The sequence below is a fragment of the Cataglyphis hispanica genome, chromosome 19 (genome assembly GCF_021464435.1).
Source record: "Cataglyphis hispanica isolate Lineage 1 chromosome 19, ULB_Chis1_1.0, whole genome shotgun sequence".
NCBI classification, from domain to species: Eukaryota; Metazoa; Arthropoda; class Insecta; order Hymenoptera; family Formicidae; genus Cataglyphis; species Cataglyphis hispanica.
Window position 1 is genome coordinate 5067076 of NC_065972.1, and position 282734 is coordinate 5349809.

The following is a 282734-nucleotide window of genomic DNA, read 5'->3' on the forward strand; positions in this document are numbered from 1 at the left end:
GGCAAAAGGAAGTGACTCAATATAAAAGAATAAAAATAATTTATTCAAAACTAAAGCTTAGTTTCCCAATCAAATGGCCTTCAACCCGGTCCTCGGCTCCTAAGCCTTAGTGGTGAATCCCAAAAATTCCAGGGCCTCCCTGTGAGGCATAACAATGCATACATTTTCAATACAAATTAAAAAACCTAGAAATCCAGTTTTGTGACTAGAATTAATTAAACATTCACCATTCTCTTTTTTCAATGATAAAATTCAATGATATAATTTGCATTCATTTAATTTATTTTTTACTAATTCAATATTTTTTAATCCTGTTTAAATCCAGTTTGATGCATATTTTTTGAGTTTAAAATATCAAACAAATCATTAAAAATTAATAAAAATTAGATTGTTCCTTTACAAGATTCAAATTCTTTTAACATTAAATTATTTTTACAAAATAAGAATGAATCAGCCAAAAATTTACTAAAAACTTGAGTTGCAAGACGTACCTTTATTTTTTTGCTTACATTTTCTATGTCTATGATTCGTACCGAATTTAATTTATGTTTAAACGCATGCCAAAACAATTTTTTTGTGATACAGAACTGTGGATGGAAATTCTGGTAGTACGGAAGCATTAGAATCTATTGCAAAACATGTAAAAAATACAAATTATATGTTATTTGAAAGTCTGCAATTCGATGAAATAGCTATTCGCGAGCATTTAGAATATGATGGTTTTAAATTTAGTGGATACATTGATTTAAGAACTGATATTAGTTGCGATGATAGCATTTTAGCAACTGAGGTTTTAATTTTTTTGGTTTCGTATATAAATAGTGCATGGAAAATTCTTATTGCGTATTATTTGCATTGTATTGTATTATATGTTGTATTGTTGAATATTTATTAGTGTATTGTGTTATATGTTGTATTATTATACTTTATTATATGTTGTATTGTTGAATATTATATTTATCAGTGTATTGTGTTATATGTTTTATTAGTTTATTATATTATAATATAATATGTTGTATTGTTAAATATTGTATTTATTAGCATAGTATATTAAATAAATTAATAAATATTATCGATATTTATTATAAATATTAAATATTATTATATATTAAATAATATATATTAAATTTTAAGTAATAATAGTATAATATTATAAAAGTATACTAATTAAAGTATAATAATTATTATACATATAATATAATTATAATTATTATTCTTTATCTGCAATTCTATAATAAACATATTTAAAAAAATATATTATTTTAATATATTTTTATTATGTTTATATTTTATTTGGAAAATATATTTATATATTTTAAAATATATAAGTATATATATTTTAAATATTTATATTTATATTTATATTTATATTTATATTTATATTTATATTTATATTTATATTTATATTTATATTATATTTATATTTATATTATATTTTATTTATAAAAAAGTTTTTAAATTTATAGACAAATACTGCCAAAATACGCGTGTGAACAATTTGACAGCCGCCAACGTGAGAATCATTGACGTGAACTTGCGCAATGTAACAGCCAATCAAATTTAGGCACAATTTACCTCATCACATCGTCCGCAGTGGCTTCCCCCCCGCAATATTATGCTCAGTCCCTATATTTCTATGTCTATGATACAAACATATTCATAAGCACGCGGAGAATAAAGCGGGGAGCACACACTTTTGCATAAGCGCATAACAATAAGCATAAGGAAATTGATTGGTTCATTTTCTTATGCATACATTTGTGGACCAATCAATTTCTTTATGTTTATGGTTATGCGCTTATGCAAAAGTGTGTGCTCCCCGCTTAATAATGAAGGATTAATGCAAATGAACGTAAGTACGGTTCATATTGCTTAGGGGCGAGGCTTCGTTTGCTTACATTCCCGATTGTTTACAGCTTCGTTTGCCTACAACGTTTTGCCGACAGCTTTAATTGCCGACATTCCCGATTGCCTACAGAGCGATTGCCTACAAGCATTATTGTACACATAAAAATTAAAAATACGAACGTACGTTTGTACACATGTCATTATTGTGCACATACACATTGTGCACAGGGTTGGGAACGTTACTCTATAAAAGTAACGCGTTACCGTTACCGTTATTTTTTGTAAAAAGTAACTCGTTACCGTTATTCGTTACTGATTTTCAAAAGTAACGCGTTACCGTTACCGTTAGTTAAAAAAGTAACGATTCGTTATTTTCTATGGTCACAGTTAAGACAGAAGTAGAGCATATAGGAGAGTTCTAACTCAGGTCCTCCGAGGGGTATACGGGGCGAGAGGAAGCCGTGCGGGGAAATGATGACACGCGAGGGAATGACGTGCGCGGGCAGAGGACGCTCGCACGTTTATTTAGGATGTTTACAATCGGTGCATAATAGAAAGGCCGATGTAATAAAATTCTTTTAACCAACAAACACAACCGTATTAATAATAATTTTTTCTAACAAAATATTTAAACATAATAGAACCATTGCGGCGTCCTTTTGATTTTTTTCTAAAAAATTCAAACAACGAATAGTTCAATAAACAAACCGTAATTTTATCTATGAGTAACACCGCTGACATTCGGCCGCTATCATTTATAAATAATAATATAAAATAAAATAAAAATAGAACCATTGCGGTGTTCTATTAATTTTTTTCTAGAAAGAGCCGTTTATCGAATGTCGGATACATCGGTCCGGATGCATGAATTTATAAATAACGATCATAATTTTTTGTAACAAAATATTTAAACATAATAGAACCATTGCGGCGTCCTTTTGATTTTTTTCTAAAAAATTCAAACAACGAATTGTTCAATAAAAAGTAGACCGTAATTTTTATCTATGAGTAACCGTAAGAAAAATATAGGAAGATCTATATGATGATGCAACGCCGGTCTCCTCGAGATGACAAAAAATAAATAGATGTCCCTTACTGAAATTTTTCGATGGGAAAAAAAACTAAAAGATACCGACGATAAAAAAAGTTCTTCTAACAAAATATGCTACAAATAAACACAACTGCAAAGAAACCTTTGAACCGATATTGAACTCACCAATCAACGATCACTATGAGTAAAATACGAAAAGTAAGAGAAACACCCCGCCTAATGACACTAATTATGCATAATTTTTAATTCGTTAAAGTTGGAAGATCCCCATTCGGAAATCATTGCGCTAAACGGACGTACAAAGTGTTGCATCATCTACTTTTGTTATTCCACAGGTGGTGCTTTATCTTTATGCACTTCGTGTATGATTGCTGTATCCGACACTGATTTCGGATACATGTATACTATTCGGAAGCATGTAATTGAGTGACATGATGCTGTAGATGGTCGATTCTGTTCCAATTGCAGCAATCCATTGTATCAAATCTTTCCGCATAATATGTGTTCGATTTGCACACTGTAAAAAGAAAGAAGAAAAAAAAATGGAAAACATCGAGTAGCAGAATATTGAACGCAATCAGTTGGATCTGTCGCACCAAGTCGCTACATTAGGCGAATATTTCGCGTGGGCGCAGCGATGGGAAGAATTTATCAAACAGCTCGAAGAAAGCATCTTGCCAAGCGTCCGCGACTTTCGATCGGAGTTCGACAATCTTTGGTGGCCAGAATCGTGCAACTCGAAGGTGTAAAGACTCGATTAGAGAGACAATTTATTCCTAGTGGTAGTAATTACAGTGACAATAACGCGAAAAGACTGGTTTGGCGAGAGATCGATACCGCGTTCAAAAATCGCATATCAACTGGTGCGGCTATTATAAATCATAATCATATCAAACCGCGTCAATTTCTCGAGGACACTAAAGATATTGTGCTCGAACATGTGCAAAACATGTTAAAAAACATTTTAGTGTGAAAGTGAATACAGTGTTTAATGCTGAGTTTGTGTCGGGTGATAAGCGTGCAAATAAGAGCATTAATACGAAAAACTGTGAACTCTTTCACACGACCGATTTATGTGAATGGTACGAGCGGTGCGTCATCGAGCCCACCCTTGTCTCACTAGAAGAATTTCAAGAACGCGTGGGTGGGCTTTGTCGCGAATACTAGATTTAACAATTAATATAAATAAATATAATTCAATGTGCGCGGGATGTTATATTGAATTATCTCGAGAAATAATAGTGAAAAGAGCGGTGATTAATGTACAATCCAATGACAATGAGTGTTTTGCGTGGGCATTGATCGCTGCTCTATATCCAGCTGCAAGGAATGTAAGCCGGGAATCGTCGTACCCACATTATACGACAGTACTGAATCTCCAGGACATTGAGTTTCTAGTGACTGTGAATCAAATTAAAAAATTCGAACTTGCCAACGATATCTCCATAAATGTATATTGCCTCGAGGAAAAAAACATTGTCCCGATCCGACTGAGCGAAAAAGAGCTAAAGAGAGATAAACACGTCAACTTGTTTTACAAGCAAGATCCACTGGACGACAACGTCGGACATTTTGCGTGAATTAAGAATTTATCCCGCCTCGTTAGCTCGCAACTGAGCAAACATAATTGTCAAAAATACATTTGTGATCGGTACGTATATTTTATATATTTTATAATATTAATTAAATAAATATTTTATATATTTTTTCTTTTTCTTTTTATTAAATACATTTACAAATGAAAAATTAAATATTTCTATTTTTACAGATGTTTACATTACTTGGATCGGAGAATAAATTGCAGTCGCATACGGTGGACTGCCAAGAAATGAACAAGTGCGCCATCCTTTTACTGAACGAGAACGACAAAGTGGTTCAAGTTCAACAATTATAGCAGGAAAGAGCGGCTGCCTTTTGTCGTATATGCCGACTTGGAGTGCATTTTGGAAAAATGCGGAAGAAGAAAGAAACTATCAACATCATCAAGTATTTAATATCGCTTATTATGTACATTGTGCGTACGACGATTCGTTATCTTTCGTATCATTCTCGATTCGTATCATTCTCGCCGGAGTACCGATTGTATCGCGTGGTTCGTCGAAGAACTTAAAAATTTAGCGCATCGCGTAGAGATTATTCTAACTATGAATGTCCCCATGATAAATTTAACGCGAGAAGAATGGGAAAAATTTAACAGCGCGACACATTGTCACATTTGCGAGAAACCATTCGCGCCGGATGATACACGAGTATGCGATCATTGCCATCTGACCGGGCGGCACCGAGGTCCCGCGCATTCAAATTGCAATTTAAATTATAAGGACTCTTTTTATATTCCAATAGTTTTTCATAATTTATCCGGTTACGATTCACATTTCATTATCAAGGAAATAGCTACAGCGTTCGAAGAGAAAATCGATTTATTGCCGATAACGAAAGAAAAATATATATCTTTTACAAAAAATGTTAAACTTGCGGAACAGGAATCAAAAAATTGTATCAAATTGCGTTTTATAGATTCATATAAATTTCTTTCAGTCAGTCTTGACAAATTGTCATCTTTTTAAATAAAGACAAACTCAAAATTTAAAAATCGAAATTTTAAAATGTACAAGAAGACAATTTCAATTTATTAACACGGAAGGGCGTCTTTCCGAATATATGGTCTGCGTCGACAGGCTGGAAGATACATGTTTACCACCACGCGATTCATTTCACAGTTCTTTGACTGGTAACACTGTATCCGAGAACGCGCACGCCGAGACTGTCTGGAAGCGGTTCTCCATTCGAACGCTAGGCGAATACAGCGATCTATATTTAAAAACAGATGTCTTGTTATTAGCAGATATATTTGAAAATTTTCGCGAAAGTTGCATTAAAAGTTATGGGCTTGATCCCGCATATTATTTTACTCTTCCCGGATACACGTGGGATGCTATGTTGAAACATACAAATATTATATAATATACGTTCGAATTACTTACTGATATCGACATGATTATGTTTATCGAACGGGGAATACGCGGCGGTTTAAGTCAAGTCTGTTCCGGCAGATACGCGCATGCTAATAATAAGTATATACAGTCGTACGATCCATCGAAATCTTCATCGTATTTGATGTATTTCGATGTAAACAACTTATACGGTTGGGCGATGTGTCAACCGTTACCTTACGGCGAATTTCGATGGGTCGATGACATCTCTAATTTTAACATTAGCGCGATCTCTTCGGATTCGCCAACAGGTTATATTCTCGAGGTCGATCTGGAGTATCCGCAAAGTAAACATGACGTGCACGCTGATCTACCGTTTTGCTCGACAAACCTCCAGGTAAGCGAGAGGACAAGCTCCTCGCGACTCTGTGCGATAAAAAACGTTATGTCATACACTATCGCAACCTGCAGTACGTGTCATGGTCTTCGCGTCACAAAAAAACATCGCGTATTGCAATTTACTCAATCCGCATGACTTCCGATTACATTGAATTCAATACCCGATTTAGAATGAGGGCGACAAACAATTTTGAAAAAAATTTATATAAATTAATGAATAACGCGGTATTCGATAAAACTATGGAAAACGTGCGCAATCATGTTAATGTAAAATTATTAACGAAGTGGGACGGACGATACGGCGCGGAGGCAATTATTGCAAAACCTAATTTTCACAGTAGAAGCGTGTTTTTAGAAAATTTAGTCGCCGTTGAACTGCGCAAACTTGAGGTAATGTTCAATAAACCAATCTACGTCGGTATGTGCATACTTGATATATCGAAAGTGTGTTTGTACGAATTTCATCACGAATACATGTTACCGTTATATCGCGACAATTGTAAAGTCATGTACACCGATACAGATAGTTTAATTTATTACATTAAATGTGACGATATATATGAAAACATGAAACGCGATATCGATAGATTTGACACGAGCGATTATCCGGTTAACAATGCGTACGATATACCGCTTGTAAATAAAAAAGTACCGGGTTTAATGAAAGACGAAAATAATGGCGCAATCATAACCGAATTCGTTGGACTTAGAGCAAAAATGTACGCGTTACGAGTAGATGATAAAAAGAATACGAAAAAGGTTGAAGGCGTCAAGAGTAACGTCGTTGCGCGTACTATAACTTTTGACGATTACACGAAGTGTTTTCACGAAGAGATTGAAATGACTCGACAGCAATCATGTATAAGGTCAAAATTGCATGAAGTATATACCATCCGCGAGACAAAAATTGCTCTGAGTCCGTACGATGACAAGTGGTATATCGTACCCGAAACGACCGACACGTTACCATGGGGACATTACCGAATACCCTTATAATGTAATGTAATATAATGTAACATAATGTAATATAGTGCATGCGTGCATGCGTGTATGTGTGTGTATGTGTGTATATGTATGTAACACAATGTATTATACTGTTGACTATCAAAGCAAAAAAATAAAAGAAATATACTTTTATATTTATTTTTCTTTTATATTTTATATGCTGTATACATCTTACATATATTTTTACATATTTCAGATTATTTATATGTATCATATTTCATTTTTTTTATATGTTCAAAATAAAATGCAGTTTGTATGTGAATTAAATTACATTGTCCTTGTGTATCCAAGAATTGTGCGATCCATCGAATCCCAACCATTTCACCTAAACCTCGTCACCTCTCTTGCGCAGTACTTTTTCCACGAGATACACGTCCGGATAATTTGCGCGATGCAACTTATGCTCGTAGAATGCTCCAGCGACAGATTTCTTACGATAGTCCTCGAGTAGATTAATTACGGGGTTAGTATGCTGCACTTTAATAATCTTAAACATCTTGGTGGTCCAATTTGGTGTATAACCATTCTTAAAAATCGTCTTGTATTTGCTTACGCGTACCGAGTCACCTATTTTGAACTTTGCCGGACCCGCTATCTTTATCGCTCTGTGCACCGTAGCCAAGAGACTTTCGGCGATCGCAGGGGTAACGTCGACGGGTCGCATACCGATCGTTCGATGCTTGCGCGCGTTGTAATCCGACACGAGTCGCGGCAACTCATCTACCCATTTGTAAGTTCCATTGAGCGTAAACATTTTCCACATGCTGTTCTTTAAAGTGCGATTGAATCGTTCGACGACTGAAGCCTTCAATACCGAATACGTTGAATAATGATTGATGTCATGTTTTCTCATGAAGCGTTGCACGTCGGTGTTGTAAAATTCCTTCCCCATATCGGTTTGCATGTTTCTCGGACATCTCTTACTATCTCGAATTATCTCAGCGATAGCATTAGCCGTCTCGCTTTCACTTTTACTCTTGAGCGGTACGGCCCACGCGTACTTGCTCAGCACATCAATGACGGTAAGTATGTAGTGATGGCCTCTGTTGAAACGCGAGTACAGAAGCATCTCGACGATGTCAGCCTACCACAGGTCATCGTATCCCTATGACGTGTCTTCGAGGAAAATTTCTTCTCGCCGCAGCATGCAGTTCCTTGACGAGTCGTAGCTTCTCGATATTTTTATCGAATTTTAATCGGATTAATGTCATGTTTTTAGCGGTGACTGGTCGGCGCGTAATAATATATGCAAAGAAATTACATAATGTTTTATAATATCTCAAACTTTTTTTTCCATTCAAACAGTCGTTTATTTCCGTTTAATTTCCATTTTATTTCTATCATTTAATAGTCGTTCTTTGTCATCAGTTTGCCGTTTATAACGGTCCGTTCGTAGCCGTTTCTGATCGGTTCCTGAGCAGTTTGATAGCTGTTCCTGAGCCGATCCTGAGCCGTTTGACAACCGTCCGACAGCCATTCCTGAACTGTTTGTTGCCGTTCATTGCAGTTTGTCAACCGTTCATAACTGATCCTAGACCGTTTGTTGCTGTCCATTGTTATTCGTTGGTGTTTTGTTGTCGTTCGTTGACGTTCGTTTTCTTTTCATTGTCGTTTGTTGGCGTTTTGTTATCGTTTGTTGACGTTTCATTGTTGTACGTTGGCGTTTTTAATCTAGCGTTCGCATGCCGAAGCTCGTTTACTACAGCCTGTAACGCTCGCACGTCCTTCTCGAATGCAGTAAGCTTCTCGTCTGACTCTTTCTGTTGATTCCTCAACATTTTAATGCACTGATCCACGTATAGTTTGTTGACGACATCGGTATCAGCCTCAGGTTGCGCTATACGGCGAATCTTGCGAACCCTTGCGTCAAAGCCCGTAACAGTGCGACATAGAGCATTATCGCGCACAAAATTTCTCATTAATCCGCTCCATTGACGGTACGAAAAGATATTCATCACGTCCCTGCTCTGCTCGGATATCCCAAATTTGTTAATATGCATTACCGATGCGAGCGACATTGATCGATCGATTGATTAGTTTTGTAGAGACACCATTTAATTTATAATAATGCCAGCTTCTCGAAGTTCCTCAATGATCGACAGGCTCTCATTATCGTGGGCGTTGTAGCCAGCTTGACGCGAAGCATCGAGCAATCGTAGACGATCCACCAGCTCGTTGGGATCCCAGTGCACATAATCGATCTTGTTGTCGATTAGCGTCATCTCGCGAGCCATGAATATTCCTTTTCTAGATTTTTTCTTTTTTGATTCGATCGACATCAAAGGTGCGATTATTTGTGTATACTTGTATCCCTTGTTGCTCCGTAATTGGCCTTGCGCATCGTAATTGCGTCTATGCGCGCTCATTGCCAATAATATGTTCTTGTATTTCTGCATATCGTCCTCCGTGTAAATGACATCATCGGGCATTCTCTTAAAGATCAACTCATATAATCCTGGTGTACCAATGTACCTCACTTTGTCTATTATTATAAAGTCATCTTTATTAATATCGAATTGTTTGTTAGCGAGCATCATTTTATTCTTGTCGAAATATATCCCGTATACGTGATCGATCTCGTTTTTTTCATCGCCACCGAGGAGAGTATCCATGTATTTTTATCCCAGAAACCCCAAGTGCTCTCGCAACATTTCTTGACCTTCTGACGCAATTGATTTCGAACGGACGTTACGAGTGAGTCGTCCGTGGTTTCGAAAACATCTTCGCTCGCGATGATTCGGATATATCGTAGGTTGCACGATTCTCGTTGTCGCGGTTGGTGTAGATGTTATCGGCGGTTCATTCAGTAAAACATCCGATCGTTCCGATTTATGCGATGTTAGTGAGCGATCCGACTTGGCGTCAGATCGTTTCCTCTTTTTCGGTGTTGCATCCTGCTCCTTCTCCTCATCTTCCTCCTTCTCGCTTGATGGGTAACGTTTCAATTTTCGCGTTAGCGTTACTCTCCGGCTCATTCTTCACCACGATCGAACTAGAATTATCGACGATTTTTTGTAGCGGTCCGATAAGAGGTCTAAAATGCCTGTCCAACATGATATCCTCCTCAATCTTACCGGTCTTCATAGCGCGATGTTTCTTGCGAATCGATTTGCTCGTTTTCGCAATTTTCCTCGCAATCTTCTCGCGCTTGCAAATATTTTCGCTCCTCTCGGTCGCAACCATCGCGGAAAAACAAAGTGTCGATCACGTTTCACCCTGATGAGATATCGGCAGCGACTAATTGTTTTGCGGTATCGCGAACACGTTAAATCCTTTTCTGTATCGACCATCATTGAGCGAGCTGTTCTTGTCTATCACTACAGATCCGTACTTGTGCTGCCAACAATCGCGACATAACGTATAAAATTCATCGTACGACATGTCGGTGTTCACGTGTACGTCGTTGTACACATGTTTCAGGTTAGTACCATCCTGTTTAAACAAGATCAACAAGTTCGCATTATTTTGTATTAGATGTTTAGGTATTCTCGCGCACGTCTGACAGAGATAGAAACAATCGACGCTCGAGCGTCGACCCATTGAGAAGTACTCTCTCGCATCTTGCTTATCGCATGCCACGTCGAACACAAAGATTGAATTTGGACGCGCCTCGCTCGGCTGAATGACGTCACTGTTGTTGGAGAATGTAAAATAACCAATTTCGTCGATCGATATCCATAAATTCTTTAGATATTGATATTTCGGCTGTTGAAGCGATTTCGAATACACATACACGTTCTCGAAATGTACACAGTGTGGACTTTCTATCAAACTTATCAACACGTTGGTTTTACCGCAATTCGAAGGACCGCAAATGATACCTCGTATAGTAGTCGGTAGCATCCATACCATGCTTGCGCTTCTCCGCATCGTCCCCCATTGATTGTAATTTGTCGTCGCAATTTGTCACTTTGATTATCGCCAATGTTTGTTGCACGAATCTCATTTTCACACTGCTGATTGAGAGGAATGCTGGATCGAGCACCTATTTATAGATGCGCGGATCCGCCAATCGCTCAGTTGTAAAAATGTTCATCCTGCTATCGAAACCTTCCGATATTTGTGATTTAAGCGCGGAACAATTACAATTTATGCCGAAAGCCGTTCCGCTGCGAATGTACGGCGATCACGTCCATTATCTGTGGGACAAGCTTTCGAAACATATAAAGGCAGATTTGGAGGTTCAACAATATCGTCGCTGTTACAAACATTACAATCAACCGTGGCAGCAAACGCACATCGACGGCCCAGCATCGATAAAAGATTGCAGCGAATGTCAACGAAAATAGGTAGAGGCCTATTAAATCGCGCGATAAATGCCCTTCCTTTCGAGTTACATATCGTAGGCTATCAGTTTTGCGGCCCGGGCATTTGGAAAAACGATTGGCGAGAGGCGATCAGGGTATAAATTCACTTGACGCAGCGTGCCGCGAGCACGATATAGCATACTCTCCGAGCAATAATCTTATCGAGAGACACGTGGCTGACAGAATACTTGCCAAGAGAGCGCGAAGACTCATCGTTGCGAAAAATTCGACTCTCGGTGAGAGAGCCGTAGCCACAGCTGTTTGGGTGATGAAATCCAAGACAAAAATCGGTATGGGTATGAAGACGAAAACAAAGACGAGAACGATGACTACGAGGAAAAAGCCGACAAAAAACGTATACTTCCAACAGAAACGAGATGATGTATTGCTGATTCTATCGATGTTGGGCGCACTCGGATCCTTGATCGGTGGAGCGGCTAATGTGGCAAAGGCGGTGAGCGACAGCAAATCCGCGCAGCGTCAGCTGGAGGAGCTGCAACGTCACAATCGCGCGATGGAAGGTCATGGATTTTATCTCGCTCCATACAAATATGGAGATGGATTGTATCTTGGCCTGTACAAACGTGGACAGGGAGTAGTAACGAAGAAAAAAAAAACGTCAAAGAGGTGTTAAATATACCCAGGGGTGTGACAACGAACAAACAATTAGAACAACTGGCGAAACGTATGCGTATACCATTCTTTAGAGGTGTTTTCATGCGTGACTTGTTACCGATCGGTGGTACACGTCGAAACGAGAGCGGTATCATAAATCTGGACAATGCAGCGGGCCCTGGTTGAGTGGCCTACGCAAAGAGGGAGAATCGCGCTATATATTTCGACAGTTTTGGTAATCTTCGACCACCGAATGAATTGGTACGATATTTCGGGTGGAATGTGACAAAGATCGAGTACAATCGCACATCCTTTCAAACTTACGATCAGAGCATTTGCTAACAATTGTGCCTGCAGTTTCTCCGAACGGTCGATGCATGCAAATTTAAAGCCTGACGATGCGCCATTAAGACTCAGTAATCGTTAGACAGCTTTACCGACATGTCTATGACATTCACGCTGACTGGGAAGAGTAGATGCCGTCCTCGCGGCACATTACCATCCAGTCGTGGATTTGAGCGACAGTGACTACGAGCTCGGTCTAACAAATTTTGAAACTTATCATACGGTGCCGAACGTAAATTCCTCGAATAATAAATTTTATTTTGATGAGAATGACACGGAAATTACGATTCCCGAGGGATCGTACGAGATACATGCCATATATGAATTTTTAAAACGTGAAATTTTACGGAAACGCCCGCGACGTGTAATTCGCTCCGGCAATCGTTCGATAAACGCGGTGATATCCCGTCGGGAGAGGAGTCCATTCGAGCGAACGGTGACGAGGACGAGGCCGTAGAATACCCAATAGTATTCTGTGCTAATTACAATACGATGAATAACGAGATGAAGTGCGTTTTCAGAGTAAACTTTAATAAACCCAACAACATCGGATCGTTATTGGGATTCTCAAATCACATATTATAGTCGAGACAGTGGCATCAATCGGACGTACCGATTAATATCATCAACGTAAACATTATCCGCATAGAGTGTAACATGATCGCGAGTGCGTACAGTAACGACAAACGCGTTTATACAATACATGAATTTTCATCGAGTGTGCCACCAGGATATAAGATATCGGAGACATCGGCGCAGATTATTTACTTGCCGATCATCGCGCGGAGCATTCTAATCTAACGATACGCGTCGCGGATCAAAACGGACGATTGCTCGATTTTCGAGGAGAAGAGATCACCATCAGATTGCACATACGACGACGACAAAATTAACGTGCGACACATGAGATGCTCGTGTTGACTCGAAGCAGGCGAGAGATAATAATATCTTTACGATACCGATTGATGATATCATCCGATCATCATCATTATCATCACCATTATCATCATTATCATTAAGTTACGCTAAAAAGACGAGAAAGAAGCTCAACGTTACAAATGTTAAATTTTTACAATTTTTGGGCTTCGCGGTACGAAATATCTGAGAACATGACCGATATTCTTAACATCGGAGGCGAGGCGGTCTTTGATGATCGTATCGTCAAGATCAAAACTTACATGTACAACTCGTACGCCAACACGACGTTTGAGCACAGCGACGAGATACGAATACCTATACAACAACAGGATCTGTATACGCTGCCATATGAGAGTTTTCTATACATCGAGGGAAAATTAACGATAAACAAACCAGCCGAAGGGTCTGATGTGGCACTAGAAAATAATTGTATCGCGTTCATGTTCGATGAGATTCGATACGAACTTGATGGTGTGGAGATTGATCGTAGTAGAAATGTGGGAATAACAAGCACACTCAAGAACTATGTAACAATATCATCCGATAGAACCGTTTGATTATGAGGAACGCCGGCTGGGATGCGCACACTAATGCGAACGAATATTTCAATTTTTGCGTACCACTCTACATGTTATTGGGATTTTGCGAGGATTATAGATGCGTGGTGATTAATGCTTGTCACAAATTAATTTTAATACGATCGCGCAACGACAACAATTGTCTGATTGGAAATTTGGCACTGGAGCCTGTGGTCAACATATTCAAGATACAATGGCGAATGCCACACGTGATATTGAACGAGATCAACAAGCTGTCGATGCTGCGCGCCTTGGAAAGCGGACGATACCTCAACAAGGGTTTTCGCTCGTGAGATCTGTACGAGTTTCCGCTATTGCAGCGTACAACCAAACATTCGTGGGCCATTAAGACCGCGACTCAATTGGAGAAGCCGCGATATGTTGTCTTCGCTTTACAGACAGGTCGAAAGAATATCATGTCCGAGGATGTGATTGTGTCGATTCGACGACTGCAAATTGAACAACATGAAACTTTATTTGAACTCGGAATGTTATTCGTACGACAATATGAATTTGGATTTTGATAAAAACAGATGGTCGATTCTATACAACAGGTATCAGCGTTTCTGCAAGAATTATTACGGATACGAGTATCTTGAGCCGAGTCTCACCGTCACGCAGTTTCTACAAAACTGTCCGTTCATGATTATCGATTGCTCTCGACAAAACGAATCGGTCAAGAGCGCTACCGTGGATGTGAGATTAGAATTCGAGTCTAAGGAGAACGTGCCAATGAATACCACTGCGTACTGTCTTATCATACATGATCGCGTGATTCAGTACAACCCATTGATCAACGTTGTGCGCAAAATCGCCTAAGTATGGCGGATGAGACGATATAAAACCTACAATGCATCAAGATCAATTGCAATCTTCTTCTTCTCGACGTGCTGATATGAAAAAAGTTATGTCCGTACCAACGTTCGTGGACTTGCAAGGATTCCTCGTCGGAATGAAATTTGTAAAGGAGGTGGCAGTGCTGAGAAAGAGGACCATTCTGGCGCATTATATTTTTACATATCCTATGCCATGGAATCTCCTCACAAAATCCGACAAGTCATGTGCTTCCTGGCTGATTGCGAATTATCATGGATTTCGATGAGAAGATGGAAACGTGTCGTACAGCATGGCTAAATATTTGATTACATCGGCGGTGCTTGGTACGGAAGAGGAGATGCCGGCTTTCGTGTACGTCAAGGGGTGCCAGAAACGAGAATGGCTGGTGGATTTGCTTGAAAATTATGCGAGAGATAAACTAATCATCGAAACTTTGGATGCTGATTATGAAGATATTGAATCTTTAAATAATTTAGATGTTACTAATACTATACGATGTGGAAAACATGTTAAGAATTGCGCATTACAAAATGTATTCAAAATATTTAATTAGTGGTCGCAACGCCAAAAAGAATTGCGATATTTTTAAAAAATAAAATGTATTAATGTAATTAATGTTTTTCTTATTTCCCTTCCACCACTTCTTTCCTCATGAGTCGTTTCTAAGAATTCTTTTTAAAGTTGACCGTCTCTTTCTCCTAAATTTCAGAGCATTAATCCCACCACATTGTACTTTGGAATGTATGGGTATTGTCATGTCGACTTCATTTCGTCTCGGGAAACGTTGTAACGATGCATCCCCCCATCGTTCCCGACACGTCGCCCGTCGGAAGTCTGCCGCCCGGCGAACACCAGCCGGGCAGGGGCAAAGGCGCTTAGCACCCTATTTTTAAACTAATAACAAACACCAACGGTGTTTGTCGCAAACAGCCGATCGCCGAGCGGCGCCGAGCGTTCCCGGTGAACGCCGAACGCTCCACGCCGGAGGCCCCGCGTCGTTTCCCCACTCCGAGGGAGATGTAAACGGCGCGGGTGTCGCAACCGCTTTGTAACCGAAAGGGTATAAAAAGCCCGACAGATCACAAATCTGTACCAGACCGGCAACCGAATCCGCTCGAGCTGTACGCACGAGACAAATTCAGAAACCGCTCCGCAACCGTCAAAAGACAGTAAACCGGAAGTTGACGTGTTCGTAGCCTCCATCGAGAATTCTCGACTATCTACTCTAGAGACGAATCCTATCACCTCCATAAAGGACCGAGAGTGGACGAGTTCGCCGCTCTCCTCGAGTATTCTCGAGCCTTACGATCCTGACCGTCCGAACTCCGCGCAACGTCGCATCCCACGAACCCTCTCTGGGTACACGCGCCGCGTCACCGATACCGACGCATACATCAACTGCAGGTCGCTATCCTGCAGTTCGCGCCGATCACCCGACCACATATTGTACACGCCTTACCGCGCATACGATATCACACCGCGAGATATCGATAATACTCTCGCATAGGACTTCGCGCCCATTGACATACGTTGTCAACACGCGCCTGCCTTACCGCGCGCACCTCGCGCCTACAAGCACGCACCGACAAGCACGCGCCCGCGCCTCGAGCCGGGCCCTTTAACGAGACGCGCAAAAATACTGTCTAGACCGGCGTCACAACAGTGCGAATATTATTGTATCGACTCGTATCATTGTAACAGCTGACTATTGCCATCGAGTGGCAAATAAACGACGTATCTTTCAACTCACGTCTCGCAATTGTGTTTCAACCTCTTCACAAATCCTGATCCCGATTGCGCTGTCCGCGCACGCGAAACCGCTTGTGAAGCGGCCCGTTACAACGTAATAATTCTAGCGTTCAGTCTTGTATCAGCCGCTCGTACCAACAGTCCACTTCTCATAACCGAAAGACAAAATGTACTCTGCTGAAAGAAGCAGCAATAGTGACAGACGCATGAATTATTACGTTCCCCGAGACGAAATTAAGCCATACAAGAAACCGCTTGATTCGTAAGTATTACAAATGTTTCATATATATATATATATATATATATATATATATATATATATATATATATTTTTTTTTCATATATGTTTTTTCCATATTTATATATACTTTTCCATATTTAATTGTATTTTTTTCAGATGTAGTAAATCTCATTATAGACCACTTATTTTGGTACGCAGATTTGCATTAACGTGCACGGCGTATAAATACTTGCATATTGGAATCAGCGTGGGACCTGCGTCCTTTGTGGAATTACATCTTGGCGATATCCGAGGAAATCATTTAACATTATCTCATGAAATGTGGGAAACGTTCATCGAAAGACGTGCCGATATTGAGCGATTCTTGCAGTCGAATACACCTTCGTCGCTAAGAATTGAATATTTAGTAATGGAACATGTTAAAATACACGATGCAAATGTCATAAAACTAACAGTAGACAATTCTTGCTTGTACATGAACCATTAACTATATTATTTTTATTCGAACTCGAACATTGTATTAATTACGAATATTTAAAGCTGTATGAGAAGACTGAGGACGTAAATGCGATCTTTGATCAATTTGTTTGGTGTTTGCAAAGTAATATGCCTAGTGCTATGAGAGAAGATGCAGTCAAAATTTTACGCGAATTTTATGATAAAAGATCTGTCATACATTGCGAATTAGTAGCTTATGCTGTGGATGAACTTTTGTGTGAAACGAGGTGATGTATGGTAATATAAATAAATGTGTTAAAAAAATAAAAAAGAAATGATTATCTATTTCTTTCGCTGCTCTTCCTTATATGTAAGATAGATATGTAAGCGATGGAAAAAACTTTCCTAAAAAAAAGACTCTTCTTAGAAAAAAAGAGAAGACCGCAACGGTTCTATTTAAAAAAAAAATCAAAAGGATGCCGCAATGGTTCTATTTTATTTTATATTTTTATATTTTATTTTGTTATTATTATTTTATATTATTATTTATAAATTATAGCGGACGGACATCGGCGTTCAACGGCTTTTCTTAAAAAAAAGGGTATTTTATTATTGTTATTTATAAATTCATGCATTCCTGACCGATGTATCCGACACCCGATAAACGGCTCTTCCAAGAAAAAAAAATGAATAAAACACCCCCATGATTCTATTTTGTTTAAATATTTCATTAGAAAAAATTATTATTAATACGGTTGTGTTTGTTGGTTAAAAGAACTTTATTACATCGGCCTTTCTATTACGCACCGATTGTAAACATATCCTAAACAAACGTGCGAGCATCCTCTGTCCTCGCAAGTCATTCCCCCGCATGACGTCATTTCTCCGCACAGCCTCACCTCGCTCCGCATACCCCTCGGAGGACCTGAGTTAGAACTCTCCTATATACTCTACTGACAGAAAAATATATCTCTCTTTGTCGATCCTCCTTGCGTGCGCCATGGCTTCTCCATTAGTATAAGCTATATGCTTTCAGCGCTTTTATATCGAAATAATTTTATCCAATCAAGAATAATGCGCGTGATCAGCTCGCAATTTATTGAATAAATATAAGATAATAGAAAAGTATATAACGATTAATTCGTTACCGTTACTGTAAAAATGAAAACGACGTTATTGTTACCGTTACAGACAAAAAAAAAGTAACGATCATTACCGAAAAAAAGTAACTGTAACAGTAACGACGTTATAAGTAACGCGTTACTTCCCAATCCTCATTGTGCACATACACATGGTACATATGACATTATTGTGCACATACACATTGTACACCCCACACGAAACATGGCATCCATTGGACGTCCATATAGCATCCATGCGACATTTATTTCCACAGTGGATATTGTATAGATTTCTAATAGAAATTCATATTATCTCCACGGTAGATGTCATCTAAAAATCCATCATAGATGTTCATTAGACATTTGTTATGGATGTAGGACAGATTTATACACATATATTTCTAACAAAATAAAATTTAATTTTTATTTAAGCGTTATTTAAAATTCTCAGCTATGTTTTGAGAAAATATTTAATAATATTATATATATATTAATTTATAGACAATTAAAATTTATTAAAAATTTTATTAAACTTTAATAATCAGCAAAATTTTTATACTAAGATAATAGATTTCTTTGATATCAAAATATTTTACAAAATCCACATAATGTATATCAAATTTAACAAAGAAAATTCTTAATTTATAAATTAAAATTACAGATTTCTGAATAATATAATTGGTTTATATTTTATAAAATCAAAAATATAATTTTAGTTGTTTTTTTACGCACAAAAATAGATAAATAAAATATATCCAATTGCCTAAATAATTACATTAAAAACAACTAATATATTTTTGATTTTATGAAATAGATTTCTTGATACAATTAGTACGCACACAAAAAAAAGAAAATAGTATTAATTTAATGAATTTTTAAATGATTAAATTTTTTAATAAATTTTTAAATGAGTTTAATTTTTAATTTTTTTAGAAAAACATCTATAATAAATCTATGTAATTAGTTATAAGATTGATGCAGTCACTTTAAATTGTACATAAAATGATAACATTCCTATCAAACATCCTAACAAACCTATCATTAATCTCCCAACGACATTAATATATTCTTAATAGAAATATTGCAAATAATGTTATATTAATATTCATATAACATGCCACAAACCTCCTAATATTATTTTTATTAAGAAACTCTTACAAAAAATATTATTTAAATTTTAATATAAATATTATTTATATTAAAATACATTGGCAAAAATCGATTAATCACTATTTTCAGTCGTTCTTTCACCAATTGAATAGTTCAAACTTTTGTTTTAATGTATATGAAATCTCACAAAAAATCCATAAAATCAAATAAAATGAGCTCTTTATTAGCGTATTTTTGAAAATATAAGATCTATATATTGTATACATTGTATATATTTTTTTTTTAAGTAGATCACGGATGATTTTTTACTTTTTTGAACATTTATATCTGAGGAATGTGTCCCTCACAGCATTGAACATTGCACTAAAATTATAGGTAGGTTACAAACTTACACATTTTAATGATCACATTACTGATATTTATCACTTACTTTACAATAAAGTTTTTATAATATTGTTGGAAAATTAATGGATCTTATTTTAATATTTCAGCAAACTTACGCGCAATCATTTCACTTTTTGCGTATGCTGAAAATATTACAAAACTATGAAAAATTGTTTAATATTAATAATTGATGTGCATATTTTTATAGATTCAAAAATATCATTTATTTAATATTTCATGAAAAATGTTACTGCGCGTAACATTTCAAAAACTTTACAAAAAAATATGTAGTATTCAATTGCTAGTTCATTTGTTTACCGCTATGTGACGTGTGATGCATCTATCTCGCATTTGAGATTCAGCCATGAGAATTATATAAAGCGTGCAAAGAGCAATTGGCAGAAGATTAAAAATGCAACTATTTCTATCAGTCTAATTTCTGATACATTCTTACCATAGGAAATTCAGATATTGGACTGATCGTTTCTTAAAAATTGGGCAGATAAACGTCCGATAAAATTACAAAATTATTCTTTATTCTCTATTTAAGATGTAAAATTATATATATATATATATGTATATATATTATATATATATATAAATATATTCCAAAAATACATTATTAAAGAGTTTTATTTAATTTTATGTATTTTTGTGAAATGCCATATACTGAAGAAAAAAAAATTTAAACTATTCAATTATTGGTGAAAAAACTTGATTGGTTGAAAATCAATAGTGTTTAATCGATTTTTGTCAATATTTTTTTGTAAGGGTTTTTTAATAAAAATAATATTAGGAGATTTGTGACATATTATATGAATATTAATACAACATTACGCGTTAGATCTCTAAGATGATAATGGAATAAGTTTGGATGATGAACATTTTCATATTGCTGGCAGGTTAATGACAGGTTTCTGCGTGGAATGTTACCATCTTGTAATTTAAAGGTGAAGGTGACGCGGCGCGTGTTCCCAGAAAGGTACGTGGAAAGCGTCTGTGCACAGAGGTCAGGGGTTAAAACCGTAAGGCTCGAATATGCTCGAGAAGAGCGACAAACTCGTCCGTTCTCTGTCTATATGGAGGTTTTTCAGAAGGATTCGTCTCTAGAGCAGATAATCGAGAATTCTCGACGGAAGCTGCAAATACATCAACCTCCTTTCCTCTGTCTTTTGACGATTTCGAAGCGGTGTCTGGTAATTTCTCGTGCGTACTGCTCGAGCGGAATCAGATACCGATCTGGTACAGATCAGAGATCTGTCGGGCTTTTTATACCCGTCGCGTAACGTTACCCGCAACGTTTAAACCCCTCGGGATGGGGTAAACGACGCGGGATTTTTAACTTATGGTGCTCGGCGTTCTTCGGGAGTGTTCGGCGCTGCTCGGCGACCGTATAACGGCTGCATACATATTTATTAAAAATAGGGCGCTATGTTTGTTAACAAAACGCGTCAAGAATATAATAGATTAGGCTGTTCCCGGTTTTTACTTTGTAATCTTTGAAACTTTGCACTCGCGTTTCTTTCTTTATTATAGTTTGTTGCAAAAATTAAATTATTATGACAATGAATAATAGTAACACACAGCAAAACTAAATCGCAAAATTCACTTTTTACTAGTGTCGTTTTATGTCGTTACAGGGATCGTATCGAGGGATCCTTTATCTCTCGATATCTTAACGACGAAATTCAATATTTTATCAATACTTTTATCGACATATATTGTTAGACTGAATTATAAAATACCGTTTTTCGTTATAGTGCCGTCAATTCTGCGTAACGAATCATGCTAGTGATATTGTCGTTAGGAAGTTAGAGAATAGGGCTGCTGGTGTTCGCCGGGCGACAGACTTCCGACCGTTGACATGTCGGGAACGATGGGGGATGCATCGTTACAAAATTAACTGTTTGAAACAAAATAAGAATTCAATTTTTATACGAATTATACAATTATATAATTATACAATTTATAAATTATTCATTTATTTAAATTAAATTAATTATTTATTTAAATTTATATATTTAATTAAATATTTATAATTGCTAATATTTAGTTTTTATTGCATTTATATTATATTTTGCGTAACTATATAATTTAAATTCTTCAATTTCTAACTATGTTGTCTAAGTGTTTTTTTTATTGCAAATTTATATTGTTTAATTTAAAGCATACTATATTTTTATGACGCGCAAAATCTGCATATCTTAAAATATTCGATCGATAATTAATAAAAGCTTTTAATATGAATGTATTATATAAACGAGGCAGAAGGCAATCAAAAGACAGCGCGATAATTTGTGCACATATGTTTTATTACAAAATTAAATTAAGTACATTCATTAAGTGATAAATATAATTGCAAAAAGCATACGTTTCCTTTTGTGGACCATCTTCAGCATAATTATAAAGTGTACAGAATATATTATATTAAAAATCTAACAATTAACAATAATAAAGGTGAGTCACACCTATGTTATTAGAAAGTAAATGTAATATAACAAAATTTTGACAGAAAAAGATTGTCTGATAAAGTATACATAGTACTTTAAAAAACAACTGATAATATGAATATATCGAACTTAAGTGAATCACTCATATTGTGCAGAAAGCAAATGTTACACATGGATGTTCAACAAACAAAATGTTAAAAGCCCTTGCACAATGCAAGGCGATAGTGATAAGCAATATCTAATGAGAACACTGCATTTTCAAAAAAGCAGATCTTTCATTGGATATCGTCTATCGCTATCGCTATTCTCTTGTTCGTATTCTTGCATTCTACAAGGGCCTTAAAAGTCTCTTCATATCCCATGATACATAAAGTAAAAATGAGTACAAAGTACAGAAGAATGCTTATAAATAACACGGCATGACTTTCGAAGTTTTGGTAACTATTAATTACATTCATATAAGCATATACATATAAGCATAATATAGACACGCATCTGTCTGCAAATTAAGATTGTTTTTCTGTCTTAATGTACACCATTTTAGATATCTTCTTAAGACTCTTCACTATTCAGAATTTCGACTATATTCCTATCAAAATCGTGATTAAATTCTAATCTATGATTGGATATTAAAATAGAGTGATCATCGTATTCCGTCTAATGTGATTTCGATGCTCGGATATTCTTGTATTGTTTATTTTATTCCTGTTTGACCGACATATGAGACGTTACAATTGCTGCAGTTAATTTTATAAATGACAATTCTTGCTTTAGGAAGAGTATTTTTGTTAACTCTGATGTAACTACGTAAATTATTAAGACTAAAGTAGAACTGAGCAGAACAATTTGACATTAAGATTTTTCGTAATATTAATATATCGTTCGGAAGTAGAAATGTATCGTATAGTGAAATATGTAAAAGTCTCTATTTTCGCTTCCTGATCGATATTTATTTTTCTATTTTTTGACTTATTGAATGTTTTAAGACACAGTGAAAGATTTGAAAAATAAATTGCAATGAATAACCATTGCTGAGAAGGATTCTTATAATCAACTCAATATTCTTGAACTGAAACTCTGGATGTGAGAGTAAAAATGCTCTGTCAAAGAGGCCAACAATTGTGTCTTTTCTGACAAATAGAATGTTGGGAGAAAAAGTTTATAAATCTCCCTGAAAATGTTGGTTATGAACCAATCATATATTATGCGATTTTTGTTTGAACTTAATGAATGTAATTTGATTATAATAAAACATATGTGCACAAATAACCACACTGGCTCTTGATTATCTTCTGTCTCCTTCATCAAAAAATTATATATTGTATTTATTTTTTAATAATTTTTTCTGAAAAAATAGGCTAAAATTTTTAAATAATAGACCTTATTAAATCTTACATTTTATAAGCAATAACTTATATGTACAAAAGTAACTTTTCTCTACATACAAAAAATAATTAATTATTCATCTAATCATTAACATTTAATCTAATCATTAGCATTTCATAATCTCTTTAAATGGAACTTTGCGTAATTGTTTTGTTTCATATTGTGGGTGATATATTCAAAATTAATTGCCGATTTTTCAAGTAAAAGAAAAATTACACACGATTACTTATTTTTAATTGACTCTCAGTTATTTGTTTCAGTTCTATTAATTTTACTTTCATCGGCTGAATATTGGTGCCTAACCATTCTTCAATCATCGACGAGAAGAAAATCGCTTCCATTTGAACTCGTAGATAGCCCTCTAGGGAAGACAGTTCTAATAATAATCTGAAACAAAAGGTATACAATCTTCCAAGAAATTCGCAAAATATATTTTCATATAGCTAATTACTGTGAAAATATTTACTCTGTAAAAGTAGGTATTAAATTCTCCAACTGCATGGGATTTGTGTAATTATTTGCCACTTGCCATGGATTCATCCACGTCATAATTCTATTGAGGACAATTACTTTTTGAATATAATTGAGATCCAAATGCACACTTTCTCAGCTTTTTAAGATCTCAAGTATTCAAAAAAGTATTTTATTATATTTAAACAATAATCATTATTATATATATATATATATATATATATATATATATATATATATATATATATATTATTATATATATTATATTATTATATATTACATTATTATATATATTATATTTAAATAATTATCAATAAATATTCCAATATATTTTTCAAATAAATATATATCTCTCATATTCATGTATGTAAATAAATAACTAAAAATTATTTTATAAATTTAAATCAAAATTTAAAAAAATTAAATTATAATAAATATAAACTGCTTTTGTGTGTGCTTACTGGTCACTGTCAATAATATTATGAAATTTCGTTTTGAAATTAAGAAACCACTCTACACCCACAGCTACTTGCCATCCAGGAAAATGCAGATTACTAGGTATCGGGATTGGTCTAGGTTGTGGTATTACATGTAACGGATGATCAATAAATCCTAAGCTCTTTGCAACTTGCGCATGTGTCTCCTCTGAATAACCATAGAGCCAAACTTTCAGGCATAAAACTAATGATGGTATAGCTGTGGGTAACAATTCGCATAGCGTAGCATAATGATCATATCTAAAATTACGATTGTAGTCATTGTTATATTTTAAGATAGTGTATAACAAGTTCTGATTTTTCTTACCTTGACCAACCAGTAAATGCTGTACCTCGAAATTCATGTATCTTACTTACATGAACTCCCAATTCTTCAAGCCATTTTTCGTGATTGCTTATATGATGTCGAATTACAGGTACATGTTGTGTGGAACCAGTAGCTCCTTTGAATGCAGTTGCTATCCAGATATTGGAAAAGACTATGCTGTATTTATCCCACAATTCTAGCAAATAATTCAATAATTATAATTTCATGCAATTATCATAATCCAGCAAATATTTTTATATATCTACAAATTTCTGAAAATAATATTAGAGAGAGTAAAAAGATACCATTAGGCAACATAAAATTGTCCCTGGGATTATAATGCCATATCATAGGTTCTACATATTTTCCAATGTAATATTCTACAAAACAAAAAAAAAGAAAGAAAAAAGATTAGTTTCACTGGCAAAAAGATTTGCATGACCTCATATATAACGCGAATAAAATATTGAGATACCGTTCAAAACCTGTAAGTCTATTGATCTCAACATGTCATCCCAAATGATAATCTTTAAGTATGGATAAGTTTCCTGAATAAATTGGGCTATTGCCAAAATATGTTCCAAATATAATGAAAATTTGCCATATTTACTAGCTGTAGCTCGTTTAGTACAGACTGAACAAAGGCCTAAATGCCATACTTCATCAGAACCTATATGTAGATATTGTATGTCAGGATGAAAATTAACAATCTGACGTATTAATGACTTGACCAATGGTAGAGTTCTTGGATTTGATGGACAAATGGAACTTGGAAAAGCTTCTACTTCACGTAACGATCTCCATTCATCATGTTTCAGGATAAACTGTAATTGAAATTATAAAAGATAGATAAATCAAATATATAAAGCAATATTTCTTGAATTATAATTTCAAAAATAAAGAAAAGATAAAAAATTTAGTAATTATATATAATAATTAATTTTATAAAATAAAATAAATAAATCAAAATGAGAGATATTTTTTGCATACCTCCATATGACCAAAAGTTTGTACCAATGGGACAACTGCCAAGCCGCAATCTCCTGCTATTTGCAAAATGTGTCCAGCTTCTTGAATTGTATATCCACTTGCTAAACTGCTTGGCCCATTACTTCCTATTGGAGAGAGTTCTCGATTGTAAGGAAATGTATCTTCCCATTCCAACAATAATCCAGTAGCTCCCCATGTTCGCAATAATGGAAAAAGCTGTAAATATTCTATTGAATCATAAGAATAAAAATAAGTGCACACAAAGAAACAAAAAAGTTATAAATATCATGGTATCTATATTAAAATTAAAATTATAGTTATAGTCCATTTAAAATTAAAAGAAAAAGTAGTTATTATACTGTTAAAAAAAAGTAATGTTTTAATTATTATTATAATGTTATAATAAACAATAATTTATTTTCAGCTTCAAAATTTTAATTCACAAAACTAATTCATTTTTCTGATTACTTAAAATTCAAAATATCAATATCTTTTATAAATTTAGACATTTTATTTATCCATAAATACAGAATCTAAAGATATAACGTCTGATAACAACTATTTGATAAGTATAAGCAAATATGAGTTCAAAATAACAAATAGAAAAAATCGGTTGTTAAAATAGCTCAATCATCAAATGACACAAGACAGTATTATAATAAGTAATTAATAAAGATAGAAATAGAATAAGAAATATTTTTTTATGTTTGTGTGCTAAAAAAAATGAAATTTTTTCTAAATCAAAATACACAAAGTTTTAAAATATATGAAATAAGGTTAAGTGTTTACGAATAATAGTTTACGAATAAGTGTTTACGTATACTTTTTCGAAATAACAAGTCCGTGGCGGTGCTCCCTTTAAATCAAGATGAACCAATCTGAAAAAAGAAACATGTGAAATTTTATTATCATACACATTATATATGGAAATTTATACATATCAATCTTTCGATTATTTTACCTATGTGAGCCTAATGTTAAGGCATCCATCTTTTCTCCCATTCCATTTATTTAGATATTAACACTGATTGAAAGGAAAAAATATTTTTTCGCGTAAATAAATAGATTCATAAAATCATATAAATTTTAGATTTTTATTCACTATTTTTATAATTACACTTTCTATGCTATAAAGAATTGGTAAGAGCATAAACCTAGTTTACATCGTAAAATCGTTGGTATGAGTATTAAGTTTCAGACGCACTAATGTTTTAGTACGGGTGCATTTACATCGAACGGACTAAAGTAGAAAAATAACACAAATATAGGTGCCTTTTCACGCTGACACTCGATGCTCATTTTTAGCGTCAAAGTAGGTCACGTAAGTCATTAAAGTTGGTCACGTAGGTCATTAAAATTGACGTTATATTGTAAAAACATATGAAAAGAATTTATAGCGTCAATACTAGCCATCAATACGGCTCAATATTCATCCTTCAGTTTAACACCGAAGTTGAAAAAATCCAACTTCTTTTTTCTTGACTTGGAAAATCGGAACACAGTCGTAGATTAGAAATGGTCATAAAAAATGTTCCGCATGTGGTCAGGTTTGCTAAGAGCCAATGGAAGCCGTTTCACGCATTGAGCACATAAATCGCCTGAAAATCTATAATTCACGTAACATATAGATTTCCAAGCGATCTATGCGCTCTATGCGTGAAACGGAACGCAACCAATTTCACCACTTTCGGTTAAGTTAAAGGTGCCTTTTCACGCTGACGCTCACGCTTTTCGACGCTCATTTTTAACGTTAAAGTAGATCACGTCATTAAAGTTGACGCTATGTATATTGTAAAAACTCATGAAAAGAGTTTATAGCATCAAATTTATTATAGCATCAATACTGACCAACAGTACGGCTTGATGCTTGACGCTGAAGTTGAGAAAATTCAACTTCTTTTTCCTTGACGCTAACGTGACTAGCGTCGAATCGAAGTCACGTAACCACACGCATGATAAGAATGCTTGATTTTCCTTCACCTCTATTTTCTGTTGCCACCCTGCTGATTTTAACCGTCGGTTAACTTAACCGAACTAACCTGCTGATTACTTTAAGAACGAAAGACTTGCGAGCAAGCTTCGCATTCGATAATATCGATACTAATATCAAACTTTTAACATTTTAATAATTAATCATACAGACAATTACATAATAATTATTCATTCTTAAATTAAGGAATAAATGCGCCGCACTTTATGGAATCATAAAACGTATATAATAATAACTTGTTGAAAATATTTATAATTCTTTTATGTTATATATTTATATTTTTTTCCAAAACATCTGCACATACAAAACTTTTAATACTATATTCAATACAATTTAATCTTATAAATAATTAAAATTATAATAATTAACATAAGTTATTATATAATGCTTCCATAAAGAAATGATCTTTATGAAATTAATATGCTTTATTGTAGATCGATCAAGCGACCATAAATATAAATTTAAGAGACTTATATTTTATGGAATCATAAATTATATACATTACATACATATAATAGTTATCTAAAATAACTATTTTCTAAATTATATAGAATGCTATAACTTTATAATGTCCAACTTATTACCAAAACTGAAATAAATAGAATAAATGATTTCATAAATTAATAAGCATAAATATTAACAATATTATTAAAAATTTTATATTATAAAATATTAATTAAGCTAAAAAAAAATGCGCATAAAAGGCCTCATATCAGTGACACCTGATATTGCGAGTGATAAGTTGAACGGATTCGCGACGACTACGACCGCGAGCGCCGAAACTTAAATGACAGATAAGCATATCGATCGACAATTCTCAGGAGAATTATTGCTAAAAATCTTTCTTTTCGGAAGTCCTCCACTGAATCATCCTAAGAACATTCCAGAGCGCAACGCGTGATCTACACATGACCCGAAAGCCTTCCGTTTTGGTAGTATATAAGCCTTCGATTTCGAACCTCCAAAGCATTCACGGTCAGTCATTAGTCGTTCGTTAGTCATTAGCATATGCATTCACGAACATTCATTCACGGAGCATTCAGTATTCGCGCTTCATTACTATTTAACTACTCCGCTTCATTACTATTTCGTACATTATTGTTCAAGTATTTGCTCCGTATTATTCGTTTATTATTGAACTCATTCACTCACGAGTTCATTTTCGATTCATTCATCCGCTCTGCATCTGGTCATTGTTCGCATATTCGTTACTATTCGCTATACAACTTCGATTAATACATTAATTGCTATTACTGTCGATTCGGTGTTTAAGTTGTGTAAAAATTAAGGAAATAATAAAAGATTTTGTGTATATGCCTGTGCACTTTTATCCGACCTACCTCATCCACGACCGAGGTGTTAAAGGACGAGAGAAGGGCCTAACAGAGTATGACCAGGATTTGAATAGAAGGAAGGGTTTTTCCTTCCACATCACGGTAAGTGTTTACAGTTACTATAAATTCCCATTTCTTATAAATATTAGAAATTTTATTTCAATTGACTGACAATCCACTAATATCATTCAATTACTTTTTCATCCTCTAAATAATAAGAAATCCCTTGTCAAGCATTAGCACGTTGCTGACAGTTTTTAGTCAACTTTAATCTATTATCTTACTATTATTTGAAACATCCCCATAATATCAATACTAGGTAAGATTTATAAATTCCATGCATAATATACACTACTGTTGTCATTTAAACCTGACTTAATTTTGCAACATTTTGTTCTTTTCCCCGAAAATCCATCATTGCCGTGTTCTTATTACGGTGCCCTGACGACCCCTCTTTCCGTCTGAATTCTTGATATAATCCTTAAACCTAGTTACCGAGCGCTTATTACGGTGCCCCTGGCGACATTCTATCTCTTTTCCAAATCTTTTCTTTCTATCAGAAATTTAGAATCATAATATAATCAAGTATTGATATTAAATAAAAGACTTTATTCCTTAAACAATTCTCATAATGAATTAATTCGATCTAACTAACTCTCTATTATTTAGTGTCCACAATTTATTAGTTACCCTTAATTTCTATTATAATATTTCTTTTCAAATCTTAATTCTCTAACTTTTGTACGACTTCTAATTAATTATATATATGTTAACTAACAAGTCCTTGCATATGGTGAATCCGCAATACAAGCGGGCTTGCCGTAAAAAATAAAATCATAGATCCGGCATAAAGAAATGCTTCAAATGCATTTCTAATCTATCTCAGTTTAAACATTCTACTAATTGATCAAAACCTCGTATAAAATCTTGCAAAATGATTTTTTTTTCTAACCATTATAAATCGTCTGAAATTTTCTCATAAATTTCATAAAGTCATTCAAAAATATTCACAAATAAAACTTTATAATAAAACTCACTTAATTAATAACGGTCTCTATCTAATAAGTAACCCTTCTGGCGTATACGCCAGAATTTATTATATTACTAAATCAATTATAACACCCCCTTAAGCAAAATGTTAGCAGTATGACGGCAGATTAGTAGCAGATTTAATTAAAATCTGTTAGCAAACTGACATCACCTGTGTTTGCATTCAGCTAATGTTTTGCCGGCAGAATCTGCTAATATAATAAGTTGACAGATTGGCGGAAAAATTTGAACAAACTTTGTTGACGTAACTTGGCGGCAGATTAGCGGCAGAAACCGAGCAGAGTCTGTTAACATAATCTGCTAACAGATTGACAGCAGAAATCAAGCAGATTCTGCAGCTTCTAGACATTTATATAAAATGGACATTTAAATGGATTTAAACATTTAAAGAATCCCAAGTAACAAAATGACAATAAATTTTGGTCACAAAATAACATAAATAATTAGACATCCTAAATTAGGTCTCATGAAACTCAAAAATGATGTCAATAATCGATATATCACATTCACGGGACGTCATTTTCTGTTTTAATAATATATAAATATATAATATTAATGTAATAAATATAAAAAATTTAAATAATTAAATTTATTACAATTAAAGATTTTATTTAATGGAATTTCTATTTTACATCTTAGATTTCTACTTTATATCATAAATAATAACTAAATAATTTTGCTTATTCGAACAGAAATTGTCTAAATAAATGAAATCAAACATTTATTTGTCCGATTTTTCAAAAATCAGTTCAATATCTAAATTCCCTGTATGGGAATCGTATAAAAAATTGAACCGATAGAAATAATTATATATGTTGTTAGCCGCATTTTGCAGGCTTCATATACACTCATGACAAGATCTTGAATACGAGATATAGAAAGTGAATACTGCGTCGCATAGCAGTAAGCAAATAAACTACTGTTTTAATAAATTATTGCAGATTCTGCTCGATTTCTGTTGCCAATTTGCTGTCAGATTGCGCGTGCGCAGATCTTGCTCGGATTTTGCTGTTAATCTGATATCATGTCATGTTAGCAGACCCTGCTCGATTTCTGTTATCAATATGCCATCAAAATGCGTACGCGCAGATTTGCTCGGTTTCTGCCACCAATCTGACATCAAATTGCATTGCGCAAATCCTGCTCAATTTCTGCTGTCAATCTGCTATAATAATTCTGTACAAATTCTGCTTGGTTTCTGTTACTGATCTATTGTCAAATTATGTCAGCAGGTTTTGTAATATTTCTGCTGATGTTCTGTTATCATTATTTGATATAACAGATTTTGTATGCAGTCTGCAGTCTTTCTGCTGACAAAAATTTGTAGCAGACGTTTGACAAAATCTGTTTGAACAGACTTGGCTATTTGGGACATTTTAAGGAAAGTTATCAACATAATTTAACAATTCCTTCTTGTGATTTAAGCTCCCAATTAAAACATCAATTAATTGAAAATCATTTGAACATAGACGAATATATTAGATATTTAGATACATAATCTTTCTTTTATTATAATATTAAAATCTAATTCTTTAAATTTTATTCTTTAAACCTTATTAACCTTCGAATTACGTATACATAGTTGCGTCTATATCCCTAAGATACTTAGTGAAACTCTTTAATAACTAATTAGCGCGTCATTCCCCTAGATTCACTAGGTTAGTCCTAGCTCTCGACGTCCCTGGGGTATAGCAGGTGGAAGCAGTTTGCCCTATAAAAGTAGAGAGCAATCTTTTTCTCACTAACTGAAGTATAGAGAGAAAAAGAGCGTTGCTGAGACGTAACACAACATTCTAAAGGCCATTGCACATGAAAAAATTTTAGCCGTAATCATAAGACCGTAAACAAATCAACCAATCATAGTTAAATATTCTAATTATGTTGTTAGAATACTTGATTGTGATTGGTTGATTTGCTTATGGTCTTATGATTACGACTAAAATTTTTTCACGTGCAATGACCTTAAGGGCCAATTTCATCACCTTCGGTTAAGTTAACCGATGATTAAAATTAGCAGGGTAGCAACTGAAATGATAAGAATGCTTGGTTTTCCTTCATCTCTATTTTCTGTTGCCACCCTGCTGATTTTAACCATCGGTTAATTTAACCAAAGATGGTGAAATTGGCCCTAAAACATAATAAGAATGTTTGAACTGATCCGGTATCATTAATGACACCGTGCAGCAGAAACGAGAAAGATTGCCCGCATTTGAGGCACGGCTTTTAAAAGCAAGTGTGCAGACCTATATAGAAAACCGTTATTCGTATGATGTTAGCCAATGATTAACACATTTTTTTTAAATAATTATGTGTGAAATAAATTGTATTTCGTTTGTAGATGATTGTAGTGCATTTATTTTCGTTTGTTAGTTTATAATCAACTTTTAATTAATTATTTAATTATAATGCCGCATAAAAAATTTTTAGTCGTAACCGTAAAGATATATTCAGACAAAATAAGCGCAGATAAATATGCAAGAAAATTAATTAGTCCATATAAGTAAGCATTAAGAAAATGGACTAATTTAGTGCGATTGACCAATCAGAATCCTAGTACAACAACGGGCAATTAGCAATGTAAACTATCAATTGGATCCTATCCATTTAGCTTTGCATATTTGATCTTATGTATCCGGTTCTGGATTTATTAGCTGATAGAAAAGTAATTATTATAAAATAAACTATTATTTCTTAAACGTTAGAAACACAGACATGTTTCCCAAATGATTTCACGTTGATTAAAATAAAAAAAGAATTTTTTAAAAATATCTACTAACTATACGCTCATTTAATTTTCATTTATTATAAACAAATTATTATTTCCTAAACTATGAGGATATATTTTAAAATTTGCTCAAACGATTCTTATAATAAAAAATAAAAAATAACAAATTTGTCAGCTAAATATGCGGAGGTTTAAACCTGCTAATTCGAAAACGCCATTACTCTTCAACCGATAGTAGAGGGATGTGTTCACCCAAATTCAAAATTGCATGAAATCTTTTATTATCATTTTTCGATAATTTTTCTATCCAGATTAAAATTTAGGTGCAAATTAATAAAGATTCAGATTAAAATAATTGTCAATTATATTATGATAATGTTAATTATATTTAAATTATTATATACATAATTTCATATATATATATATATATATATATATATATATATATATATATATATAATCACTTTATTTTACTATAAATTCAAGTCTTTTATTGGAAGAGTCGATTAATGACGTCACTGTATTAACTCTGCCAATAAAAAAACTTGAATTCATGGTAAAATATAGTGATTAATTGATTTAGGGTTGGATTAACACTTTCATTCAAAAACGCCATAAGTCCGTGTACAAGAGACTTAGTGGAGTTTAGGAACGCTGCCTCGAATAACACGTGATTATCTGTGGTGTGGCTTGTCAGCTGATGTGCGACAGAACTGTATACGATTATCAATTAATTATAAAATTGCTTCGCTTAAAAACTTTATTTGCAAAATTTAATTCGTGCTTTTAAGGAAAGTATAATGGCTCTTCATTCTGCAGGAAAAGGAAAACTTCTAGCTGTGATTGGTGATGAGGTAGGAGTGTTTTTTTTCAATCTACTTGATTTAATAACTTATAAGAAAAGGGCTTTTCCTTTTAAATATATGTCTTTACATTTATGTATCGATAAATTTTGTAATGATTTAAATAAGATATTTCGTGAAATATTCCCAAGATGTGATTGTATTTTACAATTTATTTATTGCTTTTCATGAATTATTCTTAAATTAATAACTATTAATAACTATTAATAATTTAGTTACTTTAATACTTAGTTGATTGATTTAATACTTACTTTGATTGATTTATTTAGCAATTCAAATAATTTAGCAATTCAAATAATCAAAAGCATTGTCCATAATACAATATATATTAAGTAATAATATATATATATATATATATATATATATATATATATATATATATATAGTAATAATAATAATATAATTTATCATTTCTAATCAAACTTTTCCTTTTATGTGTTAAACAACAAAAAATTATAATTTTATCCTATTATATATTAAAATAATATTAACAAAAAATACAGATATTCTAATAATCACAGATAAAATTAATTGTAGTTTGGTCAAAATAGTTCTTAATTTGCAATATCCAATTGGTACACATTATAACTGATATATAACAAATTAAAAGACTGATATATGAATATATGCGAAGACATTAAAATAAAAATTATTTAAAAATAGACATTATTTTCATTCCATTTATTTTAAGCTACACTAACACTTTATTAATACTTTAATTTTTTATTCATCTTAATATTTTGACTGAAAAATATTGTGACTAACAGAGGGTTATAAAACATTAATATCTATAAATTGCTATATAGCATAATTTTTGTACTGTATATTAATATATTTATGTTGTTACAGCATTAACATTTATGTGTATATGCATTTTTATGTTATAATTTGATTTCAATGATTAAAGTGCAAATTATTCTGTTATTATAAAATGCTGTTATTTTGTTCTCTTAATAAGTGCTGTAAATTGTTGCATATAGAAATTTTACAATGCATCATTGTTATTTGCTATGTTTTATTGATATTTATAAAGAAGAATAAAGAATTAATCTTTTTTGTTTTTAAATTTTCTATTATATTATTTTAGATTTTTAGATAATATGCTATTTGTTTTTTGAGTGATAATTTGCTATTTGTTTTTATGAGTACTCATAGTATACAATACGAAATTGTACTGTGCTATAACCATGTTTGCAAATATATACAATTTAATTTTTCAAATTTTTAATCTTTTTATATACATTTACTAAAAAAAATATCAATCAATATCAGTTTCTTATACAAGCTCAATTAATAAATATTATTTTAGGATACTTGTGTCGGCTTTTTACTGGGAGGGGTTGGAGAGATTAATAAACATCGCCAGCCTAATTTTATGGTTGTTGACAAAAGTATGTATAATATGTATAATATTAAAAGTTTTTACATTGTAATGGCTCTTACACACAGAATGTAGTAATGCAATAAGAATCGATTTAGTAACTGATTATCTTTTATATCAAAAAATATGGTAGTGTGACAGAGAGAAAGAAAAAGAGAGAATCTAAACAGTAGTGCAACTTTCCTGATTTTATGTTAGTCAAAATATAATATATATATATATATATATATATATATATATATATATATATATATATATATGCATGAAATAAGTAACATCAAGAGTTTCTTCTTGCTTAGAAATTTGTACTAAAATAATTCTATTTAAAAATGTGAAAAAATATTGATTATTTCATGTTACTACCGCTTGTAAAAAGAATCACAACTTAATTTCTAAAAAAGCATTTTAAAGAGAAAACTTCAATTTACTTAAAGCAAAGTTATAAAAAATTTTTTTTTTGTTATATAATCTCAAAATTGAAGTTTTTCTGACAATTTTTTGCGATTGACTTAAAAGTGGAGTTATCTACATAAGAATCATCATCAAGAAAAGAGCTAAAATTTCAAACTTTAAAATGCTTGCTGGAATAATTCTTTATAATCATTTTTTGTAAAGTTTCATTTGAAGTTCACCAAATTTTCAAAGAGAAGCATTGATTTTGTTGAGGAGAATATTTATTCTCATTATTAGGTGTAATTTTTTATATTATTTAAAAAAATAGATTCAAACAATAAAATATGTATTAAAATACAACACTATAAATTTCTAAAGATTAGAAAGCTAATTTAGTCAAAATTACACGCTTTACCGCATTCTGTATGTATAAGCTAATAAAATATACTCAATTAACATTTAAAGCATAATAATCTTAATTGGAAATTGTTATTTTTTTTTAATTCAGAAAGTATTGGAAATTTATATACAGGGTGTTTCAGAAATCGGCCAAATTTTAAGAGCATATTCTCACTATAAGGATGAAAAGAAGTCCATGTATAAACATGGATCCGGAAACGCTTTCTTTACAAGTTATAAACATTTTTTATTTATATCGGACAACATGTCTCACATCGATGTTTCATGAATTGCTGATTGACAGTGACTCATCCTTTGGTCTGCACGTTCTCTCGATTTGAACGCCTTGGATTTTTATTTATAGGGACATCTTAAGATTCTCATTTATGATACTTCTGTTGCTACTGTGGAAATTCTCTGAAATCATATTATTGCTTTGTATGGCAAAATATGAAATATTACGAGAATTTTTGAATTGTCTTCGACAATCCATGCGACATTGATGTGAGGCATGCATTAATGCTGAAAGAAATTATTTCCAGCAATTTCTGTAATGAAATGTTCCTAAAATCTGTTAAATTTTTATAACTTGCAAAGGAAGCATTTCCGCACTGTTTATATAACTTTTTTCATCCTTATTGGGAGTAGAATATGTTTTTAAAGTTTGGCCATTTATTTTTGAAACACACGTATACAAGGTGTGTATAAGGTGTAAAAAAAGGTATATTTTGAGAGCAAATAATATTGATCACATATTTCGACAATCAATAAGAAAAGGATAAAAAACTCAAATAAAAAGATAGCCTGTGTCGTCGAAGATATTAATTATAGGACCCATGTTAATTGGACCTTTTTTTCTTGTTTTGATCAATACTATCTGCTCTCAAAATATTTTGACCTTTTTTAATATCCTGTATATAATATATATTTTAAATAAATTAATAATATTAAAAATATATATTAAAAATATATATTAACTTTGCCAACTGATTGGGTAAATCTATCCGTTTTGTGAGTCATCATTGAATGACCGAATGGATATATCTTATATATATCTATACTTTTTTGTGCTATAAGGGAGGACTCAATGTAAGCATTAAACATCAATAAAGACCGAGACAAACCGGGCGTTATACTAAGAAGTTATACTATAAAGATATAAGTATAGCTAATTTCGTACAATGTAAATCTGTGTGTCTGCAGACAAAAAGAGAAATATAGCGCGCTATAACATACAAAACTGTTCTATATAGCGCGTTTGATTATTAGTTATTTTTACAAAATATAGCAGAAATAGCGCATGAACAGAATGCAAGTGAACACGTGAATGTTGCAACAGTATCTGGAAACTTTATGTGAAGAAGTGTCCATTTGTTAATCACATTGTTTGACATCGGAAAATTAATAGAGTAGTAAACTGCATTTCTATTTGCGACAAACTAGCAAGCAGCAATTACAAAGACGTAAACAAAAAAAAACAAGTCTTTGGCGATAGATAATTGGGATAAATGATATAAATATATGGAATTAATGATATAAATATTTGGAATAAATGATGAAACTCTCTAAGTTCTTCCCTAAGTATTGATTTCATGAGTTCACCTCTTCTGTGGTTTTAAAGCCATTCACCTCTTCTGTGATTTTAAAGCCATTGTTAACAATAGCAATGCCTTTGGGTTCACTTTCTTGAGCATCTTGTAGAAAAGTGTAGCGGGAGAAAATAATATATTATTAATTAAATGGAAAAACTAGCAGATAAGAGCATAGGCGCGGATAATCGGTCCGCAAACTTATTGTTAAATTCAATTAATCAATGTGCCTTTAAAAATGTATGTCTTGCATGATTTTTTTTTTATCCATCTTCAGTATAGATATCCATAGTTGTTATCGGCAAACGTAGTGCATGTCGGGTTTTAAAATATGATCAATTTTATTTTCAAATTTCACTTAATCTTCAAATTATAAAAGTTATGAAAGATTAAAATAAAACATATTGCGCTCCGAAAGAAACTATGTGATGCCCAGCACTTAGTTATGTTCAATATCTAACTCGCGCGGTTGGTAAAATGTTAATTTTAAGCGAGATTTAAATTTAAGTTAGATTTTAAGTGAGTTTGAATAAAACTTTAATATTTATTTATAAACGTTTTTCAAAATTTTTTTGTACTTTAGTTGCTGATAATTTAAACTACGTATATAAACACAGTTTTGTTAGGAATAAAAATTCCTTAAATTTTCAGATACATATATATATATATATATATATATATATATATATATATATATTGTAGAATATATTGTATATACTATAATATAAAGTATAATATTATGCAATGAGATATAAATTAATTTTAAATAATGATTCTTCTAGACACAGCAATAAGTGAGATAGAGGACACGTTCAAACGCTTTATTAAACGTGATGATATAGATATCATTCTTATTAATCAAAATGTAAGTAATTAAGACATATATATATATATATATATATATATATATATATATATATATGTCTTTATCTATAGTTCTAATTTAAAAATTATTTCATCAGTGACTTCTCTAAAGTTTTTTTATTTATTTATTTAAATAGCTATGTTTATGGAAGCAAATTTTTATTTGTTGTTTAATTAAGTATCCAAATAATGCTTAATTGCATTATTAATCTTACACTCGATATTAAAATCTTAGGTAGCTGAAATGATTCGTCATGTAATCGACAGTCACACTCAACCAATACCCTCTGTACTAGAAATCCCGAGCAAAGATCATCCATATGACGCCAGCAAAGATTCCATCTTAAGACGCGCTAAGGTAAGATTTTTCGAGTTTTTTGCTGTTGCATAACAGATTATTTAATGTAAAAATTTGTAGTTAGATATTCTATTGTACAGGAAATTTATATACTGCAATTCTGTTCACAGGGAATGTTCAACCCAGAAGATATTCATTAATATCAATTATACTGGAATATTATGTGTTATATATGTACAGTAAAATAGAATTATTTGTTTATCATATTTTACGTATCTATCTTTCTTCACGTTATTTCAGTAAATATAATGTAAAATTTCTGTAATATATACAGTACTTTTATGATAATAAAAAATAATAGATAAAAAAGTAAGATTTTTTGTCACATTGTGTATACATATGTATAATTATAATACTTAATAAAAGAATAATTAAATGTGAAAAGTATATATATTTTTCTTATTGTAAGATGGCATTGTAACATTGTATTAACATTGTATTAATTTTTAATTTAATTCTTAAAATTATGAAATAAATTATTGCTAATTATTCTATTGTAATAAATCTTTATTACACATTAATTCGAAGTTAAATACTGGAAAGCATACAATATTACGAAAGTGAGTTGGAAAATCGTACAATATTTCGAAAGTGAGTTGGAAAATAATTAGAAATAATGATTTATTTAAAGGCTATTTATTTGAAGTAACAATAAATACACATCAAGACAGAAAGTTACTTTAGTATTAGTTTAATTTACTTTTTTATAGACTCCCATTTAAATTTACAAACAAGAATTATTTTGTGCAAAGAAATCTGTGCTTTAAGAATGCTTTGACCATACAATAGTAGCAAAAAACTGTCAAAATTAAAAAATATATATTTTTTACGTTTATACTGTTTGAAAAATCAAATAAATAAATTTAAATTATAAAAAAGTATCACAAAATAATATGGTTTTGACATCTTCATAAAATAAAATAATTGTAATTAATATTTTTCCTAATTTATGAACAGAAACTTTTGATCGTGAGTACCCTTGAAATCAATTGCAAGAAACAAAAAAAAACAAAAAAAAAAAAAACCGAGTAATTAGTAGAAAGAAAAAGATAAATAATATTTTTCTATATATATATGTATATGTATATGTATATATACACAATTTTTAGTAAATAACTTTTAAACGAGTAAGTGAATCTAAATCAAATTTCGCGCAAATATTTATTAGAGTTTTTTTTTAATATGTAAATTTTTATTTTGTTGGCAATGTTTATTCCTTGTCAAATTTGTCAATGAGCTAAGATACGTGATTTTCCATAAGAATCAATAGTAACTTTAAACTTAAATAATTTCCAAATCAATAAGAGAATTGTGCTTAAGTTGTGCATAGATATTCAGAAGAATAGAACAGCCTTCGAAATCCATGTTTTTGTCAATGTTTCGACACATGATACATTCTTAAGATTTCTTATTGTTAATTGTATACAACATTGCCATGTAAAATTAATAAAAATTTGTTATTTGTAGCTGTGTTAGAACTGTACTAGCAATGATTAATTCAATACAGAATTTTATGAGTGCAGGAGTACAGATGAGGATACAAAGAATGCTAGTGCAGGGATAAACATGATCACAGAGCTAAATTTATTGATATTTTAAAATTATTTGAGTTTTTAAATAAAGAGAACCTTATGCTAGTCCCATTAGAATTAATTTTGGTCCAAATCTAATCGATTATAAAAAACAATATAATACAATAAGCAATAATAATTTAATTTAATCAATAAGCAATTAATTCTAATAATAAATCCATTGTTGAGGTTTACCGCAGTAATAAACCTATAGACCAGTAATATCTGACTCAACTTAACTTTAAAGTATTAGAAATATTTTGAAAAATTTAAACATCTTTGTAGTTACTGTGTCAGGATATGACGTACAAAAAAATTAAAGGATTCACAAGATAAGGAATTAGAATTTTGGCTCCGCCCAAAAATTCGATTTGTTGGCTTATCTTGCTAAATTTATTCAATACAATAATTGAGCTTAGATGGTGTGTGTGTGTGTGTGTGTGTGTGTGCGTGCGTGCGTGTGCTATGTATGTATTTCTTCGATCATGTATTCTTTTTGTAGCTGTTAAGATTGGTTTCGCACGATATTTCACAATATATTTTATTACTGTTTAAAAATTAAATTATTGACTGCCCGTTTGTAATGGTATAAATTTTAGTTAGCGACTGCCCGCGCGTTATAATTTGTTGCACTGCATTTTTTTTATATTTCATATTTTGGCTATCGTTAAGATATGGTGTCTGTACACAGGCCCTAGTAGCCTAGTTTATACCGATAAATTTTAATACGTATTAAGTACTACATTGACCAATCATAGTTATTCCTTTAAAGAATGGAATGGTTGTAATTGGTCGATATAGTATTTAGTAAATCGATATTAAAGTATATCGGTGTAAACTAGGTCAGTATTTTGTACGGTCACGTGCGTGGCTACAAGTATATATCTTCATATTATTTTAAAAAAACAGCAACAAGGACAGCAACTAATCTAATTAAACATATTATATACTATATTATATACATATTATATACAAACTCAACTCCATCAAAATTTATTTTTCATTTCTTATTACTGGTGCTTTTTCTTTTTTATTAATTGTTATTAGGTGACTTAAGGATGTACTGGCTATATAATTCTAGACAAAAGTTACTTTAATTTAAAATTGATGAAATTTTATGTTTTTGTGGATTAAGATATGTACTATATGTGTTTGTATCTGTAAAGGACTGCTCGGATATATATAAAGGACTTAAATAATGCCAGTTAATATGATTTTGGCATTACAAATGAATATATTTGCACATTGTGCAAATTTTATGATCGCCAACAAAAAAAAAATTTTTGGACGTCAATTTCATCTGAAACCAACTGTAAGAAACAAAAAAAATGTTGCGTATATTAATAATATATTTAATATATTTTAATATTTAATATCATTTTCGGAATTTTGTATTACTCTTTCATTAATAACTCGATAATGAGTTTGTGGATCAATATCAAGTGTTTTTAGAAATTTTGCTCAGTATTTTATTTATTCACAAATAAAGTTCAGAATATTTATGGTAATAATGCTTTCTTATAATTTCGTTTATGCAAGATATTTGATAATAATCGCCCCATCTGTAATGTGCAGATAGAGCAGACTAAACTGAGCAGGAAAGTCCTTCACCATTTTTTGTATAACGCTTAATAAAAGAATTAATATTGAGTAAATTCTGGCCAATCATCGCCGATCTTTAGCCGGGCGCACGTCGGTGAACCGCGCGCCTGGTGGTGTGCCGTCGTAACGGTGAAGCGCTCTCGCTCACTATCAGGCGCGCAGCTTATTGACGTGCGCCCGACTAAAGATCGGCGATGATTGGCCAGGCTTTACTCAATAATAATTCCTTTATTAAACGTTATACAAAAAAATGATACAGGATTTTCCTGCTTGGTTTAATCTGTTCTATCTGCACATTACGGGTGGGGCGATTATTATCAGATACCCTATATAAGTGAAAATATGCTGCTATTTCATAAGAACTCATGCAAAATTAAAAGTTGAATAACTCATGAACCGGTTATCGTCTTCAGGTTTTACACACGTATTCAGATAATAAATAGAAACATTTATTAAATTTTTGGAATATTATCAACGTTAGAATGTTAGCATCAGTACATTCTTAATATTACTTACTGAGCTATAAAATGCACAATTTTTTGAACATTTGATTCGTATTCGACAGATTCCGAGTTAATCTTCACTTATTTAGAGGTAATTGCCAATTGAGAATGCCCTTTCAAAGGCGTCCTCGATGTCCACATATGCAATGTTTTAGATATGTGTCTGTGTCTATTACTTCTATGTAATATCCTCATATTTATAATTTAATTGATTTTTATTTATTAATCCTTTATTAATTTTTTAAATTAAAAATTAAGTTTTTAAAGAAGCTTTATTCTCCTAAGAGCTCTTCAATTCCATCATCTTTATCGGAACCGTCCTGCCGTTCCACTGTCATTTTATATCCTAATAACTCAAGAAGATTTATGTTAAAATAATAACTCAAATTAATTCCTGGTACCAAGCGTTTCAATTCTTCGATAGTAGCCCTAGCTTTTTCAAGGTCTCCTATATTGGCATAATGTTGTGTAATTGTCGCGAATAAATCGCCGCGACGCACTGATTGTTCCAGACTAGGACCTTGGGAATCTAGTAAATATCGAACCTGTTGCATTGCCGTTTCCGTTTCTCCTCTCTCAAATAATCTGCATAACAAGAAGTAAAAAGATATTTGAATATACAAAAAAGATATTTTTAAATCTTATAATTAAAACGCTATTAATATAAGAATAAAACTTCCATTATTAAAATAAGAATAGACAAATTAATATAAATCGGTAAACACAATATCTCTGTATGATAATGAGTTTATTCTTTACAGCTGACTGTACTAGTTCAAAGCTTATCTTTCTACTTCTAATGTAGAAAGAAAAAAATTACTCTAAATTAGTGCAGCCAGTTCAGTTATAAAAATTAGATCCAATGTAATATTCATAATATTGCAAATGATAGAGCAGAATATTTTAATCTTACTTGATTCTTCTTCATCAAAATATAAGTATTCTTTTTTTTTCTTTCTTTGATGGATCTTCGCTTATTACGAGATCCAATAGCATAATCTTATTTTCTGTATATATTTCCATATATTGATCGCAATTTCTCGCAAGATTCAGATTCGACGTCTTATGTTCACGTAACATTTTGCGCATTCTAATGGCAAAATACTTCATCAAACACAAACATTTAATGCGATCTATAAGCAATAACTTTTCTCTCTCTTACGCTTTCATTCCTTTTATTATTAGAATAAAATGTTTACATTAAAATGTCAACATCTTGAATATATAATAAATTGAATTATATTATGTTATATTTTGCGTTTCATTTTTATTTTCAATCAATCAAGATTTAATCGATTTAATCAATTCTTCAAACTTAGGAGAGTCATCTTAAAATAGAGTTAAATGATCTTGGGATTTATGAAATTCGAGAACGATTAAAATTGATCATATAGTTCTTAAGATGTTTTGAAAACGCAGCTCACCTCAGCAGCTATAAGAATAAACAAAAAAAAAAGAAATGAAGGTTTCCAGTTACAAAAGTCCAACTGATTTTGAAAATATCATACTATGGCCAAACCCATTATACTATCATACATTTTCTTTAAAACCTTAAAATTATTGTTTGAAATTTGTTTCTTGATAATGGAGTTTTAACGATAATATAGTTTCTGAATTATTTGTTCAATTGAATGTTTCAATTGTCTGTTTTTCACTCTATTTGCAATACTATAAATATTGTATTATCACATGAATATCTATGCTTACCAGCATATATTGAAATGTCTATCTTTATTTACATTTTTTAATAAACTTAATTTACATTTAATTTTTATTTTAGCTTTTATTTTATTTTTCATTGTTTAATTTCTTATAAATATTTACACTACAATGACACTGATCAAATTTGAACCAATTTGCACTAATAAATTTAGTATTAGAATTTTGAGTTCACCTTTTAATATCCAAATAGCGTTTAATCATTGACATCCTATTGTTGACTAATTCCACCGCTCGTTTATGAACATCCGGATCACGTGGTGTCATTACCTTAATTAAACACCTACTAGCTTGATTCAATGCATCCAGCGCTTTCTCATAATTCTGAAATTCATCAATTTCTACCTGTGCACATGCTACATAAAAATTTGCTAATAGATCCATTGCTTTGCCTTTGGAATAGAAATTGATAATGTTTTTCAGAATCTCTGGTTGATTCTGCCAGTCTAGAGATTGCAAATAATTGCCCGCCATAATGTAGATCTCGCTATTTCTCGAGACTTGCGCAAAGAAACAGATCTTTTCGGTATCACCAGACTTGAGCAATGCTTTCATAGCACGCAGCTTGTTTCCAGCTTGTGTGAATTTCTTGGTCGCAAGATGATAGTTTCCTTGATCGAAACTGATCTCCGCAATTTTCTCAAGCGTAGAAATTCTTAAACGTTCATGCTCCACATCGTCGTCATTTCTTTTTTCAATTGTTAACTTTTCCGCCAGTTCTTCGGTTAACACGACATTATGTTGTTGGATCAACTCTAAAGCTGCCATGTAGTCTTTGCCAGTTGCGAGCAAGTCTACCGCTTTGTCGATTTGATCATTTTGCATGAAATAATCGGCACACTTGCGAATCAAAGCTGGATCGGAATCCGCATTTACATCCATGATAATTAGCTGCAACGCACTATATTGTCGCGTTCTAAATGCAATATCTAAAGCTTTATGCAAGAGATTAGCTTTATGATACAACAGCACTGCACGATCTGGTTGATTGTTATCCTCATAGAACTTGGCAACGTCTATCTGCGAATGTCGTGGCGCTAATATGGCCAGAGGCCACAGTTCTTCCAGCATATTATGTTCCTGCAGATAATATATAAAACTTGGAAACAATTTTTTAAACAAATCAAAATAAGTTGTATTGAATAAGGTATATAAAAAGTGAATCTTTCTACAGTTAATGTTGTTTTAAATGTCGCATGGAAATTTAGCAACATATAATCCATGCGCGGAATTGCTTCACTTTCAAAAATTAAAGGACTAGCCAGGGATAAGAATAAGAGAAGCAGAAGATTAAGGTGAAATTGAATTCCAATTTTTCTTAATTATATATCGGCTGTAAGATTAAAATTCAAAAAATTCGTGGCTCTTTCTCTCTTCCTCTCCTCTCTCGCTCTCTCTTTCTCTCTCGTTTATCCAAAAGATAGAAGGATAGAAAGTTGAACATTTAAACGATAAAAAAAATGTGACATTTAAGCGAAAACTTTTATAGTGTAATATTAAATATTTCACCTTGCATAGTCGAATCGCATTAGTATAAGCTTTAGCGATTGTATAAAAATGGATCGCTTGTGTCACATTATTCTTCGATTCATAATGCGCAGCAAGATGATATGCTGATGCGGCATGACCTGTTTTAGTTACTAATTCGCATGCTTCGTCCTCTCTTTTGAAATAACAAAGTAGTCTTGTCATTGACAAAGTATCTTTTGCTTGCTCGTAAAGATGTAAAGCAGTCTCCATATCGCCAGTCGACTCGGTGTATTGGGCGTGCCAATTTTTAATTTCCCTACGAGTATTAATATAACTCTATTATAAATAAGTTTTTTCGAATTAATATTAATCACGTCACTTACAATTCTTCGGAATTATTGAGATATGCGAGAAGCTCTCGAGGTCTCATCAAAAGCATTTTGGGTATTTCAAATCGACAATCAGCTTTCGTGTACATATCGATAGCTTCCGCTATTTTACCTTGTTGCTCTAGTGTACGAGCATAATTGTAGTAGCTTGTCTTTTCGCGAATCTTATTTTCATTGCTGGCTAATTCAATTGCTTCCTTGAACTTGTTTCGCGCTTCGAATAGTTGTCCTAGCAGATCCAAACGTTTTGCTTCTCGAAATAAATGTTCAGCATCAGTCTGTGATTTAAAGATACATATTTTGAATAAATTTGCAACTTTAATTAAAAAACATATTTAATATACACTTAACGACTTACATAAAGACCAAGTTCAACAGCCAGTACTCCTACTTGTGCTTCTAAATTCAAAGTATCATTTTGCATCGCTTCACGTAGAGCTCGTGCAGCATTGGCTAGCTTCATGTGACCCAGACAGAGAAGAGCCATGTTTAATTGCTTTGTTTTTACACACATTTTGGCTAAGCTCTTCCAAACAGCCTCGTTTTTTATGGATTTAATGGCTTTAAAAGCCTCCTCCATATTTGCTACACTAATATGATAACTGAAATCCATCACTGCCTTTTTCGTGACAGAATCGCAATCTCCCAATTCTTCAAAGTCTCTCATTAACAACTGCACAATCTTACTGTTTCTATCTAAACTCTTTTCAGAGTTCAGGATAACGATATATGGCGAATGCACACCTAATAATCGACAATTCTCGTCAGCTATTGGTTTCACGTCTTGTACGACAATACTATGGTCTGATGTTGCGAATAATGATACCAATACTACAGGAGCTTGTGTAATCTAAATAAAGAGAATTATAGATTATTAATGTTATTAATTTTAAACTAAAGATTATGCGTCTGTTCTTTATAGCTGAACTGGCTGTACTAATTCAAAGTTTATCTTTTTCTCTCTACATTGGAAAAAGAAAGATATGTTCTTAACCAGTGCAGCCAGTTCAGCTATAAAGACGAAACCTTATAAGTACTAATTAAGGACTATTAAGTTCTAATCTTTTTTTTTTGACTCCTTATTTAGAACTTATATAATTCATGATTTATTCAGAGTTACTAAAATCTTGTAAAAATATTTCCTGAAAATTCCTTAATCTTTTAGATATTTTTATTCAAATTTTAGATAAAGAGAATTTTTTAATGATTTTTTGATACAAGTTAAAATAAGTTTTTTTTATTGTGATCTAATGTGATTGTTTTCTAATGTTTTTCTTTCTCATATAAAAGAAGCACAAAGCCACTTAACTTTCAAGTGCTAAATTTGTAAATATACTAAGAAAATTAAGTGTAATAGAAATGTATGCCTAGAAAATCTCTTCTCCGATATTAAAATGTTGCCAACAATATGCCAGCAAATTCAATCATAATTTTATGGCAGATTTTAAGCAGATTTCGATATGCTGTATCCTCATTAAGCTCAGTTTTTGACAACATGGCTTAATGATATAGTAGTTAGTAGAAATGCAATACAAATTGAGCATTGTCTGCTATTACTTTCAGTAAATATATAGCACATATCGAATAGAGTTTGCAGGATCAGATATTAATGGCAAAGAGATAGCAGAAATTAAACATAATTTGTTATCTCAATAGTATAGTGAAAACATAATGAAAATATCACATATCATTCTCAATAAAAACGTAGCAAAAATCCAACATAGTTTACTATCACAACATGGCCGCAAAAATACAGCAAAAAAAAAAACACGTCCAAGTAAAGATTAATTATATAATGTTATATAAGTGGAACAAAACTGAATATTAGAGATATTATTGCATAAGTGTTACCGATAAGGCACCGGTTATTTAACTTTCCATTTATAAATGTAACATGTAATATAAACAACATACAACAATTTTGTTGAATGATCTTGGCGCTTTTTAGTTACTTTTTTTTTTAATGAATATTACCTGATCGCCGCTTTTATAACTCTTAGAATCACGGCTATCCAATCTTTGAGCTCGACATACCAGTAATCTGGGATCTTCCATATCCCAGCAATGTGCCGTAACCAATCTTCCTTTGCATTGTGTAATTCTAAAAGAGAAGATAAATTTTTTCATGTTAAATTTTTGTATCCTTATATACATGTTGTATCTTTTTATACATGTTGTATTCTTATATACTTTTGTATCCTTATAATACATATATACAAGTATACAATATTGTATTATAGAAATAAATATCAATTAATCATCTACATAATTAATATCTTACATAAATAAATGTATGTTACATTGTAAAGAGTATAAATGTAATGTTTAATTTTAAAAATTACATCTAAATAAAAAAAAATGAAAATCATGCTTGTTAAAAACTTGCAAAAAATAAAAAGTTGCTTCCTCATCATTTTATTTTACTCACAAAGCTCTTATTCGGAGCAAGTGGATTTTCAATGTTGACTTTCTTATAGGGGAAGTTTTTCGAGCGAAATAAAAAGATAAAGAAGCAATATGTAAGTTTCTAATGTTTCCAATATTGGCAAACCTAGGATATTATCAAATATTTTTTAAAAAATTCTAAAATTTACAAAAATTATTTTTAAAAAATTCAAATTCAAATTCAAAATTTTATAAAAAATAAACGCTTTTATCGATCCTCGCCAAATTCAATACCAACCACTCTTTAATGATACTATTATTACTTTATTTAAAGAAAATTTAACCCACTATCTCAAAATTTACAGAAGTTAAAATTTGCACAGACATTTAAAAAAAAATTGAAACTGAAACTTTAAAATCTATAACACTGTATGAATTTTTATAAAAATGACAGTAAATAAAAGTGTTATACTACTTTACTTATATACTATATGCCAAACTACTTTACTATATGCCAAATTGTAACTCAAACAGAAACTCTTGAGTTATAGTTTGAATTTTCAGTGAATTGGTACATACATACATATTTGTATACAGACATTTAAAAAAATGTGATTTTTTCGATATTTTGGAACATTGGCATAGAAAATAAGAATTTTGTCACGAAAGTTTCCTTTATAAAAAAGCAAAAAATTAGTTTTATAAAAAAATTATTCATACAAAAATTGTGTGTAAATAATTTTAAAAGGTATATACAGGATGTTCGGAATCGGTCACATCATCCGTCGTGTGCAGGTAGAGCAGGTAAAGAAGAAAAGTCCTTTATCACTTTGTAATGTAATTTTTGCAACAATTATCGAAAAATTAATTAAAAAAGATCGGTCAATGCTTGCGAATATTAGCGCACAATAAAAAGGGACAACGGGACATTAATATGTGGTTGCTAAAACGCGGGAATCTATCGTTATATACCGCTCATATGTTAACCTCATTATCTGTTGTAGAGAGTTTCTCCCAAAACTTCGTCGCACGTCTAGCATCCGCAAACTTTGGATTGATTTTGGGTTGTCCTTTCTTGTCACGCGTTAATACTCGCACACATTGGTCGATCTTTTTAAACTAATTTCTCAATAATTATTACGAAAATTGCAAAATGGTAAAGGACTTTTCTTCTCAGTTTTACCTTCTCTATCTGTATACAACAGGTGATGCGATCGATTCCAGATACTCTGTATATATTGTATAGAGATACAATATTCCCTGTATTGAAAAAACTAAGTTTTTTTTTATAGACTTATATATAATTTTTTCAATAATATAAATCATTTTGAATTGTTTAGGAATATACATACATACATATACAGGATGTCCGAAAATTCGCGCAACAACCCTTTAAGGAGAGGTCGAGGATGTTATTCTGAAGAGAAAAGTCCTGTATAATTTTTTTCTATAACGCTTAATAAAAAAGTTATTATTGAGTGAAGTCTGACTTATCATCGCCAATCTTTAGCTGGACGCACGGTCGGTGAGTCGCGCGCCTGGTAGTGTGCGTGAGCACTCATATGTTTATGACGGCTCACCGACGTGCGCACGGCTGAAGATTGGCGATGATAGGCCAGACGTCACTCAATAATAACTCTTTTATTAAGCGTAATAGAAAAAAATGATACAGGACTTTTCTGTTCAGAATAATACTCTTTATCTTTCCTTAAAAGGTGTTGCGCGAATTTTCGGATATCCTGTATATATAAAAAGCCACTTTTAGTGGGACATCCTACATATATATATATATATATATATATATATATATATATATATATATATATATATATGTACAAGGTGTCCTAGACCACCCGTATAAAGAAAAAATAAATAATTGTTATAAAAAAATATATTGCAAATAATTGTATACTTTTTTTAAAAAACAATTATTTTCTGTACACCATTTGATTCATCTTATTATTCTGTACATAAAAGTATTACAATACAATTACCGAACACAAAATAATTTTCGAGATATTTTATATTTTATGGTAAAATATGTCAGATTATGATACAAAATAACTCAAAAAATTTTTAATGAAAAAATATTTTATTATAGTGTTTTGGAAAGCTCTCAACATAAGCTATAAGAACATGTAATAAAAAATAGAACATTCCATTTAAGAAATTAAAGGTATCCTAGACTTGACCTTAACGATGTATCCAAGGTCAAACCAATGACACCATCTTATGTTTCCCTCAAAATCATATAATTTTTGTTCAAAACGTTTTTTTCTAAAATGCTTAGTTTTTGAAACAAAAGATGTGTACGTGCGGTCTAGGACACCCTATATATATAGGATGTTCCACTAAAAGTGGCCTTTTATTTTTTTAAACTAAAAGAGATAAAGAAATATATATCAAATTAAATGATTCAAACTGAACTTTATTGTGAGTATAGTGATTGCTTCTAAAAACTATCTGTGTTAACGAACGGAGAGGTACGTTTAATTTTTTTATAATAATGTGAAAGTTTTGAATATTTTGACATGAAAAAAGTTGTAGCGCTGTTTGAACCAAATATAACGATGTATGACATAATGTAAATATACACACACGCGCACGCACACACACGCACACACACACACACACACACGCACACACACACACACACACACAGAGTGTCCGGCGTCAATCGCATCACCAGTCATGTGCAGATAGAGCAAATAAAACTGAGAAGAAAAGTCCTGTATCATTTTTTTCGATAACGCTTTATAAAAGAGTTATTATTGAGTGAAGTCTGGCAATTCAGCGTCGATCTTTAGCTGGACATATGTTGGTGAGCCGCGGACATATGTCAGTGAACCGCGCGCCTGGCAATAGTGTGCCACTATACAACTGAGCGCTCTCGCACACTACCAAGCGCGCGGTTCATCGACGTGCGCCCGGCCGAAGATCGGCAATGATAGGCCAATCTTCACTCAATAATAACTTTTATTAAGCGTTTTAGAAAAAAAATGGTATAGAACATTTTTTTCTCAGTTTTATCTGCTCTATCTGCACACGACGGATGGTGCAACGATATATATATATATATATATATATATATATATATATATATATATATATATATACAGGGTGTTCGGAGTCGGTCGCATCATCCGTCGTGTGCAGGTAAAGCAGATAAAACTGAAAAAAATGACCTGTACCATTTATATATATATATATATATATATATATATATATATATATATATATATATATTGTATTTTAATATATTTCTGTATTAATAATCATTCTCAAAACAAGTTTGACGATATATAATAAAAAATTTGGAACAAAATTATCAAAGTTATAATACAATCTGATAGTGCAGTTTATAGGAAATATCTTTTATGCAGTTTTTAGTATAAACTTATAAATTTTTATCTTTCAACTACATGATGGAATCTAAAACAAATTAGTACATCGATTTTTGCTTTCTTCCATATTATAAATATACATAATTGATTGATAAAAAAATATAATTAATACTATCTATACTCTGATCTGTAATTTTATATATAGTTGTTATTTAATTCTCTCTATCTTTTTTTACTCACAACGTGGAATCATCATCAATGATGTCGTTTGACTCTCCAAAATCGAACTCATGGACTTGATCGCTTTCAATGTCCCAAACATATAAAATCGGACTAGGCATAAGATTCGCCATTGCCACAGTGATCGAGACACAACGGCAATCCGAATTACATCTGGCCTCAATGATTTCGGCAAAGTCACTGATTGCCTCATATGTCGCCATAGCTCGAGTATGTAATTTAGCCTCATGCTTGCCTAGATCCCATATTTTCAGGATACCATTCAATGACGCAACTGTCAAATACTGTCCTACAGTACAAACAAATAAAGAATATTTATGATATGAATATATTGTCGTTAGACAATCGTCAACGAAATATCGTCGACAAGAAATACTGTCATTAAATGCGTCTTTTTGAGTCTTATAACTTTTGTCTGAGATATTTTTCTCTAAAATGTAACGTTTACGAGATATTTAAGTGTATTCAGACTTTTGACACACCCTGTACATACATTATATTATATATACAGGGTGTCCCAAAACTAGCGGAAAACTTTTTAATGATAGATTCTTCATGAAATTCTAAGCCAAAAAGCTCTTTACAAAAAAGTGATCCGATGAATACAATTTGAATGGTAAGGCATTGAAGTTGACGTATGGGAGCGCATGAAATTCGTGCGGTCAGAATCAGCACGACCAAGTTTGACTCATGACTCGTGTGCCGCGGCGATGCATGTTTCTTATTATTCTACATTTAATTATTTATTATTTATTATTTATTTATTATTGATTTGTTATTTATTTTTTTTCTTATTACTCTACATTTAACTATTTATTATTTATTCATTATTGATTTATTCTGTATTATGTACTAGTATATATATATATTGTGTGTGTGTGCGTGTGTGTGTGCGTGTGCGCATGTGCGTGCGTGCGTGCGTGTGTATATATACACACACAAGGTGTCCGGATAGGCAAAATAGGGGGCTTCTACAAAGGACAATGATTATGTACGAGGTATATAACGCTGCAATTTTGCCGTTCATACATAGCCATTGTTAATCCTTTGTAGAGCGTCCCTCTCACTGCTTTGCCATGCGCTTTTGTTCGCGCTGATTGGCCAATCTTTTTTAATTAATATCTCATTAATTATTGTAAAGATCACAAAATAGTACAGGACTTTTTTACTTGGTTTAACTCGTTCTAACTGTACACGAGAGATGATCCGTCTATTACCGGACACCCTATACATAAGAGTCTTAGATTAAAAAAATTGATATTTATTATCTAAAAATGTTTACCTGTTAATTCCATCGTGATCGGTTCACCCTCTTCTGGTAAAGAAGGTAATGTCTGAATGACAGAACCTTCTATAGATCGCAACTGAATGTTTATTGGAGTCAACACAATCAATGTATGCTCATAAATGAGCATCTTTTCGGTATCACAAGTGAAGGTCGCCAATACAGTCGTGTTGAGATTGATACTTTTGTTAATGCGATTGACAATAATTTGTCTACCGGAAGAAACGGCGACATACTCTTTTGTAACGGCAATTACTTGCACTTGAATGTCTGTCTTTAGCGTATAGCTCTGTTCGTCCATCTCAAGTAGAATCTGTGTAGGTGTGAGCTGACTCGCGCAAATGCCATTATTATATACAGCGCACATTGACTGTTGACGCAAGATAAATACATTGGTGATGCAGTTGACAGCCAGAAGAGAATTCCGTGATAAACTGATGCCCCATGTCAATTGCTTCACTGTTCCATGAATCGCGCAAGATTCTGGCACGTTTTGCCAGGCATTCTCATCATTGTCAGAGGAAGATTTCCGTTTCCATAAATAAATTGTTCCCAAATTAGTACCAACAGCCAAAGTATCTGAGAAATGCGAGATATTATTATATACATTTATATATACATTTCGCTAATTGTTTTCAAACTTGGATGAAAATAACAATAATAATACAAGGTGGATAATCATGCAATACTATATATAATCGATTATGAGTGTTGGTAAGCACTCTTATATAGAAAAATTAATTCGAATAGATCTGATTTAAAATTTTAGAAACACATTGGTTAACTCGTTCTTACCATTGCTTTTGCAAAACGCCAAACTGGTACACATTTCCTGAGGAGTGGCAATATTTCCATTAGATGAATCTGGAGGCGAGAGAACGTATGTATCACCTGTATGAAGATCCCAACATCGGATAGCGAGTTCTCCTGTGAGCACAGCCAAGGTATTTCCACTGATCCAACATAGAGTGGTACTAGCAGTACGTGATATATCATTTCTGCTATTTAATTTTACCTAGAATAATATATAACAATAATATATTGATCAAATTAAAAGACATGGTTCTCGCATTGATATAAGCATGCAGCAATAGCAAGACGGATCGTACATCTATACACGAACCAGCCAGCAGAATATTTTATTGTGAGATTATCAAATCTTAATAACGGCTGAATCAACCAAATTCTTAATAGGCTTAATTGGTAGCTTGAAATTTAATTATGCCAAAAAAAGTCTCCTTATTATTGCTTTACATGTATTATGAACAGAGATAAGGTTCGATCTAAAATTTTAATGCTGAAGTTTTCTATTATTAAGCCATCATCACAAGCGTTTCTTTTCTTTATTAGTTTTCGGTCAATTAATGAAGTAAAATACCATGCTGTATTGAGAAATTAGATGAGCTTTCTAAGTTCGATATGTAATAACTTCTAGGAATATTCCAATTCTAATTAAATTTTTATTGTGTGGTCAAATGATCTTATCTTTGTCCTAGATTATGATCTAGTTTACACTGATATACTTTAATACATATTAAATACTATTCTGACCAATCATAACTATTCTATTCTTTAGAGGAATTGCTTTGATTGGACAGTGTATATTTAATACGTATTAAAGTTTATCGGTATAAACTTGGCCAATATATGTATGAGGTACGATAAGTCAAGATAGAAAATCCTATACATTTTTTGGTAGTTTTAGAAAACTTTATTTTTAATAATTGTATTTACTGTCAATATACAAAAGAAAGAAAAATAAATTTAAAAAATAATTAGAAGATTAATTTTTGCATTAGTCTTTTTTAAATGGAAGTAAAATTACCGATATATAATTAAATATAAAAGTATATGTATGTATATGATTATACAAATATAAAATTATATATAACTGTACAGGGTGAGTTATTTTAACGTCCCTACTTACATATCTTATTTACTATGCTTTTTACAAAAAAAAAAAATGTTTTGTACAAAAGTTTTTCGATTTCAAGAGGATATAAGATGGTGCTATTGGTTTGCTTTTACAAGGGGAAGGCCAGACGTGCCCGACGCCAATTCAAGCGGCGATTTTTCTGTGTGTAATCCTCAATGAGAAAGAAATTGTGTTAAAGTTATAGAGCACGCTTATCACGCGTTTGTCTGAAGATTAATGTAAAAGATTTTAAATTAAAAAAAGCAGAACTTAACTGTTTTGCAATGTGCAACAATCGAAATAGTGGCGTGGCTTAGCGGATAGCGCAAGTTTTGTGAAATCGCTGATTAGAATCCCTATACGTAATTTTTTTTTAAATTTTTGTGTAATTTTTCTTTTTCGATTCCTAGCAGCATTTTAACATTAAATAAATAAATATTACGCCGGTTTTTCATAATAATTTAATTCTTAATATTTTGTTCCATATTCTTTGATGAAAATTTGTGCAATGATATCGAAATGCTTTCTACAGAAAAGATAGGAAAATTAACAATGTTTAATTCAAGAAATATGTTAATTAAAATAAAATAATAATTAATAATAATTAATAATAATAATTGGTAAATATGCATATTAGCGCGGACCTCAATGACCTTGATATATGTTGTCAAGGACATGACCCTGAGTAACTTTTCCTTATAACTTAATCATCGATCTCTTATAGTTTTCGAAATATACGATTTTAAAGTTTCACAGTTTTAATGCATGTTCTGTTATAAAATAAGGACAAATAAAGTTTGTTTACGTTGTATTTGTGTAGAGCAGATATGAAAAAGTGTTTATTTGCATTTTCAGAGACAAAACTTTTGGGTTTTTCCATTTTCCACGTAAAGCAAAATTCAACGCCTATATGTCTAATATCTTGATAGTGGAGGTCCCCTCGTAGGGGAGGGGGGGGGGACCGAACATACTGTTTTCATACATACACTTTTTAATGAGGAGTGAAATTCCACATTACAAATTTTTACGCAAAGCGAGGTTCAACTTATGTACAACCCATATGAAATCTCACTTTGCTTTAAAAAGTACATGCCTGGACACAATGGGTTCTGCCGCCTCTGCGGGGGGGCTCCACTATCAAAAAATTAGACACATAAGTTCACGTTGAATCTTGCTTCACGTAAAAAGTTGTAAACCCATGTAAAACTTTTCTTCGCATTAAAAAGTGTATGCATAAAACAATGGGTTCCGCCCTCCCCCCGTAGGGGGGGGGGTTCTATTTCCCCCTACCCCCTCCCTATCTAAAAGAAAAAATAACCTAATCCAAACCTATTTCTGATATAAACTGAACCTCATTTTGCACACAAAGTTACAAATCCATTTAAAATCGTATCTCGCTTCGCGTGAAAAGTCATAAACTTAAATTGTCAATAACTTTGTAATGAACAACGAATGACGGTTAAAATTTTTTGCAAGTTACTTGGAGTCATGTCCTTGATAACATATGTCAAGTTCGTAGAAATTGGTGAGGTCGGCGCTAATATGCATATTTACCTGTAAACAACAAATTCACAATAATTAAGTTTTTTTTTTCTTTCAAAAAATTTTATTATTTTTCTCTTTAGCAACATTTTACAATTAACATCAACATTAAAAGAAAGAAATTTTTAATTATTGTGAATTAATTCTTTATGTAAATATTATTATTAATTATTATTATTATTATTTCGTTTTAATTAACATAGTTTTTTAATTAAACATTGTTCATTTACTTTTTCCTTACTGTTCTTTTATTTTTTTGTAAAAAACATTTTGATATTATTGTACAAATTTTCATCAAAAAAGATAAAACAAAATGTTAAAAATTAAATGATGTTATAAAAAACTCGCCTAATATTTGTTTACTTAATGCTAAAATGCTGCTGGAAATAGAAAAAGAAAAATTACACTAAAATTAAAAAAAAAATTACATACAGGGATTCTAACCAGCGATCCCGCACTTACAATATTTGAGTATTATCCGCTGAGTCACGCCACCACTTCGATTATTGCACATCGCAAAGTTCTGTTTTTTTTTTATTTAAAATCTTTTACATTAATTTTCAAATAAACGCGTGAGAAGCGTGCTCTATAACATTAACACAATTTCTTTCTCATTGAGAACTCCATAGAAAAATCGCCACTTGAATCGGTGTTGGGCCCGCTTTTTCCTTGTTAGATAAAGATCATGAGATTATTTCAAAGTCATCTTCATTTTTTTTAAATGGAAGCTAATTTGCTTACATAAACCGATTCCTCGTATAAAAAAATCGATATTCGGCGTAGAAAATTATAAGGTTAATATGGCCAAAAATTTAATAGTTTACAAGATATTTTATACTTTAATTTGACATAATTTTACATAAGCTCTCTATGAAATATCTCAAAATATTTATTTTCCAATTATTTTATCTTAATACTTTTATGCAAAATAATAAGAGAAATCAATTGTTAAAAAAACATATTTTTAAGAAAAAACAAATAAAAAGAAATTATGCAAATTGAAAACTTGCACATGACTTCCTTATAATATTATTTCCTTTTTTTATAATATCAGTAATCGTAATTACAAATCGGAATGATATCAGTTTCCGAGACTCTAAAATAGTTTTACTAACCATAATTTAATGATATTCTATAAAACAATTCATATTCATATAAAACAATTTAATCTAATAAAAACAATTTAATAATCTAAATAAAACAATTTAATCTAAAAAAGTTCATATAAAACAATTTAATCTAATATTTAAAAAATTTGTAGAAATTTGGTTGTAAACAAACATTTATTGAAAAATTGAAAATTTCATAAAAACTGAACCGTTTCAACAATTCTAATCAAATTCAATACCAGCCATGCTTTAATGATACTCTATTAATGTAAAAATATTTAGCCCGATATTTTAAAATTTGATAAAGTTAAAGCAGCTACATCTTTTTTTTTTAGAAAAAGTCAAAATTTTATAAAAAATAAACTCTTTCATCAATTCTCATTAAAATCAATACCAATTATTTTTTAATGCTAGCTCTATTAACGTAAAAATATTTAGCCTGATATCTCAACATTTGTGGAAGTTATTACAGCATATCTTTATTGAAAAAAAAACTTCAATTTCATAAAAAATAAATCCTTTTATCAATTCTCATTAAATTCAATATTAACCATCCTTTAATAATTCTATTTATATAAAAAAATTTAGACAAATATCTCAAAATTTGCGAAAATTAGAATACCTTTTTTGAACTTAGAATTCAGAATTTAAAATTTTATAAAAAATATACCCCTTTATCGATCCTACTACCAACCAAGCCAACTACCAACTTCGAATGATACTTTAGTCATATAAAAAATTTTAGCTCATTATCTTAAAATTTACGACAGATAATCGAACCACGTCCTTTGGTGTACATACAAACATAAATATAACACATATACTCGACATTTTGTAAAAATATGTTTTTTCGACGTTTTAGAACATTCTAAACACATTGGCATCAAAAGTATAAAAAAAATAGTAAATATGCCGATGAAGAGAGGCAGACTTTGATCTTAATATATGTTGTCAAGGACATTATTTTGAATCAAGCGACGTGGTAGCGGTGCGACGCCAAATTCATAAAAAAAACGCCAAGAAATATATAAAAGAAATCTGTCTGGCTTGCCAAGAGTTTTGCTTATGTACAAGGACCGCAGCGTTACCAAGTAGCTTATCCGGAGTTTTATGTCTATAATACTTTCGATTAAAATATCTCAGGAACTAGAACCGTAATCAAAAATCTAACTGCACTTTTATTATATAATGTGAATGCCAGGTTTCAATTGCGATCAGTTTGAATAAGATTGGTGCTGTCAATCCTGAGAAATGATATTCGTATATAGCAAATGTGATACTTTTTTTTCCCGGATAAGTTCAGACTCACGTACGTATGCTTGCACGCACACGCAAAACAATTTTGTCTATCAAGGGGCATTCACACTATTTACGTTTGATTATTCTTTTGTATACACTCTTTTATATATGATAAAGAGAGAGAGAGAAACAGAGAGAGAGAGCGAGAGAGAGAGAGGAGAGGGAGAGGAGAGTAGGACAGGTATGCGGACTAGACGGCATCGAGCATGACGGATAGAACGTATAGACAGAAGTCATACGTCACTATGCGGCGTATACAGCGTTTGTTCTCTGTTTAGAATTTCTCTAATTTGCAAAGTATGTATTACAAGATGTATAATTTGAAAGACAACTTTTCGTAAACTCTAAGTTGCAAACACTTATACCGAAGCAAAGTATAAAAATTTGATGTGCCCAGATTGCATTAAAATATACTACTAAAAAAAATAAGGAATACTTTTTATACCTTAAAAATTGAGCTATTTTCAAATCGTTGAAACTCGACGAAAAATCATCGTACACAAAATTAAAAAAGCATTTTAAAGCTTGAAGTTTCAACTTTAACGCGCTATCGATGGTTTTAAAAAATTTTTTTATTTTCCTTGTTCTGTACTTTAAAAAAGAATACATTGTTTTGTTTCTTAAAATTCTTAAAAAATATTTTTGACACTTTGCAACTCAATAAAAAAATTTCTTTTAAAAATTTTATCTCATGTTCCATAAACTACAACATTTCTATTTTGCCTACAAAATGCTTTTTTAAACATTTTTCTTCTTTTTTAATAAGTTACACAATTTTGAAACTAAATTGTATTTGTTAGAAATGTCGATATTCCACCAAAAATCATCGTAGACAGAAAATTAAGAAAGCATTTTATAAAGCTTGAAATTTTAACTTTAACGATATTGGTGATTTTTAAAAAACTTTTATCATTTTTTTATTTTTAAAAAATACAGATTTCAAACTCATGTAACTTGGTCAAAAAAAATCGTAGAAAAATTTAAAAATTTTATACATTTTGTAGGCAAAATATTGTTGTTTAATGAACTTAAGTTGAATTTTTTGAATTTTTTCATCGAGCTGCAGAATGTCAAAAATATGTATTTTTAAAGAACAAAACAATGTATTCTTTTTTAAAGTACAAAACAAACAAGATAAAAAAATATTAAAAATTACTGATAGTGCGTTAAAGTTAAAACTGCAAGCTTTAAAATGGTTTTTTAATTTTGTGTACAATGATTTTTCGTCGAGTTTCAATTTTGTTTGAAAATAGTCCAATTTTTAGAATATGAAAAATGTTCCCTATTTTTTTTAATGTATATGGATTCAGACTTGTCCATACTATATTCCACGTTATATGAAAATTATTGTTATATTATATAATAAAAATATTATATTAAATATTTGTATTTTATACAAAATTTTATAAAGTTTTATATAAGAACGTTAAAAAAGATATAATAATAATTAACTAGTCTACTAAAATTTCAATTTATTAGTATGTGTTCATTTGTAAATTTAAAAAAACCATACTTTATAACAATTAATACAATATAATTTTTCACAATGGAATAATGTTCAAAAAATATGTACCAATTGTGATGCTGTCTCAGTACTTGAAAAGACTGATATAAGAATAATAGGAAGTATTATCATCTTACAGTTATTGTTATTTAAAATTAGTGATACAAAAATTATTAAAGTAACAGATTTAAAAATTAAAGCTGTACCTACGGAAAAGATAAGTATTGATGCCAATATATATGAAGTCATTAGTGGAATTTTTCATCAAAATAAAAGTATAACTGATGGACATTATACAAGCATAGTACGTGTTAATGGTACCGAGTGGCAATTAATAAATGATTTAAAAGTACAAAAGTACAATTGGCCTCAAAATGCTAAAAACTCATATATATTCTTTGCAGAAAAAATATAAATTTTTACAAAAAGCAATGAGATCACAATAAAAAAACCTCACAAAGGTAAAAAAAAGTACGCCAAATACATAAAAAATATTCCTTGTACACAACAGAAAGTTCTTTACAGAAAATATATAAATTTTTACAAAAAGCAATCAGATCACAATAAAAAAACCTCACAAATGTAAAAAAAGTACGCAAGTACATAAAAAATTTTGGCGGACATTGTCGTTCAAGATTTGGAGGAGAAAACCGTCTCAATGCTACCTATCAAACTACCTCTGTACTTTGGATATGTTGACGATATCTTTTTTGCTGCTTCTGTGGCCTTTTTTTCCACCATCTTTTCTTATTTCAACTCCATCCATTCCAGATTACAATTCACCATAGAATCAAATAAAAATAACAACATTAATTATTTGGATCTCTCCATTAGTTTAATTGATGGCAGATTCTGTACGACTGGTATCAGAGACCTACCTTTTCGGGAAGGTTTCTAAACTATTTTTCACAACACCCAATATGTCAAGAGAGGTGTTATTTATGGATTGACCGTGCATTCAGATTATCGCACCCCACTTTTCACGAAAAGAACTTGAACTTGATCGTCAACATTCTCTTCGATAACGATTACCCTCTCAATTTCATCTTTGATGCCATACGTAACAGAGTCAAAACATTAATTTTTAAGAACACCATCCCTCCTTCCCTTCCTTGTTCCTCTCCTCTCCCCCTCACCTTCCTACTTCACCGTTATTATGTAAGAGGCGTCACGGAAAAATTGCTACCTTTAATTAAAGGGATTGACAGATCTTTGGCGACAGACATTTGCTCCAATAGACTCAGCAAATTTGTTAAAACATATAAGGACCCCCTTTCTTCTGAAAATCATAGTAATGTGGTCTATAAGATTTGCTATCGGAATTGTGATGCATCATATGTGGGACAAACGGGCAGACAGTTGTGCACCCGAATTAAGGAGTATCGCTCAAACATCAACAGAGCTGTTTCTTCCCATTCCGTTATCACTGACCATCGGTTCTCTGGAAATGAATTTGATTGGGATGACATCCGAATTTTAGATAAAGAATCCTCATACAGGAAAAGATGCATTTCTGAAATGTTACATATTAAATCACAAAAAAATGGTATTAATTTACAGGAGGATACGAGTTTTCTTGACGTCTCTTACTTCCCTATTTTAAAAAAATGCTTGGTCTAACTTAGTTTCCCCATTATGTTTTCTCTTTTTGTTTATCACTATTCTGACACTGTTTATTTTCAAACATTTGTTTTTTTTTGTATCTACTTGCCCCTTTCCTATTTGTTTTTGTTCCGATTTTGTCTCGATTTGCCTCACTTGTCAGCGTGACGTCCCACTGTCAAGCACGTCTCTCAACCTTTACACACTTGACTAAGAAATATAGTTTGATTAATTTTGACCGCTGATCTTGTTCTCCAAACTCAACGTTTGATTGTGAGTACTTCGTATTTCAGTTTTATTCCAATAGAACTAACAATGATTTCCTCAGTGCTCTCTCACTCGCTATTAAATTTCATAGTAAATGAGACACACGGACTTCGCGCTCGAATGGAGTTGCGACCCTCTTCATGTTTGTGCATGGCCTTTGCACTTCACTTACATTCTCTCGGACGTCTCCTTATGCTCACTGTAAGCGTGTCACCCTTCCACATGGTAAGTCCGCTTACCCACAGCATCAATAATGCGCCTCCATCCTCGCAAAAAATTTTTGTTATTGCACCATATAACATAATAACTCCGTTGCGCCAGGTTACTAGTTTATATTGAAAACATGGTTCGCTGCGTATAGTTGTACTTGCGCTTAATTTATTCTCGCGAATTTTCACTGAAGAGGACCCAAAAAGGGGTCGAAACGTTTGACATAAATGTATTTGTAAAATAATTTGTAAAATATTTGTAAAATAAAAATATCTATACTACTTCACGCACTAATTACCGCGTCCGGGCTTCAATTGGCCTTTTATTTATTCATTTTTTAATATTTGATTTCTATTATACATAAAAAATATTCCTTGTACACAACAGAAAGTTGAAAAGATACTTATCTCTGAAAAATAATAAATAAAAAAATTTTTCTCTAAAAATAAAAACTAAATGAAATCAATAATTAACTAGCCAAGTATTTACAAGTAATTCAGTTTGTAAAGATTTGTAATTTGAAAGAGTAGGTATCATAAAATCAATTTTTATAGAAGTATTTTAGACAGATTTTCTACTTAAAATTAAAACACATTTAATTTTTATTAACAGAATGATTTCCGAAATAAATTCAATTTTGAATAGTATATCACAAGTTACATCACTTTAGAGTTTATTAAAGATATTATATACTATAATATCAAATCATATTGTTAATGTTAAGTGCAATTAGAATTCTTTTGATTTACAAAGCATATCTTACAGGATGTATAATTTGAAAGAAAATTTTTCGTAAACTCTAAGTTGGAGCGCGCATATAAAACAAACTTACAAAGCAAAATATAAAAACTTGGCGTGCCCGGTTCATAAACTTATACAATTAATTCGTGTTGTACAATATTTCATATTATGTAAAAATTACTTGCATCATTTTTAGTGCAATTAGGATTCCTTTGATTTGCAAAATATATCTAATAAAATATATATAATTATATTAGGATTTCCTTGATTTGCAAAATGTATCTTATAAAATATATATAATTATATTTTAAGATTTCTTTGATTTACAAAATATATATCTTATAAAATATATATAATAATTATATTAGAATTCTTTTGATTTGCAAAATATATCTTATAAAATATATATAATTATATTTGAATTTCTTTGATTTACAAAATATATCTTATAAAATATATATAATTACATTAGAATTCTTTTGATTTGCAAAATATATTTTATAAAATATATATAATTATATAAATAAATATATGACATAATATGCAAATCATTTTCATATTACATGCAATATTGTATAGACAACACAAATCTAGTTCCATGTTTACGGTGGGCACGCCAAGTTTTTATATTTTGCTTTGTAAGTTTGTTTTATATACGCGTGTCCCGACTTAGAGTTTACAAAAAATTTTCTTTCAAATTATACATCTTGTAAAATATACTTTGTAAATCAAAAGAATTCTAATTGCACTTAACATTAACAAAATAATTTGATATTATAATATATAACACCTTTAATAAATTCTAAAGTGATGTAACTTGTGATATACTATTCAAAATTGAATTTATTTCGGAAATAATTCTGTTAATAAAAATTAAATGTATTTTAATTTTAAGTAGAAAATCTGTCTAAAATACTTCTATAAAAATTGATTTTATGATATCTACTATTTCAAATTACAAATCTTTACAAACTGAATTACTTGTAAATACTTGGCTAGTTAATTATTGATTTCATTTAGTTTTTTTATTTTTTAGAGAAAAATTTTTTTGTTATTTTTCAGAGATAAGTACCTTTTCAACTTTCTGTTGTGTACAAGAAATATTTTTTTATGTACTTGGCGTACTTTTTTTTACCTTTGTGAAATATTTTTATTGTGATAACTTTTTCTTCTAATTTAATCATCGCTCGTTGCTTATTAAAAAGTTATGAACAAAAGAAGTTTGAAATATACCAAAGTACATGCATGGACAGGAAGCACGTGCGCACGCGCACACACACGCACACACACGCACACACACACACACACACGGCCCTTCGGCCCTCCTCCCCCCGCCGGTAGACAGGGTGAACCTTGCTTTACAATGTAGCATGTACTTTGTAAGTTGGGCACGACGTTGAGCGCTCTCGCACAATATCAAGCGCGCGGCACACCGATGTGCGCACAGTGAATCCCGATTACGCACATTACAGATCGGACATGATAATATTTCCCGATCGGACACCAGTCCAGTTGTTTTCGATGTGAGAAATAAATTATGCGTGAACCCAATTTCGGGAAATAAAAAAAAAGTTCATATAAGAGCACTTATCAATACATAGATTTGAGTTGAACTTCGCGTAAAAAGTTGTAAACCCATGTGAAACTTCGCATCGCTTGAAAAGTTGTAAGCCCATGTAAAATCTTATTTCGCATTGAAAAGTGTATGCGTAGAGATAGTATGTCCCCCTCTATGGGAGGGCACCACTACCATTAAAATTAAACACATAGATTTGCCTTGAACCTCGCTTTGCGTAGAAAATTGTAAACCCATGTAAAATCTGAGTGAGTCTCGATTGCGCACATTACCGATCTGACACGATAAAATTTCCCGATCGGACACAGACTTGATCAGACACAGGCCCGATCGGATACAGGCTCGATTGGACACAGGCTCGATCGGACATCGGCTCGATCGGACACCAGCTCGATCGGACACCGGCTCGATCGGACACAGGCCCGATTGGAAACCGGCTTCGCTTTGCGTGGAAAGTTGTAAAACCTATGTTAGAACTTCATTTCGCATTAAACTGTTTGCGTGGAGGCAATATGTTCCGCCTCTGCCTGCAGGGGAGCTCCACAATCAAAAAACTAGACATACAGGTTTGATCAGATTGATTTCAATCATCGGTCTGATCGGGAAATATTGTCGTGTCCGATTTGTTATGTGTGCAAACGGGACAATCCCCGTGCGCCTGGCTAAAGATCAGCAATGATAGATCAGACTTCACTCAATAATAACTCTTTTATTAAGCGTTATAGAAAAAAATGGTACAGGACTTTCCTTCTCAGTTTTATCTGCTCTACCTGCACACGACGGGTGGTGCGACCAACTTTAGACACCCTGTATAGTTGTATATGGGAATATTTCATATATTATATATTTATATATGTATATTGCCTTATATATATTTATATATGGATTTTTTTTCCCGGGATATTATATCATTTTGTATAAAATAATTATTTAAATATCCTATAAAAATAATGATATCAAAAATGCGTCAAAAGCATAAAATTTATGCTATAAAATGTTTTTATTTTATTGTTTTCAATATTAAAAAAATTATATTTAATAAATCGCATTATAATTATAGTTGTAGTATAGCTAAAATAAAAGTTATTTTCTAAATAACTAAATGCACAATATACGCATCTAAGGCTTTAGGATATAATTATTGAAAAAAAATTTTTCATAAATTTTAAATCGCATAAGACAAACTTATATCAAAGCAAGGTATAAAAACTTGGCATGCCCGGGTCGCCTTAAAACGTGTACATTTTATAAATAGGTACATTATTTTATTTTAATATAATATATGTGAATGATAATATAAACGTAAATGTATTTATAATAATAAATTTGTATATATGCTATTTGTATAAAACTTATAAAATTTAATATAATATTTAATTATTCAATATAATAATATTTTTATTATATGATTGATGCAACTAATTTTCACATAATATGAAATGTTGTACAACACAAATAAATTTAAAACAATAGGTTTAGTGCGACTCGGGCACGCCAAGTTTTTATATCTTGCTTTGATGTAAGTTTGTCTTATGCAATTTAAAATTTATGAAAATTATTTTTTCAATAATTATATCCTAAAGCCTTAGATGCGTATATTGTGCATTTAATTATTTAGAAAATAACTTTTATTTTAGCTATACTACTACTTTAATTATAATGCGATTTATTAAATATAATTTTTTTTAATATTGAAGACAATAAAATAAAAATATTTTATAGCATAAATTTTTATGCTTTTGGCGCATTTTTGATATTATTATTTTTATAGGAAATTTAAATAATTATTTTATACAAAAGTATATTTATTTAAAATGTTATTTAAATATAATATTTTTTCACATAGCACGTGTACTTGGCGCCTTTTTTTACCTTTTTTTAAAAAGGTAATTTTTTTTAGGGATATCATTTTTCTTTTTCATCAAAATGCAATTATTTTTGCTTATATTTATTTTTACGTTATATATATTTATTTATTTATTTTAATATTTATTTTTACATTTTTGTTACATATTTTTATATATATTTTTATATTTTTTTATTTTTTGGTTGCGATATTTTTACACAATGCATCTCGCTGTTACAACGTGTGATTTTTGCTTCGCGTGACTTAGCGCAAGATAAAGAATTTTTTTATTTTTCATTATTTGCGATATATCTCTTATATTAATATTTCTTAATGTTCCACGATATTTTTATTTCATCTATTGCATTCTTGTATTAAAAATTATTAATGTCAATTATCAATTAAATTAACCTTGTCTAATAAATCGTCTTGTCGAATTCACCTGTCACTCATTAATGTCAAAATCTTGTCAAAAGCAGGTACGAACAGAAACATCATGAAGCGCCATTAACGCAATCTTATGGCAAACGCTCAACCGTACAAATTTTCGTACATGCACATTGGGGACTTGGGGCAGCGATGATGACGGAGACGTATCTTAAATAAAATTTTAGACATTTTGACTTTCCATTATATTATCTCCGTTCATGATATAGATAGAAAAAAAGTAAAGACATTTTTATTACATAATTTAAATCCAAGCTATCAATTGAGCCTACTAAAAATATGATCGGTTCAGCCGTTATTGAGGTCCGATAATCTAATATACTCGTACCTTGCCGATTCGCGTGAAAATACCCAGAATGCCTCGCTGCTTCGCATTGAATTTGGCGCGAGACACTACCGTGTCTCTTGATTAAAAGTATTAAAGGTAATTATTCACTTCAATAAAGTCAACTCTAATGATCTTAATATATTATAGAGGTTACTGTCTTGAATAATCTTTAAAAGGTTAGTCATCGTTCATGGTTTATTGAAAAGTTAACAACAAAAGAAGTTTAATGAATAGAACATTGATATCGATCAATAGCTTTTGAAATTTGATAATTTCTCGAAATAATTCCTCGACGTATATTCATGATATTTTCTTGAATAAAATGATAACATTTTTGTGTGTGAAGATCTATTTACTTCGAATAATGTTTCTCTAGAAAATAAATTAAGTCAGGTTAATTTTTTTTGCAGGAAAAAGGGCGAAGCCCCTTCTTCGTGTACCACATTTTAATAAATGTGAATGCATTGTAGTCCAAGCGGAATCCATCGGGCAGTGTGGAATGGATTGATAAAAAACTTTTCCATCTTTTCATTAAACGTTTGTCTATAACTTTTTAATAAACAACGAATGATGGCTTAAAACCCCGAAAGGTTATTCAAGAGGGTGACCTTTATAAAATATGTTAAAGTTAGTTGGATCAGATTCCTCTGAATTGAATAATTAAATTTCATAATGTGTATATAATTCCTATTCTCAATTTGCGCATTTTTTTGATATCACTTTTATAGAAAAGACAAATTTTTCAAAGGTGTATATATAGATATGCTTTTAATTTTTATATATTTTTTTAAATATACTTTTTTAAAGGTTTGAATTTAAATGAATACTGATTAAATGACAATATAATGAATATGCCATGTCCATAAATATGCAAATAAATGTATATATATTTTGCGTTTTTCTAATGAATGTCAATTCCAAGCAAACAATTGAATATTTATCATCGAGTCAAAAAAATTAATAAAGTGAATAATTTCTAGTGGAAAAGCTTGTTATATTAACAAATAAGTACTAGTTTAATAGGCTAAACCAAGTATGATATATGAAAAAGGCCAAACTGAATCCTTATGCCGTTTATCCCTTTATTTTTTAATTTTGATCTAGCGGAGTTTTTCTTTCTTGTTATGAGATGTAGTTTAAAAAAAAATTGATTAATAATTTGAATAATTTTTATGTTTAATTTTAAAAATGTCGCCAGTAAATAAATTAATAAACAAGTGTTTATACGACCAAACTGGCAATTTATTGTTTGATTATTATATCACGACGTTTCGACCATATGGTTTCGGTCCTTATCAAGTGAAACTAAAATTACAATATAATAAATAATGATAGTCATGTTACAAAAAAAAAAATAGGATTAAGCAACTTACGTTATAATTAAAAAGTAGAAAGAGAAAAATCGAAATGTCAAACTGACATTGTGTCAACCACTATGTTTGGAATACTGAGATCAACTAAACGACCTTTATTAATTTATCGTATATGTTGTTTAAATTCTCTGTATCTTTTTGGGAATTAATAGTGTTGTCAAATTTTTTAATAAAAAAACATTTCAGCTATTTCTCTCTTTCTTACATGTTTTTCGTTATGTAGAATATCAGGCGCTGACCAATCGAAGTCATGATCAAATTTTAGTTTGTGTTTGCTAATTACGGATAAATTACTTTCGTGCATTTTTATATTATTACAATGTTCCTTGACTCGGGTGCTTAAGTGTCTTTTTGTCTGGCCAATATATGAAGCGCTACAATTCTTACAATTTATTTTGTAAACAACCTCCGTTCTATTGCTAATAGGCAAACTGTCCTTGCCGCGTTTAATCAATGAATTTAATTTGTTAGGTATATTGTAAACCACTGTCAGTCCCATATTTTTAAGCAACCGACCAACATCGTCACTCAAACCTTCGACAAACGGTAGTGCGATGTAGGAGGGTTTGTCTGTATCAATTTCCCCATCACCTAGAATGCTACTGCTCCGGTGTTTCAAAAATTCAGTCTCTTACAAATATAACGATTAACAATGTGTGTCGGAAAACAATTATTAAGTAAGATCTGCTTCACGACATCAATGTTTTTCCATGAAACTGGTCGTCAGATAGTAAAATAGCATGGTCAACAAGATTAAAAATGGTGTTCAACTTATATTTAAAAGGATGGCTCGAATAAAAATTTATGTATCTATCGGAACACGTAGCTTTTCTATACCAGTTTGTTAAAATTTTTCCGTTGGAACGGATAACACTGGTGTTTAAAAATTGATACATGAATCCGACTCTATTTCATGTGTGAATTTTAAACGTGGATGATAACTATTGAAAATCAAATCAATCTCGTCAACATTTGCACGTGGAACAATAGCAAAAATATCATCTACGTATCTATAATATACAGGAACCGCAAACCCAAGTAGACTTAAACAATGTGTCTCCAAATCATCCATCACAATATCTGCTAAAATAGGTGATAACGGAGAACCCATAGGGCTGCCAAAGATCTGTTCATAAAACTTTCCATTAAAAGAAAAACTAGTCGAATCTAGAATAACTTCCACTGCATATAAAAATTGAGGCAAATTAAATTTTGTGTTTGGAGCGATGTCATTCCAACGTTTTTCGATAGCGCGCAAAGCTAACTCTTTAGGAATGTTTGTAAATAATGCAGTAACGTCTAGTGATATCATTATTTCGTCATCATTAATAAGTTTCTCTTTCATGTCAGCAGCAAAAGACCAACCGTCTTTTATGTGAGATTTCGGTTGCAATTTTGAATTCTGTAAAATATCGTGTATGTACTTCGATATATTATACAACGGACTGCCTAGTGACGATACTATGATACGTAGTGGAAAACCAGTTTTATGGATCTTTGGCAATCCGTAACATCGTGGTAAATTCCCGTTCGTGATGTTTAAATGTTTGTATGTGGTTTCATCTATTAAGCCATTATCCCGCCAAGATTTGATAAGTAAATTAATTCTGCAAGTTAACTGTCTACTTGGATCTTTGTTCAATTTTTTGTATGTAGATCGGTCATTCAACATATATTCCATTTTTTCCAAGTAATCTTTTTTATCCATGTGTGAATTAAGATTAATTTAATCAAAAAGTTTAACAAATTAACCTCCAAACACAATACAGTTTTTAATCCGTTTGACAACATAGACAAATCACGATGGTTAGTAAATATTAGTAATAAAAATATTCCGGAAAGGGTGCTTGAGCTTTTAAGTCTGGGTGATAATTTCGGCTTACCATTACAACAATCCCATAAAAAAGATCGTATTGACATTGTACTTGGGACTGTAAAAAATTTAGAAGCGAACCACCGCCTTATTTCGAATGAATTAATCGAAACAACTAGAATCTCAATTGCAAATTCCCTCGAGAGATTTTTATGTAAGAATAAACATATTAACCATCTAGACAGATATATTCTCAAAGGATTCTCTCTTTGTAAGGAATTTTTGCGTAATAACGACGATATTTTTGTCACTAGAGCGGATAAAGGTCACGTTACAGTAGTCATGGATAAAAAAGATTACTTGGAAAAAATGGAATATATGTTGAATGACCGATCTACATACAAAAATTGAACAAAGATCCAAGTAGACAGTTAACTTGCAGAATTAATTTACTTATCAAATCTTGGCGGGATAATGGCTTAATAGATGAAACCACATACAAACATTTAAACATCACGAACGGGAATTTACCACGATGTTACGGATTGCCAAAGATCCATAAAACTGGTTTTCCACTACGTATCATAGTATCGTCACTAGGCAGTCCGTTGTATAATATATCGAAGTACATACACGATATTTTACAGAATTCAAAATTGCAACCGAAATCTCACATAAAAGACGGTTGGTCTTTTGCTGCTGACATGAAAGAGAAACTTATTAATGATGACGAAATAATGATATCACTAGACGTTACTGCATTATTTACAAACATTCCTAAAGAGTTAGCTTTGCGCGCTATCGAAAAACGTTGGAATGACATCGCTCCAAACACAAAATTTAATTTGCCTCAATTTTTATATGCAGTGGAAGTTATTCTAGATTCGACTAGTTTTTCTTTTAATGGAAAGTTTTATGAACAGATCTTTGGCAGCCCTATGGGTTCTCCGTTATCACCTATTTTAGCAGATATTGTGATGGATGATTTGGAGACACATTGTTTAAGTCTACTTGGGTTTGCGGTTCCTGTATATTATAGATACGTAGATGATATTTTTGCTATTGTTCCACGTGCAAATGTTGACGAGATTGATTTGATTTTCAATAGTTATCATCCACGTTTAAAATTCACACATGAAATAGAGTCGGATTCATGTATCAATTTTTAAACACCAGTGTTATCCGTTCCAACGGAAAAATTTTAACAAACTGGTATAGAAAAGCTACGTGTTCCGATAGATACATAAATTTTTATTCGAGCCATCCTTTTAAATATAAGTTGAACACCATTTTTAATCTTGTTGACCATGCTATTTTACTATCTGACGACCAGTTTCATGGAAAAACATTGATGTCGTGAAGCAGATCTTACTTAATAATTGTTTTCCGACACACATTGTTAATCGTTATATTTGTAAGAGACTGAATTTTTGAAACACCGGAGCAGTAGCATTCTAGGTGATGGGGAAATTGATACAGACAAACCCTCCTACATCGCACTACCGTTTGTCGAAGGTTTGAGTGACGATGTTGGTCGGTTGCTTAAAAATATGGGACTGACAGTGGTTTACAATATACCTAACAAATTAAATTCATTGATTAAACGCGGCAAGGACAGTTTGCCTATTAGCAATAGAACGGAGGTTGTTTACAAAATAAATTGTAAGAATTGTAGCGCTTCATATATTGGCCAGACAAAAAGACACTTAAGCACCCGAGTCAAGGAACATTGTAATAATATAAAAATGCACGAAAGTAATTTATCCGTAATTAGCAAACACAAACTAAAATTTGATCATGACTTCGATTGGTCAGCGCCTGATATTCTACATAACGAAAAACATGTAAGAAAGAGAGAAATAGCTGAAATGTTTTTTATTAAAAAATTTGACAACACTGTTAATTCCCAAAAAGATACAGAGAATTTAAACAACATATACGATAAATTAATAAAGGTCGTTTAGTTGATCTCAGTATTCCAAACATAGTGGTTGACACAATGTCAGTTTGACATTTCGATTTTTCTCTTTCTACTTTTAATTATAACGTAAGTTGCTTAATCCTATTTTTTTTTTTGTAACATGACTATCATTATTTATTATATTGTAATTTTAGTTTCACTTGATAAGGACCGAAACCATATGGTCGAAACGTCGTGATATAATAATCAAACAATAAATTGCCAGTTTGGTCGTATAAACACTTGTTTATTGAATAATTTTATTATTTTAAATTAAATGAGAAATTTATATTTGCAATAAATCTTAATAATATAATTATTACCTTTGTCAACTCAGTGAGCTCTCCACTGATTGTGTCTGATTGAAAGTGTCCAATATTTAATCCCTCTGTCATGATGATGATAGAGTCTCTGGTCTGATGATACAATAAGCAATATAATGTTGCACCATCAGTACTGAGAACTTCCTTACATTGTCCCTGAGAGTCAACAAAATATATGATGCCATTTGCAGTACCAATGTAGAATGCATGATTGTCTCGTTGAGTTGAAACCACTGTAGGTGCAGCAGTTCTTGGTCGCCACGAACTAAATAAATCCAAGGCTCTTTCATCACCAGCAACTGCTGCCTTTGCTAACCCACTGCAAACAATAAATCGTTCAAAATAAAAAAAAATATATAAATTATATAAAAAATTAAATTAATAAAAGAAGATTAATTCATTTATAAACTATATGACTTTCACTTAAAATAGTTTTTTTTAACTCAGTACTTGCTTTATTAATTTCTAATAATTTTATTTAATAAAGTAACTTATGTTAAAAAAATATAATACTATATAAAAACTCAATTGTTTGTCATTTTTACTTATTTATATAAAAATGTATTAATGATGTTTATTATACCTAATGTCAATAGTTGGTTTTGGGGGATTTGTTCTAAATGCAATTTGCGTAAAAGACTCTTTCAATTCATGATGGAATGTCATGAAAAGTTGTCCTCTGGAATCTATTTTCCAGCCAACTATAGATCCACCAGTATCTGCGGATACTAAACAGCCACCATACTGACTCCATTGCAGAATTGTGATAGACTCTCGATGAGGAGTTGCTATTACACTGAATTCTTGAGTTCCGGTATCTCCTGGCCATACCTATAATAATAATTTTACACTTTTACTTACTTTATAATAATTTAAAAAAAATAATTCATCAAAATGATATTTACTAATAAAAATGACTAATAAAAAATAAGCAATCATTTGCTTCCTGTAGTGTATAGTATTTATAATACTAACTCGCAATTCTCCGTTCTCCCATCCTGCTGCCAACCATGTTCTCTCAGGATGCCATCCGAGTGCAGTAACTTGCGCTACAATATGTCCTGGTGACTCAATGTCCTGCACAGGTTCACCTTGATCATCGTAAACAATTACAAAACCACCCTTGTCTTGAGAATATGCAGAAACAGCTAATAAAGGATAATTATTGTGCCAAGTTGCAAATGTGTTTATTGAAGCTGTTTCAGGATTTTGCACTCGTATGTCAAAGTATAAGGTCATTGTTTATCAAATTAAATCTATATATTAGATTTATAATATTACATTTTTCAAATTTATAAAATTAACTTGATATAAATAAACTCATACAATTTATTATATTGCTTTTGAAATATACTTTATGTCATTAAATATTTTGATAAGTAAATTTTCTTATATTGACAGTAATCAGTTTTTATATGTATATAATATATATATACATATTATATAAATATATATATAATATGTTGATATTTCATTGCCATGGAGATGGCAGTGATGAAAACTCGTGGGGAATATCTCAGACATGCGCAGTAGTGCAAACGTCAGAAGACCTCAATAGCAGTTGCGTTCCGTTTCATGCAAAGAGCGCATAGACCATTTGGAAATCCATAATATATGTAACACGAACTATAGATTTTCAGGCGATCTATGCGCTCATTGCGTGAAACGGAACGCATCCAGCGTATATTATTGAAATAAGGGTACCGTTATATCCCTTACAGAAAAAAAATAGATAATGTTGAATGAAATAATATATAATTTGGTTTTTAAAATTTATTTTGTTTATCTGTAAATAGATAACAAGATTTTAATATATCATTAACATAAATATTAACAAAAACAAAAGAAAATTTATTTAGGCTTTAAAAAGTATATCACATCTTAGTACGAGTCTGCCGAAATCGGACACATGGGGCAGTGACGTCATTCACGCATGCGCAGAAGATTCTGCCAGTAAGATAATTCCCACGAGTTTTCATCACTGAGGGCCAATTTCATCACCTTCGGTTATTAAGTTAACCGACGGTTAAAATCAGCAGGGTGGCAACAGAAAATAGAGGTGAATGAAAACCAAGTATTCTTTTCAGTTGCCACCCTGCCATCGGTTAATCTAACCGAAGGTGGTGAAATTAGCTCTGTGAGATGCATTGAACTGATTGAATCCGTGGACGTAAGAAACATCTAGACGGAGCGTAAGGCCGGGTTCACAACCTTGCTTAAAATAACGGAAGCTTTAAGCTGTAATTCGTATACTTCAAGTCGCAAGATTTTTAAAGACAATAGTCCACAACATATACACGTCTGCTTTAACCTCTCACCTTTTCCCATAAAAAAAAAACTGGTATTATGTTTTCTGAAGTACGCAATATCTTTTCTGTTTGTATATTTATTATTACGAAGGAACAATGCCGCGAATAATAAGATGCAGTAAACGAAGACGTTTATCAATCTTTGCGTGTGTTGGAAGTATATTTATACTTGAGCTTTATTTATATTTAAAATGATTAAAAAAATTTAATGGTCGGCATTGGTGGACGCACCCTTTAATTCTAGAGGGCAACTGGACAACTGGGAGCGTATGTGACTGCATGTATTTTTGAGATACAAACAAAGATACAACAGATCAAGAATTTTTTACAGATTTAGAACAGATTAAGATTTTTCCGATTTACGCGACTCATAGTGGAACAATTTAAAGAGCTTATTCTAACAATCATCAGAGATGATATTCAAAAAACTAGTTACAGAAAGTTTTTAACTCCGGAATTTTGTCTTGCCCTTACACTTTGGTATGTTTTCCATTTGTGACAGTTTGTCATATTTTGTTTTTCATTTTCTCTATATAAAAAAGGCATGTAAACTCGAAAGTCTCGAAGTGTATTGTTGTCGCTTTTCCGCGATGCTGATTCGTTCTGTCATTGCGCATACTTCGTAAGCGGCTGTCATTGTATATTTTGACAGTTATATTATGTGTATCAAGGTATTAATAGTGTATTGAAAGTTGTGTATCAAAGGCAAAAAGATAAAATATTGTGTATCAAAGGAAAAAAGATAAAAAAATTGGCCAATTTGCTTACTGCTTAAATCATATTTATCATTTATCAAAGTATCATTTATCAAAGTATTTCTATGCTCATGCCATTACTGCTTATTTTATTATTATTTTATTTATCTATCAAATATATGTGAGATTAATGGTGAAAATGGATTCGAGAAATGGATACTTTTGTGATCATTTATTATATTACATATAATTGACATTATGAAGTTTTTGTGTTTAAATAATGAGGATGAGAAGAATGATTGAGAATGAAAGAATTAGAAAATGTAAAAAATATAAAAAATATAAAAATTAAAAATTAATTTTTTTATGTTAAATGTTTTTAAATGTATATAAACGCGAGTTATATATATGCAAAAATAAATGTATTTAAAGGATTAAACCTACAAAAATTATTTCAGTTGTAATTCAGTATTTCTTTTATGTGAAATCATACATGTAGATATTTCATAGTTTGATCTTATACTTAAGATAGTCTTAAGTACTATTTTAAGATGCTATATAGCTATGCTATATAAGATACTATATCATTGCATTGGATGGATAAAGTCTTAAGACTGAATATGACTTAATTAATTAAATCAATTCTGATTTGAAACAATAATTTGGAATAATAAGCACAGTTCTTCTAATTTCGAATCTTGAAAGCAATAATTAGAATATACTATATAATATTTTATGTTATATTTTATTTTTAATGTAGTAAAAATGTAACATATAATTATTATAAATGAACAAAAAACTTGTTACTTAATTTTATAATAAATAACATAGTAAAAATTTTTATATGCAAATGTATAACAACACGCGCGAATATTACTGTATATTTTTATAACAGTATAACATATAATTTTATAATCAAAACTTAATATTTAATTTTAAATATATAACACATAATAAAATTTTTTATAGAGAATTCCATTACAGAGAGTTTCTCTTTTTCTCTATCTGAAATATATTGTATAAATATTGTTGCGTCCGCACGACAACTTTGAGAATAGTCGAAACGCGCACGACACAATCGGCACTCACGCTTTGTGTTGTAAATAACAACACTTATTATAAATAACAAAAGAAACTTTAATATAACACAGAACACAGAACATGGAACAGATAAACTCGTTAATTGTAAATACGTCCGCATGGAATCGAATCCGCCGCGAGACTAAGATGGCGGCTCTAAACAACAAAATGTCGGTTGTTGTTTTTCAATATCTCCCAGCGACACGATAGGGAATCATCTCCTAGAGACGATTGCACAGGCGACACGCAGGGACGAAATAAACAGGGACGGATGTAACACTGGCCCCTTTTTCAAGATTATCGTCCCGACAATTAAAAACGGAGAGATTCATTCCACCAGTGCATAACTACTCAGAGCTCCTACGAATCTTCCTGCTCTACCTTGAACTCCTGTCCAAGTTACCAACCGATACGCCATGTTGGACTCAATTAGCACACTTCAATGTCGACTCCAGAGTTCCGACAAATATTCCTGCTCTACTTTGGACTCCTGCCCATGTTATCAAGCGAAACGTCTTGAACCCAATCGACTATCAGTGCTCCTCCCGGTTTTGCGTTCTGGACTCCCTTGTACTCTGTCTCTTGAACTCCGAAAATCTCTCTTCTTTAATGCTGTTGTCGAAAATCTTCAGACAAGAGAAGAGTATCTACTGTGGGCCTAACGTTTTCAAAGAGGATTTCTCAAGCCCCTGCCTCGGCATTCGCCCTAAGACTCGACGGAAAAACCACAGCTCAAAAACCGCGGGTGAGGCAGTCTTCAAAAATAAGTTTAAATCCTCTCATTTCAAAATTTTCACGAATTCTTGAACAGCTCCCGCTGAATACAATAAACAGAAAACCAAATAATACACTTATCAAAATTGAGTGTATACATCAAAACATTGAGTGTTTATACTCAAAATTGAGTTTGTATACTCTCATATTGATTGTTTATACTCAAAATTGAATATGAATACTAAACTTTTAAAAGTTCACTCTTAACACTTGAATATGACACTGAATAGATGAATGTAAATCCTAAACAGTGTTGTTATTCACAAGATTGAGTATTCTCAAGAGTCAATTGAGTGTTAACTGAGTATTATTATCATAATTGAGTATTATTATTAACGCTAAAAATGTGAAATGAATCTTGTAAGTTGTAATGTAATATTTTTGAGATATTATTGGAACATGTAATTGTAATATTGAATGATCCCACACGAAACATGACATCCATTGGACGTCTATTTAGCTTCTATAGCTCCATGCGACATTTATTTCCACAGTGGATATTGTATAGATTTCTAATAGAAATTCATATTATCTCCGGTAGATGTCGTCTATAAATCCATCATAGATGTTCATTAGACATTTATTATGAATATATGATTTATTATAGATTTATATACGTATATTTCTAACAAAATAAAATTTAATTTTTATTTAAGCGTTATTTAAAATTCTCAGCTAATATTTTAAAAAATATTTAAAATTTAATAATATTATATATATATATATATATATATATATATATATATTAATTTATAGAAAATTCAAATTTATTAAAAATTTTACTAAACTTTAATAATCAGCAAAATTTTTACTAAGATAAAAAATTTCTTCGATATTAAAATATTTTACAAAATCCATAATATATATCATCAATTTAACAAAAAAAATTAAACAAAAAAAATTCTTAATTTATAGATTAAAATTACAGATTTCTGAATTATACAATTGGTTTATATTTTATAAAATGAAAAATATATTTTTTAGTTGTTTTTTTAAGCACAAAAATAGATAAATAGATAAATAAAATATATCCAATTGCCTAAATAATTATATTAAAAACAAATAATATATTTTTGATTTTATAAAATAAATTTTTTGATACAATTAGTACGCACACAAAAAAAATAGTATTAATTTAACGAATTTATAAATGAAAGTTTAGTTTTTAATTTTTGTAGAAAAACATCTATAATAAATCTATGTAATTAGTTGTAAGATTGATGCAGTCACTTTAAATTGTACATAAAATAATAACATTGCACGGAGATTAACAACTCTATCATTAATCTCCTAACGACATGAAAATATTCGTCCAAACTCATTTCATTGATATATTCTTAATAGAAATCTTGCATGTAATGTTATATTAATATTCATATAACATGTCACAAACCTCCTAATATTATTTTTATTAAGAAACTCTTACAAAAAAATATTACATTGGCAAAAATTGATTAATCACTATTTTCAATCGTTCTTTTACCAATAATTGAATAGTTCAAACATTTTTTTAAATGTATATGGAATCTACAAAAAATTCATAAAATCAAATAAAAGCTTTTTATTAGCATAGTTTTGAAAATATAAGATCTATATATTGTATATATTGTATATATATATATATATATATATATATATATATATATATATATATTTTATGTACAATTTAAAGTGACTGCATCAATCTTACAACTAATTACATAGATTTATTATAGATGTTTTTCTACAAAAATTAAAAACTAAACTTTCATTTATAAATTCGTTAAATTAATACTATTTTTTTGTGTGCGTACTAATTGTATCAAAAATTTATTTTATAAAATCAATATATATATATATATATATATATATATATATATATATATATACATACAGGGTGTCCGATAATTCGCGGATTACCCTTTAAGAGAAGGTAGAGGATGTTATTCTGAATAGAAAAGTCCTGTACCATTTTGTGATTTTCTCAATATTTAAGAAAATATTAATTTTAAAAGATCAGCCAACGAAGTGCCGCGAAAAGCTCGTGGCGCGAAAATGCCTCCCACTGTCAATTGATACTCGGTCCGCGGCGAAGCAATGGGAGGAGCAGTTTGCGAGCATGCTTCGCTATGGCAACTGAAAAAAATACACACATAATGAAAAGATCACATACATAAAACGGAGCGCGCATTATGTGTGTATTTCTTTTGTATTTTAATATAAAATAGGCCATAAGGATGCATGAGATAATTTTGCTATAGGAAGACCATCAATATTTACAAGTAAATCAATACTTTTATCATTGGATTTTAACACTTGGCGTGCGGGCAACGTACTTTTACGTTTTTCGCAGTCTGCCACTGGAGGGCGGGTCACGTAAAAATACGTATTTATACGTATACTCTCGCGCGCTTCCCGAAAAAACACCCGCTACAGGCGTAAGTCGGCGGCGAAGCATACCCGCACGCCAAGTGTTAATAACATCTTTTTTATAATGTTATGTAAACCTAAATAAAAATATTCATATATTTTTATAACATTTTGCCGTGGTGTTTTCAATAATGTTCGCGTATCTTTGAAAAAGTTACAAGATGTATGTTTTTGTAAAACTTTTAATAGTGCGTTACATTCATTATAGGGAATATTGTATGATACAGCCCATTCAGCTATAGCATTTCTGAATTTCTTATCTTCATATCTTTCTTCATTATTAATGTTGATTTTACAATTCAAAGATTCATTATTATTGTCTCTTTCATAAGTAACATTCTGGGGTGATACATAAAGATTTCTATTTTCCAAAGGTCATTTTCAATATTTTCATGAGAACATTTTTGCAAGTCTAAATAATCTTTGATACAAATATTTACAGTATCTGAATATTCACTTGTCTAGAAGACCTCGCAATATCTATATTTGTTTCATTCGCAATAATTCGTCTAACATGACGTTTCGAAACAGAAATATTTTTTTGAGAATTAATCATATTTATAATAATAATTAATAATTATTTATACACAATATATATATCCAATGCTAAAAAAATAAAGAAATAATCAAACATATTGTTTAAATCAAAAAATATTTAAGATTTAAAATTTTTGATATGTCAGATTTTAGGAAGCAAACAACAAATACGTATACAAGATTTAGTCATCCAAAGAGAGGTCAAATAAAAAGATATGAAATATTACCTTTCTACTTGTTGCTTTTAAGAGATTGTTATTTTTCATAAAATAGATTTTGGGAATTTTAATTTAAGAGATAAAGCCGAAATCAGATATATCCTTATTCTTTTTTATCACGTAGTATCTAAGTAATGGCAGAATAAAAGTTACTTAAATGTAGTAGAACTTCAATATTCCGAGATTTATTAATCATATCAGAAATAATAGAAGAAAAAAAAGAAAATAATTGAATGAAATTTCTATATTTTGATAATATATATAAAAACGAATTAAGTCTTTTTCTCTCCTTCTCATTTTCTTTCCAAAGACTTACCTTTTACACATAATTTAAAAATGTTTTGTTCATAATTCTTAAAATTCTTCGTAATAATTTCAAATCCTTGGCAGAATGAAACAATCCTGGTCATCGGCAAATATATATTTGAGCCTCTTAGACGCAATGGCATATAATCCAAAACTAATCTGAATATATCGTTTCAATTTTCAGACATCGCGTATAGCATATAATCATAAACAAAGCAGCACAATAAAGCGAATAATAATATGAAAATACTAAGTGAAACACAGCGAAAGAAATGTAAAATCGATATAACTGCACAAATCGAAACATAACATACAAGTCGCCATACTTTAGATAAAATTACGTTACCCAATACATATATTATCGTCGACAGCAACGCCATACAGCAGTATTAAAATGTCTTGTCACTGGCGCTAAAAGGTACTTTTAAGGCTATGAAAAATAAAAAAGTGAAATTTAATAAGAGTGAAAATTGATCGATTACTGTAAATATTGGAAATTTTCTAAAAATCAAAATAATAAAAATAGTCTATTCTCCTGTTTAAAAATATTATTAATATTATATGATTTTTTTATATATTTTTAAGAGATATGTTCTTCAGTAAAAAAAAAATTTATTTTTGTGTGTGTACATATATATAAATAAAAAATTTGTTAAATTACAAAACAACAATTATAAAGTATATATGTTTTTGTAATCTTTCTGGATTGTTGTTGTAACATTCTTCATAAAATATTACAATTGCATATTCCTGCAATGTCTCTGCAATATTACATTGCAATTTGCAAGATTGCAACGTTGCTGCAATGTATTTGAAAAGTTTTGTGGTGTATGGGTTACATCACTTTTCTTGTTATTGTATTATATTTGATTATACTCTGCGTGAGTATAATCTGAGTGTACTCTTATAAAATAGAAATATACACGCATCTGCATCCATATGATTTTGTCTCTTAAAGCGTTCTACACATTCTAGTAGATAATCGTCTTACATGATACGGTGTGAACGTACTTGAGTGACAAAATCGCTTTGCATGCGTGCGAACATACGTACATGAGTCTGATTATCCTGGAGAAAAATGAAAAATTCACAATTCTGATATATGATCCATCATTTCTCAGGATTGATTGCCACCAATTTTATTCAAACTGATCGAAAGCTTGCATCAATATTATATAATAAAAGTTCTGTTAAAATTTTGATTATGGTTTTAGTTCCTAAGATATTTTAATCAAAAATTTATTAAAACGATTATCGACATAAAACTCCAGATAAGCTGCTTGGTAGCATCGTGACCCTTATACACAGGCAAAAATGTGATAGGCAAATTGTACAAGATAGAAACGTTTTTTTATGTACTTGGCGTCGCGACGCTACCGCGTCGCTTAATAGTTACTATCGACTACAAGCTAGCGTAATCTTATGTCAAAACATTGGAAAAATACATTTTCTGGATGGAGGTGACCGGGATATTTCTTACATGAAAATTTTCATATTGAGACTTTGCAACGTAATATTTCCGTTTGTAAAACAAGTAGAGCAAAAATAAAAACACTTAATTGATATAATTCAAACTCAAGCTATCGATTAAGCTTAGTAAAAATTCGATTCGTTCAGCGGTTATTGAGAACTGATAATCTGAGATATTTTCAACTGGCTGACTCGCGTATAGATACACGGATAAGGAGTTTGAAATGATTGCTAGCGTGACGTTTTAAAAGTATTTTATTTGTTAATAATAGGAGCGTGCAACGGCACGAGCTCCGCGATTCCGATCGGATATTTTAATAATGTCCTGGTCTGCCTTTCTCCGCGATTCGGAAATTTTGAAAGATTTCTTGTTAGAAATCCTCGCGAGAGCGGAAATCTTGTATGCGGCCGTCGGATTTTAACGCGAGGTAGAGGACATTTGCGATGCGAATAACGAGCGTCGGCTCTCGGACTCCATTAGTTACAATTACAGGTCACACTTATAAAGCGAATAAGTAAGATTGCGGCGTTTCTCACAAGAAATTTTACACTTGATCGCACGCGAGAATGTCAGTTGAGCGATGCACAACAAGAATGACAATGGCGTATACGACACGAGCGAATTGACTTTTCCAGATTGTGAGAAACTCGAAAGAACGCGTACAAAACACGAGCGAGATTGCGAACAGCAGCGCGAAAATGATAGTAAAGAGGCTCGACCAGCTCAGCTCGTCATCAAGGATCGACTGACTAACCGCGAAGACTCACGATTTGCCGATTTCCATAAAGGCAGTTTTTCAGTATTGAATATTCTAGAATCCAAGTGTTTATCACAGTTTTTCATAATAGAGAATTCACGCGATCACGCACGGAACGAGTGACCGCGACACTGTCTGTCTTCGCTCGTGTTTTGATTTCGAAGATTATAGCTCGAATTTATCGGCGACGTTCGCCGTTGAAATAATCGGTTAAATTTTATTTTTTAATATATCAATTTTGAACAATATTCAGACAAAATATAATACATTTATGGCTATCATCGAAGATAGTGTTCGTCTTTGCACTCTTTTTAGGTTCTCTCTAAACCAAAATTATTTATTATATTTAATTTACAACATTCTTCAACTAAATTATCACCTTGGTGGGATTGTGAATGCGATAAACTGGCTAGAGGTAGAAAAGTAGCCTTTCTTAAATTAAAATTTTTTTTTCTTCTGTAGAAATTTTTTGTTTATATAAACATGCGGATGCGATAGCCAAATCTCATTTTAAAAAAAAGAAAAAACAATATTTTCTCGATTTTTGTGGCTCTCATAATGAATTTTTAAGTTTAAAATATGTTTGACAAAAGATAAGAGCTATGGGCAATAAAATTCCATAGAAAAGAAACTGCAAATTTATATGATGATTCGTCAGCCAATATTATTTATAATCAAATTAAAGAACTATGCCTTTGGTGCTCACCTGAATCCTCACACCTAGAATAGCAATCTTCCGATCATCTAAACTTTTCTCCATTTTCATTATTAGAATTTAATCATATTATTGATTCAGTTCCTCAATTCCTGTCCTGGCTCTGACAGAATAGATTATTTAACTTTTCAAGCGTTGCCTCTTGGTCTTAAAAAATGTTTGCTGCAACTTCTAACCAAAATCATCGAATCAGATATATTTCCTTCTGAATAGAATAAGTTTTTAATTTTTTTATTCATAAAAAAGACTCCAATAAATTCAGATCAATTTCTTTAGCCTAATGTACGTTGAAAATTGCCGAAATATTAATCAATAACCGGCTCTGCTGATGGCTTGAGAAAAATTACATATTTCCTGTCAAACAGTCAAGCAGGTTTTAGAAAAAATAGATCTTGTTTGGATAATGTAACGATTTTGCACTCGGACATATATGTAATAATTGGTATAAAGATAAGAACACGTATAGTCTTTTTTTAGGACATAATAGGTGCTTATGATAATGTACTTTGGGATATTTTAATTCCTAAACTTATTAATTTAAAATTACCATCATCTTTTATCAAATTTATCGTTAACCTTACTTCGTTTAGAATTGTTTACTTTCGATATAATGATATTGATATAGTTAGACACGTTTACAAAAGTTTGCCTCAAGGATGTTTTAAGTCCAATTTTATATTCAATTTATGTTGCCGATTTAAAGCGTTTATTTCATTATAACCCTAACATTAAAGTTCTTCAGTATGCGGATGATGTTTGTATAAATATTTCATAAAAAAATCAAATCAATGCAATTACGGATCTAGAAGAAGCAGATAATTTAGCAGCGGATTGGTTCGACTCCTTGGGTTTATCACTGGCTCCAGATAAATCACACTTATGTATTTTTAAGAATTGGGAATAGTAGAGATCGATTTTGTTCAATTCATATTAGAAACTAGATTATTCAAGCGGTATCCTCCGTTTGTTGTCTTGGAGTATTCCAGGATAACTTCAAATGGAGTCATATTGATAAAATCTTAAAAAGTTGTATTAATGTAATTAAACCTCTCTCAATCATTAAATTTCTTAGATCGACATGATGGAGATCAGACCCATCTTTGCTTTTTCCTTTATACAAAGGTCTTATCGAATTTGAATCATTTTTTTAATTTAATATTCCACAATATCTCAAGAAAAAACTTGAGATAATACAAAATCAGGCGACTCGTGTAGCATTGAGTTATAGAAGATCTATGCCAATTAATGTTATGTTATATGAAGTTAGGGAACCCCAATTGGAAAATAGATTTAAATTTCTTGGCTGCAACTTTCTAAAACATTGGCTCGCTCTAACCACATATTAATTCCCATCCTAGAGGAAAGTCAAACCTTCATGAATTGCCCTACGAATGTCTTGAGATTTTCTCCCCCATTTTTATACAATTGCTTTTTTTTATACTCCCAATTTTTTCACTTAATATTTAGCTCAGATATTCCGATATTATAACTTCTCTTTTTCATTTAACAATTTTAACCCAGAAGTTTTAATTGATGAAAAAAAACTGATACAACATGATTCCAATCATTCGTTATTTTTTGATTCTCTTTTTCCTTTAGCTTGTAATAAAGCTAGTTTTTTTACAGATGCTTCTAAATCTGCAGATCTTCCGTTCGCGGGATTTGCAGTTATTGATATAAATAACGATGTAATACATCGCATATGTAATACCGCACTTCCAATAATGTTTAAAAGAAAGAATGACTCGTCTCATCTGATATTTATGATACTTGAACTTCTAAATGATTTATCCAATAATAGGAAAAAAATTCGTTTAATATGGATTTCGGCACATCTTAATATCGATGGTAACGAAAAAGCAGATTGTGCGACCAAAGAAGCCATCTTAATAGGCAGAGATGCTGATTTCTTTTTACTCTCTAGTGACTTTTGTGCGGTCTAGAAGAGTAATATTTTCCTTAATTTATTTGAATAGACCAAAAATCGCGGTCTAGAAAAGGGCTCATATTATTTTAAATGGTTTTTGAATAGAAATCGGAAAACATAGTTCAACAAATTTGATCTTAAACATAAAAGCATGGTATCTATAAACAGATTAAGATCTGGTCACACATGTTTAGCCGACAATCTATTTAGATATAATATAGTTGACTCCCTATTATGTGACTGCGGTGAAATTCAATCTTCAAATCACATATTTTGGCAATATTCGTTTTTAAACAAAGAAAAAGATGCTTTATTACAGACTCTTAACGATTTGCATGTTATGAGCCCATTTTGCATTGAGTAATTTTTGCATCCACTAAGACCTGAGATAGTTTATGCGTTAGCTAATTTATCAAACTTCTAAATTTATTTATCGCCATGAATAATTTAGTTTAGTTTTGCCTTAAATAATTGATACCTAGATATGTATTTTTATATCATATTTTATATATTTATACCATAATTTATATAATACAGATTATATTTATTAATGTTAAATTATTAGTTATTCTTTTTTTAATTTTATTTAATTTTATCAAATATTGCTTTTGATCTCCTTTTTCTCTTTTTCGTTTTAATTCTATAAATATTAAAAAACTTTCTTTCATTTTAGTTTTAATTTAGTCTATAATTTGCTCTTCTATGTCGATGCTATTTTTATTATATATACTTTAATTAGAATAAGTGCATATACTTTAATTAGAATAAGTATATATACTTAAATTAGAATAAATATAATTACGACGTGTTGTAATGTTGTACTGTACTCTTGTTTGTCAAGATTATTCTTATATATCTCATAGTTTAGATATGTTTAAATAATTTATTTTTCTTTCTATATATATTTATATATTTTATATATATTTATTATATTTAATGTTCTGTTTCATTTGTTTGTATATTTTTGCGTCTATATCAAATGTATATTCGAAACTTTCTATATTTAGCTTTATTTAGCATTTAAGAACTTCTGTATTCTTACTGTTTTAATCTCACAAAGTTTGTTATATGTTTTGTACTCTGCTGACCAGATGGCATAGCCAAGGCCTAATATTATATTTATTTTGGAGAGCGCCATAGTAACACACAAGAATTTTCGTCTCCACTGCTTTTTGGAAATATTAAGGGCGAATTTATTTTCTGTTTGAGTCCAGGCTTGTCAGCTTAACTTTTCTTTGTACAGTTTTTGTGATTATTTTACGCTCTCTTTTAGCCGAGAGTTATAATAATACCAATTTCGTTCAATAAAGAAGTACTGGAGGAGCGAGTGCCCCTTCCCCAATCTGATTCAGCCTGGTATGACAAAGATATATCGAATTCCTATGAACAATCTATGTTAGACGTTTCAAAATTGTCAAAAGAGATAATGGACACTATTTTTGAAAAACTCTCATACCAAAAAGAGAATTCATAACGAAGTGAGCGGAGATTCGTTCGAGAACATGGCGTCCCTTTCCAGCAAAATCTCGACATCCAATATGTTTTCGAAGAAAGAAAGGAGACATATTATAGAAGAAGATTACTGAGAACATTTCTTCGGTATTTTCATCATCTAAGAATAATTATAGCAGTAAGCAGACCTACGAAGATTGTGAAGAGGAGTTTGATTATGTCGTTCCTTCTCCAAACAACATGTACGTCAAATACAGTCCTCCTCTCTATGAGGTATTTATCAAAAGAAATATCATTAACAAAAACGATAAAGCGATCCCAGTATTGGAAATTTTCCGTAAAATTAACGGTTTTGATAAGAAGACGGGGATTAAGTTCTCCATATTACGAGTCACTCACGTAATACATGGAGATTAACTTTCGATTCAAGAGCAGCAGCTAATTAGTCCTTGTCTAACAAATTTTTGAAGGAACTCGGCCTTGTAACTTTTATTCTCAGGCATTTGTTAATGAGAAAAGGTGTTCCCCTCGATGTTTCGATGACAGAAATCATTCGATCACAAAAGAGTTAAACAACGAATTATGGAACAAAGCTAAAGACGTTCAGACTTAAAAGAAAGGATAGATTGAGCAATAAATGGATAGATTTCCCTTCAGTCTGTTTGGAGTTTAGAGGTAAAGATCTTTCCAACCATGTATGTATTTGGAAAACTTTGTTACGTGTCTCTGTGTACATTCCTCAAGTTAAGAGATGCTATAGATGAGGTCATTTGGGGCACATCAGTAAAGGCTGTGCAAAAGAAGAACATGTCTTACTTGTAGCGAGAATCATGTGTTCGTAAAAGAAGCACCCTGTCAAGCAGAGAAATGTATTATTTGTGAAGGTCCATACAGTACCTTCGATAGATCTTGTCTGGCTTTTAGGAAGGCATTTGAGATTTTGAAAAAAATGACGTTAGACAATCTGTCCTATATAGAAGCATATAGAATAATAAATAGTCCTGGAATCCCGAGAAGTATACTCAAGAGCGCTCAAGACCTTCCTCTTCTTTCAATTTCTCAGCCTTCCCTATGTACTGGAAACAGGACAGCATATGCCAAAGTAGCATCAATGAAACATGGACATACTTTCTAAGTCGTCATAAGGAACATATAGTTAAAAGACCTGTTTTCTCTCTTAAGCAACTGGTTGAATTATTACCTAGCATTCTTCAGATCGAATTATTCTTGGACAGACTCACAAAGCAGTGGAATTACATATTAGAAATTTAAATTAAGATATTTTCTTCATTTCATTTTCTTTTCTTTCTCTTATATTCTTTTATTCCTTATTATATAATAATGTCATATTATGACCCTTAAAATTGTGCAATGGAATGTTAGAAGCTTGAAGCACAAGATTAATGAGATTAATAATAATTTTTCAGATGCAGATATTTTTATTTTGTCGGAAACGTGGTTATCTCCAGCTAATAATGTTTTAATTAAAGACTATGATTTAATGAGAGAGGATAGGAAGGACAAAAGAGGTGGTGGAATGGCCATTACTATTAGATCTTCGTTGAAATATATCGCTGTTAAACCAGGTATTCATTACATCGGTGCTATGGAAGCGATCAAGCTTTTTGGTAAGAATGATACGATAGTTATTGTTTCTTATTATCGCCCCTTGGACGGTTGCTTGGTTGATTCTAGGGCATGGGTTGGTTTCTTATTTCAGTGTCAAGGAAATATAGTAATAGATGGAGATTTAAATATCCACTGTTTCTCGTTAGGTAACTCTTATAACTGCCTTTTTGGCAATTTGAGAATACTATTGGGAATCTCGACTTGGCAATTTGCAATGATGAAAGTCAAACTCATGTTGACTTTAATAATGGCTCTGATCCGTTTTTATCTATACCATCCAAACGTTACATCCGAATCTAAATTTTCGTTCAGAATGTTCAGAGTCTTCCATAACCTTTGTGGCAGTGATCCTTTTCATCTATGGAATCATCCTTTCCATAGATGCGTTTATTTCAGCTAGGGTTACTTTCAGAAAGTCACCTAAATTATATTCTAAACACCGGAGCAATAGCATTCTAGGTGATGGGGAAAGTGATACAGACAAACCCTCCTACATCGCACTACCGTTTGTCGAAGGCTTGAGTGACGATGTTGGTCGGTTGCTTAAAAATATGAGATTTACAGTGGTTTACAATATACCTAAAAAATTAAATTCATTGATTAAACGCGGCAAGGATAGTTTGCCTATTAGCAATAGAACGAAGGTTGTTTATAAAATAAATTGTAAGAATTGTAGCGCTTCGTATATTGGCCAGACAAAAAGACACTTAAGCACTCGAGTCAAGGAACATTGTAATAATATAAAAATGCACGAAAGTAATTTATCCGTAATTAGCAAACACAAACTAAAATTTGATCATGACTTCGATTGGTCAGCGCCTGATATTCTACATAACGAAAAACATGTAAGAAAGAGAGAAATAGCTGAAATGTTTTTTTATTAAAAAATTTGACAACACTATTAATTCCCAAAAAGATACAGAGAATTTAAACAACACATACGATAAATTAATAAAGGTCGTTTAGTTGATCTCAGTATTCTAAACATAGTGGTTGACACAATGTCAGTTTGACATTTCGATTTTTCTCTTTCTACTTTTTAATTATAACGTAAGTTGCTTAATTCTATTTATTTCATTGTAACATGACTATCATTATTTATTGTATATTTATTGTTATTTTAGTTTCACTTGATAAGGACCAAAACCATATGGTCGAAACGTCGTGATATAATAATCAAACAATAAATTGCCAGTTTGGTCGTATAAACACTTGTTTATTAATTTATTTACTAGCGACATTTTTAAAATTAAACATAATAAATTATATTCTGTTAAGTTTGATTGGAATTTCTTTCCTAGTAGATTAATAGAGCATATTTAACAACTTGGAGAGGAAGAGTTTGAACGGATGGAGACTACAGTGAAATATTCATCTCTTACTTCATTAATTACTGAGGAAGCCATTCCTGATCTAACCTGATCATAAACAAACCAAAGAAATTCATCACTCGTTGCAGTCATCCCACTTTCAAAAAAATGTCTATAATTCCTTGTCCATGGTGGGATTCGAAATGTAATAAATTAGTTAAACTTAGGAGGGCAGCTTTTTTAAAATTTAAATTTTCAAAAAAAAGAGGATATGATTAACCCCTTAACCTACAATTACGGGCATAGCCCGTGTACAATGATCGAGCCAAACGTAAATATTACGGGCATAACCCGTAGTACGATGATCGGGTCTTGTTTACGTTTTTGGCCCAAAATTCTCGAACGTAAATCGTAGGTTAAGGGGTTAAGTACAAAATCATGCTGGCTAAAACTAGAATAGGTTTGAGAAATATCTCAAAACAGAAAAATTCAAGGAATTCTGTGAAGGATTAAAAAAGGAATCTGGACTCTTCATATATTTGGAAGAAAATCAAACAATTTAAAAATCAAAAATTATGCTCAAATTCCTCTAATCAATATACAATGAAGATAATCTTATCTCAGTTAGAAAGCTTATTTCGGAATTATGCCCTCCCTGGATTCCTTTACCGATACCGATGTTTCTAATCCTACTTAGGAACAAGATGATTTTTTTGACCTTCCTTTCTCGTTATCGGAGTTTAATGTAGGAATGAATTGTTTAAAATTGAAATCTAGCCCTGGACTTGATTGCATTGATTATAAAATTCTAAATGCTCTTCCGGATATTGCTAAAGAATTGTTTTTGAAAATTTTTAATAAAATTTTTTCTTTTAGGAATTTTCCGGACGATTGAAGGAAATATATATTGTTCTTTATTCTCAAATCGGATAAGAAAAAGTTTAGACCAATATCCTTTCATCTATTTGTAAGATTTTTGGAAGATTAATTTGTAATCGTATGACATGGTGGTTAGAATATAAAGAACTTTTGCAAAGATCGCAATTCCATTTTAGGAAACAAAAGTTATAATCTGTCGATTCTTCATTCGGAGGTTTTTAAAGCATTTTTCCTTAACCAATCTACCTTCTACCTACCAATCTAACCTTCCTTGATATTAAATCTGCTTACGATAACATTCTATGTTTTGCTTGAACAATTATCTCATCTAGGCGTTTTTAGAAATATGTTAGCTCATATCGCTTTTTTCACCTATGCCAGACAGGTTCACTGTAGATTTGAGAAGATTGATGAAGTGCTTTGGATGATTAAGGGTCTTCCTCAGGAGAGTGTCTTCTCTCCTCTATTATGCTACCTATTAGAAAATTAGAAAAAGCAATTTCAAAAAACGGTCATTTTATCCTATATGCGGATGCTATCGTATTATTTTTAAGTGATGCATCTAAATTTTTAGGTCTTAAAAATGTGGAATCCGCCAACAAAAATTATCCCTGAGTTTAATGAGTTGGGATTATAGTTGAAAAAACTAAATGGTGCATCTTCAGAAACGAAAGGTCTTCTCTTTCTGATAGACACTTAAAAATCAAGATCAATAATGAAACCATCTGTCGTTTATCTAAGATCTGTTTTTTGGAGCATTCTCTTACATGAATCTCTTAAATGGGATTCACAAATCAATAAGATAGTCAAAAATTGTCATAACCCTCCTAAAATTATTAGCTGTCTTAGAAGAACTTAGTAGAAAGCTAATCCGAATTTATTAAAAAATCTATACATAGCATTAATTAGATCTAGGTTCGATTATGGTTGTTTTCTGTTTCAAAATATGAAACCTTCACTGAGAATTAAGCTCGACAGAATTCAATACAAAGCTCTTAAAACTTGTTCCAGGTTTCAGATTAACTACACCTATCAACATTATTTTCGCGGAATGCGAGGAACCTCCTCTATGTCTTAGAATACAATACTTGTGTAGAAATTTTGTCTCCAAGATAGCCTTAATGATACCCAAGAGAATCATCCTCTGATACAAATTTTGGAGAAAATTGTAGAAATTCGAGAGTCTCTGACCTACGTTATCTGTCTGGAAAAACCGCTTCTTATTAAATGCTTTAAACAGATTAAATCTAAAGCTCACTTAATAAAGATCGATCGCAGACCCTTTTCTATACTAAAAATTTCTTTTCGTTGGGATACAAACCTGCAGTAGATTTGATTTCAGGTTATGACTTACAAGAATTCAAAAATTCGGACAGCGACTTTAATAGAATTTTTGAAAAAAATCTTTTCGACTTTTTATGTGTTTTTACAGAAAGATCTAAAATACCAGATGAAAAATTTGTTTCTCGGTAATTTCTTTGGATAGATCTATAAATTTTCTTTTTAGGTCTTCATAGTGCCAATTTTCACTGCGAAAGCTATGGCAATTCTGAAGGTCTTAGATCATCATTTAGTCACAAGACTAATGCAATAACTATATTCTTTGATTCTGGATCGGTTTTGTTCTTCTGCTATTATCTCTAAACGTTCTTTAGTTAAGTCTTTCTATTTAATCCTCTTTATTAAAGATGAAATTAAAAAATTAGAGAATATTGGTAGAGTAATAAAATTATTTGGATTACTAGTCATCGGGAAAATAATAAGCTAACGGACTCTTGAGTTAAAGAGGCGATTAGGATTGGAAGCGACTCCCAGATTGGACTTCCTTTCAGAAATTTCAAGAAACATTGGCAAAACCTTTTACAACAAGAATTTAGAGACTGGTGTCTCATTAGTGAGGAATGTAAAAGTTCCTTCTACACAAAAAATTATCTGAATCTCCGAAGAAAACCCTGGTTGTTTAAACGGATGTTAAATAGGAAAACGATAATTTCAATTGCAAGACTCAGGAGTGGCCACTCCAGCCTTAAGAGCAGTGTATTTCGATTCAATATTGATTCTCCTTTTTGTCCTTTACATTTTCCTCATAGAAGAAATGAATTATGTTTTCTGGCAGTGTCCACGTTTCGAGGTTCAACACTTTTCTCTGATTAAAGGAATCGTTAAAGATTTTGGTTTCCCCCCAATCCCCAATGGAATTTACTCTTGGTTGGATTGAGACTGAGGTGATTTGGTACCTTGATGACTTTATTAGAAGTATAAATATTAATCTTTAATCTTGTATTTTTATCTTTCTGTTAATGTTAAGTTTAAATTATACTTTATCTTTTGTTTTTATGATTTTCAACTAGCTTTAGGTTATAATTGTTAATGCTTATTTATGTTTAATTAAGAGAGTTATGTCATTATTTTTTAGTTCAGTTCATTACTTTTTTTGTGATATAAAACGTTAGAGCATAGTTTTACTTAGATTTATTCATTCTTATTTATTATTTCATACATACATATAATGTTTTATTTTATGCTGTACGATTATTTAATGAACCTTACAATTGACTAGTCTTAGTTCTGGTTTAAAAAAAATATATTAATTTAACTCGTGTTAATTTATTCCAAGTAATGATCTATATGGATTTAATCTGTTTTGTTTTACTTTTATGTTATTAGCATGGACTGCCATTTTTTTATTATGTTTGTATTTTTTGATTGTATTTGATTATGTTTGTATTTATAATGACTTATTTTCTTTTATATTAATCCATTGTATTATATTACATTATTGAAATGTTACCAATTCTATTAGTATAGTATTTATTTAAGATATTTTACAGTATATCTCTTAAATTTTGTTCTTAAGAAGAGGATGTTAATTTCTTATTATAGGAATTTAAATCTAACATTTTGATAAAACTCTCGAAGAAGGGCTCATACGCCGATGACTTTGACCTGGACATATGTTATCAAGAACATAACCCTGAGTAACTTTTCCTTATAAATTAATCAGCGGTCTCTTAGTTTTTGAAATGTTTAATGTTAAAGTTTTACAGTTTTAATGTCTTTTCTGTTATAAAATAAGGAAAAATCAAGTTTGTTTCCATTGTATTTGTGCAGAGTAGACGTGAAATAAATGTTTGTTTACATTTATTTATTATTAATCTTGTTACGTCGCGACTCCACGATTCCTTTCTTCCGAAGTTGCGGCAATCGTCTATTGGTGATAAAAATGACTCGTTTAATAAATAAAGCACTCTACGCTACGCGTTTCGTAAACTCTTAGTCACTTGTCAATAACCGTATAATCATGAGTAACCGTGAGAAAGATCGGGGATGAAACCACGCCGATTCTCTCAAATAAATAAAAATTGATAAATATCCCTTGCAGTAGAATTTTTCGGAGGAAGAATAAAACAATATCGAGAAGATAATATAAATTTTTCTAACAAAATACTTAACAAATAGAGTATTTGACCGTACTATTTGATAAAAGTAATCATAAGAAAAATAAATTCTTTCTTATTCATGAAAAAATAAGATTTTTCTAATCAAATCACACGCACAAGAGTCCGTCGGAAAAAACAACGATCAAGGGACTTGAACCGATAGCAGACTCACCAATCGACGATCACCGCGAGAAAAAAACGAAAAAGTAGGGAAACACCCCGCCTAATGAGGACACTGGGATAATTTATAATTCGTCAATCCTTACTTCAAAAAATTAAAACATATCTTTAAAAAAGCCCTATAAAAAGGGCTACTCAAGAGCTCTCTCTGCTCTTCTTACGCTCATTACGTTCAAGTCAGAGTTCAAATCAACGGTCAATATCTTTTCTCGTGTTCGACTTTTATTTTTCTCTAAATTTTTATTCTGTGATTTAATTTGTCGCGAAAGTGCAACCAGTGTCTTCCCTTGGCGGCGTCATTTCTAAGTATCAACACAGGACCAGCCTAACCACTACTAAAAGTAAGTTTCAACGAATTTTCTTCACGCGATCTTAGATATTTATTATAGTTTTTCCTTCCTTGGTAGTGAGCAAGATATCCTTGTGCCTTTTGGCTAAAGAATTTTGTCCGCGAGTTAGGCGCGCTTGTCGGCTCCTTCGCGAAATCAGGAAAACGTTGGCTCGGACGCATATTACGGAGGAAACGTTCGAGACAGTCACATATTACGTCACACAAATTGTAGACAATTTGGCGCGGCACAAGACATAATTAATAATATCAAGCGTATTTTTGACGAACGTTATACAGACATCAACACCGACACAGATTCCAATAGCTCACTCCAATACACTCCTCTCTCTTTCTTCTTCTAATTCCCAGGTACATTCTCCGACATCGACTCGCCCGCATTTATCTCCCTTTTTCTCTCCTTCTTACGCTTCTACACATTCTCCATCCTCTTCCCCCCGATTATTGGGATCCGTTTCAACAGTAATCTTAATTAATGATTCTTCTCCCTCAAGTCCTACCCTTTCTGAAGAAATTCTAAGGGCGATCCAAGAAGCCTGCGACAACCTTCCGAATCTTGACGATCCCTCAATACATCCATCTGGATATTCTCCTTCCCCAAGTCTTATCTCTTCTGAAGGAATTCTAAGGGTGATCCAAGAAGCCTGTGATAACCTTTCGAATCTTGACGATCCACCTGGATATCACCCCTTAAATCCTCCCTTAAATATAATTATTTCCTAGCATTATTCTTTTAAACCATTAACTCGTAATAGCCGTAGTAAGCTTTAGAAAATTTTAAAAAATCTAATTTAACTCATATGCGAGCGACCAATTTCATATTTGCGACCATTCTATACACAGACATGTTTATTTAATTTAATTTACCTATTAACAAAATTATTGTATAATAACTGGTCAGAATTAAATATTAACAATAGAATCTGCTCCGTCACTCACTCTGTCCTCCGCATATAAATGTAACACCCGCGAATAAATGAACACATACATATACACTTACACATACGCTCAGATAAGGATTAGTTTTCTTATTATGTATAAATGTACATGTATAGACTAACTTTTTCTTATATTTTTGAATAAACCAAAATGTCTGTTAATTAATTAAAAATACTTCTTTAACTCCCTTCTCTCATTTCCAAAAAGAAAAAGATCGCCATGGTCCCATCTCGAGTAATAGGGATTAAATTCTCTGATTAAAAGGGACTATCGAGCGAACGTTCGAACAAACAGAGTAACAGCGACCCAATCGTTTACCTGTTTTCTGAACCTTCGAATTCGCTCGATCCGATTCTTACGCCCGTAAGGCATTTGATTTCGAGATATTTAAAATAGTTATTGCGTCCTTCCTTGCGACTCATCCTTCCGAGAGTCTGGACGTAATATTCTATTTTAAATTTATTTAACAGTTGTTGCGTCCTTTCTTGTGACTCATCCTTCCGAGAATCTGGACGTAATAATCTCTGAAAGATTTCTTTTTAAAAACATAAAATTTTTTTTCTTAAGATGTATATTTAATATATACCTTGATGTAAAATACTGATTTGAAAATGTTATAATAAAATCTCGCGGTTTTATAAGATATAAATTTTTTTATTTTTATCAAATAATTTGAGTCAATATTCATAGATTTTTAGAAATTTCAAATGAAAATCACATCATTAAAAAAATAATGGATCCAGTATATGATGATCATAAAATATGTAATTTTTAGATACATGTATCAATCTATATACAATCTATATACAAATTTTAATTAATACGTACAAGTTTTTGGAGTCTAACAATTACGAATCAAATTATAAATTCAAATAATCTCATTGTTAGATAGTAGCAAAAAAACAATATTTTAAATATTTTAAATATTTTGGTCTTTGTATTCGATCCACGAATTTGAAATTTGTAATTTCAGATTCGTAATCAGCATAATTCAAAAATTTGTAAATATCAAATTTAATATTCGTTGATATATGTAAAAATTTTCTACTTGAAGACTAACACACATATACACATGCACGCGCACACACACACATTTTTTATTGAATTATTTGGCATTTTACATGATTTTGACCTCAGTTTCGTAATTACTTTATAATGATGTACATATTGCATAAACATCTGGAATCAATGGGTCTGTTCTTTTATAGCTGAATTCAGAGTTTATTTTTTTCCTTTCAATCTGAAGAGGAAAAGATAAATTCTGAATTAATGCAGCCAGTTCAGCTATAAAGAACAGACTCAATGTTAATTGACGGGTGAGAGTTTTTCTCGTTTTCGTGACATACGATGACATAACGATGACGTTTATAATCATGTATATTGGGCACCTTAGTTTAGACAAGATCTTGCAGAGGACATGTTAAGGAGGGGACCTGAATTAGAACGCTAAAAAAAGCGTGATATTTGCAATTTTTTTTCTCGGCTTCAAGAAAACGAATTTTTTCGAAACTTTTTTGGTGGTTTATTACACATTTTGACATTAATAAAAAAATTTTTAATACAAAAATATTGATTTTTAATCCATAATATTCAGCAATGTTTACAACCCCTCACTGCCAAAATTGTTTGTTCTTGTACAATCTAGCGTGCGTAATTTTTGTCAGTAACAAAAAACAACAAATTTTTTAATTTTTATGTAATTATCTTCTATGAGAACCTAAAAAAATATCAAAAATTAAACAAATTGTGACTTTTTTTAAAAAAATTACGATTTTTGCAAAAAATTTTCAACTTAATTGTTTAATAAATGTTTTGTAAAAATTGTTAAATTCAATGTTTTTAAATCTCTTAGGTTCACATAGAAGAGAATACAATTATGTAACTAAAAAATCTTGGATCAAGTCGATTGAGATCAAATAGATTTATCTTTATCTTGAACAAGAATTCAAAAAATGTAGATTTGAGAAAAACGCGTTTAAAATTTATGGTCACGAAATCTATAATTTTTTATGTACTTACAGCAGTCAGAGGCTAATCTGCAACATTTCATTATGTATTCGAACAATACATACACAACAATACGTACATCCAACAATACGTACGAACGGTGACTCATACTTTGTTCGACAAAAATCTACCAACCTGATAATCCTCTATGAATACCTGTAAGAGGCGAAACTTCGGCCGTCCGGCTATCCGGCCATATATTTGCGCTCGAGCCGCGCGCTCTCCGATAACTATTATCTAATGAAATACTTTGAATTTTTCTCTGTAATTTTAGGATTATATACATGAATAGTATTACTATCAATTAAGATAATAAAAAAACACAATTTTTTTTGGACTCTGTAATTCAGGTTCCTTTAAGTATACTGCTACGTAAATAAATAAATTAATACAATTTATGCAATATTAATTAAAACATTTGAGCAATATGGATTCGCTAAAGATATCGCTAAAGGATTCATTAAGAAAAAAAACCGAGTATTTCAAAATTCATAGTTACACGAAAATATTTTTAAAGAATAATTTATTCTCTCCATTTTGAACCGAATAAAGCATTTTATAATATTTGTAAAATTTTTGCGTGTTTTATAAAATTATTCACAATCAGTCAAACATATTGTTGTACCGCCAAGGGTGTCCACAGAATTTTTTTCAGGAGGGAGGCGGCATAAAATATCACTCAGATGGATTGAAATATGTGCTTTCATACATCTTTTAGTACTAATATATAATAGAATTACGATTATAAATTTTTTTCATTTTTAGAGAAGAGCATGTGTCCTTTTTTGCTTCCTCTCCTCCCCCCTCTGTAGACGCTCACGTGTACCGCTCAGGGTACAACAAATTTTTTGGAGTAGTCCAAAGATTCAGTTCATATTTGGACTCCGAGTGTCGAGAAATGCGAAACAAAGTTCCATGCAATATGATTTATTTTTCAGTTTACATATTTTTACAATGTCTGCTTGGTGATGCTTTGTAGAATATTATCGTCGGCGGAATCTCACTGTTTTTGTGTTTAATCATCATTATTTAAATTTAGAATGCGGCCTCGAGATATTTGTTCTTCCTCATCTGCTCTTATGTACTTAATTGTAGATTGATTTTGATAGTAAGTCGTAATGTCTTAATTGTATATTTGCAACGTCTTGCATGTCTTGCATTTAATCGCGGTTTTGGAAGCGCATGCAATAGTTTACGATAAGCTAATTTTATGGTGCACTTCTTTTGAATTTTTTTAGATTTTTTTCGTAATTACTCTAGATAGTCAAATTCATCAAGATCGTATATTGCAAATTATGCACTATATCACCAACCGACGATCGTTGCCGCAACTTTGCGGAAGGAAGGAGTCGTATAGTTGACAGGATATAACATTATGTTTAATTTTTATTTAGTTTCTGTTGATATATTGTATCAATGTACAATGCTTGATTAAAATCTACTCTTTTTATGTTAAGAATTTCTGCTTAAATTTTGCTGTATTTTTTGTAGCATATCATAATGCAAAGATTGCTTGTATTTTCTGCTGCATTTCTGGTGACATTAACGGAGACGGCAGATCATACAGCTGCTGCAGATGTATAGCAAAGGGCCGAGAACCCTGTGGAATGCCAGTGAAAACAAGGTAGCAGGAAGTAGTAAGATTTGTTGGAAATGCCATGATAAAAAAGAACGGATGTAAACATATGTCATATTAAGATAACTTTAGCTGGATTAATAGTGTCAAATGTTTTGGAAAAACGAAGAGGCACTATTAAATGATAATAATCTCCTATCAAAAAATTACAGAACAGAGTCTGAAATGTGGAAAAGATAAAGTGTGGTGCTTTATTTTTTACAAAAATCAGATTGAAAATTGGGAATTATTTTGTTGTTAGAGAAAAAATTATTTAGTTGGTTGAAACATATATGTTCAGTTTAGAAAGGAAGGAGGATAGAAAATAGGACGAAGAGAGGAAGGAGAATAAGAATTAGAAGATTTAGAGAACATACAATTGAGCGTTTTCAACCGAAAAGAAAAATATCATTTTTACAACAAATGTTAAGTATATAAATAAGAGGATCAAGGGAATGTAGAATGTAGAATAAGCATACAACCAAACAAGTCAAAAGGTTCGGAGGACTTCCAATGAACTTGATATTTTTCATGATATTATACATAGAGATCGGCTAAGTTATTAGGAGTAAAATTGAATTCATTGGGTGTAGTAGGAGTGGAGGAAGTGCGCGATGGAAGAAGATAAACATGAAGTGATGGGAATAAAATCAATGAATTGTCGTTTAGAAAAGGATTTAGGAGATGATCAGGAATATTAGGAAAGAAGGAAGAACGGCCTCCAAGAGAGGCTAAATCTCTCCAGAATTGCCAAGAAAAGTACCTACGAGATGAGGAATTTATAAATGACCACTTCTCATATCGAATAGCAGTGACAATCAGATTTTGTAAATTTTTGTAGCAGTCATAAGAAGAGCGAGAATTTTCATATTTACATACCATGGGCCATTTACATACCATCATTTTTTTGATAAATGAGTTTATTATATCAAGAGATACGGTAGAATCTCGCGCTAAGTAGCAGGGCACAACGGTATCTATACGTGAATCAGTTAGTTATGACAGTTGCGAGTACCTTATAATTATGATTTCTCAGTAACGGCCGATCGAGTTTTTAATAGGTTTAACGGAGAGCTTGGATCTTAATTCTATAAGGAAAATGTCTTTATTTTTGCTCTACATTATCTATGATCAAAAATATTGCGATGCAAAGTTTCATATGTGAAAATTTAATTTAAGAAATGTCCACATCATTATCGTCATAAATCAATATATATAATTCCAGTCACCCACGTCTGTGTTAACAGATATTGCCAAATGCTTGCTACAAATTATTGTCAGCAAAAAGGCTACAAATTTGATACAAAAGTTATTATTACCAATTAAGCTGACAAATTGCCAGCAAAAATCGAGTAAAACTTGCTGACATATTCGGACAGCAAATTGGTGGCCGAGCAAAGCTTGCTAATATGATTGACATCAGATTAATGGCAGAAACTGAGCAAGATTTGGCGTGCGCAATCTGACGTCAGATTAGCAGCAAAAACCGAACAAAACAAAAAAAAAGTTTATTACAGTATTTGAAATGGTATAGTTAAGTCGTTTACCGCTATATGGCACGTTCTCACTATCTATACCCGTATTCAAGATTTTATCATGAGTATATAAAGCCTGCAAAATGCTGTTAATAATATTGTAATATCTAATTCTAACAGTTCAATTTCTGACACGGTTTCCACACGGTTTCTGACACAGTTTCCTGGGAACTGGAAATTCAAATATTGAGCTGATTTTTGAAAAATTGAACAAATAATTATTCGATTTTAATTTATTTGAACAATTTATGTCCTTTAATATACAGAGTGATCCGAAATAGTGTCCTTAACAAGTCGTATTCCTGAATGAATTCTAAGACGATTTTTCCTTTACGAAAATTTCGTCCAAATTTTAGTTTTTGAATTATAAAAGAAAATAGTGAGTGACTTATGATTGAGTACAGAAAGATGAGTACAGAAGGTAGGCGCAACTCACCTTCCGATGCAAGCGCTTACGCGAGGCGCTCGCTACAGCTGATCGAGCGGTACAGTCTATTCGTCCCGTAATTTGCTCATTATTTCCATTTATAATTTAAAAACTAAACTTCAGACAAAATTTTCGTAAAGGAAAAATCATCTTAGTAATCAGGAATACGATCTGTTAAAGACTTAAATTTGTTAAACAACTGTTCTACATCACAGCGCTCGATCGGTTGTTTGTTATATGCGATGAGTGTGCGTGCGTGCGTGCGTGCGTGCGTGCGTGCGTGAACGTGTACGCGTATTAAATATACACATACACGCACACGCCACGCATACGCACACGCACACACACAAACGCACTCTCATTCTCTCTCTCTCTCTCCCTCCCCTCTCCTCCCCTCACCCTCCCTCCCGCCCCTCCCCTCACCCTCTCCCTCCCCTCACCCTCTCCGCCCCTCTCTCTCTCTCTCTTGCTCGCTCACTCACTCGCTCACTCACTCACTCACTTATTCTTACCTTGTAGAGATTCTTCATAAATAAAATGTTTACCCAAATAGTTGCTGCACGGCCGATAGAACAAAAAATACTTTTTATCAACATTTGTATCGATACTTTTACTTTTACATTCACGCACATAATCGAATTCAAAATGAGTTATTAACGATTACACTCGATCTACACCGATTCACTCAATCACCTAAGAAATGCGTTAAATAAATATGTATATGTTTCTCGACGCGGAGATCGCAACGACAAATAGGTTATGTCGGTACTAGCGCTGCTGATTGCCGATCGCGAACTGCGATTGCGACCGTGTACCGTTTGTCACGTGATAGAGGCAAGACGCTACTATTTCTTACGATTGACTGAAAGTCTCCACATTTCAAACGCGATAGTTTCCAAAATAAAATATAAGATAAAAAAATAATAAAAAATAAAACGTAACTTTCGTTTTCTTTTTTTAAATAGCTTATTATAATCGTACGTTTCGCCTTTCTTTCTCAAACAAGACAGAGAAAAATTATTCTTATTTAACCCTTAACGTGTACTGTGGAGTCAGATTGACCCCAGACAAATTCAACCTCAATTTACTCTGATTCCTTATTTCGATTCTCAAAATAAATCCCTTTTTTAGAACGCGCCCTATTGCACTAATTTTTTTCTTAAAGTGTCACATCTCGAAAGAAAGGTTAAATTGTTAGCTTAAAATATCAAAAATAGTATGAGTTCTGATTTTTTGAGTAAAAAAAATCATTTTTCACGTTGTTTTTTGATGGAACTTTGGAGAATTTTTTTTCATATTCAAAATCAAATTTTATGTAAAAACACAATTCCGTCGTACAGAAGGATGTTTCAAAGTTATTATGTAATTTTTTCACGTCAAAAATTCAAATAGCTTCATTGTAACAAGCATTTAATAATAGGGGCTGAAACGACTCCAGTGTGACGTTATGTAATTTTACTGAAATGTGCACGTTAAGGATTAATTATTATTTTTAATTATTATTACTTTTAATTATTAATTATTATATTATTTTTAATTATTATATTATTATTTTTAATTATTAATTATTATATTAATTTTTTATTATTGATTAATTATTATTATTTCTGTTTTTGTAAATAGAAGATGTGTTCATGTCAAAATGTGATGGTCGCTCTGAAAAGAGCAGATTGTCTTTGATTGCAAAAAAAGAGAATTGGTTTTACAATAAATGTTCAAAATGACCGCCATCCATTCTAACTCAAGCTCTCATGCGTTTTAATAAATTTCTTTCATTATTCATTACTTCTTCTTCGATAGATTAAAAAGCATGTCGCAATCTTGTTTCTAAATCCTCGAGATCTTCGGGAACCGTTTTATAAATTATTTCCTTATAATATCCCCATAAAAAAAATTAAAGAATTGAGATCCGGGGATCTTGCGGGTTATATCGGGCCATATCGGTCCATCCAGTGTTCAGGAAACTGCTCGTTTAAATAATTTTTGTTACAATCCTAATGTCGTGTGGCCCAGCATCGTCTTGTTGAAACATAATCTTGTTTCTCTCTAATAATGGCACTTCTTCCAAAAAATCTGGCAAATTATCTTTTAAAAGTTCCACGTATATTTAACTAGTTAAAATATCTGGAAGAATAACAGGACCAAGTAATTCCCTATTATAACAGCTCACATATTTATCTTCCAACGAGTTTGAAAGCTTCACAGTCGGGATCGTCCCGTTTGCGCACATTACGGATCGGACACGACAAAATTTCCCGATTGTAATGTGCGCAATCGAGACTCACTTTTGGAATTGCGTAATTAATAATTTACGTGCTGGAACTATGATGAATTTTTCGGAGTTGACTAATTGTGTTTTGTGCAGGGAAAGTTAATCGGATTAAACGATAACGACGATCCTCGATTTGATTTAGTTTCAAAAACATTGAATCTATGGTTTGTGATAGGAGAACCCTATAAAATAAACTTTCTAGCTGTATTATTATTATTTATTATTTATACGTAATCTTTGCCTTTCGGCTTAAGACGGGCTTCCGGTTATTTTATCTTCATTTACATTATCTTCATTTACATTGCAATACAATTTTCAAACTCAAAAGTCATAAAAATCACGCTTTCAAGTACAATACAATATACCTAATCTAAAAACTAAAAAAAACAGCAATTAAAAATACTAATACTAAAATTACTACAAAAATACTGCAGAAAATACTAATTCCTCTTCCCCTTGTTTCCTTCTCTTGTTTCTTTTCTGCTTTTCTTTTTTCCTCTCTCCTTCCTTCTTCCTCTCCTCTCTCGTTTTCTCTTCTCTCGTTTCTTGTTCCGTTACAATACTCCTCTAGCTTTTATCTCCCTTGCTTCTCCCATCAACTCTCTATTTCATTGCCTCCGCTTTCCCCTTGTTTCCTTTGCTCCCTCCAACATCTCCCCTTTCCAACACCTCAACTCTCTCCTTGTTCCTCGTTAAACTGCAATTTCTTCTCCCTCGTTTCCTCCATCATCTTCTTATTCATTATCTCAACTCTCTCCTTGTCTCTCTCTTCCTTTGAGTGAGTGTCGATTGCGCACATTACCGATCGGACACGACAAAATTTCCCGATCGGACACAGACTTGATCGAACACAAGCTCGATCGGACACCGGCCCGATCGGACACAGGCCTGATTGGACATTGACTTGATCGGACACATATGGTTGCAATTGGACATAGGCCCAATCGGACACACACTATAACAAATTACATGGACAGGAAGCACGCGCGCGCACACACACACACACACACATGGGTGAAGGGGTGCAAAGGGCCCCCTCCCGCTCCGCCGGTAGGCAGAGTGGACTTCGCTTTACAACTTATAAAGTACATGCTACAGTGTCTGATCGAAATCACAGACTTGTTCGTGTCTGCAATATAACGTGTAGTAAAAATCTGCAATATAACGTGTAGTTCAAATCAAGAAAATATTAATGATAATGTGTATCCACCACAAAAAAATATATTACAAGACAATTATAAATTCTGTTATTATAGAATTATTTTTGTGTTAAGGAATTGTTTTCTTTTATATTTTAGAGTTTATAATGTCTTCTCGTTCCTGATTAAAAAAAATATTTATTATTAAAAATATTAAGTTTTTTAAATCAATTTTTATTTTTATTTTGTGCAATAAAAATAATAAATATGAAAATGTTTAATTGATTCCCTAATACTTATTTTACACAATCTATAATAATTCAAAACAGAATTCAGGACAGAATTCTAGTTATAAATTATTTTATGTATCATGTAATACAAAAAACATTTAAATATAACGTAAAATATATACAAAATAAAGTGTATATATATGAATACACACCCAGCAAACACAGAATATAACTATTATATAACATAGAAATAACACATAATATAACAGAAGTTATACATTATTAATATTGATGTTATATAATTTTCTTTTGTAACTACAATATAATTGTGTTTTAAAACTGTTATATTTCTTTGTTATTTATTGATTATAATAATATAACAACAATACCACCGAAATATTACACGTTATATAACAAATGTTACATTAGTATTATTTTAATGTTATATAACGTATTTATGAAATATTTTCCCGGGAAAAAAAACCCTATATAAATATATATGAAATATGCCTTTATACAGGGTGTCCGAAAATTTGCGCAACACCCTTTAAGGAAAGACAGAAGGTGTTATTCTAAACAGAAAAGTCCTGTATAATTTTTTTCTGTAATGCTTAATAAAAGTTATTATTGAATAAAGTTTGGCCTATCATCGCCGATTTTTAGCTGGACGCACGGTGAGCCGCCCGCCTGGTAGTGTGCGTGAGCGCTCAGATGTTTACGACGGTTCACCGACATGCGCCTAGCTGAAGATCAATGATGATAGGCCAGATTTCACTCAATAATAACTCTTTCATTAAACGTTATAGAAAAAAATGGTACAGGACTTTTCAGTGCAGAATAACACCCTCTACCTTTCCTTAAAAGGTGTTGCGCGAATTTTCGGACACCCTGTATATATATATATATATACAGGGTATCCCATAATTCGCGGATCACCCATTGTGTGCATATAAAAAATGTCAAAGTAAATAGGAAAGGCCTTTACTTTTTATGATTTTTTAAATAATTATTGAGATATTCATTAAAAAAGATCGGCCAATCCGCGCTTTATACAACCGCGTGACGAGAAGAGACGTCCTACTGTAATGCGATATTAGGCGCATGGAGAAGCGGAGAAGAGTGTTCTATACGCTTGTACGTAGTCTTCATAGAGCGTCTCTCTCACCGCTTCGCCGCGTGCCTAGTATCACATTACAGTAGGACGTCTCTTCTCGTCGCGCGCTTGTATAAGACGCAAATTGGCCAATCTTTTTTAATGAATATTTCAATAATTATTAGGAAAATCATAAAATAGTAAAGAACTTTCTTATTCATTTTGACATCTTTTATATGCACACCACGGGTGATCCACGAATTATGGGACACCCTGTGTATATATACAGAGTGTCCTGCAAAGATTGTGCCAACCTAGCTTCAAAAAGTATTTGGTTTCACGCGTGTCCCTTTCGTCGCGAGGTCAAACTTTTCGTTGCCGTGCGACACTATGAAACCCGCCGCTGTCACGCCTAAAGCGTACGTCCCATAGTCTAGCCGCACGATAATCGCGCGAAACGCGTGCTCATTCGCCAATACTTTTTAATTAATATTTCAATAATTATTGTAAAAATTGCAAAATGGTAAAGGACTTTTCTGTTCAGTTTACTGTCCTCTACCCGCTCACGAGCATTGGCACAATCTTTGCAGAACACCCTGTATATATATATATATATATATATATATATATATATATATATATATATGTGTGAAATAGGCTTTTTTTTCTTGCATTACATATATATAAAATGGTTACATATATGTAAAATGCTTGTACAACAATAAAAATAATTATATATATTTAATTTAAAAAAATAAAAACCGATAAATTAATAGAGAAGAAATTATTAACTTTTGAATATCATAATAATTATATAATTATCATTTAACATTTTTAATTATATATATACGTATGTATAATTGCATATAATTTTATACAATTACATTCGAATTACAATTCATTCGTTTACCGCTTTGCGGTGCGCTCCTCATTATCTATACCCGTATTCAAGTTCTTGTCATGAGCGTATATGAAGCCTGCAAAATATGGCTAATAACCTATATTATTATTTCTATCAATTTAATTTCTTATACGATTCCCATAGAGGAAATTCAAATATTGAACTGATTTTTAGAAATCGGACAGATAAATGTCCGATTTCATTTATTCAGACAATTTCTATATATATTATATGAAATTATGTGTGATATATACGATCATATATAATTTATATATAATCATATACATTTGTACATGGGCATATATTTCATATATATTTATATATATATTGTCTTATGTATATTTATATATCGGCTTTTTTCCCAAATATATTTATAGTAACAAAGATATATAATTTTATAACTCAATTCTATATTTAATAACAAAGATATATAAGTTTTGTAACTCAATTCTATAAAACTTACATTACTATTGTATGTATACTTGTATACATGTAACTGTATACATGTAACTTTTTATTAATTTTTTACATGTTACTTAAGTATTCGATAATTTTTTTTAAAACTTATATAAATTACAATTATATAACATTAATGTAACATGTTACTTACCTCTTACATTAATGTTATATAACTGTAATTTATATGAGTAAGAAATTACTACTAACGTGTATATAACCTGATACTTTCTTGTTATATTGCGTGTTATATTTCGTTTCATTATGATAATATAACAGTTATATATTCGTGTTTGCTGGGCGTATACATTAAAACATATGACGCATAAAATTATAAATAGAATTCTATCTTGAATCAGAAATTCATGTTAACATATGTCAGATCTCTTTTAGATATCATAAATAAGAACTCTATATGTTGACATAATTTAGATATTTTAAAGACGTTCAATTTAAGAAATCTTTCAGATATCATTTTCGTGATACCTATCTGTCTTTAAAAAACGGCGCATTAGATAACATTCTGGTATCTTTATATGATCTTTTAGAAACCTTTTTAAGTTATCAAGTTCAGAAATACGATATCTTTTAGAAATCTTTTTGATTACATATTGTTTTCTGGGTTTCGTCTCCTCAACATTTTCTCCAATTTTTCTTCATTTTTCTACAGTAAATGCCATATATTTTCTTCTCTTAGCTGCTAACCTCTTTACCGATCTCTCCTTCAGGTTTTTATTTCATAGCTGCCATTTATCTCTTCCTCCGCGATTTCCGATTTTCTTTGCCGATTTCCAATCTTCTTTGCTGAACCTTTCATCCTTACCAATCAGCCTTTTCCTCACTTTTCAATCTGCCGCCTAGTTCCGAATCTCTTTACCGATCTTTTCTCCAGATTTCCATAGCTGCCATCTTTTCTTCATCCGCGACCTCCGAACTTCTTTGTCGATCTTTCATCTTTACCAATCATTCTTCTACCTTAATAAATGCTCTCTTAATACTGTCTTCTCCACATTTCTTTCTTTTTCTCTGCTCTTCTTTCATTTCCTATCTTCCCTTCATTTCCTCGCCTTCCTCTTATCTTCTTCCTTCTCGTCTCATTCTATTTTCCTTTTCTTTCTACATCTTTCTGCAAATATCACCCTCACTTTTCTTCCTTCTAATTACATGATCTTTCCTCCATCACTCTCCAACCGGAAGTCTCAATTTTCTAGCAGTATTAAAATCGATATTTTGAAGTGCCATCAATTCTGTGGTTTTCCTCTTCAGATCTCCGAGCATTCTCTTGACAAAGAGAATGGTGATTGCCATTACAATTTATACAATTGAGTATGTTTAAACATGGATTAAGTTCATCTTGTTTGTCCAGGCCACAAATCAAGCCTTTAGCAGAATTTTTACAAAATTTAGTTGAGTGGCTAAGTTGACCACAATTAAAACATTGCCTTATGTTGGGAATATAAGACGATATCTCGAGGCGAGTTTTCCAGATAGATGTGAGAAGGAATCATAGTAACTCTCAAATTTAATTTCACTGAAGTAGAATTTACATATTTGATTTCACCATTCATGTGTGTTCTAGACTTCATATGATAAATATCATCTTTAATGAAGATTAACGTAGGGTTATTGTCTTTCAGTTCGGATCAAAGCTTATCATTGAAAACATCTAATGGAACGCCTTTGATTACCATTTTACGATATAAGAGAAACCATGGGATTGAAATTTCATAATTAGATTCGTGAATTTTTATTAGAAATGGCATTATTCGCATCACTTTTGTTAGCAAATGTGACGGACCACCCACATAGCACAGTATGTCCTATGGACATTCATTTTCTATCCATTTTATGTCCGTATATTCATGGCTATGAAATGAACGTCCATCGTATATCCGATTTAGACATCCGTCAATAGCCAATATTAGGACGTTCGCAGGATGTCCGATCTTGGACATCAAATCTATTATAGCATAAGATATCCATAGAAGCACGCATGTGCGTACGAGCGTGCACAATTAATATGTAGATACAATAAAAAACAAAAAATTTTTTTTTTAATGTAGAATAAAATTGACAAATACTTTAACAAAAAAAAATAAGTAAAAGAAGTATATATGTAATAATTAGAAATATCCTCAGATGAGACATCCTAGATCCAGACATCCAGATGAAATATCCTAATTTGATCGACATTATCTCAAACTCAGACTAAATGAGTCATCCATAAGATTATCTGAGGATATTTCTAATTATTACATATATACTTCTTTTACTTATTTTTTTTTGTTAAAGTATTTGTCAATTTTATTCTACATTAAAAAAAATTTTTTTTGTTTATTGTATCTACATATTAATTGTGCACACGCTCGTACGCACATGCGTGCTTTTGCGCATGCATGCGTGTCGGTCCGCCGATTCCTATAATCAGAAATCGGAATATTCGAAATGAACGGACGTGACAGGATAAGATAACAGGATAGACGAAAATTAGGCACACATCAATTATCTCAAATTGTAAGTTAAATAAATTAGTATTATAAAAATATAATAATATAATAAAATATAATATATAAAATTACCCATACAGAACATTGCAGTTACATTGCAGTAATGTTACAATATTATCTTGCAAGTTGCAATATAATATTTTTTAAACATTACTGGAACGTGTAATTGTAATATTGAATGATAATGTTCAGCAACTTTCCAAAAACATTACAAAAATATTTGGTAATCGTTAGTTTGTTCGTTTACCGCTATAAGACGTGCGTTGCACGTCTATCTATCTCGCATTTAATTTTTAGTCACGATGATTATATAAAGGTTGCAAAGAGCGGCTAATGTTACAATGTTTCAATAAAATTATTTTGCAATATGTCTGCAACCTTTCTGTGCTGTATGAGTATAGTAATGTTCCGACATGCACGTATCGTCTTATGTATATCACTTGAGAGACATGTATCTAATGTTTTGACATCTCGATCAGCTACAATAAAATATTCAGTAAAAAATAGGGACATTTATTTTTAAAAAATCTTAATAACATTGATCTTGGTAATGCAAACTGATTTATTATTCTCTTAAAATAAAATAACTTTGTTCAAAATATTTTTCAATATTATGCATTTTTTTCAAAATATTTTAAATATCGGCATTTAAAATGAATTATCCTGTATAATTATTTCATATCGATGAACTTAGGATAGCGCACTAAAACCATTTACAAACATCCAGTTGATATTATTGGGATAGAATTTCATTGTAGTTGGACGTCCTAAGTATATCCATTTTAGGATGTCGCATATCTTATAAGCGGACATATAGGCATCCTCAGTATATCCTAAGTAAATCCTTAGGTTTTTATTTAGATAAAAATATTGGATAAAGTTAAAAATAAGTAAGAGTAATTGTTAGAAGAATATGTGGCGATAGCTTGGGTGTTGAATAGAGTTTGATTATGACTGAACTTATTATAAAACTTATTATAAATTACAAAAACTGAATTTTACGGCGGTTTTACACGGATAAACCTTGGATATTTGAAAATTCCTCCAGATATATCCGATGGATATACTTCGGATCTACTTTTGCTATGTAGGCATTTATTTTTACTAATCCGTTCAATTACTAAAAATTGGATAGAAAATTTAATAAGCGCCCTAGAAACCTCAACATCCATAGGAGATTTTATGGGGGAATCATCTTTAGCAGATATTTTAAACGATACGATAATTTTGTATAGACTAGGATATGATTTAATATAAATATCTTCTTTGTCAGAGGAAGGTGCCGCATTCGAAACAGTTTTCGATTTTTTCAATATATACTCTTCATTAATATTATTTTCGTTTTTTGTATCAAATTCTGCAATAGGTTTTGCTATCTTTTTATAAAGCATTGATTTGTTGTCGTGACCAGATCTTTTCTTAGTCATCTTAAGGGGATTTTTAGTACCTGTTTCTTTTTATAAACTTGAGAATAATTTGAGATAATAATTTATCTTTGGATGTTTGCTGAATCACTTCTACATCCATAATTTCATTATCGCACAAATCAATCCATGTCGACCCGTCCGCCATAAGACGGGAAAGATTAGACGGCGAATCTATGCCATAAAACAATGAAATGCTGCTTAATATAATGCCAATAATATCGTAAATAAGCAAAAAGTTGAAAAAACAGCAATTTTAAACACAAACTGGACTTTTAATACTAATAAATATAGCAAAAACACTAAATAATAGTGCCATTACAAAAAGTTATATGTTGATTTCAGCGTTGCTAGGATATCTGTCATTAGAAGAAGTTTCCAAATTGTATTCGTGGCGCCATTCAACGATAGTATTAAAGCTGTACTATTAAACACAGAGAAGCGACCAACTGTAAGAGGCGGTTGCGTTTACACGTTCGGCCTGATTAAAAGTATATTTAAGAGAGATTATAATAAATTCAGTTTTTGTAATTTATAAGTTTTATAATAAGTTTTATAATAAGTTCAGTCATAATCAAACTCTATTCAACACCCAAGCTATCGCCACATATTCTCCTCACAATTACTCTTACTTATTCTTAACTTTATCCAATATTTTTATCTAATTAATTCATACGTTTGCTTTAGCAAAACACATATATAAAAAACATATAGAAGAACAATATTATTACAATATTATTACGTATCTTATAAAAATTTTTTCATGTGCAAATTTGACTGCATTATCCATATAAATTTATAGTAATTATTTATAGACATGCGTATAATGATATTTCTATATACATACGTAGAGAATATAAAGTAGTAAAAGAGAAAAAAAATAATTAAGAGTAAAATAGACAATATGGAAATCTGTATGGTATTGTATTTTTTTACAAATTAGCGAAATAAAATTTTCATTCAAAGATTTTGAATCATATTGTATTATAATTATACTACTGTCACATAAATATTGAAAATCATTTTATTTTTAACACAGTTAAATATCTTGTAATCATGTCGGGACCAAATAGCACCTTTTTGTTTTAATCTTTCTTCTTAATTCCCAATTCTTGAAGTGATGAGTACAGGAACAATAATTGGCAGGTTTGAGGTAACATAAAAGTCCAATGATAATTGGAAATAAAAAGTATATCGATTAACGTATTATTTTTTTTATTCATTTTCAATGAAGCTGCATCTGTGGTATCACAACAATGCCCTTGCAAGTACAAAATGCCTCGAGAGTCAGAAGAGTCCATTTATTTTTAATAAGTAAAGAGACTCTCTATGTCTTATAATGCGTCGTATATAAAATGGATGCGAATACACCAACCATAATAAAGTTTAGATTGGTGAATGCAAATTATATTTTGGTCCTTTGCCCATCGCTCTCGTTTGTTGTTAAACATTTTTCTTATACAAATTTAATTTCGCAAAATAGTTAAATTAAATACAAATGAGTGCACAACAAACGTAGCATTCAATCATATCGTATCGCATTGGATTATTTCTAAGGTCGCCGACATTGCAGCTGCACTTCCGGGCACTTTCGCTCTTCGCATTAAAAAAGTTTTCTCAAAATAATTTCCAACAAATTCAGATAGCAGCCCAATAAATATTATACTTAAAATGTCTAATAGCGTTATCGCTTATCATTACGATATACAAAACCTCGAGAGAAAAAAGAAAGAAAAAAGAAAAAAGCAAAAGTAGAAAAAGAAATGTTTATTATGCGTTCTAAGTTGAGTTAGCTTAGAAAATAAGTAGATAAGGAAGGAAAGAAATAATGCGATTTGATGATTTCGTAAGTTAAACCCGTAAGTAAATAATTAGGTACATGGAAGAAAAAGAAATCAATATTTATAAATTAAACAAGAGCTTACAATATATGTTGGTAAATATCTGCGTAAATATCTGTATAAACTTAGACACGAATAAACTTAAACACGACAAACTTGAGTGAAAGATATAAATGATATTCATTTAAGAGTCTACTTCAAATTATTTTTATGTAATATAAAAAAAGATATTGTTAATAATATAGCCCAAATAAATAAAAACATTTATTTACAATTGCATAAATAACAGTGATCATTTATTATTCATTATTGTAAATTGTTCCATGTAATATAGAGTTATATCAAGTCGTATGGACGGTACAAATACGAAATTTTTCAATTTTTTTACTACAGTGAGAGTTTAGTCTTTAAATTGATGTATTCTTAGGTGCTCCTGCTTATTTCTATAAATTACAGATCCTTCAAATATATGAACTCTTAAATCTTTGTATATATTTCTCACCCCTATTTTATTTTAAAATCATAATATTACTTACATTCTTCTAGGATTATTCAAAAAATGAATAATATATAAATTTGCAATTTCAAAAACTATATAAATCAATTTGATTTATCTTATTATTACTATAAAGTCATACTTTTTACTTTTTCTCTCTTTCCAATCTGTAAATATTTTTGAAAAGAGAAATTCTTTCAATGCTTTATATAACGTTCTCATAATACTTAACATAACATTTCCCTCCATAATCCCTTATAATCTTTTACTGAAAACATTAAATGGGACAAACCAAAAAATATCCTATATGCAAAATATCTTTTTCATATAAAAAGAATCCTGGTAAAAGATAATAGATAAAAAAATAAATTTCTAAAATTAAAAAAAGAAAAGATAGAAGAATGTAAATAGTCTTTTTAAGGCCATATCTCTCCAATTAAATTTAAAAATTGAACTGCCGACAGGATATTGTTAAAAGATGTATAACAATAATATAAAACTCTTCCGATTAGTTGTTGATACGCGTTTCTTCATGAGACATATTCTATATATTTGTTACAATTCGTCCATTCGTTAAAATAGAGAGCGAGTAAAATAAGAATCGATCATATAAAACAAATGTCATAATAGGAGAGAGAGGATGGAATTTGATCCAAATATTCAGGAGACAAAATAGCCGCGCTAATAGCAACAAAAACATTTTCGCAAGAGCTTCTCGACACGGCTGCATCATGCAACGTCTATAATGTCCATTTACATTATTACTATTCAACAATTCAAAATACTTATGATACACACAACCTTGAATAATCTCAACAGCTGCTCGTCTTAGCCGAACTAACTTACGCATACATTATAAATACAAAAGTAATTTCTCGCTATTGCTATGTTTCGCACACGTTCATTTATATAAACGCTCTTGATTGATTCTTAATTGGTGCCGCAAAATTCTCGCGTATCCTATTTATCTTTTCAATCATCGTAGAAAACACCTATTAATTTTTTTCTTATTAATATAATGTAACTAAAATATACGAATTAAGCAAAGTGTGTCAAACAGACACTGTACAATGGTCCGTACTACTAGTAATTCTACATAAAAAAAGTCAGAAAGACATAAAACGAAATATTGTTTTCGAAAAAATTGATTTGATCAAAAATTGAAAAATTAAAATTATTTGTATTTTTGAAAGTTTGTTTAATTTGTATTAAATATAAATGTTTACATGCCAATAAAGTATAAATGAAAGATTTGAAATATTATATATTTTTGTAAGTATTGAAAAATGTGATTGTTAAAAGAAATGTATAAAATATGAAAAACATTTATTTTTCTTAAATAGAAATATTCTTCTTTTTGTGCATATTCAGTTTTTTCTTGTCTCCCTCTCTGTCAAATAAGAGAAAGGGGAGAAAGAAGAGAAAAAAGAAAGGAAAAGAGGGAGAAGAAAAGGAGAAGAGAAAGGAAGGAAGGAAGGGAGGGGAGAGAGAGAGAGAGAGAGAAAACCGTTGCCAAAATAAATTAATTTAATTAATGTAACTAAGTGATAAGTAATATAAATAAGTGTTATTGAAAAGTTATGTACTCTTAAAATAAGAAGAACATTTATAATATTTCCATTTTTTAATTCTTTGTCAAAACAAAGCATCACATAAAAATATTTTGTTTTATATTTTTGTTCTATTTTTTTATGTAGAATTATTTGCTTTCACGATTGCGAACAAAGTTTATAGTAATATATTTGAGATATATCGAGATATATCGAGATATTTCTCGATGTTTCCAGATCTACAAAATCGAAACGTTACATGACAAAAATATTAAAAAATGTATAACAAAAGAGAATATAGATAAGATTAAATATTAGAAACAATCTCATTAATTGCAATGTTTTTATAATATGTTATACAGGCGAGATTATTGAATATTTCTCATCAAACATTAAATGTCGATAAATACTATCTAAAAAGATACGTTTTTATATATATTTTTGATTTTCTACATAAGCGAGGTCCATCGCACATCGCCTGGTACTGTGAATGTGAAATAAAGTTTGAAAATGCATAGTTTTGTTTAGATTTTTGAGTTTCCAAACAAAACGAGGTCCACTCTACACCGTTTATTGTTCTAAAAACATTTAAACATTTTCTTCTTACTTCTGTACTAGACGATATGGAGTGAGCGTGACTTCAAAAAGTCTTTGAAAAATCAAAAACATATACAGACTGTATATTTTTAGATTTGAATTTATATTCAAAACGATCGACAAGTGAACTTTGCTTCATGTTATTCAAGGCCACAACCTTGATCATGTACTTTAAAATCATTAATATCAGTAATGCCTTAACACTTTACCGACCGGTAGCGGTTCCAGTAAACGTCGAATAATCGACGGCCGGTCGGTAAAGTGTTAATATTCAGTTTTACTAAAATATAAATAAAACGTGTTGTACATTCTTGTTTGACACATCAAATTTTATGATGGACTATATTAAAAAGAATTAATCAAATATATCTCTTAATTCTTGAAGCGTACTTGTATAAATCCCTTTCATTTTTCTTGCATATATTTGAATTTAGCCGTGTGTTCTAGTTACATTAATATTTATTCATTTCATCTTAACAAATATAGGGATACGCAAGAATATCTCTCGCATATAGAATTACAATAGTTTACAATAAAATTATTGATCGATCAAAGCTTTGCAATCGCCGCATCTTGCGTAAAATATACATTCGTGCGATTCTTGTTGCAATTTTATTGCCTCTTATCATATCGTCTTATCGTATTATATTCGCAATAAAAAAATAATATTCAGTCAATGGATTCGGATCTTAATCATATTCGTGATTAATGGGAAGGAAAAGCTTTTTGTGGATACTCCCAAAGATAAATAATTATGTATTACACGCAGTGTCAAAACTAAATCCAGTGGATGATAGTTATTATTATGCAGTACTATTATATTTATCAACTACAAATTACTATTTATGTGTGTGTGTGTGTGTGTACTTTAAAATTTTTATTTGAGAAGTCTATTCTCTTTCCACTATTTTACATAAATAATTATTGCTTAAGATTATTTTACTATTTTATAAATTTATTTTATAAATAATGCAATGTGTCTTTAGTTTTACGTTCATTAATTTCTGACTATGCATTAGCAATATCAATCAATTGTTCAAAAGTTATTTCAGTAATTTAAATTTTTGTATTAGATGTTATATAATTATTTCAAAACAATTAAAATATTTGGACAAAATTATAATAATACATAATACATCACATTTTTTAAAAGGCGGTCTACTGTATTTTTATTGATCTTATCAAGGATAAAATATCTATCGATACCGAACTATCTTCCACTTAATTCGGATTGATCCACCCATTCACATAAGCTTTTCCTTCCTACGTATACAATTGTCACTCTTGCAAAATTTTCATATTATACAATGTCGATAATGTTGTTTACATTTTTGCCGATAGATTATTCGGCAAAACATGTGTTTACAAAGGCGGGCAAAGGCACCCAAAACGTACTTTTCACGAATCAAGGGCGAATACAAGCAAGTAGATGTTCGAATAAACGAACATCAAAACCATATGATGGATGTCTAGTAATTACAAATTAATTTTTAATCTTTTCATTTCCGTTAAAATTATTGTTGGATGTTACAACATATATAATATCATACTATAAGAAAGAAAAGATTATAGGCATAGAAGCCTACAGGCAAAAAAATTTCGTACTATATGTGAATGTATCTCGAGTTTGTATTGCAATAATATTAATAAATTATTAATTCAATCGTCAAAAATCGAACGTGAAAGATATATGTATGCGTGTGTATATCTGTATATGTTTGTATATATGTACGTGTTTAAAATACAATAAATTAGAGTTTAAATAATATTCCAAAGGAAATATATATAGGAAAGAGACTGCGATAGATATAAAAAATAAGGGGAAAGAGAGAGCGGGCAAAAGAAAAAGGAATAAAGTTAATAATTTAATTAAGTAATATGTAAATCTCGCTGTCGTAACGAGCGTTTAAGTAGGTTAAACAATCGCTTATTGACTAAAATCAAACGCATAGAATACTGATACATAAAAAAAACATGTATATAAAAAGCCTCGGCCTTACCATTGTCAAGAAACAAATTCATGGCGCTTACTCGCAAAATAACTATATGCAAAAAAAAAAGATCTTAAGAAAAAGTTAGTATAATAAAAACAGAAGATGAGATAAGAAAAAAGTCGCGTCAATTGATAGAATATACTCAAACAATGTCGCTGATAATAATATAATAATTAATGATTCTTAATAATAATAATAATAGCAATACTCAAATTACCATTATTATAAAAAATATTCTTTAATTCCATATTTAGTAGAGAGAGCTCAAACCTAATCTATGCTTTAATAATAATGTGTATAATTATTTAATTAATAATAAAAGAATAATAATAATAATAATAATAATAATAATAATAATAATAATAATAATATCTAGGTATACGCGTGTATGTTTATATATGATGTGTATGTGTGTAAGATCAATAATTAAAAATCTATAATATATGCCAATCACGACTGAGAAAATATATAATTAACTAACCATTTTTTATATTCACAAATGGCTTAGTTTCTCATTTTATTTTACTAAAAAAATGATTCTACAATGTAGATCTCTATTAACACATTCAAGAATCGAATTAGTTCGCTAATATCGTACATCTTTAGAATATGATAAATTCGTTTATCCACCCAGGATTAAAATTTGACAAAATTAGAATCAGCAAGAAATTTTAATAGATAGTAATACTAGAAAGAAATACTAAAACATAATACTAAATCGCATGGTGTTCGCGAATGGATATTGAATTTACTTCGCGATGGACAGTGATCTCAATATCTTTAAGCTTTATTTATATTTTATAATTAATTAACAAAAAAAATCTCGAATATTTTTTTTCTTCGAATATTTTAATGTTTGTTTGTTGTTTCAACTTTTATTATTTTACTGGATATTATGTCACTTTTAATAAGAATATATCACGATTTTCTTTATAATGATCTAAGGTTAATAGTTTTCGGTTTAATATGACATTCCGGTTTAATCACACGGTATTAATTTTCATAATATTTATATAATATATAAAATTTGTCCGATCTATTCCGATTCACTGTGCGGCATCAACGAGTTGTATTTTGTTCTAGGAATAAAAAGAATATTGAATGCTTATAAAAATGAAAAGATATTCACTCAAGGTGTATATATTCACTCAAGAGACGCTATATATCGTCGCACTTATTTTATATGCCTCACTATGTCAGCCCTGAATTAATTGTAACGCGACGATACAATAGTGCTACTGTCATTTATCATGATGTTGAATAATAATATAGAATATTTCATACTTGCGTATGCATATATATATGTGTGTATGTGTATGTGTATATATATATATATATATATATATATATGTGTGTGTGTGTGTGTGTGTACTTATTCATTTATTTATTTATTTATTTATTTATGTTCGGGAAGAGAGCAACGGAGCTTAAAAATGATTCGCCCGATTTTAACAACGAGTGTTTCTGTACAATTAGTTTCTGTTCACATTAACACATTCAAGTTTTTAGATCTTCAATTTCAGTTTATTAATTTTATCTTGTTACGATACTATATCTTAATTTCATATCGTAATTTCATTTAATATTAAAATAATTTCTATCAAATCTACAACTGTTATATTATTATTATTATAATTCTCTTTATTGATTTTAGTAATAAAAAATCTTGCAATAAAAGAAATAAAATCTTGAAATAAAATTTCTACAAAATTTCTAATTTGAAGAAATCGGCAGAAATTAAAATAATTGATGATAATATGAAAATATATAAATTTTCGTGTAATTATTTTATATTTTATACAAATTCCATTGACATGTCTGCTTAAATGTTTCGATTATAACATCATGCATATTTATCAATATTAAACAATTTCATCCATAGACATGCTATGAATAATAAATACATCAAAATATCGATTATATCATCATGTTTATTTAAATTACACCGATTTTAATAAAAAATATGTACAGGGTGTCTGGCGTCAATCGCATCACCGGTTGTGTGCAAGTAGAGTAAGTAAAACTGAAGACAAAAGTCCTGTACCACTTTGCTATTTTTGTAATAATTTTCGAGAAATTAATTAAAAAAGATCGACCAATTCGCGTGAGTATAAGCGCGCTGTAAAAAAACACAACCCATTGATGTGTTGCTAGGATGCGAGACTCCACTGTTATGTATCGCTTATATGTAACCATTGTCATTCGTAGAGAGCACCTCCCAAAATTTTGTCGCGCGCCTAACGACTACAAACTTTTGGGTTGTCTTTGGGCCGTCTTCTCTTGCCGCGCGTTTATACTCACGCGAATTAGTCGATCTTTTTAATTAATTTCTCAAAAATTATTGCAAAAATAGCAAAGTGGTACAGGACTTTTCTCTTCAATTTTACCAACTCTACCTGCACACGACCGGTGATGCGATTAACGCCGGACACTCTGTATATAGATTTTTTTGTGTACATAAATATTTTATATTAGAATTTTCAAACCATTAATAGAGTGTCTACTCAAATCTTATAAATTCTCTGAAAATTCCTTGATATTCTAGGTATTATCATTTGCAAATTAGAGAAATAGAAATAAAATTAGAGAATTTTTAAATGCAATTTTTTAAAACAAGTTTCTTTTATTAATGCATTTTCTAATGCATTTCACTTACATAAAAAAAAAATTAATAGCCAAAATTAATAGCCTTAAGCTTCAAATATTAGATTTGAAAATGTACTGAAAAAATACTATATGGCTTCAATAAACTTTTTCACATGTATAACATTGTATTTTCATGCTTTTATCGTTTTTTTGTCATTACTAATAAAAAATATGTATTGCATATTCACTATTTTGTTACCACATGTGAAATATATCACACTATAAAAATTGAGTAAACTATATATTTATAACATATTTTAAATACATAATTTTCAAATTGACCAATCAGCAGATTACCGACTGCTTGCAAAAATAAAAATACAGAAAGAATTTTTTTTAATTCTTCTAATTTTCCATAAAAATTCCCTAATTTTTCTAGATAAAAAAGAAATGCCTGAGATCTACAGATTTTTTCAGAGTGGACATCCTAATTAAAATCAATATTTTTAAGGTAAATAGTCAAAGTAATATTTCAATTTTTTCAAAGAATGTATATATTATTTAATTGTGCTACTTTTTAAAATTTGTGCTTTTAAAATACAGAATAAAATATAATTAAATTGTTATGATAAGTTACTACATATGTCAAGTGATAACCATGTAATTATTGTTGAAAATATATTTAGATTAGCGTTATTCTATTTCTTAATAATTAATATTATAGTATTATATGCAATCGCTTTTGAAATTTGAAAATCAACTTCATTTTTTAAATGGAAGAATGTGAATTTTTTGATATAAGTAAATTTTCTTCTATATTTGTATGTATTATAACATTATTAATATATACATATATGTGTACTGGATGTTTGAAAACAGGTGGTACAGATGGAAAGGGGATGATTCTACACGAGAAAATTAATTGAAAATGTAGAATAAAATTTTTTTTATAGGAAGTTTCGCTTTTAAGAAAAACAACTTTGTGATTATTCGTCATGTACGTGTGCAGTTAATTATGTTCAATGGGGTTCATTAAATATTGTCTCCGTACGCATTTATGTTTATAAATTTTACCAACAGCAAAATTTTTTTATATTTCATTTTTTATATTTCACATTCTTGATAGCTCACTTCTCTCTTTTTTTATCGACAATAACATTTCGTTTTTTTTTTTAAACAAAACTTCGTGCAAAAAAGCTTCATTTGATATTTTCGATTCACTTTTTCATGTAAAGTTGACTCTTTCTACTTGTATACGCACATCAAATGTTCCAACTGCTAGTACAAGCGCAAAGAGGATAATGAGATTCCAAAGCAAGTGATGAGAATCACGCGTGCACACGCGTGTGCGTGTGTATGTGTGCGTGCGTGCGTATGCGTACGTGTGAAGCATTATTTGAGGTGAATAAGTCCTCGGAAGTTTTAAAAAGAAAAAAATATAAATATAATAACTCTTGGCAAAATGTATATTCTTTCTTAAATGTCAGAATATTATGTTTCATTCATTAAACTTATTTTGTTAATAACTTTTTAATAAACAACGGACAATAAGTTTTGAAAGTTATTTAGGGTTCTTGATAATACAATTCCGTGTTCTTGATAATATATATCAAGAGCATTAAAATCTGAGCTCCCTAAAATGCATAATTACCCAAAAGATTGATTAAAAATTATAGAAACATAAAAAAAAATTGTAATGGAACAGATTTAGAAATTTACAAAAATATGCAGGTTAACATATAGTATCCTATATATATTCTCAGTAAGCAAAATGCGCGCAATGTGCTAGCAGACTGGCAACAAATTTGCTAAGAAGTTGCATCAAATTAGTTATGTCCGCATTTGCGATCGTCCAGCTTAAAATTTGACAGCAGACTGGCAGCAAAAATCGAACAGGTTTTACTAATATATACAATTTGATAGTTTTACTGACATATACAATTTGATGGTTTTACTAACAAATACAATTTGATAGCAGATTGACATAAACTAAACAGAATCTGCAGCTTTCTAATTATTTAAATGAAAGTAACATAGATCGGTATTTGTAAGGAGCTTTTTAAGGTTCCTGTATTCTCACTGCAACTATGAATTATGACATAAAAGCAGGAAATCATATAATTTTTTCTTGCAAAATAAATAAATAAGTTTTTTTAATGCGATCACTGGTGTTTGATAATTCAGATTAATAAAATATGCCGAAAACTCTCTTTTTTATTAACTTGTATTAATAAATAATTATATAATTCATTTGTAATTTTTTTGCTTTACATTTTCAGCGAGAAAGGATTTTAATGATTAAGATAAGAAAAATTACAGCTATTATTAATTCACGAATCAAAATGAAAGTTTATTATTATTTTACGTACTTTACTAATTGATATTAACAAACACGAATTGCATTCCAAAAAATTCATTTATTTTGATTCCATATGAAAACTCATATCTTTTCTCTGACATCATAATTCAATATGTTTTCGCTTGTGTGCGTATCCCTTCTATTTGCATATTGCTCGCGTCTCAATTCTGGCATCACTGTTTCCGATCTGGTCTTAAGAAAAACGGTTACATTATGTATTAAGATTATTGCACATAAAAATATTTTAGTCGTTATCGTAAGGCCATAAACAAATCAATCAATCAAACCCCTTAAATAATCTTTACGTTGTTAGAATGTTTGATTATGATTGGTCGATTTACTTACGACCTTATAATTACGACAAAAACTTTTTCACGTGCAATGGCTTCTTGCCCGAGATTGTCCCAAATTAAGATTCAAATTGAAAAAAGAAATAGCAATGTTATAATAAACGAAAAATATTAAAAATTTTATAAGTCGTGCGGTTTTAAAAATTTAATTGTAAGCTTAAAATATTTTTGATAAGTCTCGAAGTGAGTAATTATTCAGAATCACGACTTCACCTGTAAATGGCTGCAAATTTTTTTACGGACTTTTTATGTTTAGAAGAAAATATAAATAACCATTTTTAATTGGGGGAGGTCCAAAAAAAAAGAAAAAAAATTATAGACCAAAAAAATAAAAATTTTAGAAAAAATTTAGAAAAGGGGGATAAAAAAATAAGAAAAAAATAAGAGTAATTAAGTATTTCTGATTTAAAACTAAAATTTAGTTTGGGTCAGGTTATATCTTCCGGAAGTGGAGCCCCCGTGGGGAGCAAAATCCCCTGTGCCTACGCATATACTTTACAAAGTAAAGCGAGGTCCCCCACAATTGTTCTGTGGATGATATGCGTGGATACAATGGGTTTCGTCCCACTCTACAGAGGGGTTCCACTTCTGGAAGATATAACCTAACCCAAACCTATTTCTGATTTAAAACTAAACTTTGTCATATACGCGGTATCAGAAAATTACGTTCCATTCGTTAAACTTATTTTGTTAATAACTTTTTTTTTGGACCTCCCCCGATTAAAAATTGTTATTTACATTATTCTCTAAGTATAAAAAGTTATCAAAAAAATTTGCAGCCCATCTGCAGGCAGAACTGTGATTCTGAATAATTACCTCGAAGTATGCGAAAAAAATGGAAGCACAGAGAATATAATCATTGCTAAAAAAATATGATTTAAAAAATGTCGTATATCATCAAAAAAATGTTCAATGTTAACATATTGTTTAATGATTAGTATGTCAGTTCTTAAGAAAGCTGTCAGTAAAAAACCAACTTAATAATAAAAAATATAAAGAAATATTAATAAAATTTTAATGATTCTAACTTTGCGCTTCACTATTATGCATTCATGTGCATGTATGCAGTAGCAAAATGCAAAATTGCATATTTTTCTTAAATAAAAAATTATGAATTCTGAATATAATATTTTTGAAATATTATTGGGATACAATTTTTTTATTTTCTATAAAAAGTCTTAGAATATTCATGCCAATAATCTATAAGTTTAAGAAATATTATAATTTTAATGTTGCATAGTAGTATTAATAATACGATATTTATGCATTTTTTTAAAGTTGATGCTTTAAAAGATTTTTCAGTCTGGAAACAAATTTATAATAAATGTTCACATTAACTTACACAGCACGGATTACTTTCCTTTTGACATATATTGTAGAAGGCACATTTCTAAGTAATGTTTTGAATTTGTGGTGCTTATTTGATTTGTGAAATGTGTGATTTTGAAATATCATAATTTTCGTACTTATATCAATCTTTTCACTATATTCTACTTGTGTGTTTATATATATTTTTCTTGTTTACATTTACTCGTTAATATATCACCGTCAAACGCGGATAAAAACAAACTCATTTACTTCGACATCATGTTTTATACGTAGTAAAATCAAGTATCCTAAATATCTTAGTAAATATTTATTATTAAAAACAAAAAATAAATATTTAAATAAACGTGTGGGCGGAGGAAAGACTCCGCTCCTCCCTCTACACTCTCTCTCCGAAAAAATTCTGACCTAATCTAAACCTGATCTTAAATTAAAATGAGGTTAGGGTTGTTATCTTTTTCAAAATGAAGGGAACAGAAGGGAGAAAGGGCAAAAACTCTCTTTTGCCCACCTCATTATTTTATAATAAAATAAAAATATAAAATACATAATTTAAAATTTTACGCACAAAAGATAATTTCAAATAAATGAATTCGATATACTTGCATATTTAAATCTCTAAATTGAACATTCAATAATGACTAGCTTAATCATGAATGCTTAATATAAAAAAATCTTTTAAAAATTTCAGAAAATCATAACCTTGAAAATATATGTCAAATTGGGACTATAAAATCCCTATATAATATTATAAAAATAATATTTTTCTAAAAATATTATTTTTATAATATTTCCAAATCATATTTCAGGAAAGCGTTACAAAATTCGAAACATGTATTACTTAAGACCCTCTAGCATATATGTCAAAAAGAAAGTGATCCGTGCTGTGTAAGTTAATATGAATATTTACCAAATTACATTTGATATACTTGAAAAAAATTTTCACTTGACATGCCTTGCGACATGTCAAATTAATTTAATAAATTAAATTAATTAAATTAAATTAATTAAATATTTCGAATTGTAAAGAGTATAAGTTCTTGTTTTCGGGAATTTATGTTTTAAATTTCTTTTTTTATATAACTCCACAAGAAGTACTCTAATAATGTTACTACAAAAATTACTAATGTAAAAACAAAAATTTACAACTGATGTATATACAACAAATTAATGATGTAATAAAGAACATTAAATAAGAATAAAAATATTTTTAGAATGTAGTATAAATAGTATATTCCAATATATTTTATAATATAAGAAAAGACAATACATGAAAGTATCAAAAGAAGTTTTTTATAAATTTTAAATTATGATATTTCTTACACATACCCTTAAACATACATAAAATAATAAAATTTTGTACTGTTTTAGAAAACATTTTTATATGTTACTATTTTTTTTCTTTTTCTAGATAAACACGAACAAGTGAATTATCTTCATCATCACATTCTAAATATCTTTTCATTCTTATCATCAATTCGTTGTTCAATAATTATTTATAATGGGATCATTAAAGACACATTTTTGTATTTAATAAATATAATTTTTGAAGAATTCAAAATAATTATTTCATATGACACATCGACACATGCGTTTAAGATCAAACCAATATCATCACTGTGATCACCAATGCTCAATATCTTACAATTTTTGTAGAAAATATTTTGTTTCCAAAAATATATTTTTAACAAGATATTCAATCATCCCGCAGTTTTTATATATATTATATTAAAACATTTATCACATATATCTCTAAAGTATTTATTAAAGAAGCAAATTCTGTTTTCTTTTTGAAAATCGATTGTTGTAAAACTAACGAAAATTTAAATGTTCTACGTTCCTACATTGGGGTAGAGATGTCCCAACACCTGTTCATTTTTCCTCCATAACGCCATATATGATTTAACAGATACCCGTCTTGTTTGTATCTAACACCTTATCAATACGTTATTCACCCTTATATGCTGAAGATGGTCCAAAGGAAGGACCGTTTGGTCCTTTTTGATTTTTGTTAGTTTAAACATTCATTATTATTAAAAAGAATTTTTATACAAGAACTCGAATACACAGGCGATTCAGTCGAGTAGCGCGATCGCGAGTAGAACACTCCGATTTTTCATATATTTATATTAGATCTTGATACATGAGTGATAGGAGTCGCAAAATAAACTATAATGAATCGACAATTTAATTGTGCTGTTCAGTAAGCACGCGAGTAAGTCGCTCGTATATTCGCTCTAAGTACATTTATTTACTTGCGCTTTTATTAACCCTATTTTCTCTTGACATTTTATATTCAAGGCTGTGTTTCAATTCCCCATCTGAGTGCAACCGATATTATATAATTCGAAAATATTATTTCCGGGACCCTTCAATTTGATAGGTATATTTGATTGAATTTTTAAGATGACTTCAAACAAAACAGTCAACCACCAAAAAAAGACATCTAATGTAATAATCGACAAAAAATTTCAAAAAAGAAGATCAACAACCAACCAAATTGACGCAAAATGTAATAAAACATTATGAATATAATATATCTAGAAAAAAAGATTCTGTAAAAGTTAAGTTCCTGTAAAAAGAGAAATAAAAGGGAAACAAACAACAATTTATGCAAATCTTTTGAAATTACATTCAATAAAGATTTTGTAAATGTTATTCATTACGAAGTAAATATTACATTGCTTCAAAAAATAAGGAAAGCCAGATACAATAAGAAATATAAGAAGCTAAAAACAAGGTTGGAAGGGTCAAGATATCTGAGAGAAATATGTGCAAACAAGGATAGTATAGGAAATAATGTAAGGTAATATTGTTAAGATTAAGATGCGGAAACATGGAGGCTAGAAATAAGTATTGATTAGAGGCTGAAGAGATAACATGTGTATTTTGCGGTATAGGCAAAGATAATATAATTCATTATGTAAAAGACTTTACGTAAGACATTATGTAAAAGGCGTTACGACCAAAGATAGGTTTAAGTTATTAGGTAGGAATTGTGAAGAAACAGAGGATAAAATATGGAACAATGAAATAGATAACATGAAAAGGAGGGAACTCTAGAAAGAGAAAGATATAATTAAAGAAAATAGAAAAAGGCAAATTTAATTAAGTTAATTATAGAAGATTAGAGCAATGAATGCGAGTATGTAAGGCATGAATGAATAAGGAAATGTTGTAAACCAAGTCCACTTCTTGGCAAAAACTGAAGTTAATAAAGAATCTAACATCTAACAACCATTACTTCAATAGTTTTGTACAGACAAATTTTTAAACAATGTAGAATTAATTACTTTGGAAATAGATATCCAGCATTTGAGTTAAGAAAAATGCATAAAGCGCAAATGACCTGATCGAGAAAGAGAATGCCGCAAACCATGATGCGCTACAATCAATAGTTTTCGAAATACCAATATTTCAAAAAAATTTTTTTTTTGTTTTTTTAAATATATTGAGATTTCAAAATTTCTGGCAAGAGGTCATTTTCATAAGATTTTTCATTACAAATTTTTTATAACAAATATAACAAATTTAAACTTTTTTTGAAAAAAATGTATCGAGATTTCAAAATTTTTTAATGCAAAAATTTTTTTTTTAATATATCGAAATTCAAAATTTATGTATCGTAATGCAACAAATGAACACATATATATTATATAAATAATAAGGGAAAATAATAAGCAATAATGATAATATACTTAAAAGATTCCTTGGACATGAATTAGATTACGTTTTTTTTTCCAAGGGCAGAAATGAAAAGGGAAGGATTTCATCCTTCTCTAGCCTATGCATTTTCTTCTACGCATAAATAAATAAATTTACTCAGAGTATATTTTATAAAAGGTACCTGGTGTCAAAAAGTTATCATCAATTGCGGCGAAATTATTGCTATAATTACGACTTTTAAAAATCGATATCTCGAAAACTATGAATCGTAGCGCATTGTGATTTAAGGCATTTTTCTTCTGATAAAAAATTCTATGAAAATTATCTATGAAATTGCGGAGTCCCGGAAATAACATTCTTGCCTTATAGTTTACATATATTTTTTATATATATATTTTGCAGGCAGACATTTATTAATTTCATTATTCCCACAATTCTGATTTTCTTGGTATAATACGCTTGCATTGAATAGATAATTTTTCGCTCTATTTAATCTTACGGTTTTTATCAGCAGATAAATTGTATTATGAATACAAATTTATATTATCGAACGGTTGCGCCCGATGATTTATTGTCGCGCAAATCGTCTAGAAGGAGAATTGAGTTTCTGAGTTCAATTTATGCGATTTATGAGATATTTATAAGAGTTTTAATCAGGTTATCATCTGCAATCACCATTTGAAAATATTGTAAGCACATCGTAAGACGATTTTGAATCTGTCCGTTGTCTTTCTTATTTATTACTTTACCTAACAATGTTTTTATATACAGTTTTTTTTTATTCTATACATTCATTGATAGCTCGAACTGAAACGTTTGATTTATAATTTTACAATATATGTGTATCAATATTGTTTATTGAAGCAGTATATATATATATATATATATATATATATATATATATATATATATATATATTCTAAGTACCACGTCCAGATTCCAAGTTCAAATTGACCTTTCCTTTTATACCTTTCCATTAATTTAAAAATTTTGTCTAATATTAGTAAATAATAAATATTTTCTATAAAAAACTTGTATACTGCTATTACAAAATTATTATCACAATGTTCGATAAATCAATTATTCGTATGTAAATAAAATAAAGTTTAAAGGCAATTTTAGTGGTATGTATGTATATCAATTTATAATAGAGTGTAGATTTAAATTAATTTTGAAAATAGGATTAATATCTGAGAATATCTTTGCTGCTTCGCGAGCATAAACTTGGGGAATAATCTGATTACTGATAAACTTTAAAAGTATTTCAAGATAGTATTTAAAAATATAAGTATTTAAAAATATATATTATAATTTCGATAATTTGGTATTAAGATTTTGCCTATATATAATTTTAGAAACTCGGAGTAATATCTGATTACTGATAAACTTCAAAAGTATTTCAAGCATTTAAAAATATATATTATAATTTCGATAATTTGGTATTAAGATTTTGCCTACACATAATTTTAGAAACTCGGAGTAATATTGAGTATTTATGTGAAACAAAAAACCAATAAAAGAAGAAGAAAAAGAAAACTTTAGAAATTGGTAAGATAAAATATTTGAAACACTTTCCGTGTACGCATGCACACATACAAAACACCACACCACGTGATTTCTTTTAATATTATTTTAAGTAAATAATATAAAATATATGTATACATATAATAAAATATATGCTACATATATAGACAAGTTCTTTTAATGTCGCATAATTTTCATTGTGATTATGTAATATTTTGATCATTAGTTGTGATCATATTACAAATAATTAATATTCAATATGCTATAGGTGAACAATAATATACAGAAACACTCAACGTCAAAAGCGAATTTGATGAAAAATGTAAATGTATTATAATATAATATATTAATAAATATTAGAAAAAAAATTTCAAACTTTAAATTCTCTTTTTTCTCTCTTATGTATGTATGTATATATATATATATATATATATATATATATATATATATATATAAGTGAGAGAAAAAAGAATATAAAGTTTATAATTATATATACAGGGTGTCCCAAAACTACCAGACTTTTTTAATGGCAGATTCCTTAGAACATTTCAAGACGAAAATCCTAATACAAAAATATCGAGGCTATAATAGTTTTTAAACAGCAAGCAATTATATTTTACGAATGAGAGGGCTGAGATTTCGCGCACTCAGACACGGCGAATTAACAACTGAAAAAAATTTCTTTAAATGGGATGCTCTTTTTATAATATTATGATTATCGTATAAATTTACAATAGCACTGGCATTATATGTTTTCTCGCTTCTCTACGAATTGCATTAGTATAGTCTCTTTACAAATAATGAATGCGAGAACTAAAGGCATCTCAAAAATGATTAAAATTTTGCGATGTGTTTCAACTTCAGCTGTCAAAGTGGTCGATGCTATGAAGGTGTTTGCTATGATATGCTATGCGAGACAAATAAATTGTAATAGAATTAGATATGACATTTATTTATTTTGCATTTTGCAAAATAAATATTTTGGAATCTTTGTAATGAAATACAATTTGTAACCGTTTTCATAATATATCATAGTAGATACCTTCATTGTAATATTGATCGATCACTTTGACAACTGAAGTTGAACATGTCGCAAATTTTTGAATCATTTTTGAGATGCCTTTAGTTCTCATATCTATTATTCGTAAAAAAAATGCAATGCGTAGAGAAAAACTTTTTTCACTTATTTTACCGTGCCTGAGTGCGCCAAATCTCAGCCCTCTCATTTGTAAAATATAATCGCTTTAAAAACTATTATAGCCTTGACATTTTTGTATTAGGATTTTCGTCTTGAAATGTTCTAAGGAATCTGCTATTAAAAGGAAGTCCGGTAGTTTTGGGACACCCTGTATATACAACATACATACATATATACATACATATATATTACATACATACATACATACATACACATATACATATATATATATATATATACATGTGTGTGTGTGTGTGTGTGCGTGCGCGCGCGCGCGCGTGTAATATGTAAATAATATGTATATAAATATATGTATACATGTATGTACACACATATATATATTTTGGCTAAAATATTCCGATGTTAATGCCGTTCTTTTAAATGAGAATTATTCTTAAGGCTCTTGGTCCTTTCTTTTTCACTGCAAAAAAATTGACATTTATACATTTATATGTGAATCGGATTTTATATAGACAGTTGTGTGAAAAATTTGGGAACCTATATATGGAATCTCAATATGTAAGCAAGTCTACAATTATGTAAGCCTCTTTTTCATCGAGTTAATAAAAAACATGATAAATATTGACAATAAATCCAATAATTTTGACCTTGACATATTTTATTCAATTTACAATGGCAATAAAATGTAACCATTAGTCATTATTTAAAGACAATTTTAATATTTAATAACATTATTTAATAACAAATAATGATCAAAAAAATTAATCTAAAAGTTATTACATGTATTTCTATCATTATGATAATCTTAATAACATGTAAATCACACACACACACACAACACACACACACACACACACACACACACACACACACACACACACACACACACACACATATATATATATACAGGGTGTCTGATAAACAGATGTAGAGAGGATTTAAATCAAGCAGGAAAGTCCTTTATCATTTTTTTGTATAACGCTTAATAAAAACATTATTATTGCGTAAAGTCTGGCCAATTATTGTTGATCTTGATAAGCGCGCGGCTAAAGATCAGCGATGATTGGCCAGACTTTACTCAATAATAATTTTTTTATTAAGCGTTATACAAAAAAATGATAAAAGACTTTCGTGCTTGATTTAATCCGCTCTATCTGCACATTACGGGTGAGGCGACTATTATCAGACACCCTGTATATATATATATATATATATATATATATATATATATATATATATATTGATAATAACGAGCTTTCTGTCAATGACTATATTTTATATATGGGTTTTATTATATGGCTATACGCAGTATGCGTACATCATATAACTTTATTAAATGTTTACAAAATGGGCTTCAATCAGTATCGTCGTGCAGTTTGTCAGTTAATTGATCCAACGAATGTGGGTCAGAAGTCCTAGTCACCATTTTCCTCTATAACGCTCAGAAAGAAGTTATTATTGAGTAAAGTATACTAGTCTGGTACTATATACTATATTACTGTGTATATTATATTATTATTATTATATTTTGTCGTTTTCGTTTTTGTTTTTTCCTTCGTTTTTTCGTTTTTTTTTCCTTTTCTTTTTAAAAGAAAAACAACAAAAAAAATTAAAAAACGAAATTACTTTCCGAACGACCCAATATTATGTCATCTGTACTTTTGGAATGTTATTCTTAAGCATAATTAACTCTTCATAAGCTTGTTGAATCATTTGTAACATTTATGTTGGCGATTTTTCTAATTTAAGAAGTAGATTTTAATGTTGTCATGTTGTTAAACACACATTCTTTCCATTACACTGATTTTTGAATAAAATTTTGCAATACTTCGCGTGGCTGTATCATATTAACTATTGAACCAAATAATTTAAAATTTGCACTATATATTGAGGATTGAAATTAAGTATTGAGTATTGAAATTAAAAAAAAAAGTATTTTAATGCTTAAAGTTTCAATTTAACGCGCTATCTGTAATTAAAAAAAATTTTATGTTCTTTGTTCTTTAAAAAAGAACACATTGTTTTGTTCCTTAAAATTAAGTATTTCTGAAAATCTGCAACTAGATAAAAAAATTTTTCCCGAAAAATTCAATTCACTTTCCATACACTACATTTTTCCTACAAAATGCTTTTTTAAAAATTTTCTTACAATTTTTTTTTTACCGAGTTATACGATTTTAAATCTAAACTTGTATTTTCTAGAAATGAGAAAATAAAAAAAATTTTGAAAATCACCGATAACGTTAAAATTGAAACTTCAAACATCAAGTACTTTTTTTAATTTTTTGCCTCTGATGATTTTTCATAGAGTATCGATATTTCTAAAAAATACAGGTTTCAAATTCATGTAACTCGGTCAAAAGAAAATTGTAGAAAAATTTAAAAAAAAAAGTATTTTGTAGATAAATGATTTCTTGTCGAGTTTCAACTTTGATTTGAAAATAGCCCAATTTTTGAGATATGAAAAGTGTTCCCTATTTTTTTTTTAGTTGGGTGTGTGTGTGTGTGTGTGTGTGTGTGTGTGTGTGTGTGTGTGTGTGTGTGTGTGCGCGCGCGCGCGCGCGCGTACAACATGGTCATTGACAGCAAGCTGATTATTATCAATATTTAAAAGCTATAAAGAAATAAATGTATTGTAGCAAAATTTAAAATTTTAATCATTTTATATTTTTTATTTGTATATCAGTTACAATAAAAATCAATGATCTTGACTTCTTTAAAAATTAAAATCAACGTTAAGGTCAGTCGGAAATTATTTAAACTTGTGGCTTTATAAGAAGAGAAATATTTACTAGCTTTTTAAATTACTTGCTTTCGCTATTATCAATTCTTTTTCAGAATTGATTAATACATAACTATTATTGATTAATTCATAACTATTAATGCATAAATTTTGATTCATAAAATCCGTTATCTAGTTTATTTGAGTTATATCCAATTTACTTTAATGTGGAATAATAAAAAAAGAAAATATATATACTCCGTCCAGAGAGAACTATGGATCGGACAAAAACTCGTCTGTTTCGGGAAGATCTCCGCACAGAAAACCCTCACCACATCGCCGTATTCGTATCGTTCGTACAATTTGTCAGAGCTAGCAACGTGTGACAGAGTTCTCCGACTGTCTGACATACTGATATCGCACTATTTATTCTCAAAATAATGTCGAACAATGTCATTATTATATTTATTTATACATATTAATAAAATATATTTGATATTAACTTCACTCGATTGCGTACTCAGTTTTCTTTTATATGCATCTTCAAAACCTAAAATCTTTCACAATAAGAATAATCCTTAATACAAATATATTGATATTGATTTAATCTGGTAAATTATAAACATTTACCTGTGTAATTTAAATATATTATAACGATTTCGATTTTATATCATATTCAAACATCAAGATTATGTTATCCGTTCAATTTTTTAAGTTGAGATAATAATCCCGGACATGCTGTATTTACATATACGATATTGAGTAGCTCGCTATGCTCTTCCCACTTTACTCGCCTATGTGCAGATCATGGTAGATCTCTCTCGCTGGACGGAGTATACTTTTACTAATTTATATTATAGAACGCGATTAAAAGAGATAATGATACAATAAAGTTAATTTATTTTGACAATGTAAAAAAATTCATCTTAATTTCTGTTTTCTAGTTTATAATGCAATATGATTGTAGAGAAAGAGATCAAGAGTCTTAAGATTAGATATTATAATAGAAATTTCTAATCTAATAACATTTTCAAACATATTTTTTTCAATTTTTATATTAAATATATTTGCAAAATCGGGCATGTAAAATATTTTGCTATGAATCGCTCACAAATCTTACGTTATTATCTTGCTATTTCCGATAAGCAAAAATTGATTCAAGAGATAATAGAGTTCGTATATCTTGTTATGAAGAACGGCGTTGCTATTAAAAAAAATATTTATATATAAGGCTCTGTTGATAACGACTAAAGCTAAGCTAAAGTACTCCGCGGGCTGCTGCGAGCTGTTTTCGAAATCTTACGAGATAACGTTCCAAGGGTCTCCGCAAATAAAAGAACAAAAATCGAGAGAAAATAAACATATATATAATTCTACGAACATATATATGATTCTATAACTTTGAAAAAAAAAAGAAAGTTCGAGAAATGAAGGGCAGAGAAAAAAAAAATGCAGAACAGATAAAAAGATAAGAGAAATGGGGGAAAGAAAAGAAGGGTAAAAACAACAGTTGCTAAATTTTTGTGTACGTGTTTAACTATCCTATGTAGACTAAATCTATTTTTGGCAATGTTGTTTAGGTATACATGTTAAATATTACGATACGTAGATTCACTGGCCATAGTATTATGCGCTATGTAAAATCGCTTAATATCTGTTCTTTGACACGTTATCCTATGCAATCCTGAAAAAACGGCGGAGACCCTGGCTCACACTATGCTTTCATATTTCACTATGCAGCGCGGATTCAAATTGTAAAAAGAGAAATTAAAATCTATATATATATATGACGTATCGGAAAAAATATAGTTAAATTATATGAGATTTATCTATATAACGATTTTCTTTAATTATTTAATCATAGCCTCTACATATTGTGCAATTATTTTTATCTCACATATATTTTGATAATTAAAGACTAAATCAAATTTTATTCCATTTATTTATTATTTATTAATATCGAAAAATAAATTTATACTTATTATAAATGATTTGTAAATATGTATACAGGAGGTAGATGTAAAATCAGTTCCTATTATTGTATTAGAGCAAAGCCTTTCCATTCTGATTCTAAACTGACTACGCAGCAGCAGTGGAGTCATAAAATATATCATAAATTCATTACTTTTAACATATTCAGCAAAGTAAACATTAAATAAGTATTACTTTCTTAAGTTTTCTCATGTTTCTTGTTTGTCGAGATAGATTGAGAAAGAAGGAAGAAGAGAGAGCGTGTAACTGAGTATTAGTGATAAATAACGACAGCGACGATATATACCACGCCACGCCGTGTTTCTTATTGCTTCCGAAATCTTAGTTTAAGATAATTACGTGCGAGTACAGTCCGAGATTAAGTACAACAGTGCTTTTTCTCACGCGAGAGAGTGGAAATTTAGAAATATATTAATCTCTTCTCTCGCGCAATCTCAGCAGTCTCTAATAATTCGATCGCATCTACAGGTCTCTAATTTAAGGCTTCATATGTGCATGCTCTCAACAACGGAGATGAGAAGAGGCACGTCTTTGTGGCATAGTTTTTTTTAAATACATTTTTGTTTTTATTCAGGCCCCGAAGTGTTCTCTGTGTCAACTTTTTTTTCATTTTTATTGTCAATGGCTTAATTTTTTCGTCATTAGACGAACCTGTTAAAATATGTTACGTGTATGCAGAATCTTTCGCTGAAAAAGAGTTTTTAATCTTTTATCGCATTTCTCTTGCAAAATAAAAACATTACTATATGAAAATTTATATGTAATATCAAAAAAAGTTGCAATGTGATCAATACAACTTATATATTGATGTTTACAACATATTTCAGTTTATTTCTAATGAGGATTCCGACATAAGCTCAGAGTAGATGGCGCTAATGGGAAACGCTAAAGAATAGCGCGCAAGCTTGTCCGGTTTGAAGTAATCCGAGCATACAGCACATATGCTCGGTTCAAAGTTCTTCCTTTTAATGACTTGAATCCAATTTTGCTAAGCTGCAAATTGGGAAAATGATCTCTTTTCGTGCATCCAAATGCACAACACATCAATATAATTTATATACAAACGTGATCGTGTATGTAAATATAAAAAGCCGGCAGCTATAATAAGTGCACTCCCCACTGGCGCCCTTAGCGGCAAAAAATGGCAGTGGAATCCCCATTAAAATAAAATTCAATTAAAATGATTAATTTTAATAAACAACGTTATTATTAAACGTTATTGTTTGTTATATTTTGTTATATAAAATCAAGTTACTCAAATTTTCATATATGATAATATAGAAAATGCGACACATAAAAAGCACGCGCATTGAACAGTTAAGACTTAATTTTATTTTGATTTTTCTAATCGATATAAATTCTACAATTACTGAACTTATATTAATGAGTCGTAAAATACTTTCTTTTTTTTACAGTTTTTTCTAGGACACATATTTTTCTGGTAAAGAAATAATTTCAATTTTTCTATTTAAATACAAGCTGTGTAAAGATTGTAAAGTAGTCGGATCTTTTTGTGAGTGCAAACTATCAACGAATAGCAATTTTAAAGCTTTAAAATCAAATCTATCAATTGAAAAAATTTCATTATCAGATCATATTTCAGACATCATAAAACATAACATCGACTGAAACGTAAAGTGAAAACTTGATGCCGCGCGAACACTTGATAAAGTAAAGAATGACCATCAAGTTTTATATAAAACCTAAGAAAAACATGACTAATGTACGAAATCTCTAAAAGAAGAACTACTGTGTACATAAGTTTTTGAGTGGTTTGGAAGATTTGGGGACGGTTGCAAAAATGTGGAAGACAAAGCGATCAAAGCATTCGAAAACAGCTCAACAACAGATCTCGTCAAAAAAGTGTGAAAATTGATGTGAGAAAATGTGACTGTGAGAATGTTAGCGGAAGAATTCGAATGCCTCTAAAGACACGATTTGCAATGATTTTACACTACCGTATCGATGTCAAAAAGGGGCATATTTGAAATAAAATAAATTAATTTTGCTATACAATTGTTTTTTGATTTTATACAGCTTTCGTACAGTTACTTTATAGTCACACTTCGTGATATATATATATATATATATATATATATATATATATATATATATATATATATAATGTGTGTGTGTGCGTGCGTACGCGTGTGTGTGTGCGTGTATGAGACTCATTAATAAAAGTGCATTAATCGTAATAATCTCAAAGCTTAATAAACTTTGTCTACGGAATTAGAAATAATCCCGTGCGTTTGACTTCTGTTAAAATATTTTTGAAATTGATGTGATTAAGTTTGAATAATATTTATTATTATAAGTAATAAAATTGCGTGCGTTAAAGAAAATATAAGTTTTTTTAATAATTCTATTTTCTTATTGCAACTAAATTAAAGTGTCCTAAGTCAAAAGTAGAAATATATGTTAATTATTTTTTTCCTTTACCTCAAAATAAATTAATATTTTTTAAATATCATCACTCGCGTTCGATAATATAGACTAATATAATACTATATCAAATATTCTCTTTTGGCGATTTATAAATTAAGAAATATAGTTATAAATCTTGATCAACTGTCATAAGTTTTCTTTTTACTAGAAATACAAAACATATTAGATTTAATTACATTTATTATGTAAAATCAATATATGTGCATTTATTGATATAAATAATAAAAATAGCTTCGGAATTTTACTCATCTCACGTTTTTTTGCAAATACTGATAATGGCATATAAAAAAAATCTGATTTCGACATTTAGTGCAAAAGATGCACATGATTCCTAGCTTTTAACATTACACTTTGATATAGTTGCAATGAAGGAAAAGAAGAAGACAAATAAAAGTTTTAAAATATGAAAAATTATGTGTTTGCTAAATTTACTTGAAAACTATATATGTGTATGTGTATATGTGTGCATGTATATATAATGTGTGCGTGTGTGTGTGTGCGCGTGCGTGCGTGCGTGCGTGTGTGTGTGCGCGCGCGCGCGCGCGCGCGCGTGTGCATGCGTGCGTGTGTGTGTGTACAGGGTGTCTAATAATAATCGCCCTACCCATAATGTGCAGATAGAGCGGATTAAACCAAGCAGGAAAGTCCTTTTCATTCATTCATCATTTTTTTGTATAATAAAAGAACTATTATTGAATAAAGTCTGATCAATCATCGCTGCTCTTTAGCCGGACGCACGTCAGTGAACCACGCGCTTGGCAGTATGTGTGAGCGTTCAACTGTCACAGCGCGGCTCATCGAAGTGCGGCTAAAGGTCAGCGATGTTTGGCCAAACTTTACTCAATAATAATTCTTTTATTAAGCGTTATACAAAAAAATTGATAAAGGACTTTCCTGCTTGGTTTAATCCGCGCTATCTGCACATTACGAATAGGGCGATTATTATTAAACCTTGTGTATATATATACAGGGTGTCCTGCAAAGATTGTGCCAACGCTCGTGAGCGGGTAAAGAACAGTAAACTGAACAGAAAAGTCTTTTACCATTTTGCAATTTTCGTAATAATTATTGAAATATTAATTAAAAGGTATTGGCGAATAAGCACACGTTTCGCGCGGCTATCGAGCGGCTAGACCATGGAACGTATGCTTTAGACGTGACAGCGCCGAGCTTCATAGTGTCGCACGGCAACGAAAAGTTTGGCCTCGCGACGAGAGAGATATGTGAGAGATCAAACTTTTTCGTTATTATATATATATATATATATATATATATATATATATATATATTCGTAGTATATATATACATGCTACATAAATAGTATTCCGCCTTGTTAATCCTGTTAAGATAAAATTAAAAAATATTAACATTTATCGCGCGCAATGTGTTTAAAATTTCAAAAGAATTTTTGTTTAATTTGGAGTAACATGATTGAATGTCGAAAGCCATAACGACGTTGCAGGTACGTCATTAAAGAAAATACGACATTACCGCTTTTTTTTGGCATCACTGTAAGATTACCAATCGAAAAAGATACTCATGTAAAACAAGATGATGATGACGACGACGACGACGAGCACTTCCGAGCGGCACGGTTGATTTCGCGGCACAATTGAATTCGCGGCACGTATATATAATATATACAAGTTTATGAGCATATAAAATTTTGTATAAAAATATTTTCTTGTATGTAATGTTTTTACGTGTGCTTATCTGTGCTTTGTGTACATGTGTATGTGTACTTGTGTGTTTCTCTCTCTCTCTCTCTCTCTTTCTTTCTTTCTTTCTATGTGTTTATGTGTGAGTGTTTATATGTACATCTTGAATAATTAATACTGCGTAATTAATATCATCTCGTTCCATTATGCACGCTGTGTCGCGGCGTAAGTTTGCCGACTATCTTTCGCGGAACGTCATAATCCTCGGTATAAATAATTTTTCGAGGAAAAGTACTGGGAAAGTTTGCCAAGATATGGACGTTCATTCAGAGTGAACATACGTCACCGAAAAACAGCTATACCGTCTTAGAAAATTTTCGTTAGCATACCTAGATGATAAACCCAAGATTTTTCTTAGTGGGTCTCCTCTGAAAGTGAAGTCGCCACCAAATTCAAAGGAACATCAGAAACATTTTCCTCGTCACCTTCATCCGTTTCTTCAGTATCCATAGATAGATGCCGTTGTACACGCTCTTCGGCTTTCGTATGTTGCTACAATTAAAGGAAATCGCATTTAATAGCAATTTACAGCAAAATATAAATCATGGAAATAAAAATCGAGTTAAATGAGTATTAAATGTTTGATAAATCTTTTTAATTTTTTGTAGATGCGTTTTAAATGTGAACACAAAAAATTTTTTATTTGTCTACTCGAGTATAAGAGACGAAGAATCGCTTACATGAATCATGTAACTAGGCAAAGGTATTGAGTAAGTGGGAGGCGGAGGCGGATGACCACTGGATATTTGTGCAGGCGTCAACGCTGCCATCATCAGATGAGGTTGAATTTGTCGTCGAAGAGCCGCCAACATGTCTGCACTCTCGGCATCCATTTGTTCCGTTGTTGATTGAGATGCTAAGATTGCGTCCCCTTTTTCTGACAAGGTTATTAATCTTTCTAGGATAAATTTTCATTTTATATTGTAATGTAGAGATATATTTTAAGGAAATTATTAAGATCTAATTTGTCATTGAGTAAACATTCAAGTGAGTAAATATTTAAACATAAAATTATTTGCAATCAACGTTTATACTTCTTGATATTAACAATGGAATATAGAATAAAAACAATATATTCTACACTTTATTAGTAATTGCAATAAATTTAGTTGATATTTGAGCATCATTTAATATAATTAATTATAATAACTTTATAGATACCCTATATACATACAGAGTGTCCCACTAAAAGCCTTTTTCATTTTTTAAACATCCCTTTTTATTTTTTAAACAAATTAAAAGAGATAGACCGTTACAAATATATATCAAATTAAATGATTCAAATTGAACTCTATTGTAAGCATAATGATTGCTTTCAAAAGTTTTCTATGTTAACGAATAAAAAAGTATATATATAATTTTTTTATAATAATGTAAATATTTTGATATGAAAGTTGTAGCATTATTTAAAACGAATACAATAATGTATGATATAATGTAAATATTTTACATATACAAATTTTATCGATTTAAAATATCGCGGATGATGTCTATTTTTTTACTTTCTGCCCTGTGACATGGTCAACTTCTGATTGAGTATTATGATCAAATGACAACATGACATATGTCAATCTTTATTGCATGAGTCAGAAGTTGGCCATAATGCAAAGGCGAAAATAAAAAAGTAAAATATCACGTCGTCCGCAATATTTTAAGACGATAAAACTCGTATATGTAAAATATTTACATTATATCACACATTGTTGTATTCATTTCAGTGCTACAAGTTTTATTATATCAAAATATTCATATTATAAAAAAAATGACACATACTTCTCCATTCGTTAACTGAGCTTCTGTAAACAACCACTATGCTCACAATAAAGTTCAATTTGAACTATTCAATTTGACATATTTATTATGGTTTATCTCTGTTAGTTTAAAAAATAAAAGAGAGACTACTCTTCGTGGATATGTATATTGTGTATATATGTTACAATTAAAAAATTAGATAAACTTTGAAAGAAAAAAGAGGACTTCATAATAAACATTTTTTGTTAATGATACTTCTCTCTACGGCATTTCGTTTTGACCTTACATTATATTCAAATTTTCAACAGAGTAGATGTCTTCAGTATATGTTGACAAGTTGCATGTAATTTATTTATCATTATAAAGTGATGCACTCAGATAGAATTGACTGATATGCATCTTACTTATAGAACAGTTAATTGTAATGGACAAACAACACAGGGCAATTAATGTTTTGATAATGTCATTTTTATATTGAAATAATGAAAGGATTTTTGAGTGTTTACTGTCAAAGAAATGAATCACTTTCGTGTACTTGTTCCATGTTTTGTTCAAAATAAAAATATAATTTGATTTTTTCACTTATATGTTTATTGTTGAAGTCATGAAAATCTTATTTCATAGTACCTTGTATTAAAAAGTATTAAAACAAAACATCATGGAGAAAAATATTAATAAAAAATGTCACTTTTGAAATCCTCCATCTTCCTTCAAAAATTTTGTCGGTCTAACTTTTTAACATCTTGTATACATATATATATACTTTTAATTAATTTTTAAATATGAATGTGAGAATGCTTTTTCTATATAAATTTTAATAACAAATACTTATACATAAGTACTTGAATAAAATACAGTTATATATATTTTCGCATCTATTAAAAATAATAATTTCAATACTGAATCATGATACTAAAAGAATTAAGATAATATAATCAAGGAATAAAATAATAAATTTAAAACAACATTTCTATACAACAATTTTCTAAACAATGTAGACTTGGCACTTTTTTCCTTTTCTTGTCTCTTTAACGTTACGTTTCTTTAAGAAAATATATTTTTATTTGAAAATATTCTCTGAATATTTCAAGTCAAAATTTCTTGAAATGACACGACGATAGAATGATTTCTATGAATCAAGTACGTACATTCCTTCATGTGTTTATTACTTGCAGCCAATATGATAAAATAGAATTTCTGTATTATTGTTATTATATACATTAATTCCATATTTCTCTGTCATGACAATATAATTTACGTAAATATGATTTATTATTATAATAATATTATTATTATAATATGACTTATTAATATTATTATTATAATATGACTTATTAACTTAAAAGGCAATACTAAATTTATTGCAATAAGATACATTTCAATAAATAAAGTGTATTTTCTGTTACTCTCTTCATCATAGAAGGTTTCCTGACGATAAAATTAAAAAAAAATAGATTATTAAGTCTCTTACTTCTGTGTCTCGTTGGTGTCTCGCCTTTGGGTCTACGTCTGCGAGTATGTATAGTATCTCGTCGCATAGTAACAGGACGATTAACACCATGAAGTTTGTAATACAGCCCGCAAGCATTGCACACCATCTCACCCTTCATATTCCTTCTCCAGATGGTTGTTGTCATAGTACCACAATTTGTGCAAGACATGTCGATTTTCTTTGCAATGTTGCCACTTTGCTGATCGAATTGTTTTTGATCGTCTATCTAAAATATTGAATCAGTGATTCAACATAAAAAATATTTCATTAGGCGTAATTTATAAACATATTATAAACAGCAGATTTATGGCACGAAGAAATACCTTTCCTTTAATTTTGTTCGACCATGTAGTAAAATCATGAGCTTGCTCTTCATTGTTGGGTTCATGTTGGTAATTGGCGACAAGATCCGGACTCGCTGGAGCCTTACTGGGGTAGCTTTGCTTTCTACGACCTTTCGTCGCTATTGTCATTTCCTTACGACCGATACTGGCAGGGCTAGATGGATTACTATCTATCGAGGCACTCTATACAGAGAAACTGGATGTCATTTATGTTTTTTTATTTTCAAATTTTTTCAAAATATAGTTCAAATGTTTACAAATAATTTTTATAATAGTTGATAAGATTATATTCCATGCAAGAGAAACAAGTATACATTTTTTACATCAACTACAGTTTTATGATATAATTTCAATATTATAAACACAATATGATAATATTGTGAATATAAATTCCAAGATTAATATTTTAATATTTTTATCATTTTAATAGCATCAAACTTGAATCCAAGATAGTTTATTAAATAAGATTAATAAATATTAATATACTTTTATTATTTAAGAAATATTACTTATATATATGTGTATATATATATATATATATATATATATATATATATATATATATATAAGTAATATTTCTTAAATAATAAAAGTATATTAATATTATTAATCTTATTTAATAAACTATCTTGAATTCAGATTGATTATTAAATGATAAAATATTAAATGATGATTAAAATATTAATCTTGGAATTTATATTCTATATATATATATACATATATATATATATATATATATAGAATATAAATTCCAAGATTAATATTTTAATCATCATTTTAATATTTTTATCATTTTAATAGCATCAAACTTGAATCCAAGATAGTTTATTAAATAAGATTAATAAATATTAATATACGCACGCACATACACACGCACATACAGAGTGTCCTGCAAAGGTTGTGCTAACGCTCGTGAGCGGGTAGAGGACAGTAAACTGAACAGAAAAGTCCTTTACCATTTTGCAATTTTCGTAATAACTATTGAAATATTAATTGAAAAATATTAGCGAATGAGTACACGTTTCGCGTGGCTATCGCACAGCTAGACCATGAGACGTACGCTCTAGGCGAGCCAGCGGCGAGCTTCATGATGTCTCACGGCAACAAAAAGTGTTTGGTCTCACGCGTATCCCTCTCGTTGCGAGGCCAAACTTTTCGTTGCCGTGCAACACTATGAAACCCGCCGCTATCACGCCTAAAGCGTACGTCCCATGATCTAGTCGCGCGATAGCCGCGCGAAACGTGTGCTCATTCGCCAATACTTTTTAATTAATATTTCAATAATTATTGTAAAAATTGCAAAATAGTAAAGGACTTTTCTGTTCAGTTTACTCTCCTCTACCCGCTCACGAGCGTTGGCACAATCTTTGCAGGACACCCTGTATATATATATATATATATTAGATGTAAAAAAAATTCTGTAAAGTAAGAAGATTATTTCAAGATAGTGTGAATTAGTAATAGGAAATGTGAGGAGATTCAATAGCACCAATAATATTAATCTACTTAATTTCTATATAGGCTTGTTAAGAAAACATGTTTTTGTGCATTTCGTTAACGTGTTTTATCAATAATTTATAATTACAGGATGTTTACTTAAATTGTGTAAAAAAAATTTCCTTATTTTCCCAGTATTTTTGTTCAAAATTTCAGATAAAGCAAATATTTCAATGATTTTTTGCAATTTCCTAAAATAAATTTTTTTATTGTACATATTTTCCATGTTTTTCACTCATACAAAGGAAAACACAGAACATATAAGTTTCAAGAGCAATATGTGTAAATGTACTGTTAAAAGTTGGATAATTTTTGTAACATAAACATTTTTGACTTGCATAATATTTTCATTTTTTTATCACTAAAAATTACAATAAAGAATATATAATAAACGTTCAATATTTTGTCAAGAAATTAAATATATAAACATATACAGATAGATATATATTTATAATATATTTTAAACACATAATTCATGTGAATGTATGTAAGTAGTCGGCTTGCTGATTACTTACAATATAAAAACAAAATTATTAAAGAAAAAATTTTTTAAGATTCCTTGAATTCCAATAAAATTCCATGAGAATTCCCTAATTTTAACAGATATAAAAAAATCCCTAAAAATTCCAAGTTTTCCATGTTTTTTCAAGAAGTAGACACCTTGATTTATTTAAATATTTAAAATTTTATATATAATGCGACAAAAAATGATGTTTCTTAAGTTCTCAAAAATTTGCATAAAAATGTAAAAATATAATCAAGAAATATTTAATTAAAGTAGTCTATAAAGGTATAATTAATATTTAAATGAAAAACAACTGTTTTTAAAATGTAAAAATATTTTAAGATGAAACAAACATTTCAGTAAATGATGAATTGAGGAATCTTTTTGTTGACAAAAAGTCATTTTTTAAAAATAAATAGATATATTTCTCATATTTATATGTCACTTGTTATCAAGATAAAAAGATAATACTAAAAAAAAGAACACAAATGCACAATTAACAAGTTCCATTGCAGATCCATTTCAAAATAAGAATATATTTTGTAAAACATTTCAAAAGTATATTATATTAAAATATCAAAATTTAATAATTTAATAAATTAATAAAAAAAAGAGTAATTATTCCTTTCCTATATTTTTGCTTCTAATAATACTAATGTATTAATTTTTAAAGATTTCTTTTATGAGTTTGATTTATAAAAAAAAGAATTCGTTATTTTTATATCCATTATTTAAAAAAAAATCTTTAAGAACATTAAAAGCATATAAAAAAATTTAAACACAAATATAATATATTTATCTTATGTTATATCTTTCCTACATATAATGCATTTCGATTAATAGAGAGAAAAAATCCTAAAGAAATTCCCAGTTTATCTATTATCTTCACGGAATTCTACCTGAAAATGAATATGTTTTGAATAGAGAGAGAGTCCTAAAAGATATTCTCGATCGATCAATGGTCCATTCAATGGGCCGAGGTCATCCCATCTCATACCTGTGAGTTTTTTCTCTCTATTTACTAGACAGATGTTCGTATTTCACAAAGTATATAAAAAAAAATGTTTTGCCCGTTTGGAAGAAGATAAGCACGCACGAACAAATCCAGAAATTTGCGAATTTCCTTACTCATAATTTTATAAAATTTTCTAAAAAATTTTCAAGATCAAATCTCACGTACCTTATTTTCTAAAGTAGCTATATTCGTACGATTACCAAGCACAGGAAAATCGGTACGCGTACGTTCGATAGTTGTACCCTGAGTATCCCTATAGAATTTAATTTGCGGAGATATTTTATCTGAATCAATAGCGGTGATACCAATCTGCCTGTTGTTAATCAAAGAACGTAACAGATTTGTGGCTTCGCCGGTAAATCCATTGTTTAACTTATCACCATTTGTTTGTGTGATTTCCAAACTTCTATTACTGCAAATAATACATATAATTGTGTAACTTCGACCTTTATTTATTGCATAATGACCTATCATTAACTCGATTCATAATTTGTCAATAAAAAATAATTGGATTAAAAGTCTGAATAATTAGATTAATATAAAATAATTTATAATTTTACTATTGAAATGAATTGAAAGAAACAAAAGCAAATTTACTAGCTACAAAAAATAGTAATAGTCCTACATCCAATTTTAATAAAAACTGTTAAAATTAAATTTTTACTAGTTTAATATTTTCAAATTTAATTTGTTATTTCGCATATGATAATATAAAAATATAAAATTTTGATATAAAATTTTATTTATAAAGTTGCACATAATAGATCATAGTTAGCTATAAATATTAAACAAACAAAAATTGTTTGCTAAACAAACAATCTTGGCTTATATACCTAGCTAAAGCTTGCCACAGCTTTGTCGTTTCATGGTCAATGTTACTATCAGAACAATTACTCTCTGGAGTATCCATTCTATTAACTGGACTACAATTTGCTGTGTTAGATTCGGAGCCATCATAATTGTCCTCAATTTTAATTCTCTTGTTAACAGTCATGTCATAACCATTTTCTTCACTTTCAATTTCTTGTTCGTCACGATCCTCAATTTCTAATCGTTCAGGATCGGAGCTGTTAGAACATGTATCATCCTCTGGTTCGCACTTAATATTTTCATGTTCTTGCATATCATTGTTTTGTAATTGTAGATGATGCGTTAGAGTTTGAGGTATTATGTTTTGATTAATGCTGGCCGGCTCGGAGTTAGACTCCTCATTGAATAATGTCCTATTCAATTCGAGGAATGATTGTAGAGGGCTTTCACCTACTACTTTGGCAGTGGAGAGAGTCTCTTTCTAGGCAAAAAAAATAAAACAAAATTAATTATCATCCTTTTTATTTTTTTCTTAATATAGCTTTAATTTATAAAAACAATATATAATTTATTTAGTTCCTCCATACCTGCTCATCAGAAAATGACAATTGCTTGGCATAATCCAGGTACTGTTTAAGTATAATGTCAGACTTTTGCGACACTTCTCGAAAGTTGTGCAGTACATCCAATTTATATACACACCGATGGCAGATAATTGATGGTAAAGTATCGCCATCTTTTACCTTATCAAAAATATTTAATATGTTAAACTAGTCAATATTAAGTTTATATATATATATATATATATATATATATATATATATATATATTCTATGATAAAATTTTTCTTATAATAAAACTATTTATAATTATTTTATAGTTAAATAAAAATCTATTAATGACAATTATATAAAACATGATAAAGGAATTTGATTAGTACATAAATCTTCAAACTATATATTCTACTAAATAAAATATCAAATGGAAATTTTCAATATAAAGTGAATCTTTAGATGAAGAGGAAGAGAGAAAAGGAGAGGGAGAAGGAGAGAGAGAGAAAGAGAAAGCATTTGCTTATATAAAAATATTAAATCTTCCTCCTATATAAATATATATATATATATATATATATATATATATATATATATACACACACACACACACACGCGCACAACACGCACCGCACACACGCACACACACACACGCGCTCGCGCACACACACGCATATATATATATATATATATATATTATATATACACAAAATTGTATAATATCCCACATAGCACAGAATATTTCAGCAATATTGCTGCAATATTGCAAAATTACAGCAACATTGCAACAATATCATCGTAATATTAGTTGCTTTCCATTTGCACTTAAGTGATAATGAGTCACTCAGTTATGTGTGTATTTTATATTCAGATAAAATGTCAATTGTTCAATGAGTAAAAGGAACGCGCAAGTGATAATGCAGGTTCATAACCTTACTTTTGTATGTGAGTCTATTAGACTCACTAAAGCACATGGTCTCAATCGTGTGCAGAAACTCAGTTAAATCTCACTTTCTCAGCCTCAAAAAGAATGCATTTAACTGAGTTATGACGTCATAAATGAAAATTATCTGAGTTTTGATATAAATGGAAAGCAACTATTATTATTACAATGTTCTGTGTTATGTGGGATATAATGCATAATAATATATAACACAATGTACCATAATATACATAAATAAATTACACAATATAATTTATGTATAAATTATATATATATATAATAAAACTTTTGTGCCACATGCTCCTTAACTAGTTTGCCTTGATGAATTGATATCTCTAATAAATGAAAAAGATGTTAAAGATAAGTAGCGCGGATACATACAGCGATATGACAACGAAATTCGCGTGTGAAACATGATAACAGGACACCCAAATAAGGTGCCGCTGTCTCCCCCTCTCAATGACTCCGACGCGAGTTCCACGTCTCATTCGCGCGCAGGGACGCAGGGCTTATCACTGCCATTTTAAATACCGTTGCTCTCCGCTTGTCGGCTTATCTCGCGAATACATCTCTTGCCAACTTTCTCTCGTGGCACGCGCACGCACGTATGTACGCGCACACATACACATCTATCCGCGTACACACATGTATCCGCATTGACGTGATCACGGGTGTGAGTGGGTTCGCGAGCGCGAAGACGTGCGGGCTAAAGAGAAATAGAAAGGAATAGACTGAGACTCACAGTAGAGTCCACGAATGTGTGTGTGCATGGTGCGCGTGCGCGCGCGCGCGCGAGAGAGAGAGAGAGAGAGAGCACAGCGATGATGGAAACTACGCAGACAGAGAGACGCATCACGAATGACGAGAGTCTCTCTCTTCTCCCCCCGTCCCAAGAAAAGTTGAACAATTGTCAATTGTGACACTTACTGTGATTGACAAGCATGCTAATATCTTTTCGGCGAAACTTCGCTGAATGCCCTCCTCCTCGAATATGGAACATTTGACACCGTCCGGGGATAAACAAAGGCGACACAGCTCATAGAACTTCTGCGGTACATCGAACATAATTGCGAGCTACTCCGGCTTGCCTGAGGCTCACGTAAAGCGCGAATCATCAAGAGATGCTCCTTCTATCAGCGGCCGATGTGCTATCTTTCTCCACTGCCACTATATACTCGTGTTGAGCAATCTGAGAATGGGTTTACGCGAATCACTTATCACAGTCACCGCTGTGGTTCATTGTCAGCGGCACAGTACACGCACTGTCGTGTATCACGTGATACAAAGATGGCGAGTCTCATGGAAAATATTAGTAGAAAGTACTAGAGTAAATAGGCGCATTCTGCAGAACAAACTAGAGTCCCTATAGTAAGATTCTGAACAGAGTTGTTATCCTTCCTATTGGTGTTGACGAAATATGGCGGAACCAATAAGTATCTCGAGTTTGTACTTTACACGATATTACTTAACTGATAGGAATAAAACAATAAGGAAACAGTTTTATTAATATTTTTTTAATTTATCTAACTTATAATAAATATTGAATGCAATATAATATTAAAGGTTAATAAATGATTTTTGTAATAATATGCATAATAATTTTTTTTATATATATTTTATTTTATCTCTTATAATATTATAAGTTACTTACTTGTTTTAACTCTTTGGGGCACGGTGGGATTAAAAGTGTCCCACCTTTTTGATGGACCGTAATGCATGGTGGGACATTTTTAATCCCACCTCGAAATTTTGCAATAGCTGCATGTGTATAGGTTTATATTTCGTCTTATTTACGTAAAGCAGTTGGTAATATATTCATCCAATGTTACAAATGTATGCACTTATGTTGGCAACTTTCAACATGCTAATACCGGTTCAACAATTATTGTAAGCGGAAGGTTTATTGCGATAATATTTTTTCCTGGTTTTATGTGAAAAATCGTAGAGGTAAGTTAATTTATATAAAAATTAGTTCTATATAAACAAGTGAAGTGTTTTATAATAAAACTAAAGATTAAATTTGTTTGCAAATGATGAAAGTATGGTGGGATTTTATTCGTCCCACCATGCAACTTGGGGAGTAATACAAAAAAACATATTTTTGTTTATTGTTTATGTTTTAATATTCTTAAAACTATAAATGTGATTTGAATATAGTGTACCGTTCATGTAGTACCATTCATGAACCTATGTGGCACAGTGGGACTATATGAGTCCCGCCCTCTAACAACAAATTCGTTTAAATAATTATTATTTTGTTATTATTATTATGTTATTTATATTTATATTTATGTTATTTTATATTATTTTGTTACATTATGTGATACCTTTATTAATAAAAATATAACAATTTTGTTTGATTTAAAACGCAATAAAATTCCTGTGCAACATGGGTCTATTTTATGACCTGAATTCCTGTGCCGCAAAGAGTTAATTTGTTTATGTTGTATTATAATTATTATAATATTCACAATATTTTTACAGTATCATTATGTTTTTTTTTCTTCATAAATGACTTTTTATCATATATAGGTTAAGTTATATTATTTAAAAATTGTTATTTGTGCAAAAATAAAACTATAAAATTTAATTAATATTTAAGAAATTTGTTGTGCCATAATATTTACATCAAAATAATCTTTGCAGCAATAAAAAGGTTCAGTCAACGATTTATAAGTATATATATGATAAACTACTAATATATAACAATATAACTACTATATAATTATGTAATATAGTAATAACATAATCAATTAATTTTAGTATTTTTAAGTTCTTTTATATTGTTATAATAATTGTACTTCAAATATTAATATTTTCTATGTTTTTAAAACTTAGTTTTTTGGAATGATAAAAAAAATCGAGAATGAATATTATATATCTTTATTTACTGAGCTTTTAACAAAAATATAACAATAATCTTCCAATGGAATTATTTTGCATTGTTTGCAATTTTTCTATACGGGTTTTCACAAAATTTATTAAATAAATGCAATTTTAGTGAAATCTGCTGAGTAAAATTTTTAATAAATTTTTCTGCATTTTTCTTAATTTTTTTAAATTAAAATATTAATAAAATAGCAATTAAAAAGAATAAATAAAAAAAATAATAAATTAAGAATAATAAAAAAAAATAAATTAAAAAGAATAAATTAAGATTTCAGTGTCATGTAATTCATGACTATTCCAGTATAATTTTATTATTTTTGTAACATCTTTCTATTATGGAAAATATATAATTAATAATTAATATATTAAAAACTATAAATTAACACATGTATATGTGTTAATTTACATGTATATGTGTTTGTAAAATTATATATAAATGTTAGTTTTGCAAAGCTATTTATTTAACAATATTACTGAAACTTATTCTATTTACATATTGATATATCTATATGCATACACAGATATGACTATATTATTGCAATTTAATTTTTCAATTTAATACGAAAGTACATTGTTATATAAAAGAAAAATAAATTAGTAAATCAAGATTAAATAATAAGTATGTATCTAACAAGATATACTTAAATATCCAAAATTTTGTTCACATAAAAAAAGCATTTAAAACAAAAAATATTTAAAAATCATTTTATTTTTTATTCATTTAAAATACTTTTTACACAAATCTATTAAACTTATTTTACTATAAAAATATATTCTTAACATTAAATCCTTATCACTCAATATTAATTGTTTTTTAAACATCATTTGCTTTAAATGTACCTAAAATGAAATTATTTTTTGTATACAAATATATACTTTCTTTTATTTTTAGTCAACCAAAATAAGCTCCACAATTCGAGCAGCGTTTTGTCTTTAGCAGCATACAGCAAATAATTCCGAAGGGAAAAAAGAGTATCGCACACAGTAGGCCAAAACATGTATAATCGTCTTCCATCACACCTACCTGTTATGTGTTGAATATCAATTTTTTGACTTTGTAGCATGTGTAGACAAATACAATATTTAAATAATAAAAAATCAATGCATACTCTGCATGCAGGACAGCCGCCAACTAGAATAATTTCTGGAACAATGATTGCTGTAGAGTGCACAGAACCATATGATGGTACATGGTTTTCTTGATAGCCAGTATCAGTATTATTAGGATAATATCCAGGAGGTGGTTGATATGGTACATTCACTAATAATAAAAATTTATAATAAACAATATATGAAAACAAGCAATGCTTTGCACATAAACATGCTTTCATATTTCTCTTTTTCTTCTTTTAATAAACATTCTTTTAATAAACATTATTTTTTATAATTTCACAAAAAATTTACATGTTACATCTGTAACAATTTTTTTATTTTTGACTTATTTATAATTAGACCTAGTCATTTCTTTATTATAAGTTGTGTAGTATTTTCAATCAGTTCCAAAAATAACTTAAAAAAATATCAATAAAATAAGAACAATTATTTATACATTATTACGGAAGACTGTGTCATCTCAAAATGTAACAAACAGAAAAATATTTTTGTAAGAAGCAATCTAACCTAAAAATTAGAACACACCTGCCGGAGCCGTTGCGATGGAATACGGCGGCGGCTTTTCGAGTGCATTTAATGGTTGATTCTCCATAATCAATTCTCTAACTTTTAAAAGTTTTATTTCACGCAGCAAATATATGTAGTACGCTCCATAATCTACAGCTTCTGTGGATTATCGATTATTTTAGATTATTTGAGGAATTGCAATCATGACTTTTTTTACTTTTTTTGCAATAATGCATCGTTTGCAATCCAGGGTTGCGTTCCGTTTTACGCATAGAGCGCATAGATCGCTTGGAAATCTATAATATATGTTACGTGAACTATAGATTTTCAAACGATGTATGCGCTCAATGCGTGAAACGGAACGCACCCAAGGATAGTAAAGCGAGGAGCACACACTTTTGCATAAGCGCATAATCATAAACATAAAGAAATTGATTGGTCCACAAATATATGCATAAGGAAATAAACCAATCAATTTCCTTATGCTTATAGTTATGCGCTTATGCAAAAGTGTGTGCTTCCCACTTAAAGCGGGGAACACACACTTTTGCATAAGCGCATAGCCATAAGCATAAAGAAATTGATCCACAAATTGGTCCACAAACATATGCCTAACGAAATGAACCAATCAATTTCCTTATACGTATGGCTATGCGCTTATGCAAAAGTGTGCTTCCCGCTTAAAGCGCATAATCATAAACATAAAGAAATTGATTGGTCCACAAATATATGCATAAGGAAATGAACCAATCAATTTCCTTATGCTTATTGTTATGCGCTTATGCAAAAGTGTGTGCTCCCCGCTTCATTCTTCTCAACTGAATGCGATGTTGCCATATTTTCACAGTGAATTTCGCACCATATCGGATGATATGATCAATTTCATCGAATTATTCATAATATCTTGTTAATCAGTCAGTACTTGTTAAATATTATTTACTCAAATATTTCCTCTATATATAAACTACTCTTTTGTAAATTTTAAATAAATTCTGAATATTATTTCCATTTGTTTTGGCCATTTGAATCGAAGTGGTCACATAAAATTTTCCATAAAATCACGGGTTAATTCACTGTAAATTAAAATCCTCATAACTTTTAATCGCTTCAGTGAATTGACTCAGAATTTTCTTATAAATTTCTGAACATATGTAAGAACATTTTGTTTAAATTCCTAATATTTCAAAAATAGGTACAAAACATCCTTAAAAATTAAACTGATAAAAATAAATATTATGGCTCCTACATAGGATACAGAACACGGCAACGCTTGTTACGTTGCCGCATCATCTTATGTGTAGGAACCATAACACATTTTTAATTTTGTTCTAGCCGCGCTTTACAATCTTTATATTTGCTTGTAACAGAAATTTGAATATGAGATAGATACGTCATGTAGCGGTAAACGAACGAACTATAACTTGATAAACATATATTAAAATTGATTGCGATTCTGTTATTGTTTTATAATAACAGACCATGCTGGTGTTTCTGCTGTTATCTTTTGAGATGCCAAAACATGCTTAATTTTTGTAGCATTTCTGCTATAAAAAATTAAGCATGCTTGCAGAATTCGATTTCTGACGATATTCTGTCGATGTAACATGTTATGTTCAATTTTTATTTAATTTCTATTGATATTGTGTCAACATGCAATGCTTAAAATCTAATATTTTTATTTGAGAATTTCTGCTTAAATTCTGCACTTTTTATATCATATCATGACATAGAGACTGTTTGTTTTTTGCTGTATTTTTGTCAACATTAAAACGGCACATCATGCTCAATTGCTGTCGGAATTCTGTTAACATAATAGGTAGTGCACAATTTGCAATACAGACTTGACTATCCGGGAATGTGCGCAGTACATTGAATGCGATCTATGATCTCAATGCATGAAACGGAACGAACCCCTATTATGGCCGTGTTCCAAAATTCATTACCAGTACTGGAAATCTATGGCTACGGTCGGGAAGACGCTAGAAATGCTTCGAAGCATTACATTAACCAATCAGAATAAAGAAATCTTTGTTCTTTTTGTCCTGATTGGCCAATCAAATGCTTCGAAGCATTTCTAGCATCTTCCCGACCGCAGCCTATAATATTATACGTTACGTGAACTATAGGTTTTCAGTATTGGCAAGTGAATTTTGGAATACAGTTTATACTATATGTACATCTGGACTAATCGTTTTGTTAATAATCGATGTTGATTTGTTGGTTCTGTAAAATAAGAGCCAATCACATTCGATTGCTACTAAACGGTTTTCTCTGCTAAAAACACGGTCAAAGGCTGCGTTCCGATATTCACTGCTAATACTGAAAATCTATAGTATATGTTAGCGTAAACTATATGTTCTCGGTAATATCGAAATGCAGCCGAGCTGCCGAGCCGAGGAGTAACCGAAGCAGTCGCCATATTCTTGTTGCTGGTCCTCGGAGCATCGTCGTTTGGATTAGAACAAAATTGATTCGTAATAAATTCATCAGAAATCTTGTCTATCTAATCGCGAGGAATAAATTCGTGAAAGGAAGATGAGTTATGGTAGACCGCCGCCCCGCATTGACGGGATGGTCTCTCTGAAAGTCGACAATCTTACGTACAGGACAACGCCGGAAGATCTTAGGCGCGTGTTTGAGCGCTGTGGTGAAGTCGGCGATATTTACATCCCTCGTGATCGCTTCACGCGCGAAAGTCGCGGTTTCGCATTTGTCAGGTGAGCTTAAATATTACAACGATTGATAACCGTGAATACGTCATGTCGAATATATATTTAACAACCGTTAGGATCTTAAATATATGGACGCGGTTGATAATTGTGCTGACGTCATGACATGAGAGCACAGCAGATCAATTATACTGTATGACTAAAATTTAGCCGCGCCGATATACAAACTGGATAAGTTAAAATAAAGTTTTTCAAAAAAAGTAAACAGTCCTCAGTAAACTCGGTAAAAAAGATAAAAATAGTTTTATAATTTTTTACACGAAAACTGCAATTTTTTATTATGTAACTACAACTTTTTAAATTATTTCTCTGTAACTCTTATGCTTAATTACACGATTTGGGCCATGTTTGTAATTCTTTATAAATTTACATAGACAGTTGGAATTTTTTTACAATTATATTATATATAGTTTAGTTATTATATCTACAACTTATACAAAATTAAAATAAAATAATAAAGGCTCTTACAAATATATCGTAAAGGGAATGTAAGAGCCTTATATAATTTAATTAATAATTTTATAATTAAATTATATTAACATCAAGAAGCAATAGACTTACAACAAAAAACATGTTTACAACTTCTACAAATTTTTACATTATAAAAATATTCGTAAAAAGTTGTAAAGAATTTATAAATATATTTTACAACTCATTACAGCTTACTCTGACTTATCATGATTTCCTACAATTTCCACAAATTTGTAGAAAATTGTGATTTATTGAAAATTTTAATTTTTTATAGAAATTGCAAAATTTTTTTACCAGGAACTGTTACCAACGAATTTAATTACATTAAAAGAAGAAATTCTAAAAATATTTAAAAAAACATAAATCACAAATACTTTATATATCTCTTTTGATAGATTTTATGATAAGCGTGATGCGGAAGATGCATTAGATGCTATGGATGGAAGGCTGTTGGATGGCAGGGAACTCCGAGTTCAAATGGCACGTTATGGACGTCCGACATCTCCTCATCGAAGTCGCGGAAGTCGTCGTCGTGGAAGGTAAGTTATTATCATTTTAGATACATACTTTAACAGAGTATCTATTTCTTGGAAAAGCATAGAAAACCTAGAATTCTCAGGGAATGATTTAATATCTGGAGAAATCAAGAATTCTCAGGAAATTTTTAAAAAATTTCCTTTTTATAATTTTGTTTTTATATTGTAAATAATTTTCAATCCCCTAATAAGCCAGGTTGTGTTTAAAATATATTATAAATACATTTCTATCTGTGCTTATATATTCAATGGCTTAACAAAATATTGAATATATAGTACATATTCTTTATTTTAATTTTTAGCGATGAAAAAAGAAAATGTTATGCAAATTAAAAATTATTATTTTAGGAAGCTATTCAGCTTTTTTTCAATACATTTATAAATTTAGCACTTGAAACTTACGTGGATTTTTTCTTTTTTTTTTTTCTTTTGTATGAGTAAAAAGCATTAGAAAACATGTACAATAATAAATTTATTTTAGGAAATTGCGTAAAAAAAATCCTGTTTTAAATATACTATAGCTATCGCATCTCCTAAACAAAATTCTTTCTGAGTGAGATTTGAAGTTTAGAGAATGATGAATAAAGCTATATTACATAAATATCAGTTTTGAGTAAATTAATGATTTTATTTTAGAGATATATAAAATTTTATATTGATTAAATCTTATCGGATAATACCATAAATAAATAATACCATCTTATTGTATAATCAATTAATTTTAAAAGACGATAATATTCAGTGTCTTAATTTATAAAATTTTTGCCATTTTTACTTTTTTATTGATAAAAAAATAATATGAATAAAAATAATATTATGTAAAAGAACAATATTATTGATAATGATGGATAAGAAGATAGTCTCAATATAAGTTAAAGGATAGATAAATGAAACAAACATACATACAGAGACACCACTATATAATATAATTTTTTGAAAGCTTGAATATTGTAAAGATTATAAAACAAATTATAAAAATTATAAAAATATGCTTCATAGTAATGTTCTCATGTCTTTGTCATTTTATTAATATTATAAGCTAATATAAGCTAATAGAGATAGAGATAAAACAATTTATACAATTATAAATTCCAACATACAGTTATTTTTTTGTATATGAACAAATTTTAATATTTGAACGCTTTTATAGGTCACGTAGTAGAAGTAGAGATCGCAGACGTTCTCGATCTCGATCCCGCAGTAGATCACGTAGCCGCGATAGAGATCGCAGGCGTTCCTATAGTCGCAGTCGCAGTCGTTCTCGTTCTGATAGTAAAAGCTCGCGCGGAAAATCACGCTCACGTAGCAAGTCGCAGGACAGGCAAAAGGACAGTCGTTCCAAATCTAGGTAAGAATTATTCGGTTAATATCGTTGTTAAAACGAAAAATGATGAAATTTTTGAACAGGAATAAATTATGGGATCATTTGTTATGATTGATCAATTTTTATTTATTTCCAGGGACTGAGCTTGTCCAAGAGCGTATAAGAGGAAAACAATGAATGCGCGCGCATCCAACGAGAGCCGAATAATCTGTGTTGAGATTGCAAAAGGTATTCTATCACCTACTATAGCAACACTCGCACGCTTCATGTTCTTCTATCATTTAAATACATACATGTTATATATATATATATATATATATATATATATATATATATATTTCAATTAATATTACATATTTTCTTTTTTGTGGAGACGCGTTTAATTTCTGCCCTATAATACGTGTATTTTTTTCACATGCTTTCCTTTTATTCGCGTTATGACGTTTTCGTTATGCAACTATCATAAACTCACGTTTCTTGAATAATCAATAAATTAATCAATAAATTCTGCTCATATAAGTGATGATTTAATTTTTGATTGTACTCTGTAATTCAACATCATTTTAATTGATAAATTTTATGATGTTAGATTTATGCGTTACGTTTGTCGTGAAACCTACAAAGTTACATATAGCGTTTATTTTTCATTGACATTAATATTGCAAAATGGAAAGCCTTTGAAGCCCCTATTATGATTTAGTCTTCTATTTTCTAAATATTCTCTATCATATTTCAAATATTCTCTAGCATATAATGTCTAGTAAAACTTTTATACACTTTTAAACAATGTTGACAAACATTGCAAATAAAGTTTATTTGAAAACTCTTCAGACTTACCATAACTATCGTATCTTATAAACAAATCTCATTTTGAGTGAAATTTGAAATTTGGAAAGTGGTGAATAAAATTATTACATAGATATTAATTATGAGTCAAATTAATGATGTTATTTTAGAGATACATTAACTTAATATCGACTAAACCATCGACTTGCCATCTTGTCTTATTGAATAATCAATTAGTTTCGTAATTAGTATGATAATATTCAGTATATAATTTATGAAATTTGCTCTTTTACTTTCTTTTATTGATAAAATAACAATATTATTGAAAATAATGGATAAGAACATAATCTCTATATAATCAAAGAGACAGATAAATAAAACAAACTGCATACAATACTGCATACAATTAAACTTGAATATTGCAGTAATTTATAAAAACTAAAAAAAATATGCTTTATAATGTTTTCATTGCTTAAGAATGTTTTTGTCAACAATGTCTTTAGGTGTGTAATATACTAAATTCAAGGAAAATATTTTAACACTTGAAGATCAATTAAAATTTTTAGGTTTATTCTCATGCACGACAATATATTTTTAGAAGTAAGTTTTGCGTTGATAGGCAATCGTTCATGTAAATCCGCATATCGTAGATTCATTTGTAATAAAGCGCAATGGATTGCAGAAAACAGAACTGTCTACGTATTTCTTGTTTTTCCTTTATGAATTATAATATGTAATATTCTTGATCTGTCTAGGTTATTGTTCATCAAAAAACTTATGGCTATATATAATATGTAAATGCTAAATTATACACAAAATAGTTGTGTATCACAAAATAGTTTTTACTAGAATGGAAATCTTTCTCAAATATTTTTAAGTTATAGTTGAGTAAATATTTATTCAGCTATACTAATGAGAAAAATAATTATGAAAATTCTTATTTTAGGCCTGTGTTAATTACCAAATATACCGTCTGTTCAGAAGAAAAAGGAGACTGATTTTATGTACTATTCGCAATCTTTTCCTTACTAATCATCGTGTTTCATGTAGAATGAAAATGAGACTCACAGTTAGTACACAAGATTCTTTATGATGGTTAGGGAGAAGAAAGTTGCGAATCGTTTGCGTTGTTTAAATTTGTGGCGGGCCCCTTTGGTATTTCATCGTTTTCAAGCGACTCTTGGTTTTCACGAAATCGTATACATCACTTAAACATTTTATATGACAAAGACGAACCGTAAACAATTTTCATAATTTTAAATATTTTTGTGTTTTGCCAAGTTTGGCAAATTTAATTATTGTTCGTTGCTCTATTGACACAATAAAAAAATAACAAATTTTAACTGCACATTGATCAATTTCAAACCGGCTATTAATAAACTAGGCTGTCTATTGCGCTATTTATCTGGAATCTTATAGTATCACTTCTCAAAAATATGTCTAATAAACAATTAGACATATTCTTGAGAAGTGATACTATAAGATTCCAGATAAATAACGCCACTTGTACTATGTACAGAAAATTAGTCTTTTTTTTCCGGACAGATGGTGTATGTTTAGTTAAAACAAAAAAATAATACAATTTCTTTTTTTTGTACTAGGCATAAATTTTTTAGCTTATATGTATATAAGTAAAAAAAATATTTTTTGTTTGTTTAGTACGTACAATAATTTTACTTTTTCTGTATAAGCAGTATGTAAGCAAAGAATATTTTTTTTAAGACCACTTAAAGAGATCCTGATATCTTTTGCTCAATATACACATACACACACACACACAATCGCGCGCGCACACACACATACACACACTCGCACACATATACATACATATATATATATGCACACACATACATACACATGTATCTATACTTGTGCGAGCGTGTGTGCGTATATAGATATATACAGAGAGATTAAATATATATGTACTGGTATATATTATATATTATTATATTGAAATTATCTATTTGCTAACGATTGGCTAGTTTATTGGAATTTTTTGGAAATCTAGGAAACGGAAGCTCATAGATCCTTGGATTCAAGGGTGATTTGGTGTGAGGTATTGAATTAGTATTTTGCAAAAGACTTAATCGCGTGTATCTTATATAACTGTTGTAGTCAAAATGTGTACAATTAACTATTTTATGTTATACAACATAGCAATATATATATATATATATATAACGATCATGTAAATGTTTTTAAATGAAAAAAATATATAGAATTTATATAAAATAAAAATATAATTCATATAGACTTTTTTGTATGAAAAGTATTATGGATTTAATAGAGTGAGATCATGTGCATACACACACACAAGCGTGCGCAAAATGTTTGTGTTTTATAAATTAATACTTTGTATCATTGCTGTAACGTATGCGATGTATTCCGTATTGTGCTCTTGATACATAGAATCTTGATAGTATGGTCAATCTAATTGTTACACTACAATCAAATCTACATATATTTCACTTATTAATTCGATATTTTGATTGTAATATGTCCCTAATATTCCAATCTGTTTATTCTCTCTCTCTCTTGTTTCCTTATAATCCTTACAATCCTATAAAAAAAAAAACTACCACTACTCTCATACACGGATGTGATGCATATATTTTATGATGACTAAGTTGTTATTTTATGGTGCCACAGGCGGTGGAAAGGAGTGGCGTGGCGCGGGTGTAGCCGATGATGGGGTAGCTGAGAGTAAGCAGTAAGCCGAGTAGCAGGGGGCTGTAAGCAGTTTGCAGTAGCGAAAAAGAGAGCGGTGTTGATGGTGCGGTGCGATGCGGTGCGGTGTGGTGCGGTGTGATCCGATCTGATGCACTCCGATAATCGAGTGATCCGATGGTTCGTTCAAGGCGGGTTTGCGAAAAATCAGGGGAAAAATAGTGGGAAGTACACATACATATACAGAACATACATATATACATACGCGCGCGCGCGCGCGCGCGCCACACACACACACACACGCATACATATGCATATGCATATATGCATACATATATACATGCATACATGCATACATGACACACACACACACATATGCATATATGTATGTACATATGTATGGATGTATGTATAAATGAGAAAAGTAGACAAAGGATAGATTCAGATGATAATTTATTTACTTTATTAAGAAATATTGCGAGACTGCTGTTGGCTTCTTGGAGCATCCGGGATGCGACATTGGATTTAAACAACGCGCAGTAAACCATTACCAGATACGAGAAAAGAACTGGCTAATTTATAGAACATCATGTTCTCTGATTGATCATCGTAAACGGAAACATGTGACCCAATCACATGTAAATTATGGTAAATCACAATACACACATCATTTGAGCATTTATATTTAACAATTCATGAACGAATAATAGGGAAAAATTTACTTGATCCAGCCTAAAATAATTTATTTAGACAAGAAATCTTAATTTTCGCGAGATTAGCTACTCTCACAATGTACTGTTTATTTTGTGAGATACAACTTGTTATAAAAAATATAATATATTTCACACATATACATATATTACTATATTATTGATAAATTAAATGCATTAGCTTCATGAATGATAAATACAAAAATAGATAGATCAACAAAAAGAAAGTGAAAAAAGAGTAAGTCAATTTCAACAATTTTTTATATTATAATTTTTGTATTTCTATATATATATATATATATATATATATATATATATATATATATATATATATATATATATATATACAAGAATCACCCGTTGTATGCGGGTAGAGCAGATAAAACTGAGGAGAAAAGTCCTGTAACAATTTTTTCTATAACGTTTAATAAGAGAGTTATTGAATAAAGTTTGGCCAATCATCGCTGATCTTTAGCCGGGCGCACGTCAGTGAGGCGCTGTAAACAGCTGAGCGCTCACGTACACTTGCAGGCGCGTGGCTCATTGACGTGCGTCCAGTTAAAAGTCGGCACTGAATTGCCAGACACACTCAATAATAACTCTTTCATTAAGCATTATACAAAAAAATGATAAAGGACTTTTCGACTCAGTTTGATCTGCTCTATCTGCACACGAGTTTTGTCTCCATTAATCTGGGACATCTTGTATATGTATATATATATATATATATATATATATATATATATATATATATATATATATACTATATATACATATGTATATATATATATATATATATATATATATATATATATATACATACATATATACATACATACACGCACACGCGCACACACACACAAATATATATATATATATATATATATATATATATATATATATATATATATAATTATGAATTAAAGTTTTGTTTGTTGAATGATATCTTCACCGTTTTCAGTCTTTGCAAACATTTCAAAATGTCTTGGAGAGCCAATTATCTGTAAGGTTGCTGTCTATCTGTGATATTGCCAACAATTGTTGAAGTAGCTAAGTTTGAAACGCTAGGAACAAAGTGCATTGTGTTTGTTGTGTTAAACTAATCTGAATTTTAATTTAAAAAAACAGCAAATTGATGGCATCGTGTTAACACCGATTTGCTACCCGCAAACTCTCGCAGTAAGAAAATCTCTCAGTAACTTGGCAATAACTCGTTATCATTGATTTGTCTTTCACGATTAGCAACATATTGACAATTTTTAGACGTTATATAAAAGATATTAATATATTTTAAATTATTCCATGACGTGTTCTTGATAAATATGTTTTTTAATGACATTAAATAAATAATAAATTAATAAAATTTAAATAATTTAAATAATTCATAAAATTCTAGATACATAAAATAATTCATAAAACACTAGATTTTATTTATATGGAAATTAGGTTTCTATTTTGTATCTCAAGTAGATGTAATAAAACAATGATTTTGTGATTATCTGTTCATTTTCAAACAATTAGTTCAAAATCTAAAATCTCTTTTATTGAGATTGTATCAGAAATCAAGCTGATAGAAAAATATATCACATTTTTAATATCATTAGTTGTATTTTATAGATTTTACATATTCTCATGAAAAGAACTTGGATAGAGCACATAATGCGGTTATATAATGATAAGCGAACAAACTTTTATATATTAAATCTCTAGAGTTATATGCTGTTTTTTTGTCTTAAATGTATAATAATTTCATATTTTTAATATTTTGACAATGAGCTACGATTAAAAAAGGAATATGTCTTAAGTAAACAGAAGTGTTTTAAGCACAACGTAGATTGATGAAATTTAGTAGGATTATTCATTTCGGTTCCAGAATCGTGTTGAAAAAAGAATTTTTAGCTTAAAAAGTAACTTTTTTATAAGAAAAAATTTTTTTAGGAACTTTTATTTCAATCTAAAACAAAATTTTCACAAAGTTTCATCAAAATCGGAGCTAAGCTCTTTTTGCAAATTTTTTGCAATCTTTTTATAACTTTATATACAGGGTGTCCTAGACCACGCGTACACCTCTTTTCTTTCAAAAACTAAGCATTTTAGAGAAAAAATGCTTAGTTATGAACAAAAATTCTATGGTTTTGAGGGGAACATAAGATGGTGTTATTGGTTTAACCTTGGATGGCATCGTCAAGGACACCTTTAATTTTTTAAATTCTCCATTTTTTATTGCATATTCTTATAGCTTATGAGAGCTTTCCAAAACACTATAATAAAGTTTTTCATTAAGAATTTTTTGAATTATTTTGTATCTTAATCTGATATATTTTAATATAAAATATAAAATATCTCGAAAATTATTTAGTTTTCGATAATTGTATCGTAATACTTTTATGTACAGAATAATAAGATGAATCAAATGGTGTAAAGAAAAAATAAATAATTGTTATAAAAAAATATATTGCAAATTATTGCATACCTTTTTTTAAAAACAATTATTTTTTGTACATCATTTGATTCATCTTATTATTCTGTACATAAAAGTATTACGATACAATTATCAAAAACTAAATAATTTTCGAGATATTTTATATTTTATATTAAAATATGTCAGATTAAGATACAAAGTAACTCAAAAAATTCTTAATGAAAAAATACTTTATTATAATGTTTTGAAAAACTCTCGAGATAAGCTACAAGAATATGCTATAAAAAATGCGGGGGGGAGGGCTTCCATTAAAAATTTTAAGTTGATCTTGACCTGACTTTGGCAATGCCATCTATGGTCAAATTAATACTGTCATTAAATATGTTTTTTTAAGCCTTACAACTTTTGTCTGAAATATTTTTCTCTAAAATGTAACGTTTACGAGATATTTGAGTGTATCCAGACTTTTGACACACACATACATGCACGCACGCACGCACGCACACACACACACACACACACACACACATATATATATATATATATATATATATATATATATACATATATATACAGAGGGTCCGGAGTCAATTGCATCACCCGTCGTGTGCAGGTAGAGCAGATAAAGCTAAGAAAAAAAGTCCTGCACCATTTTTTTCCGTAACGTTCAATAAAAAAGTTAATATTGAGTGAAGTCTGGACTATCATTGCCGATCCTTAGTTGGACGCACGTGAGCCGCCTGGTAAACGTACGCCACTGTAACAACTGAGCGCTCACACACTGCCCTATATACAGAGTGTCCGGCGTCAATCGCATCACTTGTCGTGTGCAAGTAGAGCAGATAAAACTGAGGAGAAAAGTCCATTTTTTTCTATAACGCTTGATAAAAGAGGTGATAGGTATATATACAGGGCAAAGATTGTACTAACGCTTATGAGCGGGTAGAGCACAGTAAACTGAACAGAAAAGTCCTTTACCATTTTGTCCTATAACGTCTAAGGAATTATTTTTGAGTAAAGTCTGATCAATCATTGCCGATTTTTAGCCGGCCGCACGTCGGTGAGCCGCACTGTAACAGCTTAGCGTTCACGCACGCTACCAGGCGCGCGGTTCATTGACGTGCGTCTGGCGATGATTGATCAGACTTTATTCAATAATAACTCTTTTATTAAGCATTATAGGACCCCTTGCGAAGCCAAACTTTTCGTTGCCGTGCGACACTATGAAGCACACCGCTGTCATACCTAGAACGCCCCATGATCCCGTGTGCTCATTCGCTAATCTTTTTTAATTAATATTTCAATAATTATTGCGAAAATGGCAAAATGGTAAAGGACTTTTCTGTTCAGTTTACTGTGCTCTACCTGCTCACGAGTGTTGTCACAGGTGCTCTGGAATACCTTGTATATAAAGGGTATATCTGAAATGATGCACTAAACTTTAAGAGCATATTCTAGAGGTCAAAATAAGACTTTTTTTTCTACGAACATGGGTCTGCAAATGAATTCTCCTCCGAGCTAGAGGCCCCTAAAGTTTGGGAAAAAAATTAAAAATTGGCTGTATTTCAGAAAAACAAATGGTAGAAGGTTGAAATTTAGTATAGCCCAGTAAATTATGAAATAAAGTAAGCGTCTAAAATGAAAAATTAAAAACGTATATTATGTATTTACATCCGTACCTACACTTGAACTTGTTATTTATGGATTGCTTATTATTTGACCTTGGTTTTGACCTTGGTTTACCTATTTTCCTCTCTTGAGAGATAAATAAATTTGCGTTGCGAATGTTTGGTCAATTTCACACATTTTCGAATTTTAGCTCGGAGGGGGGTTCATTTGCGGACCCATGTTTATAAGAAAAAAAAGTCTTATTTTGACCTCTAGAATACGCTCTTAAAGTTTAATGCATCATTTCAGATACATCCTGTATATACACGGGGTGTCCGGAGTAGATTGCACAACCGGTTGTGTGGAGGTGGAGCAAATAAAACTGAAAGAAGAATAATCCTGTATCATTTTTTTCTATAACGCTTAATAAAGGAGTTATTATTAAGTCTGGCCAATCAGCGTCGATCTTTAACACTTCAGTGACCCGCGCACCTGGTAGTTATGTGCGGCGGAGCGCTCTCGAACACTATCAAGCTTCCGGCTCATCGAAGTGCATTTGACTAAAGATCGGCGATGATAGTCCAGACTTTATTCAATAATAACTCTTTTATTAAGCTTTTATTATGTTATTAAAAAAAATGATACAGGACTTTTCTTCAGTTTTATCTGCTGTACTTGCATCTGACGGATGGTGCGATCGACTCCAGACACCCTGTATGTAATAAATTAAAGGAAGGAATTACGATTATATACAATGATATACAAAACATGATAAACACATTTTTAAATAACTCAAAATAAATATTTTATTTGACAGAAATTGTAAAGAATACCAACATTTGTTGTAAGGATAAGGAAAACTGCCCAAAACCTCACCAACATTCATAAAACAAAAATTACATTAAATTATAAAAATATAAAATTAACATTTAATTTAATAAAATAAAAATTGATTTATGAAAATAAACATTTAATTTAATGAAAAAAATTAATTTAATAAATAAACATTTAATTTAATGAAATAAAAATTAATTTAATAAAATAAAATCTGTTCGATTATAACAATAATAATATTAAAATTAACACGCATATAGCACGCGCGCACACACACACACACACACACACACACACACACACACACACACACACACACACACATATATATATATATATATATATATATATATATATATATACACAGTGTCCCAGAGCACCTGTGACAACGTGAGAGGATAGACCACAATAAACTGAACAGAAAAGTCTTTTACCATTTTTTGATCTGAGTCTTCTTTTCGTTGTTATATGATGTTAAAGTTAGCTAATGTCTCCTGTCTGTACAGCAGAAAGTCATCACGTTACTTCGACTCCCGACGTCCCTCCTTTGTTTTCCGTTGTAGACAGGCGATACAATTTTACAGATATACAATAACAGATATACGAAACGGACTTTATATGGATGTGAAACAAACGTGATAAAAATTATTACAATTTGGTATATTGCATTATATGCATTATATTTACTTATATATAAATATTATATATAATATTTTATTAAATATATATAATAAATATAATAATATTTAATAAATATTATTATAAATTTTATAAATATGTAAACAATTTAATATAAAAAAAATTAAAGATTTTGTTTAAATAGAAGTTAATTTCTATTTTATATCTTAAACAGATAATAATAAACGATTTTTACTTTTTTGGGACAGAAGTCGAAATAAGATGAAAATCAGACATTTATCTGTCAATTTTTTAAAAATCGGTTTAATATCTTGAATTACTCTTTATTATGGGAATTACCCTATATTATGGAAATCATATCACAAATTAAAGTGATAGAAATAATTACAATGTTATTAGCCGCATTTTGCAGCCTTTAAATACGCTCATGACAAAAACTTGAATACGGATATAGATAGTGAGGAGGACGCCGCGTAGCGATAAGCAAATGAATTAATTCGAATACAAGTTCTAAAAGGACTTTATTTGGACGATATAAGACATCTTCAAAATAACATCTTTGGCTAATCTAAAAAATGATGTTTCTTAATTGTCATATCAATTATTAGCTATCGATGAAACAAAAAAAAAATACTCGAAATTTTGATGTCCAAGGTTGCACATCTTATGGATCTAAATATCTAAATATTGATCATTGACGAATGTCTCAAATCTGATGTACGATCGACGTACATCAGATTTTGTCCATGGACGTGCGAACGTAAAATGGACATAAAATGAACGTCGGATCAATGTTCTGATATGTTTGTCGAATTTGCTTTAATATATTCTGCTTTTATTTTACTCCATTTATTAATTACTATTTTTCTTAAAAAAAAAATAAAACCGGAAATAATCTTGTTTCCTGTATTAAATCGAAGTTTTAGTAATAAAGTGACGTCACGTGGCTATTGAAGCGCCATATTGAAGCGTTTTCGTAGCATTTCAAATGATGATATTTTCGATAATTTAAAAATAATATAAATTGAACGTTTTGAAGCAAACGAAAAAAATGTTGATAACTAATAAGTTATGAATTTTAATAAAAAAAATTTTTGAAATCGTTATAATATCCTATTTTTAGTATTGTGCAACTGTAAGTGTCTATGATCAACTTTAAATTTTAGCCAGTTAATATCATCAACCTAAAAACTAGAACGAATTGTACATTGTACAAATTGCGGAAGTCATGTTATTGGATAAAAAAATTTCTTTTTTTGTTTTTTACATCTATTACAATTGAAAATATTCTTTTTGCTTCTGCGTTTGAATGAAAAAAAGTAAGCACTAATTAATTATATTGATCGACTAACAGTTTTAAATTTGAAAATATCTTTTTATCATTAAAATCTTTACGATGTATTTTTCAAGTATTTTTTTATCACATTCCGTCTACTTCTAGAAAAGCTAATTCTTCTTTTCGTTATCACTAAAAGCTGTTGGCAAAATTTTTCATTCGACTACTATATATATATATATATATATATATATATATATATATATATATATATATTCGACTAATTTTGTTATATCAATATTTCCTAAAAGCGAACCAATAATCGAAATTTTTAATTTTATTTCTGTCTTCGGCAAATATTTTAACATTTCTTTAAGAACAGTTATATACAGGGTATTCGAAAAGAGTTAGATCCCTTTCCCTCCTCTAATCTTCAGAAATACTTTCACGGAAAATGATCCGAACAAAAGTTGTATGGTTTTGAGAGGGACATAAGATGATGTCATTAATTTGACCTTGAATAGGTGCTCGAAGGTCACCTTCAATTTTTTCAATGGAATCGCCTTTTTATTGCATTCTTGTAGCTTATCTCGAGATCTTTTCAAAACACTATAATAAAATATTTTTCATTAAGTATTTTTTGAGTTATTTTATATCTTAACCCTCTATGGGCCCGTGTAACTTTCAGGTCACATTTCAATTTATTGATATTTTACCAAATAATTATGCGAACATTATAGGCCGCGTGACTTGAAAGTCACATAGTGAATATTTAAAACAATTTAAATATTTAAAACAAATTTTTTTTAAATTTAAAACAAAATTTATTTAAATTTAATTAACATCAGGACAGTATTTAAAACAAAAATTCGGCCCATAGAGGGTTAATCTGACATATTTTAGTATAAAATATAAAATATCTCGAAATTTATTTAGTTTTTGATAATTGTATTGTAATACTTTTATGTACAGAATAATAAGATGAATCAAATGGTGGAAAGAAAAAATAAATAATTGTTATAAAAAAATACATTGCAAATAATTGCATACTTTTTTTAAAAACAATTATTTTCTGTACACCATTTGATTCATCTTATTATTCTGTACATAAAAGTATTACGATACAATTATCAAAAATTAAATAATTTTCGAGATATTTTATATTTTATATTAAAATATGTCAGATACAAAATAAGATTAAGATAGATTTATTAAGATACAAAATAACTCAAAAAATACTTAATGAAAAAATACTTTATAATAGTGTTTTGAAAAGCTCTCGAGATAAAAAGTTCCATTAAAAAAATTAAAGGTAACCTTCAAGCAACTAATCAAGGTCAAATTAATGATACCATCTTATGTCCTCCTCGAAACCATACAATTTTTATTCGGGTCATTTTCCATAAAAGTGCATATTTTTGGTTAGCGGGGGAGGGAGGATCCAACTCTTTTCGAATATCTTGTATATCTAATAGATGTTTGATATTTCTCTCATCGTCTATGTTTAAAATAGCAATGTTTTTCAAAGCTTCTGAAATCATAAAATTTTGCGCTATTTGATGAATGATCTGTTGACTATTATTATGCAATTTATGAATTTAAATTTTACGGGATTGAAAAAGAATATTAAAATTGTTAAAAAATATAACGAATATTTTATGAATAATAAATAAGCTTTTATAGATTCATCATTAAATTGAAGGATGTACTTCCGAATGATTCCTGCTCCCGATCGATCGAAAATTTTACACATAAGTTGTTTTCGATATGAGAAATAAAGTGCGCGTAGTCCCCAACTTCGGGAAATAAAAAAAAAATTTATGACAGTATCAACTAAAATCAATTCTATATGATATAAACAACATATATAATATATGTGATAATTTTCTATTCAATGGGAATTCAGTGGGAAATCTGAAGCATCGGACGATGAGGATAGACATATAAGATCTACCTCTTATCGCTTGGTGCTTTAGATGCAAAACTATGTCTATAATTATATCGTTTCACATAGGTTTACTTTCCACACAAATCTATTTTTGATTTGAAACTAAAATTTGGTTTGGGTTAGGTTATATTTTCCGGAATTGGAGCTTCCCCGTAGAGGAGGCGGAACTTACTGCATCCATGCATATACTTTTTAATGCAAAGTGAGGTTCCACATAGATTTACAATTTTCCACGCGAAGCGAAATTTCACATGGGTTTACAACTTTCCACGCGAAGCGCGGTTTCACATGGGTTTACTACAACTTTTCACGCAAACATATTTCTAATTAAAAATTAAAATTTGATTTGGATTAGGTTAAATTTTCCTGAAGTGGAGGATATATATGTTGTATATATCATATAGAGTTGAGTTTAGATGATAAGTGGTTTTACATAATTTTTTTTTTATTTCCCGAAGTTAGGATCACGTGCGATTTATTTATTGTATTGAATAGAATTTATTTGTAAAATTACACGTCAATCGGGAGCAGGGGTCATTCGGAAGTATACCCAAATTGAGTTAAGATGGCTTCTGCAGACTAGGATTTATCTTCTACAACGGCAAAAATAAAGAAATGTTTTAAAACATCCCAGTTCTCGAGGAGTCTAATTATGCAATTATGTAAGTCACCTTCTATTAGACACTTTAAGAATTTTCTTTTGTTTACATTAAAAAATTCCTGAAATCCAATATTTTAGCTTTATGTTCGATAAATGTATGTTTTCGTCTGTGAATCCTGTATCAAATTTGTTTTACAACATCTGATTGTTTTTTTATTGCACAAAAAACAAAAACCTTTATTTTTTTGAGGAGCCAACTATCTTTTAAAAGGATCTTCTAATCATGATAAATTAAAATTTCTTTGTTTTCTAATCTCCTTTTTTTCCTTCTTATTATTATTTACTTTAAAAATAACATTCATCGCCACGAGGCGCTTTTCTTATGTATTATGTTTGCGAACGACGGCATTTTTAAAATACGATTTTTGGATTAATTGACCTCACAACAGATATTTTCAGAAACCCAAGTCTAATCATGATCATAAACTTAAATTTATACCTGGTACTAATTAGTAAATAGCATTAGCAATATGACACATTTATGTACTTATTTATAAATGTGAACAAGTCATTACTTTTTAAGTATATATATATAATTTATATTACTATTGACATTATATTTTTTCTAAATGTAAAGCAATAAGTAAGGCAGGTTATAAATTAAACAATTACATAACCTAATTATCAATTGCGTCCAAGAAAGATCTTAAATAACTCAATCATTAAAAACACACTGTTCTTGTTGCAGTAAATTACTTAAATTAATAATATAATGGAAATATATCTTATATAAAAATCCTCTAGCTCATCCACTAAACCAGTATAATTTATGGCGTTTTTTAATTTAGCAGATTTAATTGCTTTCAGAGCGAATAATGATGTCGTTGCATTGTCTTTGCCGATAAAAGACTTGAATTTATAGTAAATTATAGTAATTAATTGATCTGAGTTGGATTAACCCATCCATTCGAAAACGCTATTATGCTTATTCAATTTCTACAGTTTGTTAATTATTTAATTATTGCTTTTACTTATGGGAAACTAGGATCAATGTCAATTTAATTGAAAAATAAACACAGTTGTTTTGTGCTGTTTGAATAATTTTTCTGGATATTGTGCAAGTTCAAAATAGTTTCAATATAAATTAGTTCAAATAGTTTCAATATCATTGGGGTCATGAGGATAAAGTAATAGTATATTAGAGAATATGTTAATATAAGTTAAAAAATAAAAAGGAATATATAGATGAAATAAATCTTAATTTTTGATGAAGTTAAAAATAATTATTATGAGAGTGTAAACAACCGCTTGCAAGTCAGGGTGACAGTGCAGAACGCAGCGACTTAGAGTTGTTTAAACAAATCAATTGTGTCGTCTTAATGTCTTGTCTTCGCTCCTCCCCTCATTCGGCATTCCAAAGTTAAAGTGCTCTGATCTAGTTTTGTGAGAAGTCGATCTGCAATATATTTCCAATTTCTGTGGTCTGATTTTTGTCCAAACTGGAATTTTGGAAGAAGATCTAAAAGATGACAGCAAAAACAAAATGCAGAATCAGCAATAGACACAGATCAGTGACAAGTTGGAACCTGCACTATTTTGTTTTTTTCAGTTTCAGTTTATTGATTTTTGTCTAGAACAATGATATATTTTTGTCCAGTTGCGTTATTCCCAGTCTTTTAAAGTGCATATCCGAATTTGATATTGTGTATGGATAAAACCTTATTACTTTTAATAAAAATAATATGTCTAAAAAATTATTCGGTGCACAAGGCGTGCACAGAGGCGCAAACTAGTTAAAGAAGAAGAGGTAATGTCAAAACTAACGAATTATTTTTCTGCTTCAACTTTTGCTGCATAACCGGATAAACAGAAATTAGCAGTGAGTATTCCAGGAACATTTATATTAACCGAAGATGAAAGTAGTCTTACTCCAGTTTATTATGAAACAGTTTTAACAAAGCCATTAGATTTTATTCTGAAATTTTGAAAAGTCAGAACAAGTAGAACAGTCTAGAACTATCTCGTGTAGCTCCTGATTCTGATTGTGTAGATAAAATAGCACAATTTTGCTGGACCTAGTGCTAATAATTTTATACACATATCTGATTCTTATTTACATTTATCAAGTAGATATATTTAATTTTTAATCCTGGAAGATGGTGATAATATTATTTTACTTTCCGATGATTTTGCGACTTGACCTGAGTACTTTAAAAAAGAGCAGCGAAATGAACTGCTTCTCAAAGGATTTGCTCTACTTTAAAAGCGGATTAAGTATGCTAAAAATTCTTAAAAATGACATTTTTTGAATGACTCAATACCCTTGTGCGGAAAATGGAAAGAAAGGAAAAGGGCGCTAATTAATTTATTTGATAAGTGCTGATAAATGCGCATTTTGCTTTTGTTGTCGTTTTTTTGATCCTCTTCCAAAATTCCAGTTTGAACAAAAATTAAGCCAAAGGGATTGGAAATATATTGCAGATTGACCTCGATCTCACGAAACTAGATCAAAGCACTTTAAATGATGCCAAATCACGTTTTAGAAAAGGCACATTCATAAATTTTACGAACTAATGGCTTAAATTCGCACTGAAGTGGCAGTAGGTGTTACAGCGTCTAATTGCAATAACATTATATTTGACAGAAAATAATATTGCATGGCAAATCGGCAAAATTATTTACAAAAAATAATGAAAACTTTTGGATTAATTCAACTTTTAGTAAAGTTCGACACGATAACGATGGAACACTTACGACGTACAGAAAATGCTGAGCCTAAAACATATGTTCATCTCCATCCAAAATGAGCTCATTTGTCTTCTAGCCAAAGAAATAAAATAAGCAATCATTAAGAAAATAAAACAGTCAAAGTACTTTTCCATCATTATGAACAATACACAAAGCATTAGCCACAAAGAACAAATCTTACTTACTATTGTTATGTCCATGAAGATAATGATATAATAGCTGGAAAAGATGGAGAAATAATAGCTGAAGAAAACTTCATTGGCTACAGCATTGCCGAAGAGTCCATAAGTGAAGCTCTCATTGACTTAATGTTTAAGGATTGAGAAATGTGGTTTATACATGAATGACTGCAGGAATTAAGAATACGACAATGGCACAAACATAGCAGCAGTCCATAAAAGACGTACAAGCACGCGTTCTGAAATACTTTGCTCGAGCAATTTTCATTCCGTATGGACTACCAGTCTAAACTTAGTAATTGCTGACGGCGCTAAATCATCAGTGAATCGATTTTCGATGTTTTCCAGCGTCTATATATAATTTTTGTCAGATCGAGAAAGCGTTGATTTAATCAATCAATAACGTAATCAATCACGTAACAACTCTTTTTTTGGGGGCAAGAATGTGAAAAACACTGGAAAGCAAGGATAAACTCTGTCCAAGCCATTAATATGTTGAGATTTGAAACACATTAATATAATTGACTATAGATGATCCTCGGATTATTGTATCTGAGATTCAATCACTTGTTAACCATATAGAGAATTTTTCTTTCCTTGTTTGTATAGTTTGACATGATCTATTGTTCTAAGTGAACTTAATAAATAAAATCTTTCAAAGAAAAATGGCAAATATTTCCTTAGTAATGAAGCAACTTCAAAAATGTTTAGATTCTTTGAAAATTTTTCGTGAAAAGGAGTTGATTGATTCGATTATAACAATTAAAGAAATCACTGAAGAACTGAAGATTAATCTTATTACTAAACAAATGACCTCGAATTAAAACATTTTTCTTATGAAGGTTGTGACGACATTCCGGTCTCTCCTGAAGAAACTTTTAAAAGAGATGTCTTCTACCTTCTAATAGATACTATTAACATTGAATGAAGGAATCTCAACTAACCAAACAGTACACAAAGTGGAGATTTTTATATGACTTAAATCATTTTCTCACCGAAGATGAACTTAAGAAATGTTGTAAAGAACTCCAAAATCATCTTACTGATAAAGATGTAAGTGATATAGACAGCAAAGAGCTATACAATGAGATGCTTCACGTAAAATCCATTCTTGATGTAAAGATAAAGCTGATTCACATCTCCGATTCAGATATTAAAACTTATATTGATATTAAAAAGCACTGATCAGAAGGATCTCTTTACAAATCTGCTTTTCATATATTACTGACAATTCCAATAACGGTCATCAACGCCAAGCAAACTTATCTTCAGCCATTTGACAGAAGAGCTCAATACACTCGCTTAGTCAGTTTTTAATATTATTTCTTTCATTGTTTGTTATAATATCTCACTTCTCAAATTCTTTGAGTTAAGATAACTTGATTATTTAATTAGGCTTATATTTTATTTCAGTTCTAAGTAAGAATTTGATATCGTATATTTATAATAATACCGCTAATATTCAAAATTTTAAATTAAGGATATGTTATTATGTAAAGAAGTTTAACACGATATATCACATTTTTATTTCTAAAGTGGAGTATTTTATTTACAAGAATTAATTTGCAAGAATATAAGCGATGTTGTAAGCAAACCGAGACACATTAATGTATTCATGTAATGACGTTAATATAATTAGGCTATCTGTATTGAATCAATAAAATACTGTGTTTTATTTAAATATATTTATTGATCTTTTTAATACAACATGAACATGATTGCTAAAGTGATTAGATAGATTGATATATATTCATTTTCTAATAAGAAAGTTTTTGATTTTCCTATCTGGGTATTCTAGGTAGGAGGTCCAGAAACCAGAATCCTACTTAGGATTATCTTTTTCTAAAAAGGGGGAAGAAGCTTTATTGAATCTCGCCCTGGGTATTTACGCGATAGCTCTGGTAATATTGTACTAATGCTTCTTATTTATATATTAACTCTGTCCTCCGTCCTCCATCCTTCGTCCTGTCCTGTGCAGCCTGTGTATACACTGGAACCGCTGTTCTGTCTGCAATCCGTAATCTCTGCTGGAGCTCGCGAAAAGGTGCGTCAGTGCATGCCATTGCACACCACTATTTTTATTATTGTTAGGTCGCCCATGCGCATCCATCCGGGCATATCTGATCTGAGAGCACTGATGGGAATCGTTATTTGTGTTGTTATGTTGCCGTCACAATGCTATGCGAAATGAGAAACCGTCAATTATTATCATATCATTGATGACACAACGTATCGTTTCACTGATTGCTTGCTCTAGAAATTTTGTTACCTGATTGCTTGTATAAACTCTCGTGCTATTGCATTCAATAACGCCTTCTATTTTGATGTTAGCAAACATATAACAACTAATACACATGCAGTACATTAATTTGTTCAATATGATTAATCATGCTTGGTTATTTAAAGCGTGCAATAAAAAACTGAGAAAAATCGAAAGTTTAATTCATAAAAGTGATTATCAAAAGCAAGCAACTAATAATATCTATATTTTTATTAATAAAATCTATATTTTTGTAATTGTGTCTCAAAATTGTCATGTCAGCTCAAATTGTACATGATAATGGTATCAGAGAAATGTATTCTGTATTTTTCATCATCATAAATCGAATTTGTATCTTTTCAATTTGCATCAAGAACTAAATGATACAAAATTTATGGAATTTGGTTGAATTTTGTCGATGGGTAAATTTTGTCACAATCTATTTCAAAATAATAATTTATTTGATAAGACTTTTGTATCTGACCCAATCTCGATTTTAATGAAATTTTACAGCTTAATTTATGTTGCAACTAACAGAGGATTTAAAGTATTAATTTGATTGTTATAATTTAATTATTTTATTAATAATTTAATTATATGTCAATCATTTATATTATTATTTATATTATACTAGGATGGATCAAATGTAAATAAGATTTTTTCAAAAATGAGATCGTCCCGTTTGCGCACATTATAGATCGGACACGACAATATTTCCCGATCGGACACAGACTCGATCAGACACAGACCTTATCGGACCTTATCGGCCGACGGTTGAACTCAAATCTATATGTCTAGTCTTCTGATAGTGGAGTTTCCCTTGCAAACAGAGGCGGAACACACTGTCTCCACGCAAATACTTTAATGCGAAATGAGGTTTTAACATAGCTTTTACAACTTTCCACACGAAGTGAGATTTCACATGGGTTTATCATTTTCCACGCAAAGCGAAGTTCAAGGCAAACCTATGTGTTTAACTTTAATGGTAGTGGAGCCCCTTCGTAGTACATACGCCTCTACGCATATACTTTTCAATGCGAAATAAGGTTCCACATGGAACTTTATAACTTTTTATGCGAAGCGAAGTTTCACATGGGTATACAACTTTTCACGCGAAGTTCAACTTAAATCTATGTATTAATAAGTGCTGTCTTATAACTTTTTTTTTTATTTCCCGAAATCGGGAATGGCGCGGGTTCACGCGCCATTTATTTCTCACATCGAAAACAACCGGGCCTGTGTCCGATCGGGAAATATTGTGTCGATCGTGTCCGATCTGCAATGTGTGCAATCGGGACTCACTCTCAAAAATTATTTATTCGATTAATATATATGAAAACTAACACAAAATTTTTTTTACATAGCATTTATTAATTTTTGTCACCGCATTGGCAATTTTGTTATACCTGCTTCATAAAAAGTAATAGGACGAGACCGAAGTCAATTGCGCACGAAATTTTTTATCTCATCATCAAACTTTTTTTCCGTTAAAGCTTTTTCAAACAAATCCATTATATGTGGCAATGCGCATCAAAAATATATCTCCTTCCGCTGCATGGGCGATCCAAAAGTCTTTGAGAAATTTCGTCCCTTATGATCTTCTGATTTGCATTCAAAATTTGAAACACCCATTGTGCAGTGATTTTTCGAAATCCTAATGTATTTTCAATGATTGTTTGCACATTTTCATAAATATATGTCATTGTGCCAATACCTTTACTAATTTTAAACATAATTATTCATCGATCGTCTTCAAAAAAATTGCAAATTTGTTAAATATTTTCAGGTGTAATGCTTGTCCTAGATCGACGCGCCTAAGTCAAATTTGCAATTTTTTCTCAACCATCACAAAAAACTTATATCATTTGTATATTTGAGACTTTGATAATGTCTTCTTCTACCGAACTGTACGCGTAATTTTGCATAAAATTTTAGCTGGTTTAACATGTTCATGTATTAAAAATTTAATAATTATTTGTTGCGGCATAGGCATCTTCTGTTCATTCATCGTGTTTACTATTAAACAAATGATTGTAGACATAAAGCGCAGCTTAGAGCGGGTCTAGATATGTTTACTAACAGTTCATTATTGTTACAACAACAAGCGTTAAAGTATCCTACTTCTATTCAAAAAGTTTCGTTCATATTTGATCGGCTTACATACAATAAAAAATATAATTATATACGTGCGCGATCTATTACATTTGTGACTGAAAAATTACAAATAATTGGCGACTTATCAGTAACATTTATGCCATAATTCTTGTATAATTTCTTGTATAATTTCCTGTAATATTTAGTGATAGGTAATATTTTGTGATAGGTTATGCTGAATTTTGCCATGTTTTTATTGTTGCAGCGTGATAACACATCTGACTTCATTTTTGCTGTCTTCTGCCGTTGATTTCAGATAAACTCTGCTTGATATTTGTTACTACATTGTGACAGCAGATAATGCTTGATTTTTATTGCATATTTGCTCTTATACTATTACGCTAGCAGCTTATTGCTGTTAGAAAATAAGTAATTGTAGACATAATAGGAATTTCTTGTCAAAATCTTGGTATTAGGATCTAGTACCATTTTGATGCTCTGCCGGCATTTTGGTATTTAGATTTAATCGCAAATTTTTCAAAATTGTAATATGATAGAACATTATAAAAGCTGGTATGGTACTCAATATAAAAAAATAGTATAGAAAATGGTTATGATTTTTCGTATTTGTAAAAATTATTGGAGAAGTTGTTTTTACCGGCCAAATCACACTTACCCCTTGACATCGATATCAACAGCGATCTTTTCTATCCTTTTTTTTTCTTACTTACCTTTATTCTTACCGCCATTATTGCTGTCTGTCGTCTCAAAAGAGACACGTTATCGCTATTACCTAAATATAAAGCTATAATTTGCTCGTGCATCTAGAATGGAATTTATTTGTGCCTACCTAACAACAACATGTTATGGGCCCAGGCAAATAACGCGAGAAATATTTTTTCAATAAAAAAAAAGCAAACATAGTGAATGAGATTCTCCTGAACACTGACATTGAAGTTATCCCCCGGCATCGTGCAATAGTGGAAGACATAACTGCAAAGAAATGGAAAGCGAACTCACACGGGTGACAAAACTGAAAAACATAGAGTATAGAGAACTGGGGAATCTGGAAATTCTAAATAAGAGTAATCCTAAATTCTCACGGTGCATTAAATGTCACCTTGGAAACGGATATAAGACGGACGGATTCAGGTAACACCGTGAATGAGACCGCACGTGCTACATACGCAAAAAATCTCGCGACGTGGAACAAAGCCGAATAGCACAAAAGATATTTGTGACGACGTCGGGGAACAACCGACGCTTCATATTATAAATTGCACAACGGCTGTAGAAATGTAGCAAAAACTAACCTCAATTTATGAGCAGAAATCTGAAGCGAGTATTCATATGCTGCAACAAAATTGGTACAATGCCACGAAGAAAAGCTCAGATGACATTGACACACACATTGTCAAGCTGGAGGACATTGCGCACAGACTAAAATTAATGGATGAGACGATTGTAGACTCCATGATAATCACTAAAATTCTTATGACCCTGCCTACAGACTATCGACACTTTGTGTGTCTGGGAATCAGTGCCAGCGGAAGAACGCACACTGGAAAATCTAAAGGCGAGACTCATAACTGAGGAATCGAGACACATTGTGCGAGAGGATAAAAATGGAAACGTTCTTTCATCTAAGGCCCAACATGAAAAATCAAAGCGTAACAGAGGAAATGCATAAAAAAAAACATTAAAGCCGGGAAAGTGCTATGTATGCGGAGAATCTGATCATCTAGGCCAGAAACTATTCGTAAAGGAAAGAAGACGATGACAGAGGAGGACGCAACGCATCAAAAAAAGAGCTGCACGGTGAGAGACTGGTAAGCGAGGCTCTCACATCAACATTTTCAGAAAAGCAGGAAAAATTCAGAATGGTTTCTGGATTCCGGAGCGAGCGACCACATGTCGAATATGAAGGACTGGTTTACCATATACGAAGAGTTTGATTTCCCCACAGCGGTATGCATAGGCGATGGAGATCGTATCAAAACTTACGGGAAAAGCTGTTTAAACGTTTAACGAAGAAAGTTGGAATGAGAATCATCTTGTGGACGTCCTGTACGTCTCTAAATTAAAATATAATTTATTCTCAGTTGCATAGCACTGGACACAGGTTTTGAGATGCAGTCAACAAAAACTAGCTGCGAACTAATCAAAGATGGATGCACGGTAGCCATGGGGGTGCGTCAAGGGAAGATGTATGTAATGCAGTTTAAGGTCATCGAATCAAAAGAATCAAGGTCAAAATAGGAACCAAGAGCATATATACTTCAAACAACACACTGAAGGACTGGCTCGAAAAACTGGCTCACCAGAATTTCAAACACGCAAGACAAATCCTCAATAGATTTTAGGTACCCATAAAAAGTGAAGAAGACCCATTCTGTGAAGCATGTACTACGGGAAAGATGCACCGACTCCCATTTCCGGACAGCAACTCAAAAACAAAAAGTATCGGTGAAATTATACATGCGGATCTCTGTGGACCCATACCCACAAAATCGTTTGGAGCATCGAGATACTATCTCCTGCTAAAGGATGACTTTTCACACTACCGCAAGGTATACTTCATTGAGAGCAAAGCGAAAACACTGGAAAATTTCTTAAAAGAAGCGGAAAAACAGTGTCCAAGAGGCATTCGGATCTTTCGGACGGATAATGGACTTGAGTTCGTTAATCGTGAAATGAAGGCATTGACAGATAGACTCGAGATAAGACATCAGCGAACGGTAGCCTATTCCCCGGAGCAGAACTGCTTTGCAGAAAGGGACAACCGCACATTAAAAGAAGCCGCACGAACGCTGATGCTTAGTAGAGGATTCAACCAAAAATTCTGGGCAGAAGCAATCAATACAGCCGTCGCCATCCTAAATCGTACTGGAACCAGCAGTATCAAAGGAACAACGCCCTACGAACTAACAACTGGCTAACAACAAAAATAATATTTTTTGTTGAAATATTAAGTTTGATGCTAAATTGCTATAAATCTTGATATAAAATTACAAAGATTCTGTATAACAATCACATCGCTATCTTGTGGCTTTCATATAATTCATTTTTACTAGTGAATTGTCTCTGATCATGTTTATTGTTGGTGTGCTATTCGATCGTAATCCATTTTCTGTTTCGTTTCCTTAATATTTATCGAAAAGATAGCTACAGACAATGCTTTACTTATTTTATAATTACTTGAAATAATTTCTATTCTATTCATGTCAATAAAATTTATTTTATTAAAATATATTTCTTATATTAATTTAGAAGTGATTAGGATTACATAGTACTACATAGTATAACATAATATATTATATATAATTCTTTTCTTACTTAATTATAATGTTAAAGTTTTTGATTTTTTATAACCGCAATATAATGTCTAAGAATATTTTCGATAATTATGTAGAGATAAAATTTCCCGATTTTAATAATTTTGAAATGTATTATCAAGCTCATGATTCGTCTTGATTAATATTGCAAAATTTTTTAATCGACGCTTGTTTATTAAAAAATTATTAACAATGTTAGTTTAATTAATAGAACTTAATTTTCTGATGCCATGTACATTTAAGAAGGAATATATTTAATTGTATTTGATGATGATGTGTGTGTGTATCTCTCTCTCTCTCTTTCTCTCTCTCTCTTTCTCTCTCTCTCTCTCTTTCTTTGTGTGTGTGTGTGTGTATGTGTGTGTGTGTTATAAAGTAAAAATGGGCGGTATAATTAACATTTGATTATTAGAAAATAAAATTCTATGAATTTCTCACTTTAACGATAGAATATGACGAGTTGTTAACTATTTGTGCACGCAAGAAATGTTATTCATAAAAAAGTAAAATGTCCGCGTTACGAAAATATTATAGAATTGAAGGGTGGGCAACCATTTATTATTCACTATACACAATATTAGTATAAGTAAATGCAAAAATACATTACTCAAAAAAAAAAAAAGGGAATTTTTCATATTCTAAAAATTGGGCTATTAATAAACTACTGAAACTCGACGAAAAATTATCGTAGACACAAAATTAAAAAAGCATTTTGAAATTTGAAGTAATTTAAAAAGATTTTTTATCTTCTTTGTTTTGTGCTGTAAAAAAGAACACATTGTTTTAAAAATTACTTACCTTTGATATTCTGCAGCTCGATAAAAAATTTTTTCTCAAAAAAATCAACTCAAGTTCCATAAAATGTAACATTTTGCCTACAAAATGCTTTATTTTAAATTTTCCTACTATTTTTTTTTATACTTTTTTTATATTTGAGTTATATGAGTTTAAAGCTGTATTTTTTTAAAATAAGAAAATAATAAAATTTTTTAAAATTACTAATAACCTATTAAAGTTGAAATTTTAAGCTTTAAAATACTTTTTTGTAATTTTTTGTCCACGATGATTTTTTGCCGAGTATCGATATTATTTTAAAAAAAGTTTAGTTTTAAAATCGTATAACTCTTTCAAAATCGTGTAACTTTTTCAAAAAAATTCGTAAGAAAATTTACAAAAAAGCATTTTGTAGGCAAAATGTTGTGGTTTAAGAAGTTTGAAATGAATATTTCGAGAGAAATTTTTTTATTGAGCAACAAAGTATCAAAAATACGTAATTTTAAGAAACACAACAATGTGTTTTTTTTTAAAACATTGAACAAAAAGATAAAAAATTTTTTTAAAATTATTTATAGCGCGTTAAAATTGAAATCTAAAGTTTTTAAATGTTTTTTTAATTTTGTGTCTATGATGATTTTTCATTGAGTTTTAGCAGTTTGAAAATAGCCCAATATTTAGGGTATGAAAAGTATTCCCTATTTTTTTTTAGTATTGCATGAATGCAAACAATTAACTTGTAATTTTAATATAAGTATTTTGAACGGGATTTGATTTTTGCAAAAAATTTTATCAAATATATTCTTCCTTAAATATATACGCATAGTGTCAGAAAATTACATTCTATTCATTAAACTAATTTTGTTAATAATTTTTTATAAACAACAAACGCTTTTGAGAACTTTCACATTACATAGGATGATGACTTTGATAACATATCTCAAAATTATTGAAATTGGGGTAAGTTTCCTATTTCTATATAATTACTATATTTTTTATAGCATATCAAGAAATAACACTTATCAAGTCTCATTAAAAACAAATATTTTAGTTGGCAATAAAAATAAGAAATTATAAATAAGAGATTATTTCAAATGATCGAGATAAATAAAATATTTCGTATATATTTTATTACAAATAAATCTCGTTTGTGTTTGTATTTTCTTTCATCCATTAAATGAATCATGAATGCTAACAAATTGTTTTTATTATAAATCATATTATCGATAAGGAAACAAGTTTAGAAAGGTTTAAATTAATCCCGGACAATCAACATATGTTGATTATAATAGATTTAATTTTCTAAAGTGTTACATCGACTGAGAAGAAAATTAAAGAGAATGGAGACGTAATTTCTTGGAAAATTTTTGTCTATTTTTCTTGTATCTTTCTTTCAGGTATAGATGCTTTACTTACAAGTAAGTAATGAATTAATATAAGTATTTTTATATGTAATATATTTTTTAGTAATTGTTGACATCAACAGATTATTTTTCTTTTAACATATATTATAGAGAGTGCATTCGTATGTAATATACGCTTTAAATTATTTAGTGCACTTTTTTAATTTCTTAGATATGCAACTTTGAAAAAAATATTATATAATACTTAGAAATTGTACAATATTTAGAAAAGGAGATTTATTCTCTCAATGACTTTAATCTTGATATATGTTTTCATTATCATAATTCTAAAACCCAGGAAACATATTTTTATAACTATATTATAACAGTTACATAACTCAGTGTAACTAAATATAATAAGTAATACTTCTTGATTAAAACGGGGAGCACACACTTTTGCATAAGCGCATAACTATAAGCATAAGAAAATTGATTGGTTTATTTCCTTATGCATATATTTGTGGACCAATCAATTTCTTTATGTTTATGATTATGCGCTTATGCAAAAGTGTGTGCTCCTTGCTTAATACGGGGAGCACACACTTTTGCATAAGCGCATAACAATAAGTATAAGGAAATTGATTGGTTCATTTTCTTATGCATACATTTGTGGACCAATCAATTTCTTTATGTTTATGGTTATGCGCTTATGCAAAAGTGTGTGCTCCCCGCTTAAGGCTCTGAGTAATCGCTGCGGCCATATTGAAATGATGACGTCAGAGGCGAGAAATGACACGCTGAGAATTCTTGCGTGCCATTTCTAAATAAAAGTATATTTTAATAAAATAAGACTACAGATCGTTTAACATACTTGTAAAATTGACCGAAAACTAAGCTTTTCCTTTGACAGTTAATAAATAGCCGTAAAATGAGTGTCAAAGTAAGCCTAATCATACGGGAAAACATGTGGTTTGACAACTGTCCAAAGAAGTGGAAAATGTTATTTCTATATAATATTTTCCTTGCTAAGCTTAGTTTTCGGACAATTTTAGGTTTCACAAATATGTTACACATCACAGCACTAGCATAGAGCGAATAATTATAAAATGACATGTAAGAATAATTTAAGCTGTCAAAATGTCATTTTTCACGCCTCGTAGTTCATCGATTTGCTATGTGAGACATTGCATAAGAATGTCTGACATGTGGGTAATTTGTGGGTAACATTTAACATCACAATACTAAAGTGGGGAGCACACATTTTTGCATAAGCGCATAATTATAAGCATAAGGAAATTGATTGGTTCATTTCATTATGCATATATTTGTAGACCAATCAATTTCTTTATGTTTATGGTCATGCGCTTATGCAAAAGTGTGTGCTCCCCGCTTAACACAGACGTAGCTACGTCATCGCATGTACATATAGTCCAAGTTCGTGCTTCGTGCGTGGAGGCTACGAACAGTACTGAGCGATCATGAAAATGCTCGCTGCTCGCACATGTTCGGCCGTCGAATTTTGCTTGCAATAGATGCATTTCTACCCAATATAACAGAATAAATGCAAATAGGAGATCGAATAAATATAATTAGAGTAAAAATATTTATAATACCCAGTCAGCCACGTCTGTTTTAACAGATTTTGCTAAGCGTTTGCTATAAATTATTGTCAGTAAAAAGGCTATAAATTTGGTACAAAAGTTGTTATTACCGATTAAGCTGCCAGATTGTCGGCAAAAACCGAGCAAAACTTGCTGACATAACCAAACAGCAAATTAGTGGCAGAAACCGAGCAAAGCTTATTGACATGACTTGATGTCAAATTGACGGCGAAAACTGAGCAGGATTTGCGCGTGCGCAATCTGACAGCAGATTGTCAGCAAAAACCGAACAGATTTTATTATTTCGAAGCCATTTAAATTTGACGTATATGTACATAATTAATGAACCTTTTCTTGAAATAACTGACATATATATATATATATATATATATATATATATATATATACATATACATATACAGGATGTCCCATAATTCGCGGATTATCCGTTGTGTGCACATAAAGGATGTCAAAGTGAATAGGAAAGTCCTTTACCATTTTACGATTTTCCTAATAATTATTGAGATATTCATTAAAAAAGATTGGCCAATCCGCGCCTTATACAAGCGCGCGACAAGCAAAGACGTCTACTGCAATGCGATATTAGGCGCGCGGTGAAGCGGTGAGAATTCTACACGCTTGTACGTAGCTTTCATAGAGCGTCCCTCCCACCGCTTCGCCGTGCGCCTAGTATCACATTCCAGTAGGACGTCTCTCTCGTCGCGCGTTTGTATAAGGCGCAGATTGGCCGATGTTTTTTAATGAATATCTCAATAATTATTAGAAAAATCGTAAAATGGTAAAGGACTTTCTTATTCTTTGACTTATACTTTGACATCCTTTATATGCACACCACGGGTGATCCGCGAATTATGGAACATCCTGTATACAGAGTGCCCTAGACCACCCGTACACCTCTTTTCTTTCAAAAACTAAGCATTTTAGAGAAAAATTGTTTTGAACAAAAATTGTATGGTTTTGAGGGGAACATAAGATGGTGTCATTGGTTCGACCTTGGATAGCATCGTTAAGATCAAGTCAAGGACACCTTAATTTTTTAAAATGGAATCCCCTATTTTTTATTGCATATTCTTATAGCTTATGTCGAGAGTAACACTAATAAAGTATTTTTTCAGTAATTTTTTGAGTAATTCATTAATTTATTTTGTATCTTAATCTGACATATTTTAGTATAAAATATAAAATATCTCGAAAATTATTTAGTGTTCGATAATTGTATCGTAATACTTTTATGTACAAATTAGTAAGATAAATTAAATGGTGTAAAGAAAAAATAAATAATTGTTATAAAAAAATGTATTGCAAATAATTGCATAATTTTTTTTAAAAACAATTATTTTCTGTACACCATTTGATTCATCTTATTATTCTGTACATAAAAGTATTACAATACAATTATCGAACACTAAATAATTTTTGAGATATTTTATATTTTATATTTAAATATGTCAGATTAAGATACAAAATAACTAAAAAAAATTTTTAATCAAAAAATACTTTATTATAGTGTTTTGGAAAGTTCTCGACATAAACTATAAGAATATGCAATAAAAATAGGGGATTCCATTTAAGAAATTAAAGGTATCCTTAACTTGACCTTAACGATGCTATTCAAGGTCAAATCAATGACACCATCTTATGTTTCCTTCAAAACCATACAATTTTTGTTGAAAACGTTTTTCTCTAAAATGCTTAGTTTTTGAAAGAAAAGGGGTGTACGTATGGTCTGAGACATCCTATATATATATAAGAAAAAAATGTAATTATATTTTATTATAATACAATATTTTTTATTAATACAAATTTTATTAATATAATTTTGATATGTGTAAAATAAATTATCAATACCTAATATATTATTAAATAGTAATATAAATTTTGCGTTTACGATTAAACTAAATAATAATTAAATATATACAAAGAATAAAGCAAAACATAAAAATAAAATAACATATAATAAAAGAATATAAAAATAAATACATATAATATACGTTACAAAAATATAATGCATTTTGTTAAATAAAATGGAATTAAGAAGTCGCAAGGAAATGTTAAATTATCGCATATTTTTAGTCCCTTCGTGCATCACAGTATTTACAAATAAATCTGATTATAAGTTAATACAATAAATATAATAAATAAAAATTTTAACACTCTTACTCATCTATCCTAGATAGCATGCAATATTTATAAAAATATATAAAATATTTGTAATAATTATTTGAATATTTTATAAATATTAATTAAAATATTCTATAAATATTTTTGTAATTTTAAATTTAACAAATAAAAATTTATCATATATAAATATCATAAAATGTATAAAAATTTTAAGAAATATTTACAAAATATTATTATATTTATTTGTTACTTACATATAAATATTACATAAAATATTTTGTCTATATTTTAATCTATATTTTAATAATATATCAAATAAAAATTTTTATGATTTCTTTTCTTAATATATTAAGATATTTAACATATTAATATGTTAAATAATATAATAATTAATAATTAAATAAATAATAATTAAATAAAATAATAATTATTATATATTAAAAATAAATATACTAAAATATTTTGTAAATATTTTAAAATTTTTATAATACTTTTATGATATTTATATATGAATATTTTTAAATTAAAATTACAAAAATTATTATAAAATATTTTGATAAATATAATATTATATAATATTTATATACAATATATTTTGTTTATGTACAAAATATATAAAATAAATTATCATAATTTGTGTCCACGAAGCAACAGTCGAGCAACATAGCGCAGCTTATTTGAGAATCGTTTTGGCGGTATAATATCCTGCCAAGATTAAAATGGCATTATATCATCAAAACGATATTCTCGGATAGGCTGCGCCATGATGCTCGAGTTTGTGATTGGTCATAATCTGACCATTAGTGCATACAGTGTATGTGCACAGGCCGCGAGCCGCGAGCTTCGATTATTCTCAGTTCGATCGTTGCAGTGAACAGTGGTGTGCAGTTAACAATAATGAACGAAGAATATTGAGAAGATTGTGCAGAGGCAGATATTGCAGAATATTGAGCAGATTACTAGGCTTGAGAGATTACATCGCTTGCAGCAAATTTTCGTCGAGAAAAGACATAAATATGAAAACAATAAAGTTAAAATCAACTATGTCACGAAAATCTTTGTACAGTTTATCTACAAGACAACAAAGTAGAGTCATGTACGAAATTAGACAGAACGCTTGCGATATCGTTTAAAATGCAAAACTGACATTACAGCGTCGAATAATAATCGTGATATTGAAGATGCTTCTGGTCTATCAATTACTGAATGTTATAGCTCTTTTTTAAATATTATAAATGATACTTGCAATTACAGGTGTGATATTAATATAGAAGATGATGGAGTTTTTTCTTTTATTTATGATGCCAGTGATATAGTTTCATCATCCTTCACAATTACTTCCACGGAATCATATTTCCGCGAACATTTAGCGACTTGCTTTGTAGATAATAATCTAACGCATATGTTAAGCCCAGATAGCCAAGTCTGTTCAAACAGATTTTGTCAAATGTCTGCTACAAATTTTTGTCAGCAGAAAGACTGCAGACTGTATACAAAATCTGTTATATCAAATAATGATAGCAGGACATCAGCAGAAATATTACAAAACCTGCTGACATAATTTGACAACAGATCAGTAACAGAAACCAAGTAGAATTTGTACAGAATTATTATAGCAGATTGGCAGCAGAAATTGAGCAGGATTTGCGCAATGCAATTTGATGTCAGATTGGTGGCAGAAACCGAGCAAGTCTGCGCATACGTATTTTGATGGCATATTGAATAGAATTTGAATAGGCATAATAGAAATCGAGCAGGATCTGCTAACATGACATGATATCAGATTAGCAGCAAGATTTGCGCACGCGCAATCTGACAGCAAATTGGCAGCAAAAATCAAGCAGAATCTGCAATAATTTATTGAAACAGTAGTTTATTTGCTTATTTGTATATCGCTACGCGACGCAGTATTCACTTTCTATATCTTGTATTCAAGTTCTTGTCATGAGTGAATATGAAGCCTGCAAAATGCGGCTAACAACATATATAATTATTTCTATATTTCGGTTTAATTTTTTATACGATTCCCATACAGGGAATTCAGATATTGAATTTGATTTTCGAAAAATCGGACAGATAAATGTCCGATTTCACTTATTCGGACAATTTCCGTTCGAATAAGCAAAATTATTTAGTTATTATTTATGATATAAAATAGAAATTCCATTAAATAAAATCTTTAATTGTATAAATTAAATTATTTAAATTTTCCTATATTTATTACATTAATATTATATATTTATATATTATTAATACAAAAAATAGAAAATGACGTCCCGTGAATGTGATATATTAATTATTGACATCATTTTTGGGTTTCATGAGACTTAATTTAGAATATCTAATTATTTATGTTATTTTGTGACCAAAATTTATTGTCATTTTGTTACTTAGGGTTTCTTAAATGTTTAAATCCATTTAAATGTCCATTTTATATAAATGTCTAGAAGCTGCAGAATCTGCTTGATTTCTGTTGTCAATCTGTCAGCAGATTATGTTAGCAGACTCTGCTTGGTTTCTGCCAATCTGCCGCCAAGTTATGTCAACAAAGTCTATTCAAATTTTTCTGCCAATGTCGACTTATTATATTAACAGATACTGCCGGCAAAACATTAGCTGAATGGAAATGCAGTTAATGTCAGTTTGCTAACAGATTTTGATTAAATCTGCTACCAATCTGTCGTCATACTGCTAACATTTTGCTTAAGGGGAAGATAATAGCATATTATCTCTTCTTCGACCACATCCCTGTTTTTATAAATTACCAAGAACGCTTCTCGATACACCTCGTAGACATGCTGTTGTTTCTAATGTAGAACCAGGAGAATATATTCATTTTGATGTTAAAGCAGGTATTATTAAATATCTTTCACATATTTCTATCGCATCTATGGTTAGATTCCAATCAATTGAAACTAGATTTCAATCTTGATGGATGCAGTTTAAATAAATCAGGTAGCATTCAAATCTGGCCCATCCAATGTAGAGTTGCAAATATACAACATGCAAAATCAATAGTAGTTAGTTGGAATTTATAAAGGTACGCATAAGTCAATTGATCTTAATATTTTCCTGGAAAAATTCATTGCGGATATTAGAAAAATCATTTATAGTGGAGGTATTAATTTTCATGGTAATAAGATACCAATACGATTAAGATGTTTCATAGCTGACGCATCTGCTCGAGCTTTTATTTTGAATCATCGTAATTATGTATCATGCCAGCTTTTCCAAGTGTAAAATCTCTGGGATATGTCATGAAGGTTATGTTTTCAATGGCACTAATCATCCTCTTTGCACAGATGAAGAATATATTATGTGTTTAGATGAGGATCATCAGAAAGAGGGTAAGAGCCCATTATCAATGCTTCCAATAGGTATAGTTTCACATGTTCTTTTTGAGTACATGCACCTTGTATGCTTGGGCGTAATGAAAAAGCTCCTATCTGCATGGATATACGGAAAATATTTACGTTTGTCGAAGTTATCAGAAAGATCCATATTATGTGTACAAGACTAAATAATCTTAAAGAATATTGTCTATCCGATTTTGCAAGACGTCTCAGATTTCTCGATATGTTCCAAGTTTAAAGCGACAGAATTTCGTCAATTTCTTCTTTATACAGGCCCAGTTGTAACATACGGTACATTAAAGGAGAGATTATCGAAGCATTTTTTATTCTTACATGCAGCAATAAGAATCATGGTCTCCAATTTATGGTCTAGACAACACTTATTAAGTTTTGCAGAACTTGCGTTACAAAAATTTGTTTATAGAAGTGAAGATTTATATGGTCCAACATTTAATACTTAGAATGTCCACGGTCTTCTTCATCTTATCAGTGATGTGAAACGTTTTGGTTATTTAGATTCATTTTTTGCATTTTCTTATGAAAATAATATATCAATTTTCAGAAAATATTATAGGAAATCGGGTGTACCTCTCCAACAGTTTTTTAATAGAATGGAGATAGAAGTTTATGGAACAAGCAAGATGTTGGATAATCAAGATGTTGATTCCTCTATTTGTGTATCTATACCGCATAATAATGATAATAATTATCTTCAATATTGTAAAATTAAATTTAATAATATATTATTAGACAAAGATGTTCGTGACAATTGTTGTATCTTATGTGATAGATCTGCATCGTCTTTAATATTGTTGTGGATAATAACTCCTTTCGTTAGGGTGTTAAAAAATTTTTGGTGATTCATGATTTTTATGATATTGGCATGGTATCTTCTGTTTTTTAAATATATAAGTGCGCTACGTTAAACAGCGAAATTTTTTATGTTCATCCAAATCAAGTCCATGCAAAATGTTACAGGAATGTTGCCTTTTTCCAACAACACATCGATGGATGATAGCAACAGTGATGGAGAAAATAATTTGGAAACGTTGCAATATATTGTCGCTATTATTATACACAGCGAGAAAATGTAAGATGCATCTATGCTGTAAACTGTTTATTTTTATTTTTACAGAGACTGCCTGAACATATATTCTCTTTTTCTTGCATCTTTCTTCCATATTTTTCTCTCTTTTATTTTCTAATTTTGTCGCTCTTACATCTTTTCCAAAATGGTGAGAGACCATAAAAAATACTGTAATATTTTCTGTTATATTTATATTTTGCTTTATTTTTATATTTCTTATATTTCTTGTTGTATTGCTTTTTATAGATAATGTATTATATGTATCTCTTTATATTGTACATATCTATATTTTATGTTTCTCTTGATATTCTACTTTATAATTCAATTTAATTTTCGAATTTCTCTTCTTAAATATTTTCTAATATCTCTTGATAATTCATTCTATACTGAATTGCACTTGAAATTGACACTGAAAAGCATTTTGTAGTTAGATTGTAGATTCATTTTAAACAAAAATAAAGATATTAACTTGAAATGACATTGAACATATTTACTTGAAAAAAAAAAAAAAATATGTTATGTGTAAGAGTTAATTCCTTAAATAATTCCTATTTTATTAAGTTATAATATATATAATATGAATGTATATTGTTATTATTGTGATATATATATATAGTGATATATATATTGTGAAATATAATAAAATGCAGATATAAGCTACTTTTTCAAAGAGAAAAATAATCATAAATATTATAAAATTGTTTCTTTTTAAAAAATCAGTAATTAACAAATATTTATTATGAAGATTATTTTATATAAATTTATTAAAAATTTTTTTTCTTATACATCTTATACATCTAAATAGTAAATATAAATAATAAAATACATCTGTTACATATTATATATAATTTATTATTTACTAATATATATTTTAATTTACAGGGACTTACAGATAGGCCGAAGCGCAATATTTCTAAACCGTTGTGTTATCACACAACTTCTTCAGACGAAAGTCCGAAACGAAGAAATATCGCATCAATTACAGAGATTGATATCGACAAGGACATCGACAATTTAAGAAAAATTGGATAAAATATAACGAAATTAATTATTTTTTTCTTCGATTACATACACTACAAAACCAAACATCATACATACGCGCAAGCATTTTCAAAAAAACAAATGAACTACACACAAATGTTGAGTCATACACAGAAATTTAACTATCAAAAAATATTTCATATAACAAATAATAATCACGCACACACAGATATTCAATCACATACGAACATTGAAGCACATGATATAAACAGTCAAACATATATAGATTTTCAATCATACAATAGCGTACAATACAAATAATCAAACACACAGAGGTATTCAACTGCACACAAGCATTCAATCATAACACAATAATCAAACACACAGAGGTATTCAACTGCACACAAGCATTCAATCATGCAGCATAAATAATAAAGCACACACAGACATATTCTGCATATAAGCAGCCAAACATGTACTACAAACAATCGAGCACACATAAACATTCAACCGCACACAATTATTCACACCCAACAAATTCATCACATACATCTCAAAACACTTGTGCTGCCAATGTGTCGCAGGTGTCACATACGTTACACACATATTCTTCCACACACAATAACACATCAAACATAGACAGTAGAAAAACTATGTACACTAATGATATGTTCTTCGAGTTACAGGATAATTTGGCAAACATCTCCCCAGGACAGTATATAGTCAAAGAAGATAGGTTCAACAAGGATCGGCTCATGGTCAGCATATCTTAACACACGCTGAAACAAGAGACAATGGGTAAATTCAAATATTTGTACAAAATAAATAATATGAATTTAATAAAAATACTGATTCTATATAATATTAAAAGTAACAGTCTTATCTGTTTAAAGTTACCTGTAAATGTTATTTAATCTTTGCAAAAGAATGGATAGCTGCATGGAAGACATAGAGGAAGAGCTGAAGTAAATGTCAAATATGTATCGTATTTATTAATATGTGACATATCTCTATTATGACATTCTTGTAATATTGGTTTGTTTGTAGACGAATAAATACTGTTATGGAAAAAATATTAAAATGTATGCAGCATCGTCGTCAACCAATACATAAGCCAGCTATCCTCCCCATATCATCTATAACAGAAATGAATACATTTGAAAGGACGAGGGACATTATTCTGACGTCATAAGTGAAACGTGTATACTTTTTATAATTTTTATATAATATATTTATTTTTATTAATAATTTTTACTTACTTTGTGTAGGTCAATTATTTGAGTTATATCGGCGGTTTTAATTTAAAAGAGATCATAAACTTTTGTTTTAAGGAAGCTGTTAAAGATTCTTTAACACCATTGTTTACTTGGTATGACCGCGGCGAGGAAGGATGATCCTTATATAATGCTCGTCTCATACTCATCTATGGCGATTTACGGTGCAATTTTTCTATTTATGTACACATATAATTGTTATAACATAGTCCCATTAATAATAATGTATCTTGCGTTTTTTGTTTTTTTTAGAGGCTATATGTTCTAACCAGCACTTCGAGAAACCGACTCGATCGGAGTTTCAGCAACATTTTAGAGAAACTCTCCGTACAGCAAAAGAACGACTGAGGCACAGAATGCGAGATCCACGCACGCGGCCAATCAATCGCGAGAGGATTAACCGCGACTTATGGAATGATGAGCAGCCGGATAATGTCGTTGAGTAAGGACTAACGAGGAACCACGAGGAAAATTAAAAAATACTTCGCATTTTATTTGTACAGGTTTGTTAATGAATATTTAAATGATATCGTATGAGAATGTACGTTTGTATTGATATTTGTATGAGAATGTTGTGTATGTGACTATCGATATAAATAAAGGAACTAAGCGATAGATAAATGCGCGTCCTCTGTAGAAAGAGAGATACTGGGATACTATATGTTTGTTTCTTTTGCTAACATCTCTTTGGTGATTTTATTTTTGGAAAGAGAAATTACCAATGAGATATTAGTAAAAAAAAAAACATATCTCATGTAATACCTCTCTTTTTATAGCGAACGCGTGTTTATTTATCGCTCAATCTATTCTATATGTCAATGTAGAAATTTCTCCGGGTCGCATTTGGAAATATTATCCGTCTGCATACGAGCGTTGTTCTATCTTTGTTATTTCCTAAAAGTTAAATAAAGAATGAAGAATGAAGAACGGTGCTCGTCTGCATACGGTTGATGTTTTCGAACGCAGCCTCGATTGATCAATCGTGATATAATAAAAATTCTTAAGGACCGGTTGATATGAATGTCCAATCGAAATATTAATGGAATCCTCTCTTTAAGGGCCACTGCACAAGTTTTTCCATAACATGTTACGTTAAATACTGATCGTAAACTTAGATTTGTATGTAATCTTAAACGTCATCCGATTTTCTTTGTGCGTTGACTAAAAAAAATCTAAGATTTCGTACGAATCTAAAAGTTTACGATCGGTACTTAACGTAATGTAACTCATTACGGAAAAGGTTGTGTGGTACTCCTAAATATAGTTGAATGAAAAAATGTTGTAATTAATATATTTAAACATTTTAATCGCCATGTGATGATGTCCTAAAGATGTCCGCAGCAGAAGGAATCGGCATGAAAGAGAGAAGAAAGAAGAAACCAATCGGCACTTTTCAGTGCAACTTTAAATATTTTCGTTGGATCATTTTGGATAATCGGCACTTTTCAGTGCCACTTTAAATAATTTCATTGGATCATTTCGGATAATCGGCACTTTTCCGCGTCACTTTTACCCCTTTTTATAACGTTAAAATTTAATTATTTATTAATTTACAGAATGATGCATTCTAAATATAATTTTCCTTTCTTTTTCAGATTTTTCGAAAATATATCCGTACAGGCCATTTCAAGATATAAGTAATATTAAAATTATTCTTATTATTCTATATTAAATATTGTATAATTTATTGTTATTTATTATTTTTATTATTATTATTTTTATTGTGTTAACTTATTTATTGTATTAACTTATATAATTATTATATATTGCATTTAATTATTCGCGATTGATATAAATATTGCGCTGTATGAAGATATAAATGCGCGAGAATATACCATTGTGACAAAATAAATTATATTATTATATTTATTATGTATATTATTTTATTATATATTTGAGAGCGAAAGTTATAGTGAGCGTGCGAGCGAGCGTGCTCCAAAAGAGACAAGCGCGAAATGAGACGGCCGACGGACAACGACACCCGCGAGTATCGAGACGCGCTCGATTCTAAGATGCATAGAATCTTAACACTTTGCTATATCGTTCGTACGCGAGATACGATTGTAATTCGCACGCGGCGGATAAACAGCGATAAATCGTCTGTCTCGGAATAACTCCGGTAGTCACACAACGGCACTGAAATATGTCTATTTCACTAAACGAGACCGACTCTTTATCTCACTCGAGTAGCGTACACGCGTCAAAGTACTCTGCGCCGCGCTCGGTTGGCGGCTCACCTTTATACTATCATCGCCTTCTCGAAGGATCCAGAAGGTCCCCGAAATTTAATCATTTCCGCCGACAGTTTTTAGGTGACTTGTTTGTCGCAATTTTACCTTAGATCCTTCGAGAAGGGCGACGATGTTTGTTGTTGCCGCGCGTTTTCGCTCGGTCGCAGAAAACGCTACCTCGCATCGCGCGCGCGGCGATGACGCGGTCGCGTGGCAACAAAAATGCTAAGTTCGAGATCGTTGCAATCTCGAACAATATTTATTTTATATTTTGTTTTATTTTTTGTATATATTTAGTCAATTTAATGTAAACATAATTGTAAACATAAAATTTATATTAATAATATTGTTAATAATATATTAATATTATTTATAATGACTTATGATGTTGATTAATAAAATGTATTAATAACTTATATTATATAATATTGTATATGATAAAATATTGTATTGATAAAATATTGTATTGATAAAATAAAATTAGATTTCTTGTATATAATCTTATGTCAGTTATTTGAAAATAAAAATATGAACAGAAAAAATAAAATTAAATTAAAATATTGGTATAAGTCAAATTTAAATGGTTTCGAAACGCAAAGTCTGTTCAGTTTTTGCTGACAATCTGTTGACAGACTACTCTGCGCAAATCTTGCTCAATTTTTGTTATCAATTTAATGTCAAGTTAGCAAGCTTTGTTCGGTTCTTCCCGTCAATTTGCTGACAGAGTTATGTCAGCAAGTTTTGCCAACAAAACACGAGACACTTATCACGGACACAGATGGCGCCGGATTTGTTACCAAATTTTGATCGAATTTGACAATTTGGCGACAATTTGCTATCAAATTGCTATCTGAGTTATATACAAGAGAAATAAAATTTATCTTTCATTTTTTTTATATTAGAGAAATAACTTAATAATAAAATAAGAAAAATATAAATTTACCAATAATTATATTTTTATATAATTATAAATAATTATGTTTTAAATAAAAAACGGGGATTATAACTTTTATTATTTAGATTTTAGATATATTTATTACACATTATTACTGACATATTAGATTCAATTACTCAGCTTGTAATAAGGAATATTCAATATTAATAGAACAATAAATTTAGACACAGCTTATAGCTGACTAAAAAAATATTAAAAATATGATTCTTAATAGCACCAAATTAAGACTTTTAAGACTTTTAAGGAGCAAATTGCAAATGTGCATATATTTAAATTATAATATAAATCTCGAAAGTTTTTAAGACTAAAATAAAAAGTAATAAAAAAATTTCAAGAAATTCTTAATGCTAAATGCTTTGATCTGGAGTCCTTTAGTAAGAATAAATTGAAAGAAAGAAAAAAAATTTTTCTTAAGATTATTGTTGAAACGCATTTTAACAGCCAGCATAAATTAAAAATAAAGATAAAAACTCTATGTTAATCATCGATTGATGTGGTAATATTATATGTTAATATTATTTTTACACCTCTTCTTCATCGTTATGTGACTGCAATGTTAAGTTGCTTTTTCGCTCAGGTAGTGATTTTTTATACAAATTTTCTGTTGTCATGAGAGTTAGAAGTTACATGTCACTGCAGTACGAATAGTTTTATATTATTAACTTTAAAGCGTATTTTATAACGCAAATTGAATTTAATGTCTCAATAGATATATTACTTTTCTTTTTTCGTTTTCGCTTTTAAAATTGTTGAAAATATTATATCAGATGTGAATTTTTATAAATGATTCATGAATCGAAATCTTTATATGAAGTCGATCTACCTACAGAAGTTTTGACTGATCAAAATTATTTTTTGATAACATATTTATATTTTACAGACGGCAAACAAATTCGTTTTCCAAATTTGCGATCATTTTTAAGCTTTGTAAGAATTTTTCAAACGCTGAAACTGAACGTGTATTTTCAATAATTTTAAATGCGAAAACGAGAAAAAGAAATAATATATGTCCATTAAGACATTAAATTTAATTTATGGTATAAAATACGCTTTGGGAGTTAATGATAAAATTGCTCACACTATAGCAATGACATGTGAACGTCTAACTCTCATAACGATAGAATATAAAAAATCATTACTTGAGTAAAAAAGCAACTTAACATTGCATTTACACGACGATGAAAAAAAAATGCAAGAATAATATTATCACAATAATATATCACATAATATTATCACATCAATCGATGATTAATATAGTATTTTATCTTTATTTTTTATTTACGCTAGCTGTTAAAATGCGTTTTAACAATAATCTTAAGAACCTTTCTTAAGAATCTTAAGAATCATAAGAACCTTTTTTCCTTCTTTCAATTTATTCTTATTGAAGACCGAAACATTTAATGTTAAAAATTTCTCGAAATTTGTTTATTTTACTTTCTTTTTTATTCTAATCTTAAGAGTTTTTAAATTGTATTATAATTTAAATATATGTACGTAAATCCGCAATTTGCTCCTTAAACCTTTTTGTATCAATTTTTTATGTTTTTTTATTCAGCCATAAACTGTTTATTTGAATTTATTGTTCTATTAATTTATATATTCTTTAAAAGTTGAATAATTATTATCTAACATGTCAGTCATATACAGGTAACTGAACAAATATATATGGAGCATACTCATCAAATACAGGACAATAATCCAAATCGAAAAGTCCTGAACTATTTTTTAATTTTACAATCAACTCTCTTTTCGTTGTTATACGATGTTAAAGTTAGCTAATCAGCGCCTATACAGCAGAAAGCGGTCTTGATACTCCGACACTCGCCATACCTTCCTTTTCCTCTGTAGAGGTTAATTAGTTAACTTCAATAACATATAACAACAAAAAGAAATCTCAAATCAAAAAATGGTTTAGAACTTTTCGACCTGGATTGTTCCCACACGGAACATGGCATCCATTGGACGTCCATATAGCATCCATAGCTCCATGCGACATCTATTTCCACAGTGGATATTGTATAGATTTCTAATAGAAATTCATATTATCTCCACGGTAGATGTCGTCTATAAATCCATCATGTCTATTAGACATTTGTTATGAATGTATGATAGATTTATACGCATATATTTCTAACAAAATAAAATTTAATTTTTATTTAAGCGTTATTTAAAATTCTCAGCTAATGTTTTGAGAAAATATTTAATAATATTATATATATATATATATATATATATATATATATATATATTTATTTATAGACAATTAAAATTTATTAAAAATTTTACTAAACTTTAATAATCAGCAAAATTTTTATACAAAGATAAAAGATTTCTTTGATATCAAAATATTTTACAAAATCCAGTAATATATATCATCATTTTAACAAAGAAAATTAAACAAAAAAAATTCTCAATTTATAAATTAAAATTACAGATTTCTGAATTATATAATTGGTTTATATTTTATAAAATCAAAAATATATTTTTAGTTGTTTTTTGACGCACAAAAATAGATAAATAAATAAATAAAATATATCCAATTGCCTAAACAATTACATTAAAAATAACTAATATATTTTTGATTTTATGAAATAGATTTCTTGATACAATTGGTACGCACACAAAAAAAAAGAAAATAGTATTAATTTAATGAATTTATAAATGATAGTTTAGTTTTTAATTTTTGTAGAAAAACATATATAATAAATCTATGTAATTAGTTATAAGATTGATGCAGTTACTTTAAATTGTACATAAAATGATACCATTCTACGGAGATTAACAAACCTCATTAATCTCTCAACGACATTAAAATATTCGTCCAAACTCATTTCATTATATTCAATATATTCTTAATAGAAATATTGCACGTAATGTTATATTAATATTCATGTAACATGCCACAAACCTCTTAATATTATTTTTATTAAGAAACTCTTACAAAAAATATTATTTAAATTTTAATATAAATTTAAATATAAATATTATTTATATTAAAATACATTAGCAAAAATCGATTAATCACTATTTTCAATCGTTCTTTCACCAATTGAATAGTTCAAATTTTTGTTTTAATGTATATAAAATCTCACAAAAAATCCATAAAATCAAATAAAACAAGCTTTTTATTAGCGTATTTTTAAAAATATAAGATCTATATATTGTATACATTGTATATTTTTTTTTTTAAGTAGACCACGGATAATTTTAACTTTTTTGAACATTTATATCTGAGGAATGTGTTCTTCACAGCATTGAACATTGCAATAAAATTATAGGGAGGTTACAAACTTACGCATTTTAATGATCACATTACTGATATTTACTTTACAATAAAATCTTTATAATATTGTTGGAAAATTAATGGAATCTTATTTTAATATTTCAGCGAACTTACGCGCAATCATTTCACTTTTCGCGTATGCTGAAAATATTACAAAACTATAAAAAATTGTTTAATATTAATAATTGATGTGCATATTTTTATAGATTCAAAAATATCATTTATTTAATATTTCATGAGAAATGTTACTGCGATTAACATTTTAAAAACTTTACAAAAAAAATATGTAGTATTCAATTGCTTGTTCATTTGTTTATGTGACTATGTGACGTGTGATGCATCTATCTCGCATTTGAGATTCAGTCATAAGAATTATATAAAGCTTGCAAAGAGCAATTGGCAGGAGATTAAAAATGTAACTATTTTTATCAGTCTAGTTTCTGATACATTCTTATCATAGGAAATTCAGATATTGGACTGATTGTTTCTTAAAAATTTGGCAGATAAACGTCCAATAAAATTATAAAATTATTCTTTATTCTCTATTTAAGATGTAAAATTATATATATATATATATATATATATATATATATATATATATATATATATTCCAAAAATACATTATTAAAGAGATTTTAAAGAGTTTTATTTAAAGAGTTTTATTTAATTTTATGTATTTTTGTGAAATACCATATACTGAAGAAAAGAAAATTCAAACTATTCAATTATTGGTGGAAAAACTTGATTGGTTGAAAATCAATAGTGTTTCATCGATCTTTGTCAATATTTTTTGTAAGGGTTCTTTAATAAAAATAATATTAGGAGATTTGTGACATATTATATGAATATTAATACAACGTTACGCGCTAGATCTCTAGGATGATAATGGAATAAGTTTGGATGATGAACATTTTTATATTGCTGGGAGGTTAATGGCAGATTTCTCCGTGGAATGTTACCATCTTACAATTTAAAGTGACTCTAACGTCTTATTGAAATGTTGATCTGTTATGAGGGATTTATTCAGCAATGTTTCATGAAATATGTATGATTATACCACGTGACGTTCATGTGACATCTATAAATACGTCTAATAGATATCGAATGGAAGGAAGAAATGCGGAACTGTGGATGTCTATAAGAGATTACATAGACGTCTAATAGAGGTTTTGAATCTCTATGATGGATCTCTACTGGACATCTATTAGAGATTGTTGTTCCGTGTAGGTTGTCTTGTATCTAATATGTTCCATGTTCAGTTACATCCTGTATAATGCATATTAAATATATCTAAATAATAAAAGTTATTATCCTCGCTTTTTTTATTTAAAATTATTATTATTATTAAATTTTATATTTTTTTTATTTTATTATTAAGTTATTTCTCTAACATAAAAAAATGGAAAATAAATTTGAATTATTTTATTGTATATAATATTACTATTTTTATTTTAATTTGTTTTACTATTTGCATTTATTCTGTTATATTGCGTGAAAATGCATATATTGCAAGCGAATAAAAATTCGACGGCCGAACATTTGCAAACGGCGAGCGTTTTCGTGATCGCTCAATGCCTATCTCCACGCACGAATTTTGACTACTGTAACGTCCTGCCAATTTTAAAAACTATATTTTAGCTAGTAATCAAATACCGCTTTTATCCCTACAAAATACCTATAGAATAATTATGTAATCCATTTGCTTTTATTTTAATTGTTAACTAATTTCATTAATCGCTTATTATTTTAGTTCCATATGGTTATTTAGCCTAAAACTTGAATATATTTTAAACCTTTTAATAATAATAAACGATGGCGCAAGGAATTGAGAATTCCTTGGATTGACGAATCAGGAAGCATTATTTAGAACTAGCTAGTTGTACAGCAGTGACTTTCTAGAACTAACCTGCTGATTACTTTAAGAACGAACTTGCGAGCGAGTTTCATACTCGATAATATCGATACTAATATCTAACTTTTAAGATTTTAATATTTAATCATACAGACAAATATATATATAATAATTACTCACTCTTAAATTGAGGAGTAAATGCGCCGTACTTTATGGAATCATAAAACGTATATAATAATAATTTGTTGACTATAATTTGTTGAATATTTATAATTATTTTATCCAAAACATCACATATAAAACTTTCAATACTATATCCAATACAATTATACTTTATAAATAATTAAAATCATATTAATTAAAACAGGTTATTATATAATGCGCGAATGCTTCCATAAAGAAATGATTTTAATAAAATTAATATGCTTTATTGTAGTATCGATCAAGCGACCATAAATATAAATTTAAGAGGCTTATATTCTATGGAATCATAAATTATATACATTGCATATAATACAAATAAGTTATCTAAAATATCTATATTTTTAAACTATAGAATGCCATAACTTTAATTAAATTACCAACTTATCATCAGAACTGAAATAAATAGAACAAATGATTCCATAAATTAATAAGCATAAATATTAACCATATTATTAAGGATTTTATATTATAAAATATTAACTAAGCTTAAGAAGAGAATGCGCATAAGAGGCCTCATGTTAGTGAAACCTGATACTGCGAGCGATAAGTCGAACGGACATGCGACGGCTACGACCACGAGCGCCGAAACTCAATAGTCAAATAAACATATCGATCGACAATTCTCAGAAGAATTGTTGTTAAAAATCTTTCTTCTCAGAAGTCCTTCACTGAATCATTCTAAGAATCTTCCAGAGCGCGACGCGTGTGCTGCGCACGGCCCGAAGACCCTTTGTTTCGACAGTATATAAGCCGGCGATTTCGAACCTTCAGGGCATTCAGTTCGGGGCATTACTTTCAGATCATTCAGCATTACGTTCATTGCAGTCAATTCAAAGCTCTTCAAGCATTCGAATCATTTATTCTTAGCTAACATTATTCATTATTAATTCCTTACTATTTCGTATAAGTATTCCGCTCCGTATTATTCGTTCATTGTTCGCGTACTATTCATTATTCCATTTCGATTAATATAACTGTCGATTCAGTGTTAAGCTGTGTAAAACTAAAGAAATAATAAAAAACTTTGTGCATACATCTGTGTACTTTTATCCGGCCTACTTCATCCACGACCGAGGTCTTAAAGGACGAGAGAAGGGCTTAACAAAGTACGACCAGAACTTGAACAGAAGGAAAGATTTTTCTGCCACATCACGGTAAGTACTTACAATTACTATAAATCCCATCTTTCCATAAATATTAGAAACTTTATTTGAATTAACTGATAACCCCTAATATCAATTAATTATCTTTTCATCCTCTAAATAATAAGAAATCCTCTGTCAAGCATTAGCATGTGGCTGACAGTTTCCAGTCAGTCAACTTTAATCTATTATCCTACTATTATGTAAAACACACCCATAATATCAATACTAAGTAAGATTTATAAATTCCATGCAAAATATATACTACTGTTGTCATTTGAACTAGACTTAATCTTGCAACACTTTGCTCTTTTTCCCGAAAATCCATCGTTGCCGAGCGCTTATGGTGCCCCTGGCGACTCCCTCCTTTCTTCCTAAATTCCGAATATAATCCTTAAACCTCGTTGCCGAGCGCTTATGGTGCCCCTGGCGACTCCCTTTTCCTAAATTTTGACCTCGTTGCCGAGCGTTTATGGTGCCCCTGGCGACCTCCTCCTTTCTTCTTGAATTCTTTATATAACCCCTAAACCTAGTTGCTGAGCGCTGATCGAGGTGCCCTGGCGGCGTTTCCTATCAATTTAAAAACCTCCCACAAGAAATGACAACAGGAGATTAAATTGAAATCAAATTTATTATCTAATTTTCTGAACACGACCCAATCCTTGAACCTAGTTGCCGAGCGCTAATTACGATGCCCTGGCGACATTACACATTCTCCTAAAATTCCATCGTTGCCGAGCGCTTATTACGGTGCCCTGGCGACATTCGACCTCTTTTCTAAACCTTCCCTTTCTATCAGAAATTTAGAGTCATAATATAATCAAGTATTGATATTAAATAAAAGACCTTATTCCTTAGACAATTTTCATAATAAATTAATTCGATCTAACTAACTCTCTATTATTTAGTGTCCACGATTTATTAATTACTCTTAATTTCTATTATAATATTCCTTTCCGAATCTTAATTCCCTAACTCTTGTACTGTTTCTAATTAATATATATTTATATATATCTTAAGGAATAAGCCCCTTGCATATGGTGCACCCGCAATACAAGCGGACTTGCCGTAAAAACGGAACCATAGATCCGGCATAAAGAAACGCGTCAAAAGCATTTCTAATCTATTTAAGTTTAAATGTTCTACTAATAAATCAAAACCTCGTATAATATCTTGTAAAAGAGTTTTTTCCTCTCTAGCTCTTATAAATCGCCTGAAATTCTCACATAGATTTCATAAAGACATTCAAAAACATTCACGAACGAAACTTCATAATGAAATCAACTTAATTAATAACGGTCTCTATTTAATAAGTGACCATACTGGCCTACTTACGTATACGCCAGAATTTATATTACTAAACCAACTATATCAAAATATAACACATGTTAAGAACAGTTATCAACATAATTTAACAATTCCTTCTCGTGATCTAAGCTCTCAATTAAAATATCAATTAACTGAAAATCATTTGAACATAGATGAATATATTAGGTATTTAGATACATAATCGATATATTTCTTTTATTATAATATTAAAATTCTATTCTTTAAACCTGATTAACCTTCGAATTACATATACCTAGTTGCGTCCATATCCCTAAAATACCTAATGAAACTTCCTAGTAACCAACTAGTTCCGCGCCTACATCATTCCCCTAGATCCACTAGATTAGTCCTAGCTCTCGGGCGTCCCTGGGGTATAGCCGGTGGAAGCAGGTTGCCCTATAAAAGTAGAGAGCAATCTTTTTCTCACTAACTGAGGTATAGAGAGAGAAAGAGCGTCGCTGAGACGTAACACTACACGCGATGAAGTAGCATTCCATCTATTTAGTAAACTTCTAACCATAGACATAGTATATCTAGACCGAGCATTTGCCTTTATTTAGAGAGTGGGGATAAGGGTTATGTAGAAAAGGATACACTCTGTTTCGTGCCCCTTGCGTTCTCTTTGGCTTGTACGTAGCATAGCGCTCTCTTTGGTACGCACGAATGAGAAAGAACGTAAAGGGCACGAAGTCCTTTTCTACGTGTACCTTTACCCCCACTCCTCAACACTCGGTCTGGATATAATGGCTGCGTTCAGCAGAAAAAGCAGCTTTGCATCTATTATAAAATTCTTTAATATGATTGGTTCTTGCCCTTAGTTCCTACTGGATCTAAATATATAAACCAATCATATTAAAGAATTTTATAACAGTTGCAAAGCTGCTTTTTCTGCTGAACGCAGCTATTATGTCTATGCTTCTAACACACTTCACTTATATGATAAATCGTTGGACAGAGTTCTTATTCCTACCGCAGCATTCTTATTCCTATGTCGCCACCGTCAACTCAGAGTTCCGTGACAACTACTCAGGAGCCTTAAGAATGTAACTGTAATAAAATTACATATATGTATATAATAACATAATGATACTGATTTGATATTTATATGATTTTATTATATGTATGTTACATCATAATTTCTTCTCGAGATCTTTTCAAAATATTATAATAAAGTATTTTTTATTAAATATTTTATTAAATATTTTATTAAATATTTTATTAAATATTTTATTAAATATTTTATTAAATATTTTTCGAGTTATTTTATATCTCAATCTGATATTTTGATATTATTTAAAAAAATAAAATATCTCGTAAAATATTTAGTTTTGGATAATCTTACTGTAATATTTTTATGTACAGAATAATGAGACAAATTAATCGGAGAAAAGAAAATAATTGTTTAAAAAAATATATATATACTTACAATGTATTTTTTTTAAACAATTATTTGTGTTTTTCATATCAACCCCTTAAGCAAAATGTTAGCAGTATGACGGTAAATTGGTAGCAGATTTAATCAAAATCTGTTAGCAAACTGACATCAACTGCGTTTACATTCAGTTAATGTTTTGTCGGCAGAATCTGTTAATATAATAAGTTGACAGATTGGCGGAAAAAATTGAACAGACTTTGTTGACATAACTTGGCGGCAGATTAGCGGCAGAAACCGAGCAGAATCTGCTAACATAATCTGCTAACAGATTGACAGCAGAAATCAAGTAGATTCTGCAACTTCTAGACATTTATATAAAATGGACATTTAAATGGATTTAAACATTTAAAGAATCCCAAGTAACAAAATGACAATAAATTTTGGTCACAAAATAACATAAATAATTAGATATTCTAAATTAAGTCTCATGAAACCCAAAAATGATGTCAATAATTAATATATCACATTCACGGGACGTCATTTTCTATTTTTTGTATTAATAATATATAAATATATAATATTAATGTAATAAATATAGGAAAATTTTAATAATTTAATTTATACAATTAAAGATTTTATTTAATAGAATTTCTATTTTACATCTTAGATTTCTATTTTATATCATAAATAATAATTAAATAATTTTGTTTATTCGGACAGAAATTATCCGAATAAGTAAAATCGGACTTTTATCTGACCGAATTTTCAAAAATCGGTTCAATATCTGAATTCCCTGTATGGGAATCATATAAAAAATTGAACCGATAGAAATAATTGTGTTATTAACTGCATTTTGCAGGCTTCATGTACGCTCATGACAAGAACTTGAATACGAGATATAGAAAGTGAACACTGCGTCGCATAGCGGTAAGCAAATAAACTACTGTTTCAATAAATTATTGCAGATTCTGCTCGATTTTTGCTGCCAATTTGCTGTCAGATTGCGCGTGCGCAGATCTTGCTCGGTTTTTGCTGCTAATCTGATATGTCATGTTAGCAGACCCTGATCGATTTTTATTACCAATATGCCATCAAAATGCATTGCGCAGATCCTGCTCAATTTCTGTTGCCAATCTGCTATAATAATTCTGTACAAATTCTGCTTGGTTTCTGTTACTGATTTGTTGTCAAATTATGTCAGCAGATTTTGTAATATTTCTGCTGATGTCCTGCTATCATTATTTGATATAATAGATTTTGTATACAGTCTGCAGTCTTTCTGCTGACAAAAATTTGTAGCAGACGTTTGACAAAATCTGTTTGAACAGACTTGGCTATCTGGGAATTGATTTGTCTTATTATTCTGTACATAAAAATATTTTCATAAAATTATTTATAGCGAATAACACGCCGCATAGTGATAAGCGACTGAATTATACTATTTCAAATAATAGTTACTTTTGTAATATTTTGTAATAAACTGCAGATTTTATTCGGTTTTTATTGCTAATATGCCGTCAAATGACGTCAGATCTTGCTTAGTTTCTGTTAACAATCTAATGTCAGTCTTATCAGCAAGCTTTGCTCGGTTTTTGCCGGCAATTTGCGAGTGAATCCCGATTGCACACATTAAAGATCGGATACAACAATATTTCTTGATTCGGACTATCGGACATAGATCCGATTGGACAAAGACCCAATCGGACCCAGACCCGATCGGACACAGTTCCGATCATACACATAGGTTACACATGGTTACAATTGGACACAGACCTGATCGGACACAGGCCGATGGTTGAATTCAAACCTATATGTTTAGTTTTCTGATAATACTGTGCCACCCCTGCCTACATGGGGGCTCCCCATGTAGGCAGGGGCGGAACTCACTGCCTCTACGCATATACTTTTCAATGCAAGGTGAGGTTCCACATGGTTTTACAACTTTTCACGCGAAGCGAGGTTTCACATGAGTTTACAACTTTTCATGCGAAATTCAACTCAAATCTATGTATTGATAAGTTGTCTTTTTTTATTTCTCGAAGTTGGGTTCACGCGCAATTTATTTCTAACATCGAAAACAACTGGGCCTGTGTCCGATCGAGCCTGTTCCAATTGGACTATGTCCGATTACAAATTATTATATACATATATATATATATATATATATATATATATATATAAATTTATTATTTATGTAATATATGTAATATAAATTAATATATTAATATTACATATATTACATAAATAATAAATTAAAAAAGAATATGATTAATCGATACTATTAATCGATATTAGAAACTATAACATTTATACACGGATGATTATATAATAAAAAAATAAAATATTGGACGTCGTTAACAATTAATAGAGACACAAAAATTTTTATCATGTCTTATATACGACTTTATATTATAGTTAATTATCATCAAGAAAATTACTGTTATATTCATCATATAGAGAATCGACAAATTATATTAATCTAAATATCGATTTTCACTTAAGACTTCTATCTCTATTGCAACTATTGAGTCGTTCGGAAAGTAATTTCGTTTTTGTTTCTTTTTTCGTTTTTTCGTCTTTTTTTCTTTTTTTTTCTAAGAAAGAAAAAAACAAAAAAAATTAAAAACAAAATTATTTTTCGAACAACTTAATATATATTAAATTATGATATTAAATGTTTGAGAAACTATGTAAATATTTTTATTGCAAAGTAGAAATTAATGCAATTAATGAATTATAAAAGAAAGTATATTTTTCTGATAAGATTTTATAATCTGCACTATAAAACGTATGAGTAATAGCATATGAAAAGAATTTATTTTTAAAGAAAAAAATTTATATGATTTTTTAATTTGAATATTATAATTTAATATGATTATAGTCAGAGAGAGCCTTAAAATATAATTGAAGTATTGTTTAATATACAAAAAATACATATTTAATGTTATAGAACTGTTTATAAACGTAAAAAAAATACTAGAAAATTATACAAAAATATAAGTTATGTCTGTCAAAAAAGTAGTATTCAAAAACCATGCCAAAAGCTTATATTATATAAGAGAATACATTAATGTATCAGTGGTTAAAAAAATAAAGTACTAATTATCAAGATAATTTTTATTTTATTTTGTATTAGTGTAGAAACTTTCAATTTAAAGTCAATGCACTTTTATAAAGAATAAAAAAAATTATTTGTTTTTATGTTCTTCATCTGTTTGTCGTCGATTGAGAAGATAAGGCTTCAGAATTCGTACGATCAGATAAAGTCCAAGTCCTAAGATATGTCCGGAGAAATATAGACTCTTGTAAAAATGTATTATTTCTTGGAAGCGCAGCAATTGGAAGGGCACGCCAAGATATGCCATGCACGTAAGTTTTGCCCACCAAAGGAAGAATCTCCAGACTTTCCTAGCCTGTATTTCATTATGAGAACAGCATATATCAATATTGTGATGATTATCGTTCTAAAAAAAATTTGTGTCTTATTATTTAGAAATAATTATAAAATTTTAATCAAATTTATTAATCAAATTCAAAAGATTAAAAAATTGCTATAGCGCTGCAATAACTACATATATAATATATTTAATAATTCATAAATATATTTAATAAAATCCTTTTTACTATTTATTCGGAAATCACAAAATGATATTTTGAATATTACACACACATGACGCACACTCACACACATGCACACATGCGCGCCGCACGCATGCACGCACGCGCGCACGCACAGAGTGTATCATTTTAATTGCCACTTTGAATATCTTGAAATTGTAGAAAAAAATCATACAAAAGTTTTGTGATTTCGAAAAAGACATAAGATATGATTTGTTGATAAGCTATTGGTTTGATTTTATATAAAGATCTCATGAGGTTATTTTAAAGTCATCTTCATTTTTTCTTTAAATAGAACTACCCTAATTTGTTTACATAAATTGATTTGTCGCAATATTCGGCGTAAAAAGTTATAAGGGTAAGATGGCTAAAAATTGAATAGTTTATGAGATATTTTATATTTTAATGTGACATAATTTTATACAAAGGGGTGTATATATACAGAGTGTCCCATTTTAAAAAACACACCTCGATAATTCTTCAACGAAGCATTTTCAGCAAAAATGTTTAAGACAAAAGTTGTATGATTTTGAGGGGGACATAAGATGATGTCATTAATTTGACCTTGCATAGTTGCTTGAAGGTCACGTGAAGGTCACCTTCAATTTTTTTAATGGAACTGCCCACTTTTTATTGTATATTCTTGTAGCTTATCTCGAGAGCTTTCCAAAAACATATTAAAAAGCTATTTTTCATAAAGTAGAAAGACTTTCGAAGAAAGATTGAAGGATGATCCAGCCAGTCAAGACAAGATCGATCGGTGATCCAGTCAGTTAAGGCAAGATCGGAAAAAATTCGGTCAGTTAAGGTAAGATTTTGAGAATTTTCTATCGCAATAAGTGTTCGAAAACTCCTCCTTCATTCTGAATACATAATTGAAATTCTGAATACAGAATTCGACGTTCGAAATTTCGAGCAGTTTCCAGAAGGACATTCCTAGGAATAGAATTGCAACAGTTTCTTATACGGTCTATCATATTATCTCTAGTTGTAGGTACTTCTGCGTAAACCACATTTTTTATAAATCCTTATAGGAAAAAATCGAGACTTTTTTATAAGTTCAATTTTCACTGAATTTTCAATTAAATATACAATTACATATCATTTGTGCTGTTGGAAAAGAAGAGCCCAAATTCAATTTGGAGAGATATTATGACTCCCATTTTCATTTCACACTGAGGTAACTACATTAGTTATTTGAATGCTAACCCCCTATTTCGACAGCGGGAATGAGAACACAAATTTTGCGTTCAGATATGTAGTTAACTTCTTCATTACAACAAAATAAATAACCGGGCAACCTCCACATGGTACACCTTGGGTAATGCTAATGCCGGCGGTACTGTAACTTTCAAGCCTCATAACTCGGAAAGTACTTTATGAAAAATAACTTCATAATATGTTTTTGGAAAGTTCTCGAGATAAGCTACAAGAATATGCAATAAAAAGTAGGCGGTTCAATTCAAAAAATTGAAAGTGACCTTCACGTGATCTTCAAACAATTATTCAAATTAATGACATCATCTTATGTCCCCCTCGAAACCATACAATTTTTGTCTGAAACATTTTTGCTGAAAATGCTTTGTTGAAGAATTATCGAGGTGCGTTTTTTAAAATGGGACACCCTGTACACCCAGATAGTCAAATCTACAAAATTTTTTATATTGCAAATTATGCATTACATATTATATTGGCAGAATTCCAGCAGCAGTTAAGTATGGTCTGCCGTTTCAACTAGTGTCGGCAGAAACACAGCAGAAAACAAACAGTTTCCGCGTCATGATATGTTACAAAGTGCTGTAAAATTTAAGCAGACTTTTTTTTTACATAAAACAGTAGATTTTGAGCATGTTGACAATATTGTTATCAACAGAAATTGAATAAAAATTGTACATAACATGACACACTGCTACGTGCTACATCGACAGAAATCGAGTTCATTTGCGTAATGGCAGAAATACTGCAAAAATTAAGCATGCGTTGTTATCTCAAAAGATAACAGCAGAAACACAGCATGATCTGTTGTCATAAAATAATGATAGAATCACTGCAATTTTAAAATATGTTAGGTCAATTTAGATCAATTATAGTTCTTTTGTTTACCGCTATATCTATCTCATATTCAAGTTTCTGTTACAGGCAAATATAAGATTGCAATGCTAACAAGATTAAAAATCCATAATGGCTATACACAGAATGCGGCGACGCGGCAAGCGTTGCCACGCTGCCATGTTCTGTATGCAGGAGCCATATCTATTTTTGTTAGCTTAATTTCTGAAAAAAATTTTTAACAAAATATGATAAACTTTTATTTTATTTCAAGCAGTCAATAAATATATCATTTCATATTGATCCCCTTGGTTTCCAAACTTTCAATTTAACATTCTGAGTCCTTTGTTAGAATTCAGAAATTAAACTGATAAAAATAGATATTATGGCTTTTGTACACCAAACACAAGACGCGGCAACGCTTGCTGCCTCGCCGCATCCTCTGTGCAGGCGCCATTTTTAATCTTGTTCTAGCCGCGCTTTGCAATTTTTATGTTTGTCTGTAATAGAAACTTGAATATGATGAGATAGATAAATCATACAGCGTAAACGAAAGAATTATTTAATATAACATATCTTAAAATTGATGGAATCCATTATTGTTTTATGACAACAGATCGTTGCTGCATTTCTGCTGTGTTTTTGCTGTTATTTTTTGAGATGATAGATGCTTAATTTTTGCAGCATTTCTGCCCTTAAGCCGTGCTTGCAGATGAATTTGATTTCTGTCGACGTAGTACGATGTGTCATGTTGTGTCCAATTTTTATTTAATTTCTGTTGCTATATTGTGTCAACATGCCATGCTTAAAATCTACTTTTATATTAAGAATTTCTGTTTAAATTTTGTAACATCTTTTTTAACATGTATATATTATGATACGGAGATTGCTTCCCGCTGCATTTCTATCGACACTAATTGAGATTAATTCAGACTGTGCTCAACTGCTACCAGAGTTCTGTTAACATAATATATGTAGTGCATAATTCGCAATATGCAAATGATCTTGCAAACTTACATATACATATATTATATCTAGAATTATTATATATGAGCAACTCACAAATCCGTTCTCTTCACATTGATTGTAAAATTTAATGCAGATATCCTCAAATGATAGATAGAGCGGAACTTGACAGATGCAAAAATAATAGCCTGCAGCGTAACCATGCCATAGAGCAGAGAGAGTCAACGTAATGACAGTTCTTAAACTTTTATAAGGAAATCTTTTATAAATGCACACAGCCATCCAATATTGTATGCATGTATTCCACATTTTCATTGTATGTCTAACAAATGGAGAAAACTCCACTTCCCATACATTCATGTTATGCACCGTTTCGAAATCTTGCTCCTCCATTTTCGCTCTTTTATGATCAAAGGACCTATAAATTATTTTTAAATCTATTATTTTTCCTTAAGTTAATCTTATTGTTAGTATTTTGTAACATGTAAAAAGATAAAATATTGTAAGTATTTGCCAATGATATAATTTAAATTTTATTTTATTAATAATACTATAATAATGAGAAAATTGTTATCTTTCTAATCAAAATGATTTTAATGATAAGACTTAATTATTTGGTATATTCTAATAGATATTTTGTTTTGATAAATATTTCTCATCTATAGCAATCTTAGCTGAATAAATAAATATATTATTATTTGTTAAATGTTTTGTGTCACATACATATTTATAAAGTAAATACAGTTTTCATTGTCAAATTTGAAAATAAAATGCATATAATTATTTATTTTTACAAGATTCAATTAACTTTAATAATTAAAAATATATGCATATAAATGCAATATAAAGTCGATGATTAATTATTTAATAAAAGAGAAATTATCTAAATATTTTGAAAATGAGATAATACAAAAAGAAAAAGGAGAACAGGGAGACAGAGAAAAGAAAAGAGAATGATAGAAGCGAAAGGGAAGGAGAGAGAGATAGATATATATATATATATATATATAAAGAAAGTTATCTTACAATTTTTCAACTGTTTTGTAATCACGCGGACCCAGACCAGGTGCAGATTGACAACAAACCGGATAAGCTCCTAGTCCTGACATTTGGCAAACGCATTCAGCCAGAGCCATACCAATATACATTCTTAATCGAAAACAGGCAAAAGTGGGATAGATGTATAAAAATCTGTAGAGAAAATTGAGTTCTTCATATTCTATCGTTTGCGTATACTGAAATTAAAAGAGAAAAATACATCATTAAACTTATTATATCTATTAATGTATCATCACTATTCGCAATTAAAAATTTTAAAAATGTCTATTTTTGTGAGTTTCTGGATCTCATTTTGTAAACAATATGAATAAACAATATAAACAATATTAAATAAAAAATATGACTTAAATAAAAGTTTATGATTTTGACTGAACAAAATTATTTTAAGTAATTTTTGTTACTTTTGAAATCTACACTATAGATAAAAATATTTATTGGAAATAAACATTTTTTTTCAATGTTATTGAAAGAAATATTAGAAAAAAAGAAAGACTTAATTTTTTTTACGAAATAGTAATGGATTTAGCTCTTTTGACATCGTAAACTTCTCAAAATTATTTTCAAAGGATCTGCTATCGTCCCTCTACCCTCCTCTTTCTTCATATTTTCCGATCAAATCAAATAATTCTTATATTTTAGAAAAAAAGGATATATAAATTATCATTTTTTATATAATAAAATTTAGATCATCCAGTTTCCAACTGTTCTAAAGTTATATATTTCGATTCTCTTTATATTGTAATATGAATATAATGAACATAAAGAATATTACATCGCTGGGAAACAGATGATTCATTATTAGAAAGAGCGGAATAAACGCTACAATTTGTTTTAATTTGTAATAAGTGAGCGGCCACGGATCAACATAATTAGAGAATGGTCTATGAAGAGAATCCCAATATGTCCTGTAACGATAGTATGGACCTATAAAAATTTAGAATATAATTTACCTTGTTATTTAAAACATTTCCAAATAAGTATATTTCATTTATCAGATCTTACCTGTTAAAACACCCATATAACTGAAACTGTAATGTATTACATCCATGAAGTCAATTTTTTTGAATGCATCTGAATTTGCTCCTTGAATATCATTGCTAGATGCTGTAGCCGCCGAATTGATTTCAAATGCTAATCCAGGTAACTTTAATGTGAGAATCATTACAACGAGATTCGTGTGAGTTGGTGGATTCGGTAATCCAAAATAATCACTGAATCGAAAGATCACCAATAAGTAGAAAAAAGAGAAATATAAGCTGACTAGGTGGCATTTTCTGTAAAATAAAGATCTATTTTAATAAATATCTATTATGGATTTTAAAAAATTTGGATAATTTTGTTTCTTATATTCTGTTAGATTATTTTAAAGATTATCTTTTTTCAAAGATATATTTGTAAGTTAAAATTAAAATGTTTTATATTAGTCATGAATTTTCTTCATTTCAAATAATTACTTAACTAAGTTAATTAATTGTTCGATTTATTAATTGTTTGGTTATGAGTATCGTATTCCAATTTTAAAATATTTTACTTAAATATGTATTTTTCTTTTTTAGAATTCTTCATCATATATAATTATTATATATGTGATTGAGCGCTTTTTAATTCTTTTATCGTAAAAATAAATGACAGTATTCCATTAAAAAAATGTGTTGTTTGTTAAAAACAAAGCTTAGGAAAAATATAGTTGGAAAAACTAAAGGTTTGATAAATGACATGTTTTACACAGAAAATCTTTTTTTATTTAACATTATTTCATAATTTTACAATGTATAAAAATTACGCGTCAATAATAACGAGATGTATCAATTAAGAATACAATTGAGTATCGATTTGTATGTTACGTATCAGTTAAGAATACAATTAAGGCCCAGTTCCACAACTTACTTTAACCGGGGTTTAACTCATTGAACTTGGTTTAAAAGAAATGTTGCGTTCCACACTGCTTTAAACTTCGATTAAAATCGATTTCCTGCGGTTAAAGTTAAACGCTGAATTTTGGGCGTTTAAAGAATATAAACGAAGTTTAATACTACAATGGCACTGATTTCAGTGTGAAAATTTATTCTATAATTTTTAAGTGTTTCAAAATAATAAAATAAAATAATTGGTGGAAAATAATTGGTGAGAATTAGCAATGGCTTTAGAATATGTGTTATCTTCTGAAGACGAAAATTTTATAGAAATAAAAAATCGACGCCCGAAAAAAATAAGAAGACGACCATCATATTTTGAAGAATTTGATAATATTGATTTTCATGCGCGATTTCGTTTATCCAAGAAATCTGTTACTATAGTATTAACAGAAATTGAACAGGAAATTTCTCATAAAACAGAACAGTAAGTAGAAAATTAATTTAAAACATAATTAGATTTTTACTTTGACAGATACATGTTGTTACAACAAAACAGAATAACAATAATACATAGAAGTCAAATATTTAATTCAATCAAATCAATAATATAAAATAATTGATATTATTAACAAATTTATGTTAATAATTTTCAAGTATACACTATTTAGTTCAATATCCTTTACATTCTGACCACAAATAAATAAACAAGAGATAAAATGATTAATATAAATTATAGTAAAACTGCTTTTTGTTTACTAGAAACCATGCCATATCTCCAATGAACCAACTCCTTCTAACATTGAGATTCTATGCAACTGGGAATCATTTACTATCAGTATCAGATTTTTCAGGAGTGAGCAAAACAAGGTCTCACAGAATTATTCATCGAGTGACTAATGCTATTGCTCGTCTTCGACCAAGATACATAAAGTTTCCTATGCTTGCTGAAGAAATAAAGAGAGAACAAATCAAGTTTTTCGATATTGCACGATTCCCAAGAGTAATAGGTTGCATAGATTGTACTCACATAAAAATACAATCATTCGGTGAGTAATATCCAATATTTTATAAAATATACATTTATATTAAAAATATTAGTGCATATTTTTGTGTAAGAACAGACATAAACACACATAAATTTTTAAATTACATTCTGAAGAAAAAATTTTAAAAAATAGTTTAAATTAAAATTATTTTGTTTTTTTAATAAATTTAAAAACAAACTTTTTATTTTTACTTTATGTATAATTTTTTATTTAATTAATCACTGAAATATGTGTTTTTCCATCAAAGGTATACTTTATATGGTGTTTATCTTGTTTTATAAAGAATAATATATGCTTTTATAGAAAATACATTCTACATTCCTAGAATTGTTCATTTGTTATTCATTATTTTTTATAATAGATTGATTTATTTTTTACCTTGATCCTTGTTGCATAAAATTTCCATTCTTAATTACAAATATTAACTGATATTATTTATTTATTTCAGGTGGAAACGACGCCGAATATTTCAGAAATAGAAAAGGATACTTTTCTATAAATGTTCAAGCAATTTGTAATGCTAATTTAGAGATAACAGATATTGTGGCCCGTTGGCAAGGATCAGTGCATGATGCTACAATATTTAACAATTCCAGAATACGAGCCTTATTCGAAGGTGGAATGTTTGAAAATTCTTTGCTTTTAGGTGATGGTGGTTATTCTGTTCGTCCATATTTTATGACTCCTTTACAAAATCCACGCACTCGGGCAGAACAGTTATATAATGAATCGCATATACGAACACGCAATACTATTGAGCGTGTATTCGGAATATGGAAGAGGAGATTTCCTATTTTAGCACTTGGATCTCGATTTCAAAAAGTGGATAAAGTATTACCTATTATCGTTGCAACTGCTGTGTTGCATAATATTGCTCGACGTGCTGGAGATCCATTACCAGCAGATGATCCTACATTACAATTGCCTGCTCCATGGGAAGATATTTTACAAAATGGAAATATACCTTGTCGAAATGATAGGCTCGATAATAATAACATGCGGCATGTATTAATCAACGATTATTTCCAAAGGTAAGAGAAAGATTATCGTAAGTTACGTATTTACAAATAGTATATTTGTATGGTATAACTATTCAATATTTTATTATTAAATGCGACAAAATATATCAAATTATAATAATAATAAATAATATTGACAATACAAATGCTTCGTAAAACTAATATATGCCATTTATCATTATTATTAATATATTCTTTAAAAAATTGAAATAAAGTTGATTTTAAATTTTATTCTATGTAACTTTTTTAAGACTATAAAAATGATAAATTATCAGTTTTTTAAAATTATTACTTTATTATTAATTTACCTAAAAAAATAATTTAAAAATTTATTATTATTTTAACATATTGAATTTTTTCAGTTTATTATAGAGTAATCAGTTTTGGTGTTAAAAACAAATATAGCCTTTACACAAATTTGACGAGAATAGGTCATTTTTATAAAAACGGATCATGACTTTATTAAATGTCACAAAACATCCACTGACATTAGATATAAGAAATGTTACATTTTGAATGATCCAATTATAAAATATATAGGCTATTGCAAAAAGTATCTTAACAAAGTTGAATTATCTGGATATCATGAGAAAAAATAAACAAAAATTTTATCAAATATAAAACTTTTATTTATGTATATATAACAATATGTATGTATAATAACAAAATAAATACTTATTTCTACATGTGTATATTAGTTTCTTTTAATACTTCAAAATTTAACAATTTAGTTTTGTTTTGGTATGTAATGTAAGATAATTTGGTACAAAATACTTAGTATAGATACTTAATCTAAAGTAAAGTAACAAGACTATTTTAATGAATGCATATTATAAATATCAAAATTTTTTAACGTATGTTAAATGATCTAAATAAGATCTAAATTAGAATTAATAGAATCTATATAACTACCATATCTAATTAACAGAAAATAAATTATTTCATTATATATTTTGCTTACTGATACCTGTCAATAAAAATTAATAAAGAATCTTCTTTAGTACTTGAAAATAAAAATTTATAGTTTCTTTGAAATAAACTTTAAAATAAAAATTTACAGTTTCTTTGGTATTCAGTATAAAATAAAATAATAATTTCAATAAATATAAAAACTTTTAACATAAGAACATGCTCAATATGATTCAAATAGAAACTGTAGACATAAGGAAAAAAGAAACAAATTTATTTTTTATAAAATTTCAATTGTTTTTTAAGTATTTCAACATAAAGTTTTTCTTTTTCTTATTGTTTTTGGTAAATTGATATTTGTATTGGCGATATTTTACGAAAATTTTCTTTTATTAATTCCACTTACTCTAATTTAGATTGTGCAAGATCATAAAACTGTTCATTTTGTTTGGAAGAAGTTACTTCAAGCTGTTTTGATTTTTTACGTTTCAAATTTGGTTGTGATGAATTATTTGTTGGAGGATCACAGTTTTTCTTACTAGAAGATTGTGTACAGAATGTTTCGATATCTTCAAATGACAATGAGTTGTCAGTTCCATCGTTATTTTCATTGTTGTTTGAAAATTGCAATTCTTTGCTTTTTTCAGAACTCAGCTTAGCTGGTGTCCATTCAGCCCAAGTTACTGCATTTAAATTTTCTTCTTCTAGCATCTAAAATAAGTACAAGTATTTTAAAACAAGAGTTTTTTAATTTCAAATATATATGAAATAAATATTTGAAATATATGTATACTTCAACTTGATAACAGTCTTCATTTTCCAATTCTTTGCTGTACTGTAGATCATCTGTGTCTACGATACATCACATATTATTAAATCTTTATATTCTTTTATTTCAATTACAAAGTTTTAAATCTATTGACTTTAGAAATGTTCTAAGAAAAATATAAAATTATTTTATAGCATACCTGGCATATAATCGCTGTCAAATCTATTTTGTAAACCTTCAACCGATGGCTGAATAATATTTTTGACCATTTCAGCAATAGGGTCATCTCTGATGATATTCATTTGTCCACCACCTGTGTACGATTTATTGAATTTATGTGACACGTGTATACAATGATTTACATTAATATTTTTAAAATCTAAATAAAATTAATAAAATTAATATTTAATAAGATATATTACCTGTTTTGAAAAGTTCACTACGAATTTCAGCATAATGTTTACGAGTTTTTTTTTTCAAGTTGTCCCAACAATTTTTTAGACAACCCATATCTCGATGTCCTGAGATACAACCACTGTTAAATTTCTTTGTGATGTTTATCCAACATTTCTCTTTGTCTTTTACACTTACGTTATCAGTCTTTTTATTTTCAATGATATTTTTTTCTTGCTCTACTAATTCGATTAGTTTTATTTTTTCTACATTTGAAAAATTGGGTAATCTTTTTTTATTAGATTGCACTTTCATTTACACTTTCATTTCACATTTTACTGTATTTCTCTGATGAAAGGCGGGAAGATAAAAACAAACACACTGTGATCTCATGCACATAACCTGTACATGAGATTACAGTGTGCTTGTTTCATCTTCCTGCCTTTCATTAATTATTAACCAATCACATTCCGTGTTTGAGAAGAAAGTAAAATTTTTAAGACTTTCTTCATACAGAGTATAAGTTTATGTAACCTACAGTTAAAAACACATTGTAGAACGCAATACTAGTTTAACTGTGGTGCTAAACTTAACGACCGTTTATTTAAACTCAGTTTAAACTCGAATTTGTGGAACCGGGCCTAAGTACTATGATGATTTTACACACACACACACGCACGCACGCACGCACGCACGCACGTGTGTATGGTGTAAGCAAATGAATTATAATTCGAATACAAGTTCTAAAAGGACTTTATTTGGGCGATTATAAGACATCTTCAAAATAATATCTTTGGCTGGTCTAAGAAATGATGTTTCTTAAACATCAATTATTAGCCACTAACAAAACAAACAAAAAAAAATTACTTGTGACATCCAAGGCTGCATATCCTATGAATGTCCAAATATTGATCATTGACAAATGTCTCAAATCAGACATATGATGGACATACATTTCATGTCCATGTGGACCACGTGCGGACGTAAAATAGACATAAAAGGACGTCCTGTGCTGTCTTGGATATTAATCCAAAATGAATGTTGCTGCTTCTTCGACGAATCATCTCAAGCATTATATAGAGATACTTGAAATGTAATTTTTGTCTATGTAATTTTTTAAATTATATTATTGTTTTTAGTATTTAATCACATATAATAAAATTGTACATACATATACAATTTTGTATGCTATTTGAGTTACAACTTATACTATTACAACTTAATATTTATTATATTTGACTTTTTTCCACTTTTTGTCAAGTAAAAAAAAATATATTTGCTATCCGCTTAAAAAAAGAAAACAAAAAACATAATTTAAAAAAGACGTCAAATAAAATTTTGGTAAATATGCATATTAGAGGATTCATTGCTCACGATCTTGTTCTTATCAAGGTCATGACCCTGTGTAACAGCCAAAAGATTTTAGCCGTCGCTTGTTGTTTATTAAAAAGTTATTACCAATTAAATTGTACTTGTAATTAAATTATAAGAATAAATATTAAATGCGATATTCTGAACTTTTTCGATTTAAAGAACCATGAATTTTTCCCAGATAGCAAGCGCACGTTGGGATAACATCAAAATGTAATACTTCTCATAACATTAATTGTCTGTGACATAGATTGTTACTTTCACATCTTGAAGACATAATTGAGAATATCATTTTGACGTTAAGGTGCGTACTGAGTTGAGCATTTTCCCGCGCACGAATGATGTGTATTATTTTTTCCAAAATTGTCATCTCTATCATAATCTTCGTTTGTTTTCTCTAACGCTAAAATTTTTTCTTTTTCCAAAATCTTTGTGTACAAAGATCCGTATCTAACCGCAAGCCATGCAGCTACTAGAATTCCGATAAGTTCTTCTCTAATTTTACAAAAACGGAGATCCCGAAATTTTTTTATTAGATTGTATATCTGAATTCTTTTTTCTCTGGTCAATTTTAAACAAAATTCTTCTGAATCAAAAATAAAACCGAGAAACTTTATTTGTTTTGATGGTACGAGTTTACATTTTTCTAGATTTAAAATCATACCTAAAGTTTCTAATAACTTTCTGGTTTCTTTAACGTTTTTTCGATATGTTTTTTCTTGTGTTGATTGTTCAAACAAGAGAATATCATCGAGATAAAATACTGACAAAAACCCTTTCGCTCTCAAACTTTGAGCTATTGGTTTCATTAATTTAGTGAACACGAAAGAAGCTGTACACAAACCAAATGGAATACAATTCGTACAACTTGTTTTTAAAACTAAAACGAAGATATTTCCGAAATAATTTTTCTACAGGAATCAAAAAATAGGAATTTTTCAGATCTAATGTCGCCATGAACAAATTTTTATGCATTAAGCAAATAGCTGTCTTTTTGTCCTCCATCTTAAAGTGAGGCGGCGAGATAAACGTATTTAATTCTTTTAAATTAAGAGTAAATCGTATGTTATCGTTATGTTAGGTTTAGCGACCAAAAAGTATGGTGAAATAAATTAATTTTTATTGAATTTACATCTAGAAGTTGCACCTTTTTCAAGCAATTAACAATCTCGATTTTACAAGCAAGCATTTCATGTGCTGTTAATCTTGGTTCTATACTTTTTAGTCGCAAATGTGGTTTACTCTCAAACGGAATAACATAATCTTTTACACATTGTAAAATAAATAGATCGATAGTCAATTTTTTCCATGCAAGGAGAAAATATTTCACTTTTCCTGCAATTCTCACTGTGTTTAATCCTTGTGTTGTGATTGTTCTTGGACCGGAAGTTTCTCGATTTCTGTCCCTTCCGTTGAGTGCTCCGGCTCATCCCGAAGGGACGGTGCCAGTTTGACTTCCCGGATTGACGCTAGTTCGAGTATCCGCCCTGTCTCGATCGTGATGACTGGAATCTACGATTTTCGCCTCGAATTTCAAAATTCCTCTGCTGTCCGCTACCTTGTTTAACTGAATCCTTGGAAGATTTTTTCCGTAGCCTTTGCCGCTTTGGAAGACTGTCGGAAAATTTCTCGCCAAACAGCCATTTGTCGATCGAAGAGTCGTCGGTAATATGTTTTACAATAGGATTTAGTCCCGGGCAATAAATGATTTTTTTGTTTTAGACATATCATGATGCAAGTCAGACAGAATTCTGCCTGCATCGGCAAGGCGTTCGATAAATTTTGATACGTTGACGGTACGCTCGTTAGTTTTCTCCGCATTTAACATCTCCGAAAAATGCCGCGCCGATAGCGTTGATGCCGGCTCCTAGCTGATTTTGGGCCAGATATTGATAAGTATCCTTTTTAATCGCCAAAACAAACAAGGTAGTCTTGATTTCGGGATTTGATTTTGGCGCATTAGTGAGACGGCAATTACCTATTGTTGGATATTTCTCTTGGAGATCGCTTCTAATCTTTCGATAGGCCATCTCGCAAAATTTTATCCCAACATTCCGCTACTGCTACATGGATATTAGGACCAATTTGATTATTTTTACCTGGATCATCTCCTAATAAATCTAGCGTCGATTCGTCAAGATCTACAGGTTTATCCGTCCCCTCGATGTCTGGAATCGACTATATTCTTAATATAATAATACATAAAGTGATATAAAATCGATATTTTAGATTAGATTTATTGCGATCACATGCACGATCACTTTACGATATACATAATTTGTACATGTATACTATACATTTATATATTGTTACTGTTAAGAAATGTAATTTATGTACAAGTGATTTACGATAACTACTTTATGCGCTACTTATTATGCGCTATTAGAAAGACTTCCACAAAAATGTAAATAACAGGTGGCAGAGGTGACGCTTGCGAAACCTAGCGATTTTACACGAAACGGTAACTCTCTCTTGAATTACGATGAACTTAACGTAATGGGACAGAATGTTAAGTAACATAAAATTTAAAACATATTGTTTTATATGCGGCTGATTATGATCGACTTTATATAATATGATGCAAAATATTAGAATTTAACGCTTGTAAAAGCTTGCCAATGTCAAGCATTGAGTCGCGTTCCGGGCTCTTGACTCTTGCATGCGCTGTACTTGAATTTAAGCGTGACATTTGACATTGTATTGCGCATTCGGAATTAACGGAGCAATATAACAGAAGATGTCGATCAACGATTCTTTATTAGTAGAGTATATGCGGGCGCAAAAATATGTGATAAGGGACATGCACTGTTCAAGAATGCCGAAATAACAGACTTTGCATGGAAGAAAAGTTTTGTGGCTGAAACAGTGGATATGTTATATTACATCCTTCTTTACGTTATGATGTCATAATGATCGTAATCTTACAAACGTATTAACCACAAGTTCATATCACGTAACTTTGTATCTCGTCACATCACGTTACATTAAGTTCATTGTAATCCCGGCATCTCCCTGGTACGGACAGCGAAAGTGTGCGAGTCGTAAACCTAGCGAACGATAAGTATAAAGTCTCTTGATTAAATTATAGTTAAAAGAGCAAATTGTTTAATTAATTTGTTATTCTGAATTAGAATAAGTTTTGAGAATTAGAAATAATTGTTCTTTGAATATATATTTAATTTTTTTTCTATTGTACATGTGCCAAGATCCCTACAAGTCAAGTTTGCCAGATCATTGCAAATTGTGCATTACATATTATGTTGACAGAACTCTAGCAGTTGAGCATAGTCTGCCGTCTTAAGAGGAGCACTTGAATTAGAACGCTAAAAAAAGCGTAACATTTGCGATTTTTTTCTCGGCTTCAATAAAACAAATCTTTTCAAAATTTTTAAGGTATTTTACTACACATTTTGACATTAACAAAAATTTTTTTTATATAAAAATGATTGATTTTTGCTGAATATTGTGGATTAAAAATGATTGATTTTTAATCCATAATATTCAGCAATGTTTACAACGAAGTTGTTCGTCCTCGCACAATCTAACGTGCGTAATTTTTGTCTGTAACAAAAAAACAAAAAATTTTTAATTGTTATTGTAATTATCTTCTATGTGAACCTAATGAATTTCTAAAATATCAAAAATTAAATAAATTGTGAGATTTTGAAAAAAAGTTACGATTTTTGCATAAAATTTTCAACTTAATTGTTGCTTAAAAAATGTTAAATTCAATTTTTTTAAATCTCTTAGATTCACATAGAAGAGAATGCAATTATGTAACTAAAAAATCTTGGCTCAAGTCAATTAGTCAAATAGATTTTTCTTTATCCTGTACGCCAGAATTCGAAAAGTGATTTCGAGAAAAACACGTTTAAAGTTTACGATCACGAAATCTGTAACTTTTTGTGTACTTACAGCAGTCAGAAGCTAATCTGCACTTCTTATTATGCATTCAAATAATACGTACGCACGAACGGTGATTCACACTTTGTTCGACAAAAATCCGCCGATCCAATAATTCTCTATAAATACCTGTAAGAGGCAAAGCTTTGGCCGCCCGGCTATCCAGCCATATTTTTTGCGCTTGAGCCGCTCGCGCTCCGATAGCTATTATCTAACGAAATACTTCGAATTTTCTATAACTTTAGGATTATATACTTGAATAGTATTACTATAAATTAAGATAATAAAAAAAAAGATTTTTTTGGACCTTGTAATTCAAATTCCCCCTTATTCAGCAAAAATGCAGTAAAAAACGGTCTCCGCATTATGATATGCTACAAAATTTAAACGAAGTTCTTAATATAAAAACAGTAGATTTTAAGCATTGCACGTTGACACAATATATCAACAGAAATAAAAATTAAACATAACATGATATATCATATTATATCGATAAAATATCGTCAGAAATCAAATTTATCTGCAAATAAGATGTAATGGCAGAAATCCTGAAAAAATTGAGCATGCACTGCCTTTCAAAAGATAGCAGCAAAAACACAGCAGAAACACAACTATGATCTATTATCATAAAATAATGACAGAATCACAGTAATCTTAAGATATGTTACATTAAGTTATAGTTCTTTTGTTTACTACTATTTGTATCTATTTCGTATTCATGTTTCTGTTACAGGCAAATATAAGATTGCAAGGCTAACAAGATTAAAAATGATTGCACACAAAATGCGGCGACATGGCAAGTGTTGCCACGCTGCCACTGTGTTCTGTTTGCAGGAGCTATAATATCTATTTTTGTCAGCTTAAGTTCTGAGAAGAATTCTAACAAAGGACACAGAATATTAAATTAAAAGTTTGAAAACCGAGTGGATCAATATATAATGATATATTTATTGACTGTTTGAAATAAAATAAAAGTTTAATTTCCATACAAATCTAGAAATTTACGAATTATTAATAAATTAATCATTTATTTAAATTTATATATTTAATTAAATATTTATAATTATGCCAATATTTCAGTTTTGCAAACTATATTAGTAATCTATATTAGTAATCTATAATTATGCTTTGTAGACGTGCTTTAGTATATTGTCATTTTTGTCATATTATGATAGCAGGTTATGCTCGATTTTTGCAGTGTTTTACGTTCAACGATAGCTATGCTTGATTTCTGCTGTCAGATCTGATATGGCAAACTTCGTTCGATATTTGCTGTCACGTAATAGCAAATAATGCTTGATTTTCGCTTCATTTTCTCTTATATCGCTATTAATTAAGCTTAAGAAGAATAACTATTATTGCATTAATTAAGCTTAAGAAGATTTTCTACCAGAAATTAAGCTTAATTAGGACGCAGCAGAACGTAATCTACTGCAAAATCAAGAATGAATTTCTTGACATACTGCTGGTCTCTTTCTTCCAAGTCCTTTACATCTTGTCAGATGTGTGATGATTACGCTTATTGTCTTTCCAAGTTCTAATGGCGTTCCTGACGGTGGTGCGTCATCTGTCTCGATCAGTAGTGACTCTCACCGCCTTTTCCATGATGGTATTGAGTTGTTTGACTATATCTGTCTAACGTATTGATAAGCGGCCCCTCCGTCTCTTTCCCTCTGGCTTTCTTTGGACTCAGGTGTTCTATGTTGTTGCTGCGATTTATATGTCCAAAGAACTTGAGTATTCGGCTATACACCTCACTTGTCAATCTTTGGGGTAATTTTATTTCTATCAAAATGGATGCATTTGTTCTTCTTGCTGTCCATGGGATTTGCAACATCCTACGCCAGCATCATATCTCAAATACCACTCGTCGTCTATCGGCTGTTTGTAGGGTTGTTTCGGAGGTAGAGGAATATCGAGAATGCTAAGGTTGCTGGCACACTACTAGCATTTTGCTATGTGAGATAACCTCTTCTAAGCATGAGGAAAGTTATAGTTAAAAATGACTGATTCTTTTTTTGTAATTCTAATAAAATCACTTTGAAAATATATTGGATTTTAAGAATTATGCATTTGAAATATATATGTTAATTAATGTTTTCTATGTAGTATAATATGACATGATTACACATCATACATATATTATTTAAAATATAGTAATACATATCTCTGAAATCTATATAAAAAAAGTGCTTGTGTTGCTGATATTTAGCAATAAATGTAACATATATGTTACTTATTATGTAACTGCTTATTTAGCATCAACTTAAATTAAAAAACGCTTAAAAATAAAAAGTTTTTGCTTTTCAAGAAGAATGAAAGAAGAATATTCGAATACCGTTCCTGATACTTAGAGTTGCCATTCGTCCAGTTTTCCCCGGATTTGTCCGGAGTTTTTCGAGCGTCTGGGAACATCCGGCGGAATTTTTTTAAGTAGTCCGAGTTTTTTTAAGTGCGAGAAAAAGGCGACGCACGCGTAGCATTGTCGGATACAACAACTAATATTATTTAAATTGCCAAACACTGTCACGATTGTTGGAACCTTAGGACATCGGGATCAATGACAGTAAAAAAAATAATATTGTAATATTACATTATTACTTATAATTTTTAACAATAATGATTATTAATAATATTAATAATTATTAATAATTAAAATAAAAAATTATTCTATTTTTATCGTTTTATCAGAAATTGCAATAATTTTACATTATGAATTATGAATATTATGAATTATGAATATCTAGGTTTCAATTGGAAAAATACGAGGTTTTAAACTTTTCAATCCTAGATCTGTATAATTAGAGATGGTAGTCCTCTTTGCATCAAATAAATTCTATTTAAAATAACGAAAAATTTAGATATTATGCATGAATAAAAAGTTGCGTAATAAATCTTTAGTAAAAAAGAAATATGACTCATTGATATTTCCGCGGGCGAGCGCGCGCCGCTACTGATCAGAGCAAAATCTAGTACGCTAATTTTAAGTAGCTCTCATTTAAAAAGTAATGTTCAGATGCAATTTTGCCAGAGAAAAAAGTTGTTTCTTTTGGCATGAACATTCACACTGTGCATTCCGCTTTCGGGAGTGGGACACCCTATATATATTATATTATAATTGCAGAAACATGTTAATATTAATATGTATATACACAGGGTGTCCCATAATAACCGTATCATCTTTCGCGTACAAGTAAAGCAGGTAAAGCCAAGAAATAAAGTTTTGTTTATCATTTTGCGATTTTTGTAATAATTATTGAGAAATTAATTAAAAAAGATCGATCAATTTGTGTTGGGATTCTCGCGTTTTAGCAACCATATATCAATGAGTTGTCCTTTTTTATTGCGCGCTTATACTCACGCAAATTAGTCAATCTTTTTTAATTAATTTCTTATTATTACGAAAATCATAAAATGATAAAGGATTTTTCTTCTCGGTTTCACTTGTTCTACTTGCACATGAGAGATAATATGATTATTATGGAATATTCTATATATATATATATATATATATATATATATATATATATAGAATCTCTGAAAAAATCTGTCACACTTTTAAGGAGATTAAGGAGTTATATCTACAAGGGGGTGCTCTAGGGGGACTCAAACTTACAAATTTTTAAAGTTAATTCTCCATATTATATCGTCTCTACAGTATGTATATCATTTAAAAGTTGATACATTGACCCATTCCGAAATTATCTAGGATCAAAGTTCGAAAAAGTCAGTTTTCAAAAAATTGTTACTGCTATTTGAAAATCCTCAAAAAATGTTAGAAGTGTGAAAATGTTCGTCTTCTTAGGTCCTCTCCATAAAAAAATTCAGATTTGACCTTGATTAAAAAAAAAAAAAAATTGGCGTTATCTTGAATTTAATAACTTTTTATTTACTTTAAAAAGAAACAAAGTCAAATCTATTTTTTTTTAGAAAAAACCTTAAAAAGAATACTCAGGTGAGATTGCCCTTAATCTTAAGTTTTATCAATTCTTCTCATCATTATTGCATTAGTTTTTTCTGTTTTTCAAGGCAAATATGAACCAACAAACGTTTTAATTAGTTTTTCCGTGATCAACAAACGATTGCGCATCGATTGAACTAAGATTGAAATAAAAATAATATCTTTCCGGCTAACTTCACATAAAATTTTATTTTCTATTTTCAAAAAAAAAATATTAACCAACAAACGTTGTAATTAGACCAACAATCACCAACAAACAATTCGTAAAAAAAAATTATAAAAATGAATGTTGACCGGTTAACTTTATGAAGCTCCTTGAAAAAGGTCGAATATTATTTATAACAAATACTTGAAATACAACCACTGTTATAAGATAGTATTCCACATTGAATCATCAAAAATGTAAAAGACGATCGTCTGTTTTTTAATTATCTTTTACTTTCATCATCCTCGCATTAAAAGTATCACAATGAAGTGCACAAGTGGAGAATATTTTGTGATATGATCCTGATTCTAAATGTTTCAATCAGATTAATGCTGTTTCTATATGATAAACGTCCATGTAGATATCATCCAAAAGCGAATGTTATAAGAAGAGCAGAGATACGATTGGGAAATAAGGAGTACGACCGTTTATCGACAGAATACTGGACGAGGATGAAATGCACAGGCTACTTTTGAAGAGAAAATTTTGCAGAAAATTAAAGAAGAGCCACAAACAAGTATTCGTGCTATTGCACGTCAAATTAATATATCACGCTCTATGGTTCGCGGTGTTTAAAGATGAACATATGCACCTTATCATTTTGCAAAGCTGCAACATCTTAAGGAAGGTGATGCTGAGCGTCGTATCGAACTTTGCCGTTGGTTATTGCGTCAACATAATTCGTTTTACGCTCGAATTTTATTTATTTATGAATTATTATCAATAATCACCCTTTCGTACTTCAACAACGAAGCTTTCAAGTTTGATGAAAATTAAATATTTGGTTCAGAATAATAGGCGATCAACTTATAGGATCATGTTCTTCTGAACAGACTGAAAGGAAACTTATGTCGACCTTTTTGACAGAAGACTTACCTGACATGCTTGAGAATTTACCATTGCATATCCGTAAAACAATATTTCAACACGATAGAGCACCACTTTACAATAGGCTTGCGAGAAATTATCTCAAAAAAAAATTTCCAAATTCTTGGATTGTTCGAGGTGATCCTGTCGTATAGCCGGCAAGACTATTCGAATTGAATGCATTAGATTATTTTTTGTGGGGATATTTGAAGAATCTTATTTATGAAAGTCCTGTGGAAACTCTAGATTTAAAAAAATGCTTGTGTTGTGCAATAGTAAACTTTACGCCGGAAATGTTTCAGCGTACGCAAAATAATCTTCTTCGAAGAGCAAATGTTGCATAGAAATGCAAGGCATGTTTTTCGAGCATTTATTATAAATTTCATCGGCTGCAACCTTGATTGGAACAACATTTCGTATGTAAAAAATTATGTATGTGTTGTTTAAGCATGTTATTTTATTTCTAGTTCTTTCAGAGGCGTAAGTAAAAAATTCCTCTTTGCATTAAATAAATTCTATTTAAAATAGCGATAAATTCAGATATTATGCATAAAAAGTTGCGTAATAAAATCTTTAATCTTAAATAGTAGAAAAACAGCCTACATAACTTATTGATACTTTTGTGGGCGAGCGCGCGTTGCGCGCTGCTCCTAATCAACGCAAAATTTGATACTAATTGGACAACTTCAAGTAGTTCTCAATTAAAAAATAATGTTCAGATGCAATTTTACCAGAAAAAAAATTGCTTTTGGCACGGACAATCACGCTGTGCATTCCGTATCTGGAAGTTTTGAGATATTCTACTATGATGATACATTCTCGCGTGTTTTAACGATCTCTCATTGATTTGCAATAAACTTCATTTTTTACATTCTTCAATAATAATAATAATAATAATAATAATAATAATAATAATAATAATTCAGTCTGATTCAGAACAAACCTGCCATAAAATTTATTTGTTTAATCTATTAAACAGAATTGTCTCTGTAATACAGTGCGTGGCAAAAGTTCTGGAATGGCTAATTATCTCAAAAAATAATGATTTATTTACAAAATGGGTAATTATTTAGTATACGAGAGCCAGTTTCGATTCACCTTGATTTTGACAGATGTTGTCAAGGACATAACCCTGAATAACTTTTCCTTTTTACTTAATCGGCGGCCATTTTTTATTAAAGTTATAAATAAAAATAGTTTCAGAAAAATAAAACGTAATTCTCATATCTATTCCACGCAAAAAGCAAAGTCCACTCGCATCGGGACTTTGATGAAACAAGATGTTACATAATTAATGTGATTACATAATTAATGTAATATTAGAAAAAATCAATAGACATGTCATGGTCTGCGCGAAGCAAAATCCGTCCTATATCGCCGTGTGCCTCGCGCATGCATTAGCACAGTGAATTTTGCCCTTCTCCTCCTTTACGGGAGGAGGGAAGCTTCACTACCATAAAACTAGGCACATAGATTTAAGTTGAACCTTGCTTTTATGTGGAAATTTGTTACTCATTAAACGCATATACTTTAGAATGCGAAGCGAAGTCGATCTCACAATTGTTTGATGGATGAAAAAGTATATGGACGCAATGTTCCGCTCTCTCCCTTCCTCCCTCTATGGAGGGGCTCTACTTCCGGAAGATATAACCTAAGGCAAACCAAATTTTAGTTTTAAATCAGAAATAGAAGGAGTTTTGTCCCCGTAAATGTAAACAAACATTTTTATATCTAATCTACGCAAATATAATGTAAACAAGCTTGATTTTTTCTTATTTTATGATAAAAAAACATTAAAATTATGAAACTTTAATATGTCTCTAATATTTCTAAACCAATGCTAACGCTCTTTCATTCTTGCGGAGAATTACTCAGAATGACGACCTTGATAATATGTGAAAATTATTGAAATCGGAGATGACTCATTTATACTAAATAATAACCAAAAAATAGTGGGTCATGTTTAAGGATTATTTTAAGATCAATTTTTTTTTTAAAAAAACCCTATTTTTTTATTATATATTCTTAAGCCTTAAATCTTAAGTCCATGATGCTAGAACTCAATTCAAGATCTCATTCAGAGAAACGTAGCCAATAAAATTGTCGCTTTTTCGTAAAAGCTGCAAATTGATTGGCTACATGTTTCTTGGTCTTGAAAAACTCGGATTGAATTCTAGCATCATGGAGACAAGGCTTTATAGACCTTTTCCAGACTTTTTCAAAACATTTATAATAAAATATTTTTTATTAAGTATTTTTTGAGTTATTTTATATCTTAATCGGTAAAACTCTCAAAGAAGGACCTATACGCCAATGACTTTGACTTTGACTATGTTGTCAAGGACATGGCCCTGAGTAACTTTTTCTTATAAATTAATCGGCGGTCTCTTATAGTTATATAGTTTTTGAGATATTTAATGTTAAAATTTTACAGTTTTAATGTATTTTCTGTTATAAAATAGAAAAAAAGTTTGTTTATGTTATACTTGTGTAGAATAGATGTGAAAAAAGTATTTGTTTACATTTCCAAGGACGAAGCTCCTTGGATTTTTTCATTTTCCACACGAAGCGAGTAATTTTCAACGTAAATTTATGTGTTTAATTTTTCGATAGTGGAGCCCCTCCGCACGAGGGGAGGGGGCGGAACATACTGTTTCCACGCATATATTTTTTAGAGCATAAATATCATGTGGAAAATTATAAACTCATGTGGAACCTTACTTCGCATTAAAAAGTATATGCGTTGAGGCAATACGTTCCACTCCCCCTACGGGGGGGGGGCTTCACTATCAAAAAATTAGACACATAGGTTTGCATTGAACCTCACTTTGCGTGGAAAATGAAAAAACCCAAGGAGTTTTGTCTCTGGAAATATAAGCATACACTTTTTCCACGTCTGCTCTACACAAAGACAACGTAAACAAACTTTATTTTTCCTTATTTTATAACAGAAAAACTGAAATTTTGAAATCGCATATCGGAAACTATAAGAGACCGCCGATTAATTTGTAAGTATAATTTATAAAAGTTACTCAAAGTCATGTCCTTGACAACATATGTAAGCTCAAAGTCATTGGCGTATAAACCTTTCTTCGAGAGTTTTACTTCTTAATCAGATATATTTTGATATAAAAAATAAAATATCTCGTAAAATATTTAGTTTTCGATAATTTTACCGTAATACTTTTATGTACAGAATAATGAGAGAAATCAATTTTTATAAAGAAAATAATTGTTTTTAAGGAAAAGTATATACTTATTTGCATTGTACTTTGAAACAATTATTTATGTGTTTCATACCAATTGATTTTATTTTTTATATCAAAACATATCAAATTAATATATAACTCAAAAATATTTAATAAAAAAATACTTTAAAAAAGTGTTTTGAAAAAAATTTCGAGATAGATTATAAGAATATGTAAGAAAAAATAAAGTTTTTTATTTAAAAGCAAAACTTTTTATTTGAAAAAAAAAACAAGTTAATCTTGAAATGACTCCTAAATTTGACTCCAAGATCAAGATCAAGCTCATCATCAAGTATCCACTTCCAAAGCATACAACTTTTGTTTCAAACATTTTTTAAATAAATCGTTTTTTGAGATAATTAGTTCCGGAATTTTTGCCACGCACTGTACGTTTGAAACTTTGTAATAGATATTTGACATGCTTATGATTTCGTAATAGATGCTTCACGTATTTATGTATAACTCATAAGAACGGACTATGAGTACGGGTCTTCTGTTATGTGCGACATTGAGGAACTTGATAGTCTGTCTTGAGCGGTTGTTGTGACATTTGCCTTTTGACAACATGCGACTCATTTTAGTTCATTGTAACTTTTTGTAATCTTATAATTGCGACTCGTTTTTGACACGCTTGAAGTTCGGTTTCTGTTCTTTATTTACTTTGTAATTGTGTTGAAGATGAAAGATCAAAAAAAGGATTGAAATGTACGCTTTTTATTACCCAGTCTTGTTATGTTAATATAATTTGATTTTAATAAAATTTGCGCATAAAATTACCATGCTGGCTCTTAATTGCCTTCCCTCATTTTTATTTGATATGTTTATAAAAGCTTTTATTGTTTTATTTTAATTTTGATCATATTCTTAAACAAGAATGAAGGAATTAAGATCTTTTAATAAAAATAAAAATATTTCAAATAGAAAAATAAAATACTTTACATCTCTTGTCAATGATCCATTAATGAAATATTGCCAAATTATCTATCGTATCATATATTAGACTTATAAATTCATTTATCACTAACGATCAATATGATAAAATCAATACTGCCAGGCCATTTGTTAATAAGCTATTAATATGTATTTTTCACGCTTACTTTTTTATAATTAATAAATGTAGTTTTATCAGTGAACAATAAAAATTCAAAAATGAATTTATATTGAACAGAATGACAATAAAACATATGCAAAAATAATGCGAGAAAAACGTGTAGATTATCATAACAAGTATATTTTAACTGCCCAAATGTTTCAACATATATGTCTCATTGACCAATGATGCATTTGCATCAAGAGTAATTGACAATACGTTGAACATTATTTTGTATTTATTAAAGAAAAATATTTTAAAAATATTTTAGTAATCATTGATTTCTGTGATAATATATCCTAATAATTTTTTTATTCTATGTTTAATAGGCTTTCGAATTTCGAAGTAAAACATTTCATTTAAAAATTTTAAGATAAATTTCATATCTCGATAAAAAAGCAAGATAACAAAAAATTGATTGCTATACTGCTTGTACTGTTAATATATAAAATTTTAATTAGTTACATTTTTTCATATAATAAATAGTTTAAGAATATATTTAAAATGGTCAAGTTTTATATAATATATATTTTGTATACACGCAAGATATATTAAATGCAAGTTTTAAAAGTAAAATATGAAAAAATTTCGCGGAAAATTAACTTTCCATCGGGAATGTGAAGATTTAAAAGCATAATCAATTTTTTTTTATTGTGAATTTTAGAATAACTAGTAGATAGTGTGATTTGATTTCTCCTCCTTAAACACTTATTAATAATGAGGTTATGCAAGGTGTTTCCGGGTTAAATGGCCAAACTTAAAATATGAATTTAGGACCTTAAAACAAGAAAAAATTTTCCTCTAGAAGTATGCTCGCAAATGCTTCGTTTAAGAGATATTGACTTTTGAAGTTAGGAATGAATAATTTCAAAATAATCTAGATTTATTCTATATTTATTGCTGTACAGTAATCAAAATTTAATAATTAAATGTTTTGTTCAAAATGATGGCCTTCAACTTGGAGATAAGCATTACATCTATCGATGATAGAATGAGTGGCTGATTAACATTGTATATTTGTAATTTCTCGCACGTTTGCACTATCCTTCGTTTTAGTGATTGAAAGTCATTAATAGGCACTTCATAAACTTTTTGTTTGAGAGCACTACATACAAAAAAAATCGAGTACTGTTAAATCCGAGGAACGCGGAGGTCAAGCCACAGGTCTAGCACGACTAATCCATTTTCCGGGAAAATAAATATTAAAAAGATATTAAAACTAACAATTATTTGATACAAATGGGCGGAGCTTTATTTACTGTGCAAACACAAATCTAACAATGACCTTCAATCTTCAAAACTGTGTATTAGCAATAACGTTACTAGATATAAGTTGTGATAGTGAGAAATAGATATTGGAATGTTGGAAAGAAGTATGACTGTATAACGAAGTGTACTGTAAACAAGGAACAAGACAAAGAATAAAGTTCTTAGAGTGTTTATTAAGTATCCTAACACACATAAGACATATAACATAGGCGACGAGGATATAAGACATAAAATATATAAGAGAATGAGAATTTAAAGATAAAGCAAAAGGTTAGACGCCATGAGTGAAGACAAAGGATACAATGGAATCCCACGAACGAAAATCAAAGTGCTATTTATCCGCGTTGGGAAAGGCTTTCGAGTAAGGCCATAATATAGAAACAGCAAAAAGAAAAAAAGCGATGTTATTGCATTGTAGAGGTAATGATTTGATAAGATATATTTTACGCTATTCCAGATGCGGATGTGGTAATTGAAGATTAGGAGGATCCGTATGAAAAAACAAAAGAGATGTTAACGAATTATTTTAAATCTAAAATAAACACTACGTTTGAAAGATATAAGTTTCGAAATATGTTTCAAAAAGAGGAAGTCGATTGGGCAATTCGTGACAAGATTATGGCAGCAAGCGAAATATTGCTCATTTGTTTCAGTTGACGAATATAGAGATCAAATAATTAAGTGATGTCAAATGTCAAAAGTGAGACGACGTGTTCTGGAAAAAGGTGGTGCAACGCTGGAGCAGGTATTGGAAATAGTTCAAGCATTAGAAGCAATTCGGTTTAAAGGCATGGAAAATACGGGACAAGTGGCGAAGACATGTGGATGAAAAGTTGATTTGACCTTGGAATGATCTTTAAGGATCAACTTGATCCCATAATATGACAACATACAGGATATTTTATATTTTATGTACAAATATTGCAATTTTGAAGTCTTATAATTCGAAAAGTACTTAAAAAAAAACATAATGTTTTGGCAAGAAGAATATGCAATAAAAAATATAGTATTTCATTTAAAAAATTAAATGTGACCTTCATGTAACCTTCAAATAATTGTTTAAGATCAAACCAATATTATCTTATTTTTCCCTCAAAACCATACACTTTTTGTCTGAAACATTTTTGCTAAAAATGCTTCATTGAAGAATTATCGAGGTGCGTTTTTTAAAATGAGACATCCTGTATACATATATATGTATATATAAGAGGACACTAGTATTCAATGGTTTATTTTCTAATAAGGATAGTTAGAAAACGCATCAATGGCCTCAACGATATGATTGCCGATCACATAAGTATTTTTGTCAATCAATAATTTAGATTTTATATGCTTTTTACGTTATATTTCAATTAATACCCAGATGACCAAGTCTGTAAGATCGTATTGCAAATTGTGCACTACATATTTTGTTAACAGAACTGCGGCAGCAGTTAAGCATGATTTGCCGTTTTAATTAGTGTCGACAGAAATGCAGCAGAAAATAAGCAGTTTCCGTGTCATGATATGCTATAAAAAGTGCAAAATTTAAGCAGAAATTCGTAATATAAAAACATTAGCTTTAAAGCATTGCATGTTGACACAATATATCAACAGAAATTAAATAAAAATTGGACATAATATGACACATCATGCTACGTCGACAGAATATTGTCAGAAATAGAATTCATTCTTTTTTCCATTTCTGCAAACGGCAGAAATGTTATAAAAATTAAGCATGCTCTGCCATCTCAAAAGATAACAGCAAAAACACAGTAGAAGTACAGCATGGTTTGTCGTTATAAAACAATAACAGAATCACATCAATCTTAAGATATATGTTATATCAAGTTATAGTTCTTTCGTTTATCGTTATATGACATATTATCTCGTATTTAAATTTCTGTTACAGGCAAATATAAAGATTGCAAAGTGCGGTTAGAACAAAATTGTTAATAGCTTTACATATGATGCGGCGGCGCAACGCATCCTATGTGTGCATAATATCTATTTTTATCAGCTTAATCTCTAAATTCTAACAAAGGACTCAGAATATTAAACTGAATATTTAAAAACCAAATGGATCAATAAAAAATTGACTGCTTGAAACAAAATAAGAATTTCTATACAAATATCTTAAAATATACGAATTATTAATAAATTAATCATTTATTTAAATTTATATATTTATTTAAATACTTATAGCTGTCAACATTTAGTTTTTATTGCAATTATATTAATAATTACATTTTTCAGATGTGTTTTCTTTACTGTATTTTCGTCACATTGTGACAGCAGGCTATGCTCGATTCCTGCTATATTTCTGCTGTCATGTTGTAATGGCAGGCCATGTTTGATTTCTGTCACATTTCTGTTATCAGATCTGATATGGCAGATTTCATTCGATATTTGTTACATATTTGCTGTCATGATATAAATGTAAACAATATTCGATTTTTGTTTCATTTTCTTTATTATATTGTATCGATAGCCATGCTGCCAGAAACTAAGTTTAAAGAGCGGAATCTGCTGCAAAGTCATGATGGAATTTGCTGGCATATTGCTACCATTTTGTTATCTGGGTATATATAGAATTTGTTTTTAAATAATTTAAAATATTTTCAATATTTTGCACAAATTTTTTTACTGATTTCAAAAAATATATATATAAAGATTTTTTTTGTAAATATATATTTTTATTTTGTTTTTTGATTTTTTGATAAATAGATGTTTACAAATAGATTTTTTGATGTTTTGTTATACATAATGTGCGTTTTATGTTTATAAACAAGATTATTTTTATAGCAGATTAATCATGAACTTCAGTTTATTTGTATCAAATTTATTTTTTGTAATTTTATTTTTTTGTAATTTTATATATACTTATTTTGATACAAATAAACTGAAGTTTATAATTAATCTGTTATAAAAATAATCTTGTTTTTTTTCTCGAATGAGACTTTTCCTTCTTACAAAAATTTTCATTTTCAGGTATTTCTAAATTGTCAGATATTATAAATAATTTAAATTTTTGAAGTCAATATTATTATACTTATTTTTTTCGAAATACATATCCTCAAGTATCGTGCTTAAAAGAAATTTTATTATTTATACTCATATAAAAATCACGTTTTTTCAATGTTTTTGCTCCGATTTAAATCTATAAATCTATAAAAAATAAGTAGAATAATCCAACCTCTCTATGATAGTTTTCTTAGTGAAACTTTCATAAGAATTTTTTCAGACTTTATAATACTTTTTATAATACGGAATAATAAAAATAGGAAAAATCTGCATCGGTTCTTAAAGTATAAGGTTGTCAACAAAAGGTGTTAAATTACACACCGTTGCCGGGGTTAAAAAAAGAAACAAAAGATTAACACGCTATAATAACTTAAATTAAGCATAGTTTGACTAATAAATATTAATATAAATAGTTTTCGTGTTTCAAAATACATACTTACGTAAAATTTAGTGGAATCAATGAACAATACTCTAAATTTAACAATTATCGAACAATTTTAGAAATTGACTTTAAAAACATATTCGTACTTCCATGACAAGTTGGTTATGATAATGGCGTTGATAAGAACAGTAAAGATTGGATGTAAGGCTGACGATCCTGAAACGCAGATCACTAAGGCAAAACCAAGAACGGTTGCGGTCCATTGTTTCACATGCGATTTTTTTATTGTACGATAAAAACATCCGAACGCCATAGAAAGTAAAAGCAGCGACACATACACGATATCGTTCCACAACATTGTTCTTTAAATGTGTAAGCAAGAAAGAAGATAATGGAAACTAAATCAGCACTGATAATATATTATTAAGAGTCGACAGAAGTGACGAGCAAACTTCGAGTTGATATTGGAGACTTAGCGCGGTAACTATAGGAAGCTCCAGCTTCAGGGTTACCAACTTGAGAAATAAATCTCTGTCTCTATGGAGAAGTGTATGACCATATCACAGATGTATATACTAAAGGTCATTGCACGTTAAAAAATTTTAGTCGTAATCATAAAGCCGTAAGAAAATTGACCAATCACAATCAAACATTCTAAAACATAATAAGAATGTTTGAATTGTGATTGGTTGATTTAATTACGGCTTTACGGTTACGACTAAAATTTTTTAACGTGCAATGGTCTTAAATTAGATTGCTACCTAAAGCGGGGAACACACACTTTTCCATAAGCGCATAACCATAAGTATAAGGAAATTGATTGGTTCATTTCGTTAGGCATATGTTTGTGGATTAAACAATAATTAATTAAAAACTTTGATTAATATCACACGCAATCACAAATGTCTATTCATCTGTGCATACAATAGTTATTTAAAATGTGGCGCCGGCGGCCATTTTCTTTCATACACTTGCATAAACCGGAAACCCTATCGGACGCAAGCCGTTTTATGCCAATTATGACATGTTAGCAATCTAGTTTAGTATAGACATCTGTTGACCGTATACATACACGATTGCATTGCTAGCCATGGAAAGAAAAAATAGAAAAGGATCAATGATCATGCTATTCTTGTTCCTCTAGCATCGTTTTACGGCCGAGATATGATTTGAGAATACTTTCTGGTGTTTCGTGGCAAAAAGCAATAATGTAACAAGAATAATGAGCAACCAGTTTTTGTGAATTTTATATTTGCGTATGTACATATTTGCATATATATATATATATATATATATATATATATATATTTAAATTATAGTTAAAATTATACACTGCAATTACGTGGGCAAGTATATAGGACTTTTCTCATAATATTTTATTTTATCAAAATTTTTATTGAACGCCCAATCTCTATCCGAGAAAAAAAGCCCATTATATGCATATATAAATATATATATATAATTCATATATAAATTAGATAATTCATGTATAATTATATTCGAATATATATAATTTAGATATAAATATATATAATCTTATATACGGTTATACATGACAATATATAACACTATATCATACAGGATTATATATATATAACTACCCGAGAAAAAAAGCCCATATATATGAATATACAGGTGAGTCGTCATAAACATCTGAGCGCTCACCCAACTACTTGGCGCGCGGCTCACCGACTGTGCGCCCGGCTGAAGATCGGCGATGATAGGCCAGACTTTACTCAGTAATAACTCTTTTATTAAGCGTTATAGAAAAAAATGGTACAGGACTTTTCTGTTCAAAATAACATTCTCTGTCTTTCCTTAAAGGGTGTATCGCGAATTGTCGGACACCCTGTATATTTATACAGGGTGTCCTGCAAAGATTGTACCAACGCTCGTGAGCGGGTAGAGGACAGTAAACTGAACAAAAAAGTCCTTTACCATTTTGCAATTTTCGCAATAATTATTGAAATATTAATTAAAAGATATTGGTGAATAAGCACGCGTTTCGCGCGGCTATTGTGCGGCTAGACCATGGGACGTACGCTTTAGGCGTGACAGTGCCGAGCTTTATAGAGTGGCACGGCAACAAAAAGTTTGGCCTCGCGACGAGAAAGATACGCGTGAGACCAAACTTTTTCGTTGCCGTGCGACACTACGAAGCTCATCGCTGGCACGCCTAGAGCGTACGTCTCATAGTCTAGCCACGCGGTAGCCGCGCGAACGCGTGCTCATTCGCCAACACATTTTAATTAATATTTCAATAATTATTGCAAAAATTGTAAAATGGTAAAGAACTTTTCTGTTCAGTTTACTGTCCTCTACCTGCTCACGAGCGTTGGCACAATCTTTGCAGGACACCTTATATATACAAGGTGTCCTAGACCACACCTCTTTTCTTTCAAAAACTAAGCATTTTAGAGAAAAACGTTTTGAACAAAAATTGTATGGTTTTGAGGGGAACATAAGATAATGTCATTGGTTTGACCTTGGATAGCATCGTTAAGGTCAAATCAAGGACCCCTTTAATTTCTTAAATGGAATCTCCCATTTTTTATTGCATATTTTTATAGTTTATGTCGAGAGCTTTTCAAAACACTATATAACGATGCGTACATTGTTACCCGACCGTTCACCCGCCGAACACCGCCGCCCGACGACCATCGATCAGGCCAAAGCGTACGTAAGAAACCGCCATTCCACGCCCAACAGTCTCGGGACCATAAAGCGAAGGCGCTATGCGTTCCATTGTATAAAAACCGTTGAGCGAACATTTATATTTGTTTATATTTGTATTTATGCCACCGGCTAGGCATACCATACCGGAGCACGAGTCGCGTGCTCGGGACCGCTCTGACCGTTTCCGAATATTCCCGAATCGCGAACGGGCTCAACCGAATTGTTAAATAAACAATTATCGCACCGACGCGATACCGCCGACGCTGGATATAAATAAGCGCTGTCAATGCGTAAAAAGACAGAATCTTCTCCACCATCTCTGAAGTCAGTAAGACGCTCCTGAAGAAACCATACGCTTGAAAGGCGAGATCGAGTTTGGGAGTACTCCGTCTCTGTTGGGTTTTCTCAGCATTCCGCAAGCAAAGCATTCCGACCGAACCTTCGATCGTCGGAACCTCCGATCGTCCGGAAATATTTCTAGCGGTGGGAATTTACCCGCCACCGATGGATATTCCCGTCTGCCGAACGCTCCTTTCCAACCGCGAACCGCTTCCGCCGATCCTGGATTATTGCAAGTATTCCGCGAGGCTTCACAAGCCGACCAGGATTCACCATCTTTACGGCGACCGAAACCAAACACCGAGGACCGTAAAACCGTCCTACGCGCCGAATTCGGAAGCGATTTGTCAGCCGCGAGGCACCCGCCCCTCGCGAGGATACTGCCGCGTGCCATCGAACCGTCGATCCGACGGGTGACACCTATCGATTGCGAATATCGAATCTCACGCGCGCCTCGTTCCGACACAACGCATAATCACGCCGTTCTCCGATGCATCATTAGGCATGCACCCGAGCTCACAGTACACGCGCCTACCGCACACACGTGTTGCACACTCACACACGCGCGCGCGCACACATACACACACACCACACATCCGCGCGCTCGCACACGCACACGCCGGATATACTGTACCACAGCGACACACTGTATCTCGTACGGGCATCCGCCCGCAAGTGTACACTCACGCACCGCACACACACACACACGCGCGCGCGCGCACACACACACACACACACACACACACACACACACACACACACACACACATCGTAACATTTACTTTGGACGAACAATAAACAACTACTTATTTATCTAACCCCGTGTATCTCGTTCTCCGCTCCGGACCTTGATCCAGCGCTGGTTGACGGGAAAAATCGACCGTTACAACTATAATAAAGTATTTTTTCATTAAAAATTTTTTGAATTATTTTGTATCTTACTCTGACATATTTTAGTATAAAATATAAAATATAAGTATAAAATAGTATTTAATATAAAATATAAAATATCTCGAAAATTATTTAGTGTTTGATAATTGTATCGTAAAACTTTTATGCAGAATAATAAGATGAATCAAATGGTACAAAGAAAAAATAAATAATTGTTAAAAAAAAATATATTGCAAATAATTGCATACTTTTTTTTAAAAACTATTATTTTCTGTACATCATTTGATTCATCTTATTATTCTGTATATAAAAGTATTACGATACAATTTGTAACGGTCGGTTTTTCCTGAGCGCTGTCGCGGGATAGCTCGGCCGGGATCAGGGCTCGGAAGGATAGCAAGTACGAAATGCGAGTGTTTGTTTGTATATAAATAAATAGTTGTCTTTATTCGAGTCAGAGTGGTGGTTTACAGGGTATATGGGTGTATGATCGTGCGCGAATGAATCGGTACGTGTATGAGTGTATGCGGATGAGTGAGTGTGTATGTGAGCGGCGCAGGCGGGTGCCCGTGCGAGGTTCCGCGGGTTATAAACGGCGTGTGCGGATGCACCTCGGAGGTACGGTCGGGTGCGTGACGAGCGCGGGTGCACGCCTAGAATGCACCCGCGGACGGTGCGCTTAAGCGACGGACCGAGCGCGGTGCGCGATAATCGATGCTCGCAATCGATAAGTGGTGTCACTCGTCGGATAGATAGCGCGATGGCTCCGCGAGAGGTGGGAGCCTTGTGGCTTGGCGAATCGTGTGCTGAGAATTACGGCCCTTGGCGTGCGGTTTCGGTCACCGTAATAATGGCGAGACGCGATCGGCTTGTGACAGCTCGCGAGATATCTCGCGATGATTCGGAATCAGCGGGAGCGGTTCGCGGTTGGAATAGGAGCGTCCGGCAGACGTCGAATATCCGTCGGTGGCGGGTAAATTCCCACCGCTAGAAATATTGCCGGACTATCGAAGGTTCGGTCGGAAACGCTTTGCTTGCGAGATGCTGGGAAAGTCCAGCAGAGGCGGAGTACTCCCAACCTCGATCTCGCTGTTCAAGCGTGCGGATTCTTCAGGAGGCTCTGAGCGTCGTACTGACTTCAGAGCGGCGGAAAAGATTCTGACTTTTTACCGGATGGAGCGCTTGTTTATACCCGGTGTCGGCGGTATTAAACAATTCGGTTGAGCCTGTTCGCGGCTCGGGAATATTCGGAAACGGTCGGAGCGGTTTCCTGAACGCGCGACTCGTGCTCCGGTACGGTATGCCGAACCGGTGGTATAAATGTAAATATAAATAAATATTTAAGCGCGCAACGGTTTTGATATAATGGGGCGCATAGCCTCTTCACTCTACGGTTCCGTGACTGCTGGGCATGGGACGACGGTCTTTACGCGCGCTGGCCCGATCGATGGTCGTCAGGCGGCGGCGTCCGGTGGGTGGACGGCCGGGTAACGATGTACGCATCGTTACATCACCCCTCAATAGAAAAAGCCTGAATTTGAGGCTTCGTGCCGACTTACTTCGTTCAGTTGATGCGACGGCGGTACCTCAACTGGCCGGTCTTCGAAAATCTCATGATCCAATGTCCTTCGGGGCTACGGAGGTATCTTGTACTTGCGGGACACGTGGACTGCGAAATGCGGTACATCGAAGATGATGCCCGGTTCCATCTGTATCCGGATCGATGGTGGCGGCAGCGGTCCGGTGGGCATCAATAGCGGTGGCGGCTGTTCCGCGGTGTTCGTGCTCGTGCGCGCGGTGTTTGGCGCTGTCGATCGGCGCGGCGGGGATGGTAGCGGCGGCGGTTGCTGCATCAAGGCCTGCAGCTTGCGGGCATTTGTCTAGTCTCGACCTCTGCACTAATGTGCCAATCCTGGGTGGTCTGGACGGCGGTGCTCGGGCGGCTGGCTGGTCGACGGGTGATGTTGTCCTGGCGATCGATGGATCTGGCGGTCCCGGCGCTTGGTTTGGTTCGGCGAGGAACTTCTCGATCTCGCTTAGGATGTCTTCTCCTTCAGTCATCGTGCTTAACTGTGCTTTGATTTTGATTTTGTCGGTATCATTGTCTCGGATCGTCGGTGGGGTTTCGTTTTCCTCGTTCTCGGCATTGTTGTTGTTTTGTTTTGCCTTCTTTAGATCCTGAATGTGTACGTGTCCGTACCACTTTCTCCTCTTACTCCTCAGGTCTACAGATTACTGATGAGACTATTCTTCGTATTTCGAGTGGCCCGATATATTTCGGCGCGAACTTTGCGTTGAAATTGTCTGCTTTTTGATAATGAGTGGTCTTTTTTTCATACCCATTCGCCGATTCTTGGCTTCCACTGTCGTCGGCGGAAGTTGTAGTATTTTTCCTGTCTTTGGAAGTGCGAGTTGGATGCGTACTATCTCATATCCCTCGTCTAGTCTTCGTCGTATCGTGTCCGGCGGGGTGCCGGTTGTTGTGGGTGCGGTATGGTGTGGTGATTTTAATTCTCGCCCGTGATTTAAGTACGCCGGCGTATATCCTGTTGCGTCGTGTACCGCGGTGTTGTAGGCGAACTGCAAGGCGGGTAGATGTTCGTCCCAGTCTCTATGGTCCTTCTCCACGAACTCGCTTATCATGGTTTTATTGTGCGGTTAGTTCGTTCTACGGGTTGCAGTGCGGTGCATATGCCGGTGCCCTTTTATGTTCGATGTTAAACGCGGCCAGTCAGTCTTCGAATTCCTTTGCCACGAATTGTGTTCCATTGTCGGATAAAATTGATTCTGGTCGGCCGTGGCGTAATATTACCTGCTCTGTTATCGCTTTTGTGGTTGCTTTTGCTGTTGCTTGCCTCAGCGGTGTCAGTTCTACCAACTTCGAGAATCTGTCTTGTATGACGAACAGCCATGTGTGCCCTTGCCGTGATCGTGGCAGCGGTCCAACAAGGTTGGTCGTGACTTGCTCCCATGATTTTGGACGTCTATGGCATGCAGTTTGCCCGCTGGTTGTTCTTGGGCGGTTTTGTGCCTGGCACGTTGGGTATGTTCGGACGTAGGCGATTGTTTCTCTGAACATTCTTGGCCAATAAAAATATTCGGCTATCCTGGCGATCGTTTTGCGATGCCGAGGTGTCCGGCCATTGGTTCATTATGATGCTAGCTTAGGATTCTGGTTCGTTGATTCTTGGGCACGCATTCCTTTCATTGTCTGCGTTTGTTTCCTTGAAATTGAGGCTGTGCAGGATATGTTTGTACAGTTTTCCGTTCTGTATTCGGAAATCTGGTCGGCTGGCTGGATCACGCTCGGTCTCTTCCAGTACCCGTTGGTACCATCCGCATCGGCGCGGTTTCGCTACGCATACCTCGGATTGTCGCGATAGGGCATCGGCTACGCGGTTTAACGCGCCATTCCTATATTTAACCTCGAGGTCGTATTGCTGCAACTCAAACAGCCACCGGGCTAGTCGGCCGGTGGGTGATTCCAGTCGTTGCAGCCATTTTAGTGATTGGTGGTCGGTAATTACGGTGAAGGGGTACCCTTCCAGATATCCTTTCATTCTGCGGATGCCTCATACCACCGCGAGGCATTCGAGTTCGGTAGCGCTGTAATTCTTTTGGCGCTATTGAGTGTTTGGCTTGCGTATGCGATGACGCGTTCCCTTCCTCGAAGTTTTGCATCAGCACTGTGCCAAGTCCGCTTATGCTGGCGTCGGTTTGTAGGACGAATCGGCGGGTGAAATCTGGACACGCGAACACCGGGGCCGACACCAGCTTCTTTTAGTTCGCGGAACGCTGTTGTTTCCTCGGTTCCCCACTTCCACTTCGCGTTGTTTTTGTGAGGTTTGTGAGCAGTGCCGCGATGGTCGAGAAATTTGCTACGAATCGCCGGTACCATGACGCCATCCCGAGGAATTGTCGGATTTGTTTCACCGTGCATGGTTCGGGCCACCTGCCACGGCGCTTACTTTTTCGGAGTCCGTTCGTATTCCTTGCGGTCGACTACGTGCCCGAGGTATTTAAGCTGATCGACGCAGAATTTGCATTTTTCCGGGTTTAGACGGATTCGTGCATCGCGGAGCCAGCGGAAGATCTCGGTTAGTAGTCGGAGATGATCGTCGAACGTTTTGCTTATGACAATGATGTCGTCTAGATATACGAAAATGTTTGGTTCTAACAATGGGCCGATTATGTGGTCCAAGAGTCGCTGGAATGTGACGGGTGTGCAGTCCGAACGGCATCACTTTGAATTGATACAGCCCTCTGCCCGGTATCGTGAATGCTGTGATCGGTCGACTTTCCGGTTCGAGGGGTACTCTGCCAGTACCCCTGTTTGAGGTCTAGCGTTGACAGGTATTTCGCTCTCCTTAATTTTTCTAATTTTGCGGTTACTTGTGGTAGCGGATAAGCATCTTTCTCCGTGGCGTCGTTCACTTTTCTGAAGTCGTTGCAAAATCGGTACTTTCCGTCTTTCTTTTTGACGTACTATTTTAACATACTAAATTACTTTAACGTACTTTTGAGTACTACTGGTGAGCTCCAGGCACTCGTGGACGTTTCGCTAACCCCTGCGGCCTCTATGTCTTCCACTTTCTGGTCGATTATTGCTTGCATTGCCGGGTTGCGTGGCCGGTATCGCTGTTTAATTTGGCGTTTTGTTTTTAGCCTTATTCGGTGCTGTATTTGGTTTGTTGGCCCTTGTATTTTTTTTAATTTGTCGAATTCTTTTTCCAGGATTTCTTGTAGTTCTTTTCCTTCGTTGGCTGTTCGGGTGGCCAGTCCTCCGATCGCCGTGCATAGTGGTGTGTTGCTCTCCGTTAGTTCGTTCGGGGTGGTTCTAACCGGATCGTTGTTTGTGCCCATAGGTCCACTTCCATAAGTACCGGGCTTTCCAATGTCGGTAGTATCGCGAACTTATGTTTGAGAGTTTTCCCTTAATGCGTACGGGTACGGTGATGGTTTCCCATACAGCACAAAGTCATCTAAAAGAATTTCTAAAACTTGACATATTTTCGTCAAAGATATCTTTTAGTGAAAGCGTTTAGTCGACGAAAAGATGACTTAAAGTTGACTCATGTCCCGAATTAAGTCACTTTTAAGTCTTATCCATATGATGACCAAAAAGATAACTAATAGTAGACATCTTTTAGTAATCTATAAGACTTCTCTCAGACATCTTTTTAGTCACTTTAAAGATTTTTTTAGATATCTTTTAGTAATCCTAAAACTTTCTCTTGGATATCTTTTAGTCATTTTAAAGATTTTTTAGATATTTTTAGTCGTTATTAAGATTTCTTTTAAACATCTATACTTATTTTTTAATTATAGGTTAGGTTAAAATATAAAAGCAAATATATTTATAAAATGTATTCAATATAATTTATTTAATGCAACAAATTTTATAATCAAAATATATAAATTTTTTTTAAATATCTTATATTTTTCTATAAATTAATATTATATATTAATTTTCTATATTAATCTTACATATTAATATTGAGATCACAAAAGCGAGAGCATTGGAGTAACATAACCCTCTCAATCGCAAATATATCTATTAAAAACAACGCATGAGATTCTTATAACTATCTATTATATTCTATTGTCATAACTATCTATATTAATCTTATATATTAATATCGAGATCACAAAAGTGAGTCAATCGCAAACATATCCATTAAAAACAACGCATGAAATATTTATAATACTGATATACTTATATTCTAACTATCTATTATATTCCTATTATTATAATTATCTATTATATTCTATTATCATCAAATCAATTGTTATCAAAGCAGTCAAAAAATTACCTTGCAATGATATGCGTAATTGTGTTGTTCTTTTATGAGATTGATGTGCACCGCCAAGTGTGAATGACAGGAATATATTTTTCCAATTATTCCACAAAACAATATTATATACACTATAATATATACACAACGATATTGTACACTATGTATACAAAGTAATCTGTAACAGAAAGATAATATATATAATAATTTAATATATATATTTATGTATAATACAAGCTCGTAGTGAAGAAAACATGTTTTAATCTACTCCTAATTTACAAATTAAAATATTTGATAAATTTTATTAAAACAAAAGTATTTTATTAAACTAATTCACTAAGAAAATTATCTTTATGTAATTGATATTACATAAAGATACAAGATTAATCCTACAACGCATGTTTTTGCATTTTACGAACAGAAATACAATTTAAAAATATTTTCTTTTTAGCAAAATAACTTAATAAAGTTAATATTTTGTGAAGTTAATATTAATTCATTTATCTAAAAATTAATAAAAGATATTGTGCTCCAACATAACCTCAAATTTTAGAATATATTAATTTTATGAAAAATAAATTAATATAGGCAAAAATATATATTATAAATTATATTATAAACTTTTGCTAATTTATTGTTTAAGATTTACTTAATTAAATACTAAGAAAAAGAGGATTACCTTGGATTATGCCAAATGCTTTATAATTTTCACGCGCTTATTTCCTTAGATCGCTGAACACAAAGAGACTAATCTCTCGCAGCGCAGCTCGCAGCTAAACAACGATGGTATGTGTATTATCTTGCAAGAACGATCGATAAAACAGTCTTTACTCTTTTGATAATTGCATTTTAATACATTAAATATATAAATATAAAATAATATTTTTGATTAGCCTGAAAGATATATCTACGCTTTTTCGTTTTACCGAAAAAGATGTCTTATAGATATACATTTGTCTTGCTGAAAAGACAACATAAAAAATATCTTTTCGTCATTTTTTATGTTTTTCTTATTGGCAAGACGAAAAATGTCTTAAAAACATCCTTTTGCTTTATCGAAAAGATAATTTAAAAAGACATCTTTTGTTATCTTTTAGTATTATGTGCTGTCTGGGTCCTGGTATTGGGGCAGACTTCCCATTTGCCATTTGTATTTCTCCGTCATGTGCTTGTCTCTTATGCCCGTATCATTGTGAAGCTGTTGCGCGGTTTTCTCGTTGATAAACGATATTTCCGCCCCAGTGTCTATGAGCGTTCGGAAGCGAGTGCGGCCTATTTTCATCCTTATGTGCGGTCTCGGATCGTACTTTATGCGGGACTCGGGGCGCTGGGTTTGACCGCTGGCGACCCGGCCCGCTTGGCGTTTCCCGGCGCGGGATGGCACTCTTTGTGAACACGCCGTCTCATCCGCATTGCGAACAGAACTTTCGCGGGGTCGTTTGCACGTTTGGCGTGTGTGCCCCTGTTGCTTGCATCTCCAGCAGCATTCCTCTTTGTTATATGCGGTGGCGACGTTTGGCTTTGCGTTTTCTGTGCGTTCGGTCTTTTGTTCTTGTTGGCACAGTTCTTCTATTTCTTCTTGTTCGGTTACTCTCATTTGTAGTTCGTCGATGTCTTCGGCTGCATTACTAGACGTAATGTTTTATTTCTGCCCGCATGTTTTCGTATATCCTTTCATATCTTTCTTCCGAGGAGAATTCACCGGCTCGGCGCATCAACGTCAGTATGTCGCCGATATATTTTTTGAAATTCTCGTCGTTGTCAGCGGTCGGATATTTCGCGTCTTAATGCGGCCTGATAACGTCGCGGCAAAAATTGTACCCGAAAGGCGCGGTCGAACTGTCCCCAATTTTCCCACCAATGTTTGTTGTTTTGATACCACTATAGCGCGTCTCCGCATAATAATTCGGGGAGTCCCAATAGCATTGTGCTTTCTGGAAAGGCGTATCCGGCTTTTAGTTCTTCGAGCCGTTCTAGGAATGCAAACGGATCGCGTCCGTCAAAATGCACCCCCCACTTTCTCATTTGCTTTAGTGCGTTGTCGGCGGTGGGCGCGTTTTGTGTTGTTTCGGTTTCTGACGCTCCCGTGCTGCCCGTCGCGTATTCCTCGGGGTGCGCGTCGACGTCACCGGCCATTCGGCGCCGGATGTCGTCCATCGTGCCGGTCGTGTCTAGACCTCGCTCGTCTGCAATATCTATTAGTTGCGCTTTCGACAGTTTATATATCCATCCTTTCTCTCGCCGTGAGTCCGTGTACTTGCTACAGGATAGGATCTGTTTGGGTGCCATGTAACAGTCGGTTTTCCCTGAACGCTGTCGCTGGATAGCTCGGCCGAGATCAGGGCTCGGAAGGATAGCAAGTACGAAATGGAAGTGTTTGTTTGTATATAAATAAATAGTTGTCTTTAGTCAGAGTGATGGTTTACAGAGTGTATGGGTGTATGATCGTGCGCGAATGAATCGGTACGTGTATGAGTGTATGCGGATGAGTGAGTGTGTATGTAAGCGGTGTGTGCGGATGCACCTCTGAGGTACGGTCGGGTGCGTGACGATCATGGGTGCATCGCCTAGAATGCGCCCGCGGACGGTGCGCTTAAGCGGCGGATAATCGATGCTCGCTATCGATAGATGGTGTCACCCGTTGGATAGATAGCGCGATGGCTCCGCGAGGGGCGAGAGCCTCGCGGCTTGACGAATCGTGTGCTGAGAATTTCGGCGTGTAGGGGCGGTCTTACGGCCTCGGCGTGTGGTTCGGTCGCCGTAATAATGGCGAGTCGCGGTCGCTTGTGACGGCTCGCGAGATATCTCGCGATGATTCGGGATCAGCGGGAGCGGTTTGCGGTTGGAATAGAGTGTCCGGCAGACGGGAATATTCGTCGGTGGCGGGTAAATTCGCACCGCTAGAAATATTGCTGGACAATCGGAGGTTCGGTCGGAATGCTTTGCTTGCGGGATGCTGAGAAACCCGGCAGAGACGGAGTACTCCCAACCTCGATCTTGCCTTTCGCTTGCGGATTCTTCAGGAGCTCTGAGCGTCGTACTGACTTCAGAGCGGCGGAGAAGATTTTAACTTTTACCGGGTGGAGCGCTGTTTATACCCGGTGTGGGCGATATCGCACCGGCACGATAATTGTTTATTAAACAATTCGGTTGAGCCTGTTCGCGGCTCGGGAATATTCGGAAACGGTCGGAGCGGTTTCCTGAACGCGCGACTCGTGCTCCGGTACGGTATGCCGAACCGGTGGTATAAATGTAAATATAAATAAATATTTAAGCGCGCTCAATGGTTTTGATATAATTTGATATATGGGACGCATAGCGCCTTCGCTCTACGGTCCCATGACTACTGGGCGTGAGACGGTTGGCTCGACCGATGATTGTCCGGCGAGTGGACGGTCGGGTAATGATGTACGCATCGTTACAAATTATCGAACACTAAATAATTTTCGAGATATTTTATACTAAAATATGTCAGATTAAGATACAAAATAACTCAAAAAATTCTTAATGAAAAAATACTTTATTATAGTGTTTTGAAAAGTTCTCGACATAAGCTATAAGAATATGCAATAAAAAATAGGGGATTCCATTTAAGAAATTAAGTCCTTGACTTGACCTTAACAATGCCATCCAAAGTCAAACCAATGACACCATTTCATGTTCCCCTCAAAACCATTTTTTGTTCAAAACATTTTTCTCTAAAATGCTTAGTTTTTGAAAGAAAAGGGGTGTACGAGTAGGATACCCTCTATATATATAATTATTACCTGCAATAAATAGCAAAATAAATAAATAAATATATATTCAATCAGCCACGTTTGTTTTAACAGATTTTGCCAAATGCTTGCTACAAATTATTCTCAGCAAAAAGGTTACTTTGGTACAAAAGCTGTTATTATTTAAGCTGTTAAATTGCCAGCAAAAACCGAGCAAAACTTGCTGGTATGATTGACATCAGATTGATGGCAGAAACTGAGCAAGATTTGGCGTGCGTATCTGACGATAGATTGGCAGCAAAACCGAACAAAATCTGTAGTTTATTACAATATTTGAAATGGTATAGTTCTGTCGCTTATCACTATGTGGCTACGTTACTCATTATCTGTACCCGTATTCAAAATTTTATCATAAATGTATATAAAGTCTGCAAAATGCAATTAATAATATTGTAATATCTATTTCTAATAGTTCAATTTCTTACACGATTCCCATGCTGGAAATTAGGAATTCAGATATTGAATTGACTTTTGAAAAATTGGACAGATAATTGTTCGATTTTAATTTATTTGGGCAATTTGTGTCCGAAAAAATTTTTAATATAATATATAAAATTATTTAAATTTATGTTTTAACACATTAATATATTATTATTATATAATAATATTGTAATTGATCCTATTTTTGCCAAAAATTTTGTCAAAAGAACGTCAGAAAATAATCTTTCATTGATGTGATATAACGTCATTTCTGAGACCTAACTTTAAAATATCTAATTAGTCATATTATGATCAAAATTTATCGTCATTTTGCTACTTAGAATTGAGACTTTAAATGCATTTAAATGTACATTTTATATAAATGGCCAAAAACTACAGATTTTGTTCAATTTTTGCTGCCAATTTGTCATCTGATTGCCCTGCGCAGATCTTGCTCGATTTTCGTCAATTTGACATCAAGTCATGTCAAGCTTTCCTCGGTTTTTGTGGGCAATTTGCTGTCAGGTTATGTCAGCAAACTTTGCCAGTAAAACACAAGCTTATTGCGGACACAGATGACACCGGATTTATTATCAAATTTTGATTGAATATGATGCCAATTTGGCGACAATTTGCTGTCAAATTGGTATCTGGGTGTATGTATGTATATAGAGGGTAATAAAACAAATGTATATAGATAATACTATCAGATACAAAATAACAATTCAAATAAAAAAATCTTAAACCATTTTTATTGAGTTTTCTTTTCATTGTTGTATGATGTTAAAATTAATTAATCAGCATCTGTCTACAACGAAAAACAGAAAAGATATGACGTGGTCCAAGTAGTGTGATGGCTTTTTGTTGTATAGACAGGCTGCAGAAAACATGAAGACGTCTTTAAGGCATTTAAAGTCTTAAAATTAGGGCCGTGGCATATAAAAAATCTTAAGCAGTAAGACTTAAGACTATTGTACGTAAAAAAATTTTAACGTAACTATAAGGCGTAAGCGAATTGACTAATGACGGTGATACGAGACGGAGCAGTAATACAAGTGAAATCGTAATCGCCCCTTAATCATAGTCGTTTTCCGTCAGATTGGACTTTTACGATTAGCATCTTATCAACCAATAAGAAAGCAGTTAGTTTATATAAATCTATATTTTATTTAGCAATCATTGTTTCTTCAAAATAAAAATATAGATTATGTGACTGTGTTGTGTTGTTCTAATGTGCGAAATCTTATAATTAATAATAATAATGTAATTAATATTGTCAGGTTAAGCTCATTAAAGGTTTTGTATGCATGCATAAATCAAAGTATTAAGAATGGACATTATACTTTGCGATTACAGCTTTATAGTTACAACTAAAACTACTTTTTACGTACAATAGTCTTTAAAGCTTAAGAATTTCATCCATAATTTTCAGCGTTGCTTAAGTTTTAATATAGCTATTTTACTGTTCGATCGTGATTGATCAATTTGCTTACGTCTTAAGTCTTAAGGCCATCATACACAAATTGATAGCTTATGCATAGCATAACACCATCTGGATCAATGAGCATCGAACATAAAAGCGGGGAGCACATACTTTTGCATAAGCGCATAACAATAAACATAAGGAAATTGATTTGTTCATTTTCTATGCATACATTTGTGGACCAATCAATTTCTTTATGTTTATGGTTATGCGCTTATGCAAAAGTCTGTGCTCCCTGCTAAAGTCGCCACATTGATTTGCAAAGCATAACATAAGCATAGGCAGAATATGTGCATAATAAACGAAAAATTCTATAAGAACAAAATTTCTATGCATTCAGTCCATACACAACCAATTAAATGCTAGTGTTACGTCCGGTAGACTTCACAAATGTTCCTTTTTTTTATATATATACTAATATATAAATTATTGCGTCCAAGAGACTGCATGATTGTTTTCTTTCATCGAAAATTCGTTAATGACATAAGATTTGTTAGTGACATAAATTACGTTCTAAGAAATGGTCTACGTCCGACAGAAAGAATAAACAGGCGAAGTCTGAAAAGCGAGACTGTGTAATCTCGTTGTCGAAAGTCAAATATAAAAACAGATCCATAAATTTAAACATTATAACTCACTCTAAAGGCTCGGAATTTTTAAACAAAAAAAATACAGATAGTCAAGCACTAGAAATTTTAAACTATGACAAACAGACAGCGAGATACTCGAGCTCGAGTTCGGATATCAGACCTAAGAATTTTAAACTAAAAAAATAATAAACAGAGCACAAAAATAATGATCCATTGATGATCCGGAGTTGAGACTCGCGACACTCGACGCCGCGCGCTCGATCGCCAGACCACCCGCTCATGTTATATGTTTATCATAAATTCCAAGTAAAATGTCAACTTAGGTGATTACTGCGAACTGAGCATGACTCAATCCGTAAAACGAAAGCCTCACCCTCGCCCGATAGCAACTACTCTCCATTGGTCAAACTCAACCAATACCTATGATCTAAGAATCTAGAGCAACGCCCTAGGAAAAATCGGAGGGCGTGATTAGAAACAACTATTCGTTAAAATAGATTAACAAACCAATGGAGAGGAGGAGCAAAAGGGTTTAATAAACGTCGGACAAGACCACGCGACGCTCTCTCTAACGTTCCAAAGTTCAGTCTTTCGGGCAGTCTCCTTATACTCGGTCGAGAATATAGCGCCAAGAGTGCCGTGTCCTCGCGAAAAAGACTTTGTGACGTACCTTAAGCACTCAAGACTTTATCGTGAACCGATTCCTGCCCTCAGTGAAATTCGCGTTAAGATCTTATAGTGCGTTTAGTGTTACCAAGACTGTCCGAACCAATCAACCTTATTGTGAACACTGAGGCAGTCAACCTCCACCCGACGAGCTCGAGAGCCAAAATCTACAGGGTCGATCACGTTATTTTATCATCGCACTCAACAAGTAGTAAGTGCTTAAATTCTTCAACTAATTAATCCAAATAATTCTTGGTTAACCATCCGACTAAACTTTATTCAAAATCCTGTTATATTGACCATTAACAATTTAGAATTATTTATTAAAAGTAAATTATTATTATTACATTTCCTTCCCATACTTCCGAAATTCTTTATCAATCACCAAGGGTCGTTCGCATTTTGCGGAGCTACCCGTGATTCTCTCACTCCTTCTCTCTCTGACTTTCTCTTACTCTCTCACTCATTCTCCTTATAAATCATCAAGGGTCGTCCGCATTTTGCGGAGCTACCCGTGATTCTCTTACTCTCTCACTCATTCTCTTTATCCATCACTAAGGGTCGTCCGCGTTTTGCGGAGCTACCCGTGATTCTCTTACTCTCTCACTCTCTTTATCAGTCACCAAGGGTCGTCCGCGTTTTGCGGAGCTACCCGTGATTCTCTTACTCTCTCTCTCTCTATTATTTAGTCACCAAGGGTCGTCCGCGTTTTGCGGAGCTACCCGTGATTCTCTTACTTTCTCACTCTCTTTATAAGTCACCTAGGGTCGTCCGCGTTTTGCGGAGCTACCCGTGATTCTCTTACTCTCTCACTCTCTTTATCAGTCACCAAGGGTTGTCCGCGTTTTGCGGAGCTACCCGTGACTCTCTTATTATCTCTCTTATTATTTAGTTACCAAGGGTCGTCCGCGTTTTGCGGAGCTATCCGTGACTCTTTTATAATATCTCTCTCTCACTATTCAGTTACTCTGGGTCGTCCGCGTTTTGCGGAGCTACCCGTGATTCTCCTACTCTCAGTCATTCTCTTTATAAGTCACCTAGGGTCGTCCGCATTTTGCGGAGCTACCCGTGATTCTCTTACTCTCTCACTCATTCTCTTTATCCATCACTAAGGGTCGTCCGCGTTTTGCGGAGCTACCCGTGATTCTCCTACTCTCTCAGTCATTCTCTTTATAAGTCACCTAGGGTCGTCCGCATTTTGCGGAGCTACCCGTGATTCTCTTACTCTCTCACTCATTCTCTTTATCCATCACTAAGGGTCGTCCGCGTTTTGCGGAGCTACCCGTGATTCTCCTACTCTCTCACTCATTCTCTTTATAAGTCACCCAGGGTCGTCCGCGTTTTGCGGAGCTACCCGTGATTCTCCTACTCTCTCACTCATTCTCTTTATAAGTCACCCAGGGTCGTCCGCGTTTTGCGGAGCTACCCGTGATTCTCTTACTCTCTCACTCATTCTCTTTATCCATCACTAAGGGTCGTCCGCGTTTTGCGGAGCTACCCGTGATTCTCCTACTCTCTCAGTCATTCTCTTTATAAGTCACCTAGGGTCGTCCGCATTTTGCGGAGCTACCCGTGATTCTCTGACTCTCTCACTCTCTTTATCCATCACCAAGGGTCGTCCGCGTTTTGCGGAGCTACCCGTGATTCTCTCTCTTCTCTCTCTTACTCTCTCACTCTCTTTATCAATCACCAAGGGTCGTCCGCGTTTTGCGGAGCTACCCGTGATTCTCTACTCTTCTCTCTCTGACTCTCTCACTCTCTTTATCCATCACTAAGGGTCGTCCGCGTTTTGCGGAGCTACCCGTGATTCTCTTACTTTCTCACTCTCTTTATAAGTCACCTAGGATCGTCCGCGTTTTGCGGAGCTACCCGTGATTCTCCTACTCTCTCACTCATTCTCTTTATAAGTCACCCAGGGTCGTCCGCGTTTTGCGGAGCTACCCGTGATTCTCTTACTTTCTCACTCTCTTTATAAGTCACCTAGGGTCGTCCGCGTTTTGCGGAGCTACCCGTGATTCTCCTACTCTCACTCTCTTTATCAGTCACCCAGGGTCGTCCGCGTTTTGCGGAGCTACCCGTGATTCTCTTACTTTCTCACTCTCTTTATAAGTCACCCAGGGTCGTCCGCGTTTTGCGGAGCTACCCGTGTTTCTCTTACTCTCTCACTCTCTTTATCAGTCACCAAGGGTTGTCCGCGTTTTGCGGAGCTACCCGTGACTCTCTTATTATCTCTCTCTTATTATTTAGTTACCAAGGGTCGTCCGCGTTTTGCGGAGCTACCCGTGACTCTTTATAATATCTCTCTCTCACTATTCAGTTACTCTGGGTCGTCCGCGTTTTGCGGAGCTACCCGTGATTCTCCTACTCTCTCAGTCATTCTCTTTATAAGTCACCTAGGGTCGTCCGCATTTTGCGGAGCTATCCGTGATTCTCTTACTCTCTCACTCATTCTCTTTATCCATCACTAAGGGTCGTCCGCGTTTTGCGGAGCTACCCGTGATTCTCCTACTCTCTCAGTCATTCTCTTTATAAGTCACCTAGGGTCGTCCGCGTTTTGCGGAGCTACCCGTGATTCTCTGACTCTCTCACTCTCTTTATCCATCACCAAGGGTCGTCCGCGTTTTGCGGAGCTACCCGTGATTCTCTCACTCTTTCTCTCTCTTACTCTCTCACTCTCTTTATCAATCACCAAGGGTCGTCCGCGTTTTGCGGAGCTACCCGTGATTCTCTCACTCTTTCTCTCTCTGACTCTCTCACTCTCTTTATCCATCACTAAGGGTCGTCCGCGTTTTGCGGAGCTACCCGTGATTCTCTTACTTTCTCACTCTCTTTATAAGTCACCTAGGTTCGTCCGCGTTTTGCGGAGCTACCCGTGATTCTCCTACTCTCTCAGTCATTCTCTTTATAAGTCACCCAGGGTCGTCCGCGTTTTGCGGAGCTACCCGTGATTCTCTTACTTTCTCACTCTCTTTATAAGTCACCTAGGATCGTCCGCGTTTTGCGGAGCTACCCGTGATTCTCCTACTCTCTCACTCTCTTTATCAGTCACCAAGGGTTGTCCGCGTTTTGCGGAGCTACCCGTGATTCTCTTACTTTCTCACTCTCTTTATAAGTCACCCAGGGTCGTCCGCGTTTTGCGGAGCTACCCGTGTTTCTCTTACTCTCTCACTCTCTTTATCAGTCACCAAGGGTTGTCCGCGTTTTGCGGAGCTACCCGTGACTCTCTTATTATCTCTCTCTTATTATTTAGTTACCAAGGGTCGTCCGCGTTTTGCGGAGCTACCCGTGACTCTTTATAATATCTCTCTCTACTATTCAGTTACTCTGGGTCGTCCGCGTTTTGCGGAGCTACCCGTGATTCTCCTACTCTCTCAGTCATTCTCTTTATAAGTCACCTAGGGTCGTCCGCATTTTGCGGAGCTACCCGTGATTCTCTTACTCTCTCACTCATTCTCTTTATCCATCACTAAGGGTCGTCCGCGTTTTGCGGAGCTACCCGTGATTCTCCTACTCTCTCAGTCATTCTCTTTATAAGTCACCTAGGGTCGTCCGCATTTTGCGGAGCTACCCGTGATTCTCTTACTCTCTCACTCATTCTCTTTATCCATCACTAAGGGTCGTCCGCGTTTTGCGGAGCTACCCGTGATTCTCCTACTCTCTCACTCATTTTCTTTATAAGTCACCCAGGGTCGTCCGCGTTTTGCGGAGCTACCCGTGTTTCTCTTACTCTCTCACTCTCTTTATCAGTCACCAAGGGTTGTCCGCGTTTTGCGGAGCTACCCGTGACTCTCTTATTATCTCTCTCTTATTATTTAGTTACCAAGGGTCGTCCGCGTTTTGCGGAGCTACCCGTGACTCTTTTATAATATCTCTCTCTCATTATTCAGTTACTCTGGGTCGTCCGCGTTTTGCGGAGCTACCCGTGACTCTCTCGCTCTCTCACTCTCTTTCTATTAACTACCAAGTTTGTTGCAAACCTCCAAGAATTATTGCGGATTTATTTTTGTTATATATATATACATATATCCTCAAACCATTTTTTTTTATTTTTATTTATTATTATATCCTCCTTCAGTGGAAGGAGCAAATAGGAAACGATCCTCCCGTGCGTCGGTAAAGCGTGCGCGTAAACGTCGAAATAGACGGCTTAGGAAGAGGTTGGCTCGGGCTCAGGCGGAAACTAGTACCTTAGGCAATGTTAACATTGATATCGACACAGACGTAGTCACTACCGACACTCCTCGCTCCCCAACCCCCGTTACTTCTCCTCCACCCCTCTCTACCCATTCAAGATCGGAGTCGCCCACCCCCTCGATCATTATTTTAGGTGACTCCCCCTATTCTTCCCCTCATCATTCCCCTCACCAACAAGACCCCCTCGAACTACGGGATACTGACAGCGAACCAGAGATAGTATCTACAGAGACCGAAGACTCGTCTCGGTCCGAACGGGAGCCGTCATCTCACTGGCCAGACTTTTCTGAGGATTACCTCTACTTCCGGACATTGGCCCAGTTCCCCCGATATACGACCCTCTTCCGGACGGAGCCATTTGCATCGGGCCCGGTCCGGTGGACCGCGAGGAATTCCTGACTGCACTGACCAAGGCCCCACCAGACACCGTAATCCCGTGGTTCGTCCCGGGGTCTCACTATCCTGTCGCTGTTCCCATAGAAGTCCTCTGGAGACAATTCCCCTGTATCCTAGAGGAGATCTCGTAACACACACACACACACACACATATACACACAAAGACACATAAATATTAAATAATAGTTAATAAGCGATATATATATATATATATACTAAATGTTTAACAAGATAAACTTAATAATTTGTTCTCATTCTTTGCTCACTTATTTGCTCTAATTTTTCTTTTATTATGCAATAAATGCAAAATTTGATATGTAAACAATAATACTCTTTTTCTTTGCTTAATCCCTTTTCCTCTCTCATATCCCGAGATCGCACAAGGTCCCGTCCCGGGTAATAAGGATTTAGTTCCTTTACCGAAAAGGGGACCATCGAACGAACGGCCTACTGACCGAGTAAAAGCGACCCTTCCGGTCGTTGACCTGTCACAGGCCCAGGTCAATTCGTTCGACTCCGAGACACTCGTTGTCTAGCGTTTGTCTAGCGGAGTTAAGTGGGTTACGCCCTCCCGCTGACTCTGACTCTTAAGGGTCTGGACGTAACACTAGACGTAATGCCTTTCATCATCAAGGATTCGTTGGTTTGTTCGGAAAGTACACTATTATAGCGCTGATTTTGTATCGAACGTATTATATGTGTATCGAATTGTATTATAATATTATTGTTTATTACCAAGCATAGCAAATAAAAATATGGAAGATCATGAAAATTGGTCTAAACTTATGCTATGTACATTTGTGTAGATTATAGCGGGGAACACACACTTTTGCATAAGCGCATAGCCATAAGCATAAAGAAATTGATTGGTCCACAAACATATGCCTAACGAAATGAACCAATCAATTTCCTTATACTTATGGCTATGCGCTTATGCAAAAGTGTATATTACCCTCTTATACATCTTTGTTATGCTTATGCCATATTATGTCTATGTTTCATGCATTTTATGTGTGAATGCCTTTACTGCTTAAGTTTTTTTGTGTGCCACAGCCCTTAAGCCGGTCACGTACGCTTTCTATAACCATAATTGTAACCGTAACGTAAGAATTTCAACTAAAGCCGATCGCATACACTTTTCGTAAGCGTAATCGTAACCGTAACGTAAGGATTCGACCAATCACTTAATTCGCATTGTTATCAACTGCCGAATTAAGTAATGCGAATCTTTAGGATTACGGTTACGGAAAGTGTGTGTGACCAGCTTTACTAAAGGCCATTGCACGTTAAAAAATTTTAGTCAATCGTAAAGCCGTAAGTAAATGAACCAATCACAGTTCAAGCATTCTTATGTTTTAGAATGTTTGATTGTGATTGGTCAATTTTCTTACAGCATTATGATTACGACTAAAATTTTTTAACGTGCAATGGCTTTAAGTCTTATAAGGACCTTGACACATGAAAAAACTTAGTAAGACTAAAGACTTAAAAATTTTATCCATACGGAATTTTCAACTTTGCTTAAGTTTCAATATGACTGCCTTATTGTTCGACCGTGATTGGTCAATTCACTTATGTTTTAAGTCATACTGTAAAAGTTTTTTGTGTGCCTAAGATTATTAGAAAAAAAATGTATTTATGATGTCTTTAAGATGTCTTATGTTCTGTTTTATGACGTCTTTGAGATATTGCCTTTAAGACGTCTTTGAGATATTGCCTCTAAGACGTTTTTGAAATATTTTGTCTTTAAAATGTCATATATAGGATAGTTTTGAGATGTGATTTCGATCGGTAATATAATCATAAAAATTTAATATTTAGTAAATGGTTTCAGTTTTTGTTTCGGATTATCCTCAGTACACTATAAATTACAATATTCGATACTGATCAAGAAAAATGTGAATAAAAACGTTATAAAATATGAAATACATACGTTAAAATTTAAAAAAAGTAAAAAAGTCATCATAATTGATCTAATGTTAGTTAAATTGCATGTCATTACAAACTTTATAATCAAATTTTTGCAACATGTTGCAACATTTTGCAACATTAAGGCCATAGCATGGGGATCCACAGGTCGTCTGTTTTCCGACCAAAACGATTAATTTTTTAAAGACTTTTTATTGAACGAATTGAATAATAAATCCTTTTCCACGATTAAAATATATATACATTAACAAAGTCGGAATCTTGCGCTTTTATATCAAAAACGAAAAGAAACTAAAAAATTACAGTTTTTTTCGGCCTGTGACATAACGTAATTGTAACAATATTTGCTTAATACAAAAGTTTTATAGTTTGTATGTACAAAATAAGATAGGTTCCGACTCGGAAATGCATGAAAGAACATAAGTGAATGTTTAAAAATGTGTTGAGAAACCTAGTAAAAAAGATTTCCATCAAGAAAACTTTCATGCATATGTGTGTGTGCGAAATAGAGGCTCAACGGTAAAACAGAGCAGTAGATTAGTTGCGTGATGTCGCGATAGACAGAACTACAATCTTACATGACAAGAACAGACATAATCGTATTATCTTTGTCTCTTTCGTGCATAATATACATGTAAGAGTAATATACATGTACGCACTAATATTATAACAGTTTCTCTATTATAACAGTTTATCTTCTTTTTTCAATCACACGCTTATTCTGTTTCTTTCTAATCGCTTTCATTACTACATATTTGCGGTTACTTTCTCTCTCTCTCTCTCTCTCTATGTTAATTCATTATTCATCGCACGTACATTATATTATAATCTTCTTTTCTTTTATTATATTCTTTTATACGTTTTTTTATTCTTTCTGTTTTCGTCTCTTTACATAAAAAAATTATTTTATGCATTTTTATAACATATAAAAAATGTTATGTTACTTTCTGTTTTGCTATTTTCAAAATATATTTATATAATATAATCAATATATATTTTTTATATTTGCTATAAAAATCTTTATGACAATTGATTATTATTTATAGCACTTTATTAATTTATAAATGGAAACAAGAAAATAAAATACATTTTATTTATTGATATAATTAAACATATATATAAATATTTTGAAATCAAATTAATTCAAATGAATTTTATTTGAATGTTCAAGCGAGATAAATAAATAAATGTAGATATACACACACGTACGCACGCACACACACACGCACGCACGCACGCACGCACACACACACACACACACACACACACACACACACACACACACACACACACACACACACACACACACACACACGCACACGCACACGCCACACGCACACACACACATACATATTCATACACACACATATATATAAACTGTAAAATTAATGAATATCTTTTATATATATATATAATAGCTATTCATTAATTTTAGAGTTCTATATTATAATCTAGGACTCTAATTAATTTAATTTACGAACGATTCAAAGAAACATCGGTAGATATTTCTTTCTTTATTTATTATTTTTTATCAAATATGTTGATGTAAGCAGAATAAAAGTAAATTACTTCAACATAACATAAGAATAAAATTCTAAATATTTTGCTTTAGCAAAAATTTTTCTTGTTTATGTAAATATATGAGCAAACATAGAAATTTAAATAAATATATTTATATAATATAATTTATATATATTTTTACATTTTTATAAAAATTTTATGGCAATTGATTATTATTTGTAACTAGTTATTAATTTATGAATGAAAAAAAATAAGATTTATTTTATCCATTAATGTTATCAAACATGTATATATGTATATATAACTGTATATATTTATAAATCTAACTGTAAAATAAATAAAATGTGAAAATAAAATGTATATATATAACAATATATATATTTTTAAATATACAGTTATATATCCATTTATATACATGTTTGATAACATCAATGGATAAAATATATCTAATTTTTATTATTCATAAATTAATAAAGCTACAATAATAAATTAATAAAGCTGCAAATAATAATCAATTACCATAAATTTTTATAAAAAATGTAAAAATATATATAAATTATATATAAATATATATAAATTATATTATATTTATACAAATTTTTATGTTTATTCATATATTTATCAGCAAGCAAAATTTTTGCCAAAGTAAAAATATTTATAATTTTATTCTTTATTCTATATTATACAGGGTGTCCCAAAAATTTTGACACACCCGAAGTTTGAAGGTAGATTGGACCAAACTGAGTCGAAAAGTCTTGTACCAGTTTCCTCTATAACGTTTCAGAAAGAAGTTATTATTGAGTAAAGTCTAGCTAATCAGCGCCGATCTTTAGCCGGATACACGTGAACCGTCTGGTAGTGGTGCGCCACTGTACAGTTGAACGTTCACGCACACTATCAGGTGCGCAGCCATCAACGTGCGCTTAATAAAAGATTGGCGACGATTGGCCAGATTTTACTGATTAATAACGACTCCTGATATTGGAGTGTCAACAAAAGCGAAAGCGAGAAAAAATGAAAAAACAAATGAGATGACAAACATCGAATAGTTCCGTTCTCTCATTCATGAGGTTTCCTTTATCTGTCATCTTTCACGTATATATATCTTATTATGGAAAATAAGATTTTTGTATTTTGTATTTTATACATGTGAAAATATTTTATTTTTATCCTAATAGCATCAAACATAACATATAATTATAATGTATAATTTGTAATGAAATAAGTAATAATAATTTAAATTATAATTGATTAAAAATTATCCCATTTATGTAGAATCGTCGTGTTTGGTATCATTACTGCAAAAAATTTCATACTATACTTTTCACTACTACAATTATTTTTGGATATATCAAATAAGAAAATAATAAATGTTTAAAATATTTATTTGGATAAATCACAGCTATCGGCTAAATTTTTTCTGCAGATATATGAAATCTACAAGCCATAAAATGTATGTGATACTAATAGATAATTTATGTACATATTTATATACATACATAAGTATAACATAAATAACAATATTGACATAATAAATATCGGTACGATCAGTAGCCGCAATTGCTAAATGCAGGCTTCTTTACCGCATAAACTTCAGGTTCAAATCCCTGTATAGTACATGTCCGTGTTTCATCTGCAGCATCCGGATACATGCCTGCGTATGCCCACGCATATTTTTGCAATTTTTTTCAAAGAAAATGTAGAATAGTTAATTAACAAATTAAATATCAAACTACTTTCATAATAATATCTTTTTATAACATGTGTTTTATAAACATCTTACCTTCATAAAGTTCACAGTTTTTATTTATATCAATATATATAAAAGGAAAATACACTAATTCGTTTACCAGTTGAAACCAATTTTGCCAAACTTATTTTGTTACCTGTAATATATGTTGATAATGTATATGTATGCATATATCTTTATGTAAAATTGGCATTTAAAAACTAACAAGATTAATTAAATTAATTAATTACTGTATTTTTGTTTCACACTTATCGATATTAATAAAAAGTAGTGTATATATATATATATATATATATATATATATATATATATAAAATATATATAAAAATATATAAAAAGTAGTATATATATATATATATATATATATATATATATATATATATATATATACGTACTTCTATATTTATATAAAGTTCACTACTTTTATTACTATCGAGGAGGCTTCGATTGCCTACATTCCCGATTTGTTACAGCTTCGTTTGTCTACAATGTTTTGCCGACAGCTTCAATTGCCGACATTCTCGGTTGCCTACAGAGCGATTGCCTAGAAGCATTATTGTACACATATAAAAATTAAAAATACGAACATACGTTTGTACACATGTCATTATTGTGCACATACACATTGTACACATGACATTATTGTGCACATACACATTGTACATATGACATTATTGTGCATATAATATAAGAAATTTATATTAATGTTTTATACACATGACATTATTGCTCACATACACATTACACATTGTTAACATACACATTGATGTTAGTCGACGACTAACACTTTTTTAAAATAATTATATGTGAAATCAATTGTATTTCGTTTGTAGATGATTGTAGTGCATTTATTTTTGTTTGTTAGTTCATAATTAATTTTTAATTAATTATTTACTTGTAGACCATGAAACTTGCCAACAATGTTCTATAAAATTACAAAACTAGATGTGAAATCGATTGTATTTCGTTTGTAGATGATTGTAGTGCGTTTATTTTTGTTTGTTAGTTTATAATTAATTTTTAATTAATTATTTAAAGTTTGAAGTATACCAAAGTACATGCATGGACAGGAAGCACGCGCATGCGCACACACACACACGCACACACACACCATACACACACGGGAAGGGGGAGTGCAAGGGGGGCCTTCGGCCCCCCTCCCGCACCCCACCGGAAGGCTGGGTGAACCTTGCTTTACATTGTAATACAATTAATTTCACACATAAATATTTAAAAAAAGTGTTAGTCGTTGGCCAACATCATACGAATGTGTACAATGTGTATGTGCGCAATAACGTCACGTTTACAAAACGTTTATATGAATTTTTTATGTTATGTGCACAATAATGTCATGTGTATAATGTGTATGTGCACAATAATGTCATGTGTCCAATGTGTATGTGCACAATAATGTCATGTGTACAATGTGTATGTGCACAATAATGTCATGTGTACAATATGTATGTGCACAATAATGACATGTGTACAAACGTACGTTTGTATTTTTATATGTGTACAATAATGCTTGTAGGCTCTGTAGGCAATCGGGAATGTCGGTAATTGAAGCTGTCGGCAAAACGTTGTAGGCAAACTAAGCTGCAGGCAATCGGGAATGTAGACAAACGAGACCTCCCCTTTTATTCATATATTCTTTAAACGAACAGAAACATTTTTTGCATACAATCATTATTATTGATAATTTTAAACAAGAAATTAATTACCATATATATATATATATATATATATATATATATATATATATATATTGTGTCAATTTTCAATAATAATTCTATTAAATCATTGCGTGTGATAATGTTTAATTATAAATATTTAATTTAAACTAGTTTTACAAATTTTTAAATTACGATTTCTAAATAGAAATCTTATATATGTGTTTATTTATTTATTATTTTTATTACATATTATTCATGTTATTATTATAGTAGATATTATTTTACGGAAAGGCAACCATCTAAATCATAATTTGTAATTGGCTAATCCTTATATTTAAAAAGACTTCTAAAAATTTGTCTTTTGTTATTTGATAACTAGAGAAAATTGTTCCATTATAAAATTTGCAAATTTGAAAAATACTATAAATTTGTATTATATGTATTATATGTAATACAAGAAAGAAAATAAGAATTTATTGATCATAGTTTTGATTAAAATATAAAATAATATTTATTTCTTATATATTTAATCATAATTGTTTTTCAAAAATATTGTGTATTTGTATTCGTTTCGAATCAATTTGGCAGTATAAAAATAATATTTTTATTCGGCTGCAGAATATTCCAAGTTATTATGTTTATAAGATGTGTTATTTTCTTTTATTTTTATGCGCTATCATGTATCGCAGAGTATAAGCTGTTTCTACCACACATAATACACATGTGATCTATTGTGCATACAGAATCGCTGTCGCGTGGTACAGTACATATACGTAGTTGCGTGTAATAAAAAACAACGCTAAAGAAATCGACCATTATAACGCGTTATGACGTGTTGAAGAAAAGTTGTGCATAATTGCAAATAGTTTTAGTATTTATAATACATATATAGTGTTCACATATACAATGGGACGAAAATACGACAGTAAAGGCCATTGCACGTTGAAAATTTTAGTCGTAATCATAAGGCCATAAGAAAATTGACTAATCACAATCAAACATTCTAAACATAAGAAAAATGTTTAAACTGTGATTGGTTGATTTAATTACGGCTTTACGATTACGATTAAAATTTTATCGTCAATGGTCTTAACATTACCTTTAAGTTGTCGCAGAGTGTTCTTCAAGAAAGGCTGGATGAAAAGATTAGTATATTTCTCTACTTATATTTTATAAAAGAATTGCTGCTAATTAATATATTGTTAATTAATATTGTTACATGTTATTCAATTTCACTGGCATGAAGTTCATATAAAATTATAAATATAATAAAAATTTTCTAAAAATTTATATAACATAATTATAATATATAAATAGAATTTATATATTATAAATAAAATTTATAATATATAAATTTATAATATTTATATATTTATAGTATATAAATAGAATTTAACTTCCGTTTCCAATGTCATGTAGTGTGCTTCAAGATGGTTTGACGTGTGTGCTTTGCAGGTTGTTCAGAGTTAAGCGGGGGCACACACTTTGCATAAGCGCATAACCATAAATATAAAGAAATTGATTGGTTCACAAATGTATGCATAAGAAAATGAACCAATCAATTTCCTTATGCTTATTGTTATGCGCTTATGCAAAGTGTGTCTCCCTCTTTGAGAACACACACTTTGCATAAGTGCATAGCCATAAGTATAAGAAAATTGATTGGTTCATTTTGTTAGGCATATGTTTGTGGACCAATCAATTTCCTTATGCTTATTGTTATGCGCTTATGCAAAAGTGTGTGCTCCCCGTTTAAGGTTATAAAGGGTGATGCGGGATAGTGACAGTTAGGCCATAGAGTATAGATAGCGGAGAGCGTAGAGCGGATTAGTGGATAGCAACGGGAGTCTTCATAGAGAGCGCGGGAGAACAAGATGGCGCAATTCGCCATGAAAGAAGGGAGAACTCGAAAAGCGTAACTCGATGAAAGGTATCAAAAAGTGGAGAATTGGGCAAGGAGTTAAAGAGGATGTGTAAGTAGGGCATCAGGATCGTCAAAGGTGCGAGTCCGGATGGACAGAGGGAAGAGTCGAGCATTGATCAACTCAAATCATAAATAGATCGAGATAAAGATCAATAGACGTCGTCGAGACGTCGGCATCCAGAAGGATCCGGAAGATCAAAGGCGATCAAGAAATCAGCATCGGAAGATCGGAGTCGCGTCGGCGCGCGCATCATCCAGGTCGAAGGCATCAAATCACGCATCAAAGGAAGAAGTCGGATCATCCGAGAAATCATCAAGGATCCGCAAGATCCGATCAAGATCATCGAAATCCTGCTTGTCGTCAAAATCGAAATCCGCGTCAATCAGAAAGTGTCTGTCGATCAGAACAGAGATCCACGTCCTCAGTCGAGTCGCAAAGTCATCCGGATCGTACGTCGATCAGGCACTTCATCCGGCGCGCATCAGCGAAATCCACTATCGGCGCATCGATCGAAATCCAGAGTCCGGCGATTCGATCAAATCTCGGCATCGCGTCATCATCGGAAAGCGGATCGCGCATCGAGATCATCAATTCCAGCATCATCACGATCGATCTCGTTAAGCTAGAAGAGATCCAGCTCCGAAGTCGGCATGAGTCGAGATCGAGTAAATGTCATCGTAAAATGGTCGGATCCGAGTCAGATCGATCAAGAGATCTAAAAGTTCGATCAGAAAATCAAATCGCAAACGAAGAATATCCAGGAATATCAGAATAGTCGGCGATCGGAAGTCAAAGAGTCCGACTAGAAGGTTCATCAATATGATCCAAAGTCGGCTCGATCGATAATCAAACCGAGATATCGGCTCGGCAGGGTCGTCGTCGACGGAGAAATCAGAGATATGGTCGGTCGGTTTCACAGAGATAAATGAAATAAGGAGAATAAAGGTAAGGGATTGGATGGAAAAATCAAGAGAAATCTTCAGGAAATGCTGCGAATGGATCACGCAAGGTGGACAATATTATGGATACTGGCAAATGTGAAATGGACGTATAGAGGGGGAAATGGTAATTCAGTAATAGATTATGTGTTGGGGTACGAAAATGTAATGATGCAAGTAAGCAGAGTGGAGGTGGGAGATAATATAGACTCCGATTATCATCCAATTATAGTTTGGATAAAAGGTAGGGGGAGGGGGGGAAGAGAAAAGGTTAGAAAGGTGGAGAAAAAGGGATTGGTGCTGCAGAATCAGATGGGATTCAGGAAGGGACAATGAGCAACATATTTGTAGTGAATTATTTAGTGAATAGACAGTTGGGTAAGAAGAAAGGAAAATTAGTGGCGTTCTTTATAGATCTTAAAGTAGCGTTTGATTCGGTAGATAGCAGGAAATTGGTGGAAGCGATACGAGAGAGGGGAGTGAGGGAAGAGCTGGTTAGGAGTGAGGATATTTTGAGGGAGATTAGAAACAGGGTAAAGAAGGGGGAGGAGTTGGGAGCAGGGTTTTGGACAGGAAGGGGAATAAGACAGAGGTGTCCATTGAGCCCTCACTTACTTTTTTGGTGACGCGGTTATGGAGGAGGTAATGAGTAGAGGAGGATGGAGAGGGGTTAAGTTAGGGGGGATGAAGATTTATACCTTGGCATATGCGGATGATGTGGTTTTGATTGCGTAAGAGGAGGATGGGATGAGGAGTATGATTGAGAGGTTAGAGGGCTATCTGGAAAAGAAGAGGTTGCAGTTAAATGTAGGAAAGTCGAAAATATTAAGATTTAGGAAAGGAGGAGGGAGAGAAAGGAATGTAAGCTGGAGGTGGAAAGGGAAGGTGATAGAGGAGATAAAAGAATTTACTTATTTGGGTTATGTAATGCAGAAGAATGGAGGACAGGAAGCACAGATAACAGATAGGTTAAGGAAGGGTGCTGCAGTAATGGGGCCGGTTTGGGGAAAGGAAATTGAGAACGATTGGGGAAGAAGATTATGGCTCTTTGATAAATTGGTGTGGACTGGTGGGATATGGGGTGGAAATCTGGCGCTGGAGAGGGAGGAAGGAATTGGAGAAGCTACAGGAAAGATATCTAAGATGGGTGCGAAGTGGAAGGAACGCCGGACTATAAGGAGGAATTCAGAGGGAGAAGTTAAGAGGTAGGGTCAGGAGAAGGCGTGGGGTTCGAAAGGTTGGAGAAAGTCAGGGAGTGGATTGCGAGCAGATGTTGAGAGGAGTTTAGGGAGAGGTGTAAGCAGAAGAATGAATTATCGAAGTGGGAAGAAGAAAGGTGTGGGTTCTTTGAAGACAGAGGTATGGGCATGGTGGAGGTAGAGGCGAAAAGGTCGGAAGGAGTGCTAGAACCGGCTATGGATATCATGAGATGGATCAAGGATAGGATAGAGATCGGATAAAGTGGATCAAGATGGATCAAAGATCAACAGTCGAATCGAAATAGTGAAATGGATCGGATGCAGACGTATCGAAGATGATCAGGTCAAAGCTGGCGATCGAAAGGATCGGCAAAGCTACAGCGTTGGAAACAGAATAGTGCGAACGATACTGAGCGATGAGAAATAAAGATCATGACGATCGGCATCAGGCGAAAATCGAGAATCAGAGATCGAAAGAGATCGAGATGAGATCGAGAGAGATCGAGAGAGATGCGATGGAAAGATGTGAATGAAGATGTGTGAAAGGATTGGAAACATTATATGAGCCGGAAGCGGAGGTCCCAAATTAGGGTAGGGCAAATAGCGGTGTGTGTGTGTGGGTATAGATAGGTTAGAAATAGGTAGAGGTTAAGTTAAGATAAGTTAAAGTTAAGATAGCTGTAAGCTAGAGTTAAAATAGTTGTAAGTAATTATTGTAAGAGATTGTAACCCCAAGGAGATCCAATAAACCGTATATCTATCTATCTATCTGTAAATAGAATTTATAATATATAAAATTATAATATTTATATATTTATAATATATAAATAGAATATATAAATAGAATTTATAATTCCTGTTGTACATAGACATATATGTACACATACAAATTATATATGATACATATGTACAAACAGCAAGTACATAATAAACAGAGGATGGACAAAGAAAATAAAAGAGAGAATAAATAAGCGAAAGGAACGAATAACTATAAATGCCGTGAAGCAATATATTGAGTAAACATTTACATATAATATAGAGCATTATTGAACGTTAGTATCGATAGAAATAAATGTAACTAGTTCGATTTTTTGTTTTAAATATTTAGTGGCATCTGATATTGCCTTGCGGCATAGATTTTTATGTTTGGTCATTGACTTATACTCTCTTTTTGTCTTTTCCTATCTTTATCTATCTTCATATGTTTGTTACTATATGTTTAGTATGTGCATTATTATAATTTGCAAATGTATATGTATTTATGTAGCAACAATATATTATAAATTTATTTACATATTATTTATATATAACATTTTATAAATATTTCTCTATCAATGTATTTAAATAATATATCAATATAAATACATATGTAACACAAGTTTTAGACATACCATATACATACACATATATATTGTGTGCATGTGTGGCATGTGTGTGCGCGCGCGTGTGTGGCGAGTGTGTATGTGTGGTATGTGTGTGGTGTGTGTGTGTGTGTGAGTGTGTGAGTGTGTGTGTGTGTGTGTGTGTGTATGCATGTGTGTGTGTGTGTGATTAATTATTACATACATTACATATATTTTCTTTACATAGAAATATATACAATGAAAAAAAATATTTTATAAAATATATAAAGTTATATATATATATATATATATATATATATATATATATATATATATATTAGGTTGGCAACTAAGTTCCCGCCTTTTTTAAATTTTAACATTCCGCATGTCATTAAATGTTTTTGGCATAATATTTTAAATCATTCAAAAGAGGATGTTTTGTTCTACCGGAATCTATGTTTTTTTGTTCGAGTTAATTTATGTTAATTTTCAGATCATTAAAATGGAATGTCAAGTTGAGAAAAATGAGCATTTTGGATACCTCTTTCTTTTGCTTTTAATCAAGGTTCTAAGGACGCAAAAGCTCGGATTTCCTCTTTCGATCTCTTTCAAATGCTATGCGCGGAGTTTCGTTCAATACTGATGCAGAATTGAGAGCTTGGTTGGATGAATTTTTCGAGTCGAAATCGGGTGATTTCTACCAACGAGGTATTGAAAATCTTGTTGAACGTTGGGAAGAAGTTGTAAACAACAAGGGAGAATACATTATTGATTAATTAGTTGTTAATTTTTATTAAAAATAAACTTTAAAAAAACGGCGGGAACTTAGTTGCCAACCCAATACATATATAAATAATAAAATCTCAATATAAATAGCTTTTATATAATTTTATAAAACATATTTTTGTCTTCACTGTATTGTATATATCTATCTAAAATGAAATGTATCCTTTATATGTATATTATATGTATATTATATGATAATTTGATTCAACTTTTTCTTCAATAAAAATAATAATTTACTTCTTACAAACAATTTGTTTACATTATTAAATTATTAATATCAACAAAAGCTGTATAATAATAATAATAATAAAATAAAATTTTTGGTATTCATTTTTATATTAAATAATTATACTAAATAATTATCATTATTTTTATAAGATAAATACTCATATAAAATCAAACATATATAAAAACATATATAAAAATTAAAGTTGTATTCAAATCATTATTCTTTATTATAAATAGTGCTTTATTAATCTTTTTAAATATATTTAAAGAATAATCTAAAATAAACTTTATACTAAATACATTTTTATTAGACTTCTTTAAAGTATATAATTTTTGTTTTTAAATTATACATTTAATTCTGTCTAATTCCTTCTATAATAGTCTATAAAATTAATTTAGTTTTTGTAAAGAAAACAATATAAATTTCAAAATTATTTTTAATTTGTTTTTTCTCAATAATTTTACATACACACATGCATACAATTTCGCTATCTTATTTATTAATTTCTCTATTTATTATTATTTACATTATTAAATTATTTTTGTAACGATAAATCAATATATAATATTTTTGAAATATTAATTTTACATATATATAATCAGATGAAAAAATAATTTCTAAAAATAACAATGCAATCTTTTGTTTATTTTTATATCTGTTACTACAAAAGAATTATGTACTATTTGATAGCAGTTACATTAAATGTAGTGTCTCAGACGATTTATTCGTGTAAGTTGGTTGTTTTAAATATGTCACTCCAAATGCGTTTTGCATGTGAGCTTTAGATGTTATCAAAATTTTTATCCCAAAAACAATCAATTTGTGAGCTGATGAAATATTTCACACCAGATGCAGTTTGTATATGTGCTGTGGATATAAAATTTAATACTGTCTAACATTATTTATTGTATTATAATAATATATATATATATATATATATATATATATATATATATATATATAAAATATTATTACATATAATATTATATAGTAGTAATATAGTAATATTATATAATAGTATATGTATAATAGCTAATTTTCAATACACATCAGATATAAATTTGTAAACAAAAGACTGCATTTATTTTTTAGAAATAATCCTTTTTATAATTATATTATATAAAATGATATTATAAAATAACTATATTACATAAAATAATAAATAAAATGATTTAAATAAATGATATTTTGCACTAATTTTTCACAAATACTGATAAACTTATTTTTCTTTGCAGACGGCAATTATTAAAGCAGGCTGCAAATAAAGAAAAGATCAATGACTCCAAAAACATAAAGCTTATTGTCGGTACTAACGAATCCATCGATTTTAATAAATCAGAAAGATTTCTATCCGACACAATGGATTCGGAACTTAGTACCCAGATAATGCAATGTGTGGAGGCAACATCTAATACAGGTATGACTTATTCAAATGTTGATAATTGCGATGATAACAATACTTTTGTTATCAATAACAAAGCCCTTCTAGGCACTTCTTGTATCCAAGAAATCTTACTTGAAGATTGACGCATTGTCGATATTTCTTTTATGTGGAATGAAATCCACAGAACATTCGATAATTGTGAGGAATAGAGTAACAATTTAAATATTAGAAACTCGTTAATTTTCGTCACCGTGGATTAATGACGCAGTTGTTCTTCAAATGCCAAATGTACAATTTGAAGCCAACATTTGATCAGAACCTACAGAGCCAAAAACATTGGACATCAATACCGCCGCTGTAATAGGAACTGTTACAATAGGAATTAATTATGCCCAGCTCGAAGAGTTGTGTGCAGCCATGAATGTTCTTTGCATGTCCGAACCAACTTATATAAAATATAGAGAAAATTTAATCGATAATTTTCAAAAAACAGCTATGGAAAATATGAAAATGGCTAGCGAAGTTAAGAAACAACTCGCTCTAGAAAGAAACGAAATTTTAAATGGTATTCTGTACATAACAATGATAGCGAATTGCATGAAGAGATCATACGGCAATGCCTACGATTCTCTTTTCGATATTAGAGCCATAATTGGTTACCGCATGAGAAAGATTCTCTTTGTCGGTATCCGCAATAAATTTTGCACGTTATGTAATGAGAAGCCTTCACTTGAGTACAATTGGGCACGTTGCAAATGCACGCTCTGTTATTAAACACATAAAGTTGCGCACCGTTCGATTGGACACATTTCATTTGCGCACAGTTCATTTGGACAAATTTCATTTGCACACTGTTTAATTGGACACCGTTGCTTTTGGACACAACACATATTTTTGCATAATTTAAAATATATGCACACGCATGTATGCATATATAATTTTGAAATTTTGACATTTATTATTAATTTCTTTTGATTAATAAACATTTATTACAGTTTGTTTACACACAGTTCTTTTGCGCTCAGTTCTTTTGCGCACATTTCTTTGCGGACATTTCTTTTGCGCACATTTCCTTTACGCACATTTCTTTTGTGCACATTTCTTAAGCACACACACACACACACACATACACACACACACACACACACACACACACACACACACACACACACACACACACAAGGGATTGCAAGGGGGGCTTCCCTCTCGCATCCTCCCACCGGTTGCCAGGATGGACCTCGCTTTACAACTTACAAAGTACAGCAAAAGAAATGTGCACAAAAGAAATGTGCGCAAAAGATATGTGCGCGAAAGAAATGTGCTCAAAAAATGTGCGCAAAGATATGTGCGCAAAGAAATGTGCGCAAAAGAACTTTGTGTAATCGAACTGTAACAAACGTTTATTTACCAAATAAAGTTAATAATAAATGTCAAAAAATTTCAAAATTATACATGTATACATGCGTGTGTATATATTTTAAATTATACAAAAACATCTGTTGTGTCCAAAAACAACGTGTCTAATTGCACGGTGCGCAAATGAAATGTGTCGAAACAAATTGTGCGCAATTGAAATGTGTTCAATCGAACGGTGCGCAACTTTATGTGTCTAATATCACAGTGTGCAATTGCAACGTGTCCAATTGTACTGTGCGCAAATAAGCCTCTCCCTTATGTAATGTGGCAGAGCGAAAAGGTATGGAACTAATAGCTCACAAATACTATAAAAATTTTGATCACAATGCAAGCTCTACAAAGATGGAGAGCGATGTAATCGCGGAAGATTTTAAATGTAGCCTTGAAATGCATGGACTGATTTACAAAACAGTTGTTGCTGATGGTGACAGTAGTGTATATCAGGCCATTATTAATAATAAACCATATCATGAACACACGATGGCAGTCAAAAAATTGAATGCACTAATCATTTGCTTCACAACCTGCAAAAGCTGAAAGCTGTGGCAGAGATAATTCAGCCAAAAAATAGACAGCGTGGCTTTCTAGAGATGCAAAAAGTTGTAAAAACATCTTAAATATACGAAAGGAGGTAATAAAGAGAGTCGCTCGATGAAGAAATGAAAAGCAACCTCAACATTATCAGATTATGGAATTGCAAAAAGATATATTAAACATTACTAGTCATATTTTTGGCGAACAAAAGCGATGTGAAGCTCGCAGTTATATAAGCACTGGGAATTGTAATAAAACGAAGAAATTATGTACCGTTTCTAAGATTACATGGTCTCTATTCAAAAATAAAAAATGCTATCATGTATCTAAGCGATTATTCCGAGAGCTTATTGTTAAATTTAACTAATAACCCTGTAGAATCGTTCAATTCGATAATTTGCAAACAAATTGGCGAAAAGCGTATTAATTTTGGAAAAAAAGGCTCTTACAATGCTAGAATTGTAGGAGCAGTTGTGCAATACAATACGCAACAAGTACTTACACAATTACATCAAAACATGTGTAAGACTGTTCCTCCCATTATCGAAAATCTGGAAAAACGACGCCAAATAAAAGTTGCGAAAACCAGAGAATCTCGAGAAACGTAGGGAAGGCAAAAAAATTCAAACAAGAATCAGGAACAGATTGTTATTATGGTCCGCAATCACAAAAATCGGATCTTCCATTCGATATATTCGAGCAATTGCGGCAAAATCACTTGGAAAAATTATTGGAAAATAAAATAAACCTGCAAAAATAGAATTTGAGACTAGAAATCAAAATAAATCTGACTTATGATTATCATTGAGACGTGAAATGTTGACGGCATCAATTTTGGAACTGTATGTCGCACTGATATCTTACGCATCGACAAAAAATTTTATATCTTCCGTCTATTGATATTACAGCCATGAAATATGTCATGATAAGGAAAATGTAGCGAGAAAAGAATTGGACATGAAATTAAATAAAGAAATAAAACTTTGCGGATTGTTCATTGATAATGAAAATCCATTCTTGGGTGCTTCCCCTGACGGAATTATTGAAGAAAATGGTCTTGTGGAAATCAAATGTCTTTTGTCAGCTGAACATTTGACAAAAGAAACAATAGAGACATTGCCTTCTTTGAAAGGCATATTTGATAAAAGAAATCCACATAAAATGAATCAAAATTATCGATATTTTTATCAAGTTCAAGATCAATTGAACATAACAAAGCGAGAATATTGCATTTTTGCTGTTTGGACGCCAAAAAGCATAAAAATATTGCACATTATATAATATAGATAATGAATTCTGGAAAAATCAAATGCTGCCTTTTCTAACACACTTTTATTATGAATGCATGCTTCCAGAAATATTGGATAGTCGCCATAATAGGCATATGGCAATAAGAGATCCAAAATATATAATAGAAGCTGAAGAAGAAACAGCGAAACAAATAATTAGCCGTAAAATTATTCGGCGAAGTATTATAGAAAATAAAAATATTCTTGAAGAGAGAAAACGATAAATCAAGTGTTTTGCCTGTAAAAGCAGCATTTACTGCTACTGCTGCTGCTGTAAATACAGAGCAAGATGATGATTGTATCATAATTAATTATTCAAACATGAAATTACTAACGATGATATAGAGAGACATGAAAAAATTTTAAATGCGATTGCTCCTCTCTCTGTCGTGAAGGATAATATCTTGCCTATAGACAGCAAAATAAATGACGAATCATTAGATCGGTTTTTACGCGTCGTAAGAGAAACTTCTGATTTTGAAACGTAAAGTGTGTAATATTTGAAGTTTCCTCATATGATTGTAGCTAGTAATAATAATAAAAGCTTACAAATCATTGGAGGAAATTGTAGAGATCACTGGTGATGTATTTTCTTTGATGGCACTAAGCTTCATGTATATGATAGCTTACCTGGCTGTACATACGGTAAATTGGTAGCCAAAGAGAAAAATTATATACATCTACGTTATTCTACAATAAATAAAGGTAATATTATTTTTGAAAAGGTTCAAACACAATCTGATAGCTTATGTGGAATTTATGCTGTGGCTTTCGTCATGACTATAGTCTTAGGAGGCAATCCTTGTGAACAAAAATACTTCAAAAATGTTAAATGCATGAGAGAACATTTTTTTTAAATTATAGAAGGCAATGAACTGTTGCCTTTTCCAAAATAATAAGTAATTTATCATAATATAAAATATATCGTAAGAATATATGATCCAAAATACTGCCTCAATGTTTATAAATAATAATTGGAGAGACGAAAGAAATAAATAATATATTTTGGTTGCGTCTCACAGGAATGGGCGATGGAGGGGCTCTTTCTACATTATATCTATCTAAAATATTGTAATTATCAAAAAATTTTGTTGCAATTGTACCTCGCGGGGAGGCACTGGAATTTTGAGATTTCGTCACCAAGGGCTTAAGATCCGAGGACCGGGTCGGGAGCCGGTTTATAGAAAGTTCTATAATTTTTCGTCTAAATAAATCAGTTTAATTCTTATATATTGAGTCACTTTCTTTTCGTTACCTCACAGTTGTGCTTATCACGGTATAAGGTTACGTCGGCGCGAATCGGATATCGCGGATATCGCAAGATCAGCTATGGCTTCGTTCGCATAATAGTTCGAGTCGCAGCTAGACTTGAGTTGATCGCGGTAACTGTTCGATATTAATCGGTGATAATGACTGTAAATAAATTGATAGTGATGATTGCCCGCCGCGTATTCGCGATGGTATCTCTTTATTGCCTCCTGTTTGATTGATTTTTGGAGGGGTCCCTTAGCGACACGACCATATGTGTCACTCGAATCGTTAGGTCAAAATGCAATTTGAGATCGTTCGAAATTCCTTGTATTTCCGGGTGGTTCGATCCTTTTCGCAATCGCTTAGTCTCGGCGCGTGGCTTGCTTCGTCAGCGTTTCGTGTAGCGCTGGTAACGTTATATGCCTTTCGCAGTATCTCGCTAACTTGTGTTAAGAAATATTTCTTTAAACTATTTAATATTAATAATAATTCGGTTATAGCTATTTAGGCTATAACACAATGTTTTGGAGACAGAGGATATATGTGTTTGCATTTAAATATTTATATATATTTATATATTTATATAAATGTAATAAATTTTAATGTGCATATTTATGTAAAAATATATAAACATTCACATTTATAGTGAAGAAATTTATATTACTGAGTTATCGATAATATCGATTATACTAATATATTACTAATATATACTACTAATATATTGGACTTCCGTTTCCGGTGTCGGGTAGCGTGCTTGAGGTGGATTGATGTGTGTGTTTTACAGGCTATTGAGGGATAAAGTGAGGAGTGGAAGAGGAGTGAGTGTGATAGTGTGGAAGCGTGAGTGTGAGATAGTATGGAGAGGTGAAGGGTGAAAGTGGAGGCAAGGTGTAGGGACGAATATAAGGTTGTAAAGGGAGATGAGGGATAGTGACAGTTAGGCCATAGGGTATAGATAGCAGAGAGCGTAGAGCGGATTAGCGGATAGCGGCGAGAGTATTCATAGAGGGCGCGGGAGAACAAGATGGCGCAGTTCGCCATGAAAGATGGGAAGGAAAGAAGAGGTAGCTACGGAAATGTGGAGGAGCTAATGAAAAAAAAGACAGGAGCCGGGGTTAGGGAAGGGAAAAGAGGATGTGTTAAGGAATAGGAAAAAATCGGGAGGAATAAAAGATGCGGAATTAGGATGGATAAAAGGAGAAGGGGAGTTAATGAAGTTAATGAAAAGCTGGAAATTAGAAGTCGAGG

The 282734-nt window shown here is 31.2% G+C and overlaps 10 protein-coding genes and 2 long non-coding RNA genes across 29 annotated transcripts; 6 read left to right on the forward strand and 6 right to left on the reverse strand.

Moving 5' to 3' along the window:
• Nucleotides 1-16454: 16454 nt before the first annotated feature.
• LOC126856672 (uncharacterized) lies at nt 16455-17453 on the forward strand. The gene is made up of 2 exons (XM_050605404.1): nt 16455-16847; nt 16983-17453. The coding sequence occupies exons 1-2, from the start codon at nt 16753-16755 to the stop codon at nt 17311-17313; spliced, it is 426 nt and encodes a 141-aa protein (XP_050461361.1). The 5' UTR covers nt 16455-16752; the 3' UTR covers nt 17314-17453.
• A 4720-nt stretch (nt 17454-22173) lies between these two features.
• Nucleotides 22174-27491, reverse strand: LOC126856643 (hexosaminidase D-like). Of its 3 annotated transcripts, XM_050605345.1 has the most exons (10): nt 27098-27491; nt 26942-27004; nt 26804-26858; nt 25981-26196; nt 25466-25814; nt 25296-25370; nt 24991-25186; nt 24648-24923; nt 24182-24268; nt 22174-24102 (listed from the first exon to the last, which is right to left on the reverse strand). In XM_050605345.1, exons 2-10 carry the CDS (start codon nt 26980-26982, stop codon nt 23928-23930), a joined length of 1470 nt encoding a protein of 489 aa, XP_050461302.1. In that variant the 5' UTR covers nt 26983-27004; nt 27098-27491; the 3' UTR covers nt 22174-23927. The 3 variants fall into 3 exon arrangements, 2 of the variants coding, with proteins under 2 accessions (XP_050461302.1, XP_050461301.1); XM_050605344.1 differs by having other exon boundaries at nt 26942-27490; XR_007688380.1 differs by having other exon boundaries at nt 24041-24102; nt 24182-24336; nt 26942-27490.
• A 6243-nt stretch (nt 27492-33734) lies between these two features.
• On the forward strand, nt 33735-39415 carry LOC126856674 (V-type proton ATPase subunit F). Its single transcript, XM_050605406.1, has 5 exons — nt 33735-33933; nt 35252-35333; nt 38487-38569; nt 38804-38926; nt 39037-39415. Exons 1-5 carry the CDS (start codon nt 33880-33882, stop codon nt 39064-39066), a joined length of 372 nt encoding a protein of 123 aa, XP_050461363.1. The 5' UTR covers nt 33735-33879; the 3' UTR covers nt 39067-39415.
• A 618-nt stretch (nt 39416-40033) lies between these two features.
• LOC126856612 (intraflagellar transport protein 140 homolog) lies at nt 40034-74575 on the reverse strand. Its single transcript, XM_050605270.1, has 12 exons — nt 74265-74575; nt 73873-74120; nt 73290-73608; nt 54230-54449; nt 53432-54013; nt 52150-52438; nt 48155-48281; nt 46539-47030; nt 46175-46458; nt 45831-46107; nt 44497-45401; nt 40034-43187 (listed from the first exon to the last, which is right to left on the reverse strand). Exons 1-12 carry the CDS (start codon nt 74526-74528, stop codon nt 42875-42877), a joined length of 4320 nt encoding a protein of 1439 aa, XP_050461227.1. The 5' UTR covers nt 74529-74575; the 3' UTR covers nt 40034-42874.
• On the forward strand, nt 53955-54583 carry LOC126856677 (uncharacterized). Its single transcript, XR_007688394.1, has 3 exons — nt 53955-54104; nt 54204-54414; nt 54492-54583. It is a non-coding gene; the product is annotated as an uncharacterized LOC126856677 (long non-coding RNA).
• Nucleotides 74576-80138: 5563 nt separating the features above from the next.
• LOC126856632 (uncharacterized) lies at nt 80139-151065 on the reverse strand. Of its 4 annotated transcripts, XM_050605322.1 has the most exons (9): nt 150436-151065; nt 148602-148757; nt 148038-148495; nt 147370-147616; nt 144167-144370; nt 143823-144069; nt 141280-141497; nt 140929-141091; nt 80139-80262 (listed from the first exon to the last, which is right to left on the reverse strand). In XM_050605322.1, the coding sequence occupies exons 1-8, from the start codon at nt 150571-150573 to the stop codon at nt 140954-140956; spliced, it is 1806 nt and encodes a 601-aa protein (XP_050461279.1). In that variant the 5' UTR covers nt 150574-151065; the 3' UTR covers nt 80139-80262; nt 140929-140953. The 4 variants fall into 4 exon arrangements, with proteins under 4 accessions (XP_050461279.1, XP_050461281.1, XP_050461280.1 ...); XM_050605324.1 differs by lacking the exon at nt 80139-80262 and having other exon boundaries at nt 140194-141091; nt 141280-141470; XM_050605323.1 differs by lacking the exon at nt 80139-80262 and having other exon boundaries at nt 140194-141091; nt 141280-141476.
• On the forward strand, nt 125342-220410 carry LOC126856657 (putative nuclease HARBI1). Of its 3 annotated transcripts, XM_050605378.1 has the most exons (5): nt 217107-217926; nt 217986-218142; nt 218418-218704; nt 219153-219735; nt 220086-220410. In XM_050605378.1, the coding sequence occupies exons 3-5, from the start codon at nt 218437-218439 to the stop codon at nt 220093-220095; spliced, it is 861 nt and encodes a 286-aa protein (XP_050461335.1). In that variant the 5' UTR covers nt 217107-217926; nt 217986-218142; nt 218418-218436; the 3' UTR covers nt 220096-220410. The 3 variants fall into 3 exon arrangements, with proteins under 3 accessions (XP_050461336.1, XP_050461334.1, XP_050461335.1); XM_050605379.1 differs by lacking the exons at nt 217107-217926; nt 217986-218142 and adding an exon at nt 125342-125345 and having other exon boundaries at nt 218513-218704; XM_050605377.1 differs by having other exon boundaries at nt 217105-218142.
• LOC126856675 (brain protein I3) lies at nt 153091-154255 on the reverse strand. Its single transcript, XM_050605408.1, has 3 exons — nt 154036-154255; nt 153507-153658; nt 153091-153421 (listed from the first exon to the last, which is right to left on the reverse strand). Exons 1-3 carry the CDS (start codon nt 154100-154102, stop codon nt 153290-153292), a joined length of 351 nt encoding a protein of 116 aa, XP_050461365.1. The 5' UTR covers nt 154103-154255; the 3' UTR covers nt 153091-153289.
• Nucleotides 156405-163178, forward strand: LOC126856670 (serine/arginine-rich splicing factor 2). Of its 3 annotated transcripts, XR_007688389.1 has the most exons (6): nt 156405-156734; nt 157613-157756; nt 158904-159101; nt 159214-159305; nt 162513-162710; nt 163001-163178. XR_007688389.1 is itself a non-coding variant. In XM_050605402.1 (4 exons), exons 1-4 carry the CDS (start codon nt 156553-156555, stop codon nt 159218-159220), a joined length of 531 nt encoding a protein of 176 aa, XP_050461359.1. In that variant the 5' UTR covers nt 156405-156552; the 3' UTR covers nt 159221-160554. The 3 variants fall into 3 exon arrangements, 1 of the variants encoding a protein (XP_050461359.1); XR_007688388.1 differs by lacking the exon at nt 163001-163178 and having other exon boundaries at nt 162513-162722; XM_050605402.1 differs by lacking the exons at nt 162513-162710; nt 163001-163178 and having other exon boundaries at nt 159214-160554.
• On the forward strand, nt 191371-197554 carry LOC126856676 (uncharacterized). 4 transcript variants are annotated; one of them, XR_007688391.1, is made up of 5 exons: nt 191371-191896; nt 193376-193487; nt 194367-196242; nt 197071-197241; nt 197335-197554. It is a non-coding gene; the product is annotated as an uncharacterized LOC126856676 (long non-coding RNA). The 4 variants fall into 4 exon arrangements; XR_007688392.1 differs by lacking the exon at nt 191371-191896 and adding an exon at nt 191948-192084; XR_007688390.1 differs by lacking the exon at nt 191371-191896 and adding an exon at nt 192111-192391 and having other exon boundaries at nt 197335-197553.
• LOC126856644 (lysophospholipid acyltransferase 7) lies at nt 211213-241512 on the reverse strand. Of its 4 annotated transcripts, none has more exons than XM_050605346.1 (6): nt 241240-241512; nt 216805-217091; nt 216575-216726; nt 215770-215978; nt 214840-215161; nt 211213-211574 (listed from the first exon to the last, which is right to left on the reverse strand). In XM_050605346.1, exons 1-6 carry the CDS (start codon nt 241449-241451, stop codon nt 211299-211301), a joined length of 1458 nt encoding a protein of 485 aa, XP_050461303.1. In that variant the 5' UTR covers nt 241452-241512; the 3' UTR covers nt 211213-211298. The 4 variants fall into 4 exon arrangements, with proteins under 4 accessions (XP_050461303.1, XP_050461304.1, XP_050461305.1 ...); XM_050605347.1 differs by having other exon boundaries at nt 216805-217076; nt 241240-241511; XM_050605348.1 differs by having other exon boundaries at nt 211213-211523; nt 241240-241511.
• On the reverse strand, nt 220730-222650 carry LOC126856665 (uncharacterized). Of its 3 annotated transcripts, none has more exons than XM_050605393.1 (5): nt 222333-222650; nt 221824-222060; nt 221601-221714; nt 221426-221484; nt 220730-221343 (listed from the first exon to the last, which is right to left on the reverse strand). In XM_050605393.1, exons 2-5 carry the CDS (start codon nt 221909-221911, stop codon nt 221035-221037), a joined length of 570 nt encoding a protein of 189 aa, XP_050461350.1. In that variant the 5' UTR covers nt 221912-222060; nt 222333-222650; the 3' UTR covers nt 220730-221034. The 3 variants fall into 3 exon arrangements, with proteins under 3 accessions (XP_050461350.1, XP_050461351.1, XP_050461349.1); XM_050605394.1 differs by lacking the exon at nt 222333-222650 and having other exon boundaries at nt 221824-221922; nt 221993-222102; XM_050605392.1 differs by having other exon boundaries at nt 221824-222650.
• Nucleotides 241513-282734: the final 41222 nt, after the last annotated feature.

Coding starts and splice junctions, on each gene's coding strand:
- LOC126856672 (XM_050605404.1), top strand. CDS start 16,753: ATGTACTCTGCTGAAAGAAGCAGCAATAGTGACAGACGCATGAATTAT. Junction 16,848..16,982: donor TACAAGAAACCGCTTGATTC/GTAAGTATTACA, acceptor TATTTTTTTCAG/ATGTAGTAAATCTCATTATA.
- LOC126856657 (XM_050605377.1), top strand. CDS start 217,940: ATGGCTTTAGAATATGTGTTATCTTCTGAAGACGAAAATTTTATAGAA. Junction 218,143..218,417: donor ATTTCTCATAAAACAGAACA/GTAAGTAGAAAA, acceptor TTTGTTTACTAG/AAACCATGCCATATCTCCAA. Junction 218,705..219,152: donor CATAAAAATACAATCATTCG/GTGAGTAATATC, acceptor TATTTATTTCAG/GTGGAAACGACGCCGAATAT.
- LOC126856612 (XM_050605270.1), bottom strand. CDS start 74,528: ATGACCTTATACTTTGACATACGAGTGCAAAATCCTGAAACAGCTTCA. Junction 54,450..73,289: donor AGCTCACTGAGTTGACAAAG/GTAATAATTATA, acceptor ATATTATTCTAG/GTAAAATTAAATAGCAGAAA. Junction 45,402..45,830: donor ATGCGATTCGACTATGCAAG/GTGAAATATTTA, acceptor TATTATCTGCAG/GAACATAATATGCTGGAAGA.
- LOC126856670 (XM_050605402.1), top strand. CDS start 156,553: ATGAGTTATGGTAGACCGCCGCCCCGCATTGACGGGATGGTCTCTCTG. Junction 156,735..157,612: donor CGCGGTTTCGCATTTGTCAG/GTGAGCTTAAAT, acceptor CTCTTTTGATAG/ATTTTATGATAAGCGTGATG. Junction 157,757..158,903: donor GGAAGTCGTCGTCGTGGAAG/GTAAGTTATTAT, acceptor ACGCTTTTATAG/GTCACGTAGTAGAAGTAGAG.
- LOC126856674 (XM_050605406.1), top strand. CDS start 33,880: ATGGCTCTTCATTCTGCAGGAAAAGGAAAACTTCTAGCTGTGATTGGT. Junction 35,334..38,486: donor TTTTATGGTTGTTGACAAAA/GTATGTATAATA, acceptor TGATTCTTCTAG/ACACAGCAATAAGTGAGATA. Junction 38,927..39,036: donor CCATCTTAAGACGCGCTAAG/GTAAGATTTTTC, acceptor TTCTGTTCACAG/GGAATGTTCAACCCAGAAGA.
- LOC126856632 (XM_050605322.1), bottom strand. CDS start 150,573: ATGTTCGATGTACCGCAGAAGTTCTATGAGCTGTGTCGCCTTTGTTTA. Junction 148,758..150,435: donor TAGCATGCTTGTCAATCACA/GTAAGTGTCACA, acceptor ATTTTTGATAAG/GTAAAAGATGGCGATACTTT. Junction 144,371..147,369: donor TAGCTACTTTAGAAAATAAG/GTACGTGAGATT, acceptor TTCTCTGTATAG/AGTGCCTCGATAGATAGTAA.
- LOC126856643 (XM_050605345.1), bottom strand. CDS start 26,982: ATGGGAGAAAAGATGGATGCCTTAACATTAGGCTCACATAG. Junction 25,187..25,295: donor CAATTTTATGTTGCCTAATG/GTATCTTTTTAC, acceptor ATTATTTGCTAG/AATTGTGGGATAAATACAGC. Junction 24,269..24,647: donor AATATTATTGACAGTGACCA/GTAAGCACACAC, acceptor TGTCCTCAATAG/AATTATGACGTGGATGAATC.
- LOC126856665 (XM_050605392.1), bottom strand. CDS start 222,109: ATGAAAGTGCAATCTAATAAAAAAAGATTACCCAATTTTTCAAATGTA. Junction 221,485..221,600: donor TGACAGCGATTATATGCCAG/GTATGCTATAAA, acceptor GATGTATCGTAG/ACACAGATGATCTACAGTAC. Junction 221,344..221,425: donor AAGACTGTTATCAAGTTGAA/GTATACATATAT, acceptor TACTTATTTTAG/ATGCTAGAAGAAGAAAATTT.
- LOC126856675 (XM_050605408.1), bottom strand. CDS start 154,102: ATGGAGAATCAACCATTAAATGCACTCGAAAAGCCGCCGCCGTATTCC. Junction 153,659..154,035: donor CATCGCAACGGCTCCGGCAG/GTGTGTTCTAAT, acceptor TTTTATTATTAG/TGAATGTACCATATCAACCA. Junction 153,422..153,506: donor GCGGCTGTCCTGCATGCAGA/GTATGCATTGAT, acceptor AACACATAACAG/GTAGGTGTGATGGAAGACGA.
- LOC126856644 (XM_050605346.1), bottom strand. CDS start 241,451: ATGTTGTGGAACGATATCGTGTATGTGTCGCTGCTTTTACTTTCTATG. Junction 215,979..216,574: donor ATCATCTGTTTCCCAGCGAT/GTAATATTCTTT, acceptor TTTTAATTTCAG/TATACGCAAACGATAGAATA. Junction 215,162..215,769: donor TACAAAACAGTTGAAAAATT/GTAAGATAACTT, acceptor AATAATTTATAG/GTCCTTTGATCATAAAAGAG.